Raw genomic sequence first — 280,702 nt, forward strand, 5'->3', positions numbered from 1 at the left:
GCAATGATCAATTCCACCTCAAAAATTATTGACTTTAGAAGGCTGCTTTTAACATTTCGGAGTATGTAGATGAACTCTGGATCACAAACAATGAGACAAACCTTTATTAATTACAATAGTCAAACTCAAATCGGTATATACAGTTTAAAAAGTAACACCAAAGAGCGTACAATACAAATTGTCCCAATGAAGTTCAACAAGAAAAAAGTGTAGATCTCTTCTTCCTTGGCTGGGAGGGAGGGGTCCATCATTCTGGAATTCAGCTCAGGTGCAGAATGTCTTGGATAGGCCTCAAGTGACTGAATCGTCAAAGGAAAATACATTTGAATGCACTCCTAGTTTTTCCTTTTGAATTTGCCACCTTTCTCTGTGGGGCAAGATTTAATCCATGTTATATGGAAGGACTTTAATATAGGGACTGGAAGCTGGGGGAGCAGGAACCATTTTGGGGCAGGCCTGGGAGTAATCAGAGAGAATTGTGTTGAAATTATATATAACCAGTATAAAACGATACTTTGTAAGGGGTAGGTCTTTTTGGATCTCTTTGAATACGTATCAATAAATAAATGTAAAAGAGAAAGGGGAGAAAGAAGGAAAATAGCGAGATAAAAAATGGGTTATATGTTGCAGGAAGGGGGCTAAAGATCTCAAAAAGTTGGGACGCCCCTGTCATTCATGTTAAAAGTACAGTTCTTAAACCGTGCTGAGAAAGGGCTCAAGTGAAAAGCACAGAGTGGAGCTGAATAACTCGGGAAGCTTTATAATTCAAGATGCTGCGATCGTCCTTAAAATGGGCAGTTCTCATCCTCTGGCTTCCCATTCCTCTGCATCTCAACCTGCAGCAATGGGGCCGCATCCCGACCCATTGCTGCCTCAGCAACCCTCCTGCTGCCTTAAACTTAGCCTTGCGAGGCGGCGGCTGCCCGGAAGGCTCGTGCGCTTTCTGCCGCCTCCTCCCACTCTTCAACTTGACACCAAATTCGAAAGGGTGGAGGCGGGGGAAGCGGAGCAGGAGGAAAACAAGCCTCCGCCGCTGGAGAAGCAAGCCTGAAACACACTCTACCCTCCCTCCCCCTCAGCGCTTCCATCTGCGCTTGCGCGAACGCGTCGCGAATTCCTATTCCTGGCGAGCGGAGGGTCCCGAGAGAACTCGCGCATGACCGTTAGGAGGACCTGCCTAGCTCCCGGCTACCCAACTCCCGAGCCCCTTAGTGCCGAAGACGCTCGGCTATCTCCGTCGTTTCCGACGCGCCCCTTCCCTCCTCCTCTCCTCTCCCCCGCCCGCTCGCCCGCCCGCCCTCGCTCCGTCTGCCTGACCCAGGAATCTCAGCAGAGACTGAGGAGAGAGAGGGAGGGAGGGAAACGAAGGCAGGAGCAGCCGCCGCCGCGGGGGCTGGAAGATGGCGGTTGGGATGGGGAGGAGGAGGCGGCAGCAGCAGCAGCAGGCACGGGGCTGTGGGAAAAGGCAGCGGGGCTCTTCGCGCAGGCGAGGCTGAGGGAAACGCCGCCGCCGCCGCGTCCCCGGGAAGCTCCTCTCTCTCCTCCGCCGCTTGGTGCCGGTTCGCCTCCTCCCGACTCGCCGCTTCCCCGCCGGCGTGAGATGGACGTCGGCGCCGCCGCGCTTCCCCAGCCGACGGAGCCTCGCCGGGGTTCTCGGCCGTCGCCTTGAGGCTCCGCCGCGGTCCTGAGGGGAGAGGCGTGCGCCGCCTGCGAGCGAGACTCGCTCTCGCTTCTCTTCCCTCCGTCGCGAAGCGGCAGGGCGACCCCTGAGGGAGCTGGCTGGCTGGCTGCTGAGGGGGACGGGACACCCGGCGCTGCCTCCGCCTCCGCCGCCGCCAGGGAAGATGTCGGATACGAAGGTGAAAGTGGCCGTCAGAGTCCGGCCCATGAATAGGAGAGGTAATAATAATAATAATAATAATAATAATAATAATAATAATAATAATAATGGGACGGAGATGGCTCACACTCGCCTCTCAGCGGTCCCCACTAACCCCGTCTTCACCCCTCAGAAGCACCTTTCCCCCTCGCTCCCTTCCGCCCCTCCAACTTGTTTGCAGAGTTGAACTTTTTTCTCTCCCTTGGATTGGCGGCGGGGCGAGGAAAAGGGAAGGGTGTCCCCTCTGGCTTGAGCAAAACTCTTGCCTAGCCCTTCCTGGCGAAAGTCTCGGGAGCGGGGAGCTCGGGGTGTGAGCCCCGCGGTGGGCAGGATGAAGCCCCGATCCCTCATTCGCTCCCTTGGTTTTCTTCGCTGGAGCGCAGCCTCCCTTTTCTTGCAGCGAGGGGCGTGGAGTGGAGGGCAAACCCTGTCGGCTCCTTGTAAATCTGTTTGGAGCTGGTCTGCTCGCTTGCTGGGTGGGTGGGTGGGGAAAGCTGGCTGGCTTTGGGGCGATTTCTCAAACCTGTCAGGGGTGCCAACATTTATGGAGCGGGGGCAGATGAGCCCCGCCCCGCATAATTGATCACATGACACAGCATGCACCGTTTGAATGGCAATGCCCATAAACTTAGGGGGGGGGGTGTCAGATTTTTTTACTGGGATGCCCAAAGTAAAGTTACCGGATTTTTTTCAGACGGACTTTGGCCCCTAGGAGTTGGCTTCTATGCAACCTATCATAGAGTTGCAAGGGGCCACAAGGGTTCAACTCCCTGCAATGAAGGAATCTTTTGCCCAATGTGGGGTTCAAACCCATGACCCTGAGATTAAGAGTCTCATGATCTACCGACTGAGCTGTCCCAGCTGACTAAAAGCTGTGGATCTTCTTCTCTCTTCCTGACTTCCAGTGGAGGATCTGACACTATCATCTCCTAGTCTTGGAGATGGTGCCCTGAAATGGCTTACATGGTTGCTTTTTTGGGAGGGGGGGGGGGACATTTTCAAGACCGCTCAGTGTGACTTGGTTGCCTTAACTTGCCAGCTGTTGTTACAAAAGGTGGTTAATGAAAGCAAGAGAGTGGTCGTCTTTCCACCCTTTCAGTGGCTGTATAATTTCACACGGGTAACATGTGGAGAACATACAAGCCAGGCAATGAAATTGGGCACTGGTGGAAAGCCTCTGTCAATCTGTAGGTCTTCAACTTTTTGCTTTTGGATTGTCCTTTCCCCCCTTTTTTTCCCTCCCCCACATTTTTTTTGGAGAGCAACGCCCATGCCATTTCCTACACTCTTAGCAGCAAAAGGGAGTTGTTTTCTAGACACAAGAAGAAAGAAACAGGAAAAGCCCTGCTGGCTTGGGATGAGCTGTATATATCATTTTGTAAGGGAACGTTCTGAAATTCTCAGTTGCATTATGTTTCAGAGCTGGAGCTGAATACAAAGTGCATTGTGGAGATGGAAGGGAATCAAACTGTGCTGCATCCTCCACCTTCAAACAACAAGCAGGGAGAAAACAGGTACACATCTAAATCTATATTCTCAATTCAGATAAATTATTTGTGTCCTTTGTTAAGGAAGCACCAGCTGTTTCTGTAACTTGTCTCTACTCATGGGAAAAAGTTCTGGGAGGTGATCCTTCTCTGATTCACAACCATATAAAAAGGGAAGAATTGCAATTAACCTTCAACAAGCTGAGTGCTGAGTTGCATGAAAAGTAGTTATGGATTCTATGTAGAATAGTAATGATAAACTAGTAAAATAAGCTACTAAGAATGTTGGAAATCAAAACACTGTAGGTTTAAGTACAGTTACCTTGTAAACCACATCCTCTCCCCCAATGTAGTATTCTTCGTTGATTCAGGAACGATAGAATACTATGGATTCTTCGGCAGCAGTGAAAATTGTTTCTGATTTCAGTGTACATACAGCTGAGTAGATGTATTTCCTGGATTCGTTATTAAGACTGCTTATTTTAATGAATGAAGAGTGAAGAACTAAATCATATCTGGCTTTTATTTGTAAAGGCCTGGAAAAAAATTGTTGGAAAATATCCAAAATACCAATGTGCTGGACTGTAAAAATAGATCAGATTTTTTCTTCATAAGGGGCCAGGAGGGAGGTTGTTCAGAAGAGACATAGAAGGAAAAGTTAGTGTTGTCTGTGTTTTTTGGGTGGGTGGGTATGATCTGTTGATCTGTTTATTCTGAATGTCTTCTTTCAGTGTTTTAATTACTTTTTAATAGCAAAACATTGTTTCACATAGTATAGGTGGCAGTGTACTATTCTACTGAAACTGTTGAGTAGCAGCATTCATTACTGAGAACGGAGGAAGGTTGGCAGAATATGTGATAGTGTTGAAGAGCTGTCTAAGTGTCGGGCTTTTACTTGCAAACTGATGCACAGATTCATGTATTTGGCATATTTATTTTAAAGTTTGCCATTAGGAAATAAAGGTGTATGAAACTACATACTTGGTTAATTTCATTTTTAAACAATAAATATAGGCTTACTCAGTGCTATTTTTCTAGAAAAAGAGGTGCTGGAACTCACCATGAACACCTCCCATGTTTTCTTATAAGGCAGTGCCACCTATCTGAGAGGTGCCGGAACTGAGTTGCAGTGAGTTCCAGGTGAAAAAAAGCCCTGGGCTTACTCCTGTTTGCCATTAAAACAGCACAAAGTGCCACGACTGATTCAGCCAGTGCAGCTTGTGACATGTTAGAATTTCAAGTGGACAGAAGTCTCCAGTCTTAAGATAGACTGGTGTCATCTTTATGTCTTTCTACAGCACAGAACCAAGGCTTGGTGGCAATAAAATTGGAGTAGAACTGGGGATTATTTGCATATGCAGCACATACAAGATAAAAATTACTGAACTGACCTGTGTTGCTGTATGCCTATGTGTTTGTTAGATTCATTGATCACTTTGTCCCAAAGGATAGTCAAGTAACAATCTGAAAGTATATTAAATCCCTTAAAAACAACAGTTTTGTATTTTTATGTTGGATTATATATAGTTGGTTCTTGTGTGCCATATAAATAAGAGTTATAAATAATCAATTTTCTACCTACAAGTAGCCCTCAAAGTGGCATACAGTCTATGCTAAAAGTATAATGTATATCAATAAACAGTACAAACTATTTTAAATCCCTGTGCTGGCTGCAGTCCGCTTTCTGATGCTGTGTAAATGTATCTTGAAAACTTTTCCCCTACACCCTGTATCTCTCTGTTCTTGCATTCTAAGAAATCCATGCTTGTGACCCTTGGTTATCCAAACGTATTCTGGCTGCATCCCAAAAAACATGATGCCCACTCTTACTTCCTTTCTTATGTCTGAAGCTACCTCCCAGATGTCATCCACAAGTCCCCTTCTCCCATCAAATCCCTCATGAAAACCCACCTTTTCCATGAAGCCTTTGGAAGAACTCTGTAGAATTTAGATACAGTATAGAATCTGTGAACCTCTTTCTGGACTTCCATCAGGATACTGCAACTGTTGATCCCATTTCACCCACCTTTAGGATTAAGATTCTAACTTTTCTTCTTCAATTTTCCACCTACACATTGAAAAAGATTGTCCTAATATGGATAAATTACTTTGTGAAGAAGGAAGATAGTTTTATATATTGTGTAGTAGATATATTTTGGTTTTCGTCAAAGAACAAAAAGGCTGTTAATGACAATGCAAACGGATCAGTGGCATTTATAATAGCTGAAGAGGTTTGTTCTTTTCTTTCAAGCCTTAGAGGAAGTTAGGAGGGAAAGGTTCCAACTCCAGGGAGTTGGTATTTGTTGCAAAAGCCTCAACTGAAACTTATCTAAATGGAGTGTCAAGTGAAATGAGACAATTACCAGTTGTCTGTTTTATCCAAAGGAATTATCAGCAGGAAAGAAACAGCTATGCAGGCGCTCTTAATATTACCTGCGTGAGGTAGCAGATAGGATAACAGCTGACAACAGTCTTTGTCTATAGGAAACTGTAAAAAAGAAATCTGATTTTGATCTTTTAAAAATTGCCTTTCCTGGTGGAAGTTATTGTTCAGCTTATGAAGTGCTAGCTTTGATGTGAGTAGGAGATATATAGATATAGACAAAAAACATTTATGAACTGCTTTAGCAGTGTTTCACTAATCTCATTCTAGCTAGTGACCTAGATACTATTCCAGTAGACTATCCTCCTAAAACTGTGCATTATTAAAACCTCAGAGTTCAGGTTATAGGTTTGTGGTAGTGTTTCTGATACATATGAAATCAAAGTGGAATGAACTCTCACTTGTTCTTGTTAAGTATCATGCATACTTTTTAAATGTGTCTGTAGATATCAATGATTAAACTTCCAGCTGCTCTTTTTCTGTTCAGAGATACTAGACACATTCCTTCTACAGATTTGGAAATATGAGAATAGACTTCTGACAAAGACTTCTTCATGTTGTTTTTGAATGAGAAAATGAGATTTTTCTGTTGTAATGGGATCTGCAAGCTCTTGAGTGCACAAAATCCTTTAAAAATGGTTTATGTATTTACACAAGGCCAAATATCAGAGCAAAGGAAAATAATAACACAATAAATAATTAAGTGTATTAAATGGATTAAGTCATTATCAATTAAAACAGTCAAGTGATAAGCCAGTTAAAACCATTTCTTATTACTTAATGTGTAATAGAAAATCTTCATGACTATGCATGCAAAAGTTGATCCAATGAAATATTACATTAATTTTGCAAACTTTAGAAACAAATAGAAAACTAACAAGAATCTTGTTTTCATTAACTAGTTACAAAGTTAACAACTATGCAGCATGTTGTAGTTAGTGAGAGATTAGGAAACCTTTTAGTATAATTAACACATGTGGCTACAGAAGGGATGATTATACCTATACCTGATTATTATCCTTGCAGTTCAGACAGATCATTTGAGGTGTGGAACAGTTTTAAATTTAGCATTCTGCTTGTTATGTACGCACTGTAAATAGTAAAAAAAGAAGAAAAGAGCAATTCTGATACATTAAAGTTTTAATGTTACAGTAGCTATATGCACCTCCATATGATTTTGATATATAAAGCACTTCATAGTTTTTAGTGCAAGGGTGGGGAGCCTTCTTTCCATTGTGATCTGCATTCTGTTAGGGTATGGTTACCACATTGTTTTCAATGAATCCGGGGACACTTTTTTTTTTGGCTGAGTAGCAACAGGGAGTCAGTAGTGGGGATGGTGAGGCAAAAGACCCTGGGCCCAAGCACACATGCATATTGTATAAAGGTGAAAAGCCCTTCTTTCGCACTCTGTGAAACATAAACGCTCAGAGGTTGTTGTTTTTTAAAAAAGGGAAACGGCCATCTGCCAGTGACTCCCGAGCCTTCCCTGATCAACTTCCCCCTTTGTTTTGACAGATCAGGGGAGGCTTGGGAGTCACAGGCGGGTGGCCGTAGCCCAGGAGGAGCCAGCCTGGTAGTGCAGTTGGCTCTGTCTGGCTTCAGGAGCTGCTCGCTGCCCTGGCGCCCGCCATTTTTCCTGCACCATGGCAGCGAGCAGCTCCTGAAGCCAGCCAGAGCCAACTGTGCTAACAGGCTAGCTCTGGGCTGCTGAGGCTGCTGCTGCCACGTTTCCCCGGGACAGATTTGCAAATCTGGGGACATTCCAGGGACAGAATCCCTACCCATTTACTGGGCCACTGGGGAAAGCATAGATGACTCTTGCCAGAGGTTTGAACCAGTTGCTTGTAGAGGGCTCTCCCTTCTCCATTCATTTTGACCGTGTTTTCCTATCTTGCCCTCTTCTCTCCCTCCAAGCTCTCCCCATCTGTGTAAAATAAGGCCAAGCCCACCCATAACCCCACGCTTGTGTTAATACATCTCTAGTGGACCACCCCCCCCTTTCTTAGTTGTGGAATGCTTTGTAATCTTTAGTACTGAAAGCTTAGGCAAATATTCGCAGTGAAGCTGTAAAATAATATTTACTGGACTGTTTTGGTCTTGAAGTCAGTAGTGTGATGTGGCTTTCAACTCTCACATGGTGGGAGTATTTTTTCAGGTGACCTTCTAGGAAGATCACAGGTCATAGAATTTGTTTTAGAAAAGACTTCCCATCCTCCATGTTTGTGAAAAGTGGACTACAGTGGTACCTCCGGTTACGAACTTAATTCGTTCCAGAGGTTTGTTCTTAAGCCAAAACTGTTCATAATCCGAGGCACACTTTCGCTAATGGTGCCTCCCGCTGCCACCGCACTGCTGGGGCAAAGTTCGCAACCGGGAGCATCTACTTCCGGGTTAGCAGAGTCGTAACCTGAAGTGTTTGCAAGGAGAATGGTATGTAACACGAGGTTCCACTGTAATCAGAAATTTGTGTGTACAGAATTTCAAAAGTATTATCAAATGGTTGATTGATAAGTGAGCAAATGATAGTTCTACCAAGGCAATTTGCAACAGATTATTGCAGTGCAGAGTTTTCCTATTCATTATGGCAGCTTGAATTCCATGCCCTTTTCCTACTCCATTCCATTCTCCCTTCTCCTGGTTTTCTGTTGTCTGCCTTGCTGTACTCAAACCTTTACCACTTTCCCTTTTTGTGTTCCTCTAGCCATACTTTACTCAACACTGTACCATTTTTTTTAAAAAAAAAAAACCTTTAATTGTCTTTCCACTTCTGCTTTACCCTGCCACTGTTTGAAAGAGCCGCTTTCTCCCTTCTCGCTATACTCAAACTTCTCCCTCCTCCATTCCTCAGTTGCTTCATGTGAGAGATTGAAGGATTTGGAGCCCTTAGATTTTCCATAGGTTCTTCACACAGTGTATTTCACTTCTGGGAACATGCATTGTCTTAAGCGTGGAAGTTCCAGATTGAATGTAGTAATTTAAAATACATATTTCTTTTGCAAGCATGTACCCATATGTGTACATCACAGGTTATGGCGCCCTCAAACCTTCCATAGTAGTTTATTTAAACCTCTGCCATTGTTTAAAATTGCCAGTTTCCTCTCATTTCCCTCCATTCCTGCTTTACTCAAACTTTTGTTTTAAACCATCTCCCCCCCCCCGCCTTGCCTTTCCATTCTTGTTTCCATGCTATGGCCACTGTTGTTGTACAACCTTCCTTCACTTCTGTTCCCCTATCTCGCTCGGACTTCATGCAAATCCAGGATTGTAATGCAGCACTACAAATCCTGCAAAGGTGGCTGCACTATGACATACTTAATTTTTATTATAGAGAGAGATGGAGGAATGCACAGATTTGATGAAGTGTCACCTACCTTCACCAGGAAGAAATGGGCTGCAGCAAACATAGCTTAAATATATATTTAACCCTGCCTCATTTCAATTTCCTGCATCTTCTAGTGCTCAAGAGCCTCTGCATTTGGAAAATCCTCATGTCTTACAAAACACATTTTTAGTTTATGGACCCTTCAGGATTATTGTTTGCATTAATTGTTACTTTGTTACTCATTTTTGATGAAAATATTAAGGAAACCAGATATAAATATTTATACTGTCTACATGCTGCTGTATACAACCATAAAATAACATTGAGAAAATGCCTTCTTTCATTGCAGGGTGAAAATAGGGACTATGAAAAATTCAATTGCACATTTTTATTCTATTCATGCAGTTTGCCATCAGTCTTCTGGGGTACTCTAAAAATTGATGAAAATGATTGCAACTATTAGATGTATTGTTCTCATTGCACAAAAAACCCAAACTAGTACATAATACCAGTTTCAAATTATTAATCAGAGCTGAAAGTTTTTAAAAGAAAAAACTCAAAGCAAGACTATGGGTGTAGACCCCCTGCAGACTCCTTCCCCATGCATATCCAAAATCTTTCCAGGACAGATTGCGGAAGGCTGCAAGAGGAAGGAAAGAAAGAAAGAAAGAAAGAAAGAAAGGTGATGTCCATTGTACAAGTACATAGGCAGTGTTGGATGTAACAGTAATAATTCAGGCTGCAATCCTGACCCTACTTACCTGGGATTAAGTCCCATTTAATTCAGTAGGATTTACTTATGGGTAGATGTGGTTTGGATTGCACTGTCATGTTTTATGAACATAATAAAGGTTAACAGTGAGATTTTTTCCTTTTTCTTTTTAAAATATGCTTTTTATTAGTTTTCTTACTTAACAAACACACACACACAAAAACAAAAACAATATAATAACAAAAACAAAAAAAAACCATACATACATCCATAAATCCATATGTTCTTACAAAAGAACTTATGCCACCATGTTCTTAATTCCCAATTCCTTATCTTACCCAATAGACTTCCATCTTCTTCAAAGTGGGTCTGTCTTATCTGTTTAATAAACTGCTTCTTTAATCATTTCATCATTTCTTCTGTTATCTGAATACTATACTTATAATCCATATTGTTGTTTGCGAAAATTAATCAAAGCATGTCCAGGTTTTAACTTGAATGCACTGTTTTTTTAAAATATTCTGTATAAATTTCCCACTCCTTTTTGAACTTTTGGTTTGGCTATCTCCTAATTGTCTCCATCATTTTTGCCAGTTTGAGATATTCAAAAAAATTATCCTGCCATTCCTCTTTTGTTTGTGCTACTTCTCCTTTCCAATTTCTGGCAATTAATATTCTTGCTGCTGTTGTAGCATATAAGAATATTCTCTTTTTTCATTTGAAATATCTGAATCTAAAATGCCTAAGAGGGAGGCTTCTGGTTTCTTTATGAAAGTTTGCTTAAACATTTTTTTCAATTCCTCATATATAATATCTCAAAAATTCTTTTTTTTTTTAAACCACAACTGGATTTTTTCTTTTGGTGGTTTCTGTGACTTTTTATTGCCTTTCAGGGTTACTGTGAAAGTTGAGATTCTTAGTATATGTGTCAAGGCAACACACCAGTCACTCTGGAGCAAGAAAAAAATGATATTTGCTAAACAAAAACAGAAGAGCTGCTGTAGAATTGAACTTTTGTCTTAACCGAACATGGAATGTAGTACGTACTATCCATTTTTTAGTTGGGAGTCCAAATCCATTTTATTTCAGTTGGATTTGCTTCTCTAGTAAGTGTACAGCTGTACTCTTTTATTTATCCTTTCTGTTTTTGTGTAGTTTGGCTTGTTTCTGGATTTTCCAGAAGGAGATTTATTTTTATGCTTGCTGTAGAAATGCATAGGAAGCCTTTTTTGGTTTTCTTCGTATGTAAGATCTAGCTCCTTAGCTGATTTTGTTTAATCTCTGCCATCTCTCAAAGCCTGAATTATGTGCTTCTTTTTATATAGAGGGATGAAACTAAGGATGTTGGGTAAATAAGAATCAATGTGCTTATTCCACATTCAGTGGACAATAGTATATAAATTATCCATTGCAATCTGCATTGTGCTGTTGATGCATTGTACACTGGGTGTGCAACTGAACAGAGTGATCTATGTTGTGAAGTATATTGCCATTGGTACAACTTTAGTCTTGGCATTAGTTCTTGCTGAATACTGATGAAATTCAGGCATAACTAGGCACTTGCCTGATTGTGTGTGACAAACAGAAATAGTGACCAGGCAAAAGCCAAAAGAAAAATAGTTTGCCATTTGATAAAGTGTGTGGCATCATCAAAAGGGCCTCCTTAGCAGACTGTAGGAATTGGATAGATGTGTAGATGGACAGATGGTCTTTTAGGTAAGCTGGTCCTGTATAATTTTGGTATTATGCACATATTTCAGCATATTGCCCATGTCAGCAAATCTTCACAGGGATCTCAAGACACATGCAGAACAGAACTCAGGACATAGACTACTGTTGAAGTAATATGTATAAAATGTATATATTGAGGCTGCAGGCTTTAACATACCATCAAATAATTTACAAAACTCAGGCAACAGAGCAGAAAGTATGAGAGGTAGGGACACAGAACTTAGGATAGCAAGCACATAGAAGATGAAGCATCAGAGGGCAACATGAAAGAAGCACTGAGGAGACAGGGACCAGAGGGCAATACATTTTACACATGAAACATTCTATTATCTGTTGAGATATCTGCCATTGGTTTTTAGCAAATTCAGTGCTGTGCACATTTGCTTGGACTATTGTTTGGTCCAGCACTGGGAAAGCCCCACCTGCTTACATGGTTCCGATACATTATTTTTCTTTCTACACCTCCACTGCTGAGCTGCTTGCCCCAAATTCCCAAAATAGGAATCTGAAAGTGAGAGAGAGATTGGAAATGCCCAAGCAGGCATCAAAGAGATAAAGGTGGGATATTTATTTCAAAGATTGTGAAAGCAGTTCCACATGCATACACAACTTGCAGGTTTACTGCTTCACAGCACACACACATGCACATCTATGCATGTGTAAAATGAGCAGTGTTTAATAATAACAATGGGAACAGAGGCTTTAGGCACTGAGGCAGAATAATCTGTCTACTGGTTGACCTTGATTGACCCATCCTTGATTTATACAAAGTTACACAGGAAGCTGCCACTATACCAGGAAAATTTGCCCTTAGATTAGCTTCACATTGTTCCTGCTAGAAAGCATTTTCAGTTTTGTAGTAGTCATATCTTTTTTGGTGGAAAACTTTTATAAATATAGAAAATGGTTACTTGAAGCTATTAACTATGCTATTTGAACTTATGAGGCAGCCATATACTGAATTATATCATGCTGCCTAAGATTTTTATATATATATATAAGAACTGGGATTTTGTCCATGACAAGTATATGCTTTATGATGAAGTCAGTGGCACCAGCTTGAATAAAATATTTGGGGAGCCTGCCCCCCGGAAGGTTGCAGGAAGGATGGACAGAGGGAGGGCACCCTGGGAGACAGGTGTGTGATTGGTTGCCTTATTTGTGCTTTCATGTGTGGAGATGGAGGCTGAGGTGGCTCAACACAGTCAGTTTTGGGAGTCCCCAGCCTGCCAAAACATTTGTGGAGACGAAGGGGTCTGGACCGCTTTGAGTTGGCGCCTATGGTGGTTGCTCCTTTTGTGGTTGCATCCAGATATAGCTCCTACATAGATAGATATCTAATCCCACTAGAGAATACATTCCTCATTCAGATCCTCATTTCAGATGTTCAGTAATGTATAAGAATAGACAAATAGTAGACAAAGCCTTTGTTGGCACTCCACCACCAGTAGAAGTTAATTTAGCTTATTAATGTGAATGTAATTGAAATAGTTATCTAAACAGCAGTTTTGCTCATCTCAAGCAGTTCTCTCACATGCTTCTGCTTTGTCAGTGCAGAATTCCTAATGACTCTGTCTATCCAGAATAACACATGAAGTGTTGTTTCCATTATCGCTCAGGAAATTGAGATTGTTGTGTGGAAACATGAGACTTGGAATGTTTATTTCTTCTGTTGTGGTTATAACACCGTTTCTGGAAATATCATTAAAGGCTGGTCCATGCATTCATATATCTCACTAGATATTTCAGCTGATTTGGCTTAATTTAAGTGTCTGTTCTGAGGTGATACAAAACTTCTGCCTGTGGTGTGTGCTCTGTGATGGCAGTTTTGTACATACAAGTCACTTTAAAAAAAATGAAACTAAATAGATTTTATTTCAGTTAAACATGCTAGCATCTTAGGACAACCAAGGTAAATAGAACAGTCCCAACAGATAACTAGCCCAGTAATCCAATCAGCTGAACACAATACAATGTATTAATGACAGTAGAAATGTACCATGACATGTCACAACACATCCTTTTGAAACAGTCTCAGCCAGCTACCATGCACAGTCTTATGTACAAAGAGAGAAAACCAGTTCTGCCTAAGATCTCAATGGATGCATGCAGAGCAAATTGACTGCTGTTTGATCAAAACTGACCAAAGCATGACACACTGTAGTAAATGTGCTTGCAATATGTTGCAATCTCAACTAGAAACCACAAAAGAATATTGCTTATATGTTGTACATACAAGTCATAAATTGATTGTGTAGTTGTTCACCCTTAAGCAGCTCTCTAATTATGTGCAATTACTTATGTGAAGAACTAGTAGCCTCAGAGGGGATTGATGATTGACATCTGCATCAAAATATATATATATTATTTTATTGGTTTATTGCAAGGAGCTGAAGATGCTGCACATATTTCCCCTATCTCAATTAATCCCTACAACAACCTTGTGAGGTAGCGGTAGGTTAGGCTGAGAGATGGTGTCTGGCCTAAAGTCACCCAGTGAGCTTCATGGCTGAGTGGGGATTTGAATCCTGGTGTCCCAACGCTCTTAATAATTTATCCAGCACTTACATTTTTATGTCCCCTAACTGAGCTATGGAAATTATATTTAATATAATTTTAAATTTCATTAAAAATTAGTATCTTTGTCTCTGCCAATCAAACAACATGGAATTTACCTTCCATCTAATAGAAAAACACTATTTTGTTCAGGAACTACCAGAACTTGCTGAAGGAAGTTCTGGATACTTACATCATATGGAAGTATAGAACTAGAATGGGAGCTTCTGACCCACCAGGCAAACCTGCTCCACCAGGCCTTGCCACTTGGCCTCCAAAGCCATTTTGGGGAAGCCATGTCCCTGCCCCCCACCCTACACCTGATGTTATACATTTAGTCAGGTGAGGGGCAGGTAAGGGTGGGGTTTCAAAAGAGCAATCAGGAACTTAAAGTGGGCTCCAGTTTGCCAGAACAAGGTGTGCTTCCCGCCAGAGGAGTGCAAATTGCTCAAAGAGGGAGAAGTAGCTTCCATCTGATGGAAACCATTTCCTCCTCCCAACAGTGCTCTTTGAAGGTCCATGTGCAGGCCACTTCAATCAGCAGCATGGGAGGGGTATGAAAGGGAGAATTCTTTCTTTCCTTCAGTCCCCTTTCCTACTGGGGGAGGTAAGAGAAGAAAGCCTTCATTTTAAAATGCTGACTTTTTTTCAGAGTTTCCTTAGCAAAATGGAGTTCTGAACAAGGCATACTCCCAACTGCTCATCAACTGATGGGCAGTAGTATCATACTTTGCTCAGTGAAAGAAAAGCAGAAACCACCTCTTCCTTCCAGCGCTGTTCTTTGCAGTGCCAATCTGCGGGAGGCAGTGGCAGACAGGAGTGCCTGGCATGCTCTGGTCCATGGGGTCACGTAGAGTCGGACATGACTAAATGACTAACCAACAACATGGGAATGAAGGGGGGAATTCCTGAATTAATACTGTAATTGCATCCTCTCCTGTAAGTTGTACAGGTGTGTTTCTTCTTAAAATCTTCTTAAAATCTTAAAATCTTTAGTATGCATTATTTTTGGAAGAGAAAAAATTATTGCTTTCCTAAGTCATTAAATATTGAATTCACTGATCTTTCCAACCAGAATAATTTATGGTGTATACAGAGTGTTCTAATAGTTTCAGGCACTAACCATATATTCCCTTTCTTTTTAATGCTTTCCAATCTGTGGATGATATACTGACAATCCTTTTCTGCCATTGCTGTATTTCCATTCCTCAGAAAGTCTCCTAAGGTAAGTGACTGATCTTTTACAATACTGCCTATCAAAATAAAGACAATTTGCTCACAATATCTAGCATGCTTTTCCACATTCAGTTTAATAGCTTTGCTTTCTGATAGGATTTAGAACCTGCATTATTTCTATCTAATTTTGTTCTACAACCTGGTGCAGAGAAAAAGTTTGGAAGTTGCCAGCTCTGGTCTGTCTTTGTAATATGAATTTGATACATTCAAGTGTGAATTTTTGACAGTCACATAAGACTGAGGTGCATGTTAAGCAGACCTGCTTTGCCAGGCATACATACAGAATTATATGCATTTTACTGAGGGTCATTTCATATTTCATTGACACAGTGGTAACATACATGTGGTGTTGATCTGGGACCCAAGGTTGCATGTGTAGGAAGTAGTGTCTCAAATGTATGAAACTATCACCTTAGTGTGATGTTGAATTCCATCCCAGATTGCCATCTTCCACTAGGAAGTGTCAGATTCACATAATCTTAGTAACTACTGTATTTTTCCATGTATAAGACACCCCCATGTATAAGACGTTCCCTGTTTTTGAGGACTCAAAATTAAGAAAACACCTCTCAGCACTACCCATGTATAAAATGAGCTCCAATTTCAAACCTAATTTTTTGGTAAAAAAACCCCTAGTCTTATACACGGAAAAATATGGTATGTCCACATCCTCCTCTATGTAAGAATGGTAGCTGAGGGTCAAACACAATATATAGGATATCCATGATCAGATCTCCCAACACTAATTTTGTTTTTTAAATAGCTTTAAAGTGGATTGCCCATTTTTATTGGCGCATGAGTTTAGGAAGAAGGAATGTTTAACCCTTCTCTTTGCACAGTTTTCAAAACCTAAAATGGTCTTGCTAGAAGAGAAATATATAGATACCTGTATTTTTCCTCTAGGAGGGCTAATAGCAGCTTAGGGGAATTTAGTTTAGAAAATACTGCAGAGGAATAAATACTATTTTCCTAGAGCCAGTACTCAGATAAAAATTGGAGCCCATCAAAGCTGCATTTAAGAAAATGTTTGTGTGTTTTTAAAAAGTGGTAGTCAGGAGAGCTAATGCCCAATTTCCTGCATTATGTCCAGCTCTGGTACATTTTCAGCCTGAAAAGATGGGAAATGGGTTAGACCTTTAGACAATAAACACCTGAACCTCACAACTGACATGAATTTTGAGTAATTTTATCCACTTAATGTATTTAAAGAGTGTGCATAGAGAGAATGATATGGAAAGAAGCACAAAATGTTTGTTAAATATGTACAAAATACAGTGGTACCTTGGGTTACTTCAGGTTACAGACTCCGCTAACCCAGAAATAGTACCTCGGGTTAAGAACTTTGCTTCAGGATGAGAACAGAAATCGCACTGCGGTGGTGCGGCAGCAGCGGGAGGCCGCATTAGCTAAAGTGGTACCTCAGGTTAAGAACAGTTTCAGGTTAAGAATGGACCTCCAGAACGAATTAAGTTCTTAACCCAAGGTACCACTGTAGTCATAATATAATGAGCACAGCTGTCAGAATTCTGATGATAAGAAATATATAATTGCATGCTTTAGTTTGTTGCAACCTTCCCCAACCTAGTGCCCTCCAGAGACTTTGGACTGCAACTCCCATACGCCCCAGCCCACATGGTCAATATGGTCAATGTGGTCAATGATCAGAGGCTATGGGAGGGGTCCACAATGGCTCAGTTTGTATGTCATGGCATGCTACAATTAGCTGTGGATTACTTTTACTACTGCTGCTGATGGTCACTTTCCAAGCCTACTAACAAGTTGTTAGTTAGTACCTCATATAAGAAGAAACTACGGTAACTGCAAATAATCAGAAATATCTGGGATTTTTAAAAAGACATTTGAATATAAATGGTTTCTTTTGCAAATTGTGAATGTTGCATTTGCTATTCAAAATGGTGTGAATTTTCATAGTTTTTGGAAGTTTTTAATTTACTTTTTTCTATTCATATGCAGGTGTTTGCCTTTGATTACTGCTTCTGGTCTATGGATGAATCAAATGCTGCAAAATATGCAGGTATGATTTGTAATTACTGCAAGGCTTGGCTGATGATTTATAAAATTCTACTTTCCTCCCCATGTTTAATGGAACCCACATTTTCCTGCTTTACAAAGTTATTATTTTTATTATGAGTTCTAAGTCCATTGTGATTTGGTTATGTAAAGGTCAAGGTAAAGGGACCCCTGACCATTATTAGGTCCAGTCGTGGCCGACTCTGGGGTTGCAGCACTCATCTCGCTTTATTGGCTGAGGGAGTCGGCATACAGCTTCCGGGTCATGTGGCCAGCATGACTAAGCTGCTTCTGGCGAACCAGAACAGCGCACGGAAACGCTGTTTATCTTCCCGCCGGAGCGGTACCTATTTATCTCCTTGCACTTTGACGTGCTTTCGAACTGCTAGGTTGGCAGTGTTGGAATTCTGCTACCCGGTCATCGGTATGTGCCTATCTGATCAGGCACCGGCTGAATTCCTTAGACCTCCCTCCGGCGTCTCCCGGCAGGATAAACAACACGAGGTCCGTTCCGGCGATTTTCCTCAGGCTGTGAGGAAAACACACCAACTGCTTCTCCTCCTCTCCTCCTCCCTGCATATCCCCAGGGAGGGGAATCAGACACAGACAGTAACGTATCTACATGTCCTTTTATTTGTGTCTTTTAGCAGTCATCCAGAAAACATGTCTGCTCTCTTCAACATACAGAGTGAAACTCCCCACTCCACCCATGTACATCCTGTACTGGTCATATGACAAACCCACTGAGCTAACATCCGGTGCTCAGTACAGAATGGACTGCCCCTTTGTTCCCATGGCAACAGTCACAAACTTCCTGTTTGGCTTTCCAGCCACAAGCAGCAGACGGTGCTGCCTTTGCTTGCTGCAGCTTTGGTGCTTTAGAATAACATCCTCCCCCTAAAGTATCAATGCGTGCTGCGAGCAAAGCGTCATCCAGAGAAGAAAACAAACAGTTGTTATACTTATAACATTCCCCTGTTGTTTCAGTTCCACCCTTGGAACTACCCGCCACTGGTTTTACCAATGTACCTCTCTGGTTGTGTGACTTCCAAGGAATGAGTGCTTCTTCATTACCTTGGTTAACAGCTCTCTGTTGTGCCTTTGTCTCTGACTCAGACACAGCTTCAATCTGACCTTGGTCATTTACAACAGCAACAGCTAAGTAAGCAAACTCTTGTGAATACCTCTTGGGTGGTACACCCTTCGTTGCTCTCTCAGACCTACGTAAAAGGTGCTGCTCTTCTTTGCTTCCTGGTTCAGCCTCTGAACTCTCTGGAGAACCAGTACTAAGCTTAATCAGTGGTTCATCCTCCTCTTCTGAGGGTCTGGTCATTGTGTGAGACTTCCTCTCAATGACTGTGACAACTGAGCTGTCTGAGCTATCGCTGTCATCATCAGTACTACTGAACTCAATAAAATCAACATCATCATCATCAGAATCATCATCACCTGTGGGAAATGTGTGAACAATCACTCTCTCCTGTTCAGGAGCACTCTCTAGAAATTTTGTGAGAATCACCTTTCCAGATTCAGACAAAATTACTCTGTAGAGACCCTTTTCATAACCCACAAAAATGCCTCTGGCATTCTTTGCTCCACCTGGAGTTTCTGTTCTCACATGAGACCCAAAAACCTTGAAATGGGCAACAGAAGGTTTTCTGTGGAACAGTTTCTCAAAAGGAGAACATCCCAACTCTTTTGAAAACTTTCTCAACCACGTGTAACAATATGACATTAGCGATTCAGCCCAGTACTCATGTGGCAGATGTGAACTAAGTAATTGCGCATGCATTCCCTTTTGCAATTCTTTGTTCACCCTAACACAAACACATTTGTTCCAAGCTTCTTCGGAAGCTGCAAGTTTGTGTCTTATCCCTTTCTTCTTCAGGAACCTCTGGAACTCCTGTAAAAGAAAAATTGGCTTCTCATCTGTGCAAAGACAATCTATGTCAGCATCATGCATATTTTTAACCTTGTCACAAAACTCTTTAAACCTTTCTAAGGCTTCTTTCGGTCTCTCCAAAAGATAAATCCAGACAAAACCTGTAAAAGAATCAACACATATTAGGTAATACTTTGCATTGCCTCTAGATGGTTCTAAAGGACCAATCACATCAGCATACACCCGCTGAAATGCTCTTTTGCCCCTCGAGGTGACCTGCTTGGCGTTCTTCTCAGCTACACCTGCAAAAGAAATCATGTTAGAATCACAAGAATTACATTTCATGTAATCACTTTGATCAAAAGTCAACAAATACAGTCCATCTTTCTCTTTGGCAGAAAGATACAGCTCTCCATCTTTGTAGATCTCGCAGTGTTGATCATCATAGGACAGTTTTAGTCCCTTCTTGGCAATCTGCGAAGCGCTGAGCAGATTAAACTTCAATTCTGGAACCAAATAAACATTGCTTATAGTCAAGTTCAGACTTTTAAGATACACAGTCCCAATTCCGGTCGCTTCCAGCTCTTGACCGTTGGCTTGTTGTACAGTGAAGCTTTGCTTCTTAAACGTAGAAAATAGTCCTCTGTGTCCCGTCATGTGAACTGTGGCTCCAGTATCCAAAACAAAGAAATTTCCCGCTTCTGGTGTGGCTTTTAGCGACATCAAAGCCTTTGCAGTCTTTGCCTTTGGCTTGGTGTGACCTTTGTCTGACGCGTCAGACTTTGTGGAGCTTCCCTTGGCTCCTTTATTCTTACGTGGCTTCTTGCAGTTCCGCTGAATATGCCCAGTCTGGTCACAATTGTAACATCGGACAACGTTCATGGCTACAGCATCTCCTCCAGTAGCTTGAGCAGTGGGGGTGTTAGAACTCCGTTCTTCCCTCCCCTTGTCCTTGACTTCCAGGGCGGCAAGTCTGTCGTGTTCATTCAACATGACGGCAAAGACCCTCTCCGAAGTCAGTTCATTCGCTGGGAGGGACCCCAGCTGACTGGCAACTGTTTTGTAAGTCCGATTCAGGCTGTTGATCACCATGAAGCAAAACACTTCCTCCTGCAAACGGAAATTGCGTTCCACCATCTGTTAATGCAGAAATTTCATTTCCGTCAGGTGTGCTTGAACATCTCCATCAGGCGCAAGCCTCAGGTTGGTCAGCTTCTCAAAATACAGCAACGCTGAAGAACCTGCATCTCTCTGATGTGTCCTTCTCAGCGTGTTCCAAACATCTCTCGCGTGCTCTAAGCCCTGTATGTGGATCAATTGCGAATCTGACACGCACAGAATTATGGCAGTTCTGGCCTTCACATCCTGTGACTCCCAAGCACGCGTTGGCGCTGCAGGAATGGGGTTCTCAATCACGTCAAACAGTCTCTGATTCTGCAGCAGGGCCTTCATCTTAATAGACCAAGATGCATAATTGTCACTGGTCAAAAGGGGCGGAGAAGGCAGGGCTCCCCCCTTCTTGGCATCCATTTTGAGTCCTTGCATTGACTCTTTAAAACACAAGCCTCTAAAATCCAATAGCTGGCTTGTTTACACTCTGTGCGACCTGGCAGCTCTCAACGCTGGCTGCGTTGGAAATTTCCAAGAGCTCCTCAGCCTTTGTAGTCAAAACATTCTATTGTTGCTTTCACTTCTCCTCTCTGAGGATTAGCCTTCACTGGAAGGCGTCGCTTAGCAACAGCACATTCCAATCCCTTGGAGAAGAAACCACAGGAATGTTTGGTATGCGGTTTCACTTATAACTGGAGCCGTTTCCCATACGCTGCTCCCTCGAAGCAGGGAAAATAATTCAATCTGCATCCACTCTTCTAAGCCCGAAAATCACATACCTGGGCTCCGTGGCTTTTGCTTCCAGCTTGCTCTGGTCAGCTTCTGGCTGCAGAGAATCAGCTTTCTCACCTCAGGCATCCATGGAAGCCACTTCTTGATGCAGAGGGCGATGAAAACAGGAACCATCCTCTGCTACCAATGTTGGAATTCTGCTACCCGGTCATCGGTATGTGCCTATCTGATCAGGCACCGGCTGAATTCCTTAGACCTCCCTCCGGCGTCTCCCGGCAGGATAAACAACACGAGGTCCGTTCCGGCGATTTTCCTCAGGCTGTGAGGAAAACACACCAACTGCTTCTCCTCCTCTCCTCCTCCCTGCATATCCCCAGGGAGGGGAATCAGACACAGACAGTAACGTATCTACATGTCCTTTTATTTGTGTCTTTTAGCAGTCATCCAGAAAACATGTCTGCTCTCTTCAACATACAGAGTGAAACTCCCCACTCCACCCATGTACATCCTGTACTGGTCATATGACAAACCCACTGAGCTAACATCCGGTGCTCAGTACAGAATGGACTGCCCTTTTGTTCCCATGGCAACAGTCACAAACTTCCTGTTTGGCTTTCCAGCCACAAGCAGCAGACGGTGCTGCCTTTGCTTGCTGCAGCTTTGGTGCTTTAGAATAACAGGCAGGAGCTGGGACCGAGCAACGGGAGCTCACCCCGTTGTGGGGATTCGAACCATCAACCTTCTGATCAGCAAGTCCTGGGCTCAGTGGTTAAACCCACGATTTGGTTATATACTTGACAGAAAATCCATTGTTTCCCTGGATTTTGTTAATGTTTTATAACCTGTATATAAACCCACTGTGGGTTGATTAGTGCATGTCTGAGTATTCTTTCACTGCGACACACCCTGTCCTTTCCTTGTAGTCATCTTAATTTTCTAATTATATTTATTCTATTTGGTTTACCCACACTGAACTCATGGCTTTAGACAATAAAGAAACAGCAGAATGAAGCAACACTGAAACCATCCAGATTGTGTTCATTTCTACATTTCCTTCTCAATAGGACTGGGAAGAGAAAACTGACTATCGTATTAGAAATATTCATTTAAAATACATCAAAGATTCTGTTAAAAGCAGATTACTTGAAAAATTAATTGGATGGTAGAAATACTGCATCTGAAATGCTTACTTCAAAGTGCTGTCAATACCTGCTTTTTAGAAGCTGAAGCTTTCTCCTTTATTTCTTTATTTCTTTAGACCCATATTTCAAAGCTATCTTTCTCTTGTTGCTAGTTATTGGAGGGAAGTCAATTTTAGTTTTGTTATATAATAAAATGGTTTGTGCATTGTAGTTTTTATGTTTCATGAATGCACAAATTAGTGCTGTTAATTCACAATGTTTAAAAAGAGTTTTAAGGAGACACATCAGCATTATTTAATTTAAAAACATAATCCACTTTCTGTATGCATGTGAGAAAGAAAATACTGGTTTAGACAGAGGGACAGTTATCAAAACAGCACAATTTTATATATATCATAAGACTCACAAGTGGATCAATATTTTAGAAGCAGCTGTTCTGGTAATGCTACAACAGAATAATTTGATATATCTGTTGGTATGCTGTCAAGCTCTCTCGAGACAATACTGATAAAAATAGAGGGTTCAATCCAGACTTTGATGGCAATCAGAAGCTTGTTTGTGGGGGAATAAGTGTCATTGAATTTGGCAGCACTGAGTAAAGATGGCCAGGGTTGCACTGTAAATCATGCTTGGAGTAGACATATTAACATCAATACTCATCATTACTAACTTTAGGTCCGTTGAAATAGGTGGGACTTTCTAAGCATGACTTGTATCTGGATCCTATCAAGTGATTGCAACCTATGTGATTGGTACCAGTACACATATAACCAATACTCAAACAAATGATGAATTTTATGCCAATGTGGATGCAATGGCTTCTATCCAATGCAGCATAAGTAAGTGGTTTGCCAGTGCAAGGATTTGTGGTTGTACAGCAGGACCTCCCCTCCCTTTTCTCCCCCAATATACCCCTTAAATCTCTTCTGGGGCTTCAACCCCTGGAGCAGACTTGGGGAGGATGTGGGGTGTGCATGGGGTAGGAGAAAGGGAAAGTCTCATTGTGCAAGTGGGAATTCTTGCACCGATGAAACACTTAGTGATGCATTGGATACAAGCCAAAAATTGCGTATCAAGTTGATACTTTTGATATGCTTAGAAAATCATTGTGTTAAAAACTAGATATGGATTTAGATGTCATATTTAAGCAATCTAAGCAAAGTTTTTCACAACTGCTTTATTATTCACTTTTCTAATTGCTTATGGTGATAAAACTTAGTTTATTTAATTTTGAGGCTTTGGTTTCTCAATTGTGTATTAAATTTTGCAGGTCAACAAGTAGTGTTCAAGTGCCTTGGTGAAGGGATTCTTGAGAAGGCTTTTCAGGGGTATAATGCTTGCATTTTTGCCTATGGACAAACAGGTGAGAGGTTTTTACAAGTGGGGATTTTTTATTGTGCCAGGAGTGCCACTTAACTAATGCCTTTCTTCAGTCCGAACCTCTCCTTGAGTGCAGTGTTGGACTTCTCCTTTGCCACATATATTTTCTCTCTTGCATCACATCCCAGTCACTTCTCTCTTAATACCTCTTAACTCAAAACCTAATAGCACTCATGACTGTCTTCCTATGTTCATCTACCTGAACTTAATAGAGCATACTCCTGAATAAATATACTCAGGATCTTGTTGTGGATCTTTCTGACTTTGAGACAAATGATCAGTAAACAGACAAAGCTTCACATCCTTAATCTGAAAAAACAAGCCTAGTTTCATTAAGGATAATCTTGAACTGTGGGATCAGTACTGTTCTATACAGACAGGTTCTTAATAACAACATTGAAATCTGAGACTATACAGATGCCTTCTCAAACCATTATGCTTTGGTTGTGTATGCATAATCTAATGAACTTAGTTCAGCAGAGGAGAGCACCAATTATTGTGCTAGGACAGTTGCATGTTCATTTTTGTACACTTGCAAATAGTTCAGAGGAACTGAGAGCTCTACTTGAAATATTCCTCTAAACCCTATTAAATATAGCAAGACATGCATTTGATGAAAATTCACAAAGTTAAGTCATGTGCAGACGACAAGGTGCCAGCTTTTTCTTTTACTTGTTTTGCATATGCTTTCCACAAAAGAAGCATCTATATATTTTCACAACATATTAGTTAAACTAAATAATTTGACATTCATAAGGTGGACAGAGAGGATGAGAAAGCAATCTGTACTGTCATTATCATATACACTAATGCCATTGTGAGTTGCCTTGTGTTTGTAGAGCTAGAGTCAAAACTGTACCACCTCTGTACAAAAGAAGAGGCATCAGCATGCTCAGAGTAACCCTGAGGTTTGCAGATAGGAAAAAATAGCCTAGGATAGTCCTGCAGTGTAGTTCATATTGTATGCTGCAGTTCAGCCTCTAAGTAGTTTATGGTATTGTCTAGAGCAGTAGTTTCTGATCTTTTCAGACTTGGGACCCACCTTTAATCCAAACATGCATTTGGGGACCCATTTCTTAATATTTTGCCATATATTTAAATAGTGGTTGTGATGTTTTCGCAACCCTCCTTACATCAGGCTGTGTGACCTGATAGTAGATTCAGTTGAAGGCAAATAATCTGAGACCCCTATGGAAGGTTGGTTGTTGGGCTGAAGCTGAGAATTGTTATCCACATTGCAGATTTGGCTGAGAGAGTAGTATATAATAATCCTGTGACATAGTTCACTGTAACATCCCTGTTGTAGGTTGCAAGGCTGTGCTGAGAGAGCAGCTTCCAGCAGCCCTTATATTGTAGGCCACTGCTAATGTTGTAGGCCAGAGGTGGGACCTCTTAACCTGCCCCTCACAGACCTCTTCCCAGGTCAAATCCTGCACTTAGGCCAAACCAAATACTTAATTGCATGGAGAACCCTTAATTGCATGTTCCATTGACTTACATGCAAACTGCCTTCACTTTTTGTAGGAAATAATTTGAAAATGCAAGTAGAGCTTTTATAATACATGTTTCTTTTCTATATTCTGTTTTAGGCTCTGGAAAATCCTTCTCGATGATGGGTAATGCAGAACAACTGGGTCTGATCCCACGGCTCTGCTGTGCATTGTTTCAAAGAATCACTTCAGAAGAAAATGATTCACATACTTTTAAAGTTGAAGTGTCCTATATGGAAATATATAATGAGAAGGTCAGAGATTTACTGGACCCTAAAGGGTAAGGAACTTGTTTTCAATGTTGATCAACACAACAGGTTAGGAATGAGAGTATATTTTGTGCACTGAGACCCAAACTATACATGGTTGCTTTAAATGTGACTGTGCCTCAGATGTGTGGGAAGGTTGTGATTTAAAGTACCAGAGTTTGTACGAAACATTTTCTGACAACAGCATTCCCACTTGCAGCTCTTTTCCTCCAGAAGTTCTCTCCCCACCACCAACCAGGCTCACTTCTGCTATCGGAGCTCAGTAGAGATAAAAATGTTTGGAGGGGTCAGCTTTGGAATTAAAAGTAGTGGGTGGGGGAAGAAAGAGGAGATTCAGCTCCCTTTATCTGCATGCTTCAAATAGCACATCAGCACCCATCAAGCAGACCCTGTCAGTCCCATAAGGCAGTGTTTCCCAACCTTTTTTGGGCAAAGGCACACTTGTTTGATGAAAAAAATATCGAGGCACACCACCATTACAGCCCCGTGACGTCAGCGCGCAGCGTCACTTGAGCTCCTTCTCCTGCTCGTTCAGGGCCGCAGTGGCGTAGCGTGGGTTGTCAGCACCCGGGGCAATGCAAGTAATTTGCGCCCCCTAACCCGTGGATTTGCGCCCCCTAACACTAACCCCCAGATGTTGCGCCCGTTGTGGCCGGCCCCCCCTGCACCCCCCACGCTAGGCCACTGATCCATAGCTAAAAGCAGAAGTCGACAAATGTGTCCTGTTTTTTGCTCTTCAAAATATGGCAACCCGAAGACCCCCAGGGACCGTCCAACCAGCCTAGGAAGTGTGCTCTGGTCGCGGGGGAGGAGACACGAGGCATTGCCATCCACACCTGGAATTGAGGAGGAGCTGGAAAGGTCCTTTGGTTTCACACCCAGGACCCATTTTTTCTCTCTTCTTTTGAGAAAGGGGTGGGAAACGGGATTTGGAGGGCGCATGTGTGCGCGTAGCTGAGCTCCAGTTGCTCTGGGCATTTCTGGACGGCGCCGGTAGCGTCTCTCCTAACCCCTCCCCACCCCGGTCTCCACCCCCCCCCCCGACCAAAGGCTTCCCCCTACCTGGCCAAAGTTCTACCCGAAGCTGGAGATGCGGTTCGCGCTGCCCACGAAGACGCCGCCGAACTCGGAGAGGACGTATTCCTTGCGCTCAGTGCAGCGGCGCAGCTAGCCGCTCCGGGGCCCGGGGCGGCGCGCGCGTCCTGCAGCCAGGGGCGAGTGCCATGGGGGCGAGCCATGGCAGGGCGCGCTGCGTGGAGCCTCGCTGCAGCCTCCCCCTCAGCTGTAGGGAGGCTGAGGCGGTGGGCAGAGGCCAGAGCGGAGCTTGCGGGCAGTTCGCCCGCAGACGCATGGCTCAGGCACGCTGCAGGCGCCGAGGTGTGGCGCCCAGTGCCCCCTGCCTCGCCTAGCTACCAGTGGCATAGGAAGGGGTCTGCGGTGGGTGCGGGGCTGAAAGGACATGCAAGGCTCCATGCTGCTGCCCGGACATGCCGGCCTCCTCCTCGTCCGCTGTCTCGCGCTCCTCCCTTTTGCGCGCGCTGCCCCGCCGCCGCCCCATTGGCCGGGTCCTGTCAGCTGATCCTGTGTTATTTCCTGTGTGTGTGTGAGGGGAGAATGGAGAGAGAAACCTCGCACCGCCACCGCGGAGCCGCCCCCGGCTCGACGCGGATCCTCGCCGCCGCCGCCCCGCCTCTCGCCCACCTCCCTCCCACGGCACACCAGGCAAGGCTCCGCGGCACACTAGTGTGCCGCGGAACACCGGTTGGGAAACACTGCCATAAGGTTATCATCTGTCACTTCCATGTGTAGTGTGAACTTGTCTGCTCTTACTAGAGAGAGCTATATTTAACAAAGTGAAATGCCAACCATCTATGATTGGTGGTCATTAAGGAACCTGGTTTTCAGAATTTACTTCATGGAATGTGAACAAAATGAGCTATGGGAGTGACTTTTACTGCTGTGTGGCTATTATGGTAGCCGGATATCTGTACAATAGCAGAAATGAATAAGAGAACATGCTTTTGGGGGGGGGGGAAGTCTGTCATTGTCCTGTGTATTAAAATTTGGGGCTTATGAGCTAAATAAAATGTGAGTAAGAAGAGACATAATAGACGTATATAAAATTATGCATGATGTGGAGAATGTGCATAGAGAAAAGTTTTTCTCCCTTGGCATCCAATGAAGCTGAATTTTGGAAGATTCAAAGCAAACAAAATAAAGTATTTCTTCAACAAACATACTTAAACTATGGAATTCACTTTCACAAGAAGTGTGGGAATAGTGCAAGACTCAGCAAATCCATATTTTCTGTTAGGGAAGATTTAACAATATGATTGTAATTTAATAATAGGTAGGTTTAGAAGTGATTATTGATATTATTGGTATTATATTATTTTAAGGTTCATAATATGAAAACTAGTAAAATTGATATATTAAATTGTAATTTAAATTTCAAAATCAATTATAAATATAAAATCATTTAAAACAGCAACAGCACATTCATAAAATAAACTCAAACCCAAAACAGATACCAATTGGGATAAAGATTTAGAAGGCTTATTGAAAGAAGAATGTCTTTAGTAGGCACCAAAAAGGAAATAGAGAAGACACCTCTCTGGTATTCAGTGGGAGAGTGTTCCAAAGTGTAGGCGCTGCCTCACCAAAAGTTGATTCTGACATCCTAAAATCGACCTTCTGTAGATCTTGTGGATCATACCTACAATATGCCATCGCCTGAAGAATGATTGGTAGGGTATGTAGGGAATGAGGTAATCTTTTAGATATCTTGATCCCAAGATGTTTATATCAGCACCTTCAACCAAGCCCAGTAGCTTACTGGAAACCAGTGCAATTCTTTCAGTAGTTCTGCAGTGTGATGGTGTGTTTCCACCCTAGTGAGCTACCATATTTTGAACTAACTATGGCTTCTGGGTCAAGGGCAGCCCCACATAGAGTGCATTTCAGTAATCCAATCTGGAGTTCACCAATGCATGGATGTTAGATGGGCTATCCCGATCCAGAATAGCTATAGCTGTCTTACCAACTGAAGCTGGTAAAGGGCCTTCCTAGCCATTTAGGTAATTTGGACTGTTAGTGACATAGATGGGCCCAGGAACACCCTCAGACTATGAACTTGTACTTTCAGGGGGAGTATTACCCCAGCCTTGGATAATTGTATGCCAGTTGTTGGAAATCACAAGTGGGGAGAGTGCTGTTGAGTTCAGATTCTGCTTTTGGGTTTCCCATAGGTTTCTGATGTGCCACCGTGAGAACAGATTGCTGGACTATATGGGTCCTCCAGCAGGGTCTTCTTAAATCTTTTCACATTGGGGCTATGAAGATGAGGGCAAGTTAGAGGTTAAAACAAGTTATAGGGAGAAAAATACCAAAAGTCTTTTTATAATGTTCTTTAAAATTATTTGATTGAATAATTATCTTGGTAATTACCCTTGACATTTCAAGCAGATGAGCTTTTTTAGAAGTTGGTTGGTAAAATTTAGACAAGTCCATTTTTTTTTCTTTCAAAGGAGTCGACAGTCCCTCAAAGTTCGTGAGCACAAAGTTTTGGGCCCATATGTAGATGGTTTGTCTCAACTCGCTGTTACTAGTTTTGAGGTAGGTAAAAACCAAATATCTAATGATATTAATAGTATTCCTAGGGTATGGTGGGGCGGGGACAGAGCTTATACAGCAGCCATGGCACACTGCTTCGTTACAGGCTGTGAGCACTGTGAGCTGAGAAAAGAAACACATGCATATACAATTTATATGATGAAAACAATTTGTCTTACCCAAAATAGAATAAATACATAAGTAAATATTAAAGCTTGGTTGAAGAAAAAGCACAGGTGGCATAGAAATACATTTCAAAGGAGAGACCTTATGTATATTCGGGGCTGATGAGTATTTTAAAGTAAAAAAAGAACTTTCTAAAGAAATTCAATATGGAAATCAAATTAGCAGATTTTAAGCCATTGACTGATTTCAGTTATTCTGTTAACAATTACATTATATTAATCAGCTGAAGATAAATTAAGGCACCTTCTGTTTTCTAAACTGTTTGTGGATGGGGTAAACCTGTGAATAGGATGATGTAATTGTCTCTGGGCTTTATATGGAGAAGGTAGTGATTCTAGGTGAATCAACTCTTTGAGCCAATGGAAACATTGTGAATGGGAAGAATAAATTCTTTGTTTCATCCATTGTTTTCATTATGCTTCAGGATATTGAATCATTGATGTCAGAGGGAAACAAGTCCCGAACAGTTGCAGCAACCAACATGAATGAGGAAAGCAGCCGCTCCCATGCTGTATTTAATATTATAGTAACTCAGACCCTTTATGACCTGCAGTCTGGCGTAAGTGAATTGAGTTTAAGGGCCTTTGGAAATTTTATTGTGTGACTAATGTGATTCTAAGTATGTGAACTTGTAAATTCCTCCCCATTGATTTCAGGGACGCCCCAGTCCCAGACACATGTGTTTTAAAATAGGGATGTCAGATTAACAGTACAGAAGAATGTTAATGGAAATGTACTGAAAATGGTTAAGTCCCAAATTAAAATCTATGATACACATATGAATAGTATTCCTTAATCTGAAATGAGAAGCTAACACGGTGGCGGATGATCTAAGATGCCATGCCAAGCAGATTCCAGCAAAGAGCGCATGAAATTTCAAATGTCATTTGTAGACACACATTACTATTAGACACTGTATTTGTTATTGTTCTACAGAGTATAGAGGTTTGTAAAAATCCAGTACAGCACTTTCTGTGTTGCTTTGGTTTGACGTGTCTTCATGGTAATGAATACATGGGAATGGGCAGGTACAAACCAGCCACCAGAAACCTTATGGAAGTAGTTCATCAAGACATGGCAATCAATATATATCAGATTGCCCCACCTTATGTATGGGGGTAGGGAGAGAAATGTAATATGGTCAATAAAGGTATTAGAATAGAACACGAGCAGAGATCTGTTGCTTGGTAACCAGATTTAGGATTGGTCCCACAAGTCAGAAAATCTAACATCCTCTATTAGGGACTGATATCGACTCCTACTTGATGGATCCTTAGAAGAAGAGTATGTAATACAGAACTCTCCAAATAAATTTCATCAGAATGGACATAGTGATCATTTGTGTGGAAGTGTCCTCGTGAAACTTTTCATACACATGGAAAACTAAAATATTTTGGAGATGTCTAGGCTAAGTAGAAGGACAGAGATGCTATATATAGATCCCGAACCTCCAAAAAGGTTTCTACCGACTTTATCATGAATCTGCATGAATACACAATGAGTAACTTTTACAAATGTGTTAGACCCCTTTTTCTTGGAAAATGTGGAATGGGAAGGGTAATGCATGCATCTTTATTATGACTGTCTGGTGTTTTTCAGCTTTTCCCTTACAGGGAATTGTGAGGCCAATATGGAGTATATAATTAAATGTACCGGTAAATTGGGCACAGTTATTATTAGCATTTACAAAGATTTGATACTGTTAATTCTAAAGATGTCTGTACTAAACAGTAATGTGAAAGTGACTTAAAAAATATCACAGCAACTGCCTCTTGCTGTTGTTCAAGTTTGTTTGCCGGTATTTTATGGTTTCTTGCACTGTGTGAATTCATAGTAGGCTATTAAAAAGACGGATTTGTTTTTGTATGTTTGTGTTTTTGCTTAGAACTCCGGAGAGAAAGTGAGCAAAGTCAGCCTGGTAGATTTGGCTGGTAGTGAAAGAGTATCTAAAACAGGAGCAGCAGGAGAACGTCTGAAGGAAGGCAGCAATATAAACAAGTAAGGGCGTGAGTGAATTTAAAGTATCCAAATAAACATTCACTTTAGCTGTACTCATCAGAAGGCCCTTTAAATCAAGCTTCTCATCAGACTACATTCAAATAGCATTCAGAATTCTGAATGTTAGATTAGTTTTACCTTTCCGCAAATTTTTTCGATTTATGATACAGGCATGTGACTAACGTGAAATTGTTAACCTGAAGTGACAGCAGCACTTTATATAATGAAAAGGTGCTTGCACATTGTAATTTCTTCACATCCATTTCCCCAAGCAGTTGTGGATATTGCATTAAACAGCAACTAAGTAAGAGTAGGGTTTTAATGGTTGCAGAGTTCTCAGTAAACTTGTTGTTTTCCTTAAACACTTCAGTGTATTGGTCTTAACTAGATAAGGAGTGTCTCCACCCACATCGTTCAGCCTGGACACTGAGATCCAACTCCAAGGGCCTTCTGGCAGTTCCCTCTTTGCAAGAAGTGAAATTACAGGGAACCAGGCAGAAGCCCTTTTCAGTTGTTGCACCCGCCCTGTGAAATGCCCTCACAGCCGATGTCAAAGAGTTAAAAGAACTATATAAATTTCCATAGACTTCTGAAGCCCTGTTTCAGGAAGCTTTTAATGTTTGATTTATGTTTATTTTTTTCTGCGGGAAGCCGCTCAGAGTGACTGGGGAAACCTAGTCAGATGGGCAGGGTATAATATATACTATATCATTATCATCATCTTGCAACAAGTTGTTACAGTGACTCCCAAATAAGAATTCTAAAAGCTGCTTCATTTGTTTGCAGTAAATTTGCTTTTGCTATCCATCTATTTTCTTAATAAACAAATGGCAGATAATTACCTCTTATTTACATAGCTTCATAGTAGGAGGCGCTCTTTTCTTCTGAACATTGAATATGCTTTTTCCTATTCTTGCACTGTTTGCTTGCTTGTGTTTTTGACTGTAGTGCTACAAAACACCCTGTAATACTGTTGGTGCTCATTTTGACCTGTATGCAACACCTTTTACTGTTTAGCTCCATAGGCTTTACATAACAGTTTATTCTTCTACAGATTTCTATTACTCTTGAAATCCTTTTTAAATCTTCACAAGTTCTAGAATTTATTACACCCCACAGGAGCTACCTTCCCCCCCCAAAGATTAAATTTCATTGCAGCTTTTGACAAATTGTATGTTACATGTTCTAGCTGATAACAATTTGCTGCTCTCCTAGGTCACTCTCAACACTAGGTTTGGTTATCTCATCACTTGCAGACCAAGCAGCAGGAAAGGGGAAAAACAAATTTGTGCCTTACAGAGACTCTGTGCTCACCTGGCTTCTCAAGGTAAGACATGGCACTGTATCATTCTAAGTGAAACTGTCATGGACTGATATGCTATCTAGCATACCAGTGTGCAAACTTTTTTGACTAATTAAGAAATATTCTGGATGCAACCTCTTCCTGGTATGATACATGCTTTTTCTTGCAATAGTAACCTTTTGGCACAGCTGTTTACTTGCCATTCTGATTTTTGCATGATACTTTGTAATGCTGCGAGCTAAATATCCAATGTGTTGTAGGTCAGATGCGGTTGAAAGCAATGCACCTTGATTTTAAAAGTGTGCATTATATTCAACTAAATCATTATGTGAATGGAATTACTTTTGCCCATGCAACAGAACTTCCCTTTCCTCTCCATCCCCCATGTACCCTCTGTTCCACCACTAGATCTGCTTTGGAGAGTTGGGGGAGGAGGAGGGGAAGTTCCCTTGTGCAAGTGAAAGTTGTTCTGCTTGCGCAATGACTTCAGTGAGTGCAAACCTTTGTATGCTAAATGTAGTGAAATTGTGCGTTTAGAGAATGGGGTATATTTTCAAATTGCTTCACATCTTTATGAATTACTTAATATATTCTTTAGGACAACTTGGGAGGAAACAGCCAAACAGCTATGATAGCTACAATTAGTCCAGCAGCTGATAATTATGAAGAAACACTCTCCACACTGAGATATGCAGACAGGGCTAAAAGGATAGTTAACCATGCTATAGTAAACGAAGATCCAAATGCCAGGGTCATCCGAGAACTACGTGAAGAAGTAGAGAAACTAAAAGAACAACTTTCTCAGGCAGAGGTAAATATATGGTAATATTACTGGTGGGATTCAGTGAGTTGTCTTTTTTATTAGTTCCCTACACATTTTAAAAAGGGCGGGGAGGTTGATGTTTTTGAATTGGCTATAAAATTTGTATCAGAACAGGATTTATTTGAAGATGACTTGATGATCTGAATTTCTTGTGGGAAGGGGGAAATCCAAATGGTGAGCACAATTAAACATAATGAAAGAGTAGTTTGGGGTTCTAAGTATTTGCACCCATGTATGTGATTCTGTTCACAACCCAATTTGTTTGACTAGCAGAACGGGATTAAAATTTGTCATGGATAAATTGGGAATTATAAAATGTTTGTAATTGTCATATTTTGGCTATGAAGGCTATGAAGGCACCAGAGTTAAAGGAAAAATTGGAGGAATCTGAGAAACTAATAAAAGAACTGACTGTCACTTGGGAGGAGAAGTTAAGGAAAACAGAAGAAATTGCACAGGTATTCTTTTCAGTATTCTTTCTGCTAAATGCTTAATTAGTGTAAGTTAGCATTACAGTACGTAGCCTGAGACCTGTGAATATAGGGCCGTATATAAATTCAATAAATGATAATAAGATAATAGTCTATTTAACAGAGATGGACAAGTTTTATATTTCCAAATGTGATCTGGCTGTCATACTGTTTCCTGAAAATCTGTGGCTCTTGCCATTCACCTGGATTTTATGTATTTAAAATATTTATTTACTGTCCTTCATTAAAATAGTCCACTATAGTTTACAATAGTGTGAATAAAACTAGGCAACAAACCAACAAATATGTATGGTGACATGCAACAAGACAAGATGCAAATTAAAAACTTGGAAAACTAAACAAAATTCCAAAAAATATAAAGTTTAAGGAAATCCTGAGGAAGTAGGTTAATCAACACAGTTTATATTGATGTCACACAATGCTAGCATACTTGCTGTGGTTGCATAGGCTTTACTTAGGTATTAAACAAAGCTGCTCATTCCGTAGATGGCTGCAAAAATAACAGCTGGTTTAAAAACTACAGTCACAGTAGGCAGCTACCCAAACATTCCCTGTTACAGCAGATAATTGTCACAGCTCACATGTCACTGTATTGCTACGAGCATGCTCACTTGAAGCAAAGCTAAGGAGTTCTAAAGTTGAGGGCCAGGTATTAATATGGCTTAGTTTGGCCTAAATGAGTGGTGTTTCAGTGTATTTTTGTATTCCTTCATGTTTCATCAGCAAATTTTGCAAGAGAATATGAAGTAAGGCAAGTAATTGTTCCCTGTGTGAGGTAGTACTTCCTTTTATCCTGGGTTCTAGTATTATATGAGAGGGAGAGAACTTTTCCGCAGCCACCTTCTCCACCCCCATTAGTGTATATGTGAAGTTAGGATTTTTCACCTCAGTGTGTTTTATATTTGCTCACATTGGAATTCATTTTAATGCCCATTTGCTTAGTTGGAAGAGATCCTTTTGGAGCTCCTTGCAGTCCCCTTTCTTTTTTACCACTGGTGTCATCAGAAAACTTGGCCACCTCATTGCTCACTCCAGATCCTTTTGGATTAAGTCAAAATGCACTGATTTCCATAAAGGTCTGTAAAGGAACCCACTGCTTACTTAGCACCACTGCAACAACTGTCCATTAATTCCTGCTCTGTGGATGATTCTCTTATCTCATGACTGTTAAGTTTCCTCCGGCCAGAATCTAATTGTATGTTCATTGGTACTTCTGTTGTTCTAAGTTATTTTGTTGTAGGTTATTGTGAAGGAAAGTGAAAAAAGCAGCAAAGATTAGAAGAATTAGTTTACATTCTAATTGTATATTTTAAAAATATTTTTATTGTGACATGTTGTCCAACCACAGTTTATAAGAATGTTATAAATTATAATAATATGTTTCATTGTTTTAAAAGGCACTGATAGGACTGTATGCATGACTTCACTAGTCTGTTTCATTGACTGATGAACAAGAGTCATAATAGATGAAAGGCTTATTGGATAGTGTTAGTCATAGTTGTGCAACCTCTTTTGTTATCTGTTCTAGACCTATTATTTTAGCTGGGTGCAGATTAATGGTAACTCTGCTTTTATTTCCAATGGTACCCTCTCACATGAGGAAGGCTGCTTCTGCTCACAGAAGAGTTTGTTTTATGCCTCAGAGTTGAGCAGTTTGTGAGAAAGGGGATTCTAAATCCAAATAGGTTTTCCCCCTTGTACCACCTTTTGGAAAAGTGGAAGCATGGAAATGCATATGGAACCGACCTATTATAGTTCTATGTGAATTCTTGTGTAAAGATTCGTAGAGCAGTGTCAGCAGCTGTTTTTCTTTTGCCTGTGATTATGTCTCAAGTCATAATATTTAGGTTTATTGGCACTTAGATCTGATGAATTAATTTTTCCCCCTGTGTATTTTACAGGAGAGACAAAGACAGCTAGAGAGTATGGGCATTTCCCTTGAAACTTCTGGCATCAAGGTTGGGGAAGATAAGTGCTACCTGGTGAATCTAAATGCAGATCCTGCACTCAATGAATTATTGGTTTACTATTTAAAGGTAAAAAGGCATTAAATTCTGTAGTGTTTTGGAGCTTCCCTTGAAAAACTGCGCTAAATTTGAATTTGTGGGATTATATCTACATTAGGGACGCGGGTGGCGCTGTGGTCTAAACCACTGAGCCTAGGGCTTGCCAATCGGAAGATTGGTGGTTTGAATCCCTGTGACGGGGTGAGCTTATGTTGCCTGGTCCCAGCTCCTGCCAATCTAGCAGTTCGAAAGCACACCACAAAGTGCAAGTAGATGAATAGGTACCGCTCCGGTGGGAAGGTAAACGGCGTTTCCGTGTGTTGCTCTGGTTTCGCCAGAAGCGGCTTAGTCATGCTGGCCACATGACCCGGAAAAACTGTCCACGGGCAAGCGTCGGCTCCCTCGGCCAGTAAAGCAAGATGAGCACCGCAAACCCTAGAGTCGTTCACGACTGGACTTAACTGTCAGGGGTACTTTACCTTTACCTTTTTATATCTACATTGGTTCTTAAAGTATGGGACTGAAACTTCCTTACTTGTTTTTAATTAAAAAAACCTTTTCAGTCAGTACTTTATTTGCAAAAACTAAAAGACATTGCAGAAAATCCTTCCATTCTTTAACCTGATCATTCACTATGATTCTCTCAGTTTAACCCTTCCTTGTAAGTGGTCAAAAAGGCTAATATGAATTCTTGTGTAGGCAAGTGCTCTTACCTCTAAGGCTTTATCATAATTTTGGTCCAGGAAGGAGAAATTTAGATTCTGTGTAAACTTCTGCTGTTTCTTATGCACATAGTCCATACCATTGTGAATTTAATTTTGATAATCAGTTCATATATCTCAGCAAAAAAAAAAATGATGAGATAGTTTGCTGTATGTATTCAGTTTATTGATAGGCATACTAATAAATGTGTATAAAGATAGCTTTTTCATTCCGTGACCTCCATCTCTTAAGATTCAGGCCAAGTTTTTCTTTCTCGTATATAGTACTCAGTACTGATTCAGGTTTTTTGTTATACAATGGTACCTCGGGATGCAAACGGGATCCACTCCGGAGCCCCGTTTGCATCCTGAATAGAACGTAAGATGCGAATGCGTGTGTGCGTGTGCCGCGTTTCGCCGCTTCCGCGCATGCGCATGACGTCATTTTGACCACCTGCGCATGTGCGAGCGGCAAAACTTGGAAGTAACGTGCTCCGTTACTTCTGGGTCACCGTGGAGTGCAACCCAAAAATACTTATCCTGAAGCATATTTATCCCGAGGTATGACTGTAGTTAAATTGGATTGCTATTAGTAGATTTCAGATGGGTAATTGTTGTACTAATTAAACCTAGCTCTTTTATCTTTGTTCTTAGGAACCTATTTTCTTAGACCTATATAATAAATGCAACCAAATGTTTCTAATATTATAAGCAGAAATTACTGTGAACAATTAAGCTGTGAAAATATTTCTAGTTTGCAAAGGCAATTGGTTAATCCCATGTACAGCATTATGTCTCAATCTTCGTATAATAATTAAGTGTGGGCATATATTTCTGTGAGATCAGTTTTAGAGAGTTTGTACAGGGGCCTTGTTACCTCTGCCAGGCTAGCAATAGTTTCACTGTGTAATGAATATGGCCATGGGATTCCAGGGTGGATTGCACATACTTTGTGATTAATTAGTATGTGCCTATGTCAATAGAAGCAGCAAATTTATTTTCATTGTAATTGTCTTAACCAGGATCATACTAGGGTTGGTGCAGATACTTCTCAGGATATACAGCTATTTGGGATAGGGATCCAACCAGAACACTGCGAGATAGACATTGCACCAGACGGGGAAGTTTCTCTTTCACCAAAAGAAAATGCAAGGTAAGAGAAATGCAAATTCAGTTTCAACCTACAAAAAAGGGTAGCATTCATGTTTGTAGAGAAGTTTATAGAAAAGCACCCTGATAAGAAAAGTGGAAAACTCCACATATTTAGTTTTGATACCGTCATAATGATAAGAGCAATAAAATAAGTGCTTGTGCTGTTCTTGATGCATAAGCATACCGGGAGAGATGCTTCTCATATTGTATGAGAATAAAACACCTCAGACCTTTCTTTGAAATATGGAGCAGTACATAAATTACCTTAATATTATAACAACAATAAAAGGTAAAACAAAGCTATGTCCCAGAATATTTTTCTCTGTAATCTTTCTAGGTGTTTGACTTTGGAAATATTTGAGCATTGTCAAAAAAGAATGCTAAGAAAAAACAAATGTTAGAGGTGAACCACAACAAAATCAGTCAGTTTAAAGGAGTTTCCATAACTTCTTGATGCCAGTACTAGCAACATGATAAGTGAAACAGATATCCTGTAATCATGATTGCATACACCAATTATTAATAATCCAAATTTGTGGAGTACTTAAGAGTAAGTTTTTTGAATACTATTAAGGGAAAGGATTCCCACCAATATCACCATGTCCAAATAAAATCTAAATCTCTTTGAAGACATGATGCCAGCTTTAAGGGCAAATTAGGAATGTAAATGTATAGAAATAAGCACAGTGTATTCTACATAAGCTTTATTTATACTTTTTGCATGGTATACCTTAGTGTGTTATACTCCAGTGCTGTAGCCATAAGAGAACAAAATTCCAAACAGATGGTGTTCTGTGTTGTTATGATAGAATTCCATTGCTAGGAGTTAGTCATTTTGACTGGCAAGAACAAAGAAGCATGTCACTGGAAAAAAATTATAACTAAATAGGCTTTGTTTAATTTGTGCTTCATCCAAAATGCCTTAATAGGCGCAAACCTTGTTACCGAAGTTACAACTGACAGTACATTGAATCATTTCATTGCTGATTCTCATGGAGATTGAAAGTAACTTCTTTGTGATATGGAGATGAATTAAAATACTGTTTCACTTTTATTCACCACACTTGGAACCCAGACATTTTTTTTCAGCAGTGAAAGAAATAGAAGACAGCTGTTTTAAACGCTACCTTTCTAACAAAATTAGGTGCACAATGATTAACTTCCCTGTTTCTGCTTGCCTAAATTTAAGGGCAGTGAAACTGTATACAAAGCTGCCTCTCTAACATTTCCTCTAAGGTCTGCACCAAAAATGTGTTCTTTCTGCTGTGGCTAATGTGAAATAAACTTCTTTTAATCAGAGTAACCTAGTTTTGGAAGATTGTTTTTTAAACTCTGGGAGCAACATATGTACAAGTCTCATTAAGGAGGTTTTAACTGGGTTTGTGCAGACTGCTTACGGTAAACAGCCTGTGACCCAATTACTTAAACATATATGCTACATGTTGCATTGCTAAAGCCAAGCCACTGTCTGTCCTGTATACAGTAAAGAGGTGCTGCAGCAGCAATAATAATTTGTCAGTAGAGATCAGGCTCATGTTACAGGCTTCATGACTTTTATTTCACACATTTTATGCATGTTTAGGGGTTTTTGTTAGGAGGCCTTTGTGGTGCTGAATCAATAGAAAACACTTCTTCATTCTTCTCCACGTTAAGTGAATAGGTAATACATCCAAAAGTAGAGAGCTTTCCCAGTCTGCATCTATATTGGAAGAATTTTTTAAAAATATGTTTTAATTGTTTTATTGTTTCTGTGTTTGTCACCCTGAGCACCTTTGAGAGGAAGGATGGGATACAAATTAAATAATCTATTAACACTTTTATCTGAGAGCTAGGAACAAGCAGGCTGGAAAAAAGAGAGCACATGTCTGTTGGAGTATCTGCAACACCCACTAAGACTCATAAGGCAATTACTTCTTTGGGACACTCTGCATAATCAAGTAATGCAAACTGTAACTGTCGGAGCTCAGGATGTAGACTTTTCACTACCTGGTCAGTTTAGCACACATCATCAGGTTGGAATGGAAAATTGTAAAGGGCCATTTTCCTATCCTTAAAACTTCTCATGCCTCTTCAGAGAAGCACACCTCACACTTTGAAAACCATAGAAATGAGAGGCTATGAAGAAAGCACATGTGTTTGCACTGCTGAATGTGTATATTTCTGCTTGCCCCTTCTCACAAAGTATTTGTATGTGCCTTGGTTGAGCCCAGAAACAAAAATACCACCTTGCTTCTCCTGATGTGTTTCATGTGAGTAAGAATATATTTTATAACATGGTTCCTGGCAGCTAGGTGATATACACTCTTCACTGTCCCTGCTGGACCAAAGAGCAAGAGTGACCAGTGGGTAGGAGAGAATTTGTCCCCTTCTGCATCTCTGTCTTATTTAACAATTCCCGTGGACCAGAGTGGGTAATGTTTTGTGACTACTGGGAATTGCTGTTGGAGAACTCAGATTTTAAAGAATAATTTCAGTCTTTTCAATCTTGTGCTTTGCTTTCAGATCCTGTGTAAATGGCACGTTGGTGTGTTCTGTGACACAGTTGTGGCATGGAGATAGAATCTTATGGGGAAACAACCACTTCTTTAGGTAATCTCTCTATCTCTTTCTCTCTCTCTCTCTCTCTCTCTCTCTCTCTCTCTCTCTCTCTCCCCACCCCCAATTCTTTATTTAGAGAGCTATGTCCAAATATTTTTAGTGAAGAATCTTGCTTCCAAAGAATGAGGCTAAATAGATTAACTTCTTTGTTACAGCTCAGACTTCTATAGTGTTAGTTTTGGGGCAATTAGTCAGTCTAGGTTTCCATCTAGTCCACACAGTATCTTCTAAGATAATATTTCTCCTGTTATGATACTCTGTTGAATAGAGCTTGAATTTGTGAGCATATTTTCATAAAACTGAAATCAATCCAGTCTTAAATACCGATCACCAGGAGCTATGCATCCTGACATGAGCGGAAGATGGAAGCAAATTGGCTTGCATTGTGTTTGGCAAATACCGTATTTTTTGCTGTATAGGATGCACCGGCCCATAGGACGCACCTAGATTTTTTGGGGGGGGGGGGGAATAAAGGGAAAAAAATATTTCCCCCCCAGGCGCGGGGGTCCCAGAACGCAGCTTCGGCATCGCTCTGGTACCCGTTCTGGGGGCTGTGGTTGGGAGAAGCCCGAGCTTCCCCCGACCCCAGCCACCAGAACGGGTCCCAGAGCGCAGCTTCGGCATCGCTCTGGGAGCTTGCGGGGCTGGGGGCGGGGAAGCCCGCAGCTTCGCATCGCTTTGGGAGCTTGCCGGACTGGGGGGATAGCTTCCTGAAACCTGGAGAGCGAGAGGGGTCAGTGCACACTGACCCCTCTCGCTCTCCAGGCTTCAGCGAAAGCCTGCATTCGCCCCATAGGACGCACACACATTTCCCCTTCGTTTTTGGAGGGGAAAAAGTGCGTCCTATAGGGCAAAAAATATGGTACTACATTGTAGTGTAGAAATTTGTTGCTTTTAAGTCATTGTTATATGTACCCTTGTACATGGGGAGAACAATGTCTCAGTAAAAAGATAAATCTGTTGTGACTCATTGTTAGTTGTGGGATAACCTAACTACAGTTGTTCTGGCAACCTCTAGTCTAGATTACTGCAACACATTATACTTAGGGCTGCCTCTGAATAGGGTTTGGAAGCTTCAGCTGGTAGAGAATTTGGTGGCCAGGTTGCTGACTGGGGCAAGATGGTTTGAGCATATTACACTGATCCTGGCCCAACTGGCTCCCAGTTAGTTTCTGGGCCCAATTCAGAGTGCTGATTTTGACCTATAAAGCCTTGAGCTGCTCAGGATTGCAATACCTCAAGGACTGCCTCTCCCCACATGAACCAACCTGGACCCTGTGATACTCATGTGAGGCCCTTCTTCATGTGCCTCCTCCACGAGAGGTCTGGAGGGTGGCAACACAAGAACAGGCCTTTTCTGCAGTGGTTCCCTGTTTGTGGAATGCAATTTCCCCAGGGAGATTCATCTGGCATCTTCATTCTACACTTTTAGGTGCTAGGTGAAAATGTTCCTCTTCAACCAAGCTTTTGGCTGACTAACATCCATATCCTTTTAAATGTGTTATTGTTTTGGTTTGTTTTTGTTCTTGTTTTTCTTATATATTTAGTGTTTTTATCTTGTATTTATATGCTGTGAGCTGTCATGAGATCTATGGACTGTATGCAAATTTAATAAATAAATAAATAATATATATGTTACTGTACCTTTAAGGTAAATAGAATCTTAAGAGCAAGACTTGTCAGTTGGCTTTGTTTGTTAGAGAAGGTTAAGATTAAATTCAGTGAAGGTTGTACATATTTGTCTCTTTACTTATTAATCTACAGTCAACACTGTAGCTTCCTTTGTTTTGGAACAACCTGCAGCGTGCCTTTCCTCCCTGCTCATGGGTTGTTAAGTATAGAAAGAATCCAGCATTTTAAAATCCACAGAATCCAGCATTTTAAAAATGGATCTACCAAGGTATTTCATAACTACTTTCTCAACTTTTTAACAGAATCAATCTGCCTAAGCGAAAGCGAAGAGATTGGTTGAAAGACTCTGAAAAAGAGCAGCAGTTAGCAGAACATGATCTAGATGCAGCCAGCGAAGCTTCTTCGGAACCAGACTATAACTATGAGTTTGCACAAATGGAAGTCATAATGAAAACACTGAATAGCAATGGTAAGAAGCTGGTGCTCAGCATCACTGAAAATGTCAGACAGGAGCACATAAATTTCAAGGTCCTGGCAATAGATAGGTTCTTTAATCTGTTCCCTTGTCCTGATGGTTGTAAATAAGGAATGGATAATTTTGTTGTGTTCAGTAACTGTTGTGACTTTCTGGGAATAGAGACTGTGGAGGAGTAAATCATGTACGACCAACTGATGCCAATTATATTTACTAGGAAGTAAGTGGATTTACCTCATGCTCATCTTCCTTTTCTTATATAGACCCTGCAGTAGAAAATGGTACTTTGGATCTTTTATCTCTCACCCTCTCACCTTCTGATCACTGTGGCTGTAGAACTGTGTTAAGAAGTAACAAAGCTGAATTATTAACAATGTAGATAATGAATTTTAAGATATGCTGGTGCTTTCCTTATCCAGATCCAGTACAAAATGTGGTCCAGGTCTTGGAGAAACAATACTTGGAAGAAAAGCGTAGCGCTCTAGAAGAGCAGAGGATGATGTATGAGCGTGAGCTGGAGCAACTCCGACAGCAGCTTTCTCCGGAAAGACGGTATCAGCATTCTAGTGACAGGCTTTCAGAAGCTGCCCAGACAGCTCAGCAGAAAGTGAACCTTTGGTCAGAAGAGAGGTGAGAGCATTGATATTAAAACCATAAGTAACTATGAAAGAATGAGTGACAGGAGAAAAATACTATTGTGTGTGTGAATCTGTCCAGGACAATCTTTCATCCAGATCCCAAATAATTTTAGAACATCCTTCCTGCAAACGTGCTATGAGTAAGCTAACCATACTCAAACTGCTTGTTGTAAAACTTAGTACCATTTAAATTCTTCAAACGCAGGACTCATTGGGGCCCGGGCATTTGGTATGTACCTTCCGTAACTAGAATGTAGTCCTGCTTACCTAGTGATTCTGACTGATTTGGTCTTATCTGCGTTGTCTTCTCAATTAAAGACCAATCATGTCATAGCACAGGCACTGTGCAGTGCCCATATGGTCAGAATTACTGCAGGGCTTTCAAGGGAAACTCATTATAGCTCTTGTATAACTTGTAGGTTTCATCTTGGTATACATATAATTTTTCTCAGAATGCCTATAAAGACGGATTAGCACGGTGGGATTTGTTTTGTTACCAAATGGCATTTCCAAGATAGCCTTGACATGTATTAAAAAAATTGGAAGCATTCTCTCATTATAGCTTTATTTTCTCTTGTTAAAATATTTGAACATAATTTTTAAAATCTGGAATAATTAATATTCTTATGTTTACAACCTTGTTCATTGTTTCTGCCAATGTCTTCTTACCAAGTTCTCAATTTCCCAATTAATATTCTACTACTCCTATCCATTTTTCTTTCCCACCCCTAGGGATGAGTTATTTCGACAGAGCCTAGCAAAATTAAGAGAGCAGATAGTTAAGGCCAACACATTAGTGAGGGAAGCAAATTTATTGGCTGAAGAAATGAGCAAGCTAACAGATTATCAAGTGACACTGCAGATTCCTGCTGCTAACCTGAGTGCCAATAGGAAGGTAAGAAAATTGATAATTGAAACTATTTTGTAAAAGCCCTTGGAAGTCATTTGAGTCCAGAAGTAGAGAATGAACGAGTGCATGAGGGAGAGAAAATGGAACATAAATTAAAGGAGTTGTATGGACTGAATAGATATAGCTTCTCTAAACTTTCTATCTCACTGAGCTGATACAATATTATAATACCCGTAAACATACAGTAGAAACAGGACATTCATGCCTGTGCTATCTTGATATGTTTCCAGTCATTTATGGTTTCTAGTTCTCAGCCACCATTATGAGGCCAGGGAGAGGCTGGCACTGCAGCAAAAGGCTGCTAAACACGCCCCTCTCAAGCACCTGGTTGGATGCCTGCCGAGGGGCGTGGGCGCCAGCCAGCCAGGTGAGGTGGTGGCAGGGGGCTAACGCCCCCTGCTAGGGGCGGAGCTCGGGCTCCCGCCCACAACCACTCCCCTCTCTTGCAGGGAGAGTCTATATAAATAATTGGAAAATGCAAGAGAATGGAGTATCAAAATATTAACATAGCTATGTAGCATATGTTGTTCGAGTTTAAATTTGAAAAATGGAATCACTTTGTTAAAATGCATATTTTATCTACTTAAGATACTTTGTCTTGTTTTTGTTTAGAGAGGAGCAATTGTAAGTGAACCAGCTATTCAAGTAAGAAGAAAAGGGAAAAGTACTCAAGTATGGACCATAGAGAAGCTGGAAAACAAGTTAATTGACATGAGAGATCTGTATCAAGAATGGAAGGAAAGAGCCCATGAGGTATTCAACCTCAGTTTTTCAGTTTGGCCAAAATCGTACACTTTTAATAAAAACAGAATATTTCTAAAAGCTTTATATAGCACAGTTGTGCATATTCATGTAAGCATTTCTGCTGTTTATCAAACAGCAGTGCTACATTCAGTTGTACGTTTATCCTAATATTTGTAGTTTATTTCCCTTATACATGTCTGAGAACAGACTACAATGACTACATTTGGAACTTAGTATCTCTAAAACTATTTCAGGATTATACAGAAAGATCATGTCTTGCATGGAGGTTACATTCTGAGGATGGCGTGTAGACAAAAACCACCTCCTTGGAACTGCCCCCACTCAAGCACCCTTATCCTTTCTGGAGTCATGCCCCAAGCAGACCTTGCCCCACAAGCAAGGCAGAGAGCTTCTAAGCTCCCTTGCTTACTAGACTCTGGGAGGTTCTCTTGCAGGCCATCCATGTTCCTGCCAGCTTATGCGAGAGCCTTCCAGAGCCCAATAAGCAAGGCAGAGAGCTTAGAAGCTCTTTCTGCACTGGCGAAACTGTGTGCAAAAAGTGCTTTTAAGCGCTCTGGCTTCTGTGCATTTAATTTGAGTGACTTCAACCTGTCAGCCTTCAACTGTATAAAGTTGAAATCACACATGCTAAGCCTGTGTCAGTTGCAATCGTCCTGCAATTTATTTTGCTCTGCATATGAGATTTTAAAATAGTGTGCTTTTGGATATGTTTACAGGTAAGTGTATTTTTTAGTGGAAGTGAGGCAATATTTTTAGTATTCATCAGAAATTTTAATGCAAATGTTTGCTAATATTTGACCTACTATAAGGAATATCAGATTTTCCATAGTTTGTTTGTTCAAAGCACATCAGCACTGAGTCCTACTATTTTAAGTGAATGGATAACAACTTAATGTAATTCAGGATTTAATTATACGGTTGTTTCAACATAAAATGCTGTCTGCCTGAACATGATGATCAACATAGTACTTCGTGCAATGTAGTATTCATTGACTGCATCAAAAACTAGTATAAACAGTTTTTGTTGTTAGTATTTTTGCACACGGGGAATTTAATTTTGGCCTTCTGTGAGGAACACAAAATTGTTGGAAGTGTTGCTACTCATTTACAGTATTTAAATGAGGAATAAGCTTTTGGTGTTAATAAGAGTTAGGTTTGTATACATAGAATAATAGAATCATAGAACTGTAGAGTTGTAGAGTTGAAAGGAACCTCAAGGGTCATATAGTCCGACCCTCTGCAATGCAGGAATCTCAACTAAAGCATGCATGGCAGATGGTCATCCAACCTCTGCTTAAAAACCTCCAATGAAGGAAAGTCCACTACCTCCTGAGTGAGGCGATTCCACTGTTAAAGAGCTCTTAGAAAGCTCTTTCTGATGTTTAGTTAGAATCTCCTTATAACTTGAAGCCATTGGTTTGGGTCCTAGTCTCCAAAGCCGGAGAAACAAGCTTGCTCCATCCACCATGTGACAGCCCTTTAGCTATTTGAAGATGGCTGTTATATCTCCTCTTTTACAGATTAAGCATACCCAGTTCCCTCAACCGTTCCTCATAAGGTTTGGTTTCCAGACCTTTGATCATCTTGGTCATCCTCCTCCTCCATACATTCCAGCTTGTCAATATCCTTCTTAAATTATGGTGCCTAGAACTGGACACAGTACCCCAGTTGTGGTCTGACCAAGGCATAATAGAGTGGGACTATTGCTTTCCTTGATCAGGTCCCTATGCTTCTATTTATGCTTCCTAGAATAGCATTAGGTTTGTTTGCTGCTGTATCACACTGTTGACTCGTGTTAAGCTTGCAGACCAGTAAGACCCCTAGATCCTTTTCACGTGTACTACTGGCAAGCCAGGTGTCCCCCATCTTATATTTGTGCAGCTGGTTCTTCCTGCCTAAGTGTAGAACCATACATGTGTCCGTATTGAAATACATTTTGTTAGTTTGGGCCCAGTTCTCCAGTCTGCTCAGGTCATCTTGCATCCTGATTCTGTCTTCAGTAGCAATGGTGTCATCTGCAAATTTGATGAATATCCCTTCAATACCTTCATCCAAGTAATTTAGAAATAGGTTGAACAACAACAGGCCCAGGGCAGGTGCTCTATATACACTCTAGTGCTCTACATATACTCTTGTCTTCTGCTATCATCTGACCTGCCTTGTTTAGACATGTTGCACAGTGGTGAAATGGGGATTTGAATATGACTTTATTGGGTGTAGCTCATAATTTTTTAGCACATCCATGTTGGATCACAATGCTAAATCATTTTTGTTTTTGAAATTTTAATTGTCTTTAAAAAAAAACCAGATGAAGAGACTCACTGGAAAAAGAGGTGATCCTTTCTATGAAGCACAAGAAAACCACAATTTAATTGGTGTAGCGAATGTCTTTTTGGAGTGCCTTTTCTGTGACGTTAAGCTTCAGTATGCAGTACCAATAATCAGCCAGCAGGGGGAGGTAAGTTTCAGTCTCTGGTGTCATCTATTCTGTTTTGTTTATGAAGGCAAAACTTTGCTATGAGCGGCACATATGTATTCAGGAAGGAAAAGCACAATAAATCCACTATTAATGCATCAGTGATGTCTTGTTGCATACACCTGCAATAAGACAGCAGTCAGGATGGGCACACAGTCTTGGGACAAGAGAAGATTGTTGCCACTGAAACATAAAATGGAAATGCTTTGAATGGAGGGCAAATGACCAAGCCACTGAATTTCATGTACTGACGACCAAATTTTTGACTATAGTTCACTTGCTCCTCCGGTGTTCTAAATCTAGAAGTCAAATCAAAGGGGAAAGTTGTGACTACACAGAAGGCAATTCAAAACAACTGTCAATAACTTCCATTTTATTTTTAAATATGTAAATTTGGATAATAGCTGAGCAAGAAAATGAGAATTTTACTGGTTAGATACTGAGCACCACATCTTACATGTGAACCTCCATAATGTCAAGTTGGATCTGAGACAGATTTGAGAATGGTCGTATGTAATGTGCAATTGTTATCTGTATGCTGTTTTTCTGTTCAGTTGAAGCTACAATTATATATGTAAGTATGTGGATTACTGATGCTATGCAGTACTACAAGGTCTTCAATATTAATATTTTTGGGGTGCAGGTTGCAGGGCGTCTGCATGTTGAAGTGATGCGTGTCACTGGTGTTGTCCCAGAACGCCTAGTGGAAGGAGATGATTCTTCTGAAAACTCAAGTGAAAGTGGAAGTATAGAAATCATGGACAACAATGGAGAAATTACTCACAGGCCAAAAAAACTCACCTGCAGGGTATGGACATATGTATATTAGTATTTTAATAGGATATACATATATTTTACCTATATAATATTCTAAACATTTTGCATGTCTTACAATCAGCAATGGGAAATACCTTGTCACTCATCCATTTCCAGTTGGTTTCCATACACCTTCAGAGATTTAGTTTATCTTTATTTGTCATATGTTCATACTATAGTCTGCACCTTGGATGGAAGTTTAGACAAGTAAAGTCAACAATTTAAAAATATAAGCCATTCATTGGGGTTAGTTAATTTACAGCAGTTGAAGTTTTCAATGCTTGTCCAGCAGTACATGTGTGTGGACAAGGATTACCAAATAATCTTACGATGCTTTTGTTTGTTAAACATATTGTATATATTGAGTGTTAATTTTTAGATTGTTTTATGAGCCTAGCTGTGAGATAAAATTGGCCTTACTTAGTCAACCATTGTCTATATTCTAAGTATAGTTGAATATATTAATATAAATATGCCAGTATATTGAATTACAGTTTTACTGTTGTCTAGGTAAAAATTAAAGAAGCAACAGGACTACCTTTGAATCTCTCAAACTTTGTCTTTTGTCAATACACCTTCTGGGATCAGTGTGAGTCAACTGTTGCAGCACCAGTTGTAGACCCAGATGTGCCTTCACCTCTGACCAAGGATGTCCAGTTTACAGTGACTTTTGCTCATTGTAAGGTAATTTAGTTTGGTTGGAATGTTAGAAAAATACATTTGAGTCCATATTTTACACACACACACACACACACACACACGTATGATTCCATCCTACTGTACAGTGAGATGGAGATGAAACAAGGGGTTCTAATACCTTCATTAAACAACAACAAAAATTCCTTTCCATTGCTTTCAAGTGCCTCCCCCACCCCCAATTACCTTCAGTCCATTCCACTCACCTTTTGGGCAGGCCACCAGGTTCTTCACACACACTCTGGGCCACAGTTTGGGAACCCTGACATAGGTTAAACAGAATTCTGCAAGTCATTAATGGCATTGAATGCTGGAGTTGTGTAACCTGCTCCTGGTACTTTTATTTGGGATTTCCAGTGGAAAGAGGAAGGAAGACAGAACATACAACTTGGTTCTTAGGAAACCTAGTCAGAGAGAAGATGTGACCAGCCTATTCACTGTTATGGAAAATGGGATTGGATTAAGGAAATGAAACATTCATTCTTTCACAAAAATATATTAGTTAGGAGTGAGTTAGTCTGGCAAACTTTCTGGTCTCTGAAAATGGAGCTTTGTTATTCCTAAAATGTTTGGTGGTTATGCTTATTTCAATATATCTCATTAGAACAGGGACTACAATATTAAATATGTTTTAGTAATCAACACAAAATATGGAATTTTGACTACCTGTGCAAATATAACTGAAGTATTAATATAAAATAGTGGCCTATTCAGTATTACACAAAATTCTGCATTTTACCTGGTTCATGGAATTAATATATTCATTGGGAGTTTTTTCCTGCCCACAAGAACATTTGAACATTCACCTGTTTTTTTAATCATAGAGCTGATAAAAATCATGCTTTAAGTGTTTTGCAGTAAGTATTACAATTTTCTAGGATTATGTGGTGAATGTAACAGAAGAATTTCTGGAGTTCATTCAAGATGGAGCACTTGCTATTGAGGTATGGGGTCACAGATGTGCTGGAAACGGCAGTTCCATATGGGAGGTGGATACTCTTCATGCAAAAACCAGGACCTTGAGAGACAGGTAAACCTATGTTGCATTTTCCTTGTAGTAGTGAAGCCTCACTTCAAATATAGGGAGAAAGGAGGAAGTACAGCACATGTGCCAGAGATGAATTGAGAGCTAGAGGGTGATGGGTGTGTATGCCTGTGAGAGGTGGTAGGAGAGAAATTGAGTACAAAGAAGAGATTTCTCATAATCTTCTTTCTGCAATAATATTTGATTTGTTAATTACTAATTGTATTGTTGCTTCCTGCCCTTGGCACCTTGGGGAAGATGGGTGAGATAAAAATCTAATAAGTAGATAAAATGAATGGTTCTACAAATTTCCACTAAAGTGTAAGGAGGAGTATTCATACTACTCTTATTGCTTTTTGGATTGTCTCTAGGTGGAATGAAGTGACACGTCGAATAGAAATGTGGGTTTCAATTCAAGAACTGAATGAACTGGGGGACTATACAGCTGTGGAGCTCCACCAGGCAAAGGATGTAAATACAGGAGGGATTTTCCAGCTTCGACAGGTACAATTAATTTTATCCCTCCCAGATAAGAATACTAAAGTGTGTTTACATTAATTTACATGTTTCCCTACTTATATGACCAGGGTCATTCTCGCAGAGTTCAGGTGATGGTTAAACCAGTACAGCATTCGGGAACGTTGCCACTTATGGTAGAAGCCATTCTGTCTGTCTCCATTGGCTGTGTGACTGCCAGATCAACCAAATTGCAACGGGGGTTGGACAGTTACCAGGTAGGATAAGTGGCTTTAAAGTGCTAAATTATTATATTCTGGTGCAGATTTGTTGTTTTCACTTGTGCCTTTGAAGGATACTGTGTGGAATTTGTATGTACACTTGAAGCAAGGCATGGATGATAGCTTCTGAAGGGCCATTAGGAATGGCAGCTAAATGGAACATCATGTCTTGAACTGGCATTCCTTGAATGGCAGATACAATATCAAATTGGTGACTTTCAGGGGCTTGTAACCTTTCAGGGGCATCTTGCTGGCCATTATCAGAAACTGAATGCTGAGTAGATGAAGTTTGCTGATGGGAATTGTAGTTCAAAATATTTGGAGGACACCAAGTTGGAGCAGGCTGGTTTTAAAAGTTTATTGTAAACTAGTCATCGCAAGCCTCAGGTACAATCTCTTCCTCTTTTGTAAGCCCAATGAGGAGATTGAAAGGGCTACCTGGAGATGCTAGCAATTGAATTTGAGACCTTCTGCATTCAAAAGCAGATGCTCTGGCCATTGAGCTACAGCTCTTCCCCTCAACAACCACTTGCTCACCTCTTGGGCTCTGTGCATTTGTATACTAAGAAGTTACTTACACTTGATGTGCTTTGGAGGGACTGAATCCAAGTCTTCCCTCCATCCACAATGGCCTTGTTTGCAGGTAACCTTAAATCATAGTTAAAACAACAACAACAACTCTGGAAGGGCTCTCCAGCCTTTTTGGGCCCATAGGCACATTTGCAAACCAGACAAATAGTTGTTGGCACACCCCCCCCGCCCCCTTTTCAAGCCTAATTTCAGCAGCCTCCTTTCTGTGACATGTGGTAGGACACAAGCCTGAATCTGCCTTGTAGGGTGGGCAAAGCTCATGATTTGTATCTCTCCGTATAAATCAAAAGTGGTAAGCCAAGCACAAATACTAGCTTCCACTCATGACTTATTTGGAAGGAAACAAGCCATGAGCCCAAGTTTGCATGTCACTACAAGACAGACTCTGGCTTCTTTCCTTTCCTGCATGGCATAGTCAGGTGCGAAGGAAGGAGGAAAATGTTTGTGCACATTAAAACATAGTTTATTTTAAGCTACAGTTTAACATTGCACGTGAACCTGGCTATTATGTGATTGCTGAATGCCCACTGTTACATCAAAGATGTGTAGACTGAGGGCATAATGATAAAGATCCAGCATAAATTACCAGAGATAAACCTCATGTAGAAGAACAGGTGGACACTTCTCCCATCAGTCATGTGCTTCAAAAAGTGAACTAATTAATTTAAAACAAAACAACAACCCAATGCTTGAAAGCATGAAGATATCATATACATAGTTTATGTCTCTAGAAAGCAAGGGAGCATCATTGCATGAATTTTGCTTCTACGTGATTAGGTATTAGCCTGGAGGTCCTGATTCTCAGAGCTTTTTACAGTAAGTGGTAAAGAGGAGAAGCACATGTCTGTTCTCTTCACCATACTAGTGGGTCATTAAACCTTTATATATATAAACAAAGAAAATAAATAAAATAAGGTTTGATGCTTTCTGTTCTGTCTTGTTCTAATTTGTGTCCACGATGTTTGCTCTTATTTGGAGTTTGTTAGCAAGAAAAATGCATGTTCTCTATGTTTATAAAGTTTATTTTTTTCTACCAGAGAGGAGATGATGATGATGATGGTGATATGGATAGTTATCAGGTATTGCTGCTGCTGTTGTCGTCGAATCACATAGCATGGGGCACAGCTAATGCTAATAGTTATCAACTCCAAAAAGTTACTGAAATAATTTGCTCTTGGAACTTTATGCATTAAAAGACACTGATTTAAAGAACAAGCATCTCAGCTTAATTTGACAATACACTGTGCTCTTTCATGTGACATTTCTAATGATCAATATATTAATGATTTATTTAGATTGTTGAAAATTAAGAAACAGCATGGTGGCTTGCAACTTAATTAAAACAACTGTCAATAAAACAACAGATGCAGGAGATACAAGATAGCAAAGAAATTTTAGGGAGGGAAAAGCCGAGGATTAAAAACCATGTCAAGTACCTGCCAGAAAAGGAATGTCTTCACTCACTGATGAAAGTCCATCAAAAAGGGGACAAAACAGACTTCCCTGGGAAGGAAGTCCTGCAGAGCCTGGGCAAGGCAACAGAGAAAGTTGTATTGTGTGTCGAATTCAGATGTTGGTGTAATGCAAGGGAGACATACAAGAGAGATCTATAGACATCTCTTATATGTTAGAATTGAGGCCAAAAGCTGAATTCTTCATTTTTTTAACTAAATAATGTTTGAAATCATAATAATTTTTACATACAATTATTTGTCATCCATAATTTTTACAGGTTTCATTAAATCACATTTTGTTCAGTGCAATAACAAAAGCATCAAATATTTGTGTGTACTGTACTGTTAAACCATTTTTTAATAATAAAAAGCTAGTCCTGTAAAATTTACTTTCCTGATGCCTACAGCTTTAATATATTTATGAATTAATGAATTATGTATGAAGGCTTCTTAATATTAAGGGTTTTTAAAAAACTTTTTAACAAGCAGCAAAAAACAAAACACCAGTTGTATAAATGTAGGTATCTATGCAAATACCCTAGTAAGTTGTACAGTTGTTCCAAAAACCTACAGCTCAAACTACAGGTGATGGCTGATTCAAATGCCTAAAGCTCCTCTCTGACCCAGTCCTGTGAAACAAGGAAACTAGAAGTCCAATTTAGGAGTATAAGGAATAAATGGGTGAGCAGTGCTAAACACCCACATCCACACACCAGAGGCAACTCAACACACACTGCTTACCTTCTTGCAACCTTCTCCCCAAGCACTCTTCTCACAGATAGAGACACTTCTGATATTTAGCCTGGATGAGGAGAAAATGGCTTCAGAGAACAAACTGCAAGTAGATAAACCACAAGGAGAGGGAAGGCTTTGCACTTCCCATCCAGGAGGACCCCCACCTCCATAAATATGGTACTTCGATAAGTTAGGCAGATCCAAATTTAAATACACCATCCTGCTGTCAACAGTAGTTTGAGCCTGAATTAGCTACTAACTTGCTTCAAGCGGTTCATGGCACTTCCTGGTAATGAATTATGAAGAATGGATCAAACATTTCTTTAATATCAGAAAGCATGATTGCATGATGGGTTTTTGTTTGCATGTGGATGATTTAGTTACTCTGGTAACAGCTTCTCATACTGGAGTTAATACAGGTTTAAGGGTATATATGTTGATGTCTCTTTAATTGTTTTCTCTTTCATATGCTACTAAATAGTTTGTTGGCCAATGCATTATTTTTCTGCTTGGATCTAAATCACAAATTTGCAAGAGACAAAATACACAAAGAGCTCTAACTATGGAGTGGGTGGTGCAATTTCAGCTTTTCATTCTTTATGCTCTTTGCAAGTTGGGTGAGCTTACCTTCTTGGGTTATGTACTATCTGATGTAAAGGTGAATGAACGCTTTGTTAACATCTTCCAATCAAAGCTGAAAACTGCATAAAATTAAATGTGCATGCTGTATATGTTAAAAAAAAACCAACTCTCTTTTTCCATAGGAGGAAGACTTAAATTGTGTGAAAGAGAGATGGTCAGAGGCACTGATAAAACGCAGAGAATATCTAGATGAACAGATTAAAAAAATCAGCAATAAACAAGGTTCGTGGATCTTGTGATTTAATTATAAGAATTTTTCATTCCTTTGTATCAAAAAAGAATGCAAGCCTAGTGTATTACTGATTTATTTTTAAAAGTTGTTTGTATTTGAAAGGCTTTTTGTGATGTTCAGCTCATTATAAAGTGAAAAATTAGGATAATTCGCTCATTACAAAGTGAATCCACCTTTGAGAGCAGAATTTTCATTAGCTTTGTTGGATCTAATCTGCATTCATTGGAATCCAAAACCAACCTGTCACTTTGCTACTCTTAAATACTTGGAAAATGTATTATTAACCCGTTGTTTTCTGGATGCCCCTGGAAAAAGTACTTCCACAGTATGTGACCAATAGTCCACTCTTCATATCCGATATCTCATTATAGATAAAACAGAAGATGACATGGAAAGAGAAGCACGTCTTGTAGAACAGTGGGTAGGGCTAACAGAAGAAAGAAATGCTGTGCTAGTCCCAGCACCAGACAGTGGGATCCCAGGTGCTCCTGCAAATTGGTAGGTTGACTGAAATGCATTATATTTCAGCTTGCTTGCAAAATAACTTTTGAGTGAATATTGTATGCAGTTAACAGGATAGTAAAGATCTGAGGGAAGAATAAGCTGCTAAAATGCTAAATGTGTGTTCATCTTTTTTAAAAAAATTACCTTTATATTCCACAACACAGAACATTAGTGCCCTTAGTTCAGCTAGAAACTTATTACAACTAGAAGAAAAACTGCTGAAGTGAACTGGTTGGTTTTTTGCTGGTCTATGTATCCTGAAGATTTATCTCACCCTGAGATCTTTGGATTAAGGGCAGGATATAAATATTTTAATATAGAGAAAATAAAAAAGGTTTCTGGCGGTATAATGCACAGTCATGTAATAATGTAGAACCGGGGTTTATATACAAGTTCATTTACAGATTTCATAATATTTCCTGTTTTATTAATGCTTGTAGTAGGTGTTAACACCTGTACTGGGGTCCTGAAGTAAAAAAGACACACTTTCTCCTGTCTCCACATTTCGCTCAATTATGCATTGAGATGATTAGATTCAGGACTTGCATCCAGCTCCAAACACTTCATTTCCATAAAACTAGGGACTGTTTCAGAGATATAGTAGAGAAAATATCACCACCCCACCCCTGTGAATTCTTTTCTCTTTTATGAACCATGGGACTAGGAGCTCTCCTGTTAGGGTCCAAGGATACACTGTAACATTTTGTTGTAGGTTCCCCCTAGTTAATGTCATTTGTTTTTAACGCTTTCAGTTTTCCATTAAAATATATTTGCATGTGTATGGTTTATTTTATTAACTGGGGTGTTTCCTTACTGTTAGGATCCCACCTTCTGGAATGGAAACACATATACCTGTACTTTTCCTTGATTTGAATGGTAAGTTACAGCTTATGAAGGGAGTGGAAGTATGAATTCCCTTGAATATGCTTGACGTATTAATATGCTTTCATATTGCCGGTGTTTTATTGCTGTTTGGGAATCTGAAGTGCTGCAGATCTGGATCTGGTGGCTTTTAAATAATCCAGGTTTTTTTGTTTGTTGAATGTATTGAAAGAAGCACAGTTGTCGGGCATTAGAGTTCTTCCATCATGTGGAAGAACTCATTCTTAAACATCTTCATCAAAAGTTCCAAAATGATATTTTGCAATGATTTGTATTTGTTGCCATGTACTTGCATTGTGGAGTAACAAATTGCATTAAGCTGATGTATACAAATGTAACATGAGAAGTGTAAGTCTATCCTATCTAAAGCATTGTTTTCCAATTATGCATGATATCTGTGTAACATGTTTAAGACTGGGACATAGGAAATAATTAAAGCTTAAAAAAAAAGTCTTGTAACTTAATTTTATTTTTTGTTAGCTGATGACCTCAGTGCCAACGAACAGCTTATAGGTCCACATGCATCAGGAGTAAATTCAATACTACCCAAAGAGCATGGAAGTCAATTCTTTTATCTACCAATCATAAAACACAGCAAAGATGAGGTAAATTTCTAGTGAGCTATTCTGTACAGTAGATGTGTGGCTATTATATTTTTACTGTTTGCATTTTGCCAATCCATTTTCTTTATTTTTCAATACATTTAATGCTACATTATACCTTTGAAACCTTGAATTAGAGTTTACTCTTTTCTACTTGATTTTTGTTGAACAAGTGTGCATAGTTTATTGTTATTCAGAATAACCTCTTAACAAAGTGATCTTTGATTAGCTCTTAATTCATGTGGGGTTGAAATACTTACATTTTGAAGAATAAACATTTAATATTCTTGAATTGTATAAATGAAGTCCAACTTCTTCTTAAAGTCACTATGTAGGTGTTCCTTTCTTCTCATAGATACTTACAGCTAGTAAAGACTCTCCTCCTGCAAGAGAGGGGAGTGGTTGTGGTCGGGAGCCGGACTCCGCCTCAAGCAGGGGGTGTTAGCCCTCTGCCTCCCACTCACCTGGCAGGCGCCCACGCCCACGCCCACGGGCAGGCACCCAACCAGGTGCCTGCAAGGGGGCGTGTTTAGCAGCCTAAATTGCTGCGGCACCAGCCTTCCGGCCTCACTTTTCGTCGTCCCGTCGCGAGTCACCCACCCTCCACTCCCTTAGAGCTCAGGGTCTCAGTTTTCTTTTGGCCTTGCTATGGGCCTTAGGTTGGTCGCCCTGGTTATCCGGGGGTCCTGGTAGGAATGTTTCTATTTGGCATTAGGCTTTTTGGTTTTTTCGCCTACCTCGTAGCAATCGTCACAATTTTCATGGTATTGGTGGGTAGGTTAGGCATTGGAATAATGTGGTGTGGTGTGTCAAAGGGCTAGGTGTGGCCATCGGCTGCACCTTCAATTTTGGGTATTCCGTTAAAGGAATCCGGCGGTCGTGTATTCTGTCCGATGCCTGCGTGGCGGGAGGCCATGGCACGACCCTCTGTGACATCAGGGAAGAGCTTATAGTTGGATTAGCATCAACAGGCTCCACCTACTGGTGAATAAACCCCCCAAGCCAATACCTTTAAACTTGCTTTTCACGTCGCTCGCGTCGCCACTGAGTCTTTCTCCTCTGGCGTCCCGTCACCGGGCAGACGGGCGCCGGGCAGGGGGGAAGGCTTTGGCCAATGCGCGGCGGCGCCACCCTCTCTCCCGTCTTGGCTGCGCGAGGCGCTCCGCTCGCTGCCCCTGCCGCTGGCGGCCTCCTCGGACCTCTCCGGGCGCGGGCCCATCCGCCGTACAAGGCCCCCTCGGGCGTGCCGGCCGACTGAAGGGAAACTCCGGAGGCCCGCAGGGGACAGGGCGGTGGAAGCGCGGGGGTCTCCCTCGACGCGTCCCTTCCGCCGCGTGGACCGCGCATCGTCTCCCCGCGGTCGGGGGGTCGTGCAGTCCATGTTTCCCTCCGCCCAGGGTCTGGGTACCTGCCGCCCTTCGGAGCGGCGGTTCAAAGACTCGAGCGGCCTCGACGCGCAGGGGACGAGGCCAGGGAAGCGGGGGCTCCGCCTTAGCCCCCCGTGCCCCGCGGTCGCGAGGCTCCCCGAGCGCCCGGACGGTGAAACCCCCCCCCAAAAAGAACAAAACAAAAAACCCCCACAAAAAACCAAAAAAAGGTGCAGCTGCAACGGACCGTGCTTCGCAAGACGAAAAACATCGCAAGACGAAAAGACTCGCAGAACGAATTAATTTCGTCTTGCGAGGCACCACTGTATTATATTTGACAAAGAAATCAATGTTTATTTATTGCATTATGCAGTGCACAATGCAGTGCACAATTACTTTATACTACCTACTTAAAAGGATATGCACTTTGTTAAGATGTTGCTTAAATGCAGCTTATTTTACACTTTTACTAAACTAAGTCAGCTTTGAAGGACCTAATTTAAGATTCTTTTGTCAGATTGTTCTATTTACTCCATCCCAGTTAAGCCTCACCAACTCTTTAACTGAGGACCTTTACTGAAGCCTCTCTTTTGACCTGTACTGACCTGTTGAAGCACAGGGCTGTTTCCGTTGCTCTGCCCTGGAATCTTTCTCTCCTACCAGACACCAGACAGAGCCTGGCATTCCAAACTGCCTCTCACTTCTTCTCCCCTCTTCAGCCTGAGCCAAGCCAATTCAGCTACCTCAGCCTTCCTTTCATGTCCTCTTCTTCCTTAATCTTCTTCCTCTGCTCTCTTCTTCTGGCTGCCCACCATGAACACCAAGCACCAACAAATGCTGACTCCTCTCTGAGCAACATGTACTAACCCTAACTGACCTTAACTGCCATATATTCACTTCTTCTGCCCCCTCTGGTCCAGCCCCAGCCAATCACATTGTCTAACTGAATATTCTAAACCTGCAACCACCAATCAAAATGTGGGTACGTTTTATTCTTTTGCATACTGATAGTTCTGTCTCCAACCCCTCCTTGGCTGTCTGTTTAGCTCCCCCAGTGACAGTTAAACCAACTGCTACCTGATCAGGCAAAGCACTTTCCCCATCAAATACATTACAAAAAAAATTGACAGAGGTACTATTCTACTCAGTTTTACTTAGACTCATTGAAACCATGGGAATTTAATCGTGTTCATTAATTGCTTTTGTTAATGTCGTGTTAATTGTCTAAGCATTTCTGTATTTCAGGAATGTTAAAAGGGCAGGGTAAACATTTAAGCAATTCAGATCAGTTTCCTTTATAATATTCTACCAAATTGTGCTCCTAGGTTTCGGCCACTGCTGCATGGGACCCTTCTGTGCATGATTCAGTGCACTTGAATAGGGTAACACCTCAAAATGAGAGAATCTATTTGATTGTGAAAATTACAGTCCAACTCAGCCACCCTGCTGCAATGGAACTTGTGCTACGTAAAAGAATTGCTGCAAATATTTACAATAAGCAGGTGATGGATGAATTCTGCTTAATGTATCTTGTTTTGACTGTATTTCTTTTTTGTTGACTTAACTGTTGGGATAAAATTTAGAAATAATAAACTAAACCAGGAAGTATGCACATACAATGCTGTTTTTTTAAAAATAAAAAACCACAGAAATGTTTTATTGATGTTTAGTTTCGTTACTAAAGGAACATGCAGAATAACAAAAGGAACATAAACAAAGGAAGGTATACAAAGCTTGATAAATGTTTAAATAAAAAGGTTAGCTTATGGTTGAAGTAATTTACATTCCAATTTATGCAATCAAATGAAGGTGTTTTTCATAATGTTACATGTGTTGATGGAGGGTGAAAACAATGTTCAATTGTTTTTACAAAGTAAAATAATACCATGTTTCTTTTAATTTTTTGCCATTCCCAGTGAGGTATTGGGTGGGATGAAAAAAACCATTTTCTTAGCTTGCTTTAATCACACTATTCATCATATGAATACTTTATTCTTTAATTCCCCCCTAGAGTTTTACCCAGAGTCTCAAACGAAGAATATCTTTGAAGAATATATGGTATGCTTGTGGTGTGGCCTATGAAATAGTTTCAAATATACCAAAGGTAAATTCTACTGTACTTTTTTCAATAAGTTAGAATAAATGAAAAAATCAAAGTAAAAGATATTCCTGTAAACTGCATCCTCAAAGTACTGTTTTAGGCATTTTGAAGTGGCATCTGTATAAGGACTGCATAACGTTGCGTTCTGTTTGTGTCCCAGTTTTAAACAGATTAAATTAAACAGTTTAATTTTTAGGCCACAGAAGAAATTGAAGATCGGGAGACACTGGCTCTGATGGCAGCCAGAAGTGAAAATGAGGGTGCATCTGATGGTGAAACTTACATTGAGAAGTATACTCGTGGAGTGTTGCAGGTAGAAAACATTTTGAGTCTTGAACGATTAAGACAGGTGAGTAGAAAAAAGCTTCAGGCCAAATTAGTTTAGTTATTGTAAAACAATTGCCACAAGAGATGTCTCATATTTCCATTTTCTTTACCTTTACTATCAGAATGCTGGCAAACGTTTAATGTGAACTTGCTCTTGGGATGCAATTTTGATATAATGTTCCATTCTTTATCTGTCTTCAGAGATATCAAACCTGATTAAAGTAAAAATGATATTTCTGTATTAATAAATATACCTTTATATATACTTTCTGAAGTGAGTTTTAATTGCCTAGATCTCTATGTGAAACTACGGATTTCAATTTACTCATTCTATCTTAACACAGGCAGTCACAGTCAAAGAGGCTATTTCTACTAAGACTCGACACATGCAGCGGAGTGTCAGTACACCAAACGTCCACAATGTAAGATAATTTTTCAAGGTGAAAGACTCACATATTACTAAAAATGTTAAGGTTGTAGACAAAACGTATTCATTTTGACCCTGGAGAAATTGAGATTAATCAGCAGAATAAGTTGTCAAAGGAAATTGTGGCATATTCTACGTATTCCAGTAGTTATTTGTCAGGGATAATTTAGGTTTAATGCTCCTTTGCTACATGCAAGTATAACCCTCCTTTCCTTTAAATGCAGGATATACAGTACATAAGTGTTCATGAAGTTCTATTGCCATGTTTGTCAGTCTTTTGTTTATTTCAAATGCAGCCTAGGCTTAGCAGTGGGTGAGGAGACTGCAGTTCTCATGTGAAGGCCAACCTGCTGCCAAGCATGCTGATAGCATTCATTGGGCTCATATTTATTTATTATTGTGTTTTAGGTGTCCTGTAGTCGATTAGATATTTCTGGCTGTGATGAAGATAAGGTATGAACATTAAGTGAGCAGATGTGGTGGCACCTTTTCGAAAATGTAGTCAAATAGACTTGCCTTTTCCTTCCTATTTGATACAAGAAAGCCTTAACTTTAGTCTTCAGTAATAATGATAGATTGTTTAGAACAGGAATGTATAATCTGATGCATTACTGACTCGAGAAAATCAAGTTGAGCTGATCGCAGGGTGCTTCACAAAATAAAATATGAAAGACTGTCAGTTATTTCTCTGGTGCAGGGGCATGTGGGGGTGCAAAAAAAATTCTCAGGGTAGTTAGTATTGAATCAATTACCAAAAAAGTCCTAGGTATCTTCCCTGTGAAATAGGAGAGATTACGGGGTATTTTTGTAATAGATTTTAACAAAATAAGACTGTGCTCCATGGAGCAAGTACCACTGAATGCATTGGGGATATACTTCTGAATAAAATGCACAGGACTGAGTTGCATAAAATAAATTTGAAAAGTTTTGGTAGTAATAAAAAACATGTATGTGTGAGAGAGCACTGACTATTTTGAAAGGATCTGAACTCTTTTTTGTAGCTTGAAAATGAACATTTTCCTGTTTCTTTTCTTGGTTGTTTATGACTTTAGGGTTGGTCAGAAGGTCATCTAGATGTATTAGATTGTTCTTCCAGTTATCAAGATGTATCATGTTATGGTACTTTACCCAGAGATTCTCCTCGCAGAAGTAAAGATGCTGGTGGTAAGATTTTTATTGTGTTTAGTTTTAATTGGATCAATATATGAAATTATTAATATAAAGGGTAAAGGGTACCCCCACCTGTACGGGCCAGTCGTGTCCGACTCTAGGGTTGCGCGCTCATCTCGCTCAAGAGGCCAGGAGCCAGCGCTGTCCGGAGACACTTCCGGGTCACGTGGCCAGCGTGACTAGCTTGTGGGTGCTTTGCTGCTGCAAGGGCTGAAAACAACTATCCCAGCACCCTTTAAGAAGGTTCTGAAGTAAAAATGGGATGTGCCTCTCCAGACCAAGCACTTAGGATCATATACCAATAAGTTTTATCTCCTAGAACAAGCATTATTATTTTATATAGTAGAATCAATGCACATAGTGCTTTATGTAGTGATATGAGCAGTGATATGTTTAGAGAAGCTTTTAATGTACGTGCACTACGATATTTTAATATTTTGTTGGAAGCTGCCCAGAGTGGCTGGGGAAGCCCAGCCAGATAGGCGGGGTATTTATTATTATTATTATTATTATTATTATTATTATTATTATTATTAGACAGTTTCTCCCCTGAGGAGTTTACAAAAGCAGAGGAAGAGAAGTAGGAAAAGAAAATGTGCACATGCATATACATGACAGCGTAAAGGAAGAGGAGGGAGATTTAGTGATAAGAAGGAAAGAAAAAAATTATATTGGAAGCTGCCTAGAGTGGCTGGGACAATCAAGTCAGATGGTCAGGGTACAATTATTATTATAAAGAATAACTGCTTAAGGAACAAGTGATTAAAATTTGGTTTTAGTACTAATGTTGTAACTTTGTGACTTACTTTGTTTTAAACTGCCAAATTACATATGAGTTGTTACCTTATGCTGACAGGTACATTATCATTCTCTCTTGGGTTATATTAACCAGCAGCTGCACTGAAATTCTAGTGATGCTATGAGTCATATGTAAATAATTACCACTATGTACTTCTACGAAAGAATGGGAGGCTTTTTCTTTTGAGACATCCACAGCTCATATTTAGTTCTCTTTGAAGTATGTTCTGAATTGCAGACAAGCTTTTTACTAAACTTTGTTTAAGGAAAACCTTCTTGATGCAAAAGGAGGGAGTTGTAGGTGATAAAGTATGTTTACTTTACAAATAGCAGAGAGCATGCTTTGAGACATGCTGGACTGGTTTGCATATAATCCTATACCTTGAGCAAACCTCACAAACACTGTGAGAGATGGCACTGTGGATACAGGAGGAGAGGAAATCAGCAAAAGTTGCCATGCCCCCTCCCCATCGCTTAATTAAAAGCCATTTTCCACGGTGATAAAGTCTGGATCCAACCCTCTCTGTTACTCCACTGTTATTTCGTTGTACAAACAACATTTACCATGAATGGTAAGCAGGTAAATGAACATATTTCATAACATGGCACAAATAAGGATCTAATATGCTCGTCATCATGGTTATTTCCTGTGGTGCTTTATATCTTTTTCATTTTTAACTTATTTTTGCAGTTGATGTTAGAATAACTAACCTATTTGTGTGTGTGTGTGTGTTTATTTTCATTATCCAAGGTTATGTATCAGAGAATCCTCATGCATCAACCGTCAGCCCATTTAAAGCATTTTCTCCACAGCCACCCAAGTTTTTCAAACCTTTAATGCCAGTAAAAGAAGAACATAAAAAGATCTCCTTTGAAAGTCGGCCTCTACTTAGTAAAGAGGTAGGTAGTAAAGAACTATTATAGTTTCTTAATCCTGGTTAATTTATGTGCAAGTAGCTATTGTCTTTGCCAGTAAATAACTTGCAGCTTGCATTTGTGATACGGAGAATTTGGAATCCTACATTAAAATTCAGCAATTCCTTTTCTCTGTACTGGAATGATAATCCTATTTTATTTTTGTCTCCTTTTGTTCAGCATGGAGTGTGTTTCTGCTTAATTGTTGTCTGTTGAAAAACAGCTGTCCTGAATTGTCAATTTCTTTTATTAGGCTATAGCACTATTTTAGGAAACGGTTTCATGTTTTCCACAACTGAAAACAAATGTGGTGTTGCATGGATTTCTGTAATTAAGCCATTTAACCTCCTTGCCTGAGTTCTTTTAAAAACATGTCCTCCTGTCTTACTAACATGCATGGGTTTGTAAATACCTTATTTGTGTGATGTTTTGTGTGTCTTAACCTTTGCAGAGCATGCCATCATCTCAGGTACATAGCGCTGGTTGTGTTGTGCCCTCAGGAAGTAATGCCAGTAGCATGCCAGTAGAACACAATAACATACATGAGGAAAATATTGTAAGTTTTGCATTGGTTTCTGTCATAATGCCTGGTGGTGGTTTAAGGCCCTCTCATGGGGTGTAATTTTTGCTATACTGTAATAGTGAAGGAAACAAGATGTGCATACAATGTGCATGTTGGCTTTTAAATATGTGGCAAAATGCATAATTTGTTACAATTATTTTAAATTGATCATTCATATATTTTGAAATGATCATTCATATATACGTTTTCAAGGGAAAAGGTAGAACTTTGTAGGGCTTATTCACTGGTAAATTCAGAATGTCAGCATTCATGAACTTTCCAGTATTTCCACATGTTTAATTTGTAGATTGGTTTAGACTGAAAAATGTAAATGTTGAAGTGTACAGCAAAGCAGACTTGCCATTCATTTTCATATATTTGAAATGTCCACCTTTCTTGGCTTCCTCACATAGACAATCAACTTTATGAAATAAAGTGTTGTATACCTAGCATTGACACTGAAGTGGATATACTGCAGTCTTGGGTTTAGGCCTGGTTTGGGGACTGAATAAACTTTGGTTCCACTGATGGATGACCTTTACTAAGAGGTAGATGGAATTGGGACCCTGTTACTCTTGCTTAGTCTTTCAGCTACCTTTGATACCAGTGACCATGGTATCCTCCACGATAAACTGTGTGGAGTGGGTATTAGAGGCACTGTATTACAGTGGTTCCACACCTACCTGCATAGCTAAGTCCAGAGAATAACATTAGGGGAGTGTTCTTTATCCCCTTGGGGTTCTGACATCTATATGAAGTAGTTGGGTGTGGTCGTTAGGAGTTTTGGAGCAGTACACTGATGATATGCAGCTCTATTTATCCATAACATCTGAATCTGGAGAGATTGTGCAAGCCCTGGACCAGAGACTGGATGCAGGCCAATAAATTGTGTTGAAATCTTGTGAAGATTGAGGCTCTTTGAATAGGTGGTTCTCGTTTCCAAATGATAAGCCAGTTGCTTCTTCTGATTGGGGTTATGCTCCCTCTAAATCATCAAGAGGTGCACTAGGATACATCTTTGTCATTGAAGGCTAAAACATTTGCACTGGCTGCCTATATGCTACCAGCCCAGGTTCAAAGCCCTTGTGATGATATGAAAGCTGTGAACGGGTTGAGTCCAAGATAATTTAACTACATTGGTAGTTAATCCTCACCACCACCACAAAAGGCATTTTTATACCACTCATAGTCAAAGTACTTGCTTATTCAGATGCTACTTGACAGCAATTTATGGCCAATCTTGGCTTCTGGAAGCAGCTAAGCTTGCAGTTACCTGGCAAGATTCTTAGAGATCAGATCTCTGCCTAGAATGGTAGGTAGTGAAGATAGGCCAGAAAGTTTGAAGTTAAGTGTAAAAGGAGATGAGGAAGAGATCAGAATCAGAAGAGATAAGTAAAAATATCATTTGAGAGGTTTTGGGTGTTGGGAACAAGGAGAAAATATATCTTGAGGTGTACATTTAGCTGTTGAAAGCACAGGAAAACCTTCAGCCCTGGGGGGAGAAGCGTGGAGGGAGATTTAGGGAACAATTGTGTGCCTGGGTATGCTTTATCTTCTGAATTTCCTCTTTTTCCATTGCAGCCTTTATTGGCTTGGCTTGCCAGTTGATCTGAAGACCCCATAGACAGGCCTGCTTTCATATCTTTAACATCTATACAATGTGAGAGATCAGCCAGTATGATTGTAGGGCATGGGAATCAATATGACTCGCTGCTAATGGCACCCAGTGAACCAGTTGTTGCAAGCAAAGAAGCAGCCAGAAAAGTTGGCAACCCTCTAAATTACACAGGAGCCTGGTTAGGGGAAAAAGTTGGTAACCCTTAGTTCTAACCTTTTTTCACTTAATAAATTAGCCACTTAATAGGCATGAACAGTTGTAAATGAATTATTGCCCTTATAAATGGTGCCATGTTATTTTATATTAATGAGGATCTCTCTTTCTTTCTGGGGTTTTTGATTTCAAGTTTGCCTGATGAGAGGACACAGGTGGCACTGTGGTCTAAACCACTGAGCCTCTTGGGCTTGCCGATGAGAAGGTTGGCAGTTTGAATCCCCACGACGGGGTGAACTCCCGTTGCTCAGTCCCAGCTCCTGCCAACCTAGCAGTTCAAAAGCACACAAAAAAGTGCAAGTAGATAAATAGGTACCGCTCTGGTGGGAAGGTAAACAGCATTTCCATGCGCTGCTCTGGTTTCGCCAGAAGCGGCTTAGTCATGCTGGCCACACGACCCAGAAAATCTCTCTTCAGACAAACGCCGGCTCCCTCGGCCTCTAAAGTGAGATGAGTGCCACAACCCCAGAGTCATCTGTGACTGGACTTAACTGTCAGGGGTCCTTTACCTTTACCTTTTTCCTGATGAGAGAGTTGTAGCATAGCCTTCTCAAAATGTAATCATATTTAATTAACAAATATTCTGTGGTTATTCCAATTTCACCACTACCTTGGAGCTAGATGGCTATAGGTGTCAGTGCAGTGGACCTAAGTCCCAGATTTGTCTGTGAGTAGATACATGGAGCTGCCACTATCCTTTTATGTTATGCTTTGTTTGTGGACAGCTAAGTGAACTTGATTATGGTATCTATTAACAGCATTACATTCTGGTTTACTACACAGCATAATTCATTTCTAGACAAAGAATGTACAGAGAAAGCATTGAGAGGATTTTGCACTTCACTAGTGGAAGATTCTATTTAAAATTATCTACGTTTCTTTTGGTATAAAAACATCAGTTACATTCACTGTTAAAATTACAATTATTTTCATATGTCAACAAACAGTTTTCTTCAAGGTATAGAAACCACATAGACTGCAGAGTAGTTACTTATTGTTGTGTTCACCTGATACTGCCCAAAACTAATTATCCCCTGGCTTTTATGTTTTCTCTGAAAGGATCCTTCAGTGTAGAAAAAGGTTGCAAGAAATTTTCACTTTTCAAGGACATTGACTGGACATAGTGTGCTGACTGTTGATTACTGAGCTAGTGGAGGATAAGCAAGAAGATTCTGAAATGATTAGACCATGTTGGACTAGTTAAAAATGTCTAATGAATGGTGAGCCCTGTCTTACAAATTACTCAGTCTATGTCATAGAAATCAATTTTTAGTGGGTAAAACTTAATTCAAGTTCTAACCAGTATAACTCAAACCGCTTTTTGGTATTGGCACTGTTCCACAAATTGGATCGTATCATTATATTCAGACTTTACATCCTGCCCATGTAGTGCTAAAATTGTTGCTATGTAACTTTAGATTGATATATCAGTGAGAACAACTTAATGTCTCGCCAGAGTGGTGCATGCTCTATCTCTCGCTTGGACTACTGCAGTGTGCTCTATGTGGGGCTACCTTTGAAGGTGACCCGGAAACTACAACTAATGCAGAATGCGGCAGCTAGACTGGTGACTGGGGGGTGGCCGCTGAGACCACATAACACCGGTCTTGAAAGACCTACACTGGCTCCCAGTACGTTTCCGAGCACAATTCAAAGTGTCGGTACTGACCTTTAAAGCCCTAAACAGTCTCGGTCCAGTATACCTGAAGGAGTGTCTCAACCCCCATCATTCTGCCCAGACATTGAGGTCCAGTGCCGAGGGCCTTCTGGTGGTTCCCTCACTGCAAGAAGCCAAGTTACAGGGAACCAGGCAGAGGGCCTTCTCAGTAGTGGCTCCCGCCCTGTGGAACGCCCTCCCACCACATGTCAAAGAGAAAAACAACTACCAGACTTTTAGAAGACATCTGAAGGCAGCTCTGTTTAGGGAAGCTTTTAATGTTTAATAGACTATTGTATTTTAATATTTTGTTGGAAGCCGCTCAGAGTGGCTGGGGAAACCCAGCCAGATGGGTGGGATATAAATAATAAATTATTATTATTATGTTAATTATGCTAAAACAAGTATTTTTGCCTTTGGAAAATATCTCTCTCACCATAAATGGCCACTTGATAGTGAAGCCATTGAATAAATCTCTACTAAGCATAAAGCTTGGAGAGCACTGCATGCTGTTTTTGGTTATGCAGAAGTCCCCTCCCAGCTGTTTTACTGAACTGAGATTTGGAGATTAACAGATACGGAACATGTAGAAATTTCACGGAATGAATTTCTAAGATCTATACTTAGAACCTTACATGGTACTCCAGTAGTTTGTATTACTGCAGAAGTTGGGTTAATGCCCACAAAGTTCCTCACTCTCATGCTGTTTGTATATTATTACAAGTAGTTTAGAATAAATTGTGATACACTATTGCAAAAATTATTCTTGGCGCAAAGCAGACACAAATGCAAAAACAGTTGACTAGCTCACTGTGTGCAAATAATGTCACATCAACCCCCATGATACCAAGAACTAATATTTAGCTTGCCATGACCACCCCCCTCCAATTATCCAAACTAAATGAAGCGTGTATTTCTATAATAAAGTTAGCAAAACACCCCACTCTTCTATTTTTTTATATATATTTGATTATATATAACATGCTTTTGAAGGTTATTTTCTATGATTTCACACATTTTGTCCTGTATGTGGTCGATTCCAAATCATGCATACTCTGTCTTGAGAAATTATATCAGAAGTATCATTTCAAAGCAATTGCTATTTGTGAAATGCAGCTTGTTGAGGCTTCTCAATATGAACTTCATTTTGTTATTTATACTAAACACAAGAGGAAATTCCTATAACCATTTTCAGATGGTCTGGCCAGTTCTGATGATTTAGCTGCAAAAAACCCCATCAACAACTAATAGAATTAGGTTACACTTAAGAGCTGCTAGAGTTGCTGTTACACAGAAATGGACAACATAATTTACTGAAACAAATTCTGCAAACTGAAAATGTGTGATATATGTAAAGATTTGGGCCTTGATCCTAACATCAATTCCATGGGTGAAATGGAGTTCATTTTCACAAAGTGGGTTTTTTCTAATCCTCCTGAAAATTGTTCCTGAGGCTTAGGGGATTTTCCTAATCAGCATAGCATATGATACAGGGGACTGCAGTAGGAAGCGGGTGGCATGACCCTTTGGTTAAATGTAAGTGCCTTCTGCTTGTACACTATACCTTTTGGATACAAATTCTAGAGTGCTTCTATATAGTTTGCTTGTTTTTACTTTAGGTGTAATTTTATAGGATCACCACCTTCTGACTACTTGCAATGAGGATGAAGTCTTGCATAACCCACTTTGATTAAAGAACAAATATTTGATTAGTATATATTATTTGCAATATAGAAATCTTAGGAAGCTCTATTTAATCCCATTATACTCTCACAAAAATCCTGGCTAGCACACAGGTGTGTAGTGCTCATCAGCAATAAGAATTTTCAGCTCATCTGCATTACCATTACGAACTAGTTGGCTAGTCTAGATCAAGCTTCCTCAATCTAAGCCCTCCAGATGTTTTGAGACTACAGTTCCCATCATCCCTGACCACTGGTCCTGCTAGCTAGGGATCATGGGAGTTGTAGGCCCAAAACATCTGGAGGGCCGAGGTTGAGGAAGCCTGGTTTTAAAGTGTAGAAGAAACTTTGCAATGAGCAGGTGGGTGAGAGGAAGAAGTATATCCTAGGAAATTCAAACAAAGGTAACATATAGAGTGGTATTAAACTAAGTAATTGCATGAGTAGAATGATTTCCATTTGCATAACGGAACTCTGAAATCTCCAAAGGATTGGGGAAACTCGTAGAACATATTTAAGTGGGGGTGAAAAGGGTGGGGAAATTCCTTGCACTAATGGAACCAGTGACTTAACACTACTTTGAATTCCACCCATAGATAGATAGCAATTTTAGCTAGATAATAGAAATTGTATATACAAATATTATAAAAGTTACATGCATTACTTGAAGTAGTACAGGAAGAGCAGAAGCTTTCCACTGCATACTTGATTGGGCAGGACATCATCTGTTAATGAGAGCTGATTACTTGTTCTGCATTGCTAGAAAACTAAAAAACTAGAGTGACTATTTCTGCTGCTGCTTTAAATAACACATAATTTCAGCAGTATCCAATCCAAATAACTTTATTGTACTAGCTATTGGCCATGACAAATACTTCAGCAGTACAGATTTTGGACTCATTTCATTCCTTTAAAAGCAAAGCAATGCAGACCAATAGTTCCATGGAAAGACACATGTTTTTCCTAGTGCCTGGTAGATTTCTCATAAGCTCCACTGTTTCAACTGCCAGTATTACCTATTGTTTAACACCTTGTCTATGAACACATAGTCCAGGACTAGTTTAATAGACTACTCCTATACTACCTTCCCTTCTTGTATCAAAGATTTAAAATCCACATTCATCTTATGATAGATGCAGAAAGATGTTTAGTTCTAAATATTGTGTATATGGCAGTATGGTGATTAGGATGTAAACCGGGGTGGGCAGTTGAATCAGACTTTTACAAAATATTTTGTAGCCTGCTTCACCACAGTTGGAATCCTGACAGAAATTTGCTGTAATCATTACCCATGGCAAGAATTTTAATAAAGTTCATTTAATCATTATCTTACTCAATTTAACACAGCTGTGCAGGTGGCTAAAAATGGAGTTGCACAAAAACAAATTATTTGTATTGTATAAGAAAAAATAACTGGCTCTACAATCTATACACGGCCAGTGAAACAATATTTTATATTGGACCAACAAGTGAGACCTGAATTAGGATCAGACATCGTTGCTGTCACGGCCACCCAGGACGGGTCCCAGCTCACAAGAGACCTCACTCCGTTGCAGTTTATTTACAGGAAAAGTTTATTGAAGATTTCTGCTTCTCGTACAGTTCAGCATCGTGGCCGTACGTCTGTCACGTTAGACCGCTGAAGTCCCCTCTGACTCCTCCCCTCTTCCACACCAACTTAATAGCCTGGCTCTAGACCACCTCTTCCTCTCCTTTCTTTTCCGCAGGGTCTTCCTGCCCCCCTGGGTTCCCTCTCTCCGTGACTCGCCTGAGGCTGAATCCTCTGCCGCCTCTTCCCCCCTCCTTCTGGCTTTAGGGCCGGGCTCCTCCCCTGAGCTCTCTCCACTTCCGCGCGCCTCTACGTTTGAACTTGGCGCGCGTACGTTGCTGCTGACCTTTCTTTCGACCGCTACACCACCCCTTGTTCTGCTCTCCACCCTTTCCGGCTGAACACCTTGCTCCAACCCCCTTTCTCTGTTCTCTCCTAATCCTGCTCCCTCCGAGAGGCTGACGACTCCACCCCCTTTACTCCGTTCCGGCTGAGACGCCTCTTGCTGCGTCTGTCTTCCACTGGGCTCCTCTCCGCTTCTCCCTTCTCCTCCCTTTTGCTTGATTAAGGTAACCCCCTTTTGAGAATCCTCTGACTCGCTGCTCAGACTCGTGGATTCCCTCAGAATTCCGTCATCTTCTTCCTCATCCTTCTGCCCCTCCTCCCACTCGCTCTCCGTCTCCTCTGTCATCTCCTCCTCTCTCCCAGAAACCCTGACATCCATCCCCCCCTCGAAGCCCCCCCTTCCCCCCTCCCGCTCGCCGGGTGCAGGTTGAGGAAAACGTGGTTCTTCCGGGGTCGGTTCAGGATACAAGTTGTCCACTTCAACGTTCTCCTCTGTCATCTCCGTATATGTGTGTTCGAACTCGGGTTCCCCACCCACAGACCTCACAGTCTCTTCCTCCATCACTGCTTCTCCTGGCGCTGCCTGCCAAGGACCTACCATCCATCTCTGACTCCATGCCTCCCTTGGCTGATCCACCCACCAACAAGGGCCTGTCTCCTCCCCCCCCAGTCTCGGATCCCTGGTCGGGCTTGTTTCGGGCGTATGGCCCTCGGGTGAGAAGAAACCCTCGAACGTGCTGTCTGACAAAGTGGGCGTGAAAAGCCAATCATCAAAATACTCCTCGGGCATGGGCTTGTGCGGAAAAAGTGCATGGAACTCCTCCTTCAACAGGGGTTCGTCCAACGCGTAACCCGGCACCCAGCTATTGGCAGAGGCCGGAGTGCCTTCCCTGGCTAGAAAATATTCAACTCCCTCCTCCCCCCATCTCGAGTCCAGTATCTCTGTGACCTCGTTAAGAGGTTCTGGTCTTGGCGATTCCCCCCCCTCAGGCGCCCTCCTACGTGGCTCTGGGAGTGCTCCTGACTCTTGAAACCTGTGTGGGGTTTTGTAGGGAGTGAGCACCGACCTATGAAAGACCGGGTGCACCCTGGAACCCTCCGGAAGGGCTAGGCGAAAAGCCACCGGATTGATCTTAGCCTCAACTTGATATGGCCCTAGCTGCCTGTGTCCTAACTTCTTCTTGGCCAATGACCTGGCCGGCATCGCGTGGGCTGCTAACCACACCCAGTCCCCAATCTGGATGTCCTCTCCCGCCCTCCTGTGCTTATCGGCCTGCACCTTATACGCCTGTTTTGCCAGCTCCAAATGTCTCCGCAGCTCCTCGTGCACCTCTTGCAACTCCGCTGCAAACTGGTCGGCATCTTGAGGCCCCCCCCCTCCTGGTGCCGCAAATCTCGGGAAGGTTCTGGGATGACGGCCATTGTTCGCGAAGAAAGGCGTCACCCCGGTGGATGCGTGTTTCGTGTTGTTGTAGGCGAATTCAGCCATCGGCAGATAGTCCACCCACGCCGCAGGTCGCTGGTTGGCGTAGCACCGCAGGTACTGCTGCATGATCGCGTTGACCCTCTCCGCTTGACCGTTGGTTTGTGGATGTCTCGCCGATGTCAGGTTGATTTTGACGTGCAAGATGCCCAGAAGCTTTCGCCAGAAAGTGGAAACAAACTGGCGCCCCCTGTCGGACAAGACGGACTGCGGAAGTCCATGCACTCTGAAGACGTGATCGATGAAGAGCTTTGCGGTCTGTTCTGCCGTCGCCACCTTGGCACAAGGGATGAAATGCGCCATCTTGGTGAACAAGTCCACCACCACTAACACCGCCGTCTTACCTCTGGAGCTGGGCAGGTCCGTAACAAAGTCCAACGCTACCCTCTCCCACGGTTGCTGCGGTGTCTCCAGCGGTTCTAGCAATCCCGCCTGCTTCTGGTGCACTGGTTTGGACCTCTGGCAGATATCACACCTGGCGACGTAGTCCGCCACCTCTCCTCTCATCTGGGGCCACCAAAAGTCTCTAGCCACCAACTCCATCGTCTTCTCTTTGCCGAAATGGCCTGCACTAGGGGCGTCATGCAATTGTTGCAGAACCTTGGCTCGAAGATCGTCGGTGGGCACGTAAAGGGCACCCTTACGAGTCAAAAGTCCATCTTGCAATTGGAACTCATCGTTGTCTCGCGACCCTCCGCGTAGCTCCTCCATCTTGGACTGTGCAAACTGATCCCTTTGCAACGCGCGTCGCACCGCGTCCAGGTCGACTGCGATGGTAGCGCACGTCCACGCCTGCGGTGCGAAAATGTGCTTTGCTGCGATTGGAGCTGCTTCCTCCAAGTATTGCGGCTTTCGGGACAGCGCGTCTGCAATAACATTGGAGTCTCCTGGGATGTATTCTATTTTGAAGTCGAAATCCGCAAAGAACTCCGCCCAGCGCATGTGTCGCTGGGTCTGTAACTTAGCCGTCCGCCAATACTCTAAGTTCTTGTGATCCGTGCGGACTTGCACCGTGTGCTTGGCTCCTATTAAGAAGTGTCGCCACGCTTTGAAAGCTGCATGAATGGCCAACAACTCCCTGTCCCATATGGTATAATTGCGCTCCGTCTTGCTGAGCTTCCGGGAGTAGAACGCACCCGGTCTCCAGTTGCCTTGTGAATCCTCTTGCAAAAGAACGGCCCCAACCGCTCTGTCTGACGCATCGGTCTCTACCCGCATGGGTCTGCCGGGATTCACGTGGAGCAGCTGCTCTTCGGAGGCGAAAAGACCTTTAAGCGTCCGGAAGGACCGCTCCGCTTGTTCGGTCCAGACGAACTTCTTCTTCTTGGAACTGAGGGTGTCAGTGATAGCCGCCGTCGCGTTCGCAAAACCTTTAATAAACTTGCGGTAAAAATTGGCAAAGCCGATGAACCTCTGGACCTCTTTCCGATTTCGAGGGCTTTTCCAGTCCAACAGCGCTTGAACCTTAGCCCTGTCCATGGCCAGTCCCTCGTCGGACAACTTGTAGCCAAGGAAATCAACCTCTCTGACATCAAACTGGCATTTTTCCAACTTGGCGTACAGCCTGTGGTCCTTCAGCCTCTGCAGGACCTCCCTCACGTCCTTATCGTGATCCTCCGGCGATTCCGAGAAAATCAGGATATCGTCGAGAAAGCAGACACACTTCTTGTAGAGGAGACCTGCTAGCACGTGGTGCATAAATGCTTGAAAAACGTGGCTGCCATTTTGGAGACCGAAAGGCATGACTCTGTATTCGTATGTGCCCAGAGGGGTGAACATGGCGGTCTTCCACTCATCTCCTTTCCGGATGCGGATGAGATTGTAAGCTCCACGTAGGTCCAGCTTGGTGAAAATCTTGCCCCTCCTGACGGTCGCTAAAAGGTCGTCAATCTTGGGCATGGGGAAAGCTTTGGGCTTAGTCAAGCTGTTTATGAACCTGTAATCCACTATAAGCCTTTTTTGGGGCGTGTTTTTCGTCTTCACAAAGAACACAGGGCTGCCACCCGCTGCTTTAGATTCCTGGATGAAACCTCGCTTGAGGTTATGGTCTATGAACTCCCGAAGCTCTTGCATCTCGTCTTCCGACATGGAGTACAGCTTGGCAGCAGGCAGTTGCGCCCCTGGCACTAAATCAATCGCGCAGTCGTAAGGTCTGTGAGGCGGCAACTTGTCAGCTTCCTTCTCACAGAAAACCTCCAAGAAGTCCTGGTACTTGTGAGGCACTGTTTGCACCATACCCAGATGCAACTGCTGCTCGGCTTCTCCTCCCTGATCGGTCTGAAAGCAATGCTGAGCACAATACGATGAACAAAAGGTGATCTGCCGCTGGTACCACGCAACCGCGGGACTGTGCCTCTCCAGCCAACTCATGCCTAACACGATGGGTGTGTCCGATAAGTGGGTGACATTGAAACTAATAAGTTCTCGATGGTTGCCAATCTGCATCATCATGGGAGGGGTTTGCTGCACCACTTGCCCCCCCAGCAACTTCCTGCCGTCTACCGTGACCACGTTTAGAGGCGTCGTTGCAGGCAGGAGCGCCATGTTGTGCTGCTTAACGAACTGCAGTCCCACGAAGTCGGCGTTGCTTCCCGAATCGATCGTTATTGGAACCTCGAGGAGTCTCCCATCAGGCAACTGGAGTGTTGCTGTGAGCAGAACTGCCGGTCTGGGAGGCAAAGGGTCCACGCTCTGCAGTGATGCTGGGGGCTTGTCTACAGATCCGCCTGGCTGAGCCCCAGTAGCTCTGCTTCCAGCTAGGCACTGTCGTTTCCCTGAAGCTGCTCCCCTGGTTGCACCTCTGCTGTTACAGTTGCCAGTGCTGCAGTGTGCTTCTGGAGCCTCTGGGGGCACTCTTTCGCCATATGGTGCGCACTGTCACAGATGTAACACTTCCTGGTTCCTCTAGGAGGCTTCGCTTTGGCTGCACCAGGGACAGGGCTCTGGGATGGCTTCTGAGCCCTAGCACCACCAATCTCCATTGGCTCCTCGCTGTCCTTCCCCATTGGCGAGGGGTGCGCACGGCTGAAATCCCTGTGCACAAAAGGGAGAGTCCTCGCTTGCGCACGCGCTTGGGGCCCGTCCTCCTCGTGCCACGGACGTCCCTCATGTCGAATTCCAATAGCTAAAGCCCGTTGCACCACGTCTTCTAGGGTCTGGGGTCTGTCCCCCCTAGCAATCTCATCCTTGATGGGGGGGCTCAATCCCTCCCAAAAAAGATCTCTGACCGGCTTACTGTCCTTTGGCCAATCTAAGGCGGTGAGCAATGCAAAAAATTTAGAGTGGTATTGGCGCACAGTCGCTTTCCCCTGCCTCAGCCCGTGCATTTGACGGCGCGCAATGTCCACATCCACAGAGGATTGAAAACAAGAATCCATCGCTTTGATGAACGCAGTTGAATTGCGACGGGCCGGTCCATCTTCGCGCCACAGATTGCGTAGCCAAGCCCTGGCCTCCCCATGCAGGTGCGAAACAATGAACCCCACTTTCTCCTCCTCATCTTTAAAATCGTGACGGAGTAAATGCAGTGCATATACGACGTCCGCTCTGAAATTGGGATAGTCTTGCAAGTTGCCATTAAAATGCGGAACCAGGGCACCCCCCCTCCGTCCAAGCGCAATGCCCTCCGCTCTGGAACCTGGGGCCCCCGCCCTGTCCGCGTGTTCCCACCTTGCCTGCAAATCCTGGCACGTCTTCTCCAAGTCGTCATTCTTCTTCTGCGAAGCAATGACTGCCGATGTGAGAGCGGTAACCTGATCCCGCAGTGCAACCAGTTGCTCCTCAGCGCTCATGGCTGCTCCCGTTCGTGAGCTTCGCAAAAAAAATTTTTTGCTTTCTGAGAGGGGACTTACTGTCACGGCCACCCAGGACGGGTCCCAGCTCACAAGAGACCTCACTCCGTTGCAGTTTATTTACAGGAAAAGTTTATTGAAGATTTCTGCTTCTCGTACAGTTCAGCATCGTGGCCGTACGTCTGTCACGTTAGACCGCTGAAGTCCCCTCTGACTCCTCCCCTCTTCCACACCAACTTAATAGCCTGGCTCTAGACCACCTCTTCCTCTCCTTTCTTTTCCGCAGGGTCTTCCTGCCCCCCTGGGTTCCCTCTCTCCGTGACTCGCCTGAGGCTGAATCCTCTGCCGCCTCTTCCCCCCTCCTTCTGGCTTTAGGGCCGGGCTCCTCCCCTGAGCTCTCTCCACTTCCGCGCGCCTCTACGTTTGAACTTGGCGCGCGTACGTTGCTGCTGACCTTTCTTTCGACCGCTACACCACCCCTTGTTCTGCTCTCCACCCTTTCCGGCTGAACACCTTGCTCCAACCCCCTTTCTCTGTTCTCTCCTAATCCTGCTCCCTCCGAGAGGCTGACGACTCCACCCCCTTTACTCCGTTCCGGCTGAGACGCCTCTTGCTGCGTCTGTCTTCCACTGGGCTCCTCTCCGCTTCTCCCTTCTCCTCCCTTTTGCTTGATTAAGGTAACCCCCTTTTGAGAATCCTCTGACTCGCTGCTCAGACTCGTGGATTCCCTCAGAATTCCGTCATCTTCTTCCTCATCCTTCTGCCCCTCCTCCCACTCGCTCTCCGTCTCCTCTGTCATCTCCTCCTCTCTCCCAGAAACCCTGACAGTTGCTTAAAATGTAGGGATTAAACTCCTTGATAATGGGGTATCTAGTAGGAATGTGGTATCTAGTACCACTAGCCCAAAATAGCTTTAGACTTGGGGTTTTTTCAGCTATACTGTGCCCCACTCCCACCTGTCATACCTCAGTTAAAATTGGGTGTGGGGTATGGCATGAGGAGTTGGCTAGTAAAAGAAAGTAAGAACATTTCATTGGATGTGCTCAAATTCTTAAGTAGCAAATTGGATCCCAATCATAAGGTGCACACACATACATGCGCACGCGCGCGCGCGCACACACACACACACACACACACACACACACTAATCTTAATTTCCTTGATAATCAAACTCTTAGAATAAAGTGAATGGCAAGTGTTCTTAAAATAGCCACGTTCTGGCAACATTCAGCGTTACCCAAGCAGATTTTTGCTTGTGCAGCAGAACTTCTCCTTCTGTCCTCCCACTTGCAACCCCTCCCTAAAAATCTGCTCCAGAGGGTTGGTGAAACCCTCCAGAGCAGATCTTTGGGGTGCGCAGGGGAGTGCAGGGGAGGCAAGAGGAAAAGGAATACTCGTTGCACAAGTGGGCAGGCATTTATTTATCCTTCATTGATAACTTGTCATGCCTTTGCTTAAAATGCAGAAGTAGTAACTGTAAACCTTTACAATTTTAGCAGGACTCTGAGGATGACGATGAGTTGGAGGCCATTAACAAGAAGCCTTATGTGCCCGAAGAATTTGCTGACTTCAGTGTCTACAATGCCAGCTTGGAAAACAGGGAATGGTTATCCTCTAAAGGAGACTTTGTAAACTCTCGTGTTGTTGAAAAAGAAGTATCTCGTAGTCCTACCACTAGCAGTATTACTAGTGGCTACTTTTCCCACAGTGCCTCTAATGCTACTTTGTCTGATATGCTTGTTCCCTGTAGTGATAGCACAGATCAATTAGCCAATCAGATGAGGGATTTGGATTCTAATGACCATTCTGTAGCCCATCTAACTCACGATTTAAGACCTTCAAACAAGGAGACTTCAGAACCAGAAAGAGACTTGGCAAAATATAAGGTGCTCATGTCACCAGTTAAAGAAAATAGTGCCTTAGCAGCAGAGGTTCCAATGTATGAAAGTACTACTACCATTCCCACACAGTTACAGTGCACAGGTTTGGATTCCTCAGCTAATAAAAACACACCACATGGGATTGAATTTCCATTTCGAGAAGCGACAGTTGAACACACTTCAAATGTTTTTGAGGATCACGCATTTACAGAATTCATGGGTGCTGAAGATGGAAAGGAACTTGAATGTTCTGTAGGTCCACAGTTCTGTTCCAGCAGCTCTTCTAGTCAAAAGAAAAAGGTCTCAACAGCTGGAATGAATTGTGCCTCTGGTTTCTCAGATAATATTTACAACCAGGACAATCCTTTGAGCCATTTGCAATCTGCACCAGTGGGATATCAGCGGTCAAACAGTACTGAAAATCCTTCATTGTCTGTCAGAATAAAAGAGGCTTCATATTGTCAGATGTATGCAGACTGTTTCCTAGCAGATGACTTCATTGGAAAAAATAATTTAGATGTCTCTCATTGTGAAGTTGTTACTTCTGAAGAACACCCTAGTTGGGTGGAAGTGGGAGAACAAGTGTATATTGGTAGTAACAAGCCAGGCATAGTAAGATATGTCGGTCCTGTTGATTTTTCATCTGGTACCTGGGTTGGCATTGAATTACATTTTCAAACAGGTAAGATATGGTCCTTTCCATTATATGTTTAGAATCCTAGATACAAGTTGTCTGGTGATATTTGTATATCCCAGTATTTTAGGAATGGAGAAGTCCAACTGGTGAAATTAGTAATGCCTGTTTACTTTTATTCATTTACATCCCACCTTTCTTCCTTCATGAAACTCAAGGCAGCACACATAGGCATTTCATTGGGGACCCTAGAGGATGGGGTGCAAAGTGGGGTTGGGTCCAAACCCTGGGATAATTTGTCAGAAAGACTGTTATAATCAAAGCTAGTTGATAAAGAATAGAGAAAGCTGCCGTGTGTCTGCTAGGAACAAGCAGATGATTCCATTGTTATGGGTGTAGAACGCTGATGTGCAGTGACGAGCTGTCAAATACTATTCCAATACTGGCCCAATCTGCATGTCACAGTAAACCTTTGTTTGTCTTAAATCATGGTTTAATTGGATGCATGTGTCTCCCCTGCCTTGTTTCAAACAAGGAATACTATGGCTTATTGTGTTTTCAAATAAACCACAAATAGACTAGTCTCTAGTCACAAATTTCTTGCAAGCTCTTCTCCTAAGATAATCAAATATAGCCATACCTCTCTAAAACATCTTTAATTCCAACAATTTTTCTTACAAAGTTTAATGACTAAATAAATGAATTTAATCAAGATTATCTCACTTTATGTTCTGGACCTTAATTCACCATATGAGAGGGAAACATTGATAAACAACTGAGGCAAGAAAATAAACCATCAGCAGCAAGTCAGAAATATACCAAGTATGGGGAAGGGGAAGAAACTGCACAAAGACCTGCATGGCAGAAGAGAGGCACTTTCACAATTAAACCATGGTTCAATACAAACAGACTTATTGTGTCATGCAAACGAGCCCATTGATTGCTACTGCATATCAGAGACTTTCAAATATATTATGATCTATTTGCATGTCACAATACTCCCAGGATACTTGCACAACCAGGGAATTTTATTTTAGAGAAGATTCATTAGTAAAATTGACAGCTGAAGATGTTGAGACCTGGGAACAGGACTTTTCCCACAGGTTCCTTTAGTTAAGGACAGAAGAAATTTATCCATATAATCATGCAGTGCTTAATGGTCAGCAGCAGAAGAAAAATAAGCAACTGAAAATATGCCCAGACTGCTCATGGACACTTATATAGGGCACTGGTTACTAAAAAGTCACAAAAGAATCAGAATTGCAGAGTTGGGACCCAAGAGCCATCTAGTCCAATCCCCTGCAATGCAGGAATCCCAACTATAGCATCACTGATGGCCATCCAGCCTCTGCTTAAAATTTTAAAAAGAAATGTATAGGTCATTCAAGTATAGTGCACAATTGTGTATTAAATTAGTATGATGCACAATTGATGTGACCAGGCAAAAGCAGCATCATATATTTCTAGAAATTGCTGAAGTCCTTTTCCCATTAAGATCATAGAGGAGCTGCTGCTCAACCAATTGGCTCATGAAGGAGTTGAGTAGGAATTGCAGCTTCCAATTTTTCAGATCAAACCACTTTACATACTGCAGAAAATATGAGTGCCACAATATGTCAGTTGCATCTAATTTTGTGTCATTTCAATGCGCTCAGATGATACAGTTGGCTGAGGCTCTTGTGTGTGTTTTCTGATCACATGCTTCATCCTGTTTGTGATGTTTTTTGTGCTTCCACCATGCTTGAGGCTTACATCTGATCAACACCATTACTTCCTCTTAACCAACTGGTTAGTACAACACAGTAAAGAGTGAACCTTTGTAAGCATTAACCATGGTGAAGGCTAGTATCAGTCTCTATGCTTTAATAAATATTTAATAATTCCTCCCATGGTTTCAAACTTCTGTTAATTCTTACTGGAATTATTTGTGCTTATTTAAGGGAAACATGATGGAACTGTAAAAGGCAGAGAGTACTTCCGCTGCAAACCACGACATGGGATATTTGTTCGTCCTGAATGTGTCACTAAAACACCAGCTTCAACAAAGATATGCAGTAGCAGTTCACGATCTCAGGTATCATCCACCATGGACACACGGAAGAGTTCAGTTCTGCAGAAGTCACCCTCTTCCAAAGCAGAGGCAGAATCCTTCTGTCAATCAAGAGATGCAGCAGCTTCTGCTTTTTCTAGAAAACAGGAGATCAGGAAGTCTTGGATTAACTGAAGCTGCAGTTTTGTTCTTGTTTTTGCACTTGCTGCACACATCACTGTGTAGACATTTTTTCAAAGTAACTGTATAGTTTTTAATTTGTTACTGAATGTTTTGAGTTATGGGCATAATTCTCTGGTTCTTTTTAAAAAAGTAAGTAATATATATATATTGAGTGTGTATCATTTGCCTGTCTAAAGGCAAACATGGCTGCACACTAAATTAAAGTCAGGCTGAAATCCTAAATTCCCTTACCTGGGAGCAAGCCCCATTGAACTTAGTAGGTTTACTTCTGAATTGAAATGTAAAGGATTGTGCTGTTTGTAAATAAAACTGTGAGGTACTTGACCATTTGCTACTTAACACATTAGATTATACAAAATTTTGTTTGGGAGGGCAATGGGATGTAAATATGTATCTGAGGGGAAATCTACCATATGCTGTTACTTACCAAAGAACATGTATTAGAATGATACACTTGCTGTTTATATCTTGGGTTGTATTGTATATGTTTGTTTTACTTGATAGCTTGGTGCCATATTTCTACATGTTAACACCAGGCACCATGCTGCCTTATATCCTGTGTTTATTAAGCACACTGAAGAGACTGCTATCATTTTTGATTTCTATTTTGTCTTCCTATAGGCCTGCCACTGTGCCAATTTGACATTTATTGAAAATATTAACAATGCCTAAAGTTTATGTGTTGGGCATTTTTCATGTGCCAACCAGGTAATCTGGATGCAGAAACAGTATTACTGCAAAGGAGAAGGTGGACAAAATTTTCAACAAATGGCTTTTTTTTTTAATGGGGGAAAATACAAAGCAGCAGTAGTGGATCACAATTACAAATCATGCACTGTTTGTTACTGGCAATGACCAATCTCAGATGAAATGTTCAGAAGTGATTTAATCTGTAAAGTTCATTTTTAATTGTGGATTTGTATTATGTGTTCGAAATGTTGGGGAACTATTCCATGTATAGATACTGTCTTGAATATTTGTAAAGTAGAAAATGGTAAAAAGGAAATATAAGAATGGCCTGCTGTATTCTTTATATTTTAGAAAGAAATTGAGATAATGGGACCTTACAGACAAGTTGCTGCTGTTCTTCGATTTATATGTATAGTAAGCTAACTCCTAGTATTTTGCAATTACTGTAAAGTGTAATTTATATTATATTTCTGCTATACTGTATTTAATTGGTACAGAACATTTGTGTGTTAGAATACAGATGGTTTACTTCAGATTTTATAAATGTTTCTGCCTATTTGACTTCATATTCTGTAATATAAGACTTGAACAGATATATTGCTTAATTGGTTACTAATTCATAGCTTCACATATGCTGTATTTACCTTTTATATACATACTGAAAAGATAATACAGTATTAAATGAGGTATATTCATCACTGGTCTCATCAAAAGCCCCTGCCAGGTAGTAAATCTTCTTCACATAAATTATGGGAAATATATAATGCTTGATACTTTCAATTTATGAATTGTTCAGATTATTAATATGGCTACAATTCCATTAGCAGTTCTTCATTCCAACAATAAATTTAGCCATACTTCTTTTCTATATTGGTTGCAACATCAGTGTAATGTGGAGTAAACTACTACTGTTCATTACACTAGCCATATTTGGATGTTGCATTAAACTGACATGAATAATTCTAACATTTTTCGGAAACTCTGATGCTCTCCTTTTCTCCTTCCATGCAGCCAGGAGGCATTTGGAAACTTTTGGTTTTGGTTAAGTATGGTTTGTCTTTTTCAGACGTGACAAACTCTGGATAATTGGTTTATTTTAAATTTCAAATAAATGTTTGTAAAACTGGCTTATTTAAACCAACCAAAATTAATGATAAGCATAATTCATAACTTTAGACAATTCAACAAGCTGTGGTTAACTGAAAATAGAAGTGAACGTTTCTGAAACCCTCCTAGCCATGTGTGGGGTAGAGGGAAGACTGTAGTCATGTTCATGTCTTACTAAACTATACAGTGGTACCTCGGGTTACATATGCTTCAGGTTACATACGCTTTAGGTTACAGACTCCGCTAAAACAGAAATAGTACCTCGGGTTAAGAACTTTGTTTCAGGATGAGAACAGAAATCGTGCTCCAGTGGCGCAGCGGCAACAGGAGGCCCCATTAGCTAAAGTGGTGCTTCAGATTAAGAACGGACTTCCGGAACGAATTAAGTACTTAACCCGAGGTCCCACTGTAGTTTGGATGTATTTGGATGTCAAGCATACTGTGATGAAGTCCTTTATTGCTGAAATAGATTGCTTTTTGAGAAGGTAGGTATGAATACATCAGTATAAAGCACAGAAGTTCTACTGAAACACAAAAATATTCAGAGAGTACTGCAAATTATAGAATGATGACTGCTTAAGTGATCTTAGTGTTCAGGTTACTTGAGCATGTTTCTAAACCTGATTTTGGCAGAAGTCTTCAAAGTGGCATATAGTTTGTGCACACAATTCTATTTATATTATGCAGAGCTGGGACTTTGTTAAGAGCTTTAGATAGAATATTGTCAAATTACTACACTACATGAAAGATTGCTTTTAGTTAATGTACCAGTTATGTTTTGCACTCAACCTGTCTCATTAAAGCATACACAATAATTTGTTTTGTTGGAATAGGTAACCTATGCAATTTTTTTAGTCTTGAGGCTGTTGGTCCCTTAGGGGGCAAAGGTTGCGGGGGGGGGGGACATACTAACAAAAAACAGATATGATCATTTAACAATTCAAAAATAATGTCCCAACAAATTCTAATTCAGAGTTTACAGACTTTGTGAACTTCATCCTCTTCATTTTTTTGTTTTCATGCAAAAGTTGAAAAATTTGCAGCTTTGAGACAGCAGAAGCCAAACAATGTTCCACTGTCCTTGAAACTATCAGTCCGTTTCTTTAGCTATGTTTATCTAAGACTAATACAGATTCATTTCAACTAGATGACTTCCATTTTAACTAAAATGTGGTGTCTGGTAACCTACTACCCTAAATTAGGGTTGCCATATTTCAAAAAGTAAAAACCAGGACACCCCAAGAGTTGCTGAGCTTTATTTAGGAAAACGCCAAAAGATCCAGGACTTGCCTAAGATCCAGGACAAAGCCTTTGAAATCCCATTAATGGGACATATGGGACAGCCCTAACTAAATGGACAATCTTTTCTACATAATTCAGTTTTTCATAAAGAATTCATGTAATTCTGCATTCAAAGTGCTTGGCTATTCAGAAACTTCAGGTCCTATAGCACTGCTCTTTATGTTAGTATTTATCTACTTAAAGATGTTAGAGCTGGTTCCCATTTCACTGATTAAAGCTTTAGTCTAAATAGATAGGGACTAAGCCTCCATGTGTAAAATGCAAAATTTCAGCAACCTTCATCCTAGTCTGAACTTCCAAGTGTTTTATTTTAGCTTTGGTATTTTTGAGAGACCAGCCAGTCAGAGTAGAGTGGCTGACTCTCTGGGACAGAGACCTGGTATTTGGTCCCTGTCTTCTGCTTCAGCCCTTAACTGTCAGGGGTCCTTTACCTTAGGGACGCGAGTGGCGCTGTGGTCTAAACCACTGAGCCCCTTGGGCTTGCCGATCAGAAGGTCAGTGGTTTGAATCCCCGGGATGGAGCCCCTGTTGCTCAGTCCCAGCTCCTGCCAACCCACAGCTGTCAACTTTTCCCTTTTCTTGCGAGGAATCCTATTCGGAATAAGGGAATTTCCCTTTAAAAAAGGGAAAAGTTGACAGCTATGTGCCAACCTAGCAGTTCGAAAGCACACAAAAAAGTGCAAGTAGATAAATAGGTAAGAAGGTAAATGGCATTTCCGTGTGCTGCTCTGGTTTCGGTGTTCTGTTGCGCCAGAAGCGGCTTATGCTGGCCACATCCATGGAGGTGGGATGGATGAAGAAGATAAAATGAGCTTGAATCCTAACAAGACAAGCACTATGGGAGAGTGGTTCCCATGTGAGAGAAATTGGTCCACTGCCTGCCCTGGATGGAGTTGCACACCCCCTGAAGCAGCAAGTATGGAGTTTGGCAGTGCTTCTGGATTGTTGTTATGAGGCAGGCATCTTCACTGTAATCTTTTACGTGCCCACTTTAAACATTTTTGTTTAGTCTACCCACGCATGTAGAAGTTATAGCTATTGTTGATTTTAATCATATGTTTAATACCTGTTTTTAACTCCCCCCCCAATAATTTAATAGTTTATATGTAACTGCTCACCAACACATTCGAGCTGTAAATCTTTCAGTATTGAGCTAAACAATATGAATCCCTTTCAGATCTTTAACCAGGCCTTTTTGGCTAAGTGAGAACTTTAAAAATGTGCTGGGGAGTGGTTTATTAATTGACATGTTTCTTCTTTTAACTTTAACTACGCATTTCGTTGGTTTCTATATTGTGATTTTATGTTGCAACCGCCCCGAGACCTGCACGGTATAGGGCGATATACAAAGAAGGATTAATAATAACAATGTGCTTGTTTCCGACGTAATTGTAAAACGTGTTTTTTAAACTGTAAAACACATCGATTTCCAAAGCCTCTGGGAGCGAGTTCTAACGCGATTTCCAATGCAACCCTATACGTGCCGATTAAGAGGAGGGGGCGGGTGGGCTTTGCCTCCGCAGCGCCCGACGCCTCGGGCACCATAGTAACCTCTCATCAGGCCCGGAGCCGGGAGAGGGCGACGTGCCGGGCTCCACGCAGGCCTCTCTCCTCGCGCCCCTCGGAGGCCGCTGCGGCGGCTGGGCCCTCCCTCCCTCCGCCTCGCCTCGCCCGTCGTCGTCGCTCCTGTTCCTGCTGCTCGGCCTGGCGGGGCGGGACCTCACGAGGCGGGCGGCTGGGTTGCGGTGCTGGCGGTGGTGAGTAGCGGCGGGCCGAGGGCGAGGGGCGCAGGTGAGGGTCTCAGGCCCTCGGAAAGCGGCTTCTCGGCTGCTTTCCTCGGCCAGCTGCCTTTCCCTCCGTGGCGACGGCGGGCCTCGCGCCTTTCCCCTCCGTTCCTTGAGTAACCTTCAGGGCGGAGTAAACACATGTGAGAAAACAATTTTCCTCGCCCCGATATTCACGGAAGCCACCAGGAAGTGTATGCATATTTGTATGTATATACATACGTGTGTGTGTGTGTGTGTGTGTGTGTGTGTGTTTGTATACACACACATTGTGAGTATAGGAGCCTATATTCCCTAGGGACTGAGGTTCCTCCCCCCCCTAATATTTGAGGGGGCTGCCCACCCCTAAAATTGATGGGCATTGCCATTCCAATAGTGTTTGTGTGTGTGCGCGCGCGCAATGTCATGTAATAGATTATGTGGGGTGGGACTTACCTGTCCTCCCCCCCCCATATTTTATTCAAGTTGGCACCCCTGAATGTGTGTGGGGGGGTGTGTTTCCCCAGTCCTCTTCCTTCACTCTTTCATCAGGAACAGAGGTTACTCTAATAAAAGGCATGGTGCTTCTCGTTGTGTCCCTGCCCCTTACCCCCTCCTCATTTTACATTGAAAGGGGTCCATCAGCTGTATAGATCCTAAATTTAAAGGGGCGCTTATGTAAAAATAAAAATGGCTTGGTAGGCTTGGCTCTGCAGATCCAGGTGCTGTTACTTCTGTTTTGTGTATGTAGCTAAAGAAACCAGATCCAGGTGCTGTTACTTCTGTTTTGTGTATGTAGTTAAGGAAACTAGCACAGGTACAAAATAGAGGTTTTTTCCAACCTGATACATAGTCAGTTGAGACTGGATTTCAGCATAGGTCTTTGTGGTCCAGTTTCAGAGGCAAGCATACCAGTGCTAACATGGATCTCCAGGTATTGCTCTCTTTTTTCTTAGCAGCGTTATGTTTTTATATCCTGCCTTCCAAATAATTCAGGTGGTTTCACGTCCAGAATACGCCCCACTCTGGCCTCTGCCATGTACCTCCCCCCACCCTACCCAAAACGTGAAACAAACTGTTTGGGATGTAACCTTGCTACTGTTAAAAGTGCCCTGTACTTAGTGCATAATGTTTTGAGAGCAGAAATGCCCAAGTCCTGGTGAATGAGACTTTATTAAATATGGTGAAACTGCTTTCATCTGTTATATGCTATCTGGCATCCTAAGTATCATTAGCTGGAGATCTTTGTAGCAAGCAAACCTTCAAAGTTTGTTTTGATCCAGTTTGCCTAGCCTAGAGAGAACTGAATGGCTCATCTAATAGTTTTTAAAATGTTCTAGCAGCTTGTATAAATCAGTACATAATAGTATTGCCGTCAGACAATAGACAAGGTTTTCCAGAACCAGGCATCTCTCTCCTGGGATAAGAGAATATCAGGTTAGGAAGCTTGGTAGAATTTCTGTATGTGAATCAATCAGGATAGGGAAATTGCAACTCCTGGTTTTTGTGAAATGTGGCAAATATGGCTGGAGAATATCCAGTTGAAAGGTATATGTAATTAAAAACTTTGCTTACACAGGCAGTTTAGGACTAGAAGAGAATTCCTGTTTACAATGGAATTTTAATAGTCCCAGTGAAGATAAAATACATACAGTGGTACCTCGCAAGACGAAATTAATTTGTTCTGCGAGTCTTTTCGTCTTGCGAATTTTTCGTCTTGCGAAGCACGGATACCCTGGGTATTAACGGTTTTAAGAAAAAGGAAACAAACTTGCAAGACGTTTTCGTCTTGCAAAGCAAGCCCATAGGGAAATTCGTCTTGCGAAGCAACTCAAAAAACGAAAAACTCTTTCCTCTTGCGAGTTTTTCATCTTACGAGGCATTCGTCTTGCGAGGTACCACTGTACTGTATTGTGTTGTAGAAAACCTCTTGAGAACCATCTCATATACTTTGTTTAATCCATGCTCCAGAGTGAAATTGATTAAAGAACTCACGGACAAAATGTTAATTTGGCACCACTGTTGTCAAAGGCTAGGTTAAAGAACAGAGCCTCTCTGCTATGGCCTGCAATTCAAAGTCCACATTCTTCAGTTTAGCAGCAATTGCAACTAGCAACAGACATACAGAAGTGTAGGTAGTCTTCTTTCTTCCCATTCTAGCCCTAAAGAAGTTGTCAGTACCATGAATGTTGCTCTTCTACCACTCATGCTGGCCTTCATGTTAGAGTTTTCCCTCAGCTAAGTCTCCAGCTGCTAAGTTAAAGTGTATTGCAGAAATAGCTCTCTCTTTCTGAGCACCGTGGCAAGTATTTAAACAACCCAATGGGGAAGCAGGACACTAATCACAATGGAAGTGGGGTCCCAGATAACTCCAGAGGCAGACAGCAGATGGAGTTTCCTTTGCCATCTTGTCAAATACATTCAGATTTTTTAATTTAACTTTCTTCCATGTTAGGACCGTAAGGAATCCTGATGAATCTTTTCCACTTTACCACAAGAAGGCTGGTTTCTCAAGTATATTGTGGACTGAAACCTGCTTCTTCCAAGAAACAAAGGACGTGCTTTGAAATGGCCCGACCAAGTTCAAGTAAGATAAGATTCTTCCCATGGTGTATATTTGTTTTCGTGTGCACACACAATATGATTTCTGTGGACTGATTATTTTTGTTCCTGTTGTAAATAATGAATCTTGAAATCTTAAAAGTTTGAAACCTTCCATTTGAATCACTTGGGTTTGGAGAGCTATGTTGGTGAAGATGATTGTACAGATGATGAGATTTGTTTAATTACTCCTATTTTTAAAAATGTAGGTTATTAAATACAAGGGGACATTAAGGAGATATTAAGGAGACATTTATTCACCTTCCTGTTTAAGAGTAGAACTGCATTCTGTCTTTACAAATGTGTGTGCCTCAAGTCCATCTGTGGAAAAAGGGAGTAATTGTGAGGGAGACTCTGTAAAAGGAAAAATTCTCCCTTACAAATATTTCCCAACTGCTGGGGTTTCTTCTGGTTTTAGAGCCCAGCTAGATTTAATAACAAAAAAATTAAAAAGAAGGAGGAGGGAGAATATTTGTGTTCCTCATAATGTGCAACAGGATATTACCAATGTGAGACAGCTTATGTTTTTTCAATGTCTGGAAATTCTGTAAGTTGCTGATTCTTTATTTCTAAATCCATTTGAGATTGGTCTTGCTTTTATGGTTCAACATAATTTGTGGTCCTGCTGCTTTTCTTAAAACTGTACTGCATTGTGTTAGCCATGAATATAGAAATGCAGTCATAATGGGAGGTAACCCAGAAGGCCACTAACATGTGATCCTAAGAAGGCATCACTAATTTTACAAGAATAAATCAGTTAAAATAGTTAGATCCACACAAAGGAGCTCACCCGTACAACTTTCATTTTTAAAATTTATTTTTTACATTTAAATGCCTTAAATAAAATGAGAAGTTGTATTCTGTTATGTATAGACAAGAGTCTGTATAACCAAGTACTTCAGTTTTGAATATCAGCAGGTCAGGTCTTGTTTCTAAGCACTTTCTAGTTTTCCTATGTAAGATTCCTTAATGAGCTGAAATGGAGGCCTCATAAAGCAAAGCATGCATTCCATTTTATTTAATTTTTAATCATGAACTGGCTAACCTTTAAAGATCAATAGGGTATATACTTCAGTACACTGAGGTGCGTCATGAATGAAATTATTCATGCGCTACAGTTTTGCTTTTAAAAACCCCCTCCATTTTAGGACTCATCAAACTCTTAAATGTTTCCAGGGTCAACACGTAAACATAATTTTGTGTCAGACATGTCTTCTGAATGTGGTCTGCAGAAGTTTTAAGATACAAAATTTAAGCACAGGCAAAACTAGTCAAGCTCAGAGAGACTGATTTGTCCAGGGCATCCATTCCAGACATCTTTAAAGCTGAGGAGTTTCAAACTTTGGTTTTCCACTTTCAGATAAAAAATAGCTTTTGTATGTGCTTAAAATGTGTCATTTAGAAATAAATCTGACTTTTTCATCTTCTCTCTTTTTTTAAAAAGGTATGGCTGATTTTCGAGAAGTATTTGCTAAAGCAAAGCATATAGCTATTATTACAGGGGCTGGTGTCAGTGCTGAGAGTGGTGTTCCAACCTTCCGAGGTGCAGGGGGCTACTGGAGGAAATGGCAAGCTCAGGTGTGCGCTACTGACCCGTTTTCCCCCCAGGATGCTAAATACTGCTACGTAATAGCATTTAAGTGCAATTCTACACATATTTACTCATAACTAAACCCTGCTGAGTTTAATGAGGTTTGCTCCCAAATAAGCATAGGACTGCAACCCTAGTAGCTTTGAGGGAATGTAAGGACATAGTTTTATTTGTTTATTAATACGTTTATTTCTCTCCTTTTCGTCAGGGAGCCCAAGGTATTGTATATGGTCCTTCCCTTCCTCATTTCATCCTCACAACAACCCTAGGAGGTAGTTAAGGCTTGGAGATACTGGCCGGGTTTGCACAACATGGTAAACCAAACTATGGCTTAGTTAAGGTTGGATATTGTAGCTATAAAGTCATCTTGTAGACTTGGTTCCAAAATGGTGATTTCAGGCTAAATAAGTATCTGCTAGGTCAGAGCTTTTCAAACTTCATATTGGTGACACACTTTTTAGACATGCATCATTTTGTGACACAGTAATTCAGCTTTACTATAAGAGTACAGGGAGCGTTCGTGGGACACACCTACACACTGCAGCCAACACACTAACATGTCGCGACACACAGTTTGGAAAGCTCTGTGCTAGGTGTTTTCTAGATATCAGGTTATACACCTAGGATTCTGGGATAAAGAAACAATTGGCTACAACCCATTTTTAAGAATGTAAAGTCTGGCTGCAGTCCAAATCGGTCCCACACCTTAAACAAAACACACAGATTTCCAGATAGGCAGCGAGCAGAAATTAATAGAAACTGGCAGTCTTTGTATTGGCCAAGCTAGGGATTGATTTTGGTTGGCATGTTAGATAAAAGACAAAGTAGTTACTGTACAAAGTAGTTATATTTACAGTGGCAGAAAAACTGGAGGGGATTTTGTGAAGCTGAATGCATTTCAGTGTTATAGCGACACTCTGATCTAAATGTTGCATTGTAAGAAAGCCCTATTGATTGGCTTCTCAGTTCTGAATTGTTAAGTAGTGTTCTGACCCCGTGTTTTATATTGTTCAATTGAGTTTCCGCTTTGTTATTGTGTGTGATATAAAGCAAATAAAGGGTGGCATTCATCTAAGTTTTACCCTTGAGTAGATTCAATGAAATTAATGAAGACAACTAAGTTAGGTCTGTTAATTTCAGTGAGTTTTCTCCGAGTATAACTTAATTTAAGACCACCCAAAAGACTTACCTCGATCTAGATTACTCCATTGTTGTCTGTGAAGTACTGAACACAGCATATAAATGCCAAATATTGTGCTTATGGCTGCTTGCAAATGAATGTGGGGCTTTATAATCAGGTATGGGCGTTCTATTGACAAAGCAACAAATGATTCCTCCCCCTCTACCCCACAGGAACTGGCTACTCCAGAGGCCTTTGCAAGGAATCCCTCTAGGGTGTGGGAATTCTACCATTACCGTAGAGAGCTTATGATGAGTAAGCATCCAAACCCCGCGCACACTGCCATAGCAGAGTGTGAGGCCAGGCTAAGCAAGCAAGGGAGGAGTGTTGTGGTTATCACGCAGAACATTGATGAGCTCCACAGAAAAGCGGGAACAAAGCACCTCTTAGAAATCCATGGTAAGGAATCCCCAGCAGTGTGTTACAGATATCTCATTCAGCTATCCTTTATAAGATGTTTGTTGATATTTCCAATCATAAAGGCATGGAAATTAAAGACCTGAGAATTAGCTACGATGGGACATTTCCCCTCCCATTTCCTCTCTCAGGTTTCTTTGAAGGCATGCACAAGATGGAACTTGCTTAATTGCAGCTGGCAGACTGAGGGTAAACATGTGATAGCGAAGAATTGTACCTGTGTTTTTCCTTTACTGAATTAAAAGCAAAGGAGGGGTTTTGATTGGGAAACAATACTTGTTGTGTTGGAGGAAGTATTAAGCAGAAATGCTGCTTTAATCAAATTGGGAAACTGCATGGTTGCATTTCATTAAAAAAGAAAACACTGGGGAATTCAATAATAGTTCTCCTGTATAATGTGTAAATCAGCCTTGAAAGCCACATTAGAAATTACCATAGAGGGTAGAAACTAAATTAGTAAACAAATCAGGGCCCAGAAGGTCATACACAGCCTTTCATATATGTACTAGCATGTTGAGGTGTTTCCCTTTCCCAGTGAAACATCCTTTGTCCGACTGAGCTATTCTTGAAGGATGGGCAGTGCCCCTGCTTAGGAATAAATGGGACGCGGTTGGCGCTGTGGGTTAAACCACAGAGCCTAGGACTTGCTGATCGAAAGGTCGGCGGTTCGAATCCCCGCGGCGGGGTGAGCTCCCATCGTTTGGTCCCAGCTCCTGCCCACCTAGCAGTTCGAAAGCACCCCTAAGTGCAAGTATAGAAATAGGGACCGCTTTATAGCGGGAAGTTAAACGGCGTTTCCGTGTGCGGCGCTGGTGCTGGCTCACCAGATGCAGCTTCGTCATGCTGGCCACGTGACCCGGAAGTGTCTTTGGGCAGCGCCGGCTCCCGGCCTCTTGAGCGAGATGAGCGCGCAACCCTAGAGTCGGTCATGACTGGCCCTGACGGGCAGGGGTACATTTACCTTTTTGCTTTAGGAATGGGATTCTGCAGATTCTGGCTGTAGTATTTAATTCACTTCTTTTAAGAAGTTTGTTTGTTGCTTCTACAAGGCATGATTTTTAGAATCTAGAAAAGTAGCCTCACTAAATCTGCTGTTGACTATGTACTTTGTAGAATTATACAATATCTGTGTGTATGACTTGTAGTCTGAGGAACAAATAGTTACTTGGGAAATGGTGAAAATTATTAACATATGATATTTATTTGGGCTTGCATTTTTGCAGCTCCTGTTGCTTAAACATTTCAATAGTCTACTTTGGCTAGCCAGTAGGTTGTTTCACTAATAAATGCTTTATAATATTCTTCCAGGCTCAAAGTACTGAATTAGGCTATTTTCAGTTCTTGTAAGATGTATGAGAATCACACTGCTGGTATGATGCGTTAGAAGTTTTGTATTATCATCTGTGAAGTCCATGTTTAAAATATGGGATTGTTATTTACAGGTAGCTTATTCAAAACCCGATGCACCAGTTGTGGAACTGTGACAGCAAATCACAAGAGTCCAATCTGTCCTGCTTTGGATGGGAAAGGGTAATGGATCTGTGCTGTGTTACCTACAGTTTGTGTCTGTTGGCTCCTAAGGTAGACATTTTCTCCTGTCAGATTAGGTGAACATTCAGTAGATGAGATACTGCATACTTCATAGGGTACTGATCCAGAGGGCCCTTCAACCTTTGGAAGGGCTTTTTCCCCCTGCAGGTGTGGGGGCTGATGCTTAAAGGGAATGATTAAAAGCTCCTGTCCTGCTCAAGAGTAGAGCTGCCTTTCACACCAGTCTGGATCCCAGTAATAGAGCTTAAGTAGTCTGCTCTGAGTAGGACCAGCATTGATGAGCAGGATTTCCCTAACCAGGCCCATCAGCAGAAGCCTTGAACAATTATTTCTGCTTGCATATGGGGCTTTGCGTGCCCCCCCCAAATTGTCTCTTGGAAGGTTGGGAGAACCCCCAGAACAGTGCAGGGGGGCAGGAGAGGGGGATTGTTCCATCTCGCAAGCTGTGGTGCTCGCACAGAAAAAAGAATTGGAAGAGCATGACATTGAGTTCCACCCCATGTGATTATTATTATTATTATTATTACACTTGCAATGTTCACAATCTTTATTTGCATTTATAGTGCTCCAGATCCAGATGCTGAGGACAGCCAGATTCCTGTAGAAGATCTTCCTCGGTGAGTGTTGAGCTGCTGAAGCATTCAAAAATTGCATGCAAAGGAGATGCTCTGTTACTTAACATATTGCAGCAGAATTTGTAATAAACTAGATGAAGATTTTTAATTGCTTTGCTTTCTTCCCAGCTTTGTGTCAGTCTAACATATATCTCCATATTTTTTCTTGGCAGGTGTGAAGAATGCAATGGCCTCTTGCGCCCTCACGTTGTATGGTTCGGAGAAACTTTGGATTCTGATATTCTTACAGAGGTTGAAAAAGAACTTGAGATTTGTGATCTTTGTTTGGTGGTAAGTGATTTTTGTTCTGTTTCTTTGTCTTTAATTTGTTAGAGCCTATAACTTAGCATTGGCTCATGCTTCCCAGGAAAGGATTCATGAAGTTAACTGTCAAATATAACAGAGATGAAATGTCAATATTTTCACATAGCACAAGGTTGGGCATTTGAGTGGTCCAATTGAGTTGTTCAGTTGATGGCTCAAATATTGTCAACGAATGATCAGATCTTTTTAAAGCATTCATTGTATTAAAATAACAAGCTTCAACAGAGTTTAAACTTGTGGTGATTGCAAAAGGAAATTAATTACCAATAAATGTAAAGTTCCCTTTTCATGTGAAGTTCCCTTTGCATTAAGGCTCTTGTCATATTTTGAAATTTACAGAAGAATTGGCCGGTTATCACATATCAGTGGCTTTCAGTGGCATATGTATAACTTATTTTACATTACCCACAATATTTATTTTAAGGGCACACAGAAACATCCTAAACTCTGCTAATCTTTGATCCAACCTGATATGTCTGCAATGAGGTAATAGTAGTCATAGGTAAAGGTAAAGGGACCTCTGACCGTTAGGTCCAGTCGCGGACAACTCTGGGGTTGTGGCGCTCATCTTGCTTTATTGGCCGAGGGAGCTGGCGTACAGCTTCCGGGTCATGTGGCCAGCATGACTAAGCCGCTTCTGGCGAACCAGAGCAGCACACAGAAATGCCGTTTATCTTTCCACCGGAGTGGTACCTATTTATCTACTTGCACGACGTGCTTTCGAACTGCTAAGTGAGCAGGAACAATAGGAGCTCACCCCGTCGCGGGGATTCGAACCGCCGACCTTCTGATCGGCAAGCCCTAGGCTCTGTGGTTTAGACCACAGCACCACCCGTGTCCCGCAGCTGGTATACAAACCCTTTTTTAATAAGATCAATGCAGTCCTCAAGCTATAGTATGATTAATGTTGGAAAGGGTGGTGCGTGGGGAGGAGCCTGTAGGGCGCTCCCAATGTCTGGTTGAAAAAATTTGATAGCTGCACCAAGCCAAAGTTTTGGGCAGCTAGGTTAATGCTTATGAACCACTGCATTTTCTTCTCTTTCTCAGGTTGGAACGTCCTCTATAGTATATCCTGCTGCTATGTTTGCTCCCCAGGTATCTGCCAGAGGAGTGGCAGTTGCAGAATTCAACATGCAAAGCACCCCGGCCACAGATAGGTTCAGGTAGCACCCTAATATTCTTTAGAACTAGTAAATGCCATTATCTGCAGAATTAATTAAAATGTAAAACCTGCCGTATCTAAAATGTTTGCTAGCAAAGGCAATGCAATTTTCTCACTTGCAGCCTAATCTGTAGACCAGCAAATTTGCCATTAAACTTCTTAAACTCCATAGAAATAAATGGGATATCAAACAAATGTAAAAGATTTACTGGTTTATGGAAGGGGGGATAGGTAAAAGGACTAACAATGTTCTGATATTTGTTTAGGGTTAGGGTTTTGGAATTATTTGCCGAAGTACAATTATATTTGATTAAATACTATTTATATCCTGATTCTGTTTCAGGTTTCATTTCTCAGGTCCCTGTGGAACCACGCTGCCCCCAGCACTTGCACGCCATGAAACTGAGATAATCTCATGAACATTTATCAGCAACACAGAGGAAAAAAACCCAGCTGCTCATTCAGCAGGGTGCAAGCATAAGAGAAACGTGGGACTTGTAGAAAACATTGTGCCTGCAAGTGAGCAATAGGATTTAAGGGTGACACTGAAGAAAATAGATCATGATTTTCCAGTTGGTTACAAGAATGAGCAAAGCAAAAGAGTTGTCATGGTCAAGGACATTGGATAAGCGGTTACATTTTTGTTAGACAAAAACGATTTATGTGAAATGAGAGCATAAAAATGCCAACAGTTCAAAAGAAGACATTTGTGCCCTGAAATATTAGGCTACATATTTGGCAAATCATAATGGGGAGGGACTTCATTATGACCTTACACGTCTTTGTGACTACACAAAATAATTTTATAAACCAACTGTAAAATTCTGAGAAAGGTATGAGTAAGCAAATGGGGCAAATGACAGCTTTTCATATAGTCTACACTCCAGTTTTTGTAGGAAAATAGTAAACAAGGTGGTCTTTTTCATGAAGCAGTGCAATCCTCTTAAAAGGTTTACTTCCAGGATGGTGTACATTTCTATGTGGTGATCAGTGTGAGAAAATAATTAAAGGAACATAGGTAGCAGCATCCATGTGCAAAGTATACATGCTTAATTTCTTCTCGCTCTTGGACTTATATGAATGTATCTGTGGGTTTGTTTTATTAGTCTTTTACTTATTTTGTCTACTGTTCTAAGTCACTAAGATAAGATAAACCAATGTTTTGTCTGTTTTGTTCCAAAGCAGTTTTCCTATCAAAACATCAATATGTATTAGCAGATCTCATTATATAATTAGTGCTGCATTAGATAGCACACTAACCATGTTTGCACTTCCTCTCAACGATGATAAAACATCAGTTAACTGGGAAATGGAATAGAACTCAATGCTGAGTTACTGTGAAACAGAACTTCCAACTTTTTGATTATAATATGGGTCTGCAGTTTCCTTTTTATAATTTAATATTAATATATAATATATAGAAGAATTTTGGAGTAATCAGTGTGCTTCACATATATTATCATTATCCATTAATTGTAAGAGGCTTTGTCATGAGCAAGGCTTCTGGAGCTGCAAGGAATATGAGCTCTCAAAATTTGAAGTCAGTTTAAGCTAACATCCCCCAATCCCCATAAACAAATGGCCTAGAAGGGGAAGTCAGCAGGGCTTATGCTGGCACCATCTGGCAGAATGAGAAAGGAGTATAGCCTTGCACATGGTGCATTAATGCCAGTTTGGTGCTCAAAGATGTGCACCACCCTCAATCTTAGAACAATCATGGCAGCTTCTTGCAGCGAAAGCTGTAGAAGGGCACTGGACTGGCGCCTTTTAAAAATGTAACAATTTGGGCAGCATTCTACATGGTTATATGGGAGCAAACACAATGGAATTTACATTTGGGTAAGCATGGATAGGCTTGTGTTGTTTTAGTATATGCTTTTGCCACATGTTTCTTTGGGCTAGTGCCTAAGCGCAGTTGCATTCTGGATATTGGAATCTTTGGCAGCGGATCAGAAATGGAGTGGTTTCTGCTGCGCAGACACCTTATGCCCTAACAATGCGAGGGGAAATTATGTATGTGATTTGTACTGTTCTTTCACAAAAGAAAATAAACCATGTATTAATCCGAAAACAGAATCACTGGTATCTAATTGACTGAATCCCGACTGCCCCTTTCACCTCTTCCTGCATTTTCCCTGTCCAGAGGCGGAATCCAAGCTTTAAGCGTAGCTGTGATTGGACAACAGGGTGTCCATCCAGAAGCATGAACTGGCAACAAATAGCACTTTCTGTTCTTTCTAACTTGGGTCCTGTTGTGTGGGCATGTGTGTTGGGGTGGGGCATTTGCTGTAACAATCCCGATGCAAACTGTTAAATACACCTGTACTTCGGGGGGGGGGAGCTTGTGCTGAGAGGGGATTATGATCGCTTCGCTGTGCAAACTCAGCCTTAACGTTGCAAATTAAAGAGTCGAGGTTAGTTTGCTTTACTTATAAAAAGCTCAGTGCAAACTTTCCTTAAGCTGCAACAAAACCCGCCCCGATCCAGTAACTGACTGCAGCAACGTTGCAACTGTCAAAAAATCACGTTTCCACAAGAAATAAGAACCAAGCTGGAAAGAGCAACAGATATATTACTGTGTTGCCATCCCTTGAGGGCGAGCGAGGGAAGAACAACATCCCTGTTAATCGCCTTATTTTAGCTTCGACTGGCAACTCCAACGCCCTCGGAACCTCGCCGCTCGGCCAACGCCGCCTGCCCGGAAGCTTATTTTCGCGCGCCGAGTCCGCTCTAGCAAGTCCCCGCTCCGCCAGGCTGCTTCCGGGTCAAAGGGACGCAGGGTCAGCCGGAAGTTCGAGGAGTGGAGAAAGATGGTGGCGCGGAGCACTCGCTCGATGGCTAGGAAAAGAGTCGCTGCGGAGGCTGCTGCCGCCGCCGCCGCCGCTTCCTCAGAAGAGGACGAGGGGAGTGACGAGGCTCCCGAGGAGGTGACCTTCGAGAGCGCGCGCGCCGCGGCCGAGGAGGCGCGCCGGTTGGCGGGGGAGCGCGTGCGCAGGTAAAGCTCGGCGTGGGACTCTCTCCACCCCGCGCCTAGAACGACGCCTTGCGCTTCGGGGGTCAGCCTCGTCGTGGCGGGGAAGGGCGGGGGTCGTAGTTGACCGGCGCCTGCCCTCCCTCCCTCCTCCTCCTCCTATGGGGCGGGGGGGGGGAGAGGCAGCGCCAAGAGCCTTTCTGTGGGAAAATTGAGCCATTCGGCAGGACTGAGGCGCCAGAACCAAAGAGAGAAGCTGACGTAGCTGCATCTTGGGCTTCAAGGAGCTGCTGCGTTCTTTTTCTTCTTATCCCCGTGTCTTCGTCCCTTTCTAGTGTTGTAAATGGCCTTTGCGTAAAAGGTCGAATTTGTCCATGATAGGCCTCAGCTGTGAGAAAGTATCCCTTACTTCGGTAGGAAAATAGTAGGTGGAGTTTGCTGGGAGAAGAGTTTGCTGCATGCTAGAGAGAAGAGAGTATCAGTTCTTCAGACAAACAAGAGCCAGGATTTGGTAGTGTGATTCCACCTGGAGAAACGCTTGAATTTTCTTCATTCTATCCTAAACGGTTCAGTTCTGCAGTTCCTCAAGGACCACCTCTCCCCACAGTAACTGACCTGGACCATGAGAGCTTTTCTGCTGCAGCCCCCTAATCCTCTTCCACCAGGCCTCTGGCTGATGAATTTTCTACGGCCTTTTAAATGTGTTTGTGGGGAGGGGTCTTGTCTTGTTTCAACTATTTTGTGCTTTTACCGTGCATTTTTTTATCTTGTGAACTACCGTGAGATCTTCAAATGATATAATAATAATAATAATAATAATACAACATCTTAGTCCAAAACTAAGGGAATGTATTAGAAATTTTTCTTGGTAGATTTGACAATATAATGCTGTCTACTGAAAGTAAATTTTCAGTCATTCATATTATAAGGACAATTTACTGTGTTCACGTAATAGTTAAGTGTGTTCCCTCCTCTCTTCTAAACATAGACAATTGTGGCCATTGTGAGAATACATCCTTCTTTTCCCCTGACTGCACTTCTTAGCTAGTTTCTCTTAACGTTGTTGATAGCACTTGGAACAAGCACTCACAATTGACTGTAAATACACATTGATTTTTCTTGTGCCCATGTCTTCTCTTCATAAACAACATCTTATTATTTATTTACTTAGAGAAAAGGCTACCTTAAAAGAAAAGAGACGACAGAAAGAAGAACTATTTAAGGAACAAAAGGTAATGTTGAAGTTGTTTTATTTTTCATGCCCAGCAAACTTCTACGCTCTGAAAATGTTTAGCAGTTTTACCATACTGCCCCTGCAGTTGCACACCATAAGACTGAGAATCACCATGAATAACATCAAAATTCAGTCCCAATGTGTTATTTTGCAGATACCTGTGTGAGGGATTTACATGTGTAATATACAAATGTTATCTACAAACTAATTTTCTAGAGTTCCCAAATGTTTTTAAATGTAAGTGAAATATCACACATACTCAGTTTTGCACCACTTTTTATCTTAATGACTGCAGTCTATTGAGGTAAACTATTTCACTATACTTTTTAATGTATTTTTAATCCTAGCCCCACCCTTTGCTTGTTGCAACTTACCACAGTGCACATCTTGGGTACAGCATAGACTGTTTTGCTCAAAGTAGTAACACTTTTCCAACCTACGTGGTTCTTGTTTGTATGGTTTTATAAGGACCCACGAACATAGTGGAGGCAGGATATAAATATGCAAGCTTAACGACTTAAGCTCTACCATTCTGGGTCAGACAAAAGCTCGATCTAGTTCAGTGTCCTTAAACAGCAGCCAATCAGATGTCTCTGAAAAGTTACAAAGTGTCCTGTTCCCTTTTCCCATGGCAAGACTTGTCTGGAAGTTTAATTTGGGATATACTGAACCTAACTAAAGATCTTGTACATAGCCCAGCTCATTGGTCATTTAGTCACAAAATCATAATGACCAAATGAGATATCAGGGCAAAGCCTATTTATCCCTTTCCCAAATTAATGCATGGTTAGATACCAAACTTTCCACTCAACTGTCAGCTAGGTGTGGTATACCATTACTGCTAGCATTGTCAGAGGGCTAGCTTAATAACAGCTGTTGCTTAATAATTTGCTAATGTTGGTTTCTTTTAGAAAAGAAAGCTGCTTCCTGAAAATGTGTTGGAGGAGTTGGCATCATCAACACAGACTAGGTAAGCAAAGTATGTTCTGGAGCACCAATAAGCATTTCCGTGAGATTGGGTTGTATGCTTCCTTTGGCTGCAATACCCATAAATGACTAACCCCCACCTACACTGATGGATTTATAATTTCCAACCAACACCAATGGCCAGAATGGGGAGAGCAGTGCATGAATCAAGTGTCATAATATGCGGCTGGTGTATGCCCTACCTTTAAAAATGTGTCTTAAATAGTAAGGGAATTGGAAAGCTGAGTTACTGGGCGCTTGCAGAAGCCTTCCTATCTTAGTTTTGCTATTATATTCATGATAGGTAAGCACAGCTATTAACAGTAATTGCTGTGCGTATTTTAATAGGTTCCATATGAATGTGCCATTTTTGTATTTGTGAATAATTGATCAAAAGGTTCCTTACTAAATATCTTCCAATGTTAATTTCTCCTTAGCAAAAATCAGCCATCTGCCATGCAAGAGCAAGGTATGTGTACGATTCTGTCCAAGATTACATTGCGTTTATTATGTACTTTGTATCATGCCATAAATATTAGGATCTACTAGACCAGTGTTTTTCAACCACTGTTCCGCGGCACACTAGTGTTTTTTTTTAAAAAAGTCAAATTTTCATCCACTAGGCGGGCGCCGGACCACGCACTTGTTGCCTCCAGCGCGACGGGCGGGCGAGGCACCCATGTCTCTGCCAGTGGTGCTGCCGGGCTCGTGCTGCCCGCTGGCCAGGCTCTTGGCGGCGCCCGAGGCGCCCAGACCCTCCGCCCCGCCGCTGCCCACCCCGCCGCCATGGTCCCGCTCTGGGTGGCCTGGGCCGCGCTTGGCCATGCTCTCCCCCAGTGGGGCCTGCTGCTGGGCGGGGAGGCCACCACCGCTGTCTCGGCCGGGGCTGCTGCCGGCGCGCCCTCTGCTGTCTCTGGGGCTGCTGCAGCTGATCCTGGGCTGCTGCCTGGTGGCGCTCCGCTTCGGGGCGCTTTCCCTCAGCAGCTCCCCACAAGTGAAGAACTCCTGCCCCTTCTGGGCCGGCTCCTTGGTAAGTGTGCCTGGCCCAGGGCCGGGCAGTCTGCGGCCGGGAAAAGGCCTGCTCTTGACATTCCCCTCAGAGGCGAGCTTCCTTTGTTGGCCCCGATTGTTTCCTTTCGGTTCTCTGCCAGTGAGTGTTCGCCCTCCGATGGCAGGAGCGCCCGGCCCTTAGCGAGAGGCAGCTCGGGGGGTCGAGCGCCTCTATAATAACTCCCGATTACTGTTGATGTCAAATCTGCAAGATTCGGTTGTGCCTATTTACCTATGCATGTATTAATATGATACATTCCATGAACCTTCCTCGTGTGGAGAACAGTTGATTTGTTTTGTAAATATCACTTGATAAATATCATTTATCATATGACATTTGATCCCATGCACGGCACAATAATAATTCTTATTGGTTTCCATGGAATTTGTTTTTCTATGTGCTGCATCTCCCGGACTCTGAGGGTTGCAAATTATGTTAACTTTCAGAACTGAAGATACAGTACTCCCATATGTAATGTATCTTCAGTGCTCAAGGAAAATAATGGGAACCTCATTATTAACTCCAAAGTTTTCCGGGTTATGCATCTCTGTTTATTTAAATAATAACTTAAATATTACAGTATTTTAAAAATATAACCATTTTTATACCTGCTGATTATGAAGTGCCTGGTTATGTGCTGGCTATGCACATGCACACTGCGGCCCACAGGCGTTTGCGGGACCGTAAACTGGCCCAAGCCACAAAAACTTTGCCGACCCCTGGGGTAGAGCAATGTGCTCAGCATGCAGAGAGTCCCAGGTTTAAAACGCAGCATCTCCTCGTGGGGATGAAAAACCCTGCCTGATACCCTGGAGAAGCACTTCCAGACAGTGTGGACAATACGCACCAATGGTCTGACCCACTGCAAGGCATTTTAAGTGTTGGGCATCTTGTATTATCTCAACACAAGAGCAACTGTTCTTCATGCTATTAAAAAACACTAAAGGCACGCAATTAATAAGATAAAATTGGGGCACCTAGCCCCCTTTTTTTGTAACCAGAGAGCTAAAACCTTGCAGAGCATCATTTTAGGCTCTAGTCATAAATTTGGGTTAATGCAAGGCATTTTTAGATATATTTTTATTTTTGTGGAGTGTTAGTAAACACAAGTGCCTGTTCTTGCAGAGATAGCAGAGTTGGGGAAGGTGGGGGGGGAGTGTAGAGTCAGTATCCTATCAAAGACCTTCAAAGCAGGTGATTGATGCTATGTGAATGCAGTCTATAGCTGCTTATATACAGGTGGGTCAGGGCCCATGTGGATAGTTGCTCATTGATAAGGGTTAGTCTCATGAGGTGAGGCTTTGGCTTGGAACAGAGGGGAAAGTTCTTTCTAATTTCTTGTCCACCTCTAGACCAGAAGAGGTAGAAAATGAAAGTTTTTTGGAAAATTTTGATATTATGTCTCATCATACAGCTCAGGACTAGGGTAGTCTCTTATATACCCAGGAGATTACTGCGGTCTGTAAAGTAATTATTACTTTATATATAGTCAATATAGGCACAGAGTTAAATTTTTTAACATTTTCTAATGGTGGTGTGCCTCGTGATTTTTTTCATGAAACAAGTGTGCCTTTGCCCAAAAAAAGGTTGAAAAACACTGTACCTAGACAATGCCCATACAATATTATGACTATTATAATAATGACCATGATAACTATTTTTGTGTTGTTCATTAATCTTATAGTTTGAGATACTTTCACTTCTCACAAAATGCATTCGTGCTGTAAACTTTGTTCTTTAATTCACATATTCATCATAAGTGTGCTGGGTCCCCAATTACCTGCACCTGTTTGTCTGATAACAGTGGTCATTCTTTCTCTTACCACATACATTTGTGAATTGTTTAGTTGCTAAAGAGGCTAAAAAACTACTGGAATGGGTTTGCAACTAGTTGAAAAGTATTACAGTGGTACCTCAGGTTAAGTACTTAATTCGTTATGGAGGTCCGTACTTAACCTGAAACTGTTCTTAACCTGAAGCACCACTTTAGCTAATGGGGCCTCCTGCTGCCGCCGCACTGCCGAAACATGATTTCTGCTCTCATCCTGAAGCAAAGTTATTAACCTGAAGCACTATTTCTTCGTTAGCGGAGTCTGTAACCTGAAGCGTATGTAACCTGAAGTGTATGTAACCTGAGGTACCACTATATAGTCCTGTATCCATGGACGTGTAACGTTTCAATGAAAGTTTCCATTATTTTTATAGGTCAGAATGTTGAAGATGATTCTGAAAGTGAGAATGGCCAAAAAGATACAGAGGAAGACAGTGAAGAAAACTTGGCAACTAGGTATGGCTGAGCAATTCTTACATGTCATAGTGTTGTAAGAAAAGCCCATTTATTCTGTTCTGCAAGCGCATATGATGTTCTTATTGCTCCAAATAACCATTTATTTGGTCACAAAATCTCAGATCCAGCCGCTTAAAGTACTGTACACAGATACTGTTGCATGTCAGTTGTATTGCAGGATTCTCCATGTACAACATTTGGCTACTTCTGTCCATTCGTTCAGTAAGACTCAGGAAACGGCTGTGCTTGGCTTGAGGACGATCCTGAGTTTTATTACTACAATTGCCTTTTAAAAAATCTGATCTTGGAGACCCACAGCCAGTCACAATAGATAGTACTGATATAAGGCATCTTTTATTTATTTACTTAGGAAAGTTTATAACCCTGATAGGTTTTTATACTGTTGATGAATTAGCATCATTCATTTTGAACAAGCCTGAATTATTATTTGTGAAGCAGAGGAGTTATTTAATTTTATTTTGATAAATTAAGGTTTCAGTTGTAATATTATTCCCCCCCCCCATTTCTAAAACCATGCAAGCTTTAAAATATGCTGCCACGTGTGACAGTGTATGTTTTCACAAAAGACATCTCCATGTTAATACAGAGCCAAGCTTAGAGGCAGCTTCTGTACTTGCAACAGTATCCTGTGAAGACTGTCAATAGTACGCAAAGTAGGACTGCCCACTAGGTAATAACCTCAATACCTGTTAGGTATTTTTGACTTGTCACTTAAATTAGCTTTATGTATGAGAACTTGATCACATACATTAGATTACTAGGAAAAAAGGGAAGTTGGAAATCCTTTGACTAAAACTTTCTTTATGTAGGTCTGCTCTAGTAAGAGAAGTTACATTACAGAGAACTAAGTATCATTTTATCATTAGGCTCCAAGAAAGCTATATGGCTGTGCAGCTAAAAGATCAGGATTTAACCAACAAGCAGCAGCAAGTGGCCAAAGACTTCCTACAAAAACACCTCTATGGAAGAGGTTGCCACCGAACAACAGGTACAGTGGCCTTTGCTTAGCACATTTGTAGAGTTATACATGTAGCTTATGCTAATTGACTTTTTGTCTTTTCAGCAAACCAGTATTTTTCTGTTCAAAACAAGAGAAGTGATGTTAAAAAAGCTGCATTCCAGTTTGTGAATAAGTCTTGGGGTGAGTGCTTTTTATTTTTTGAATGTGCATCTTATGTGAGTAATGAAGATGTGGTATGGATACAATCCCCATGGAGCTGTTTGTTATGTAGGAGCGATGTAAAGGAGGTTTTCTTCCTGGGACAGTGCTTGTAAGTGTCAGGGTTGACATTGACCCATCTTTAAAGGACATGTTTTTTTTAATAAAAAAGCAGAAAACCCGGCCAGAAATAAACTTGTGTGTTTACAGTATTTTTTATACTGAAGTGTAATTAGCTCAGTGGTAGCACACATGATTTGCAGTTCCCAGTATTTCAAGATAAGCGGGGGAAAGGTTCCCCTGCCTGAAACCCCAGAAGAGCTGTTGGTCAGTGTAAACAATACTGAGCTAGACAGCAGTGGTTCATCTTGGTAGACAAGTCAGCTTTCTATGTTCCTAAAGAAGTTTGCTTTCTTGTTTGTGGGAGATTGGCTGGCCATGTTAATATAAGTACAGTGGTGCCTCGCAAGACGAAATTAATTCGTTCCGCAAGCCTTTTCGTCTTGCGAGTTTTTCGTCTTGCGAAGCACGGTTTCCCATAGGAATGCATTAAAAATCAATTAATGCGTTCCTATGGAAACCGCCTTCAGACCAGGTCCGGGGACAGTCTGTCCCCCGACCTCTTCTGAAGGCCGGAGGGGGGCGAAAGTCTTTGTCCCCCCTGCCTGCCTTCCCGGGAAAGTGGGAAGGCAGCGCTGCGTTTTCCGCTGTCAGTCCCGGACAGTCCCGGGGCAATTTAAAAGCCCCCGGTTAGGCAGGCAGGGGGGGACAAAGACTTTTGCCCCCCGCCCGCCTTCGGAGGAGGTCCTGGACCTCTTCTGAAGGCTGGCGGGGGGCAAAAGTCTTTGCTCCCCCCCGCCTGCCTTCAAAAGCCGTCCGGGATAGCGGGAAGCGCTTCCCTGCTATCCTGGACCGATTTTAAAATACTGGCGGTGGGGAGCAAAGCCTTTCACCCCCGCCGGCCTTCCTGGACCTCTTCTGAAGTCCGGAGGGGGGGGGGAAGGCTTTGCTCCCCACCGCCAGCATTTAAAAGAGGTCCCCGGAGATTTCCCTATGGGCTTTCGTCTTGCGAAGCAAGCCCATAGGGAAAATCGTCTAGCGAAGCGTCGCAAAAACCGAAAAACCCTTTCGTCTTGCAGGTTTTTCGTCTTGCGAGGCATTCGTCTTGCGGGGCACCACTGTAAAATAAGTGTTGATATAGTCCTGAGCATGGAGCTCAAAGCACCTTGTTTGTTGGTATTATTAGCAAGATCCAACAGGCCTCCTAAGGTAGAGGATGATTTTCTAGATATTGTGTTGAGAGAATGGTATCACGCCTAGTGCTGTGGATAAGTTGATGTGAGACTTAAGCCAAAAACTGTCTGCCTTAATGTACTTAGTTGCTGTGGCTTTCTCAACCCAGAGGTGAAGGGGCAGATTGGCGCTTCTTTCATAGACAATTTGGAAGGGACCTGGCAGCAGCTGTTACTTAATAAAATCTTTTTCTTTCCTACCAGGTGAAATGGAAAAGCAAAAGGCTAAGAAGTTCACAAAGCACTGGGTTTCTTCAAAGATAAGCTGCTGAAACAGACTACATTTTGACAAGTTGTGGAAAATAAATAGGAGTTTCTTAAGTAAGAGCTGTTCAATATGATTTCTTACATATATATTGAAAAGAGGCTTCATATAAGCCAACTTCTGTAAATACTATAAAGTATTAAGGACATTTATTTTTATCCTGCTTTTCTCCTCTAAACAGTGTAGCTTTCCACATTTAAGCTAAATTTAATGCTGAAATGCAATTCTGTTCCTTAAATCCTTAAAGGATTGGAATGTCTCCTGCAGGGTTACAACTCTGCAGGACAGCTTTTTCATAATTGTTTTTATTTTAACAAATCTCTAGGTTAATAGTTGCATATATGCTTGTAAACAATAGCTGCTGGAATCTCAACTGCTAAAATAAAAATGCAAAAGAACCAATATGGATTACAAAATCAAGTTTTTCTTGGCCCTGAATTTCAACTTTCACATACAAGCTGCACTGTGAAAATAAATACTTCTGATGAAAGCTATCCACCCCCATTGGTGTTCAGTTAATATTAAAGCAGTGTAAGACAAAAAGTGAACCTAGACTGCTATGATCTCTCATCAAAAGGTTCTTTAAACCCTTTTAACACAAAGGAATCCCCTGCAGCCCATGCCATGACTTTCATAACTAGAGATGTTTAATTAACTAGTTCCAAGTCCAAAACACAACACAAGCAAAGTAAGGTAGCCATCCTACCATATGTAGAAGTATTTAATGGCTGGTTAATTATGGTATCACTACATTTTATTGCAATAGAGTACTCATTTAAGCACTTTTAAAAATGCAGGGTGTACAAAGATTAAATTAAGACTGAAATTGACTAAATATTTGGTTTTTATATAAATAGGCCATAACCACACTGTGTTGACATATAATACTGTTATAATACAACAGTTAAACAGGTGAGTCTACAACATAAGTTGTCTGCAGTTAAACAGGAAACAGAGTTGAAAAGACCATGTTAAAACAAAAACCACTAGGAAACAGGTTGAGATTGTAAGTAGCAACAAACATATTCACTCAGCTCCTGAGTATTTCAAGTTTTACAGTACACATTAAAAATATTTCTTCCCATCAATACTATACAGCCAAACTGTCAGGTACTTATGCATTTTGCAAATTACACTGATTGATCTATGTAATAATGGGGGTGGAAGTTGGCAAATTATCCTGCTTGAAGTTTACATCACCCACATACTAACACATCCACAACATCATCTATTTCGTCCCACCTTCCATGAAGGCAGGACTTTTTTGGTTTGTCTGGAACAATTCAAGGGTTTGTCAATCTGATGTTACCAATGATACTTAACTCTGGTTAAAGATGGAAAATTTATCCTAACAGTAGGTTAGAAAATCATTTGCGTCATGCTGTAAACTAGGAAGCAATGTAAAGCAACAGACCTGTCCTTAGTACATAATTTAAAAAATCCAAACTCCATTCAGCAGAGCTGGTCTACTTTCATGTTGAATATAGCCACATTATACACCTTGGACATCATCATATGCATAGCTAGTGTAGATAATCTTCCACTGTGGCAAATGCACAGGATCCAATTCCTGACCGGGCCATCAATCCTAGACACTGTGAAGCCTGTCCCATTGCAAGAGCAAGTGGAGGTTGCTTTGGTAGATTGTGTGTCTCTGAAAAGATTACATAATATGTTATACTTAAGACCAGGGGAGGGGAAAATCTTTCTTATCAGATACTTTTCCTACAAAAATATTGTGCCTCTGCTGTTACCAAACTGGACTTTAAATTCTTCCTAGCATCCCAAAAGAGACTGAATATTTCACATCACAAGACTTTACCATAACATAAACCATACAGGAATTATATGGTATCAAAACCTTGTGAATCTTACCAGTCAAGATTGGTAAGAATTTAAGAATTGTGCCACGTCATACAAAAAATAATCCTTCAATGAAAATGAGTGTATAACTTTGACATTTACGGCAAAGGGATTTGGTTAAGTGCCAAAAATTGCCATTGCAATTTCAACAATACTGTTTTTGGCATACAACACCATAATTACATTAGGTTAACTTACAATAATAAATGCGCTATGAAAAAAATTGGCAAGCCTTACCTAGTATTGCACTATTGAGAACTGAACACACAGGCTCTCTCTGAATGGGGTCCAGCTGATTTCCTACTGGACTGCTCCAGGGATCTGAATATGCAAGTAAACTGAATGCATCCTGTTGAGAAATCCGGGCTTAATTTTGTCATTATCAAATTATCATCCAATTAAAATCAAGTACACTTGCATTATTTTTTTATCTTGCTAAAAAAATTGAGCTTATGGTAGAGGGCACTATTTATTATTTGCCAAATGTGAATTCCAAATTCTCTTTTAAAATCATGAAAATGATTGTTACATTTGTAAAAAGCCACAGTTCCTAACAACTGCACAGTATGAGATCAAGTGATCACTATCAGAGCAGGGGTGGGACAGAAAGTGCTTATGAGAAAGGGAACTGGTTTTTTTGTTGTTGTTTAATCGTTTCCGACTCTCTGGTTTAATTTAGTCATTTTCCACTACATTTCCTTAAGTATGATCCAATTCATTCCTCCACACAGAATTAAAAACCAAAGCTATTCTAGCTACCAAAAAACAAGTCAAACTGCTTTTCAACCGCACATTGTACTAGTTTTGTTATTTGGGTGGTTATTTGACACAAATAGGTGCAAGCACATTAATGTTTCACAGATGACAAGCTAGTGAGCTGAGAACTGCAAATATCACCCTCTTCTTTGGCATTGACTGGATTGCACATCAGTGTGGATATCAGCGCAAGCTCATATTTGACTGGAAAGACATTTTAACTTACTTTGAGCATTTTCTTATTTGCTGTGTTTTTGCCACACTCTCTTCTTAGCTGCTCACTCATGGCTTGCAATTCTCTGCCAAAATGAATCATTCTTTCAATAGCTGCTTGGCTACCTCCACACAGTTGACGTCTTAACTGACTGGAATCAACCTCTGTGAGAATGATAAAGCACTATCACTAAACAGCACAGCAGTGAGAACACAGTGCTTTGACTACACACAAACTCAATGAATTAGGCCAAAAGTAATAATTGTGGTTGATCAATTCAGGGTTTGGGCTTCTGATTTAAGACTTTAATTTCTAATCCATTTTTCAACTTTGAGAACTCTGCAAAGTAGCATACAATAAAAGTGACAACAGCCCAGATAAAACCACATAACACACACACAGAGAACCCAAATTCAAAAGGTATGACAGAATGATGATTTTATTGTTCTTCCAAAGGAGCCAAGAATGTGGATCTGGAAAGCTTCCTTGGGAAGAAGTTCTACAAAACTGAGGTCAATGCCAAAAGTGCATTATTCTTAGTAGCTGACAAGTCTTGATAGCAGTGGTCTAATAAAAACACAAGCTGGAGTTGTTTAAGTATCTAAGATAGACTTTGGTTACATGGAAGGTCTGCTGACTCAAATAAAAACTAATTTAGGTTTGTTTAGTGTGTCTATACTAACCCAGAGGATGGAGGAAGGGAAGCGAGTCCTCCAAGTCATATTATCAACTGCTTTTGAAACTTCCCTCAAATTCAGAAGCAGTTGTCTATGAGGTAAGCAAGGCTTTCTTGGGCTCATGAAACTGGATCCTGACCACTGTAAATATTACTGCAAATGTAACGAAGCAAGCTTTATTTTGTTTTTTGTGTGTGTTCTCTTTTAAATTTAGCCAGTTGTATCAAACATTTCTCATTAGGCAAGTTTGTATCGATTAAATGAATTTAAATATACTATTCTGTGATAAGCGATCTTAAACCATGCAACTGATTCTGCAACTTGCTCATGCATTAAAGAAGTATTTGATATGTGATATTCTGGGCTCACCACACAGCAAGGCATCATGCTAATCTTGTAGACAGACGCTGGGTTTCACAGAACATGCCTTTTTGTGCATGAACAATTTTACAGGAAAGTAGTGACAATTTCCCCTTCAGTCTAGAAGCCCTTGTGCTGGGTTGGATCCCCTCCAAATCATGGTGATGGAAGTTTTATTACAAACAAGTGGGCTTTTATTTTAAATAAAACCTGATAAACATCTGTCTTAAATTTAACACACTATGGAGAAATACCAGAATGTGTTTACAGTACACCCTCCCTAAAATTATAGAAATAAGCACCCATAATTCTTAAAGCCAAGGATATTCACTAACTGGTCCTGATTCTTGGACTTCAGCTGAGTAAAGATATTCCTTTCTTGGAAATGCCTCCCTTTACTATGGTTATGGCTCCAGACCTGATTCAGGCTTGGTAGCTATAGAAATGTAACTGCTTTCTGCAAGGAAAATCTTTTTGTCTTATGAAAGTGCTTCTGAATTTTATATTTTGGTATTCCCATGAATTTGTTTTTTAACTAAGTAGTACCAAAAATGTGGATTGGGGGGCGGGGGAGAGAAGAGGTACATTAATTGTCACAGACACTTTTTGGTACACACCTGCAACAATAGCTAATCAAAAATTCTTACAGTAGTGTTAGTACGTGTGTGTTTTGTTTTTCAAGGTACAACTTGGGAAAGTATGATGAAAATTTACAAAAACTATCCAGAATGGAGCACAGACATTTGCTAAATTTGCTCCGCTCTCTTTTACATGTAGTTCTCCTTTATCTGATCCATTTAAACAAATTAAGTTTATTCTGCACCTGAACGCTCTAGAAGGCTGCAAGATAGGAAGGATTTGGGGAATGACATCAAAAGCACACTTGCACACTACCTCAATCACGCAGATGCAGACAGCATCCTTGTGTCTCATTGGTCTATGGCACTGGGAAAATGAGTAATATAGCTCATTATGCAGATCAACTTTCCCCAACCTGGTGCCCGCCAGATATTTTAGAGCACAGCTCTCATCATGCCTAATTATTGCCCATGTTGGCTGGGGCTGATGGGAGTTGTAATCTAAAACATCAGGAGGGCTGAGGCAAAGCTGATGTAGTTGTTTCTACTTTACTCATTAGCAGGAAAAGTGTGATGCTGGTGTGAAGACATTCCACACAATAAGAACCACTTAGGAGTTGTGGTGGGCAAAAGGCGTAATGCTGAAGCCATTTCAAGCAGCATCTGTGTGACAATTCCATCTCTTCCAAGATTATGCAAACTCAGAAGATATTTTACAACAATGGGAAGGAAGTGTGAGTCTTTCAAGCCATAGTGAAGCACAGCAGAGTGAAAATAATCCAATGCAAACTAAGTAAATTATAAATGCAGACGTTACATATAAAGATTTTCCACTGACTATAGCACTTCAGACCTATATAAACTGCCTGAAAACAGGTTAGGTATGCCTAAAATTCACTTGAAAATAACTGCAAGTAAACCAAACAAAAAAATGGTGATAGTAATAGTAAATATGTAAGAAATTTTGCTGCAGACCCATTTCTGTGTCACATTCTTCCATTTCGTGATCATGTTTAGAACTACCGTTAAGGAAGCCATTGGATGATGTCTCTGCAACCCCATTGGAGTAGTGATCTGTTTCCATGTCTACATCATTGCTGAGAAGAGGAAAAATGCATCATTAAGTGTATAAAGTGTTGGAATGGGGGTCTCATTTTTAAATGTGCACCTCTCTATGTCCCACAATGCAACTGGGAAAGAATAAAAACCTATTTTACCACACATTGCATCTGACTTATGGTAAAAAAACAAAATAATCACTTGACTGATGGGGTGACAGAGCTCTTCCTTGGAAAGTCTATTTCTCTGTGTGAGCTTGTGCATCCAAAAGTGTTGTAAGAAACATTACTATTGGAATATGAGAAAGTTGAATTTCATGATGAATTCAATACATTATGAAGAATCCTTAATAAAGGGTGGATCAAAGGGTATAAAAGCAAGCCCACCTCAAGCAGGTTGCTCCCATAAGCCTGAGCTTGCTGGCACTGCCATCTTAATTATGCTGCCCCTGACAGAAGCACGTGGGTGGCATGGCAGTGGGTGGTATGTATGTAGGTGTACTATTCAGAGAGCTGATAAAGCAAGCTAAGCAATCATGGGCCTCACAGAAACACATGATGGAGGCAGTCCAGTGGTGGTGAAGCCTGCAGGGACTGTGGCACTTGTTGCCCAAATATGCCATATTCTGGCACCAGGCCTGTCTAACAGCCAGAACATGAGCTCCTAAAAAGTTAAGTGTGGGCTGTGAATCTCCTAAGTCACCACTTTTTATTTATTCTGCAACAGTTCTTCTAATTGCACAATACATAACTACAGGAAACAGGACCAGCTTTCGCTGTTGCTCCTGACCACTTAACCTATGCAGCTCATTTTCTTAGCCTATCAGAAATTGGTGCACCAAGTAAAATATAAGCCCCATTCAGATGTAGAGTACATCCAGTATATTCCCACCTCTGGTCATCTTCATAATTTTCAAACACTGGGATTTCTCTGCAGATAACCACACAAAAGACGTACATATTTTGGGAGCCATTCTAAAAGCATGACCCTCCACCACATCAACATAGATAGGACCTAAATAGGATGCATCAGCGGGGCTAGAGTTTGTCATTTATCCACATTGCTTCCAGGCAGACAAGAATTAAAATAGTTTTATTTGTGGCTCGTGTGTGTGTTTAATTTTTAAAAAATAGACATGTATGGGATTGTCCAGTTTCTCTCCTCTCAGACGGAGTATCTGAAATATATCCACCTGAGAGGTGGTATGTAGATTCCTCTAAACTTTCTCTCTTTGTACAGGGGGTTAAGAGAGGGAAAGGGATTTCACAGAGAAGTGTGCTGTACAGCAGTTTCAAGAATGGTGGCTGCCTACAGTTGATATGAGACTGGGGAGAAAAGTCCCTGAATAGTAAGTGGTTGACGTGGGGAAAGTACTGATTGATTAGTGCATACCCCATACTAAAAGCAGAGAGAAAAATATTTGAAGTCCACTCACTAGGGTGATATGGAGGTACTGAAGCTTGTAATAATAGCCTATACAGGTAACTCACAACTTGCACTTATCTGTTCAAAACTTAGCATGGGTGGGGAAAACAACCCACTCTCCAAATTTACTTACTCCCCTGCATCTATGCAAAGCTGTGATCATGGGACCCAGCTTTGGGAAGGTGGTGCAAGGGCTCTGGCAGCATCCTCAAACCCTTGTGCTGCCTTCCCAAAGCTGGACAAGCAACCCTCCACCTTGCAGTGAAGCCCAGTTCTGGGGGATCCTGGCTTTATGCAATTTCGCTTATATGCGTGATAGCTAGGAATGCAGCCGCCACATAAGATCTGAGTTACCTGTCCTAGAAAATCAGTACAATACATAAATCACGAACAGTGGTGGATGAAGAACAGTGGTATCAGGTTGGAATGAGTGTACTTACCTGGAGTAGCTGTTAACTTGCTGTGACCGTGTTACATTTATATTATTGAGCTCTGGTACATTCAAACTGGTGGACTGATGTTTACTGTGACAGTAAGACTGATATGCTTTGTTTGATATCACTCCATTACTGCAACTACTTTCAAAACCTAAAACCCAAAAAGCAAAAATTCTTTTTAAAAATAATCTAGTGTTTGAATTTACAAACGTGTGCTTATTTTGAATATTCATAATTCCATACAACATGGGTTTTGCATAGAGGGCAGGCTAACCTCAAAACAGTATGGTTTCTGTCTTTTGGCACTCTCCTCCCATAATCTCTCCTCCCTCCCCAGCAGTAGTATGAACAAGCTGTCCATTATTTGATCTACTGTGGTCTAGATAGCATGGGATGCAGCAAGAGAAACCACTCTTTCTGTAATGAGGTTTAAACTTTTGGAAGAATCTCTTTGCTTGATCCTTATTTGCTTCTTAAATAAAATTATGACAGTGGCAATAGCTGCAGTGGTTAATTGAAAGAGAGGCCCACTTGTCCATACACTATGGGACATGTCTGTCTCTATTGTTATAAATAAGACAGGTGCAGAAGAAAAGTTGTTAGCGCCAGCAAGGAGCTGAGTGGCAACACTGCGGGACACCAGCCACAACACAAAGCATTTCACATGCTAATAGACAGATGGATGAAAAACTGAAGATCCAGAAGTGAAACACCTCTGTATAACACCAGCTTCTGCCAGCTCAAACTCACCAGAACAGTGTGTGCTACTTCCTTTGCCTGTTGCTAGACTGTGAATATTCATTCCATGGCTGGGGCTCATACTAGGACTACTAAACGATCGAGGACTAACAGGATAGCTATCTTGAGATTTTGGACTGTGACCTCCTAGACATCGTACTTCACTGTCTGTACCATTGACCATTTCTATGAATTGCCGTACCCTAGGAAACACGAGAGAAGAGTTAGTTTATGAAGCCAATATAATTTCAACAATCTAATTGCTCTCAGTATTATTAATGATTTGCATTATAGTAGTTTGGTTGCTGTTTAATACAAATGAAGGTCAGTGAAACATATAATCATTACTGCAGAATGAGAGCATCTACTTCTTCCCCCGCCTTTCCACAGCTGTAACAGTAACTGCCACTTGGAAAGCATTCAAAAATAGAAGATTGGGGAATAAATGAAGGAGCTTTGCGGCAGAGGAAGGGCCTTTTCTCAATTCCTAACTGCAGCTGCTTCCTCAAGCCCCATAAGCTTTACAGCAGGTTTTTAATTCTTCCTTTTTAAGTGGATTACATGGCCAATAGTGGATATTCACACACCTTAGTGTACAAGAAAAAGACTACTCCAGTGTTGAAGGAGAAAGCGGTGAATTGTATTGCTCATCCCCATTAATAGGGGCACTATTTTTAATTCTTAAAGTGCCACATGACAGCACTTCACCATATTTTAAAAATCCAGTCCAGGTATTTCAAATTAGCACAGACCTATTTATGTACTTCATTCTTAGATAATGGGGTGGGGGTGGGGGTGGGCATTTGCTCCTCTCTTTTCCTGGTTAGAAGCTGAAATTATAGAAGGAAAAAAGAAGTAGATTTCTGTGACATTGTTGGGCAACAGGCATACAGAGCTGTCCAAGACAGGGATGTGTGAAGGGTTATTAGCAGTTTCACAGAAACCAGGTACAGTGGTACCTTGGGTAATAACAGTCCTGCTTACGAACACTTCGGGTTACGAACTCCACAAACCCAGAAGTAGGTGTTCCAGGTTGCAAACTTTGCCCCGGGATACAAAGGCAATCCGCTTCCGGGGCTGCGGGAGGCCTATGTAGGGAATGTGCACCTCGGGTTAAGAACGCTTCAGGTTAAGAACGGACTTCCGGAACGAATTAAATTCGTAACCTGAGGTACCACTGTATAATCTGATATTAACTTCACATTACAAAAGTTCTGCTACAGAACTTTCAGGATTATAACTGTGCTCTTTAAAAAAATAAATTAAGAGGTTCTAAAGACTGAGGAATAAAAGTTAATACTCAAAGTAACTTTTTGCAATTCACTGCACTAACATAACCAACAAGTTCATTCACTACTGTGGAAGCTTGAAAGTCGTATGGGTGTCCACATACAGTGGTGCCTCGCAAGACGAAATTAATCCGTTCCATGAGGCTCTTCGTATAGCGGTTTTTTCGTCTTGCGAAGCAAGCCCATTGACAGCTTTGCGGATTAGCGCTACAGCTGTCAAGCGGCTTCCAGCGATCAGCTGTTAAGCGGCTTATCAGCGGAACAGCCGATAAGCGGCTTAGCGGCTTAGGAAAAAAAAGGGCGAAAAAAGCGAAAAAAACCCACGGGGGGATGCAAGATTTTTTCCGTCTTGCGAAGCAACCCCATAGGGGAATTCGTTTTGCGAAGCGCCTCCAAAACGGAAAACCCTTTCGTCTAGCGGGTTTTTCGTCTTGCGAGGCATTCGTCTTGCGGGGCACCACTGTAAACTCCCAATGATTAGACAGCAATTTACAGTGCTAACAATTTACTTTAAGACTTACTTCAAAGCAAATAAGAGATTAGGATTTCTTTCTAATAAACTTGGATACAATTGTTGTGTTGTTTCAATGGCTTCTCCCATTCTTCCTGCTAAAACCAGTTTCTGAATTCCTGTGGAGAAAAAGAAGAAACAGATTAAGAACTGTACATTTCCCCTCTGCTTTAGCCAGCTCTTTCAATGCAACCCACATTGGCTAATGCAGCAGGTCTCTTTGAAGGCAATGCTTCCACCAACCATCAGCTGAATGGTGCTGGGAGAGTACCTTCAAAATAGACCAATGTAACCATCCATAAGCTAGGCTGTGGTTATGGAGATCACCCGACAGTGGTCTATCATCTGATGTCACTATTACATTAGGTGATTGACAGATGTGTGTAGTCCTACTCACCTGTCAAATTTGGCCAGCAGAGGAATCCCTGCACCCCTGATATAGTTCTACACATTTCTTGTTAAAAGTCCTCAACTTTCACCAGATTTTGCTAGACACGTTTGCAACAAATACTATACCTCCAGGTTTAGGGAGGTATATAAATTCAATCAATCAATCAGTCAAATCAAATTAACTACAAAATTGCATCTTTCTTACACACCCAGTTAGTACTTAAAACTTGCAAATCCTGCCTTTGAAAGGAGGAGACCTACAAAATAACATAGATTTCAAAGAACAAATTAAATAAATAAATAAAACCATAATAAAAAAACAGCAACAGCAACAATAACAAGCAGAAGCAGCCAGGCAAAGATCCCTTCAGAAACTCTGACAACTGCACCATAGCATATCAAGAGAAATATTCTGTTATACCAATTATAAGGCAAAACTCTAATTTAAGGTAAAGACTAGTTAAATAGCATGACTGAAAGTTATTAAGAGCAATCCCCAAGCATGTTTTTGCAGAAATAAGTCCCTTTAAGTTCAATAATCAGTTAATTTCATGTATGTATTACCTATTGCTTTAAATGATTAACAGCGCAATCCTATACTCAGAAGCACATCTCATTCATTAAGTTTAATAGGGTTTACTCTCAAGTAAGTTAGTTTAGGACTGTTGCCTAAATCACTAAAACCCAAAAGTAATTGGTAGGGCAAAGACTAATAGGAATGTAAGAGAAAATATTATTGATGATCTTTCAACTGTGGAATAGCTTTTGTTGGCTAAACTGTCATGTTTTACATCTATCGATACTGTAATCCTGCAATTTATGTGCATTTAACTTGTGTACATTCAGCTTCACATGCTTGGCAAAGAAATACAAACAACTAAAGGGGGCAGAAGTCAGGGGGGATGGGACACTTCGGCAATCCCACCTGCCATTGCATCCAATGTGCTTTGACTATACAGTGGTACCTCAGGTTAAGTACTTAATTCATTCTGGAGGTCTGTACTTAACCTGAAACTGTTCTTAACCTGAGGTACCACTTTAGCTAATGGGGTCTCCTGCTGCTGCCACGCCGCCAGAGCCAGATTTCTGTTCTTATCCTGAAGCACCATTTCTGGGTTAATGGAGTGTGTAACCTGAAGCGTATGTAAACCGAGGTGCCACTGTATGTGATTTTGGCTTTACATGTAATCCCTGGAATGTAACCCCAGCATATACTGAAGGTTTACTCTATTTTAAAAATGCACTCATACAAAGTGCATTAATATGTGACTGGGAAAACCCAGCCAAACTTATTTATTTATTTATTATTATTATTTTATTATTATTAAAATAAAAATGAATTAATTTTAATAATGGTTTTATCAGGTGGTGGCCCTGCTAATTATATTTAGATAACCTTTTTTCTTTGTATCATCTATAGAACACAGTGACCACGAACTGCTGGTTATTCTGTAAATCTGAACAAGGAGCACTAAGGAAAAAAAAATCTGAACATTTAAATTACAGTATTTTTCATAACTCTACGTTGGTATGTTGGAATGGAACAAAAAGGGTGGAAGCCTCTCTTATTACTGTACTTTGCTTTATTATATTATTTGGCAAAAAAAAACCCCGAAGAACCATTTACATTAACTATAACAAGTGAGATTGGAAAGTTTTGTATTTGTTAATATAATATGGCTCTAAATATATAAACTGTGTGGAAATAATAATACTATATAATTAGGGCTTTTGATCTTTGATTTGGTTGGAAGAGGATAAAATATTCTCCAATGTGTGGACATCAGACAGAAGCAGAATCTCATTAACCGCTGGAGAGATATTAAAAAACCTTGGACAGTTTCCTGGAATCTATGTGGGAGCTGTGTCGCACTTTTAATTTGGAAATCCGCCATGATTGGAAGTCAAGACTGGGCTGCAGAATCACAATCATCATAGGGGGAGGTGAGCCTTTAATATGTCATTATATTTGTGTTTCCAGTTTGATTTGGTAAATTTCCCCTGGAAAGGCTAGTGTTTGATGCAACCGGTCTGGGAAAAGCAGACACTTAGATTTGATTTTATCGGAACTGAGTGAAGATGGCGACTGCCACCAGCGAAAAGACTTTTGGATTGATTCGGCAGAAACACCAGCGTGTGAGATGCTGCGAACTTATAGAGGGGAATCATAGACATAAAATCCACACAGAAACACATCCTTGTTTGTTTTAACTTGCTTGTGGGAACAACTCAGAGGCTGTGAAAGAATGAAGGTGAACAACAGAAAGAATTAGAGGAACCATCGGAAATTACTATGAAAAGCAGTAGAAGTATGAGATGATCAGAACCCTCTGAACTTGAAGCATGGCAAGTCCTATTAAAAAATTTTAATTTGGCAAAATATTCAGACTATTTGATATGTATAATTTGGAATATTTAATGAGATTTGATTGGATTGTTAAAGTGGAAAATTCAATAAAAATGAATTTTAAAAAATAAATTACAGTATTTTTCAGACTTACTTTGTCTATTTTTAATGGAAGCCAATTCTTCTAGTACAGTCTGATCAGTAGATCTAGCAAAGGCCTCTGCTGTTGCACAGTACCCATGATGTACCAAATAAGATGAAACCATCCTGTAAAAAGTGAACATATGCAAGTAAATACATAGCCTGGAGGCAACTTTTCAAACAAAGAACTCAAAATCCTTGAGAAGTGGTTTTGGTAAATTTACATTATGAAATATCCTGGGATAATATTCTAATATTCACTTTTAGCACTACAAATTTAAACAAGCAACTTCCAAGCAGAGTTACCACTTTTTCATGTTTTCAAATGAAACTGTATGCTTATCTATATTTTAAGTACACAACAACATTTATTTGGCTGCTTGTTACTAGGATACTGAAGATACAAAACATGAGAGTGGCCAAGGTAACAACCCTGAGACCCCCTGCTCTTACTTCCTATTCAAGACAATGGAGCTAGTCTAGAAGAGTTAAGTGATTTAATGCTGCTGCTAAATCAAATATTTAATTTAGGCATACAAAGCAGCACTGAGCATAGGAAATTTCTTAAGCTCTGAAACCTAAGGCAGTTCTGGATATTAACAGAGAAGAGGAGCAATCAGCAGTTCCTTGGAGGGGCAAACAAGCTGCACATAAGGTTGCTGGTGCAAACTTTAGCATCTTCAGCTGCAAGGTAGAAATAGGCTGATAAATGGTATGTTAATTTTGTGTTTACAGAACGGAGAGCATGTGCAGTATCATTCCTCCCTTCCTCACCCAAAGCAGAAACAGAGTAAAAACTGGAGCACCATGTCCATACAAAATGGAGGGCAAATAAATATATCAATCAATTAATTATATGCAGATGGCCAATTTTCAGAAGCTACTCAAGAGACAAAAATCAACAGTATTTGAAGTTTGTATGGTGGCATCATTACTACTATAGCAAAAAGAGATATTGTCAGGTGCTTTTGTTGTTTAACTGGCACAATCTAGTATAAACTGATAGCACTGAATCAGAAATTAATGTGCATGTCATCATTCTATCATTATTGTCAGATACTGGTGTGACACAAAGTGTGCAAGTCTTTTAATTGTTTTATATATAGGAAGCAGACCTAGAATCATTGATTGACAAAAGGTAACAGCTACTTCTCAGATTACTTAATCCAAATTTACACATATTGAAGGAGACTGTCATGACACAGATTTTTAAAAATCAAGATGCATGGGATGATTTTTGCATTGCTGAAGTTTGAGAGAAAAAGCTATTGCAGTTACCAGTAGGCATTGCTTTCACATCCATGTACCTCTCTCTAGCCCCCTTCACAAGAAGAAACATTATTCTACATGGAGATAATGTCACCAGACAAATACAAATGACACAGTTTAACAGGTGTTGCAAACTTACCTCCACTGACATAAAAGTATGCAACGACATATATGCAGACTAGGATTTCTCAGACTGAAGAGACTAATCAAATCTTTTCAATTTGAATAGAAATTTAGGTTAGGAAGGACTTATTATAATCTTCAAATGCTTACTTTTGAATCATAGTCTGCCATTCTCCTTCCCGATCTCCTATAGGAAATCGGTCAATCTGAGCTTGAATTTTGGTTCTCCATTCTCGCATATAGTCTTCAATATCAAACACAAATGGATGCTGTCCAAAATTCGCATCCACCACTTCTCCTGGTGTTTGAAGACCAACCGTAGGATACAGGTTTGGCTGCAAGAGATAATTGCAATACATACTTTAATCTCTCAAAATCCAAATGTACTTTAAACTGGCATGAAAGCAAATTACTAGATATACAGAGCAACAAAATGACTGCAAGTGCCACCAGCAGAAAACAAAACTGAATCACACTTGCCCACCCATGCTCTAAGGCAGTGGTTCTCACCCACTGGTGTGGCAGAAGAGGATGGCAAGTGTGGCGGGAAGAATCAAGGGAAATCTAAGAAATATTTAAACATTTCAATGTAGTCTAGTATAGTATAGTATTAGTAGAGAAGTAATTTTATATACACACAACCAGAAGCAGTATTCACGTCTCTCTTCGAGAGCCTATTCTTCTACATCTCCACAACATATTATTGTGAACAGGGATTTTCAACTGACAAATATGAAAAATCAGAAAAGAGAAAGGTTTCTTTGTGTTGTTGAGGAGACGAGAGTTTGACTCAAATTAGACCGAATATAAATGAGATTACCGCAAAAGCAAGCTCACACCTCTCACTGAGTTTGAATATATACTTAAGGTACATATGTAAGAAGCTCATTTTTAATTATATTTTGGGAATGATTAATGTTCGTACATAGCTGCATTGTTTTATACATTCTGAATGTCCCATGAACATATTAAAAAGCAGTTGTGTTCTATGTTATAAATCAAGCACTGCTAGGAGTTGTTTCTTTTTGTTTTCCAATGTATTTCTTATCAATAAAAGAATTGGTGTAGCATGAGCAAATTTTTATTCTGAAAGTGTGGCGTAGAGAAAAAGTTTGAGAACCACTGCTCGCTCTAGGGTTTCAACAGATGTCTTTCCAGAGCCAGTGTGGTGTAGTGGTTAAGAGCGGTAGATTCGTAATCTGGGGAACTGGGTTCGCGTCTCCGCTCCTCCACATGCAGCTGCTGGGTGACCTTGGGCTAGTCACACTTATCTGAAGTCTCTCAGCCCCACTCACCTCACAGAGCATTTGTTGTGGGGGAGGAAGGGAAAGGAGAATGTTAACCACTTTGAGACTCCTTTGGGTAGTGATAAAGCGGGATATCAAATCCAAACTTCTCCTCCTCTTCTTCTTCTGCTGCTGCCAGAGATTATATCAGGGACCTTTTGCATGCAAAGGATGAGCTCTACTACTAACTTATATCCCCATACTTGTGACTCCTACTATGTAATCTAAATATTTGCTGAAGCATCAAAAGTCATAAATGCTAACACAAGGTACTAACACACCAAATGGAAGGCAATGTTTATAGCATTTTGCCAATATTCTTGTGAAAATTGGAAGTTTCATAAAAACCTCCAGTAAAAATGAGAAACATTTGTTCCATTTGCAAATTGTTCTTTTGCTACCATGGTTGTCATTTTAAAATACAAAAAAAGGAAAAACACATATTATACAAGTAGGGAAATGTGTATTTTACATAGGAATGCTTTTGAATTTTTTAGTATGTTTATCTTACCGGCAAATCCGTGAAAGCAATACCTGTAATCAAGAGACATAAATTAAGATTTGTGCTGCCACAGTCACATAGAAAAATGTATTTTAATCATACAACATACTCAGTGCTCATATAGTTTAAGTTTAGCAGCTTAGATCTCAAGAGGACAGGAAATATTACTGGTTAGTTATTCTCATTTTTTAGAATTTACTTAGGTGTACTCTTATGCTGTTAAGAAGCAGGCAGAGTATTTTGTGTACCTATGATAATGCAAGATAAAAAGGCAATAAAAACAGGGATGCAGAGTTGGCAAGGGGGTTATCAACTCCTGTTTTACCAGGTAAACCATAGTTTACACAGTTTACAGGAAAACTTGTTAAGAAACCTGTATTGCCAAGGAATGAACTAACATGTTAACTTTTAGCATCTGTTTTAGAGAGATGGCAACAGTATGTAGCTTATTTGAGAATTTATTTTTTACTTTAAAATAACCAGCCCATGGGTTAGAGATAGATTTCACCTCCACGGGCAGAAGGGATTCTTCTACCCACAAAATGCTTTTGACTCAGGGGAAACACATTGGCTTTTGCCAGTTTCCCCATCAGCCTCCAGCATAAACTCCCACACTGGTGCACAGAGTATTCCAACGCTCTGGAGCAGACTTCCTGAAGGAGCACAGTGCTGCAAGGGGAAAGGCAAACTGGCAAAAGTTACCTCTCTAACTTCTGCCACAGCAGAAGTGAAGCCTAGATCCAAACAACTGCAAAGCTATTACAGTGGTACCTCTAGTTGCGAACATGATCCGTTCCGGGGTGCTGTTTGCACCCTGCAAAGTCCACAACTAGAGTAGCACTTCCGCGCAGAGCGCGATAGAGAGCTTCTGCACATGTGCAAAGTGCACAGAATGCTTTTGCGCATGCAGATGCAGGAAAACCCGGAAGTATACACTTCTGGAATTGCCGCATTAGCAAGCCAGAAAGACGCAACATGAACCTAACACAACACAAGGTATGACTGTACCAGATTACCAATATTTTTACAGTTTTCATTAATTTTGTTCTATGTTTTGCTGATAAAAACCGTAAGAACTGTGCAAAATGAATTTTGGCTTGGGGAGCAAAAGAATAGAAAGAAAATATGATCCAAATTATTGAGATATAGAAAGTCATACGGTAAGTTGCCTCTAGGCGGAATGTTTATTTTAAATTTGATTTTCTTCCAGTTTTGAAGAGAGCAATTTTGTATATTAACTTTTGCAAAATTGGAGCTCTTTTGAAACCTCAAAGAGCTACGGACAAGAGCCCTGACAAGTGTCCTCCTAGAACTGAGGAAACAGTATTTGAACTTTCTTTAACGTTTTCTTTCTGTACTGAGCTCCAACAAAGAAGTAATACTTAACATCTTAGATTTGGAAAGAGTGCTATCACCATTTCATTAGGTATCTTGATATACATTTAATTATCAGTGACTCTTCGTCATACCCAAACTATGTCCGTTCTTTGTGTAGAAACAAGTATTGTTGATAAGGTTTACACAGCAGCCAATGACATCACCAGTTGTAAATGTTGGACCGTAGGGTTGTCCAGTTCCAGAGGAACAAAATGAATGTCCATCATCTCCATGGTACCCATATGAATGCTTATCCCAACCTTAAAACAAAACATGTAGCATTTAGCTTTGTAGCACATCAGATGATGCATCTGAAAATAAACACAACTCAATTCAATAAGGTTAAGCCATAGGCATATGCCTAAAATAAGCATGAGGCTATGCATAAACTGGAAACACAGTTTAACCTCAGGGCTGGGGGCCAAGCACAGGAGAAGAGTATTGGAATGCTGGAAGGAAATTCAGATGTAATGCAATATTTATCTCCTTATCAAGCTAAAACTTACTTTACTACTTTAAGAACATGAAATATATGGGTATGTGACTTGGAACATAAAACTGTACTTCAGCATATTTATGAAATTTTAGAGTATAAATGCTTTGCTGTATTAGAAGAACTACAAAGTAGCATTAGAGCTGCAGCAGCAAGCTGCTAAATCCAAAGGCCTCTTATCATAGAACAAGCAATACAAAGAAGCACAGAGATGAGACTTCTGAGTGTTTGGTAGCATATTTGTGAGGCTGGAGGAGAGAATATGTTTTAAAGCCTGGGGCAGCAATAGGTGATGCAGAGATAGAGGATGAAACCATGAAGTGTCAGGATACTAGATTGGGAGGATGGGGAAGGTGCCTTTCAGCCAGCACCACCTTCAGTAAGCTCATTTAAGCTTAATGGACTTTACCCCTAAGTAGACATATATAGAATTGGACTGGAATGTGGATAGGAGGAGGAAAATAAAAACTGTTTTGAAAGGGAACGTGGGGTGAGGAGAAAGATAGACCTTCCCATCACTGCTTATGGAGGGAAATTTAAGAAACTATTTGAGGGTGGGATCAGGTTTGGATAAATTTATTAAGTGATGGGTGTTTCCGCTGGAGTATTTTTCTTGCTTGGAGAGCATTTTTACAAACCCCACACTCACATGTGCGGGCGTAACTTACAAAATGCTAGCCACAGGATTTTAAGGTTTTTACAGGTTATCTGGATTAGTATCTAAAAAAGATTACTGATCAGCATCTCACAGGAATAAAGCAATGTTTTAAAACCAAAACAATTATTTCTTATCATACCTGGTAGTCTGTTCATATTCACACCTTGAGCAGAGAGCCCAATCCCCATATAACTGTAATATTGAAAAAAGAAGTTTATACTTTTGGAATTTCAAATGACCACTTCAAAACAGAGCAACATTGCAAGAAAATCTATTCGCTACTGTTGAATTAAAGAGGTATGGATTGGCATGACAACTTAACAGTCAGTTTCTCATATAGCACAATATATCACACACGCTCTTTTGACAGGTACTAGATACACATTTCACTGAGAGGTGTGAAGTTGGATTTGTGGTGTAAGCAATCTGGACTCTGGCTTCTGTAAACCTGGGCCAATGCAAATGCAGGATGTTTCTATGTATGTGAAAAGAACAATATTGAGAAAAAACTTGCATTTTGGTTACACTACTTTTGTAACCCAATAGCAGGTGATTTGGTAGATGGGCATGGATTGGCCAAAATGGTCTTTGGACTGGCCAAAGTAGTAGGCTATACTACAAACAGGAAGGGGAAATGGAAAGCTTATTCCTTCTTGTAACTTTTTTTTAGACCCAGTGGGACTCAAACCAACACTAAGAAAAAATTGCACAAAGCCACCTGTTACTTTATTTTTTCAATATCCACAACAGGAACTGATACCTTCAGGAGAAGAAAAGCTGATTAGGGGTCCCCAACATCCCTATCCATCAAGCTCTGATTCCCCACTACTCTGTTAGCTAAACAGGGTTTTCTGCATTTTCCTCAAAGAGCTTGCCTAATGTCTCAGCAAGATCAATACACAAATGAAATGCAGCATGTCAGCATTTCTAAGATAAAATGTCATCATCAAACATGGACTATTAGCTGGTAAGGCTATAGCTTAAGAGAAAATAAGCTAAGGAAGAAGAGAAAGAGTAAAGGAGCTTCTTCCTAACAAGGGAACATACTCTAGCATGAAGAAAACAAGTTATGTAATACCTTGGAAGTATAGGGACATTGTGAAATGCAATGAATAGGAGACAATAAAAAGGAGTAAAAATTAAACTACTGAGGTTAAAATCCTACACCTACTTTCTTGTGAGTAAGCCAGACTGAATTCAGTGGGTTTTACTTCTGAGTAAACATGCAGGATTACACACTTACAAGGCATTTTAGGCAAACCTATTACGATTTCTACCAAGCTGTAGAAAACATCAGGAACCTTTGTGAGTGTAGTTCTTCCCAGATCCTAACCCACAGTCTATGATCCACATGCTGTTAGCTACGTAAAAACTGGCATGAATCAGACACATCAAGCTCCAATAGCTGATCAAGTATACCTCTAGATACAATCACTATGGCAATTCATGTCTGATTAGTCAATTTTCTTCAGATAAATGCAATAAACTATAGGAACATGAAATTCATTTCAGTAATAATTCTACTCTTCAAAATATGTTATTCAGCCTCTTAATGCTACTTTGATATACCTTGGTTCTTGAACTTGGTTCTTGTACCTTGGTTCTTGAACTTAATCCGTTCCAGGAGTCGGTTTGACTCCTGAAACCGTTTGAAAAATCAAAGTGTGACTTCCAATTGGCTGCAGGAGCTTCCTGCACTCAAGTGGAAACTGCATCGGACATTCGGCTTCTGAAAAACGTTTGCAAACTGTAACACCTACTTCCAGTTTGCGGTGTTCGGGAACTGATTTGTTCGACAACTAAGCTGTTCAAGAACCAAGGTACCACTGTAGTTCACATATTCCCGTTTTACCATTGACAAATACAGGATGGAAGGCACCAAAGTGACCAGGTATATCCACTGAATCCAGGCTAACCAAAGTTAATGTTTAAGATCCAAGTCCAAAATCAGCATTGCCATACAGTGGTACCTCATGTTACGGACGGGATCCGTCCCAGAGGCCCACCCATAATGTGAAATGCAACTTGAAGTGCTGCGCCTGCAATTTGGCGCTTCTGCACATGCACGAAGAATGATTTAGTGCTTCTGTACCATTCCAGTACTTCCAGGTTGCCGCGGGAAATAACGTGTAAAGACACAACATGAAGCGGACGCAACACGAGGTATGACTGTACTGACTTTCAGCTTTTCTAGCACTCGCCCATATCTACAAAAGCTGTGAATTATACATAGGTGCTTACTGTGTTATCCATACAGCACTTTACAATCCAAACCTATTGTCACACCCTAACCACTGTTGTAACGACATTCCAACAGATCCTATCTGTTCACATTTTGCAGATAGGAAGATCTGGAATCGACCATAGTCACCAGACCCATACTTCAACTTAAAGGTAAAGGTAAAGGGACCCCTGACCATTAGGTCCAGTCGTGGCCGACTCTGGGGTTGTGGCGCTCATCTCGCTTCATTGGCCGAGGGAGCCAGCGTACAGCTTCTGGGCCATGTGGCCAGCATGACTAAGCCACTTCTGGCGAACCAGAGCAGCGCACGGAAGCACTGTTTACCTTCCCACTGGAGCGGTACCTATTTATCTACTTGCACTTTGAGATGCTTTCGAACTGCTAGGTTGGCAGGAGCAGGGACTGAGCAACGGGAGCTCACCCTGTCGCTGGGATTCGAACCGCCGACCTTCTGATCGGCAAGTCCTAGGCTCTGTGGTTTAACCCACAGCGCCACCTGCGTCCCTACTTCAACTTAGGTCTTCCAAATTCATCTAAAACAGCTACTTCATATTATAGCCTCCACCACAGATGCAAGTTTTGACTCTAACAATGCAAAACATTAAGGTGTTAAAACATTGCGGTATGAATGTCTTTATTGACATAGAGAGCCTTTTAGTCAGAATAAGTCTTATTCCGAGATTACTTCTTTGAGATTCTCCCAAAGGCAATTACTAATTGAAACTCATTGTTGCCCATGCTGGAATTATCAACAACTTCAGTTCTGCACTCCAGTTATAATATTTCTAAGACTGGTTCTTTAAATTAGGCAGGAATTGAGACTGTTCAACATCAGTGCCCCAGAAAAAGATGCCACCAAAACAATCTGTGAAAGCCATGATCAATTTGTGTCCTAGATATTAACTTTCTGCGTGCTAGATAAGCAGGATTGTAGAGTAAGACATATCAATTCCAATCACAGAGATCAGAATTTTCACATTCTACACTGCAGTAAACTATTTAAAACGAGTGGCAACATCTAAATTCACTAAAATATTATCACAGTGAAAGGAAACCCGAAGAATACTATACTCTGCTTACTAACACTCTAAGGAATGCCCAGGTGCTGTTCCTATGTTCATAAAGGCCAGCAAAGAATACAACTCAAGCAATTCTGGACTCCATCAGACTGTTACAGTAAATACTTATCAATGGAAATGAATTGTCTGCTTAAAATTCAATTGTAACCTTTCATGCCAAAAGTGAATCGAGAATTTGATTTCTCTAGACTATTTGTGGAAACTTGGATCTGCAACTCTAAAATCTATTACTAGGATTAAATTTTAAACATGTGGAGAGAGCTTGATTAAATATCTACTACTTTTACCAGATCTGAACAGAAAGTAGAATCTGGACATTTTTCAACATGAACACTAAATTATTGTTTTAGCAGAAATAGATGTATTGTATAAATTAAATTGTTTCTGAAACAAAGGTGCACTCAAACCTTACCCATCTCTTCCTTTGCTCACAATTTTAACTTCAAAATAGTATATTCCACAAGCTGCAGGTATGGGATGAGTAGCTCGAACAGAAGCAGCATCTTTTGGAGTTTTTCCATGGCCTGAAAAATATATTAAAATACACATTTACTACTACTATATAATAAAAGAAGTGTGATTGTAAATGAAACAGTTAGGAAATGAAACATTCACTTAACTATTTCCAGACATCCTATTGGCACCTGCCTCGGAATCAATACTAAATCCATTGCAAAACCGATCAAATGAGTGGTCCATTTACTAACCTCTTAGCAGGCTAGTTTACTAGCCATTTACTAGCCTCTTAGCAGGCTAGTAAAATGTGCAGGTTGGTAAGTTTTGAAGGTTTATTTACAGAGTTCCATTGCTCCAAGTCTGGTCCCACTTGATATGTAGCCTCACGTCAGACAATCTCTAGTCCAAATTTCATCATGTTTGATCATACATTTTGCTTAACCACATATTTGCATTATGCAACATGGTTTTTAATAATCTGAGCTGCAATTGTGCACATATGCTGCTTAAATCCCACTGACTTCAACAGGATTTAATCATCCCAGCTGTGCACACGATTGCACTCCTAGTGTATTGATATTGTGACACTTGGTTTCTGCATCGAGGACTTGTCAAATTAGAGAATATGAGTTTTAAGTAGCCTTGGCAGAAAAACAGGCATTTGCATCTGCCACCGAGAAAAGCGAATTGTTGTATTTCCCAGACCAGTATCAAGACTGATCACTGAATGTATTTGCAGACATAGGAGTTACTTTGATACCTGCGTATCATCTCACTCAGAAATGCAGAATCTTAAAAATTTGGGGTTACTCCCACATCTGCATATACTTTCAAAGTTGAACCTAAGCATCAGCTGTCAGAGTATTATGAAAAGCTCTGGTAGAATCAGTGTTTTTCTTAAAAAAATGTTTAGGGGTATTCTCATTTTCCTACTCATATTGAAATACTGCCCCTCAATGAGGCCAAACTTAAGATTCACAAAATATTTAAGGGTATGCGTACCCCTGCGTACCCCCAGGGGGGAAAAGCACTGGGTAGAATCATAGAACCGTAGAGCTGGAAGGGAACACAAAGGATATCTAGTCCAACCCCCTGCAATGCAGGAATCTTTTAGCCCAACTTGGGGCTCGAACCCATGACCCTAAGATTAAGGACCTTTTTCTGTCTCCCCACCTCCAGCTACTCTCTGAAGACTGGAGAAGAAACCCTCTTAAGAATACTGCTACCATGGTGTCATTCAGATGTTGTTGGACTACAACTTCCATCAGTCACAGATCAGGGATTAGAAGTTGCAGCAACATCTAGAGGGCACCACATAGGCAACCCTTGCCCCAGTCTGGAAATGTTTTCCTTATTTTGATATCTGATTGCAACCCTTCTTCCTTTGCACTGGAGTAACGTATCAGTGAGTGAACTGGAACTTTGTCCGAAGCAAAACATAGAAGATAATTGCCACTAAGTTTTGTATCATCTTTCGCTTTGACATCTGCTATATAAAAATATTCCATCAGCATTGAACATCAAATATTTTTAAATTAGTAGTTCAACAGATATAAATCATTATCTTATCAGCAATGAATTATCTAGTTTCTCCAGAGTTCCTTATTTACTGTGAAGAAAGGGTTAAATAAAATACTTATTTTAATATATTATTTGATCAATCAAATAATATTTCAGCATGTCATCCAACAAAGATGCATTTTTGTATATGTTATTCAGCTGTGTCTCAGCAAACTTAGAAAATGTTATCACAAACATTACTGGATTTACAACTTAAAAAACAAACAATCCTATGGATGTTTACTCAGAAGTAGTAACTCCTGCAAAATTCCATGGTACTTACTCTTAGGTAAGTAGGCACAGGATTGCAACTTGAGGGTACAAGCAGACATGCATAGGTTGTGCAAGCCCACTATGAATGGTTATCACTGTACCTTGTTCTTAGAGCAAACTTGTTATTCTAGTTTGGAGCTAAAGGTAGATTACACAGCACTGATTGGTCAATTCTTGTGTCACATTAGGAAGACCCTCTCCTCCATTTATTATGAGTATGGTTGTGAACAGTGCTAATTTGTTGAGTCATGTGACACTTACAAAGCTTTGCCCCCCACCCCTTTGGAGTAGATTAGGTGTAAAACAAGCTAAAAGAAAAATAAAACATCAAATGTTTAAGCACATAGCATGTGGGTACTTTAGAAAACAAAAATAGAGCAGGCAGCCCACACAAGTTACAGCAAAACAATCAGCATTCAGTTCAGGGCCTAGTAATTTATGTATTAAAATGCATTATTTATGTTATTCAGGGTGCAGAAGAAACTTGTCCCCCTGCACCTGTTTCCATATATGTATTTTATTTACATATCTTCACTATATAAAGTAGAGTGCAATTTTTAAGTAGTGTTTTCATTTTATTTATGAATGTCCCAAAGCTAACTATATTATCAGTTCATTAAGAGTCAATGCTGAGATGGATAGGATTTAACAAACAGGATTTACACTTAAATGATCTGAAAATTAATGTAGGCACCATGAAATATAGAACTCATGCAATTCTAACTAACTTCTTGAAAGATGAGCAAACTTCCCCACTACTGTACATTACATAGCTGCACAGGAACAGATTGATAAATTCTTGCACTACTATCCATCCCAGCCATATTCTACATGAAAACCTGGCAATAGAGGTCTCACCCACTGACCAATTTCATACTTGTATGTGATCCTATCTAGAGTTTAGCAAAGAATGCTGTTATAATAGTTTACTTTTATAAAATTTGTCCTTAAGTTGATATGACTAACCGCCAAAGCAATAACTGATTAAGCACTGAACTTTTCAGAAATTTCATTATATGCAAAACTCAAATACCATTTTCTCCTAACAGATATTCTCTATTATTCTAACACTTGAGTCACTGTGCAAGTTATTTTTCTAAATATTCTAAATGATAGTGGGGCTGCTGCTTGCATGAAGAAACTTCTTTTCTAACTAGAAATATCACAATCCCACATAATGGGGGGGGGGGGAAGCGTTTCACCATTTTCTTATTTAGCTCCAAGCAAATCAAGTCTTATCAGATACAGGCCCTTGGTTTTCAGCAATGCCTATCTGCCCAGCTAGTCAACGCTTCAAAGACCTTCCCTCCACATTCTCAGTAAACTGAAGGTATTTTTCAGTAACAGTAATTACAAAGTGGTCTATGAATAGTAAGTTATGAAGCTGTCCCTTTTTCTCCACAGTTGTGGTCACAGCTCACTGTAAGCTCTGAAGAAAGAGAAATATGCTACTATTTCTGAGCAATGAAGTGCAGTGCAATACTATTTCTGAGCATTGCAGCACAAGAAAAAAGACGCCACTAAATATAGTTTTACATTAAGTCAAGCCATAAGACATAAGTATTCTATACTAAGAAAGTACCACACAAGGTAACCACAAATTAATCCCCAAAGTGTAGGCCACTACATAATAACCATATCTTAGCAAGCAAAAAAGAAGCTGAAAGCATTACACACATGAACCTAACAGCAAGTTCAAAGTAATGCCTATAACTTTCTTATATACAGTGTTTCCATATAACACAGCACTTCCAAATAACACAGTGCATGCATGCATGAACAAACACACACACACAAACCAAAGCAGAACAACACTCATCCTAAGCAGAGGGCTTGGGAAATTTTAGATTCTGGGTTTAAATTCCTTTGTGTTCATCAGTAATTTTACTTCAATTTTAACATTTTATACTCTTCCAAGTCTAACTACACAGAAGGCTTCCCACTGCCCTTCTATACTCATCTTATAATCTTACAAGAACCTGCTTTTCATTGCCAACTCTATAAACAGCTTCATATACAATAGGTATATTTTTTCTAGATTCACATTAACCAGCCACCTCCTCTATTTAAAACCGTATCTGGTTTTATATGCCATTTCCTGGTTTTATATGCCATTTCCAGAAGCTGCAGGAAAAAAAACAATCTGTTACAAGAAACCCCCACCCTAGTAGAAAATTCAGTTTCTTTTATTTGATAAAGTAATACACCCCACTGTTGCTTGTGAACACAAGGGGGGGGGGGAAATCTGTCAAAATATATTTTGGGGCTACTTGTAATGTGATAAACATTTTGAATTCCCGGAAACGAACAATGTTTTTCTAACCTATTTTTTCTCTTTTCCATGCTCAGTAGTTTTACATTTGTTCTTCCAACCTGTATTGACCTTTGCACTTTTGCTAAACAAACACACATTTCTTGCCATAACTGGTTATTTTTAATTGGACACGTCACAGTGACTGACTTGCTTTTCTCCTCCCCTGACCCCAAGCTGTTATTCAACAAGAGAACTGATCGCCTGAGTTTGTTTATCCTCTTCCCCCAAACCAGAAAGCAAAGGATCCTTGAGTGTCCCTTACATATTTGAGACCAGTGGAGAGAGACAAGCAAGGAGGGAGGGATAAAGCCAGATTGTCTCCACTTGGCTGTCTAAATTCTTCGGAAGACCCAATGAGAGCTATTTCCTGTTGTTCTATTTTTCTACATTTCCCCCTCCCCCATGATGGTTCCTTCTCAAGATGCTTCTGTTCCCCCTCTAAGGAAAGGATATGAGAGATTGGGGGGGGGGGGTAGAAGAGCCATGACCTCAAATTAAAGTGCCAAATGCCTTTCTTTACTCACATATATACACCCCACCCTAAGATTACAGGAGTGAAGGTTTGACTAAAAGGTAATCCGAGGCCTAGCTTCCGGAACAAGCCTGATTGCTCAAAGAGGTGGTATTGGGAGAGGGGGGCGTAGAGAAAGAAAAACAGAAAGGATCAAGGAAGGAGTTAACTGGGGAGGGGGGAGAGCAGGTGCCACCAGATCTATCTGTGGGCGAGTTAGGGAGCTTGCAGGACTGGCGTCAGCATTGTCTGCCGGGGAAGCCTCCCGACGGTTTCGGGGGAGACGTTCAGAGCTTCCCTGGGAGTTTCTCAGCCTGCCTTTCGGAGGAAGAGGCGGAGGGGGCCTGGGGATGGCGGCGGCCTCGGCCTCGCCCTCCCTCCGTCCCTCTCACCTTTGTAGTGGACGCGCAGGTTGTTCTGCGAGAGGCCGATGTAGCTGAATTTGTCCTTCGGGCTCCAGGAGCGCGGCAGCGGCGTCTCCTGCTCGTCCACGGCCGGGTAGAGCCGCTTGAGGCGCCGCTTGAGCTCCTTCTCCTGCTCGTTCAGGGCCGGGTCGCCGCCGTGAGGGAAGGGCGCCGGGGCGCTGCTGCTGCCGCCGCCGCCGCCGCTCCCGGCAGGCATGGGCCCAGCTGAGGCGGCGGCGGCGGCTGTTGTGGTGGCGGCGGCGGCGGCGATAGCGGGCGGAGGAGGGGGCGGCGGCGGGGCCGAGGTGGCCGGCGGCGGCGGGGGAGGCGGCGGCGGGTGGAGCAGGAGGGCGGCCGAGGCCGGTGAGGGAGTAGGGTTGCCCGGGGCTTGAGGAGCCGTCGCCGGGAGTTGCTGTTGCTGCTGCTGCCCGGACATGCCGGCCTCCTCCTCGTCCGCTGTCCCAAGTGAACTGAGAGGAGGCTTGAAGGAGGTGTAGTATAATATAAAACGGGAAGAGGAAGCCCCAAACCGGAGTGAGACGCGGGGAAGGAAGGAAGAGGCGGCGGCGAAGAGAGGCTCCGCTTCTTCGGCTGAGGGACCCGACTGAGCTCGCGCGAAGGCGAGCAGGGGGGTTGGAAACAGACGGAGCCGATGACGAGCCGGCGCGTGCGTGCAGCGGCTGGCCTCGAGCTCGGGAAGCTGCGCGCGGCGATGTTGACGCGGGGCGCGCGAGAGCTTGGGGGCGGGGGGGCGGGAGAGAGAGAGAAAGAGTTGGCAGCACCAGGCGCTGTTACTTATTGCGCTGCGGACGCTGCCAGCAACGGCGGTGGTTGTGCGGCAGCTGCCGCCGCAGAACGTCCTCCTCAGTCAGCTGAGCTGCGTGGCGGCGTAGGGAGCCGAGGGGCGGAGCTTCGTTTCTGAAGAAGCTGAGGGCGGGGGTCCTCAGGCGCCTTCGGCAAAACGGCGTCGCTGCTGCTGCTGTTGCTGACGGCGCCGGCCCAGAGCGCTTCTGGGAGGCTGCCTTTGTGCGCCCTCTTTCCCTCCCTCCAGCCCCGTGTCACCTGTGGAAAAGGGGGCTGGATCCAGTGACGTCACTCGGAAAACTGTTAGGGAAGCCAGAGCAGGAAAGTGAGTGGGGGGGCGGCGGCGCCGCTTTAACCCATGTTTCCTTTTTGAAAGAGAAACTTAAAGTGTTTATTTCACATCAACGTTCCCATCCGGAGCACATTTTTCTCTGCAGTCAACCCTGCTGATTTTTTTTTTTAGACGTTGTTTGCTTTCAAGTATGCCTACTCACCGTCGCAACCTTATTTTAATCCCAATTTACAATCCAGTTATTACTTCCATAAGGATCCAGCAACGGGGTGGGTGGGAGACTCCTTGCCTCCCTCTCGCAGGATTTGCCAATAAATGGTATTTTAAGGAAAATCAAGATTGCTGTTCAGTGTGCTAGGTTGCTGCCAAAGGTGAATTGGTTCTTTAAAAAATTTTTAAAGATTTTATTGGTTTACGAAAGTACATGCATTGTCTCCTTTTCAGCTTGTAAAGTATTTTCTACAAATCAGTTACATTTGATATGAGACATTAGTTTTGTACTCATTATGTGGTCAGGGAAGAAGAGAGAGGAGGGGCAGGGAAACTTATTTATATAGTGAACATGGTGCGGGGAGGGGTCAGAATTGGTTCTGTTCTCTTAACAAAGGATGAGCCCCAAAGGAAAAGGAAGATAGCTTGGGTTTATTGTTACTTTATTTTTCTCCTCCCACAGAAGAAAACAAAAACACAAAATCCAAGTTAAGATGGGATCTCAAAAGATGGCCTGATATCAACGATTAAGCAATCTTTTCAGTTGTTTACAAATTCAATACTAGGCAAAAGATGATGATGTCACAGTCTTAAAATATATGTTTAGTATTATTACTTTTGATTCATTAGCCCTAAGGTCCTAGGATGGGTCACAACAATCTAAAACACAATATTACAAAGTTTAAAACAAATAACAGAGTGGGTCCCAATGATATCCATATAAAATAAAAATAACAGCTAAAAACCTAGAAAACTCATTAATATATTTTTCAAAATATAAATGAATAAATCATACAACACACTTCAGTTGGATAAGCACCATTCTGTGGGAGTGCAGTATAAAGCACTGTGATACAGATAATCACTACCTCCGGTGTGGGCTAATTTTAAGATCCAAGTCCAATCCTTCAGTTATGAGTAATAGAGAAACATATTTTCTCACAGGTACTGCTTTCCACAGCTAGAAAATGTCATCCCTCTCCATTTGGATACTTGCCTTTTATTGCACATTCAGTGAAAGGCAAAATCTGAAATGCTTGCATAAGTCATTTTAAAACATGGGCCAAAGAAGGGAAACCAGCCAGGCCTCTTTAAGTCATGGTTCCTATAGGGAGAACTACTTGTCATGCTGGGTTTGTTACTTTATTGATCTCAATCTCAACTAGACCTGTTCTGGTGAACTGTGGGATGATGTGGTAAAGGTAAAGGTAAAGGCACCCCTGCCCGTACGGGCCAGTCTTGACAGACTCTGGGGTTGTGCGCCCATCTCACTCAAGAGGCCAGGGGCCAGCGCTGTCCGGAGACACTTCCGGGTCATGTGGCCAGCGTGACATCGCTGCTCTGGCGAGCCAGAGCCGCACACGGAAACGCCGTTTACCTTCCCGCTGGTAAGCGGTCCCTATTTATCTACTTGCACCCGGAGGTGCTTTCGAACTGCTAGGTTGGCAGGCGCTGGGACCGAGCAGCGGGAGCGCACCCCGCCGCAGGGATTCGAACCGCCGACCTTTCGATCGGCAAGTCCTAGGCGCTGAGGCTTTAACCCACAGCGCCACCTGCGTCCCTGGGGTACACCTTGCTTAAAGCAAATATAATAATAAAGCTCTCTCACTTTCTGGAAGAAGCTCCTTTGTACTCAGGTGCACCTCTGGAAGGCTGGAACGCATTTCAGAGGGATGCATGTTTGTGGAACGATATCAGGATGATAACATTTCAGATGTAGACATGCTAGCTCTTCCAAAGTGTTCCTTTGGTAAAGTGCAGAACTCAGCTGGCCTGTGTTACTTTCTGTTGATTTGCAGCCTCTCAAAGCCAAGATACAAGAAAGCCTCTCTTATCCCAACCCAACATAAGCTGTAGCCCTGTTTGATCATCCAAACACTAAAAGGAGGTTTGTGAACACTCAGGCCTCTGCTAGCACACCTTTTTTTGGGGGGGAGGGGAGGATATGCAAAGTAAGGACTGAAAATAATTTGCCAATTGTACTTAGGGAGCAATCATCCTGAAGTATCATGTTCTGATAATAACGTCTTGGGGGGGAGGGGAGGGGAGCAACAATTCAGCTGGCTCCAATTAGATAACAATTATGTAAGAGAGGTTAGTTTGAGGCCTTTTAAACAGAGCAGACACACCAACAACCCTCTCCTCACTGTCAAAACACCATGATTTTGTGCATTTAGGATATGTCCATTTTGGATATTGTGTGTATACATGGGGTGTGTGCTGTTCTGTTTTTTGTTGTTGTTTTTTTAATGTGGTGAGATACTGCATTGATTTGTGTTTTGAAACTGGAAATGCTTAGCCTAGTCTTCTATGCATTCACTACACCAAATTGTAATTGTCTTTAGGGATATTTTTCACTATAAAACTTTTTCTGTGTAGCCTTTCACCCTCAGAATCCTAAAACATATATGGAAAAATGAATCAGTAAAATATTGACATCAGTTACGCTAAAAACTGGGATGTATGGCCTGGGAATGCCTGAGCAAATAGGTAAGTTTTTAAGGCCTACAAGAAGCCCGTAACAGTTGGTGCCTGCCTCTTCTTCAACAGGGAGGTCACGCCATAGGGTAGACACTGCCCCAGAGAAGGAACTTTTCTATACTATCATACAATGAACACCATACAATGAACACTCTGCAGATCTGAGTGCTAGGGCAGGTATATACAGGAGAAGGCATTTTCTTAGGTAACCTGGTGAACTATTTGGTCTTTATAACTGATAAAAGAACCTTAAACTGGTCTCAGTAACAAACTAGCAGCCACTGCAGTTCTTTAAGTATATGGGTTATATGCATACGGTAGAAACGCCCACTGAGCAACACAGCTGTCGTATTCTGCGCTAGCTGCAGCTTCCAGACCAATCTTAAGGGCAACCACAAATAAAGTACATTACAATAGTTCAGTTTACCCTCTCCAGAAACAACAATAGACACTTCTAGCCACTGAAGTCACTTGACCTTCAGTGACAACAATGGAAATAGGAGCACTCCAAACTATGTACCTGTTTCTTCAGCAGAAGTACAACCCTGTTTAAATCAGGTGCAGTTCTGGATCCAGGCCTCTTGGCCCAGATGTTTGAGAAAAATAGAGCTGAACATCATCAGCATATTGATGACACTTTGCTTCAATTCTCATAATGACCACTCCCAATGGTTTCATGCGGCTGTTAGGTAGTATTGGGGACAAAATAGTGCCTTGTGGCCCCACATAGGATAACTACCAGGGGCCAAGACATAATTCCCAAATGCTGTTCTCTAGAACCAGCCTCCTAGGTAAGTATCAAAAGCAAATGCAAGACTGAGTGTTTCCTCTCTCCCGTTCCCATTCCTCTTGCATTGGCAACAGTCCAGTATCCATTTGGGAAGAACAGCCACAGAGAGAGTATAGATCTATGGGAAATACTGGTGTCCTAGTCCCAGAGTGCAGCAACACCTCTACTCAGACACTTCTGTCAGCAGGTGGTACAATAAGCCAGTTAGAACTACCAGGAACTGCAGGGTGTTGTTGTTAATTCTTCTCCCCCACTGCTGTTCCTCTTACCACCAGTGGTCACAGTCGAGTGTCCATTCATGGACAGCAGCTGCACAGATTACAAAAGAGGTGGATCAGTCAAGGTGGTCCAGACCAGAACATAAGAAGAAGAGGCAAATGGATCATCTAATTCAGCTTCCTGTTCTCTCAGTGGTTGATCAGATGCCTGTGGGGAACCAGCAAGCAGAGCCTGAACACAAGTGCATTCTCTCCGCCAGCAGTTTTCACCAACTGGTATTCAGAATGATACTGCCTCTAGCCTGCCTATAGAGGCACTTGCATGTTTCATAGATAATCTATTCTAAAGCAAAATGATAAACCATATGGAATGCTGAAGCCCCCATTGCCTGATTTGTAGTGGTAACCAACTTTCACGTTAGTGACCACTTAAGCAGTGATGAGGAAATTGTGGCTCTCCAGATGTTGGCTGGTGATGATTGGAGTTTGAGTCCAATAACATAGAGAGGGAAATGGTACCTATCCCAGGCAGAAAGCAAAGCTGACATTGTCTCTCACCAAGAAAGTCTATCCCAGCTTACATCCCATCTATCATAGCACAGTTTGTCATTCCTCCCAGATCGGAGAAGCAGGGTGTTCCTTAGGCTCAGCAGAACAAAATCCCAACCACAGTTTAAATAACATTTTTTCCATCTGAAAAATGCTTCAGGTGTTCTGATATGCTTAATATTCTGTTAAAAAGGAAAAGGCAAGTCCTTTTGTGTAATGCCAAAGTTCTTTTGTTTCAAATGAGCATGCCTGGTCATGTGTTTAGGACATACTGTATAGAGTTCTGAATATTCCACTCTGCCCCCTAGATTACAGAAACCCAGGCACTAAATTTACCTACTGTAACTGCCAAAAACCTATTCAAGAGGAGGGCAGGCTATGTGCTTCTTTCTCTCATTATGCTTAGTAGGGAGAAGGGAATGTGCACCACACCTTCTGAAGAGCAACACTTCAACTGTTGTGAAAACTCTGTCAAAGATGCCTGGCGATCACAGATGGCGAGTCAGCTAGAAGTTAGGCAGGGTCTCACACATCTGTAAACAACCCTTTTGGCTCACCCTACAAGCTACATTCTCACTCAAACCCTTTCAACTTTCAAAGTGTACAATTTAAACAACTTTCCAGTACGGGATTGGCTTTGGTAGAATCATGTGCCTTGGTACATTATGCAAGATATTCTCCCTTCACTGCACAAGTACAATGCCAGCTTTGTGGCATGTCAGTGCAACAACACTGCATATTCCCAGCAACGATTATATTCACTCCTCACACCTTGTCAACAGATAGAGGGGTAACAGTCAAGCTGGGGCTTGTGCATATGATCATTTGTGTTGGGTCACTGTGCCCTGCTTTTGGGACCAGATTGCATGAGGCCCTGGTGTTCATTACTCTGCCATAGCAGGTGGAAGTGGCATTGGTGAAAGGAGGATATTCTAAAGTGGGGATGGAGATCAGCTTCCCATCATTGCTGACCACTGGCCATGCTGTCTGTGGATGATGGGAATTGTAGTCCAAGAACATCTAGTGTGCCACGGGTTTCCCACTCCTGTTATAAAAACTGGAATACCAGTGGTTCTGTAGCCCAGATTTTTCCCATGATTATAACATGGTTCAAAAATAGGGTTCCCACTTACCCCTACTTCCACATCACCCCCATTGCGGCTCCTAACCTTTAACAACAGCCTGACAAACATGGATTTAACAAGAGAAGTTTCTCCAACTACTTTTCTTCCTGCCAGAAAAAGCTGCGGCAGTGACATTTTTATGGGCAAGGGTTCTAATCAAGACAAAACCACCATCCAATGCAGATTTTGAGCCCTAACTCCTTAAGCTGGAAATTCTGCAGCCTTCATCTTAAAAATCTTGATCGTTGTTGGACTCCAGCGGCATCACACCAAAGTTCAAATTCCCTTTGACACAAAGTTCACTGGGTGACCTTGAGCCAGTTACCATCTCTCAGATTAACCTTCCTCACATGATTGCTGTGAGGGTAAGATAGGGCTGGGAAGAGAACAACAAATGCTCCTTGAAAAGGCAGCATAAAATATAAATCTAATAAAGAAATACTTCTGAGATTGAAAACTTTAACTCAGGAGCTCTGAGCTCTGAAAAATGGGATTGTGAATACATAAAATAACAAGTGAAAGTTTCCAAAAGGCAAACCATACAATTATCAGCTCTTAACCTTTTTTCTCTAATATGCTCAAGCAGTCTGTTGCGCTAGACTGCCAGCAATTATAACTTGGGGAGAGAGACAAAAGGAACAAGCAATTTGATGTATAATGGTTATGTGTTTTTGATGTGCTTTTATTCAGGACCACATCTGAATGGGCCCATATTCCAAAGACACATATGAAGCTGTCATTTCACTGATCTCTGCATGAGCATGTGCATATGCCAAACAGCAGTGTGGCAAGGAAGTTGTCGACAGAAATAAAGCAAAGGCCATTAAAAATGACACTGGTATACCTTTACGCAAAAATCAAACTATTTCTCCAGGTGCATTATGTAAAGGTTCAATGCTATTCTAAAATATGTACAGTTAATGGCAGCCTAGCACCTGCATGCTTCAATACTTTTATTGTCATGCAAGAGCATTAAGGACAGTATTGCTTTCATGCAGAATAAAAGACCCCCTCTCTTAGAGATATTAGACTATTTTAACTAGGCTGCAAAAAATATATTAAGAGCCTCTAATGAGCAGAGGGTTACTTCCCCCTCCCCTTCTTGCAAATTTGAAGGACAGGGATGAAAGTATTTCTTAACACACTGTTGGGCTTCTTTTTAATGTTATCTAGAGCAAAGTAAGAAAAGAATACGTACAAAGAGCTCACAATGCCATAATTTTAATAGAAATTGAAAATCTTAGTAAATTCTTTTCAAGTTACTGTACTCCAGATTTAACAGGTTTTTTTTAATGGACGCACATCCTCATTTTTCTCCCTGGATGACACTTTCAATTTTGTCTTGTACATCCATCATTACTAGCCAGCTGATTTTCTAATTCTGATTTTCATAATGTCTCAGGAGATTCCTGCTAAGGCTACAATTCTTTTCTTCCCTACCTCAAGAACTGCAACAAGTATTGCTTCTATTATAAATAATTATTAACAGCATTTACAGATGCTGTTAACAATTATGCAAATCTCCCTCTCCCTCATGCCTAGGCAGCATGGGAAATACTTGCGAAAGATTTTGCATAACAACGTGGGAGGGAAGTAGGACCTGTGGCCCTTCAGATGTTATTCAGCTACCAACTTCTATCCATCCCAGGCAGCATGACCAATGGTCTTTTGAATCATTAAATCATTGCGTCATTAAATTCATATTCCCATTTGCAATCCAGATCTTTGCAGTTGTAGGTGCTAATTCTACACTCCTGATTTAGTGCTTCTGAAGTGTGAGACTATCCTTTCCATGACAACAATGGTCTACCGTTTTCATGAATAATTTCTTTTCATTTTCATTTTGAAGGACACATCCTCTCCTTTGCTCCTCAAGCACTATGGTTCTTCCCTTACAGCAAGACTATTTTGATTATAGGAAGACTGGGAACAGAAATTAGCTTTCGCATTTCTGCTGCTATGCAGCTGTTAAAAATACAGAAGACTGGACAATACTACTTCCGATTGCCTAGTTGGTCACTATCCTCTGCAGATAAACTTCTAAATTTTCAAGTTTCACAGGACACACATGGAAAGACAGTTACATTTTGAAGGTAAAACGTCATAAAGCAAGAAAAAATGTTTTGCATTTGCTCTCTCCATTTAAAGAGTGATCATTTTTCTGAAGGTTACGCTGTGATCTTTGAGGTGAGCTACATTTATAAATCAACATATATTTAACAATGCTGCTTCTCTTAGACCTGGCTTTGAAGTCTGCTTTTGCTTTCCCTTGCTCATCCAACAGGAAGACACACACAAACACTTAAAAGTCAACCAGCAGCCTGACCTAGAACAATAAACCCGCACCTCAGCCAAGTGACCCAGTTCTTCCATGTAATCACAAAGATTTCAGAGCTGGAAGGCAAACTGGTGAGCCCACAGAGTGAAAAATGATGCCCATTAAGAGAATTAAAAACACTGTGTTCTTTTATCTCAGTTTTCCCACTCATTCCCTGCTTCTTTCATTAGCTTGCTAAATATTTTTTAATTTTTTTTAAGTCCTGGTCTGTTCAAGAGGCTGTCCTTCTTCATTGGCGTAGCGTGGGTTGTCAGCACCCGGGGCAAGGCAAGTAATTTGTGCCCCCTAACCCGTGGATTTGCGCCCCCTAACCCTAACCCCCAGATGTTGCGCTCGGTGCGGTCGACCCCCCCTGCACCCCCCACGCTACGCCACTGTCCTTCTTTGAAGGGCTTCTTACCATAACATTTTGAAAATATTTCTGCCATCGCAAGTATCATAATCAGGATTCAAAATTCCATCCCATTCCATGCATCTGCCTAAAACAGGGAGGAGAACCATGTACACAATATTGAGATCTTTGGAGGAAAAATGGGATGTAAGTGTAACATACCGTAATTATCATCGAAGGCTGCTGACAAGATTTTCTAAGCACAGTAAATAAAAATGAGATTCATGAGGTAATGTTAATTTTGAGTAGCTATATCGGAGTGGGGAAACGGACCAGTTGTTTAATTTCAATGTTGCATAGAACATATTGTTTTTTAGTCTTAATAGGAAAGCTGACCAACTACAGCTGAATAGTGAGTGGAACTTGCATTACACGTCAGTTCCAAAATGCTGTGCTGTCATTCTATAATGGGTAAAGACCATCAACACATCGGATTTGCTAAACCGATCAGTGAATTGGCCCATCTGTTCTATTTTCATGCCTCTACCAGTTGCCTTGGTTTCCTCTTTTCAATAAAAACAAAAACTAAACTCTTTTATATAGAAAGTTTCTTTTCAGTGAAACCCCTGATTACATTACTGTATACAATTATCGATTTTGCCTACTAATCTGAAAATACACTCCATGTGCACATGAGATCCAGGTTTCTTTCTGGGAGCACATCCCTATCTCTTGTTTATTAATAAGTCAGGCCCAACAAAAAGCTAAGTGAATACAAAAGAATCTAGATGCTGAATGTATTTGTCCCAAACTAGGAATTATTCTTGAAAGGCAACATAAAAATAGTTATAGTGAATACTTCTTGAAATATTCAATACACAATTGATTTTCATTTCAAGATTATTGTTTTTACTCATGTGAAAGAGCTCAATGGTTATACTTCCAGTATTTCTACTGTCTCTAAATTCATGTTGTTATGCTGAGCTTGTACCAAGATTTTTCCGACTTGGTACACTTGCTTTATACCCTCCAACAATGGAATGATCTGGGCAGTTGTCCATGCTTTAGTAACATCCAGGCTTTAGTACTGTAATGTGCTATTTATGGGAATGCTTTTTAAAAGGGTTCAGAAACTTTCAACTGTTCTAGAACATGGCAGCTGAGCTGTTGTCAGGAACTCATCATTGTGAATATATTACGCTAGTTTTAAAGAAACTGTGCTATTTACAAGCCCAATTCAAGGTCTGGTTTTCACTACAGGCACCCTGAAGATCACTTATTCCTGCATGAACCTTGTATGGCAGCCAAAACAGTAATCAGGGAACCTTATTTGAATGCTTGTAGTGGTTAAGTGGGTGACCATCAGCTACTGGGCGTTTTCTGCAGTTATGCCCCACCTGTTAAACTTTGGCAGGGAGATTTGCCTGACTGTCTTCTTCAGGTGATAGGGGAAGTCCTCTCTTTTCACCTGGCTTACAATGTCTTCATCTGCTGGCTTAACTGAGTTTGTTTTTCTGGCACTACATTGATCTGGTCAATTGCTTTTATGGGTCTGCTGCTTCATTCACCATATTTCTAGTTGGACTATTTATTGTGTACTGTTATACAATATATTCTTGCGATCTCTGTGTTTGTTTGTTTTTGTATTTTTATTAAAGATTTTCTTGATTTACAGAAGTATGTGTAATGTCTCTCTCTTGTATTTTTTCCATGTAACTTCCCCCCCCCCATTATTATTATTATTATTTGTATTTTTATTGCAATCTCCGTGTTAAGTTTGGGGAAGGGCAGAAAACACAGTAAACACTTTCAGAATGAACATGTGAAGAAATCCTGTTATCTGAATTAAGTTTTAATGGAAATTGTGTGATGTGCTCTGACATTTGTAACGTAATGTACATTGAAGTGTATTTGAAGTTGGAAGGTTTCTGTCTGGTCTGATGAATGTAAGTTTTACTGTCGCTTGGGGCCTCAACTGGCAGCTGTGAGGAAGGGTTGGCATTAGAATTCTCAGTATGCAAAGTATATAAGGTTTGCATATTTTGATTGTTGGGGGCAGGTTTGGAATTTTCAGTTAGACAGTGTGGTTGGCTGGAACTGGAGGGGCCAGAAGAAGTGCTGGTCAGCAGAGGGGAGTTGGAGTTGTTGGTGCTTGTGGAGTCAGCCAGAAGAAGAAGATAGCAAAAGATGATTGGTGAAGACGAAAGACTTGGTGCTTGGTGGCCTAAGACTTGATGGATATAGCTGAAGAGACTAAGCTATCTTAGGATGAAGAAACCAGGGAGAACCTGCAGTGCTTAGAGGAGAAGTGAGAAGCAGTTTGGAGTGTAGGTCACTGTGTCTGGCAGTAGAAACACCAGAGGGATGACTACCACTTCCAGGGCACGTTCAGAAAGGCAAAGTTGCATTTCAATGGGTCAGTAAAGGATTGGGGAAAGAGGCTTCCAGCAGAGCCCTCAGTTATAGTGTTGGTGAGGCTTGACTGGGGTGGAGGGGTGGGTAGAAAGGGCAATTTTTATAGGGTAACTAGCTGCTTCCTTAAAACCACCTTAGCTTAACATTAATAGTTGAATATAAGCTGTTGGCATATAAACTGACAGTAACAAGTTAACATACTTCATACTCATTTAATGATACAGTACTACTTAAAATAGCCAGATAAGCTTGTCCTAACTTTGTAATAAACATACATACCTTTGTTAAATATAGCATTTGTATATGACAGGCTTTGTACTATGCTTGTACCCCACAGTTACACGGTTATTGGTAAGGATTTAGCGGAAAGGAGAGAGTCTGAATGGTGTCAGTGGCACAGATTAAGTAGAACCATTCAAACAAGGGGGGTACTTTGTTATTACAGTGCAAGTCAATACTCGCCTTCCCTCCATAGAGTGTAGGAACATTTTCTCAAGCATTCCTGTCTTCAGTGTTACTATGGAAAATGCAAGTAATAGGTCAACAGAGTAATAATGTACATACAGCACTGCACAATATTCAATATGTTTGAATATACTATTCAGTTATACATCTTACTCTAGGGCTTGGTAATCCCTGACCAGTCACTATGCTGGCTGGAGCTGTTGAAGTCCACCAACATCTGAAGGACACAGGTTCCCCATGTCTGCCTTGCTTTGTGTTAACCCAGTTTTCACAGTCCCATAGGCTTCTAATGAGGAGCACATCACTACTGAGCCAACAAGTTAACCAGTTTGGAAAATTTGATCCTTACTTTTATCTATTGCAATTCCAATGCTTCCGTTTTTTCAGAAAAACTTTCATATCCCACCATGTGCTTTAATTCAATTGAACTAAAATTGACCATAGACAGGATCTGCTAGAACAGATCTTGCACAACTTGCATTCATTACTCTTTTTCCAGCCCCTCTGCTGTTCTTGCTTCTGAGCAAAAAGATAAACCTGGAGCACAAATGGAACACAAAGAGATAAAACTGGACCACTAAGTAAGAAGCTCCACACCAAATGGCAAGTAGTCTATCTGTCCTTTCTGGAGGGGCGCTATTTTTCCTAGGTTAAATGCAAGCCCTGTAAAGGACAGGAGTGGCATAAGCACCAGAGTTGGGGAAAGACTTCAACATCACATTTCCACAGCATCTCTCAGCTCTCAACAGAGACAAATTAATAGTTTGTACTGAAAATTTAAATGGGAAGTTAAAACGCTTGGGTTAAAAAAAAATTCTTTGCTTTGCTCTCCTAAAATGAACATATGCATTAAAGAGGAATAGAAATCAACTTTATAGATTTCACCACAGCAAAAGTATGTAGAAGTATGTAAACCTACATTATGCACACAAAGTGATGAGAATTCTAGGGAGATATAGATACAAGGAATTTAAATTCCAAAATTAAATCAAGTCCAACCTTTCCCAACCTGGTGTCCTCCAGATATTTTGGTGAGGCATCCCTTTGCTTGTAATTATTTTTGATTCAGATTTGTCATGGCCAATGGCTAGTACAATAAAAGTGGTTTGGATTGGACAACAAAAATTCTGCCATTCCATAACTATTGCAGATGTTGACTGGGTCTGATGGATACTGTAATCCAAATGATCTGAAGGGCACTAAGTTGGGTAAGATACAGACAGTATATAATACTAAGCAAAAAGACCACATTATCCTGAATAATATATTCATGTGTAAAAGTTTATTTCACAAAGAAATATTCTGGCATTAAGTCAATCCATGTTTCTAACCTTTCTCTCTCTATATATGCAGTATAATTCTCAAAACACAGGTTTAACCATTAAACATCTGTTTACTAAACCTGTGGTTTTCATACATGAACCTTACACACCATGTTGGAAAGTAAGAGATAATACATCAGGGCTTGGTAGCTGGATCTTTGCTTGCAATAAAGTTTGTTTAAATAAACAGAGAAAAGAAGCAACCTAAGTTGATTATCCAAACAATGCAGGATAAACTTTTTGGGTCTGTGTGGATTAAGGTGCTTTAGCATCAGCACAGAAAGCAAAGTATAGAAAAGGAGCGGGAAAGCACAGAGGATCTCATTAAAAATGCCAATGAAGCAATAAACTGTTATCCTTCCATCCCCGTTTATTTCTCAGAACCTCAGTGCTTACTTGGGATCACAAGGTTCTGGAAGAAAATAAACATGATGCAGTCTTCTAACACATACACACACCAAGACAGTGTCAAAATAAAAATATTAATCTCCCCCATCCCTCTATACCAAAGTAAGCTTCTAATGCAATTCAATATAGTATTCTAAAAATCAATGTAGAGCCCAATGTTAAACATGGTTACTTGGAATCAGGTCCCACAAAATCTCCAAACTTCCATGGGACATCAGGGTGTGATTTTAAGCATTTTGCTCAAAAGTACATTCCACTGAAATCAATGGGATATAATTCTAAACAGCTACATACAGGATCATAAGTACTGTTAAGCATAAATATGAAGGATTTATATTAACTAGAACTAAACTATAACCAAGTAAGCTTTATAGGGTATCTTGGTCCAGGAAGATATCTGTTTACAAAATATTCTTTGCCACCGGTTTATACTAGATGGAATTTAGTTGGAAGTGCTTGTACAATATATCAGCTTACAATATAAAGAGGCTTTGGATCAGGTTGCAGTTACGTAATTCTTTTAAAAAAACCATTGTGCATGCAGCATATTGGCAACAACAAAAAAGAGGTCAATATCTTCAGTGCTTACTTTTTTGGCATGTTGAATATTCACTCGTATTATTTAGCAAATCCTGCTTGGTCGCTATACAGTAACTAAATGGGGGGGCATGTATTGAAGCAAACTAAGTATGTGACTTAAACTCTTTCTGGAGGCATTACTAACATTTCAGTCACTGAAATGGGGATGGTTAAGCATAGAAAATGAGTGGTATTGGGAGGTGCAGCTACAGAAAGCCTGAAGAAGAACACTAAGCGCTTACTCCAGCAAACTCTTACGGCCCATTCCATGTACTTCCTTCTGTTCGGGGATGTATCTATTCTGTATTATTATTGTGATTTATTAAATTTGTATACCGCCCTATACCCGCAGGTCTCAAGGTGGTTCGCAGGCCAAAATCACAATATAAAAACACAGAATCAAAATAAAAACAAAAACAACCCAATAACTACCCCCCAAAAAACCCCACATTTTTAAAGGACACTGAACATCACTCAATCAAAGGCCTGGTTAAAGAGGAAAGTTTTGGCCTGGCGCCTAAAGGTGTATAATGAAGCCACCAGGCGAACCTCCCTGGGGAGAGCATTCCACAAACAGGGAGCCACTGCAGAAAAGGCCTGTTCTCATGTTGCCATCCTCTGGACCTCTCGTGGAAGAGGCACACGAAGAAGGGCTCCAGAAGATGATCTCAGGGTCCAGGTAGGTTCATATGGAAGGAGGCGGTCCTTGAGGTATTGCGGTCCTGAGCCGTTTAAGGCTTTATAGGTCAAAACCTAATTAATTGGGCCCAGAAACTAATTGGTAGCCAATGCAGTTGGACCAGAAGCAGAGTAATATGCTAAAACCATCTTGCCCCAGTGAGCAACCTGGCTGCTGAATTCTGCACTAATTGAAGTTTTCAAACCATTTTCAGAAACAGCCCCACGTATGATGCATTGCAGTAATATAACACTAAGATTACCAGAGCACTGAATTATTATTATTAATCATATTTTAGTTGCTTTCCTCGGAAAAGCAACTTTCAAAAAATTCCAACAGTCTCTGCAGGCAGTTTATACACAAGCATCTCTGGGTCACAGCAATTATACACAAGTCTGTTCTCCTAATCTCAGTGGAACTAATTTTCAGGTAAGTATTTGAGAACTCTGACCTAAAAAATATGTTCTAGCTGCAATTCCCAGTTCTACTACAATTTTTATTATTATTTAGAATGGCTTGCTCTAAAAAAAGGTTACATTCATCAGCCATTAGTCTACATATAGATATTCCTTAATAGCAACACTAGGAAGTACTTATTAATATTTTCAAACTGTTCAAGACACCCCACAAAATAAGACAATCATTCTAGTGAATTTTCCTACTACTGAGCTGCATCTGAGTTTGCTTTCATGCTCCACTGATCTCAACAGAACTTACTATTAATTATCACTACTTTATACACTGCTTACTTGCCAAAATGCCTTCTAAGTGGTTTTAAGTAGATATGAATAAGACTGCACTATCCGCTTCTTATTTTCCCTCAATGAACTCTATCTTATTTTTCCTAAATTTTTGAATGGAGGCCACTCTCTTCTATCAACCAATAAAATTTCAGTGCCTATATAAAAAGCTCATGTATCTCACTGAGCTTTATTTTTTCCACTTTTATATCAAGGTAACGGCTAGCATGTGGCGGTTTCTAGTCTATCGTTTCTTTGGCATTTGCTTATGAACATGATATTTCTACATCTGCTCGTAAAACATTATTATTTGGACGGAATTTTACAACAGCAGACCACAATAAAACCTGTCAATCTATTAAAGTACAATAAAATATTTACAATGGGTGCGATTCAACTAACCAGCCCCATCTGTGGAAGCCCTATGCTAGGATTTTTGTTTGCACAATGGGGCTTTGCCCCCCTCTCCCTGTGATCCCCAAGATTGGTTCTGGGGAGACCAGGAGAATTCCCAAACAGTAAGTGTGTGGGATGGAGAGGGGGAGGCATTGTTCCAGCTGGCAGACTGGAACAATTGCACAGATGGAACGATTGGAAAAGTGTGATGTTGAATTCCACCCATAGTGTTTTATCAACACTAGCGGAAAGATAACTTGCAATTTAATTAAATAATTTTTCACCTCTGAAGGAATGATGTCAAAAAGAATGCTTGTATTTTTTCCCTCCCTTGGCACTTGACATATAAAACCCTAGTACATTCTACTATAACTTATCATGCTTGATATGTTTATAACCTGACATTTTAGTTTTACAATAGCCCAGAGACACACAAAAATTTAGATGAGTGGGCTCTGATGTGCAAAATACAGTTGCCTGTGATTCCAGGCTATGTTTCGATCAGTATTTCAGTACTTACATTTGTTTTGAGGCACATTCTTTGGCTACATTCTGTAGTCTAAACAAATAAATAAAATGGCAGTGACTCTGAAGTAAAGACTACATTATTTCAATAAAGTGACAATACTTATTCGTAGGGTTGTGATTTTTTTTTTTTTTTTGGTAAGGCAAGATAGTACAAGTCCTTTCAAGAGGGATGCTTTGTTATATCCATAAACGGTAAAACCCCAGTGCGACTGTAAGGCATGTAAATACTGAACCTGGAAGAAAATAAGGGTGGAGAAGAAAGAATGCATATTGTCAGATTTTAATCCTTTTGAAAATGAAAGTCTGGCTAAAGAAAAGTATTTAGACGCTTAAACATTTTACTTGGATCTTGCCTGCACTGTTAGATAAACATGGAAACCGATAGGATTTGCATGATTCAGGCTGGTTCAAGGGGGCAGGGGCAAAATGGGGCCTGTGCCCATGGCAACAGAGTTGCGGGGCTTGCTGTGCCTGCTCTTATGTGCGTGCCCCTACCCTCGACTTTTCCTTGCACTAGTGTGGAAAGAAGATTAAAAGGATCAGCATGGTGTTGGCTTTCCAAGCTTTCCAGGTGCACACAACAGCAGCAAAAGATGCTAATATCCAGATACTGACCAGAGGTCTCCATGTTCTAAAATCAATGGATACAACTCCAGTAGATAATTAGTAACTCTTAGACACCAAAAGCCGTCACACTTGATACAAAGAATATAAAACACATGAATATGAGTACCAGACAACTGAGACAGTTACTAAGCATCTGCACCATGATAGAACTACATACCTGCTAAATATTTAATGGTGTCAAGTTTGTGCGATTCAAGCATTGTTTTCAGGCCTGCAACTTCAGTGTCTATTTTCCTGTACGTCTGTGTTAAAGCTCTATCCTGTTGTGCATGCTTTAAAAAAAGGGAAAAAAAGGAACAATATCTCAATACAGTTTAAACACTGCAGTCACATCTCTAAAAAGCGATACAGTGCTGTAACTTTTAACAGAGTGTAACTATCCAACAAAATGTTGCTCCCCCTTCAGCATTCCAGCTCCTCCATTGCACTCTCTCTCACCATGATCTTCTGTTCCCTCTCTCCAACAGGCAGGCAGTATTCCATGCCCACTAAACATGCTCAGTCGTCTTTGGGCTGCTTCTGCAATTTCCCCCTCCTCAAGGTTTTTATTTTCTGCAATACTCTGCCAGTTGCTTGTGTCCAACATTATATTATGGTTGGACATTTTTGGTAGGTTCTCTCCACTCCACTTGGGAATTAGCTTAAAAAGTCACTTCTGCTAAGACTACAATGCACACACAAACCTCACTTCCATGCTGTGCAGTAAGAAACGGGATTTTTTTCTCACCTTGCAGGATGGAAGCAGTAGGCAATCAGGCCAGCAAAGCAGAGCAAATCACTCTGTTGTTGCTTCACCAATGTGATCTCCTTCCAGATGCCACGGCAGGAGTGAAGCCACTTCAACCACTCAACACTGAAGCTGACTGGCCTCACAAAACAGGGATAACACACACTGTTTTGCCAGCATGATACTTAGAACAGGAACACTGAGGACTGTGAGCCAGGGAAAGTCCAGTATGGCAGAGTTTCTTTAGCCAATGGGTCAGAGGCTCCCCCCACTCCACTATATAGCTTGTGTGCCTAACCTAGTAATATCATCCAATGTGAATGTTGCTGCTATAGCAAGAGCACTTTTTAAGGGGAAGGGCTGTAGCTGATAGATGGAAGTGCATGTTACACATGGGGAAATGCCCCCGCTTCAACCTCCACTATCTCCAAGCTGAGCTGAAAAAAGATTCTCTGGGCAGATTTAAAGGTTACACTTTTATGAATGTTTCATCTGCGCAAGCATTCTAGCTTTCACCCTTCCTTTTACACTGTTCCAGGGGTTCTCTCAATCCCTGCAAGCCAATTTTTGGGGGGAAGGGAATGCAGGAGGAGAAGTGGGGAAACCCTGCTGTGTAAGTTTGTGTGCACAGCTTCCACTGGCGGGGCACCTTAGGCAAATCTCACCTTCTGTCTGAAACAGATGCAGTAGATCATTTATTTATGGCTGCAATTTTAAGTCATTTGTTTTGGACGTAATCTCTTTTAATCTCAAATGGGACATACTTCAGAGTAAACGTAATTAAAACTGAACCCGCATGCTTAGATTTTTAAAGGAAAAAATGTTTTTAAAAAAATTTTCATTGTTGGCTAGTTTGATTGTAATAAATGCTTCCTACACGCAAATACTGAACAAGCAGAAACAAGCCAAATTTGATTTATTTTCACACACATAAAAGCACCCTTTCCACATACTTAAAGCATCTCATGTTCAAACAGAGACAGTGCCAAGTAAAGCACACTATCTGCAATTATGCCTCCTTCTATATGCCCCCAAAGGCTCAGTAAATGCAAAAGGAACGATGGTGGTGTTATTCAGGCTACAGGTAGCTCCCAAGAGGAAAAAGTTAGAATTGTAAACAGCGTATTGAGGCTAAGCCACTGACAATAGAAGCACACCAGATGGCTTATGCTTTTTCTCTATTCATATCTCAAACATGGCTACTTCAAATAATTATATATTTCATTGGGATCTTTTATAGAATTCAGGGTAAGTGTGTAGTTAGGTGACTAGCCACATTCACTTCAAATATTTTTTACTAGAAACTCTCAAAAATCTGTGAGGTTTTCATTCATATTGCTAGTGGATATGCCGTATTTCCGTGTATAAGACTAGATTTTTTTTCTTAAAAAACAATGTCCAAAATTTGGGGGCATCTTATACATGGGGGCCATCTCCCCCCATTTTCTTAAATTGGAGTCCCCCAAAATAGGGGGCATCTTATACATGGGGGCGTCTTATAGAAGGAAAAATACAGTATGTTTGTATTATGAATTAATCTGGTGAGTTAAAATATACTTGAACATGTACAGTACTGCACTAACTTACTGGGCTTAATTCACAAGCAAATACTTAAGATATTTGTCCAAATCCAAAATTCTGAAATATACAAAAAAATTAAGGCTGACTGTGCATAAAATTAATCTTCCAGTTTTGCATGCTTCAAACCCATCTAAGCTTCATGTTTCATATTGAGTTGAATCCAGCATAGACCTAGGAGAAGTCCATTCTGCTCACACACCAGCAGCGCTGGATTCAACCCATTGTGCTTACATGGTTTTAATAGCAATTCAGTTTCGAACTTTAAGCACCGGTTAACTGCCATTTTGCACTTATTTCTACTTCTACCACATGGATATTTAAATGCCATCCCCATAATGGTGGTATGCATGTAAGCCTATACACAGTGGCGTAGCGTGGGTTGTCAGCACCCGGGACAAGGCAAGTAATTTGCACTCCCTAACACGTGGATTTGTGCCCCCTAACCCAAACCCCCAGATGTTGCAGCCGAGCCCCCCTGCACCCCCCACGCTACGCCACTGCCTATACAACAGATGTGAAAAGGACTATTACTCTGATTGAGCATTAAATTCATCGTTCTTACCAATTCCACTACTTCTGTTCTCATTTTCAACTGTTTCCTCTCATTAAGTGAATACTGAAATTTAAGAACAATGGATTACCTTCCGTGTAAAATAACCAACACCTTTCATTCATGCGCATCTATGAATGTTAACCCACCTTCCAGTATCACTGGAACAACTTCTACTGCTCATTGCAATATAGCTCAGTTGGTTAGAGCACGGTGCTGATAATGCCAAGGTTGTAGATTTGATCTCTGTATGCCTCAGCTGCATATTCCTGCATTGCAGGGGGTTGGACTAGATGATCCTTAGGGTCCCTTCCAACTCTACAATTCTCTGATTCTTTTGTGTCGGGGTAGATAACCTTTTCCAGAGCAAGGTCCATGTTCCCTTGTTGCAAACCTTCCAGGACTCACATGACAAAGGTGGCATGGCCAAAGGCAAAAACAGGCAGAGCAACAGGTGTTTTGCTTTTTTATACAGTAGGCTACCTCCCAGCTGTACAAAATCCAAAGTTTATATTTACACACACCTCCATCCAGAGAAGCAAGAAGACCTACAGTTAAAGGACACAATCTAGCCAGGCAAAAGTACTTGAGGAGGGTTGCTGATGAGAGGAATGGCTGGGGGGGGGAGAGAAGAGGGGCATTGTCTGGACAGAGTTTAATGGGCCAGATGAAGAGGTCTGGAAGGCTGCATTTGACCCTGTGTGTGTTTCTCTACCCCCATGTGATGGTCATACAAACATAACAAGTTAACCATCACCCAAAATATTAGCTGTTGAGATTTAACATCCAACGCTTACAAACCTGCAATGAATTACAAATGCTCCTCAATCGGTGTCAGAGGTTATTTTTGGACGCTGCTTGTTATGAAGCGTTTACAGGATAGCAAAAGACAAGTTTTCTTATTAAAAAATGCAGTACTGACAAAGTGTTACGAAACCCTCATCCTAAAGATCCTAAAATGTAAACACGTCAAGTTTTTTTTTCATATTTTGCAAGATATTGACATTCTACAAAGAAATCTTGTTTTAAATCCAGCATTATGTCTAATCACTTTACACTACACCACCATTCCCACAGGTAACGGCTATAATTCTTAAGGCAAAAAGGCTAACAGATTAAAAATAATACTTTGCCTAAAGTTAAACTATACAGCATGACAGTTTCTGAACAACCAGTGTGGTGTAATGGTTAGTGTTGGACTATGACTTGGGAGACCAGGGTTCAAATTCCCACTCAGCCATGAAGCTGACTGGGTGACCTTGGGTTAATCACTGTCACCCTAGCCCTACCTCACAGGGTTGTTGTGAAGATAAAATGTGTGCAGGGAGGAGACCATGTACACCTCCTTTGAGCTCCTCGGTGGAAAAAATGAAATATAAATGTAATACATAAATAAATCTTAAAAGAAAGACTACATACCAATTCTTTTGTTCTGCTCTTTTCCAAGTTGAAATCTAGCTTGCTGTCTGTACGAACTTTGGAAACTTCATCCTACAGAAAGATTAAAGAATAAATAGACATACAAATTCTTAATTTCTTAAGTAAAGCACTACTGTTTTTAGCTGTCCATCATTGCCTACACTGGTTTATTTCAGATGGTGTTTTTTTTGGGGGGGGGGATTCAGCCCTACCAAGCTCTTTCTGCAACTGAACTCCCACAATACCAAGGAAAGCAAAAGTGCCTAACTGGGAACTATACTCAAATGTTTATAAAGGGTATGGGTGGCTCTAGATCCTGGTATCAATACAGCTAGTCAGGGTCTATCTTTCTAACAAAAAGTCGTCCAACTTTAGAAATTAGCTGCCATAATTCTGAGCTCAAAACACGGTGACTGGAGCTATTATACAACTTCCTGTTACCTCAGTTACGGAAACACCAGTCAGCGAGTTACTTATTTAGCAGCCATAAATGGTTCAGCTCAGTGAGATGGTATTTTATAGTTTAACACCTGAACAATGGTTCCAACAAACCGACAATGCCACCATAAAAGGTGCACAACAGATTACACATAAACAGGAGTTCAAGAAATGCCACTGTTTTATACAATTAAAGTGTTTTCATTGCCAAGAAAAAACCATTTTGTCCCCAAAAGGGGATACAGGCTGCATTGAGAACTTAACTGAAGAAAGTGGTGTGACAAGAGCAGAGCAATAATACTGCAAGGAAGACAAAGAAGCGAACTAAAAGAGGGCAAGGGAGCACATCCAAAGGGCATCTCTTCAGGCACATGCTTGTATCAAGAAAGATGGTTGCTATTTCCATATTCTACCTCTCAACAATAACTACCCCAAACCTCAGGCCACAGGACTGCATGTGTCTAGGGATGAGAGAATTAGCTCTGTTTTATTGCGCTTTAAAATCCATTTCATTAGGCTTTTAGTTCTTTTATGATCCATTATCCTGTTTTTGTTGTATTATACTTTAAAAACAGCAATCGAAACCTTATGTAAACTGCTCTGAAAGGTCTGGTCTGAAAATCAGTATAAAAATACTATAAATAGAGATACTGCTGAAGTCTACCAGCCTCTGGCCCAGAAAGAAGCTTGGGTTAGTCTCAAAGGGAGAGACAAGTATTATGAACCCAACTTCTCCAGCTTGGATTAAAATGCAAGCCAGATAAGATTTTTCCATTTCGTATGTTGGCTCAAAAGAAAGCAGCTACTATGGGTCATAAGCCCATCTCCTGCAGTCGTCTTTTATGTGGTTCAGTTTTCTAGACTAATACATAGCTGTACATAGGTGTCTCCCAGGAGAAAAATCCTGAATCTAGCATTGTGCATGTGTTGCACTCCTTCTTGGATTAGCAGGTAACTAGTCGAGAACATCACCTTTGACACTTGTTCAAAAGCAGTGGTAGTCTTAAAATACCTTCTTACAGAAAGATCAGACCCAGTTAACTAGAATATTATGTTCAGTGTAGTTATATTATTCAAATCCAAAAAATCTTACCATTACTTGCTTTCTTAGCTGGTAAAGTTGAAGTTTTATTTTCTTTTTTATTTTTGCATTAAAAAGAGAGAGAATACATGTTAAAACTACATAAGCACAAGATACAAAAATATTGATGCATACATATTGGTTGTTTTGATGTTACAGAGGGACTAAGCAAGTGGAGACTTTGGAATTCCAAAGTTAATATCTCCAACATCAGTGAACAACTTTGCCTATTTGTAAGGATTGGGTTCAACTCACTTTCTCTACATTGTACCCAATAAGTTGTTCCTGTTAAATTCAAAAGCCATCTCCACATACTGGTTTCTATTCTTGCTTTTACTGTGATATTTCCTATTCCAACCATCCCAAATGCTTTACTAAATCAAAGGTTAATTAAAATGCAGTAACTACAATATTTCCCCTTACTGCTAGATGTGGGTTGAGGGGGTTCGCAATCTTATCCAATGCATGTTGGATAAATAAACCTGGATGTTTTACCAAGGATGTTTGCCTTTACCTCATTTTCTGCTCGAAGTGCTGAAAATTCACTCTTTTCCAAAATAATCATGTCTTTTTTCACTCCACCAATATGAGACATTATCTGCTGAAGAGCAATTTCCTTTAAAAGAAAAAAGTTAATTCAGTCTAGTATCACCAATGCCAATAAGATGTTTTCCTCTACAGCAAATCTTTCAAACAACTAGTACTCCAGAAATTTTGCTCTGTCTGAAGGTTTCATCCAGCACCCAACCAAACTCAAAAAGAGCCCTGTTTTCCCCATTCTTCCCAACTAATGTTCAGAGGAAGAGAAGGATGGGGATAATATGGGTGGAAAGGTATAAATTTTACTGTGCTGTAGCATCTAGACCATATTTCACAATGCACTAGGTCCGGGGTGGCCCTCCAGATGTCCATTGTTCCTCATCATTGTCCATGCTAGCTGAGGCTGATTGGAGCTAAAATCCAACACCATCCGGAAAGCTAAAGGTTACTTGCACTTAAGCAGTCTATTCAGTTCATGCATGAAAATTTTTACATCAGTAGCCAGACCATACACTGGTGTTGCTGAGGAGACCAATGATCAAGCCCCTCAAAGGATCCACAGCTGCTAGCATCCCACCCTGAAACCACCCCTTTCCAAGAGTCACTGCAGGCTACTGCTGTCAGAATATTATTGCCTGGCTGGGCGTAGTGCAGCAAATGTAATGGGGTTTAGAACTGGACAGAAAATGAAGTAATATCAAACTATTACAAAGGACATATCATAATTGCTAACAACAAAGGAATTTGGTTTTTGCTCCAGCTTTTAAAACAGCAATTAACAATAAATATTTAAGAAATTTCCACATTCATTTATACCTGTTGCACTTTTGTGACCATGTCCTTGTATATCACATTCATGTTGTTATTTATGATGTTTATTAAAGCAGACACAATAATCTCAGACTGCTGAGTAGTGAATCCTAGAATACAGAACATTGCAAAATTCAGAAACCTCTATATGTTGCTAAACATTAGCTACGGTATATACATTTCATATATAACTAAACAGAAATATAACAGTCACAAAGGCTGCTGTAGGAATTATTTACAAAACAGCCTGAAGTTTAAAATGGAAGATTGTAGCTTCTTTAGAGCCTCTATGAGGATTTGATGTCCTATGCAAGTGTACATATCTAAGAGCATAATATCATGGACATGTACTCAGAAGTCCCCCATTTGCAGGGGTTTAGGAATGCAGTATAAATAAATCTAGTCCCCAAAAGAGTTTTGCAATATTGGAACATGAGGAAAATTCAACAGTTCCACAAAAATTACATGAAAGTACTGGCACAGACAGAAGAGGAATATACAGTTTTCACATTGAAACATTTTTGTGAAGTTACCAGATTTCATTCAATTAGAGCTAATGCCCATAATCAGAACAACACGCATAGAAAGTGACTGCACTTTTGATTGAAGAGAAACAGATTTTTTTGCGGGGGGGGGGGGAGGATCCACAGTTACTAATATCAATGTTTTCAATTTACATATTAACAATCACTGCAAACTAATTACCATTTTCTTCTAGAAGGCATACAAAGGCATGGGTGTCAAAATAAAGCTTCCTGTTTCCTGATGGGGGAAAACTACTCTTGTTTTCAAGTTGTGGATATGATGCATGGATATTCACATCTAATTAAAAAAAAAAAAGGAAAATGCATAAAAGTAGTTAAGTGTCAACAGTAGAACAATAGCATACTGATATATGCAATTTACAAATCCCTCCCCTGGTTTACAGAACAACTCTACAGGATCCAACCCCACCCCCACCACAAACACCCAACATGGGCAGGCAGGGCCGGATTTAGGTTTGATGAGGCCCTAAGCTACTGAAGGTAATGGGGCCCTTTATAGGTCCAGCTGTGCTTCGTCAACAACAAATTGTTGCTGTTTTTTGTGTTTGAATTTCTTAAATTACTTACATCATAGGAGCCTACACAACAACCATTTATTATTTATACCCCCCCAATCTGGCTGGGTTTCCCCAGCCACTCTGGGGAAACCCAGAAAACACTGTTTTCTGTATGTAGAAAACACTGTGTGGGAAAACACTGTTGCTGTATGTAAGTTTTATTTGCTTTTTATCTTATATTTTGGAAATGTACATTCAGTTTTCTCCCCCCTTTAAATTTTGTTGGGACTCCCAAGAGAGTGGGGCCCTAAGCTATGGCTTCTTTAGTTTATATGTAAATCCGGCACTGGATGGGCAAGAGGGCCCTGAAACCAAAACACATTTCACAAACATTTGCGTATTTTATTCTCAAAGTAAGCAAGGGGAGGCGCTCAAGAGGCAAACATTTCTCTCGAGTTTGACAGGAGCCCTGAGAACCGAGTCCCAGAAGTCGCCGTGAAGCCCCAGCCTCACCCTTCCCCGACCCCTCCGCTCCGGGCTGGCCTTTCAACCGCTCTCACCTCGCGCCCCAGCAGCTGGGCACCGGCCCCCCGCGCCCAGGCTGAGGAAGCGAAGCTCCGCGCCGCGCCGGCCTCCCGGGAAGGAGCTCCGCGCCGGCGAGCTCGCGCCGCCGCCGCCCCGCCCGAGTCCCGGCGCGAGGGAACCGGTGCGCTTCCAGTCTCCTAGGCAACGGCGGGAGCGGGCGGGGCCCGGCAGGAACGGGAGGACGACGAGGCCGCGCGGCCCTCGCGGAGCCAAAAAGCCCTTCCTCGCGCTCTTCACCGCCGCGGCGGCCGCGGCCTGACCTCTGACCATCACCCCGCTTCGCCTCCCGCTCGAGGTCAAGGCCTAAGGGCTTCTTCGCCTTGGTCGTTTCGTAGCCGCGTCATTCCCTCCGTCTGGCTGCCCAACCCAGCGGCGCAGTGGTTCCGGCACAAACATGTTCCGCCCTCCTCGCCAGCCACAGCTCCGCGGGAGGAGACGGGCTCGTCTCGGAGGGTGCCGATAAGGCTCCGCCACCCACTTCAAGTGGTGCTGCTTCTGTGACCCACGGGCTCCTCGCAGGGGTGGAGACTGGGAGGAGGAGGAGGGAGGCGGTTGCTCAGCTCGCTGACAGAGATTGACGTTTTCCAGGGAGAAAACTAACCCGCTGGTTGTTGCGGGGCGTCCACGGAATACGTGCAAGTCGTGTCCCCATGACCTTTAATGGGGGGCGGGGAGGACAGCAAGGCTTAAACCTTTCCAGAAGGGAAAACGGACGGCCACTGTCTTCTTGGTTTGTTTCGTCTCATGTCCCCTTTCAGGGTTTTTCGTATACAGTGCTTTTTTCTGGGGGTACGCATACCCCTAAACATTTTGTGAATCTAAGTTTGGCCCCATTGAGGGGCAGTATTTCAATATGAGTAGGAAAATTAGAGCACCCCTAAACATTTTTTTAGGGGGGGGGAAATGCACTCTGTGTATAAAAAAATTATTTGTGATTTTCAGTTATATATGTGTACATATATATACACACAGACAAAAACACACAGTCTACAGAAGTAACTTCTGGATTCAGTTTAAAACATTGGAAAGAAGTGATTTGCTGTGAAAGGTGGCAGCGAGGATGGGAGTTTATGATCTTTCGTACTCAATCTTATTTCATACCGCAAACATGACCCCTGTATATTGCAAAGGTAGAAAGATATGCACAGGTGTGAGGAAGAATCGGTTTATTGTCTCTTTAGCATATTGAAATAATTAAAACTTTTCAAAAAAATTGTGATTTTCAGTTATATACATTTCAATAGTTTTACAGTCATTTTAACAGTTCAAAACTTGACTACCTTCCTCCTCTTTCTGCAGTTCCTTAAATTTATATTTATCATTTCCTGCATATTCTAAATTAACTTAACTTATTCTTTTATTTATCTACTTTATTTGGCAGGTTGTTGCTGCCAATGTCCTTATCTGTTTGCAATTTATTTGTATATCTTCAATTAAAACATTTCTTAATACCATTAAGTAATGGCAGTAACTTTTGATATGTATGAGTTTTCATGCAGTTTTCTTTTTAGTCTGAGCCTTTTACTAGATGTTAGAAGATTTCCTTTGGTATTTAGTCTTCAAAGAATCACTCATTGCTTGTGACTATAAAAAAGTCATTTGCAAAGATTGACGCTCACATTATCTGCATGCTCTCAGATTGGCAGGCGAGAATTCTACCACTGAACCACCAATGCGCTGCATGCTTTCAGATTGTATGCAAGACAGAGATGACAAACACAACAGCAACATAAGGCGGCAATGTTTCTTTGGACTTGCGACAGGCAAAAGTTAAACAGATGAAACTTTTCCAGGAAGGGAAAGCTCAATCTGTTGAATTTCTATTGTGCAGAAAAAAGGGAAAACTTCCTGTTTTAATTATTGAATTTATATCCCACCCTTCCTCCCCAATGTACAATGTAATAATTATAAAGAGAACTTCAAATTCTGATTCATTATAATGATCACTATCCATATTATCAATTGAAATACAATGTGAAGGCCAGTCCTGCTATGCAGCAAGTTGAAACAGATTGCTTTAGGCAAAACTCTATTGTTTAGGAATCTAAATAGTATATTAAGACTTTTTAGATTATTGACCTTTTTGAGGAGGGAGGCATTTGGGTTCTGCATTTGAGCACATACATTGCTCTCTTGAATAGTTGGCTTAACTAAATTGGTGGTGAGTACCAACAGGTTCACTATGTTGGCCCTGACTCTTGCTGGTGGACATCAGGATTCTAGTAAAAACGAGGGAGATCCTGCAAGCCTGAATTCTGCCCACCCCAGCTTGCAGGAATATAGCACAGATGAAATATTTGCAGTGGAAACGTACCAGATGCAATTGTTTTTCCAAGAGAAGAGACAAGTGAAGAGAACAAAACCTAGTGGATTTGGTGCTAATCTGTCTTGTGTAAGCATTCAGTTGTTTCAAAACTTTCCCACCTTCCTCAGAAAGAATGTTTATATGCTGTCTCTCTGCTGCTTCTCCCTTCTCAACACATACTGTTATATTATAAAAAGGTTTTCCACATGGTATTCTGTAAAGAAAACTGATGCTTCATCAAGTAACTCGCTTGTGAACCGTGTATGGAATATATATGGTTTGCTATCATTCCACCCATAGATGGCAGCAGTTTCTTACAAAGCTGTCTCCTAAGGCTATTTCAGGTCAATGAATGTTTTGGACACAAAAAGTCAAACATTGAGTGGAAATTTCTAAATTGTAGCTTCTCACCTGAAACTGGTGTTCCATCGGTTCACATCACTTACTGGGCTGTCCAAGCAGATCGTTATCCTGCTCACATTTCATATATAGATTAACCAAACAACTGCTGCATAACCTCACCACATAATTTTCCTAATTGCTACCATTACCCAATAGCATGGTAAACCTCCTGGTTTTCCTAGAGCTGATTGCCACAACTTCCTACATCTCCACTGCTATATATTGTTAACATCCCTTCAAAGATCTTGCTGTACTCCTTACCATATATTGTTATCTCCCCCTCCGAGAATACCTTCAGTGCTCCACCACAACTATCTCAAGCATCTTCCCTAAAAGCAGGCATTTGCAACCAGGTAGTAGCTGTAGGCAAGGGGGTCCAGCTTGGACTTTTTCAGGATGCACACTACCACCTCTTTTGAAGCAGCAGATACTACTCCCTCATGCAACAAGGCATTTATCACACCTTGGACCCATCCAGCCATGCCGTCCCCAGCTAGCTTTAACTGACCAAGAGGAAGAGCTTGAGGAAGCACAGGTCAGATATATTAGGGCAAGCACCTAGACCAGTATTTCCCAACCTTTTTTGGGCAAAGGCACACTTGTTTCATGAAAAAAATCTCGAGGCACACCACCATGCCAGATGGGGAAAGGTCACTTTTTACTTATGTAAAAAAAAATAAAAAAATAGTAACAGCATAGAAGGTAATGGTTATCTCTTTGATGTCTGATGGGAGGGCATTCCACAGGGCGGGCACCACTACTGAGAAGGCCCTCTGCCTGGTTCCCTGTAACCTCACTTTTCACAGTGAGGGAATTGCCAGAAGGCCCTTGGCACTGGATCTCAGTGTCTGGGCTGAACGATGGTGGCGGAGACGCTACTTCAGGTATACTGGACTGAAACCGCTTAGGGCTTTAAAGGTCAGCACCAACACTTTGAATTGTGCTTGGAAAGGTACTGGGAGCCAATGTAGGTCTTTCAAGACTGTCGTTACGTGGTCTCGGCGGCAGGTAGCAGCGCTCACAGCTTACAGACTGCACCGTGTAACAGGTGTCTGGCCCAGCAGCCTAAGGCGGACAAGCCACTGAAACAGGCATTCAGAATCCATTCATTTCATAAAACCTGCAGGGCTCAATCTCTGTGTTTGTGTATGTGTGTGTTTCTGTTTTGCCCAAGGGTCTGGGGGTGGGAGAGAGCTCTTTAGCATGATGCTTTTAAAACAATTAAATTATCAACAAACAAACCTGATGATACGAATAGCAACGTCAGGTCTACCGGGGGGGGGAAGGGGGCCTACTCGGAAGTAAATACTGCGTCCAGGCGCAATTAGCGCTGATTTAAGGTGCACCAAGACTGCCTAAAAACCTCACCAAAGATATGCAACAAAGTGCTTCGTTGCAGAGGGGAGAGTTTGTGCACCGTGGAGGCTGGAGGGCTTCTATTCTACATGCGGGGGTTGGGGGGGCGAGGAAAATGTGCTCCGTGGGGGGGCGGGGAAGGCAAGAAAAGGAGCTGAGCTCTAACTATAGGCTCCCACGCTTGAGCACGCCCGACTCGGTGGGGCGGACCACCCTCTCTCCTGGAGGAGGAGGAGGAAGAGGAGGAGATTCCCATCCACGGCGTGGCCTCCCGCGCTCCTGAACGGGAAATCTCTGCAGCCCAAGACTCTCCACGAGGCAGCTCCTCCCTTCCTGCCTTGAGCCGCCGCCAGCCGCGCCCCCCTCCCCAGTTATCTGCTGCCTGCCAAGCCCCGCCCCTCTTCATTGTCCTCCCCTTCTGTTTATTCCCCTTCCTCCATCCCTCGCTTTTTTCCCTCTCTTTCCTTTTTTTAAAAAAATATTTTCTCTTCCCCTTCTTTTTTCCCACCCTTTCTTTTTTCTCTTTCTCCTCCCCACCCTCCTGGGTTAAAGGATTTGAGCAATGGGTCTGGAGGTGGAGCTCGTCGGAGGATTAGCCCGACTCGCCCGCCTCCCTCCCACGGCACACTAGGCAACGTCCGGCGGCACACTAGTGTGCCGCGGAACACCGGTTGGGAAACACTGACCTAGACCATGTCCTCAGGCACAATAGCCAAAACTGATCCCAAAACACAGGGCCAGATGTAGCATTTGGTACCTGTCTTGACAGCTGCAGCACGTACACTGACAAGTGTGGTACCAAGATCATTGTAGAGATGAGCATTTTTATCCTCAAAATGTTTAACAAAAGATTCACAGTAGGCGGTGGGCTATGGTCCGCTTTCAAAAGCTCTGCTGGATAGCTACTTTAAGATGTGCTGGAGGAAGCAAAATAAGGCTTTTCCCATCCTTGTGGCCATGCAGCAGGTACAATAATGCGCTCTAACATGTTTGGTCAGCTTCACACAGCTTCTAAACATCTTGTACATCACTCCAAACAGTAATGGTCACCAACAGCAGGGGTCAAGGGAATGCAGCAATATGAGAACAAATCTTTCTGGATTCTCCATAATAATTGAGTTACATCAATGCCAAAGAGCTATTACTATTGCTATCACTGCCCTCTCTGCAATCTACGGTAACACTGTAGGGTGGCCAGATGGAAAAGAGGGCAAGGCTCTTTTAATAGTTGTGCAGAGGGGGGAAATTACAGGAGTTGGAGCTTGTCATGCTGCAGAACTATCAGAGATACAGGAACCCTATACTCTTTTTCATCTGGCCAGCCTATTGAACTGTTGTAAGAACAGCTGAAACAGAGGACAGAATGTACTTTGAATACTCAGGAGTTCTATATAAATGCTACAATGATGATGAACAATAGTCTGGAATGGTCCTGAAATCAGCAAAATGGTCAGTAACAGCTAAAAGAGCTGTCATAATGGCACAGTGTCCATGTGAACTTACAGTGCATAATTACACAACTCCATCCATTTTACTGTCAAGGATCCTGAGATCCCAAGATCTGCATGAGCATCTTATCAGATCAGGAGTTCAGTCATCTTCAGAAATGGTTACTCCATCACATGAGGCATGATAGGAGGAGCTAGCATAGTCCAGTTGTTTAGCTCAGCAGCACACGAAACTTAGTATAGCTCTACATTCAGGGGCTAGGAGGTAAAAGCCCTTTACTGAGACACCCAAGAGAGCAGGGTACAAGATGCAACGTTAGCTAGCCGAGATCAAGCACAGATAATCAGCCCAAGTCCAAAACATGATCCGGAAGCAAGGCCTGGAAAACAACCCAGTTCAGCAAGGCAGGGGAACCAGAAGCATGATCAAGAAGCCAGAGACCTGTGCTTTTTACAGCAACTGTGAGTCTCGGGAGGGAGGCCTTATATGCTTTGGCCCCTTAAACCACCCTTTCAACCCACCCTTTCAACAGCTGCTGACAGTGAAGGAGCATTAGGGATTGCTCATTCACAAGTTGGCTGATGACTCTGGAAAGATGTAAACGCACACACACACACACACACACACACACACACACACACACGTACACATGTATATATGCCGTTGCTCTCTGGTCTGGACCCAAAGCTGTTGCTGCTGGTGGTCTCAAGAACTGGGGTGGTTGTTTCACCTCTGACAGTTCTAGGGGTACTTCATCAGATAGTAACCTGGAGGTCCCCCCAAGGGATCATCAGCATTGAATTCAGGAGGCCCTGCCTGCTTCTCAAGGTCATCAACCTGTAGGGAGTGTCTGGTTCATCCTCAAAGGAATCAGTGTGGCATCAGGCCAGAGCTAGGAATGACACACACTGGGTAACTTGGACCAAGTCACACACACTCAGCATAATCTACCTTGCAGAGCTTTTTGTAAGAATAAAATGAGGGAATTGCATACACTGCCCTGAGTTCCTTGGAGGAAATTTGGGGCAGGAATATAACAAATATATTTTCTTCCTCCAACCCAACTCAAGTTTCTTTTCCTTGGATAGCCTGATTATAGTAGATGAATGATCCAGCAACTTAATGCACATTTAATTGATGGATGTAATTGTGTGCTGGATGGCAGCCAGTGGTTTTATACTAAAAAATTCAAGCTGACTAAAAGCAAGGAACATCTTCATTAGGAAGAATGTGGCAGATCAAACAGAGATTTAGCCTGTCGTATTACATCCCAGAATGTAGATACCCACCACATCCAAAGCAATTCTGTAAAGACAAGATGTATCGTTTTAGACTAATGAAGTTCAAATTCATGTTTCTGAAACCTTGTGAGAGAGGCAAACTTTCCATTTTCAATATTTGTGAGATAATGCTATTCTTACACACAATCCAGTAATGTGTTCCTTGCACTCTGAGTGAATGCAATTGATATGACAGAAAATAGCTGAAAGAGAGGGGGAAATGGAAAAAGGAAGCCAATTAGGATGGTACTTTCATGTTCTCTCCAGCTGGTTGCCCATCACAGAGAAATTTTAAAAAAGCCATTTGATAAAAAGTCTGTGGCAGTTGGGTGAGACTCACAGCTTGCTTTGCTGAGCTAGGAACTCTAGAGTCAGCTTTGCTGGGAATATGGGACATGTGAATAGAAATCTTTGGATGACTCTATAGTGCTCTTTCCCAACCTGGTCTCCTCCAGCTGTTTTGGAATACAACTCCCATCATTCTTGACCATTGGCCTTGTTGGTCAGGTCTGATGGATGCTGCAGTCATAGAATGATAGAATTGTAGAGCTGGAAGGGACCACGAGAGTCATCTAGTCCAACCCCCTGCAATGCAGGAATCTCAGCTAAAGCATGCATGGCAGATGGACATCCAACCTCTGCTTTAAAATTTTCATTGAACGACAGTCCACCACCTGCCAAGGGAGAGACCGTTCCCCTGTCAAACAGCTCTTACTGTCAGAAAGTTCTTCTTGATGTTTAGTCCAGAGCACCAAGTTGGGGAAAAGCTTACCTGCTCCATGTACTTAAGACATAGCAGTGACTAGTGTAAGAAATATTTCCTTTCCCCAATGACTCTTGGGAACTGTAAGTCAGCACAGGGAATATGGATTTCCAACAGAGAATTTTCAAGAGAGGTGTTCAGCAGGGCTGTCCCAGGATGTTTTGCTGTCCTAGGCAAAACTAAATATGCCACATGTATGCATGCCGCCACGTGCACACTGCCTGAGGCAGCCCGGGAGGTAAAAGGGGGTGGGCATTAGTGGCGATGGTTGGGTGGTGTCATGAGGCATCTTGCAGATCCGGTGCCTGAGCCAATAGCCTCACCTCACTTCATTGTCAGGCTGGCCCTGGTGTTCACCCTCATGTGTTGCATGGAGCAACACTGCACTTGCTGGCTATGGTCTCCCATGGCTAGTGCGCCTGCCAGCCAAGCACCACACACACAATAATTGTGTAAAGGGTCCCACCCTATTCATGCACCAGGGTGAATGTGTAGAGCTCCTCCACACAAGGGGATGTTCCTGGGCTAAAGGCCATTCCCTATTCTTCCTTTGTGGCCATGGCTCGTGTTTGCTGCTTTTTGAATTGGGAACATTTTCTGCTGCCCTGTACAGTGCCAAATTCAAGCTGAAGCTGTAAAGAATCACATGATGTCAGGTGTTGGAGGCCCTGCCCACTTGTTGAAGTGGTCCATGTCTGAACCTGGCCTTCTAGCCATAAGTGATTCCTCACCTTACTTTACATTAAGCTCCCCCAGAAGGTCATTGGGTTATTTCCAATGACAACAGATTATCTTGATCCATTCTGAATTGGCTACATGGCAATATATATTCTGAGTGATCTGGGGGCATGTACTGTAGGGAGTGGGGATGTCATGTAGAGATGGCCCAATTTCACTTACCATGTTGGCTACCAATTTGAGTCAGGGAAAGAATAAGTCTGGGATATTTTGGGGAGTCTCTGCAGAAGGATAATCAACCAAGCACTGTCCGAGACTGGCAGGCATGCACCACTGCTACCCAGAAGCAAAAGCAGCTCATCCCCTTGAGCTTTGTTGTTACAAATACCAAGTACTGGCAAGTAACTGGGAAACCCCCAGGCTGCCACAACCCACCAGTTAAAGAATTGGTGAGCTGAACAACCTCCCATTTGACTGGCAAGCCTCCAGAATCCCTTCCTAAATGAATGTTACCAGAGCCAGGAGAGCCTGCTGAGAAAGTGTCTCCAATCTCTAATCAAGACGGCTGTAACTATTCAGAGCGAGAAGAGGAACAAAAATTAACTGGCAACCGCTCTTTCTTTAGGCAATGGCTTTCGTTAGAACCTGGCTTCTCTGAAAATTACACAAACATTCCCTAAAGCACACTATGCCAATTTCTAAATGATTATTAATGGATTTTGCAGTGGAAGGAGGAAAGCTAACAGGCTGCCTTTTGTTAATGAACCATGTTGCAGCTTTTCATTTAACATCAAGTGTGTCTGATGGGGAGAAGAAAAGCTGAATAACAAAAGAATTTGGAGTCTAGAAAGTGATTTAAGGATGCAGATTTCAACCATATGAATGTGCAGCATACATACAGCCATACATACAAATCCAGGTTTTTTCAGCTGGTACAGATGGTATTTTTCAGACACTCAAACATGGTACGAGAGAGCCACCCTTGTTCATGGTATACATTGAGAGAGAGAGAGAGAGAGAGAGAGAGAGAGAGAGAGAGAGAGAGAGAGAGAGAGAGAGAGGAGCTTGTGGGGTGCCTGGACCTTCCTCTAATTCCTGGATGTCAGACACTAGATTTAGCAAGCTAAATTCAAGCCAGACTGGCTTCAAGAGATTGCCTAAGATGGACCATGAAGGAGAATAAAAGGCAAGTGATGAGCCATTAGGAATCTTTTCAGAGAGAGGGGCCTCTCCTCAGGAGTTAGTTAGCAGGACAAAGGCCAGTGTTTGAAGGAGAACAGTTGTTTAGGATAGCAGATGGCTGGGATGAGAGCTTGTGGTGGTGGTGGTGGCGGCGGCAGTCTGTTAAAGTAAGCAAGCAAGAGAGAGAGAGTCACAGCTATGTTTGATTTCTTTTTTAATCCAAGACTGCAGCAATGGGAGAAACAGGACCCTCTTGGAGTGTTAATGCTGTGAGCCAATCCATCACAGGTTCAGGTTGTATATAAGTGTCAATAAACCATATATCCTAAAGACACCACAGCCTCCACTGTGCCTCATTTCCAAAAGGAAACACGGAGCCTGGGTAGGCGCCTGGAACCCCTGGATTTTCACATTGCTCAGACAATGGGGTGGAGTGTAACACTATATATGCCACTATGGTCTCCGTCAAATAGGTTTTGACTGTTTGTAGTACTTCACATTTTGAATGATGGTGCTGGAGGGGAGACTCTTGAGAGTCCCATGGACTGTAAGAAGATCAAGCCTATCCATTCTTAAGGAAATCAGCCCTGAGTGCTCACTAGAAGGACAGATTGTGAAGCTGAGGCTCCAATACTTTGGCCACTTCATGAGAAGAGAAGACTCGCTGGAAAAGACCCTGATGTTGGGAAAGATTGAGGGCACAGGGAGAAGGGGACGACAGAGGACGAGATGGTTGGACAGTGTTCTCGAAGCTATCAACATGAGTTTGACCAAGCTGCGGGAAGCAGTGGAAGACAGGAGTGCCTGGCATGCTCTGGTCCATGGGGTCACAAAGAGTCGGACACGACTAAATGACTAAACAACAACAAGTACTTCAAATGCCAGTCAAATCAGTTTGACATGAGATGATAGTGGGACAAGGGAAACAAGTATGTACACCTCAGCAAGAATGGCTCTGTCATACTAATGAAATCTGTGGAAAATGCTGCTGTCTGTGTCGACAGGACTGAGGATCTTAGCACTAGCTCAGATGGCAGACCACATGAGGTATCAGAGGGGAATCCAGCACCTTTACTGGGGGGAATGGTGAGGTAGTGGGGAGGCACAAAGACTGTTAGCTCAACACCATGGAAGCACTCAGCTGCTGGGTGGCCAGCAGTACGCAGTGTGGGCTGCAGATGTAATTATCATTATTAACTGCTCCCTCCTGTGCTTGTACCTCTGCACTGCCTCACAATGCCCTCCAGGTGCACCAAGCTCCCCTTCCCTCTTATTGGGGAGAACATGTTAAATGCCGCCATCACCCACTATATCCAAAGCCAAACTGAAGCTCTCCATAACAACACTTGCGTAAAATATTTTTTTTTAATGCTGTGAGATCCAAGATCGCCCATTCACACATATTTTATTCCTTAAGCACAGGTGGGTGTGTTGTTTCCATGACAAACATCCTGTTGCTTCCATGACAAACATCCTGGTGGGAACAGGAGTCCAAAACATATGGAGGCCACCAGGTTGCCAAAGGCTTTTCTTAGGCATTTGTTGTTGGATGTTAGAAGACCCAGGTTCAAATCCCTGCAGGCTTGGAGCTCACTAGGTTGTCTCAAGCAATTCAATGACAGTGTGTGTAACTCAGCCCATGTATACCACAATAAGCTCATTGGGGAAAATGGTGGGATGCAGATGAGATCAATGCTACACCCGTGCTGGCCATGCAAATGCTGGCAATTGTCATGTGCAGGTCAACAGGTGCAGCTTTTATTTAGTATGTATCCCACCCTTCTTCCCAAATAATATATTCCTTAATTTAAAATCCCCTAAAGTGAACCATTGCATTTCAGATGTAAAACTTTGGAACAGTTAAATATTTGTTACAATACTCCAATTATTTCCGATTGAGACTTTGTAGTTAGCCAAGGGCATGTGCTCCATCTGTGGGATGTAAAACACAGGAGCAGTCAATGACAACATTCCTAGAGTGTACATGTTAGAACATGGGGAGGGATGTCTGTCCAGCAAGCAGGTAAACTTCCTGGGGACGGACTTCCTCCGCATGTGACCAGAGGTGGGTGTGGCCTCACCTGTGCAGGTAATGATAAAAGCACAGGGCAGGCAGCCATCTCTCTCTCTTGCCTCTTGCCTCTCTCTTGCCTCTCGCTGCCATCTTCCTTCCATGAGGAACATCTAAGGATGCTCTCTTGGCTCCCAGCCAAGAGAGGAGATAAGGACTATCTTGCTACAAGATAGATTCTAAATGTATTTTACCTTTTTAAGTCTGTGTGCCTTCTGGGATCATATTGTGAACAGAACGTGAGTAAACTCTTTTATACTTTTATAAAGACTGTGTTGTGTCTTGTATTTTAAGAGGGAACAAAGGGGAAATTACCAGAGTAATTATTATAGAGGTTCTAGCGAACCTGTGCACACGTTACCGTTGCGAACTAAAAGGGGAATGTTTATAAACTCTGCTGATATTTTGGGAACTTGTTAGCACAAGTTGGATTAGGATATAATCTTACAATATATCCTCTCCTGCACCCCAGAACATTCCCACAAAGGGTTAGTGGCCCCAGTATTGCATATTTCTGCGTATTTTTGAAGGATTGCTTTGGATTGTGATTTTGAGTTGAGTAGTATTTTTCTGAGTTAACTTCCTGGTAAGCACATGGTCCTTTGTTCCATTGTGCAGTGGGGATTAAGCAACCCCCCCCCTTCCCTCAGAGTTCACAGTGACCCAAGGCAGTGAAGAATTATTTTGAGATTTTTGAGATTTTGATTTTAAAATTTTGAGAAATTTTGAAATTTTGAAGAATTTTCAAATTTTTGGATTTTAAGATGGCTAGAGCAGCTTTTGATACTGATGCAAAGCTAGGAATGCCTGTGCTGAATGAACACAATTTCATACACTGGAAGCAGCGCTTGATAGCATGTTTAGATTATAAGCACATTTTGGAAGCTTTAAAGCCTCAGCCTACAGGATCGTCTGAGGAGGATTTAGCCAAGATAAGTGCTTGGAAACGCATGAACAGCGAAGCTAGACACATAATTTTGAGTGGACTTCGCGATGAGCAGCTATCATTAATAAATAGTACAGACGATGCATCTCAAATCTTAAGAGATATTGAGCGCGTGTATGGAGAATCTAGCATAAACTGCTTCAGAAACTTGGTGTGTAAATTAACCAGATTGAGGATGAATTCAAAAGAGGAATTCACAGAGCACATCAACAAGTTTACTGAGATTATTCAAAGAATTGATTTGACTCCCAAAGCTTTTGATGAAGATACAAAGATAGCATTTTTGTTATCATCACTTGGACCACGCTTTAGCGCATTTGTAAGTTTGATGGATCATAGACAAGGTCTGACTTTTAAAGACTTGATTGGTTATTTAAAAGAAGAATGCAGAGATAGAGCTGAATCTCCAGTGAGAAATGCTAGAAGCAAAGACAGTAGTTATGCATCTAGGCAATTTACAAAGTCGAAAGAGATGCCTAAGAAAGTGATTTGTTTCAATTGTAACAAAGAAGGACACATTGCAAAGAATTGCAGGGCTCCTAAAGCAAAGAAACCCCACCCCTTTCAGCCAAAAGGAGAAAAGAAGGGGAAATGTGAATGCACATGGCTACTGCAAGAAAGGAATTTAACAGTCCAGAATCGTGAGAATAGACGTAATAAATGGATTTTAGATTCAGGTGCCAGTTCACATTTTTCATATAAAAAGGACTATTTTAATGAGATAAATGATGAAGAAGGATCTGAAATTGAGATTGCAGATGGCAACATTGTTAAAGCAAAAGGTGCAGGTTCCATGAGTCTGAAATGCAATATAAACAATGAATGCATTGAGAACACAATCTCTAGAGTTTTGTATGTTCCAGAGCTGAGCTGCAATTTAATTAGCGTGTCCACTTTGGACAAGAAAGGTTTCCAGATCACATTTGGAAATGGAGAATGTAAAGTGACTAGAAATGGCAAAGTGTTTGCTCAAGCAAAGCTAATCAATGGTGTATATGAGCTTGATCTTTCAGAGAATCAGTCTGCAAAAGTGGCACATTCCAGCCAGAAGGATGAAGCAGATCTGGACCTATGGCACAGAAGGCTTGGACATAGAGACACCAACGTCATTCTGGATCTACAGAAAAGAGATCTTGTAAGAGGTTTGCAGGTAAAGCAGAGCAACAAAGCTCCAGCAAAGTGCATAAGCTGTATTACTGAGAAGGCTGTAAAACCTTCATTTCCACGTTGTGCAGAACGAAGAAGCAACAAAGTGCTTGACATAGTGCACACTGACATATGTGGACCCATGAATGTTCCCTCACTGGGAAAGAATAGATATATTTTAATATTTCTGGATGACTTTTCAAGATTTTGTGTTGTATATTTCCTCAAAGAGAAGAGTGAGACAGTGGACAAGCTCCAGGAATACATTGCCATGGTCAAGAATAAATTCCAAAGAGCTCCAGCTGTGCTAATGAGTGACAATGGAGGTGAGTACTGCTCAAATGAAACGCAGGCTCTCCTGGCCAAGGAAGGGATTGCACACGTAACCACAATTCCTTACACACCACAGCAGAATGCCATAGCTGAGAGAAAGTTTAGGTCCATTATGGACATGACAAGGTGCATGCTAAAGGATGCATGTTTGCCACAGAAGCTGTGGGCCGAAGGAGTGTACACGTCGGTCTATTTGCAGAATAGACTGCCAACTAAAGGTGCAGAGCGCACACCATTTGAACTTTGGCATGGGAAAGCTCCCAATCTTTCGCACATACGTGTGTTTGGAAGTCCGTGTTACTTCCACGTGCCCAAAGAACACAGACACAAGCTTGAATCCAGGGCAAAAGCAGGTATCCTTGTGGGATATGCCTCTGGAGGCAAAGGATACAGAATTATGGACTTACAAACTGGTAAGACAAATGCATACCATGCGGTTTATTTTGATGAATATGGAAAAGTAGACACTAAGAACACTGTTGTGGATTCTTCAGATGAGTCAGAAAGGACTCAAGAGTTTGTATATTTCCCTTTTGAGACCCCACAAAGTAATAATCTGCCTTCGAGTGTTACAGCGCCCCCTACAGGCAACACACTAGAAGACGCAGAGGACCAGAACCCTGGCGGCACCAGAGACGAAGATGAGGACTCAGATGGGGACATGCCTGCGTTGGAGGAGGATGAGGAAGCTGATGCGGTTGCAGAACCAGAGGTCAGACGCTCGTCCAGAACCAACAAAGGTGTCCCACCATTACGGTTGTCCTACTTTGCAGGGTCGGCGTTTCCACAGGAACCTTCCACTTGGGAAGAGATACAGGAGATGCCAGCTGCAGAAGCCAGTCTCTGGAGGAAGGCCGCGCAGGAGGAGATGGATGCACTGCATCAGAACAAGACCTGGACACTCACTGAGCTGCCTCCCGGTAAGAAGGCCATTGGCAGTAAATGGGTTTTCAAGGTTAAGAAGGGGTCAGAAGGAGAAGTGCAGCGCTACAAAGCTAGACTTGTAGCACAGGGATTTTCACAGCGTTTTGGTGAAGACTATGATGAAGTTTTTGCACCAACCGTGAGGTACAGCAGTGTAAGAATGCTTTTAAGCATTGCAGCCTCCAAGAAAATGAGAGTGAAACACATAGACATTGCTACCGCTTTTCTACATGGGCAGATTTCAGAAGAAATTTATATGAAACAGCCCAAAGGTTTTGTGAAACCACATGAGGCGCATTTAGTGTGCAAACTCCAGAAAGGACTTTATGGACTTAAACAGGCTGCTAGAGCCTGGAACCAGAAGTTGCATAAAATGCTGACGCAACTTGGGTACAAGCAAGGCGACGCTGACAAGTGCTTGTACAGTAAGTCAAATAATGGACAATTCTCATATATTCTAGCATTTGTTGATGACCTGATTATTGCCACAGCAAGTGAAAAAGACTATACACAGATAGTAAAACACCTTAGCAAAGAGGTGGAAGTCAAGGAGCTAGGAGATGTCCAGTACTACCTCGGGATCCAGGTGGAAAGAGAAGAGGACGGTTCATTTCTTCTCAGCCAAAGACAGAAGATCCACGAGCTAGTTGAGCACATGCAGATGCAAGACGCACATCCAGTTGCTACACCGATGGCTACTGACTTCCTGAAGAATCAGCAGGATTCGAAGCAGTTGCCAGACAACAATGACTACAGGTCGGCGATTGGTAAACTTTTGTATTTAGTTACCACATGTAGACCTGACTTAGCTAATGCTGTGGGGATTCTTAGCAGAAAAGTGAATTCTCCCACTGAGCATGATTGGGCAGGTGTAAAGAGGGTGGTGCGATATTTGAAGGGTACCATGAATTGTAAATTAAGGTTACCAGCCGTCAGAGACCCTAAGTTGGTTGGGTATACTGATGCGGATTGGGCTGGGGATAATGCTGATTATAAATCAACAAGTGGTCATGTTTTCATGTTTGGTGATGGACCTGTTGCATGGGGCAGTTATAAACAGAGCTGTGTAGCATTATCTTCCACAGAATCAGAATACATTGCAGCAACAGAAGCCTGCAGAGAGATCGCCTGGCTTGATCAACTCATAAAGGACTTTGGGTTGGTGAGAAAAGGGCCTGTCAGCTTGCTGGAGGACAATCAAAGTTGCCTGAAGCTGACACAGAGTGAGAAGTTCCTGGCCAGAACAAAACACATTGGGGTTAAATACCACTACATACGCCAGATGATCCAGGATGGACTTGTGGAGCTATCCTACTGCAGCACCCAAGAGATGACTGCTGACATCCTGACGAAACCCCTACCAAGAGAGAGTTTCCAGAATCTACGTGTCAAGCTGGGACTCTGGGTGGTTGAATAAAGTTGTTTATATTTTGTGTATGTTGTATTGCCTGAGAAGGGGTATGTGGGATGTAAAACACAGGAGCAGTCAATGACAACATTCCTAGAGTGTACATGTTAGAACATGGGGAGGGATGTCTGTCCAGCAAGCAGGTAAACTTCCTGGGGACGGACTTCCTCCGCATGTGACCAGAGGTGGGTGTGGCCTCACCTGTGCAGGTAATGATAAAAGCACAGGGCAGGCAGCCATCTCTCTCTCTTGCCTCTTGCCTCTCTCTTGCCTCTCGCTGCCATCTTCCTTCCATGAGGAACATCTAAGGATGCTCTCTTGGCTCCCAGCCAAGAGAGGAGATAAGGACTATCTTGCTACAAGATAGATTCTAAATGTATTTTACCTTTTTAAGTCTGTGTGCCTTCTGGGATCATATTGTGAACAGAACGTGAGTAAACTCTTTTATACTTTTATAAAGACTGTGTTGTGTCTTGTATTTTAAGAGGGAACAAAGGGGAAATTACCAGAGTAATTATTATAGAGGTTCTAGCGAACCTGTGCACACGTTACCGTTGCGAACTAAAAGGGGAATGTTTATAAACTCTGCTGATATTTTGGGAACTTGTTAGCACAAGTTGGATTAGGATATAATCTTACAATATATCCTCTCCTGCACCCCAGAACATTCCCACACCATCAATATAATTATACCCCCTTTGTGCCATCTGCCCCCTGAATGTCAGTGCCCCAGCAATGGGCCTGGTGAGCATACAGACAGAAGCAGGAGGGAGACATGAAGTCATGCAGGGAGAGAATGACAGCTTTAGGCAGTCTTCCTTGAATTTGAAATTCATAAGCCATAATCTAATTAGCACTCAGCTGCTTCACTAGGGTGATGATTAAAATGCTGCTTCTACATTTCTTGGATGGTTGGAAGTATGAGGCTGAAGTCACCAGCAGCTTACTAATGGAGGCTCTGCCATGGGCAATAGCTGTCTGCCTGCTAAACAATCCCTTTGTCACCAGTTGGAGCACAGGAAAGATGTGCAGGGCTATGAACTGACGGCTCACCCAATCACTCGCTGCGCTGTCACTGTCGCTCACAGAGAGTTTTCTCTACTACTGCTGCTGCATCAGCCTGATCAGGAAGTGTCAGAGTGACTTTCCCCTCTGCACTCCCAAATAGGCAAAATCTTGCCAACACTGACAGATTTCAAGTTGTCAGTGTTCACTCTTATCCCTGGTTTAAAGGCAAGATTCATAACAAAGGAAGGGAAAGCCTTTAAAAAAGAAAAAAGTGTGGCTAACATAGGCCCCAAATCTCCAAGCTAGCAAAAAGAAGCACGGCTCGTTTGCCCAATAAGTTTCATTAAGTGGAGGTTGTAGTAGTGTCTTCATGCATGTGGAAATTAAATCCTATTGATTTCAGTTCAGCTCCCAAGAACTTATGACTGCTACCAAAGAACCAGAAAGTGTTTAGCAGGTGCTGATTAAAACTGGAAGGCCAGGAGTTGCAAAGGGAGTTTGAACTCTGTGTGGTTTTGTTTGTTCCAAAGCCACTATTACTGTCCCTGCTATCACCCCGATTGACTCAGTGTGGAGTTTTTGTTCTTGAGCGTTTGTCTGAAAACCTTTGCTGTGTTGGCTTTGAAGTCCACACAACTGGGACTTGAAGATGTGATGCCAGTTTACTGACAGGTGGGGACCCTTGTCTGTCTCCATGCGGGGGGGGGGGGGAATATAAACATCTGATCTGCCAGTCAGAAAAAAAATTCCCCGCCCCCTGCTCTTCATGGTTGCTTTTATCTGTAACTACCACAGTCAGGATCAATTTATAAGAACTGATATTTATTTAAAGGAATGACTTGTTTAGATGGCTCTCAAAAACACATATCCAGCTACATGCACAGAGGCAGATATTCAATCTCTGGAATCTTTAGGTAGGGTGTTATAAACTCACCAGGAAGAACCAATTTGAGTCATTCTACCAGCACTCAGAATTTCCCGGGGAGGGTTCTCTGCCAGTTGGAAAGAAGCAAGAGACTTGCAACTAAGTAAGCAAGTAAGGTGGCTAGTAAGCCAGATCTTTATTTGAAATACTGTTGCAACAGAATCCCCACTCACAACATGCAGGAAGAAGAAAGACCCCAAACCATAGGGGGTTTCATATTTTATGCAACCCTTGTTTTAAAGCCTATAGATGCTGCATGTTTAACTTGCTACAGTGGTACCTCAGGTTAAGAACTTAATTCGTTCTGGAGGTCCATTCTTAACCTGAATCTGTTCTTAACCTAAAGTACCACTTTAGCTAATGGGGCTTCCCGCTGCCACTGCGCTGCCGAGGTGCAATTTCTGTTCTCATCCTGAAGTAAAGTTCTTAACCTGAGGTACTATTTCTGGGTTAGCGGAGTCTGTAACCTGAAGTGTCTATAACCTGAAGTGTCTGTAACCCGAGATACCACTGTATACACTTTCATTCACCTTCATTAAAAAGATGGACAGACAGCTGATTCCATCTTGAATAACAGCTAGATTAGGCATGCCCAATGTGTAGAATGTACAAGAATGCAATGGGTACAGGTTAGTTTTACTGTATCCTTAGTATAATCAGCTGTTTATTGAGCTGCAAGGGCTACACGGCTGTGCTAAAGTGGCAAGGAACATGTTTTAGGAAGTACTGCAGTGCTCGTATCTTTGAAAGCTAATTGTTCTCTTCGTTGTGACTGCAGTTTAAAACAAATCAAAGACAGCTCCCTTAAGACTCATTAAGAGGCTTACCGCCAACACATTAGTGTATTGTGCTAAATATATTTGCTGAAACTGATGTCAACAGCAGCTAGCATTTAGGAAAAGCTTATGCAATATTAGAAAGAGTTTAGAAATATTAACATGTTTCATTTAAGAAAATCAGTTTATGCTTAGCAGCAATTAAGCATCTGCGGTGGCAAGCTATCAAAAATTAACACAGCCCAAGTCTGAACAGTATCACTAGTGTTCATATATAAATTGCTAGTTGGCTGATTTTTGAAAAGAAACAATATTGTTTAAACAGATGATTGTTAAATACTTGAACGATCAATGGATTACTGTTTGCCTCTGCCTTGGCAAACTACATGTTATGCTTAATACACAGCATGCAGCTATAGCTCTTGTTTTTCTTTAATTAATTACAAACATGGGGGGCAATTATTACTGTGACTGAGTGCACAAGAAGATGAGGATTGCCCCTTTCTTCTCCTTAACGGTGACTACCTGAAAACCAATCCCTCTGTATGGCTATGAGACTTGGGAACAAGTTTGTGTTGGCACCAATGAGAACATTTTTTTCAAAGCCACACAGCTGCACACCACAATTTTTGGCAGAGGGGGTGGTTGCTGGCAGGGTAGAGAAGGGAAAACCCTCCCTCCTTAAACACTGTTATTCCAATAGCAATCACCCTTTCACGTGTAATTAAAAGGAAAGCAAGAGCATTGAGTCTCAACATGCAATTTGGCCCCTGACTTCTTGGAACAACGTGTTGTCTTGGAACAATAGCCAACGTGTAATATAGAATGGTCAGAAACCATTACTGGCTTATGCAAGTTTAAACCAAATCGATTCCATAACTGGGTGCACTGGGTTGTGACCAAATGTGTCCAAAAGCCTTTTGATCAGGTCTGCAGACCTAGAGCCAATGTGTTGCAGTGGTTAAGGGTGTTGGAATGGGGTCTGAGATGCCAGGGTTCAGATCCGCACTTGGCCATGAAGCTCACTTGGGTGGCCTTGGACCAGTCACTGTCTTTCACCCTAGCCCAACTCAAAGGGTTGTGAAGATAAAGTGGATAGGTTGTGATGGCGAACCTTTTAGAGACCAAGTGCTCAAGCTGCAACCCAAAGCCCACTTATTTATCGCAAAGTGCCAACATGGCAATTTAACCTGAACACTGAGGTTTTAGTTTAGAAAAAACAACTCATACATTAACATCTTTTGTCTTAAAAGAAAAACACAATGACAGAGCTTTCAATGATACAACCCACTTTTTATTGAAAGGTAAAAGTTTGCATTTGGCATGCTTTTGAACAATTAATGTGAAACCTCAACCTCGCAGCAGCAGCAGCAGGAGGAAGGCGCCTGATGGGAGCTGTTAGCAGCCCACCAATGCAGCAGCGCACCTGAGCACGCACAGAGCGCTGCACCCTCCTCACAGACAGTGGAGGCTCCCCAAGGGAAAATGCGCACCTTGGGGGTTGTGGCTCCATTTTGCACCCATCCGAGGCACTTCTACTTGGACACAAGTCCCAGGATCCACACCCAGCCTCTGAAAACAACATGAGTGCCTGCTTGGGGATAGCGTCACGTATCCAAATGGGACCAATACCCCACCCGGAGCTTCCCTTTATGCCTCCCTGGCCACAAGGGCGCTTTCTCGGTCTGGGCATCCCACGCTGAGCGGCTGATCAAAAGGAGCCTTAAAGGCACTGCAGCAGACAGGCCAGTTTGGGGATTTCGGCTCTTTATTGCCCTGCATCCGAAACTGAGGGCCCACCATAATCATTGCCGGTGCTATTTCACAACCCGCTCGCGCAAAATACTAATTGCCACAATATGCTCCAGAAGCCTTTGCACAATTGGGCACAATGAACTCGGGCCAAAGAATAGCTGCAACCCCCGTTTTGGAGAGAGTTGGTGCCCTGATTGGCATCACATTCTGCTTCTGCGCATATGGCACTCCAGCTGCCCAAGTTGAGCTGAGGACTCAACGTGTCATCCTTGCCTTCTGCCGGCTCTGTGCTGGGGCGATGGAGTGTGTGCCCACAGAGAGGGCTCTGAGTGCCCCCTCTGGCACGTGTGCCATAGGTTCACCACCACTGGGACAGGTGAGAATAAGATGGGTTGGGGTGGAGAATCATGTATGCCACCTTGAGCTTCATGGAAGAAAAGTAGCATTATTATTACTACCTGTTAATTGGAATGCAAATCACCGATCATATATTGTTGGCTGGATGTTCAACAAGCCACTCAGTTTTCACTGTCTTTTGTTTTGTTTTTGAAGTCCTGGAAAGACAGCAAAACACAGATTTAGCTAACTCGCTATAGAACTGTGGGACCTTACCACAGATGATTCAGTTTGGTCCATGAAATATACTCTGAGTCCTGCAGTGATTTTATGCTCTTTATTGCAGCTTGTAAAACAGTGATTGCATTTCCCCCCAAACCTCAGGCCTTTATATACATTATTTACACAATGAGTCCCGTCTGATTGGCTGATTCTGCTTCCTTCCTGGAGCCTGATTGGTCTTCTCCTGCAAGCCAATCAGTTGTTGCATTCTAGGATCCCACCTGCCTATTGTTCTAGGATCCAAGCTTAGTACATAACAGTCCACCTGATGAGTACTCTGATGAGGTCTGACTGGAGTTACATTAAATATTCACCTTCTTTTTTTTAAATTTCCCAGCTGGACCACAACAAAGGGGGAATAAGGTTAATCCTTCTCCTGGCTTCATTTTTTTTACAGAAGAAGAAGAAGAGTTTGGATTTGATATCCCGCCTTTCACTCCCTTTAAGGAATCTCAAAGCGGCTAACATTCTCCTTTCCCTTCCTCCCCCACAACAAACACTCTGTGAGGTGAGTGGGGCTGAGAGACTTCAAATAAGTGTGACTAGCTCAAGGTCACCCAGCAGCTGCATGTGGAGGAGCGGAGACGCGAACCCAGTTCCCCAGATTACGAGTCTACTGCTCTTAACCACTACACCACACTGGCTCTCCTACACACCTACCTGTCCCCCTGCCTGCCTGCCCTGGCCATTGTTATTTGCAGCAGAAACTTTCCAGGGTCTCCAATAAAGATAAGTCCCAGTCCTATTTCAACCAAGTTCTTTTAAAAATAACTACTAAAAGTTGAAGGCTTGTTGCTGGACAGCACAAGTCCTGCTTGTAGACTTCCCATAGGCATCTGGTTGACCACTGTGAAAATAGGATGCTGGACTAGAAGGGCCTTTGGCTTGACCCAGCAGGGCTCATTTTATATGAAAAACCTGTGCTCCACCAATTGGACCCCTGGCCAAAGCTTACCTTTTGGGAGGAAGTTAGTGTCTTGTGTTGCTGCTCATAATAGCTAAGTATTTTGAAAGTTGCCAGGTGAATCTGCTTAAGCAGGTTCTGATTTTCTGTTGCATTGACCACCTGCAGTTCCCTATGATTTCCTCAATTTTGCACAATCAAGCCTCAAGTCAGTCAAGGTAGGAGGTAAGAGGCTCTCCCCCTCCTTTTCAGTTTGATTAAATGTCAACCAGCCAGGGGCGGGGGAATCATTTAAAGGGAGCACAGCTTGAGCTGCTGCTGGTTTCCCTTGCTGAGAGCTCTCTCTCTGAAGTCTGCCACTAAGGTTACACATCGGTACTATTCATTTCTGTTTCCCTGCTACAGTCAAAAATAGAAGGATGGGTTGCAAGGGACTTTAACAAGAAAAGCAAATATGGGCAGAAGGATCATAGGGCAATGGTCTGCTAGGGTTGCCATATTTCAAAAAGTAAGATTCCTGACACCCGCAGGTGTTCAGCTTTTTTTAAAAAAACTACCCAAATTGTTGAGCTTTTTGGGGGGAACTTCCACCCAAAACAGACAACCAGGTTTTCCTTGACATTTTGCCCCCTGCCCTGCCCCAGCCACCATTTTGACACCCAAAAACAAGGACATGTCAGGGATTTTCCAGATGCACGGCAAGCCTATGGTCTGCTGTCTGGAAGCCAATGCTTGGTTGACTTATTAGCCAGTGTGGAGTGGTGGTTAGTGTTGGACATTAACTGGCAAGATTAAGGCTCAAATCCCCACCAAGCCATGAAGCTTGCTAGGAGTCGTCAGATCAGTCATAATCTCTCAGCCTTACCTACTTCACATATATATTGTGAGGATAAAATATTGGGGAGCACCATATACGCCATCATGGGTCCCAGGAGGAATGATGGGATACAAGAATTATTGTGGGTTTTTTTTAAAAAAAATTGATAGATGCACACAGAAACTGTCAACATAAAGCCAATGATAGCATTTTTAATTTGGATTGCTTTGATCTTAATATCTGTTGGAATGAACTGTTGTTGTTTTTAGTTTGCTTGCATTTTTTAAAGGACTTTTGTTTATTACTAGCTGCCCAGGAAATATAAATTTATATTGATGGCATGAGCTACAAAGTATGTTAATAAATGAAAATAAACATTATTTGTTTTCTAACTTCCCTTCACCTTTGTTCTAACTGGGGATGGAAGGGTCTATCAACTTCTCATTTCTCCAATCTTAAATTGGTTCTCCACATTTGGGCAGCAATTTGCAAATTTTCTTTTTAAAAAATCCTCATGAAAATTCTCCAGCATTTTAATGTTAATTGCCCCTAACAAACCCAATTTTGAATACAGTTTCAAGTAATAGACATTATTTTTGCAAGCAATATTTCCTAATATAATGCAATTTTTGTATGTCATTTCCACTAATATATTCATTTTTATGCACACTTTCCCCAATATTTGCATTTTTGCAAACATTTTTTGGGTTGGAGAACTGTATAGAAAATTTCAGGTAGGTGCACACTTCAAAGGATGGCAGTGTTTTAGGGCTTGTCCACACTTCTGCATGTTCCACCACTTTCCCTCTGAGAAAACCTGCTGCTTACCACTGAATCAGAACAAAATAAAAACCAATGCACAAAATGCATTTCATTTTAAATAAAATGAGCAGTGTCACTTAGAATATATGGGCCTCCTACTGAGAAAAAGAATAGCATATTCTGGTCACTTAATATTGTATAAGATTGTGCCATAGATCTCTCTGTAGAACTGGGGGAAAGCCAGTGGCTTGACTTATTTTATTTAAACACCAGAACTAGGCAAAAACACTCAGATTGTGGCAGAATACATAAATTGTCATAGCTGAAGGACTGGATACAAGGAATTCTCTACTTCCATTTTTGTTAAGTTCTATTCAATCTGTCATAATGACATCAGCACAGTTGATGGAAATACACTACACATGACCAAGAGAAAAAATATGCTACAGTTACATAGATAGATGATGATAGATGATAGATAGATAGATAGATAGATAGATAGATAGATAGATAGATAGATACTCTGCTCTTCCACAGTGCTACAAGGAGTAGCAAAAAGCTACTCACATTCACAATGTTGTTGCCCTTCAATTTTTTCCTAGACTTCCAGCTAAGATGTGCACCATTTTCTGTACTTGAGTAGAGTATAATTCTTTTGTACAGTGTTTTGGGAAGAACTCAACTGGTGACATCCAATCTGACTTAAGGCACATTTCACCGCATCTCAGTTTTGTCCATCAGTCACTTATGTGGGAGTGGGATCTTTGTTATTGTAAATACACATGAGCTTCCTCCACCAATAATTTTTATTTATATTTTAAATAATGTCTTTTTACTACATACCAATTTATTTCCCTTTTCATAACAAGGGCCCAGAAGGCAGATATTGAAATGAAAACAAGTTGCTTTTTCATTCCTTTTTTGTTTCTTACCGTTTCTGTCTTCTTTCTTTTGCCCTCCAACGCCTTTCTTCCTCCTCTTGCTTCCTCCTTCCCTTTTCTGTTTCTAATTGGCCCCTCTAGGAACAAACTTCTGAAAAACAAGCTACCAAGACATTTGAACAATAAACCAGGCAGTTGAGAGACTGGCAAGTAGACTAAGGCCATCTGAAGTAGAGCTGGACCAGAATCAGATACTTTGACTCTGTTGTTTTATATGATCGGGTTCAATACCATTGGCATCTCATGTCACATGGCTCCTGCTAACACAATGCTTGTTGTGCAGTTTGAAGGGTTATCCTTTAATTTTGAAGCTACACCCTCCACCCCTACACAGAATGGTGTTTCATGTCAAGAAAAAATGGTTTAGCTCTTTTTCTTATTTACATAAAGGACAACATAAACATTCAGCTAGATTAAGATTCCAGGCACCTGAGTTTTCCTTTTTGAATCTAAAATTTGCCTGGATCTGCGCTGCATTTGGAACCATAGATGTATGGTCCGGGAAGGAGCCAAGCTTATTCCGCAGCAGAAAAAACAATCTGGCTCCGGTAAGGTATGTCTGTATGCACCCAAAGGTGGATGATGCATGAGTGCAATGGAACAAATACTTTACAATTATAAGAAGCATTTAATAACGGAGGCAGAATTGTGGTTGAGGTGATGCGAGTTGAAACCAAAACTCCATCTCTGATGCTGGATCTCTGGTGGTTGTGTTACGCATCTAACTCATGACTTCACATTGCAGTTACAGAGTGATAAACTCAAACAAGGCTTGCTCTGTCAAGTGTTCACTGAAATTTCAGAGTATGTCATCAGGCTGGTATTGCAGTGGCAACTATGGCAACACTATAGTGTCATAGGTGGCAAAATATTTAAGACTATGCAGTATATCAAGGATTCTGAGCATTCCCCCCTATACTCACATTCATATTATCAGACTTCTGACTTCAGTGCACAGAGAATAGTTTACTCCCTTCTCTCTATTCCGATCCCATATCACTGTATGTCTCACCTGTACAGTGTCTACGATTACGATGCTGGAGAAAGACTACTTTAGCATCTCATGATAGGAGCATCTGAACACACCTCTGCTTTCAGATTTGTTTACACAATCCAAAGGCCATCCCACGGGATGTCATGAAATTGAAAGGGAAGGGCTTTTGACTCATTCTACTATTCAAAACTAGTTGTGCAGTTTATAGAAAGGAATGCTGATACTGTTATATATTAAAAAACAATGCTTCAGGAACTATTTGGGGCAGAATGAGAGAAGAACTATAATAACAAGGTGATGAGGTGGTCTTAGGCTTGTCGTTATTTTCTCAGCTTCTGCCTGTTTCCCCAATCTGCAATATAATACTGTAATGGTGCTGGCCATAAAGAGTTGTTGTAAGGCTATGTGAAGACTTTGAGCACTTGAAATGAATTACAAATATCAAGTATTATTTCTGAGTAGACATTATAAACATTTGACATGTGTTAAAACATAAAAAGTATGCATATTATATCAATAAAGGTAAAGGTAAAGGTACCCCTGCCCGTACTATATCAATAGAAGATCTTAAAAAAATATACAGGTTAAACACAGACTGATAGAAACATCAGAGATGACAACAAGCACAGTACACAGTCATGTACAGAAATGATACACATTTATACCTACATTCCATCCTACATCAATAACTCATTTATTAGGTGATAGTACAGCTTGGACAATTTTGAATGTGAATTCCCTACAAATATAAAAATTATTGTAACATGTATGCACACAAACAAATTATACAAATGTTACAGACACTATAAAACATATATTTTCTTATATGAACTTTTTTGTATCTGATGGAGTCACAAATTAGTTACACTTTGCGGTTTACTGGTGCTGGCCATGCCACTACCCATGCCTTGTTGCAAGCACTTTAAAGTAGTAGTAACAGATCATTCTATGAAATATTAAGTTTTCAATGCTAGCCATTAGTAATGGACAAAAGTAACACTTCTTTAGATGTGCTTTGAGTGCTTTCTTTTGTAAAATACAGGGGTTTTTTTGGGGGGGGGGAGAGAGTCCTAATGGGACTTGTTAATTGAATCCCACCAGTTATTTCCTGCATCAGCTATTATGCACTACTTGCCTTTTCTCCTTCCATGACATGCTGTATGTCATCCCCAAAATTATATGCCTCTTATGAAGTCCTTAAAGATTTCTAAATGTTAATATCATTTGGCTTGCTTAAAATAAAAAATAGGGCAAACAATTATACAGCTTAATGCATTTTCACACTTCAATACGTCATTCATCTTGGATGTAAACAAAAGTGAGTCTATGTTGCAAAACTGAAACCACAGTTTTAATTGCTATAACGAGATTTGGTTTCGATTGTATAAACCATGAGGTTTGTATGGCCTCATAAAAAGAAGTTCAAAATTATTAGGTTAAGTAGGCAAGGCTGTGATCCTCTTCCAACCTGTTTTCTAGGGAAAGCTTAGTTTAAACCAACCTAAGCACTTTATAACAACCCTCTATCTGTTGATCATTATTATTATTATAGCTTATGCATATTACAACACCACAACTGCAATCCAGGGGTCCGCAAGTGGCAGAATAAGAAATGTGATTGGTTGTGTAAGACTGTGCACAAGCTATGGGCATACTAAACAGGTCACCACACAAGGAACAGACTCTTCAGGATGCAGCTGGATTTTTCTTGCACAAGGAAAATAGCAGCTCTTCGTATTTCTGCATGCAGAAGATAGTCACAGGTAAGGCTTTGTAACGCTTTTAATCAAAAACATATTTGAGAAGAAATGTTAACAGTGAACAAAGATATATCTATGTATTGTTGTGGCACGTATGTCTCCTTTACAATTTCCTACCTATTCGGTTAGTTAAAAGCAACCATCCATTCCCCATTCTCTTTCACTGTCTGGAAGCCTGGCAAAAAGTTCTGATGTGATGGTAGCACCTATTTTCTTTGTGCATGTTAAAGATCAGAGGCACCGATGAAATGTCCAATTACCTTGTTAGATCTCTGTTCTTGCCCCGTTTCAGTGGGACTTAATCAGTAGAGGGTCACAGCTGATTAAATCCCAGAGCAACGTTACTCACCAACATAAATAAGAGACAGTTTAGAATATTAACAGGCATTTCTTCTGAAATGACTCCAGTAATCTTAACTGTTCTCTTATATGAATAATCTATTGAAAATAAAAATATTACTGCAGCATGGATCAGGCACCCAGTTAGGTGGTTGTACTTGCCTCACTCTCTTTCTATTGCTTAGACTTTAAAAAAATGATATTTGTTTATTCATTGGTAAAACAGACTAGAGCAGAAGAAACCAACCATTCAATTACCCTTTAAAATAATAAAAGGACCACAAAACTTGTCAGCACTCCTATTTTCCTTGAAGGATAAAAATAAAAAATACAAACAAGAAATTTAAGTTAACAGTGCTACATCTATGGCAATTTCACATGTTTCGTTGCAATTGCTATTAAGAAGACATACAGTCCAGAAACTCATGACATATACACTGGCAAAAGCCATAAACCATGAGAATAACAAGACTCGAGGGAACAAGACTGACAAAGACTACTCCAAGGGTGACTTTCTTTGATACCAGTAAGTAGATCCCTAAAGGCAAGGAACTAAAATATAGCAAGCCTAGCAACCAAACTAGGACTCGAATTGAAGTCTGGAAGAGCAAGGATGTACAGTTCCACACCGTCCAGTGATGAGGCACAGATGCAACAGAGTCAAAGCTTGTGGGCCTGTAGAATTCCACAACAGGGGTTGAGTTCAGGGTCGGAGGGCTCTCTCTCTGAACCTCCATGATAGTTATAACCAGACAGTTGGAGGAAGTGTGAGAGGGGCTAACGAGAGAGGCCAGCCTTTTGGGAGTCAGCAGGAGTTCTGTGGGATTGTCTGGTAGGCACTTCTTCACCTTGCCTCCATAAGCCAAATTTACAAGGATATTGTTGTCATCAGGAAGACTACTGACCTCATCATCGGGCAGGCATGTTTCAAACCTACAGAATGGGCAAACAATGACTCCCTGAGGAGAATCCCCAAAATCTATGATCTTGCAAAGACATTTGGCACATACTCTGTGGCAACACTCCAGTACTTTAGGTTTTCTCTGTCTCAAGTTATAGCGGTTGTAACAGATTTTGCATTCAAGCTCATCTGAGCCCTGGGACTCCACAGTATCTTCTGGAAGTAGGCTGGTCATTTCTTTTCAATGTGCTTTAGACTTGCGGTGATGTCAGACAAAGGCTGTTGCTTTGTCTTTCTTTCTTTGTGAAAAGAAAGATGTTTAGAGTTCCTTTCAGATTACCACAGTACTCAAATCAATCAGGGATGGGAGGAGTACCAACAGTCATAATTTTCAACCTCTTACTAGGACTATCTGCTTTTTTCTTCAGTGTCTTTCATATACATAGCTTTCATATAATATGTAGTTTCTGTAAAGGGGAAGAAAAATAAATACATGAATTCAGTTAAAGATGTTCCATTTTATATTTTAGCTACTTATTTTTCAAGGTTTTGCTCTTTCAGTCTCATAACAACTTTCAGAGTAAGGTTAGGCTGAGAAGAGGTGACTAGATCAAGGTAACCAGTTAGCTGTCCCAAGGCTGAGTAGGGATTTCTACCCATGTCTCCCTAGTTGTTGTTGTTGCTATTATTTGATTTCTGTTTAAAGACTGCTTAGGAAAAGGTAATGGAGCTGAGGTGGGTAAATGAAAGCAAGCAAACATAGGGTTGTATCCAGCAAACTTTTACAGTGGTACCTCGGGTTACATACGCTTCAGGTTACAAACGTTTCAGGTTACAGACTCTGCTAACCCAGAAATATTACCTTGGGTTAAGAACTTTGCTTCAGGATGAGAACAGAAATTGTGCTCCGGAGATTTTTTTTTAAAAAAACCTATGGTATATGAGTTTAAAATATTCATTTAATAGTTTCATATAGATTCACATTATATTTATATATAATATTTACATAAGCTGATGCTTATAATTCTAGGTGGTAAGTAAATAACTAAGAGAATATCAATGATCAGCAGCTCAATCAATTGTGAAAAAGGAAAGGAAAGAATCTAAATCAGTTTAAATGAAGTTAACCCAAACATATGATTGACAATTATCTTGAAATTTCAAATTCTAGTAATTTATAAACAAACTACTTACTTTGATAAATTTCTTAGCACATCATTTCTTACACCTTTTATAATATGTTAACTTATTGAAAATAACTATATTCCAGATTTTCATATACCACTACATTATATATGGTCTATTAGATTTTCAATTACCCAATATTACTAGTTTCATTGCTATTAATAATGTTGTATGAGTTCTAGGTCTACATCATTAACAGTTCCTTGTGAACAACCAAGTAACATTTGATTTGGATTTAATGCTTTATTCCTCCCAATTATATCATTTATTATATTTAAGATCTCCAGAAGGGCTTTACTTGTGCACCATTCTAAAATATGTGCATCATATCTGTTTTGAAATCTCCAACATATATCCTGCTGAAGATTACAACTTTTTAAAAATAAAAAAGAGTAAGTGCCTAATGCCATCAGTACTGTATTTTGCAATCTAAGTCTTACCACAGACCCTGAATGGATATGGGGCAGGGACTAAAGAACAACTTTAGAAGATTCCTCATGTGGGCAGCCACTTCTTTAGATGATATCCCAGTCTCATTGCTATCTGCAAAACAAAACAATTCATTTATAATAGGTTCTTTCATCTAGAGCTGCGTCTTGTAATATGTGTGTCTGTGGCAGACCAGCACATGGGTCAATTGGAGCTGTGGAATTGACAACCATAACAGGCACCCTGGACTACATGCTCCCCTCCCCTTTCTGACCCATTACATTTTCCACTCTCTTGATGTGACATGGATTCAGGCAGTCTGACTATATAAATTGCAATAAACAAATTCATAAATTTGGAAGCTCCCCAAGGTACAGTAAGTGCAGGACAGGAGTCATTCTCCAACTTCCATGGCTGTTTCTCTTACGCCTGGCAGAAAACCCTGTTGTTTAAGATAGCAGAACCAGTCATTTTCACTAAGTGCCAAAAAGTATATTCTTCCAGCACAGAATCACCTCATAACCAATAACCCCTTCTTCCCATGAGTTTGCTGAGAATGAAGTGCATTTAAGAGCTGGATTTAAATAGTAAGATGGAAATTTTGGATAATTTTTTGTAGGCTGCCTGGAGAGGCCTATCCTGAAATGCAGAGTATAAGTACTTTAAATAAACACACATACATATATCCCATACATATGTGCCATGCTGCTAAGCCATACCTTGCAAATGTCCCGGAAAAAATGGGACAACAAATTTTTTCTTGTGATAGAATGGTGGCCATCTTGCTCAGTTTTGCACTATGATTCCCCCCCCCAAAAAAGCATGGGGGGGGGCAGCAATCTTGCATGGCACTCCAAAATGTGTGGTTTTTTGGTGCCATGACTGAAAAAAGCCCCTTTTCAGGGAGAAATCGTGCAACAACTATTGTGTCAGTAATAATCTCTGGATACAATTATCTTGATGTTCACCTACATCTTCAACTCTGTAATCAGAAGCACCATTGACAATTGAAACAGTCATGGGACTACACTTAAGTTAGGACTATCACCCAATTAAAGAAATCTTAGTTGATGGTTTCAAATGTCTAACTGATTAATTGACTAAATTTGTACAAATTAACCAATGGTTCTAAATAAAAAGGGGGGGAACCCTCTGCTTTTAGATGATACACACCTCCTTAGTCCAAGCCTATAAAAAGCAAAGTCTGATATGTTTGGGGCACATGGAGATTGCTGCATTCATGTTCAAAAGTCTTATCTGATTCAGAAGAAAAAAACCCACTGTGTTGCTAACTTTTAAAGCTGCTTTACTCAACCTGATGCTTGTATATACACATTCCTAGCAGCAAGTGCTTGCTCAACCTGTTTCATGCCACATTTTCTGCTAGCTTTAGTCAGCTTTCAACAATAGGCATTTCCCTGTCCGTTTTAATCAATGTGTCACATTACACTAAAGTTACAGGACATGGCATATTGATCTGCTTTTGGTTCATAGTCAGAAGGAAAATGGCCTTATACATTCTTCGCATGATAAACAGATTCTTACTGGCAGAAAACAGTAAAGGTTTTTTTAATGCCTTCAAAAGAGCACCCAAAATATAATGCACATAGAAGAATGCAGCATCAGCAGTGTGTGCAGCAGAAGTGTTACATTTTATTACTGTGTCAAAAATACTTAATATTGCTAGGTTACTGAAATATTAAAACAAATCTGATGGGGCCTGAACTGGCAGAACACACCATTTTCTATGGTCTGTGGTGCATGGATAACAAGTTTGGTGATATGGTCAGCAATGCCTTTGATTTCCCTTACCCGATGGATCAAACTATTGCTATTAACACCACTTTGGGTAATGCTAAGTGCATTGAAACTGACATTTCATGGTACATAAAGATATTTTGGTTAACAAATATTCCAATCAATATGACTTTCTGATGGTCTTGTCAGAAACGGGCAGTTTCTCATAAGGGTAAAATTAATCTGCAGTTCACTAAACAAAAGCTACACCTTATACATCATTGATATTGCCTTTTTCATCAAATTTGGGAACCTGAAATATTATTTTATACAGTAACATAAAAATACTCAAGATGAAGGAAGAGCCATATTAAAATTATATAAAAAGCAGAGTAAGGAAACCCCCTCCTCAGTCAAAGGAAGTCGTCTTCAGCTTCTAGCTTCTCAGATATAATTAGCACTTCTGAGTTCAAGAAAGCATCTTCTTACAACTTTGACACTAGTCCCTCATTGAGGTGGGTGTTTGGGTCCCACATTATCCCAACATGAAAAGAAATAGGCATATTAGTATCACTGTACCTTTGCAAGCATTCAGTTCCATACCCTCCACCTTTCTCTGATGAAAATAGGAATGTCCTATTCCATGATGATAATGATAATGATAATTTTATTAATTATACCCTGCCCAGGGCTGCCTTCAGATATCTTCTAAAGGTTCTATAGTTACTTATCTCCTTGACTCAGGGGTCACATAACTCAATTACCTCCAAATTTCTTCAATGAAAATACGAAGGTCCTACCATACACTCCAACATTTATGTGATAAAAATAGGGATATCCTAAGGAAAAGCAAGGGACGCGGGTGGCGCTGTGGGTAAAACCTCAGTGCCTAGGACTTGCTGATCGTAAGGTTGGCGGTTTGAATCCCTGCGGCAGGGTGAGCTCCCATTGTTCGGTCCCAGCTCCTGCCCACCTAGCAGTTCGAAAGCACCCCTAAGTGCAAGTAGATAAATAGGTACCGCTTTATAGCGGGAAGGTAAACGGCGTTTCCGTGTGCGGCGCTGGTGCTGGCTCGCCAGCTGCAGCTTCGTCACGCTGGCCACGTGACCTGGAAGTGTCTTTGGACGGCGCCGGCTCCCGGCCTCTTGAGCGAGATGAGCGCGCAACCCTAGAGTCGGACACGACTGGCCCGTACGGGCAGGGGTACCTTTACCTCTACCTTTAAGGAAAAGCTGGACATTCCAGGATCAAATCAGAAACCAGGGTGGCTTCTGTAAATCCAGTACTGAGCCTGGAAAATAGGGACACTTGGAGGGTCTGCAGTTCTCAGCCAATAAAATTCATTGGCAAGATTAAAAACATGTCATGTTTCAAATAGCAATCCAATTTATACTATATAATGATTTTCAAGGTTTGAAGGAGATATGTTACATGAAGGTTTGAACTATTAATTCAATTTAGTTTACTTCAACCATTTCTAAATCCCCCCCCCCATGGCTATACCAGCATACCAGTTCAGGAATGACATTTGTTTAAATGAATGTGTATAATTCCAGGTTCATAACAGACATAGGGTGTAGTCTGCACTCTACTGAAGCCAATGGCAAAGCTCCCATTGATTTTATTTTCATGCTAATTCAGATTCAGTTTATGAATATATGGTTTACAACTAGCCTTGAATACTGAATGCTGACAAAGCTTTAGTACACAAACTGTGGCCTACAATCGTGTGCGGAAATAAGATAAAGCAGTAACTGGTTTGCATGAGACACACAAAAACATGAAAACTAATTAGAAAAATGTTTTATTTGCTTGTGCAGTCATAATCTACCATTACCACAAATGTGCAGTGTAGCCTCTGGCAAAAGACATTTATATCAAATAGGGCCTACCTAGTAAATGAATACTTTCTTAAAATTGGGATCAGATGCAAGTACTTTCTGAGAACAATTAAAATTCATCACAAATTATTAGCTGATAAAGCTAAGATGGTAAAATAAAGTGCTGCATCACTTGTCCTAGGATTGCTGGAGTGTTGCCGTGCTCAAATTAATGCTGTGGTGGGATTTTTCAGGCTTCAGGAGAATTTAAACTGCATTGCTTAGACTGAACATATTCTGCAGAACAGAAATGTGATGGTCTTGTTCAGTAGGGAAGGAACACTGACTGCAATTGTAAACTCAGACTGTTCTTTTGACTCTAGCAAACATGCTTTGATATTAGACAATGGACTCCTTAGTTCAACTGAAGGCCAGGTTCCTCACAGGATTAATTTTTATATATAGTGTCAAGGAACCCGGTGATTCCACTAGCCAAGCCAAAAAGTATCTTTGACTAGAATGTGATTGTCTGAATTCCCCCAAATAGGGGTAGATGAACCAGCACAAACATAAGCACCTCACTTAAGCATCTATTGCAGATATAATACACTGCAGAAAGGCAGAGCCGGCCTAGCCATTTGGTGAGACCACCACTGCATCAGTAGGTAGAACCCCCCCCCCACAAACACCTGCCCTGCTGCTGCTGACATAGTTACTAGTTTGGGGCAAGATCACATCAATCGGTGCCAATGATAGCAGCATGTAGCAGGGGGCAGCAGAGCAGGTGGTGGCAGGAACAGGTAGGTGGTGGCAGGAGCTTCGATTTCACCTCAATTGTAGAATGGGACATGCCATCTCTGAGAAAGGGGCAACCACAATGACCAAGGGGCTGGGTCTGGTGCTTTTAAGGTTTAGGATAAAGGGAAAACAAGAGAGAGGAAAGAGGTGTGTGAATGGATGGATAAGTTTTTTTGCGCTTTCTCATGACTCAGAATGAAAATTCAGAACAGACAAAAGGAAGTATTTCTTCACTCAGCTCATAATTAAACATAGTTGCCTGAGCTCTGTGAGTGCAGTTTTCTCCCGATTGAAACACACAGTGTTTGAGGACTGAGACATTTGCAGGGAAACCAAAATGCTCATTTACAAAACTATTGTACCGCCAACTTTACTGTACACTTGTGAAACATGGACCATTTATAAACGCCATCTCCAATTCCTTGGAAGATTCCATCAATGGTGTCTCCAAATAATTTTACATATCCCTTGGGAAGACAGGCAAACTAATGTCAGTGTACAGTACTGGTAGAAGCAAAGATCACCAGTGTCAAAGCAATGATTCTTCAACATCAACTTTGTTGGACTGGCCATGTTGTTCAGATGCCTGATTATCATCTTCCAAAGCAACTATTCTATTCTCAATTTAAGAATGGGAAGCAAAACACCAGTGGACAACAAAGGAGGTTTAAAGACGCTCTCAAGGCAAATCTTTAAAAATGCAGTGTAAGCACAGGTAATTGGGAAACACTGGCTTGCTAGGGCTGCAACTGGACAATAGCCTCTACCAAAGGCCTCATGGACGTTGAAGAAGTACAAACTCAGGATGAAAGGGAGAAATGTGCTAAGAGGAAGGCACGCTTGACAAATCCTCACCATGATCAACTCCCACCCGGAAACATATGTCCCCACTGTGGAAGGATGTGTGGAACCAGAATTGGCCTCCACAGTCACTTACAGACACAGTCGCTTAAGACCATATTCATGGAAGACAATCTTACTTGGCTATGAGTGAGCAACAAAGAAGAAATAAGTTGAACAATGTAATTCCCTTCTGCAATATATGGATGATGGCCGCTAGATTAGATGGCTTTAAACTAAAAAAAAAAATAAAACATAAACTCCAATTTAAAATGCTGTTAAATGTTGGTCTGCACTCTGTCACTCCATGCTTCATAATATTGTTGTGTGAGTTTGGGGAGTCAGACTGTATGATGCCCGAGTCCCTTCTAATTCCTGAGGTCCTGGATACAGCAAGTGTTAAAATCTAATGTAGGATTCCATTGCTGAATTAGCCAGGCAAGGGTCATAGTTACCACCTAAGTATGATTGTTAGTCTGACAAAGGAAATTGCTCTGTGCCAGAGGGCAAATGGGTGGGCCTCTTCCCTCATCTGGCTGGTAGTGAGAAAGATAAAAGTCAGAGTAGTGTGTGAGAGCTGAAAGCTGGGCTAGACACAGACAGAAGCCAGAGAATGAGAGCCACGCTTGATTTCTGCTTGAATCTACAGTTGTGGCTATGGGAGATTGTATATATGTGTAAATAAGCCATATACCATAAAGACACCACAGTCTCTGCTGTCCCTCATTCCAAGTAAACTGAACCCTGTGTAAGTGCCTGGAACCTCTGGAATATCCCACCACTCAGAGATTGGGGTGGTGTGCAACAATATCAGTATGAAACGGGATGGACATCATGCTTATTCCATCAGTGTTCTGCAGAGTTGGTTGTGCTATAGAAAATGGTGCTCACTTTCATAATTTGGAGTGAAGCAACACGACAGGCAAGAGATTGGTGAAATCATTATGAATTCTTGAATTGTGGCAGCTCTTTTGGCAAGGCTTCAAGTCTGAAGGACTCTGCAATTCAGTACTGTATCATCTAAATGAACCATTTAATACTCCTGTGTTGACATTGTATTGTGCCTGAAAAAGCCATTATTCTACACCCTCAAACACATCTATAAATTCACTATGTGAAATATACAATGATTCCATTTCTATGTGGGGTCTGAAAGGCATCCAACTGATGGCAAACTGCAGAAAGGTTATTGCTGTAATCTTTAGTGTTCACTATTTTTTAAGGCTGAATACTGCAAGTTATTTAAAAACAGCTATACTAGAAAAACTCCAGACTGTCAGCTGTTCTTAACACCATGGATCAAATTCCAATTAGCTTTTTAAAAAGGGAACTAGCAGCTCATTTTCATAGGAGTGTTGGGCTGAACAGAAAGACAAGTTATAAAGAAAACCCTGTTCAGGAAGCTAGTTTCACTCTTACAGGGTTATGTGGTACACAGAGTATTCTCTGGTAAAACAGGGAAATCTAATTGAGTCTCAATCATAAAGGACGGAAACCTTTTCTCTTCAAGGAATTGCATCTGCTGAGGCAATTATTTCTGTAGAGCATCCAATTTCTGTAGAGGTCTTTACCCTGAGTGGCCTAGTGGTGACTGGCCTCATAACCTCTTTTGTATAACTGTACAAGTGTAATAGGGCAAGGGTGTAGGAGAGAGAATATCCCATGATTTATATTTGAGATTCAGTTAGGTCTCCGTGTTTTATTGGATAATACTTCCTGCACCACAAGAGTGAAACCATTTTCTTAAGACCCCATAACAGCACATCATGTAGCTCCACACAAACCATTCTTTACAAATAGAGAAATCGATTAGACATTTCTGCAAACATCTTCTAGTCTAATCCATTTCACTCCTGTTCACACTTTAAAAAATATTGTTATTTTTATGGACAGGATTCATTTAACTGTTGAAAACATGGAGCACATACTGACCAAAGAAAACTGATTTTAGAAAGAAAATATTATTCAAATCATAGGAGCTAACTCCTAGGGGCCATGGGGTTTTTGGCATCCACAATAAAATGTTTGAGGAGGCCAGGTCCCCACGAAGTTGATGGGCATTCCCATGAATATGATGTGTGTGCACTGCATCAAGATCGATTATGTGAAGTGGGGCTTACATGGGCCCCCACAATACTTTATTCAAGTTGGCACACCTGATTAAAATGGTGGGCATTGGGGGGGTCACATGGGGACCTTTGTTGATAAGCACCTTTTGTTATATTCTAAATTCAAAAAGCTTTCAAAGCATTTTCAAAACTTTTTTGGACACTGAGGTTAGTGTTTGCGTAATATTCATCTTGTGCACAGTTTATTAACCACATGTTATATATTTTACATTTCTTGCCCTGGTAGTGGATATTTTGACTCAACCATGTGCACAGTGATAATTTATGGCTTTTGAATATAGTACTTGAATGACCAGAATGTGCGCTCGCGCGCTCTCTCTCTCTCTCATGTCCCATTCCCAAAGCCTGTAATATCATTAAACTTATTTCACCACAATCCTCCCAGAACTATTTCGAATTGAAAGGATTGTAGGCTTAGAATAGGACTTCCTTCAATTTTGCTTCAGTTGATATTGCTCATGTGTAAATAAAATAACACTTTCAAGGCAGGGAAACTGCCTTTCTGAATCAGCATTTTTTTTATACTCTTAACCAGTGAACTCAGTCAAAATAAATGCATTAAGGATGTGAAAAAGCAGGAGATTCAGATCTTAGGGAGGCAGGGAAGACAGTGGAAAAGTATTGTTAAACAGTTTCCCAGTTGTAGATTACTATTTTATAGTTATCTAGTGGTGTGTATTTTCTTCTGGCCTCAGGTACTGTATCTAAATATACTGTGATATCTATCACATTGTGTGAAATTACATGTCAACCTTGAAATATTATAGGCATACAAGGGTTGAAAGACATGAGATATATTGGCAGATACGTGTGCAAATTTCACTCTCAAGGCTACATCTCTGATCTTACCAGTAAACATTTATTTTGTATTAAAACTACTTGTGAAAAGCTGTGCACTTCTTCACCCCGCCCCATTCCTCCTTCCTGAACAATCCAGTGATTTGTATGTAGATGTCCACTTCTTCCCCAGAATAGACAATTTATATTATCTTCTGTTAAAAATGTACTGAGGGCATAACTTATAATTCATATAACATGAGGTGAATGATTTGAAAAAAGCCTTCTTGGCAGTCCCTTCCTAATAGCATTTTACTAACAAGACTGCAGTGACTCACAATCACTGAGATGCAGTAGCCTCTTTCTGTGCATGACTGTGTCACAATGCAAGACTAAATTTAGAGTAAAAAAAAAATTGATATATGGCTAAATTTAGTCTGAACAGTATATATGTATAGTCAAGAACAATATCATATTAGAATGCACTAACAGAAGTGTCAAATATAATCTCTGTAAACATAATATACAAATTTAATAAATATGTAAGAATTTACATTTCTGAATTGGAGGGAGCTACAATATTGTCTAAAGGAATTCCTTATGGTTAACAATCTTTTTAATGGGATTCCTATTCCATTAACAGTTGGGTAACAAACTAACTTCGCTGGAAAAGGTTTTCCTACCACATAGATGCAGTGAGGGGGAAAGCTTGGCCAGTTAAATTTCTACTGGTTACACAACTGTGAAAAGGCAAAGCAGTTCTGCCAGAAAAATGCTGGCAACTCTACCTCTGCTCAAAGGCAGGACTGTTGCCATATCTAATCATCCTATGACATTCAAATGACACTGTAACAAGCAGGTGCACCACAAGAGGTACCTAGAGAACAATACAACAGGATGGCTCATGCAAACATGTAGCCATGGTTCACAAATAGCCAGGGTCAAAGGGAGGACATTGTTTATGATACCATAAAGCACTGCCTCCCAGAGCTTTTTGCTCACCCCAAGTATTATGTGTTGCTTGCACTTCATTAATCACACACCTACTACTTTGAAACAATTGACAGTGTGGAAGATTAGGTTTCCAAGTGGTTTTGTGGCAAATACCAGCTTTCTTAACCAGCAGTTAGGTAATGCAGCACATCAGTTCTTCCACTGTTGCCTCTGGTGGCAATCCTATAGTCATTTACCTGGGATTAAGCACTATTGGACTCAATGATATACTTCTAAATAGGCATGGATAGGATTTTATTGCCTTTTACAGATATCACCCCCAACTTCATTCACTACCTGTCACACAGTGGCGTCCTGCATTCCCTTCTGAAGAGATCCCAGGGAGTTATAATGGTCTACTGCCTTTCTTCCGTGGATGTATACTTGCTCATTTTCACAGGAATTACGGTAATTTCCCTGAATTTGCACTGATATGAGAACTTTGAAAACACAAAGGAAGGCCAGCTCTAATGCATAGCACTGCTGCCAAATTTAACTTAATGTGAAACTGGATGCAAATTTGGAGCTTCCAACTCAGGAAAAGCATCAAATAAATCTTGAAAGAAATGGAGGAGTTCACCAAAACTAGATGTATCTTTCAAGGAAGCTGGGGGTGTATATCACTAACATACAGAGTTATCTCAAGTTATATTGCCACTCTAGGCCAAAATTAATTTTGCTGCCTATGCTCCATATCATGCTTTTTATTAATGAAGGAAGACTGTGTTCCCCCTTAAGGATTTTCCTTTTCAGCTCCTTTTCCTTGCTCTGTATGTGAATGGAGCCAACAGAATAAGCACCAACTGGAAACACTGCAGGATGAAACCTGCACCAGATTATTGTTCTGAGATCCTATGGTAGTGCCAATAGTGTTCCACACTTGCGGGTTTTCCAGAGCATCCTGGAACTTCTTGAAGTCCAATTGTCCAGTCACCTATACTACTGGTACTTACTAGGTTGTCCTGCCCTTGTGAATGTAGTATATTAGTATCATATAACCTCATGTCCTGCAAAAACACCTTAAAGACAGAATAACATATTCAACAATCTCTTCTAAACATAAACTCTACTGCAGGGGAGCTTGATGGAGGCAAATGCCCAGCCAGAATAAGTTCTACCCACTCTTTACCCTATTTGTATTTAATTTTATTTATTTATATATCCCATTTCTCTGCTGCTTAAAGTGGCTTATCACATTCAGTAGTTTCAGTCTTTTCAGACCTCAAACCCATCTCTAGCCCGAACGTGCATCTTGGGGTCTTACATGGTAAAACAAAAACAAAAAAACACAGATGTCTGTGTATGGTGGGAGTGCTGCTGTTGCAACCCGCCTTTTTGTTAGGTAATGGCCAACAGTGAGCACCAATCAACCAAAATATCAGGTCAGTTTATCCTCTTGGCTAGAGGTGGGATGTTCTCATTTGTGTGCATAAACTAGCTCAGTGGTTTCTGGGCAGGAATTATTGAGAAAAAGCAGAGTTAACAGCACCAGCCTAACAATGTCTACTCAGAAGTAAATCCTACTGAATTCTATGAGGCCTACTCCCAGGTAAGTGGAGTGAGGATTGCAGCATAAATACCCAAGACTAGTCAAGCACTCTGTTGTTTTTCATTACGTTTATCAGATCAAAATGTCAAAAATGAGAGACACTGTGAGCTTGATGTTCTGTAGAGATGTAATTTTCTGAAATATGGAACTCTTCTGGAACAGTGATGTTTTTCATTAAGGGCCATTTCCTTAAAATATGAGATGCCACTAAATTTAAGACACATCTGGTGTTCAGCAAGGAACAAATGGTTTCAGACATAAAATCAGAACAGAGCAGTGTTTTAAAACAGGGACACGAGCTGATTCTGTGTCCTATTTGAAAAATACCTTATGATGCAGTTGTATATCAATAGCTTGTTGCTGCAGCATCATTGACTTAATAAATAAATAAATAGGTAGAAGTAACTACTCTTCAGAATGTCTATAATGGCCACTGGAGATTTTCCTGAGACACCTACTGCTAGGTCCCATCAGTGCGCCATAGCAACAATGAAATCACAGTCTCTAGGGGGTCATTGGTAAGTGTCTGAATATGTGTCTGAAGTAGCTTCTGGCAGGTACCCAAATCTTCAGGAGTATACTGTATTTCTAACAGCTACTTTACATCTTTCTTACTGACATTTCAAAGCCATCCCTTCTTCTCTTCACCCAAACAGATTGTCAGGTGGATGGGGTCAAGAGGGCATAGAATAGACATTTCAGAAGATCATGGATAAGATGGATATTTTACTTGTATCCTAAAAGATATAGGTAGTGTACAATAATGTGAAACAGAAATTAGGTACATTCTGAGCACCATATTGTTCTTATACCTTGAAAAAGTATTGGACAATCCTACATACTGTATACGGCTCTTGATATCAACTAGCAATTTTACCATATATGTAATATCTGCTTTTATTCATATAAGCATGAATTATTATACACATGCAAACAATAACATATAAGCTTATAATGATATCACTGAAGGTTTCCTTCATTTTCTTTCTGGGTTTTCATCATGCTTGCTTTTAAGACCAACAGAGTTTTCAGAGCTATTATTCTACATAATTGTTACAGTATAGTAACAATAGTTGCAATCCTGTGCACACTTACTTTTGAGTAAGCTCCCATTGAACTCAATGAAAATTATATTTGGATGACGAAGAACAGAATTGGGCTGCTGTGATATGAAAGGGGAGGCTGTGACTTTCTTTTGTGTTTTTAAATATAAATTTTTATTAGGTCCCTATGTTTTCCTTTTTTTGTGTCGTACAGATGGTGAGGGCCATGGTTTAGTAAAAAAACATACACTGAGCTGTTTTTTCACCATCCAGATATGCACATTCTGTTTAATATCACTTTTAGGAAAAGGTCTAGCAACATCATGGCCTTTTGTGCTACAATACTAACACAGGTCATTGTTGCAATGAATTTTACAAACACAAAAAGGTATCAAAATGTTACATAAGAACAAAGGGCACTGGAAAGGAAATAGCTTTCTCAACAAGCCAAGTGCACTATGATGGACAATTAAAGAAAATTATCATTGACATAGAGCTTGCTACAACACAAAACCAATCTTACCAAGTGTATTTTGTTCTCTCACTGATCAGTATTTCAGCAGTCATAATTTCATACGTATTTAAAGGAAGGGTGTGACATCTTTAAACTGGGGTGTACTCATGTATAAACCCTAATAATTATTATTTCATAAGAAAACTCACTTAGGATTGGCATCTCATTGAAACAGATAAACTCTTAGGCCACAATTCTATAAATATCTATCTGGAAAAAATCCAACTGAACACAATGCGGGGTGACTTCTAATTAGTACTTTTAAGTACAGTGGTACCTCGGGTTAAGTACCTAATTCGTTCCGGAGGTCCGTTCATAACCTGAAACTGTTCTTAACCTGAAGCACCACTTTAGCTAATGGGGCCTCCTGCTTCCGCCGTGCCGCCGGAGCACGATTTCTGTTCTCATCCTGAAGCAAAGTTCTTAACCCGAGGTACTATTTTTGGGTTAGCGGAGTCTGTAACCTGAAGCGTATGTAACCTGAAGCATATGTAACTCGAGGTACCACTGTACATATAGAGGACTCCACTGCTTAGCTGATGCCCATGCTACTAACTGCTAAAGAAATATTAGTTGCCAACTTTTAGGAGTGAGGATAAGGTTCTAAATTAGAGCCCTATTAGAGCCTCTAATACCCAAGTGACAAACAAAATTCAACAGGTGAAATATTACATCATTACTACATTTCCATACTAGAAAAAGCTTCAGTTGCTAAACTGATGCTTGTTGTCACGCAACCTTTAAAGATAAAGGAATTCTGACAAAAATATTATTATATATTTCTTGCCTTGGATTATGAACAAAACTACTGTACACAGAATTCTGGTTCTTGGGTTGATATTTGCTATTAGCTATCCTTTTTGCCCCATGCTGTCTTCTTCTATATTATATCTACCACATGCATCCAAATATTCAGGTATGTAACTGGTAAAATTTTATTCTGGTCCCCTAAATCAAGAGTTGTCAATAAAGCGCTGTCCAGATATTTGTTGCACTACACTTCCCATCAGTGAAGATCATTTATTATGCTGGCTGAGGCTGATGGGATTTGGAGTCTAACAATAACTGGAGAGCAGAAAGATGGCTGCCCTTGTCCTAAATCATAGTACCACTGAACCATGTCATAAATGATCACAGTAATGTAAAACTACTTGGTATATGATCCAGTGAAGTATTAAATTATTCAGTTCCAGTTGGCTTCCAGTATTAAGCACTCTGGGATTTTCTCAGGAGTAAAACAGTAGTGATGTTAGAAATTAATGTTAACTGTATTATCAGAACTAACATACTGCAAACTTGAAGAAAGTTGTAAATCATTCCTGGTTTTGCTCCTTTTTGTCACTGAACAAATAACCCAGCTATTTCACTTTCCAGGTGGCAAAGTTATTTTCTTCTGGTTTGACTTCATCCTTTTTAAAATAAAAATTAAATTTATGCATAACATGGTATTTCACATAAACTTCTCAAATAGGTTTAAGTGTATATTTAATCCCAATAACTCAACAGCGTAATAAGGCACATCACGTTTCAGCCTTTCATATCTCTGTGTGTTTTGATTAAACAGTTCACTTCCAACCACAATAAACTTTTCATAAGGTCAAAAGTCAAACCAGATACAGGAGAGAACGTCCAGGAGGAAAACATGTCCCCCCCCCCCGCATTTGACAGTCTATCGCTAACTTACACCGGCATGGATGTTTAAATATAGAAACGAACATAGCTCCCAATAGAAAGGAGAGAAGCGAGGTCCACCAGTTGCAGGCAATGAAAATGGCACAAACCCGTCAGCATCACTCTCCTGGTATCTTTAACATCATTGCAAGGACAGCAAATCAACTTGTTATAACCCTATCAGAAAAAAGTGACTCCCATCGTCAAGGGGCTGGAAGTGCACAATTGAAGGTGGACCACTTTCATCGCCCCCCCCTTTTATGGGAGGGACAATAAAAAAAGAAAGAAAGCAACAACGGACCTTACGCTCCCGTTCAACCATCGCTTTCAATAAACCTGGACAAGTCTCCCCTGTGTAGACTTTTCGATACATCTGAGGAAAAGCAAATTTGCAATGCAGCCCAGCTCCTGTTTTGCCACTGATTTCAGAGGGGAGCTGTGAGGAGGACACTCACCCACCCCACCTCACCTGAGCTACAGCCTTTGAACTCCCCACAAAAACAAAACTTTCCTCACTTCTATCCAACAAAGGCTTCATCTTCCCCGCACCCACTTAGTCACATTTATTTCCGAGGGGAGGGCTGCCCCCCACCGCGACCCTACGAGTTTGACCCTCGGCGACCAACAGAAAGTGCACGAGAGGCTGTGTCAAGTTGCACGTTGAAGGAGCCTCCTCCTCAGGCAGGGCTGTTTCTGCAACCGTCGCCCCCCCCCCGCACCAGCAGCCCCGTTTCGCGAGGAGACAAGATACTGGTGCAGTAATAAAGCAGACAGAGCTGACAGACTCTGCGAAATGGGGGGGAGTGGGGGGCCTGACGGGGCGAAGGGCGCCGCACCGTACCTCGCTTGAGTCCCTGCCGGCGGGCGGGCGGGAAGGCAGGCAGGCGGGCTTTCTTCTGGAGACGGCGCTCTTTCCCCCTCGCCTCTTTGCTCCGCAGCAGCAGCAGCAGCACCACCAGCAGCAGCGAGTGTTTGGCAGAGAGCAGAGGGCTGCCAGGCTTTGCCGTTACTACCGCGAGGAGCCCCGGATCAGCGCCGTCGCCATGGCAACCTGCCCGCTGCCGCCAGCGACGCTGACGGGAGGGGGTGGGTGGGGGGTAGGCAGCCTTTCGCCATTCATTGAAGAAACGTCCTCCCGCTCCCTCCGCCTCAGCCCAGCCCTCAAAACAGGGCGAGAGAGGAGGCGGAGGTAACGGTCGTCGTCCTCCCCCCCGAGCCCGTTATATATTGTCGTACACAAGCACCTCACACGACCGTTTGAAACGCTCCCCCCCCCCCAACGACTTTCCCTCCTGTACTTTGTCCAGCAGGTGCCAGGAAGCAGCCGCTTCATGAGGCAGAGGGGGGCGGGCGGGGGGGAACGACCGTCCTCTCCCGCCACGCTCTCCAAACGCCTTCCCAGTAATGGGGAAAAGAGAGGACTTGTCGTTCAACCCCAAAAGTATCGGCTTGGCGTTTCCCCGGCCCCAAAGGCTAGGCAAGGTCACATCTTGACAAGCAGTGTGAAAAATGAAGGTGACTGGAGGTGCCCTAAGGACCCAAACAGCCAATGCTGCGGAGTTCAGTTGTTTTCCTCGCCATGTGTTTGTGTTTAGCTTTACAGCATCTGTTGTTGTTGTTTTGGTGCTCTCTGATTACAACCCACAGCCCAGTGTGGTGAGCCAGACCGTCACTATGTAGAGCCATGATATATACCTTATTTTGTTTTTTTGGAGGGGCACCCTACTTCTCACATAGGCTTCAAAGCGCCTTCCAATCAAACAATTCATCCTAATGTAAATGGCACCTTCTGCTGTAAAAGCTTCGAGGCGCCTTGTTCTGATTGCTTTCAATATATTCTTTTGGTTGGGTTCCACCTACTCTGCTGTCGATTTCATGTGCTGATAACTGAGTGTCTCCAGATACTGCAATCCCAACCGTGCCAATTTCACCAGTTTATGCTTCTGCTTAGTTCCTCAAGGGTTTCCCCCCTTTTTATTATATTTATTTAATCTGCATACCGACCTATACCGGCAAGTGTCACATACCCGCAGTTTTAACCTATCTCAAGCAAGATCAGCTGATATTAAAATCACATATATTTTAGCAGAGTGGACCAATCAATTCTTCCTCTCCCACCCCCACCCCCTTTACTCTGCGGACTATGTAAGATACTGCATGATAGGGAAGGAATAGCCTATACAGTATGCTCCCTGGCGCACAGGCACCAACTCCAAGGGGCCAGATACCTTTGGCCGCCGCAATAAAATTCAGTATCTGATGCGCCTCTCTTTGTGCTCTGCCCGGAGCAGCCAAGGGGTTCCTGCCGCTCGGCTCTGTAAGGGTTAACAGCAGCGGAGGAGTTGCCGTTCCTAGAGCGGAAGAGAAGGCTGCGAGAGAGGAGCGTCTCTGCTCATTCCCCCGGGGAAGATGCTTGCTGTGGCTGCGTCTGTCCTTCCTCGCAGAGGCGCTGGAGGTAGGGTGGGGATAGGGACCTGCCTTAAGAAGCACCATGAGAGCTTAACTTTTTTCCCAAAGACACCATAGCCCAGGCTCTTAACCACTAAATAGTTAAGCTCTGTATATGGTTTACCCTGCTAATCAATCCAGGATGTAACTCTTCTGGTTTCACACTCACAGCCACTAACTTGAATTACTGCACTCCACCCAGAAGCATTCCAGTATGCCAAGTGGTTACAGTATGTTAAAGTGCATACTACTCTATATTAAGGGACCTCTGGATATTTTAGGAGGGAAAAGTGTCTTACCTGTCAAAGTCACTGGGATGCACCAGGGGGCAAATTCTTCATCATCAGTCACTTCACTGTCAACCCTGTGCTATAGTATTTATTAAGGGATTGCCCGCCTCCTTTTCACAACTACCAACATTTTCTAGCAGCAGCTACTGATGAGTAAGCACTTTTATTTACATAAGCAAACAAATGAATCAGTTCCCTCCTCCTATGCTCCCTTTCCAAGCAGGTAGGTTCATTTACACACACACACACACACACACACACACACACACACACACACATGATTTTTTGAGACTACAGGATGCCCATTCAATAACATTTTATAAAGATCTCATAATGTGCTCCACTAATTTATAAAGGTCTCACAATGTGCTTTACTAATTTGTTTGTACAGGAGATCAGAGTCATACAAGGGCAATAAAAAGCCAGACATTTTCTCTCATTTGGTGCATGTTTATGGATCTGAATCCATTTACTCTTTGAGCGAACAGGGCTAGTAATGTAAACATAGCTTTGAATTGACAGGAGGCCTGGTATTGACTATAAGCTGGTGTCTGAAAATCACACATTTATTTTGTACCTATTTTATAATGAATTAGTGGATTGGACCATTACAATTACTGAAATAAATATCAATAGAATATTTACATTCATTTAACTTTACTAGCAAATGAGACTACAACTTAAATATTCATTAAAATAATTACAAAATGTACCTTAGAGATATCAGTTTCAATATCTAGAAGTAACAGGGAGTTTAAGCAACCCTCCCCCCCAAAAAAACCCCACAGAACAGACAGAAAGAAAATGAAATGGACAGAAAATAACTAAATAAAACAAATAATGAAAAATGTCTCAAATAAATAAAAAGCAGATATGCTGGCATTTAATTTAAGGGAGCTGCTACTGCCACTGTACCTTGCAAACAAAATCACAGGAATACCTGGAACTGATGTGTGAAGGCTATGGCAAACTCCTAAAGGGTTAGACTTCTGAATAGCTTAGACTTAAAGTGTAACCTAACGTGTCTCCTGAGTTATTTGTGCTTTTCCGTCAGGTATCTTCCTTTTACCTAATTCCATTGCTCTTCAGTTGTGTGTACAAATGCACACGGAGTATATTTTTTCTTCTTCGGTCTTTAGTTTCCCCCTCACCGTTGCTTAATTTTATGCTGGCAGCTACATATCAGGATCTGGTCTGTTTGATTCCCTTCCCCCTTCTTCTCTCCGAAATAGAGGTTGATAATAATCCTTTGAGGAAGATTGATACCTCTCTCTCCTGCATCCTTTGCCTATATTGATGAACTGCTCTCTCAGCATTGTACTGATCAGAGTGGGAAGAAAAGGAACACACACACAACACAACTCTCAAGGTGCATTATAAATCTTAGCTGCTGCTGTCACTGAACTCAGTTACTGGTGGGGACTGTTAAGTAGGAGCATTTCAAGTCACTGCAGAGGAATTGATTCTTTGCCAAAAGCTGCTTGTGGACTGTAGATTATGCATTCCTTCAGTGCATGTGGCCAAAATAAGGAATGTTCCACATGCCCTCTAGACAGCACCTGGCTTAGAACAAAACTTTTGGCATATTACAAATGAGAGGAACAGCCTGAAAGATACCTGTAAGTGGCAGCAGCCAGGCTGAGTAGGGGAGCTGCAGCAAGGAAGGAGATCCTACTCTGACCAGCTGTCAGAATGGGAAGAAACTTATTATTCAACTACCGTATTTTTCGCACCATAGGGCGCACCGGACCATAGGGCGCACCCAGTTTTTAGGGGGGGAAATCAAGAAAAAAATCTTCCCCCCCCCCAGCCCCAAAGAGCAGCGTACAGGCTGTGCACAACCTCTCCCTGCCGGAGGGGTTGTGCTCGGCTATGGCACAAGCCAAGGCAGTGAGCAAGATGGATCCCGCTCGCTGTTTTGGCTTCCTCTTTAGCCCTGCGTAACCTCTCCTTGCTGGGAGATGCTGCGCAGGGCTTTCCTGGCTTTACTGGGAGGTGGGGGGATTCCCTCACCTCTCCCAAAAGCCCGCAGAAGCCGCGCAACCCCTTTAAAGAGATCACGGCTTCTCCTGGCTTTTCTGGGAGGTGGGAGAAGGGACTGATGCGGCCAGTCAGTCCCTTCTCCCTCCTGTGGAAAAGGCTGCAAGAGCGCACGGAGCTTGTGTGCGGCTCTTGGGGGCTTTTCCTGCCTGCCTCCCCCCTGCATTCGCTCCATAGGACGCACACACATTTTCCCTTGCTTTTTAGGAGGGAAAAGGTGCGTCCTATGGTGCGAAAAATACGGTAACTAAAGGCCGATAATCATGAAGGGCGAACATATGGGCAGAGAGAGAGAATCTATGAGATTCCCTCTACTCAAAAAGGGAATTAGCAGAATGAATATAAGCTGCACCCGAATATAAGCTGCACCCAAATATAAGCCACACCTTTAAAATTGGAGGGGGGGGTCATGGCTGCATACTTGGGGGGTGCACTGTGTTGCCAGCGGCCTTTCCCCTTCCTTGCTCTCTCCCTTCCCGTCCTTGTGGGAGAGGCCGGGGAACCACACACGGGGCTGGTGCCGCTTTGCCGCACTCCTGGTACTGTTTGCCCACACTCATGGCTAGATACCATAAAGTCATGAATATAAGTCGTACTTTAACTTTTCACGGTCAGAATTTGGGGGAAAAGTGAAGCTTATATTCAGGCCAATACGGTACTGGAGGAAAAAATATAGAATGTTTATACTATGGGCACTTCCATATTTGACCCTACCCCATAATAGTGATGATGATGGTGATGATTGTTATTATTAATTTCATTTCTATACCATTTTATATTTTTAATTAAAAAACCTCAAAGTGGTTTGCAACCTATATTAAAAGATCAAATAAAACAATCCAGAATTGAACATTACTAAAGAAAGTTAATTATACATTCAAAGCAATAATTAAGAATCATATACTAGCAAATTCAGGTTACCTAATTTAAATTAATTTGGAGCTCTTGCGCAGCTAACTCACTTTTTATATAAGGAAAATGAAAAGCTGCAATAGCCAGGCGACCCTGGTAATGGCAAGCTAAGTATGGGTCACTAAGGTAACAAAGGGAGTGACTCTGTGCCAGAGAACAAATGGATAGGCCTCCCTCTCTCAATTCTCTGGTAGTTAGGAAGACAGAAAGGCCAGAGTGGAGAGCTCAGTTACACGAACTAGAACTCAGCTCTCCAAATTGTGTGTCATGACACGTTAGGGTGTGGACGTGTGCCGCGCGAATGCTCCCCATGGGACCGAAAAGGGGTTCATTTAACCTCCAGTTTCCTAGTAAAACTGAATTACTGTGTTGCGAAATGAGGCACGTCTAAAAAGTGTGTCACCAACACGAAAAGTTTGGAAAGCTCTGAGCTAGAAGCTGGAAGCAAAGCCGCAGCCTGGAAAGGCAGAGGGAGAGCCAGGCCTGATCTCTGCTGGGATCCAAGGCTGTGGGAGAAGCAAGACCTTACTGGGGTGTTCATGCTGTGAACCCTTCCAATTGCAAGCTCATGTTGCATATCTGTGTAAATAAACCATATACTGTAAAATAAGCTGCATTTAAGTAACATGTTAACGAAGTGCACATTCATTTAAAGCAGGGGTCGGCAAAATTTTTTAGCCACAGGCCTGTCCACCGTCCCCCAGACCTTGTGGCGGGCTGGAGAAGCAGCATGGGGGGGAGAGCTGGAAGAAGAGGCGAGAGGGGGCAAGTAGTTCTCCTCTCCACCCTCCAGCCCCAGCCGCTCTGCTTACCTTCCCTGGGGTTGCCACCACCACTGCTGCTTACTGTGGGTATGCAGAACGAGCTCGTCCGCTCCGCTCTCTGGCTCTCAGGAGCACCAGGGTGGCGGTGGTGGAGGGAAGATGAGCAGCATGAAAGGGCTGGCTCCGGAGAGGGGCTGCTTAAAATGGCACTCAGCCCAGCCCCCTTCCTCCTCTAGGCAGGGCGGGGAGAAGCCAGGAGGAGGGAGGGTGGAGGCGCCACCACGGTGTGCGTGAGGGAGAAGGGGGGAAATGGAATGGTACGGGGGGGGGAATGGTGCAGCCCAAACGAACAGTATCCCCACACCGATCCATGGATAGTTCGCAGGCTGGATCCTGAAGGCAATTGGGCCTGATCCATCCCACGGCCCTTAGTTTGCCAACCCCTGATTTAAATAGACAGCAGTATATTCAAGTAACCACATAAGCTTGTGTAACTACATCATCTTGTAATAAATAAACATTGATTTCTTTATCATATAAAGTAACTATATCTGCCTGGCTTATATTCCACAGTTACCAGTGATATTAAATGCTAGTTGCAGTACATTTTTAGAGAGAGAAAACAAAACACTGGAGGGTGGGAGGTTGAGTTTTGTTAATAAAATAAGTAAGGGGGGGAACCCTGTCCTGCCACAAGGACTCGGCATGTTCAGTGCTCAAGGTCACAAAATGCTGACTCATTGTGTATGGTGTGTGTAAAAAAACCAGGAGGAAGAGGGAATGGATATCCTGTACAAGAGCACTCTGCACTGCAATATTTTGTAGGTGCCACGTGTGACATCTGTAAGGCAGTGAGGCTAGATACAAACTCAATAGGAGGCTCATTTGCATAAATTTCATTCCACAGAGGTCGAAATAGAGTCGAACTGTCTGCAAGCTGAGGACACTTCCGTCTGGCTAGATCTACTGAGAGGAAAGGCAATCTTGGAGTCTGCACTATGAAAAGCATTTTCTTTTCACGCAGGGCCCACAGTATTTGTCTGCGTATGTGATTGTTCTTAACAGTGTTAGAAAGCCGAAGAGAAGAAATGTAGGAAGATTACAAATTGGATAGTAAAGCAAGGCCCAGCTTCTTACCCATTTGGGATGTTTTTGTCTTACATCTTTTCTTAGGGCTGCGCTCCCAGGGCTGCACATTGCCCAAACTGTGGATTATTAGCAAGCAAATAAGGGCATCAGTAGTGATTCTGATTGTCAGTGGATGTGGGTTTTAATTTGTAAATCATTTCCTAATTTATATTAGGCTACAGTAGTATCTTTTGACTATCTATTTTGCTTTCAACATAAAATGGTAAATTGTTTCCCTTCTAGCTGTTCCCTGGTCCAAAAAAGGTTGTACAATAATTAATTGAAATCAGGTCAAATTTGTTAAAGTGGGGCAGATGGATTATAGTATGATTGGTTCTATAATAGAACGTTAGGTGGGTTCTTTTGTATGCGTCTAGAAGACATCTAGAATAAATGTGTTGGGGAAATTACTGTGGAATTCTCCTAGAAATTGGCTGTACCACAATGCATTATCCCAATTCAGCTGTTATCAGCTAGTCAGACATAACCAGTGGTGGCCCATGATGCATATATCATCCCCATTCACCTCAAAAGACTCATCCTACCACTTCAAGAAGGGCCCTAATGGCATTGCAATGTATTTTCAGATCCACACTGGCAGCACAAAGTGAAGACTTCTAATGCATGCAGACTTCTCTTCCTGCACCTGGGCAAATGTGTTTATTTCTGGATGCTCTGTTCCTTTAAAGATAATACTTAAACAAAAGCAATCAAGAGGCAGGAAGAAAAGGTACTTGGGGGGGGAAGTATTTTATCTGACCTCCAAAATTACTAAACAATCAATTTCTCCTAATTTGACACTTGCCTTAACTATGCTTAGATCTGAGTCCAGATTCTGCCCTTAAATCTTGCCCACATTTACTGGCACTGTGCATTTAACTAACCCCCCCACCCCCCAAAAAAAATCAAAATTCAGTGGGTAGTAACTAAGAAGCTGGACTATTTCAATTTTTCCTTCCTTCCTTCCTTCCTTCCTTCCTTCCTTCCTTCCTTCCTTCCTTCCTTCCTTCCTTCCTTTATTATTATTTTGATATCATGACTTCTGGAAAATACTGTGGTAAACTTTGGAGGCAGCACTGATGTTAAATAACATTTTATGCATACACTTTGGGATCAAGAGACAGGCTGCATAATAATATAACTAGATTACTGGTGCCATGAGACATGCAGACAGGTTGAAATAATGTCACACCATTTTGATTATTTATGTAAATTGAATATTGAGCTATCTGTGCCATTCCCCAGAAGAATGGAAAGCTTTCACAGCCTATTACAACCTGCAGCTTAACTTCTCAGGAAGCTAAAGTCCTTGTCTAGGGTTGACACATATTTTCTCTTGATTTGTGATTGAGATTTGAAATATGATTAGACTGGTTCTGCTTGCTGTATGAGAAATGCAAAACATTCCTTCTTTTTCTATGCTCTTACAAAAAACAAATTAATTTCTCAGCAGTGGTGGAAGTAAAATTGGTTTGGAATATTCATAGCAAATCTTTCCTGATGAATATTGCCCTCAATACTGATTTTATCTGTGTATTATTGATAATTGTTTTATATTGTTCTATGTATACTGCTTATATATATATATATATATATATATATATATATATATATATATATTTGCTTTCGTAGATTTTCACGGGTACAGGAATGCAGGTTTTGGTGTCCTCGGGTGTCTTCCCGTGTAAAAGTTGGGGTGTCTAGGCGACGTTTCGACGAGGTCTCACTCGTCATCTTCAGGCTGGTGCTTTCGGCTTTTTGTTACTGGAACAGAGCAGGATCTCAGTGTTTGAGTTCCTATAAATACTGTTGAGGGGGTGTGGTGTATAGCCTCCAATGTTCTGGGCAGAGAGGAAGTTCCCAGGCTAGTGTGCCTTTTCTTCTTTTGTTCCTTAATTACTTGAGGGATATCCTGAGTGATTTCTTGAGTGATATCCTGAGTACCACTTAGGTGGGTCATTAGGTGTGGATTAGTTGCTAAAGTCTTTGTGTCTTGACCTCTTGAACTTTGTGAAGAGTTTTTCTGAGAAGATGGCTGTACTGCACTTAGTTGTGCTCTAGCTTGGCTTCGTGTATAGGGGCGCACAAAGTTCAAGAGGTCAAGACACAAAGACTTTAGCAACTAATCCACACCTAATGACCCACCTAAGTGGTACTCAGGATATCACTCAAGAAATCACTCAGGATATCCCTCAAGTAATTAAGGAACAAAAGAAGAAAAGGCACACTAGCCTGGGAACTTCCTCTCTGCCCAGAACATTGGAGGCTATACACCACACCCCCTCAACAGTATTTATAGGAACTCAAACACTGAGATCCTGCTCTGTTCCAGTAACAAGAAGCCGAAAGCACCAGCCTGAAGATGACGAGTGAGACCTCGTCGAAACGTCGCCTAGACACCCCAACTTTTACACGGGAAGACACCCGAGGACACCAAAACCTGCATATATATATATATATATATATATGCCCATTACGTTGTATTCATGTTTAAAACTCTACCTGCTGTCATTAATTCTTTTCTTCAGCTGACCATAAGAACAATCTTACTGGCTCAAATCAAAGACCCATCAGGACCTGAGTGTGACAGCATTCTCCCCATCTGTGGTTCTCAGCAATTGGTATACAATAGAGGTAAACCATAGCCATTATAGCTTGTAATTTCTTTTCTTGATAAGCCAAATATGATTCAATCCTTTCCTAATAATCCCGCACATGGAACTTGCCTTTTCCACGGCTGAAACACTGGGTTGATGCTATTCACTACCAACACAAGGTCTCATTCCTGGTCAGGCACCAATTTATCAGTTTTCATTTTGTCTTTGCAACTCATAGGTTTGTAAAGAGTTATGCACATCCTAAAAGCAACAACTAAAGGACGTGGGTGGCGCTGTGGGTTAAACCACAGAGCATAGGACTTGCTGATCCGAAGGTCGGCGGTTCGAATCCCCGCGATGGGGTGAGCTCCCGTTGCTCGGTCCCTGCTCCTGCCAACCTAGCAGTTCGAAAGCATGTCAAAGTGCAAGTAGATGAATACCGTATTTTTTGCTCTATAAGACTCACTTTTTCCCTCCTAAAAAGTAAGGGGAAATGTGTGTGCGTCTTATGGAGCGAATGCAGGCTGCGCAGCTATCCCAGAAGTCAGAACAGCAAGAGGGATTGCTGCTTTTGCTGCGCAGCGATCCCTCTTGCTGTTCTGGCTTCTGGGATTCAGAATTTTTTTTTCTTGTTTTCCTCCTCCAAAAACTAGGTGCGTCTTGTGGTCTGGTGCGTCTTATAGAGCGAAAAATATGGTAGGTACCGCTCCAGCGGGAAGGTAAATGGTGTTTCCGTGCGCTGCTCTGGTTTGCCTGAAGCGGCTTTGTTATGCTTGCCACATGACCCGGAAGCAGTATGCCGGCTCCCTCAGCTGCTTTTGAAAGTGAGATGAGTGCCGCAACCCCAGAGTCGGTCACAACTGGACTGGACCTTATGGTCAGGGGTCCCTTTACCTTTACCTTTAAAAGCAGCAACCAGTTTTGTCTACATCAATATCAAGTTCTCTTTCTCATACAGTCTCCTTTCAGTTAACCAGTGCTGGCTTTGAATTCCTGAAGATCTAAAGTTTATTTAAAATCAGGTCAACCTGTTAAGGAACAAGTTGGTTTACAACAAAGCAATCCTTATACAAACAAAGCATATTTAAGTTTCTCTGTCTAGACCAGCCTTTGATATCCTGGTGCCCTTCAGACAGCTCTGCTGGAGCTGATAGAAGTTATAGCCTGAAACATACTGAGGCTATAATACTATACCCTGCTGCTGTAATCCTATATATACTTGGGAGTAAACCCTGTATATCTAAATGGGACTTCTTAGGAGACACACATTGGATTGCACTGTAACTGTGTTAAAATAAGGTAAAACCATGTGAAAATTACCACCCTTATTCACAGCCCTATATGCACTCAAATATACACAGTCATCTATTCCATGACATGTGTGCTTCCTCCATTGAACTGAATCGAACTCAAAGAACTGCAGATCCAAATTTACTGTTTATTTGAGTTCTTAGCATAATCACACATGTTAACCCTGCAGTACTTCTCATTTATATGCTGAATGTGGGGGAACTGCAGAGAAATATTAAACATGGTTCGATTTTTACTGCCTTTGCAAACTATCAGAATCTACTGATCTTTACCAGAAGCTTCTGGCATTGTTGCTAAAGATCCCCTGGATTTGAAAATGGGGTTTTCCTGAAAAGTTCTGTTAGCTCCAGCTTTTAAGACAGCTCTGTTGTACTATGGCGAAAGGATACAGTGTGCTGTTGCCATCTAGAGTTGGTTTAGGGTATTTTTAAAAAAGAATATTGACTCTAACTCCCCTATTTTTAAATATCTCAGCTAACATAGAATCAGAGAGTTGGAAGGGACCCTGAGGGTCACCTTTCCTATTAATTCAGACTATTATTATTAATTGGCATTTTATAATGGGGAAATGCTTTTGACTTTTGCCCAATGCAGATCACAAAGTTGTTGTTTTTTAAAATAACAATACTACCAACACAAGGTATGAAGGCAGACACGAAGTACAGTACAATTGCATCTTATGCACATTTAACATGCACGATTTCAACCATATGCAGTTAGTTGAAGGTATGCTGGCTGAAATTGGGCAAGTTAAATCCAATCAAGGTGGAGAACGTAAGAGTTATTCATGCACTGGGTCCACTTGGGTTCTTGTGAGCATCCCAGAGCTGGCGAGCTGAGCAGGCCTTGCCCTGTCCTCCCCTGCCCCCCGTAAGGCAGAGAACCCCCCATAAGGCAGGCCACTTGGGTTACCTGCCATGAAAAGAGATTTTAAACTCTTCTTTGCATGCTGAGTGAAACTTGCTTGGCACATCGGCTTCTGGGAGTACGGTGGACTCTCTCTCCCCTCCTCTATGCTATTTTTGTGTATATGTTGAACCCTAGGAGCAGAACCCTTGCATAAGATGCAGTTGTGCTGTATTCAAATGATTACAGCAAGTCAAGGTCTCTAACTGCTTTACTCCAGTCCTGATCATATGCTTGGTTGGTTTTTTGTTTTTATTACAAAATGTGTTTATAGTACTCACTTCTTTATAAATTAAATGTTAATCTGCCAACACACAGTCTCTGTTTCCAAAACCACCTACGTAGTCAGCAGTCAGTGCTTCTCCTTTAAAACTCTCACATCACCCACTCACTTAAGCAGAATTTCGCTAACAGTGTCATTGGTTATAAATTGTAACTGTTATTATTCACTGCTGTTGTTCAGTTATTCTGTCCAATGGGTGGGTAACTCTGTCACCGTACTTACCAGTAGGTACATAGGCCAAACTCAGTCACTGAAATATCCTGCACATTTTGACCATAACCTCCAACATTCTGCGAAGGCAAATCGGGACATGACCTCCCCACCTCCACACACCATCCTGCCGCCACTGCCGCCCTGCACCATCCCTCTGCCACCCCCCCCACACTATCCCATCACTGGCTGCCCTTATTCACCACCATCGCTGCCTCCCCGCACACCATCCTGTTGCCAGCTGCCCTTACATGCTGTTGCTGCCTCCCACTATACCAAAATAGTCCAAAATACATGGAAGGCATGTATTGGCTACCCCTGTCCCAGATCTTTTAAGTATGTCATATGGTCAGGTCCTTTGAGGGTTTGCTTTTTAAAAAAGCGTTTAAACTGTGTTTTGAGTTTTTAATAGTTTCTGTAGTTTTCTATTGTATTTTAATTATTGTTCAGTGGTACCTCGGGTTACATACACTTCAGGTTACATACGCTTCAGGTTACAGACTCTGCTAACCCAGAAATATTACTTTGGGTTAAGAACTTTGCTTCAGGATGAGAACAGAAATCGTGTTCCAGCAGCGCGGCAGCAGCAGCAGACCCCATGAGCTAAAGTGGTGCTTCAGATTAAGAACAGTTTCAGGTTAAGAACGGACCTCTGGAACGAATTCAGTACTTAACCCGAGGTACCACTGTATTTGGTTTTTATTAAGTTGCCCAGAGACCTTATGTTACAGAGTATCTATATAAATGCAGAAGAAAGAAGGAAAGAAAGAGAAAACTGACATTTAAGGAACATTTATAAAGCAACTCTTTCCACACCTAAAAGTCAGCTCTCTTGAGTTGATTGGGCTTATTCCCAAGTAGGTATAAGATTGCAGCTCTAGTATTCAACCACATATGCATGCTATTAACTCAGTATACTTTTAAGTCTCTAGCTACCCATTCCCCTTCTTATTTAAACTACTATCTGCCCTTAAAGGTGAGATTGTAGCAAATAGTAAGCTGAAGGATGTTGGGAAGAAAACAGCATGAGCAAAGAGCTTGAACTGAATGCCACCCCAGCAGCTATTTCTAAATGAAAAACAAACTTAGTCTAGTCCTAGTCTTTGTAATTACTAACTCGATTAGGGATCAAAGCTGGCCTTGTTCTTGAAATAAGTGATTTTGGGCTATGGGAATCAGTAATCAATCATGCGTGTATGTACTTCTATCTGGAAAGTACAGTCTAAACATTACCCAGGGAGGAAAACCCACTTGTGGAAATTTTTCAGAGTTAGATGACCTCATCACATCAGCCAAATGACTTTCATTTCCCTTTTCTTGCATTGTTTGTTGCCCTGATGATATTTCATGCAAGAAGTGCTCCATTCATTCAAAGAGAATATATAGTGATTATACTTGCAATTGGTTTTGAGGAAAAACAGAAAGGCATCCGAAGAAGGTTTTGAAATGCAAATGCATTGGTGGATAGGATTTTGCTATAATGACATCATGTAGCGACAGTCCAGGCTACAAAGACGTTTTTGCACAAGCAGTTTGAGTGTTTACCAAAAAAGGATTGAATCGTGACATGAAATGACAGAATAATAAAGACACACACACAAAAATCCGTGTAAATTTTCTAACAATATAAGAGCGCAGATGATGAAACATCTCAAGGTCAAGCTAGATATTTGTGTGGTGAATTGTATCATGTGGAGTGGGGTTGTCAGGAGTGCAGGTGGCGAGGGGAGCTTTAAATCTTCCCTCCTCAAGCCGAGCTAGATTTAGGGCAGTGTGGCTGGTTTTCCCGCAGTGGGTGCCGAGCCAAGAGGCCACTGCAGGGCGCCATGACTATGACGTAGTGCATGCACAAAATGGAAGGTGGGGGGAGGAGGCACTGAATTTTGGCCTCGCACAGGGTGCCGCTGAAATTTGAAATACCAGATCAAGCACTGTGGTTCCAATTACCCCAGTGGCCGAAACTAAGGGGAAAGCACATGGGACTTCCCCCTACAGCCAGAGACCTTCAAGACTTCCTTAGCTGGAGTGTAGGGGGGGGGGGAATCCCCAACCATCTGTTTCCTGAGTTAACTGCACACAGTTTTAGGCATAATCTCTTTCACTTCTTTTCACTTACCATCTCCTGAAAAGAGTAGATAGATCTCAGCTACTGTGTGCCCATGGCATCCATATACTGCTATCAGCTTGTCTTCCTAAGTCAAGGTAAATATATATATATTATTTTTTCTAATTTTCGTCACCCCATGACTTCATGTTTTTCCTTCAAGATTCTGCTACAGCTGGTCATCTGAGTGGCCTCCCCAGAAATAGCCTGTCTTTGTGTTTCCTTTCCTGTAGTCTGGCATGTGGTTCATGGGGTTGCTGATGCTGCGGATCAGGTTGTGGCAACGTGCGGTGAAGATGTCTCGCTCCCTTGTAAAAATTTTCAGGATATACAAGCCTCAAAAGGGGCAGTCTCCTGGTATAAGGTAAGTACCTGTTACTTTCATTCCCCTTTGATTTCCCATCTGTATCTGCATTTTATTTAATCCGTAAGTGTGGTTAAAAAACGTTGGTGGAGACATTTGTATGGATGTTGTGATATGTGAATCAGGTCTATCATGAACATTATTCAGCTGTTTCTTTGAATTTGTGTGGGCTAAAAAGGAAGAGTGTGAGGAGTGGGCATGCAATCACTGCCCCAACGTCTCTGTTTAAGCCGGTTGATTTCAAACTACTGCATTGAGAGGGAAGGTCTGAAGGGAAATTTTCAGTATGTTTGGCTGAGCGTGCTTAGAATGCTTTTTCAGGGTTACCAGTTATGATAATTCTTGGCATGTCAACTCAAACACACTCAGAATCTCACTTCAGATCTTCCTCCTCAATGTGGGGAGGTTCAAGTCGTGTTGGTGTGCATGGGGACATTTGGAATAACAACAACAACAACAACAACAACAACATTTATACCCCGCCCATCTGGCTGGGTTTCCCCAGCCACTCTGGGCAGCTTCCAACAAAAGATAAAAAATATGTTAACACATCAGTCATTTAAAAACTTCCCTAAACAGGGCTGCCTTCAGATGTGTTCTAAACATCAGATCGTTATTTCTTTGACATCTGATGGGAGGGCGTTCCACTGGGCGGGTGCCACTACTGAGAAAGACCTCTGCCTGGTTCCCTGTAACTTTGCTTCTCACAGTGAGGGAACTGCCAGAAGGCCCTTGGAGCTACATCTTAGTGTCTGTGCTGAACAATGGGGAAGGAGACACTCCTTCAGGTATACAGTCATACCTCGGGTTGAAGTTGCTTCAGGTTGAGCGCTTTCAGGTTGCGCTCTGCGGAGACCCAGAAGTAACAGAACACATTACTTCTGGGTTTCACCGCTCGCGCTTGCGAAGACGGTCAAAATGATGTCACGCACATGCGCGGAAGCGATGAATCGCGACCCGCGCATGCGCAGATGCACAGACACCGGTTGCGTTCACTTCAGGATGCGAACAGGGCTCCGGAACGGATCCCGTTCATATCCAGAGGTACCACATACTGGGCCAAGGCCATTTAGGGCTTTAAAGGTCAGCACCAACACTTTGAATTGTGCTCGGAAACGTACTGGGGTTGCACGTGTGCTCCTACACCCTCCCCAATTTTAGCACAAATGTGTTTGCTCCAATTGCCTGAAAAAGGTCATGAATAACAGCAAAAATTATTGTGGAGGTTGGAAAATGTCTTGTTGCTATCACAGGAATTGTTGCTAACTATAGCAATGATTTCCCAGTTCACATGTTGTCAGGGGCAGCCCATCTCGTTTCACCACTTGAGGTAAAATGGGAAGGTGCCACCTGCCATCCCCTCCCCGAATCCTGGCTTACCAGGGTTGGTTGACGGCGGCTGGTGGTGCGATCTTACTGGAAGCTGCTGCCGCCACCACTTCCTGGGTGCAGTGGGTGTGGCACCCATGAGGGTACTGCCCAATAGGATTCTGTTACTGAGACAGCTCCCTCCGTCCACCTCGTGTTCTCGTTTGAGAACATATGAGTACAGAGTGCTGTAAAAGAAAACATTTAATGTAAATTGCTCTTGAGATTCTAACATTCTGGGCAGAGAAGGCCAAGTTCAAACATGTTAAACCATAGTTTAGCATGAAAAAGCAGGAATGACTCTTGGGAAGCCTTGGGCTCATGCCCTCCCTCCACCCCTTCTCCTGTATGGCCAAAAGAATGAGACTGGAAATTTTTGCTTCCGCTTTTGCTTAACTCTGGGTAGTAGTGCCTTCCAGACCACAGTTACCACAGCGCCTTCAAACCACAGTTACCAAAGCTGGTTCCCTTTAAGTTCCCTTTAAGTTCAACCACAGTTATGGGCCTGGATGTAATGGTGAACTGTGCTTAAGTGAAATGGAAGCTGAAGCTTTCGGATTTCTGGCTGTGCCAGAGAGGAAAGGAATGGGCAGGGCAGGGCATGAGCCCTAGATTCACTGTAGCTTATTTCTGCTCATTTGTATACAACTTAACTACAGCGCTTAACTATAGTTTAGCATGACATGCAAAACCAGCCCACATGTCATTTCTGCATTTTGTAGTGTGCTGTAATACAGTAGCCACCAGTTAAATCTTAAACAATTAATAGCAGTTGTAGAAGTTCAGAATCATTCAAGTTTCAGTGCTCTGCAATGGCTCTTCCTTTCTTTTGCATAACTGACATTTATTATTATCACTGACAACATTTCGGACGAGCAGTGTGAAGATGACAGAGCACAGCTAGGCAACCGAATTGTAGAATTAATCACTTAAAAAAATCTATTGAGGGCCTAATCAATAAACAGTATATAAAGCCCTCATGGGGCCAATTAAACAGTAATTCCAACAAATGGTATGACATTTTGGAATGTAAAGTTCAAACAGCTCTCAGGTTAGATCTTTAGCACAGGGTCATGTTGAACTGTGTAGTAAATGCAAACAATTAACCTCTGACTTCTGCTGCCCCAAAAATTATGATGAGGATAAGGATGTGACTGTGCAGTGTGCATTGCTGTTTTTGTGAAGAATTAATGATCAGATTATACAGCCAACAGGGGGTGATAAGCATCTTCAGGTCATCTTCCCACCCCCACCAGCTACTGAAATCAGGATTTCAATTTTTGTCTTGAAACTAAATTGAAAAATAATAACGAGATGCAAAGGAACGTAAATTCTACCATGTCTCTCTCATGTATAGTAAATCAGAACTGTGCATGCAACTATATCTATGAAGGGATTAGAAAAAGACAGTATATAACTATTTGTTTCACTTCACATTCTCATGCAACTCATCCAGGGTACATTCATACTTACAGTTCATTATTAGCATAAAAAACCCCCTAAAACCCCACATTCTGCATCCAAATGATCTGAAATTCTGCACTGAAATCCTGTTATGTAAATAAAAACATTGCAAAAGCACAAGTCTAGGCAATTTTTATGTTGGCTTTGAAGAAAGGCAGTGTTTCGTTGTCATGCAATAAGGCTATTTGAAATTCAGTGTATATATTCATTGAATTTGCTATCAAATGGCTTGGCTTTTTTTTTTTTAACTTTCCAGCCCATTTCCCCAACTATAACAAAGTAAAGTGTGCACTCATCCATTACATTGTGTTAGAATGGAGACTAGTATGTAGAAATTCATTCACTGCATGCCATTTCTTGTCAGCAGCATTTTTATTCTGTGTCACTATTGCCATGCATTTATTCTCAGTGCGGTTGTTTCAGCTGATGCCTAGAGGCTCATTCCACTTGGAAGTTGAGCTATGTTTTCAGCCTTTGCTGAGCTATAACTCAAAGCAGCATTTTGAAACTGCTTCCCCTATTTCCCCCCCTTAAATGATCCATTTAGGATACAACCCCCAGAGATCCTGCCTCTAACTTTTGCAGCACACAAAATTTACTGGGGGAGGTTTTGTAAAAAAATTGCATGTTCTTCATTATTGATTTGTGGGTGCCATTCCTATTTTATATAGGCAAAGGGTTATCTGGGATTTCTTCCCCGACCACTAGAAATCTTTCTGGACTGATCTATGCCTACAACTGAGGGAGGGGTAGTTGGCTCTTTAGTCAGTAATGTTGTGTAACGTACAGTGACTGAGTATGAAACGAGAGTGTCTGATAGGGAGGTGTGTTGCCATGGCCCTAATCTCCAGGCAGTGGCATCAGTGTCATGGGCCAGGACAGTGTAAAGGCAGGGCATGGTGAGGTCAGGTTGGTGTGGTCAATTTAGTGCTGCCGTTGATGTGCCGGAAGCATCCCACCTGAACTGCCACACCTTTCCTGCACCTTTCTAGTCTGTGGCATTGACATCGCTGCCAGGAAGCCAGGTCTGCAGCTGCTGCTGGCATGGAGACACTGCATTTCATGCAAAGTTTAGCTTTTAATTATTATTTTTAAAACCCATGGTTGACTACAGTTTGCATAGTTCAAAAAGTAATAGAAACAGCAACAACAACACCTCTCGATCCAGAAACAGCTTGGTTTAATTCTCCTAAGAAATCTTAGGGTATTAGTGTTGCAGTTCATTTACAAGCAATTAATTAAAGAATTTCCCTGCTAAACCCAAGTGAAGATGAATCTTTCTATCAAATCAGCAATTTGCCACTAGATGTCTCCACAGGCAAAATGTTATTTCTCATGTGCTCACGAAGGAATTAGTGATGGGCAAACTAATTCCATTAGAAATTGTCATTAGCCAAGTTATTAATCTCATTTTACAAACTTAGATGAAAGCTATCCTTTATTTTGAGATTTTGAAATATCCATCATATTGGTATTTTTTTGCATGCACATTACAATATATATATATATATATATATATATATATATATATATATATATATATATATATATATTGCTTTCGTAGATTTTCACGGGTACAGGAATGCAGGTTTTGGTGTCCTCGGGTGTCTTCCCGTGTAAAAGTTGGGGTGTCTATATATATATATATATCATGCATCACAAATGTGTCACTATGCATCCTTGCATGGTGGCTGTTTCCATATGTGCTTTGTTTACTACAGTGGTACCTTGGTTCTCAAACCTAATCCGTTCCAGGAGTCCGTTTGGCTCCCGAAATTGTTCGAAAACCAAGGTGCAGATTCCGATTGGCTGCAGGAGGTTCCTGCACTCAAGCAGAAGCCACGTCAGACATTCAGCTTCCAAAAAACGTTCACAAACCAGAACACTTACTTTTGGGTTTGCAGTGTTCAGGAGCCAAAACGTATGAGTACAAAGGCATTTGAGAACCAAGGTTTGACTGTGTAGTCAAACACCATGAAGGCAGAGAGAAGTTGAGATGCAAGCTGAACAAGCATCAGAATGAGCAGAAGCATCAACAGACACAATGCCTATTTGTTACAGCAGGACTCCTGTTTGTTGGCATCAATCTGTCTCAAGAGACACTGGAGTGCGCCTCTAGGGGTGAAGTCAATCTGCTGTGTTTGCAGCACCAAAGTCACTTCGCCAGGGTGCAAGCCTGGGCAGTGTGAATGGAGGTCCTGGGCTGCCCAGAATACAAGACCCCCTCTCAGCCTTGCTGATGTGCTCCAAAGGAAAGCAGAGCGATATGTTTGGCACCAGCTTAGCTGCAGAAATTGCGGAAAGGAGGTGTGAAAGGCACTATCCAACCATCTTAGGGACTCTGCTCCTGATCTGTGTAATGTTTACTCCTTTGCCATTTCTTCTCCCGAAGATATTCCGCAAGGCAGTGGAAGTTTAGGACCAGAGTTTTCCTTCTCTTAGATGGGATACCTTCCCAGATTGATGAGCCCCATCTGCCCCGAAAGGGGTAGTACCTGTGGTGGGGGGCACACTGTGCTCCTTCTGGGGTAGTTGTCCACCTGGGGTCTGTACTCTACACTAAGCTCTTACCTGTGACTTCCTAGAAGTTGCCAGCATGCAACAATGAGCACACCCTGGGAACGGAAGACTCCTGCTGCTGTTCTTATAAACCAGAGGTTGCTGGACTACAAGTCCCATCATACCTTACCATTAGCCATGCAGGCTGGGGGCTGATGGGAGTCAATCAACCTTCTGGAGGGCACCATTTTGGCTTCCCTGCTTTCTACATGCTTTTAAGCAGAAACATTCCATGTGCAATGGGACTTTTTCAATTCTTTGGAAAGGAAAGGGTTACAGTAGCCAACGTCTGAGAATGCACAGAAACTGGCAGAATTTGAATGCTTAATCATGCTGGCTGCACAGGGAAATAAAACATAAATTTAACTTGAAATCAATCTTGGTTTGAATTATGAAGATACTAGATTTCACTGAAACAAAGCCAGTTTATACAGTTGGGAAGTATGACTCTTGCAGGTTTGAATTATGAACTAACTAATTTTGAGTTTTGGCATTCATGAGAAGTTGTGTGTATAGCAAAGAAGAACATTGTGATTGAAATGTATCGTTATTCAAAAGGGCAGTAAGAGAGCTTATACAAACTGTAAAACATTTGCTAGAAATCAGAATGAGAACATTTAGGCAGACATTTCAGCATTTAAATGTATAATGCATTTCTTCAATAAATTAGGGTGTATTGGGGATGAGTTTCCTGCCCCCTTTAGTCTAGATGTATCATCTACTTGAACAGTTCATATTGATAAGTGGAAATAAATGATCACTTCCCATCTGCTTTCCTCAACAAAATTAATATGAGCAGTTCTCTTAGACTGCTATACACCCAGTCATCTCATGGGAGCTAAGCAGTAGGCATCTTCATCATGGACAAGTAAACTTGCCCACTGGGCAAATGAGGTTTGTCTCAGTACCACTATGCTCAGAAATTTGATCACCAGTGTTTCTTAGCTTTCTGCTATTTCCAGTTGCGTGCTCCCATTCTACAGGAGTATTAGGTTGCTAGGCAACTGTAGGAGAAATTCCCTAACACCTAGAAGGAGGAGAGCAGGAAATCTCATATGCTCCTAGTAAGTCCCACGGGAGTCACTACTCCATGGCTTCCAAGTCTCTTTCCCAATGTCAAATGGGCACTTGCCCTAGAGATTCCTTGCATGACCCTTTCCTGCAAGCTCTTGTTTTCTGATGGGAGGAGCACACGGAGGAAGGAATGGGGTGCAATTCTTTTGCTCTCCTATTAGTACCATAGTTGTCAGTGGAAATAAAAGAAGCACCAGTTTGTCACTGCTCTGCTCCTTCCACGAAATAAAATGGACCTCTCCCTTTAAAAAAGTGATTCTGTCCTTCAGTTGCTCATGTTCTTCAACAGAACTGACCCTATAAAGCAGAACCATAAAAGTGTGACATACTGCTACCCTGTATTTGCTTAGGACTGGTGTATATGTACATTCTGGTTGGTTGGCAGCATACTACCCACTCATATGTTGTTGTTTTGCAGACTGATGAAATTGGTGAAGAATGGACAGATCTGCAATATAATACAGAACATGAATATTCAAGAGATCTTAACGACTCCTCAGAGGTCTCTAATAGCACCTGGCATTATCTGAAGATTAAAAATACTACAAGTCTTAGCAGTGGGACATATGCATGCATCATAAGGTCACCAGTCAAAAAAGTTAACCAAACTAGTACAGTTACATTAAAAGTAACAGGTACAGTATGATGGACTGTTTTTCTTTAACTTCTATTTCACACAAATCACTCAAGGTTCCATAAATTAACTCTCTATTTTGCCTTCCAGACTGTCCTGAAGATGCAAAATTTCAAAAATACAGAACAGAACTTGTGATGTTGTGCTCTCTTGGGTTTTTCTACTTGCTGCTCATCTTCTTTGCTTGTGTAAGTACTTTCAGATTGCTTCCAACATCCCCATTGGGCCCCATTTCAGATGCAATCATCAGTGTTGTCATGAGGGGAAGTGAGAGTGGGACTGTGTCATAAGAGCTTTGTGGTTTGCGTGCTGCAGTTTAGGGCAGCATGCCCAGGCCATGCTCTCCCACACACACCCAACTCATAACAGTTTTATTCTTACTTGATGGGGAAATACAAGTGCAAATAGTATCATTGTGAATGCTGTGTGGATTATGGCTGTAATAGTGTCACAGGCACCTGCTGGATGGGGGCCAGTGTGTCACTGTGGCAACTAACACAGGTTCATCCTCTAACATCAAGTCAGGACAGATGTGCAGCTAGAGAGTAAAGAGAAGGTACAAGGCTGATGACTTGGAGCCAGGCAAACAGTCATTCATTCATTCATTCATTCAATCAGTCCAGTAGGGAGAGGCAGTCTGAGCTGCAACCTTTACTCTGACAGAGAGGAACTAGACCAATCAGCAGCTCTGTAGGGCCAACTAGGATACGATTGGTTCCCTGTATCACCTGACGCCCTGGTTCCATACCCCTTGTTGCATTATATTCTGTTTATATTGGTAGATAATATTACACAAAAGAGAAATGATGAAGACAGTATCTTACTATCTTGGAACTACAGCTTTTCAGAACTCCACTTATAACCTAGTATTCATTTATAAATTGATGATTTGTTACCTCTGAGCTAGGGCTCTCTACTAGTCAAAAATAAACTTGCTGTAAGGTTCATTAGAAAACAGTAATTCATATACAATACTTTTTCATTATCATGAACCCATTTTGAAGCCCTGGAGGGCTAATACCTGTCACTTTAGACAATACTGAGTTAAATGGACCAATGGTTTGACTCAGAATAAGGTGGCTTCCTATGTTCACTGACATAAATGTTTTCTGGTGACTGTGGTGAGAGGATAATATAGTTTGGCTAAAATATGCCTTTCATACACATTTGGAGGAGCAGCTGAAGTTGTTTTTGCTTTGTTTTGGATACTCACAAGACTTTGGCAGTAATTTGTGCTGAGATTGACTTGATAAATCTTGAAGGAAGTTGCTAAATTGAAAACAGAGGAAGAAGCAGAAGATTGATCTCTTTGGCTCTCTATTGTGAAAATTGCTAAAATCAATAACAAGGCCTTGTTGCTTCTCCACATATAAAAATTATAAATTCCCTTTGCTGTTGAAGCTTTGTGGGTATTTTGGTGTACTGTTTTTTAAGCAGAACCTTATGCTGCAGATGACCATCTCAATGAAAAAATTAATGTGACATATTCCCTGCATGGGAATAGAGGCTCACAGACACTAAATCAGTTTTCATTAATGTTTAATATTGCCTAAATCTCAAAAAGGAAATGTTTTACTGTTTAATATACCCATTGCTATTTCTGTCTGTTGACCTTCCGATGAATTTAAAGGTACACATGCTTATGGCGTAAGTTGGAACTAGATATTGATACTGTTTCATAACTGAAGCAAGACTTTGAATCTCATAATGGTATATCTGCAGTCACATTTCAGACACCCCTGTTGAAGGGGTTGCAATATCTTTCAAATAAAGAAGAGGTAAGTGTTTGGGACAACTGGAAAAATAAAGGAGTGAGAATCTGATAAGGTTTATCAGTTTATGAATAGTGTGAAGGGCAAAGAAGAATCGCTTCATCCAACTCAGATCACTCATTACAACTGACTGACAGGACAAAGAAGAGGAAGTATGTGTTTATACAACATATATATAATTCACTTTTGGAATTCGCTACCATAACAGATCACACTTGAAGATTACTGTTCAGTGAAAATGAAATGAAACTATTTTTTAAAAAAGGCAAGTTTCAATGGGGAAAAATGAATGAAAAGGTATTCTGGGATTTTATTGCTAGATTCTTAACATTGTAAGATTATTGTTAAATATGCATTTTACCTACAATTCTTATAAATGCTCATTTCAGCAATTCTTTCTTTCCTAGATATGCCTAAAGAAGGATGGATCTTCAGGTTATCAAAAGACCAGAGAAAAACATAAAGACAACAGTTGTTACCTCATTAGTACCTGTTGAAAGGATGGCTTCCAGTGCCCAATATGGAAAAGCACTGGCAAAGATAAAACTTTTTCAAGGTTCTGTCCTGGCTGATTTTGTTGAGTGCACTGGGGGTCCGTCAACAGTCATTACTGCAAGACTATTGGGTGGTATGGACATTTAATGCACTGTTTCACCAGAGTATTCTGAATGTTTTTACAGTAAATTGCTCACTCCAGCTGGGGAAGTTTTCAGAGAACATAGTTTCATTCACAGTTTCATTCACTACAATATGAACTTTTAGCATCAGCCATACCATTGTCACGGAAGATTATAAGCCTAATATTGGCATCCCGTCTTGTTTATGTATCTTAATCTCTTTTGAGTCTTTGTTCTTAGTATGCAAAAATGTGCTATGGACTAGGCTTGGCTCCTTAACCTGGCACATAAATTATTGATTGAACCAGCACTTTCAATAGCCACAGCCATTGCAATATGTATTTTAAGAGAATAATGCGTCTTCAAGTGATCGAACAGCCAAATGAGAGGAAACGTCACTGGAACCTCTGTCTCAACTGTAGAGTTGATAGTCTGCGTTTACATGTGTATCTACTGAAAATTATAGAGTGCACAGAAATGATTTCTTAGACGAATCTTCATTTAAAGATAAGGTATCTGAGTATAGCTATTTTTATTTTATTTATTACATTTGCATACTGCCCTTCATCTGAAGACCACAGGGTGGTTCAGAACATAAAAACACAAAATACACAATAAAACAAAAGCAAACCAATAACCTCCCTACCACGAACACATTTAAAAGGCCACAGAACGCTAATCAGCCAGAGGCCTGGTTAGAGGAATGTTTTCGCCTAAATATATGTAATGAAGGTGCCAGGAGAGCCTCCCTGGGGAGAGCATTCCATAAACAAGGAGCCACTGCAGAAAAGGCCCTTTCTTGTCTTGCCTGTTGGGATTCGCAGGATACTGAGTAAGTCTGCAGGCTTCAACAGGATGATGTAATACTCTGTGAGGTGTTGGGTCAGAGTGACTCAGCAGGAGTGTGATTAATGTGATTGGCTATCACCTGTTTTAAAAGGAAAGCCTGTTCAACATTAATTGTGATTTTGGTGGTTGTGCTCTGGTGCGGTGATGCTGTGGTGGAGAGTATTCGTTTGCCTTAAGGAGCAGGTACTCTGTATGGACTGTTTTGTAAATACCTGTATATAGCTCACATTAAAAAGACTGCACTGGGAAAAACCTGGGACTCTGAGCGTTTCTGCTAAAAGCACTGCGAGGAATTCGCGACATTGCCACCTGCCAGATCTCTTGTGGAGGAGACATATGAAGAAGGGTCTCGGATGATGATTGTAGGGTCCTTGAGACATTGTGGTCCTGAGCCGTTTAAGGCTTTATAGGTCCAAACCAGCACTTTGAACCGGGCCTGGAAACTAACTGGCAGCCAGTGTAGTCAGGCCAGGATCAGTGTAATATACTCAAACTGTCTTGCCCTGGTGAGTAACCTGGCTACTAAATTCTGCAGCAGCTAAGCTTCTGAACCATCTTCAAAGGCAACTGCACATAGAGTTGCAGTAATCGGACCTAGAGGTTAGCAAAGCATAGGCAACAGAAATTAGACTACCCTGTCCAAATAGGGGCACAGCTGGGCCATCAGCCAAAGCTGATGGAAGGCCACCGAGGCCACCTGAGCCTCGCCACCGAGGCCACCTGAGCCTCGCCACCGAGGCCACCTGAGCCTCAAGCAACAGCAAAGGATTCAGGAGTACCGCTAAACTATTCACCCCACTGGGGACACCTCTACATAATGAAGAGAGTGTAGCTTTCAAATAGCCACGCACCACTCCCATTTTTTTAAAAAAATATATATTCTGGATCTCTCATTCATGCATCTGAAGAGTTATTTAGTCCACACATTTACTGTTGTGAGCATGACAGAACGGAAAGCATTAAAATGTTGTGCCTATTTGATTGAAGGTTTACATCTTCACCAACTGGGAGCAGTATTAGAATTTTGTAAAGAAATCCCCTGGTACTTAAACAATTCCCTCCAGAAATCCTGTCTTTTTAGAAACTCTGAAAATATCTGCTTATTCAATCCATCACTGTAAACAGCAGATGATTTTCTTCTTTCCGTTTCCAAAGATCATATGGAAGCAATTGCAAGAATGTAAATGTGAACAACAAGGGACAAAGCAGAATTTCAAATATGCCCTATTGATTACTTGGAGAGACCATGTTTCAGAAATGCAACTCATAATAGATGTTGCTAGGGAAAAAATGTGTAAGCTGCAATGGGAACTTGTTGAAGGGTGGGGTATAAATCTCTGAACTTAACAAAAATAATCATATGGTGGCTCCAGTCCTTCTTGGAGGATCAATCCAAGAAGGTGGTGATGGGGAAGTTCTGTTATGCTCCATGGTTACTGGCTAATGGGGGAATAATTCTTTTTAACATCTGTAAAACTGCAGAGGGAGATCATCTGGAAGACTGGGCTATGATAACACTAATATGGGGATCACGTTTGGTTCTACCTCTCTTTTCCATCTGCAAAAGGCAGGAGGCTGTGGGACTTTTGAACTGGTTTTAGGGTGGATAAGGGTGAGCAAGCTGAAACCAATCAGATAAAGCCATGGGCTGGGAAATCAGCCCAAGTGGATAGAGGTGTGCACTTGATCATGGATGAGGCTGTACTTTTTCTATTCCAAGCTCACAGCTTTGTGGTTCTCCAGGAGAGCACAGTCTATGGAAGTGCAGGTGGCATTGAAGGCTAGCAGTGCCGTCTATCAACTTAGGCGGCTACTCCACCCGTCAGACCTAGCCATGCGCTTGTTACATCCAGGCTAGACTACTGTGATGCGCTCTCTGTGCGGCTGCCTTTGAAGATGGTTTGGAAACTTAAGTGGGTATAAAGAAATTTAGTTGGTGGGGTGGCAGCCAATCAGTTATGGCATTCACTCCTCACTGAACTACACCTGGCCTCTTCTGTGCAAGGCTCTAACGGAACTTTAAAAAGCTCAAGTATCCTAGCTAGGTTTTCCATACCTGGGCCCAACTTTCTTGCCACTGTGCCACCTGTTCTCCACTGAAAAGGTGTTTCCTCCAGGTCACCAGAGTTCTGTTACAACTAAACATTCCATGTGATGTGTGTGTATGTTCCAACTAACTACCACGTTCCCGTCATTCATTGGAGCTGCGATAAGCATTATCCGCATGTCTAATTCTGCATTATGAAAAAAGCTTCTAAAATATGAGACAATCCTTAAAACACTCAACATCTGGCAAACTGTGCGCTAGCTAGGAATTGAGGAATTTGACCTTTAATATGTTTTTCATGTATGAGTATCCCTAAGGTTTATACTGAACTATATAGATTATATATTAAAGATTTGAAACCTCTTGGTAACCTGTAAGTCGCTTGGAACACCCAATTTATTTTTACCAGGCTCCTTCCCAAATGAGAATAAAGAATTCAGCTTTTCAGATTTTAAAGGCTCTCCTCTCAAATTGGAACACATCAAAACTGCTTCCTGAAAATGTTGGGGAATAGTTGCACTGTGTTCCCATGTACTCTTTGGAGACCGTCACAATGCATCATTATTAGGTCACTTGTAAGACAAATGCCTGGAGGGAAGTATGAAATGAATTGAGTTTTGTAGATTTAAATTATTGTGTGGGATCATTCTGGTTTTAATATATACCCAGGGGAGGTCTCCTAGAGGAACATGGGGACTTTATAATAAGAATCATTCCTTGGCTAGAGATCTTTATCTCATTATAGAAATAATTCACTAGGGTGTGTGTGTGCGTGCACCCTGAGAAAAAGCGGAGTTACAATGAAAGGAAAACTTTCAAGGCTGCCAGATGAAATATCTTCATGGAGCCGTGTACAGAGATGGTCAGCCAAGATAAATAGGCTAGGGAGGTTAACTGGTTTAGCATCAGACAGGCCTAGCAGGCAACACCCAGGAGGTCGTTAAGATCAGAATCTGAGTATATAAATATATACACATTGGGCAATTCGTAGATATTGGTCACAATACAGAAATGGAGGCATGGGAACAATTGTGGAATATGGATATAAAATTATTTTACAGCATGCTATGGAATAAGAGAAAATTATATGAAAAAGTTATAAAGGTGGTACCTAACACCTTGTAGGTTGGCAAAAATGTATGAATCAAAATTAAATAAATGTTGGAAATGTAAAGAGAAAGATGTGGTGGTCTTGCAATAGGGTTAAAGCTTAGTGGGAAATGATATATAAAGAACTGGGGGGAAAACCCAGAAGCTTTTCTTTTGGGGATAATGGGATCAGAGCTGACTGCGTTCTGGGAGACAAAAGACAAACAAGTGAAATCTTCAATGATACATTGGGCAATAGATATTGGTCACAATATAGAAATGGAGGCATGGGAACGATTGTGGAATATGGATACAAAATTTGCCGCAAGCTATGGTATAAGGTATAGGGCGGGCTGGTGTGGAGGACTCCCTGGTCCTGAATAGGGTAACTGTGCCCCTGAAGGACCAGGTGCGTAGCCTGGGAGTCATTTTGGACTCACAGCTGTCCATGGAGGCGCAGGTCAATTCTGTATCCAGGGCAGCTGTCTACCAACTCCACCTGGTACGCAGGCTGAGACCCTACCTGTCCGCGGACTGTCTCGCCAGAATGGTGCATGCTCTAGTTATCTCCCGCTTGGACTACTGCAATGCGCTCTATGTAGGGCTACCTTTGAAGGTGACTCGGAAACTACAGCTAATCCAGAATGCGGCAGCTAGATTGGTGACTGGGGGCGGCCGCCGAGACCACATAACACCGGTCTTGAAAGACCTACATTGGCTCCCAGTACGTTTCCGAGCACAATTCAAAGTGCTGGTGTTGACCTTTAAAACCCTAAACAGCCTCAGCCCAGTATACCTGAAGGAGCGTCTCCACCCCCATCGTTCTGCCCGGACGCTGAGGTCCAGCACCGAGGGCCTTCTGGCGGTTCCCTCATTGTGAGAAGCAAAGCTACAGGGAACCAGGCAGAGGGCCTTCTCGGTAATGGCGCCCGCCCTGTGGAACGCCCTCCCATCAGATGTCAAAACGATAAACAACTACCTGACATTCAGAAGACATCTTAAGGCAGCCCTGTTCAGGGAAATTTTTAATGTATGATATTTTAGTGCTTTTTGGTTTCTATGGAAGCTGCCCAGAGTGGCTGGGGAAACCCAGCCAGATGGGTGGGGTACAAATAATAAATTATTATTATTATTATAAGAGAAAATTGTATGAAAATGTTATATAAAGGTAAAGGTAAAGGTACCCCTGCCCGTACGGGCCAGTCTTGCCAGACTCTGGGGTTGTGCGCCCATCTCACTTAAGAGGCCAGGGGCCAGCGCTGTCCGGAGACACTTCCGGGTCACATGGCCAGTGTGACATCGCTGCTCTGGCGAGCCAGAGCTGCACACGGAAACGCCGTTTACCTTCCCGCTGGTAAGCGGTCCCTATTTATCTACTTGCACCCGGAGGTGCTTTCGAACTGCTAGGTTGGCAGGCGCTGGGACCGAGCAGCGGGAGCGCACCCCGCAGCAGGGATTCGAACCGCCGACCTTTCGATCAGCAAGTCCTAGGCGCTTGAGGCTTTAACCCACAGCGCCACCTGTGTCTCCATGTTATGTTATATAGATGATACCTAACACCTAGTAGATTGGCAAAAATGAATAAATCAAAATGAAATATGTGTTGGAAATGTAAAGAGAAAGAAGGTACCTTCTTCCATATGTGGTGGTCTTGCAATAAGGTTAAAGCCTAGTGGGAAATGATATATAAAGAACTGAAAAAGATGTTTAAGATAACATTTGTAAAAAACAACAACCAGAAGCTTTTCTTTTGGAGATAATGGGATCAGAGCTGCCTGCATCCTGGCCGTCAAGCTAACTGATGTGTGTCTATGCCTAAATAATGGAAATCATAATGTTTATCTGAAGTCTAGGACTTTGCAGTAACCCTCATTCTAGAAGAAAGGAAAGCCTCCCATGACTGCATTCTGGGATGTTATTCAAGAACTGAAAGATGTACAGTTTGTGCATAACTGTCATAATGTTACTTTATGATATACATGTCAAAAGCTTCACTACGACTGAATCTATGACATCAGTGGAATTCAGTGGGAGAGATTTTCCAGTTTTTGCCAGAAAGTTCATGTGGCGACTGGAATAGAGCTTCAGATGTTCATTTTCATTTGAGTGTTCATTAGGTTAGCAAAGCATCCCTTTCTATCAGAGATTTCTGAGCTACTCCGACACACTCCAGAGACATGTCCTGCCCAGATCTCATGAAGAGTGCAATGTGATGAGTGTGGTGCAGACCTTGCTTGCTTCTTATAGTTTTTGAAATAATGTCACAGGAAATGAATTTCAATTCCTTTAAATGCAATTAGATTTGACAAGATTTCTCATGGTGAAAGACTAGGTTACAACACATGGTAAAGTTCTCATTCAGTTCATGAAGCCGTAGGTAGCTCTTCATAGTACAAATTAAATTAATCAAAATGGGTAAAAAGCTAATGATCCACTTGGGAGCAAAATTAGCTCCTTAATGAAAGAAATGGAGTTAAGAAAATTATAATAGAATGTTAGCAGATGTGCCCTTTGGAAATTATAAATTTGCAAAAACAGATCCCCTTATGTAGATTAGTTGAATTATCACTAAATTTCACCCTGGAGATGTGACGTGAACATATGCATTAGGATCTGTTCAGAGATGTGACCATTTCCACTGTTGATAGGCCCAAATTTCTGAACAGAAATTATTCTGAGTTAAAGACTGCCTATGAAGAGAGAGTAATTGTTTGTTTTCATTTTTCCAGGGTGGTTTGTGTATGGTACACATCATTAGGGATTAGCACTCAGGTAGCCACAGTGCAAATTTACTAGTTTCACACAGGTGACTGTATTTGGTAATAGATGTAGCATTCAAAATTATAACACAGGTGCTGTTAACACCCCTCCAATAGGTTTTATATGAGCAAGGAACATATATGGCACAAGGGGAAACATATTATGGAACTGTATATGTGAATAATGAAAATGTACGACTGGTGTAATTCCCTGATCCATCCACATCATATAACTGGCGGTAGAAAATTAATTTGTAAAGCAAGAGAAAGCAGTGATATTCTGCCCTACAATTCTGAGGAAGGGAAAATTGGTGGGTACTCTGCCAGGTGAAAAGTTGCAGGCTGTACAAATAGTTCGTTGCCATTAAAAGGCTGAGGGGGACCACAAGGTATTTGTCTCAGCCATGCCAGTAAAGTGGCTCAAGAAAAGGAGTCAGGCTGGCAGGGAGCCAGGCTTGCAGCAGGGATGCCCATCCACGAGGGCAGCAGATCCCAAGGTAGATCTTTACCCACCCCCTTGTTCCTGATGTACATCTTCATTCACCACTTCTTCCCTGGTAGTGGCCCGGGGTGTGTGTGGACAGATGCCATTTTGTTGTTCATCTCAGGCGCCACAATGTTTGGGCTGGCCTTGACTTATGTAGGACAATATTATATCATATTTTTGAAAGCATTTTTACTCAGAAGTAAGTCCCACTGAGTTCAATAGGGCTTACTCTCTGGAATGTGCCTGATCATTAACACAGTTTCCATTATTATTATTATTATTATTATTATTATTATTATTATTATTATTATTATTATTACAGTCATAATACTTCATAGAATTTCTCAAATGACCTATTACTCTCTGAGGAGATATACTTAATGTTGAATGAAAGCCAGATACACACAGAGAGAATTTTACTACTTGGAGAGACTAACTCTTTCCCAGCCTTTTTCAAACTCCTTTTTATGCCCTTAAAGAACAAATGTGTTGAGGCGTGTGTGTGTGTGTGAGAGAGAGAGTGTGTTTGTATTGTGTGGGGTGTGTGTGGGTCTTTGCCCAGGACGACAGAAAACATAGTTTCGGCCCTAAACAGGGCCCATCCACTCCTTCACACACACACCCAACATGCTCCAGAAGGTCTCCCAACCCTCCCAAGCAGATTTTGGAAGATGTGCAGGAGACTAGAAGTGTGGCGGTGGCCGGGAGGGGGGGGGCGGATCAGAGAAACTAAAAGTCCTATTGTGCAACTGACTTTCCATTGTTAAAGTGGACATTATTGGATGCTGCCCTGAGCAAAGCCTAGATAAATAACTATGTTTCTGACATGCATAGAATTGCAGTTCCATGGTGCAACACTATCCATGCAGTGATATTTGAGCTTATCAAGGGGACCATATTTTCCAATAAAAATAAACATTTTAGGAAAGTGGAAGTTCTGAAGTTGAATGTCTCTGAAATTTCTTGAATCCAGGCAATATTGCCCTTGTTTCCTACAGTCACACTGAAAGGATAAACACACAATGCAATGCTTGTTACTTGTCTGGTATTTCCCCCTTTTACTGCCACTCAGTAAACGTCTGTAAAGAACTGTGTTTTATTTTGGGATGTTTCTTCATCTTAGAGTCTCTTTTTATTGTTTATTGGAAGTTTCGTCTGCTCTTTGGATTTTAAAACCAATAAATGATTATACAGATTCAGAAGTCTATTAAATGTTTTAAGTAGTTTAAGTAGTGGAGAAGAAGGAATGTATTTTATTAAAATCAACACTGTTTCCTAGAAATCAATGGAGCACAGAGACAAAGCCTTTTGGATTCAGTCTGAACAAATAAATTACCATGTTGGCAAACCATTCCCAGTTTCTGTTTGTTTGTTGCTTTATCTTCTGTGGTTTTTATTAGTGCATTTATTTAATATGCCATTTATTATGTTTGTTATATGAATTGGTTTTTAACAGCCTGGATGGTGGGAGATGCATTTCCAAAACATCTGGAGGGTACCAGGGTTGAGCAAGGCCTTCTTTGTAACATCCACACAAGCACTCCCTGCACAAAAGGGATTGTGAAGTACAGCAAGTCCACTAAATATAGAAAAGATTGTTGGAGCATGAGCGGAAAGTAAAGAGTTACTAGCGCTCCTCTGGCAATGCTTGCAGAAGTGCTAGAGGAGCCTGTGCAGTATTCTAAAAGGCCAGTTCTATAGCAGTTCTCAAGATGTTGCTTATCCAAGAAGAATAAGGTTTTTGGATTGAGGGCAGGATTCCTAATTCAATCTGCAGTTCAGTCCATGGCTTCAGAAACCAAACAGTCCACTGGATGTTACTCCTTTAAGTCCGAAGTGACCCAACCCAGTTTGTGTGGGCATTGGAGCTCCAACCATCACAAGGTTTACAGTGGCCCCACAAGCAAACCTCCCCCTTCCCTCGAAAGCAACGCCGTGCTCCCATCTCCAGCAATATTCTTACGTGGGTACCTTCTCCAGTCTTCACTTGCAACCTCCAGGGTCACATCAGCAGCTCCACTTACACTAAATGATGGGAAAGGCAAGGCTAGCTGAGCTATAAGCAGTGGTCCAAGTTTAAGGTGTCCAAAATGAGCTTAGTGAGGTCACAACTGCACAGAAGCAACAGAGTTGTTCCAATGGGGCAGCATGCCCACCCACCAAGGTTTTATAGATGTAGCAAGGTGTGCTCATATGCAACACTCTCATGCCCTGCAAGATGGCTGAGAATGCAGATACTCACTGTGTTAGGGAGGAGGCATCTATTCCCAGTGATGGGAGTGCTGCCAGGGCAACCAGGCTGTGTTCTCCTATTCTGACTCCAGTTCCTCCATTCCTAGTGGTGGGCTGATGCCCTTCCTGGATTTCACTGCTGTTCTTTTTTCCCTAGGAAGGAAAACAGGAGATGAGGGTCCTGCTTCCCCAGCTGGGCACCCAAATCAGGGGAGGGAAAGTACTAGCCCCCTCCATCCCCTGTTCCCCAGTGATCCTCCTGTTCCCTCTCCTTGTCCTTCTTTCTCTACCACTCCATTCTTGAGCCCAGCGATGCCTCAGGACCCAAGACAATACCACAGGAAAAGTAATAGGCCTTAGAGCAGTTGGGAGAGCGACATAGGAGAGGGGATTCCACCTAGTCAATGGGATATAGTATCTGGATGCTGAAGGTTCTGTAGTTTGTTTCTGGAAGAGTGCATTAAAAGCAATCCATAGACGGTAGTTCTACCTCAGTGATATTAACATACCTGTTGGGTACAATGTTCCAGGCTGTTGGGGGCATCGTAGTCAATGGGGCACATATGTTCATTTCTGTGGTAGAAATGTCTGCAGGCAGTTAGGTTTTTAGGATGAGGTACACTAGGATGGGGATGCAGGTGGCGCTGTGGGTTAAACCACAGAGCCTAGGACTTGCCGATCAGAAGGTTGGCGGTTTGAATCCCTGTGACAGGGTGAGCTCCCATTGCTTGGTCATTGCTTGCCAACCTAGCAGTTCGAAAGCACATCAAAGTGCAAGTAGATAAATAGGTACCACTCTGGCGGGAAGGTAAATGGCATTTCCGTGCGCTGCTCCAGTTCACCAGAAGTGGCTTAGTCATGCTGGCCACATGACCTGGAAGCTGTACGCCGGCTCCCTCGGCCAATAAAGCTAGATGAGCGCCGCAACCCCAGAGTCGGTCACGACTAGACCTAATGGTCAGGGGTTCTTTTACCTTTACCTTTACACTAGGATGAGAGGGAGTGTTATAGGACTTGATTAGTTACATGGTAGTTCCTGCCAGACATGTCATTATACAACTGTGGCAGAACAACAGGACTTTTATTATAGACCTCTCATACAGTGAACGCTGGAAAATTCTTATTGCAGAGAAGCATAAGCATCAAGTCCCTGCCACCAAGCTAAGCAGGATACCATTATTATTTTTTTCCTTTTTCAGAATGGAGCTTTACTTTTCATATTAGTAAGACATAGTATATTTCCAGCTCAATATATGGCAATTTGGAAAAATAATTAATGATTCAAGTGTTTGGAGAATCAGAATGAACTAATGTTGTGATGGCTTATGTCTACCTGTCTGACAAATATGATCATAGTCTTCTATATTTGACCAGAAGGATAAATATTATTTTAGCTCAGCTGTTGTGCCACTGCAGTTGCTAGGACCCTGAAAGGGAATAGTTCTTTCAAAAAAAACTTTATTGGCATTTCTGTTTGATACATGCATCAAATAAATTAAGGGGCGGAAATCTCCCTAGAATTTTCGTAAAAGTACTTCCCACTTCACAGGCAAATTATGGCTGATGTTGCTTGTGGTGACCTTGGAAAGTAAAAAAAAAAAAAGCCTACAGATTTATGATGCAATGTTTGCATTACATTTTTTTTTTCGCCAACCGAGGTTCTTCTTAAGATTGACATCATTCTGAAACCACTTAGGTTGTTTCTCATTATTCTCTCTCTCTTGAATTCTGGTGCCTTCTGACAACTTTGATATCTTTGATCTGACATTCTCTTGTAAACTATTTACATATTGACTGTTGACAATCAAATGCTTTTAAAAGATAGGAATTAGGTTTGATTGTCAGCAACCAATGTGTAAATAGTTTGCAAGAAACTGTCAGATCTAGGATATAAAAGTTGTCTGAAGGTACCAGAATTCAAGAGAGAGAGAACAATGAGAAACAACCTAAGTGGTTTCAGAATGATGTCAATCTTAACAAGAACCTGGGATGGTAAAGAGAAAATGTAATGCAAATGTTACATAATAAATCTGGATGCAATGAACCAAGAGAAGGAGTACATTTTAAGTGGAACAGTAATTCACAGCAAGCGGACCAGAAAAAGAAATTTGCTCCTGGGGTTATTTTAGTAAAACCCTTGCAACCATTAGGACAATGTATGACTCTTGTATAAAAGCCAAATAGGATAGTGGAGTGAATAAGGGAATAGAATATAAATCAGAAGAAATGATAATGTTACTGCACAAGGCACTTCACATCTTCATTGGGAATGCTGCACTCAAGTCTTTCTCCCCTCTCCTGCAAAGGACATGAATACCCTGGAGTGAGGTCAACTGAGGACAGACTAAAACATTTCAGATTTGAGGAAGGTTTCCTGCTAGTGAAACGATGCTTTTCTCACCAGAGAAGACAGGATTTTTGTGGTGACTAAATAAAAGTATCCAGGAAGTAAAAAGGTCAGGCTGGCCCAGCCTCTCTGAGATTAGTCCCTGTCCCACTTTTCCCTGATGAATGGTTTTGATAAATTACTAGTCTTGTACTGTGTCAAAGCAAATGCCTACATCTCTCAAGGCTGAATCTTAGCTATCTGTCCCCTGCCTGCCAATCCAACTGTGGATATATAACCGAGTCACCAAGTCATTTGCTTTAGTCTTCATGCAAACTTGATGCCTGCACAGCACTTAAAGGATCTCTTTTGAATGTTTTCTTCCTCACATACTCCATCTTAAGACTTTCACCAGATGCAGCCATGGGTGGCTTGAGCACCAGCCAGTATTTTCTCACTCTCTGTCCTCCTTCCCTTGTGTTTTTGTTACCATCCAGTCTGAGTAAGAGTTCTGAAGAACTCAAAAGCTAGCATACTATTTCGTGACATTTTGGTTGGCCTAATAAAGGTATTGCCTCATACATTTTTCTTATGCAATGGCCTGGTGCGCACATAATGCTAAGCCATGGTTTGTTCACACTATGATTTGTTTAATAAACCGTAAGTTACCCAGACACCACCCTACCAAGTCTTTCTTTTTCTAGTCTTCTGGATAGAGACGTTAAAGTTTTGTAATTCAGTGGGTGTGGAAGGCCCTGTTGCTCTCATGGCACGTGACCTTGGCTCCAGAGCTAGTTTTCTGTGTTGAAGATTCTGTAGCATGCCCTTCACACCCACTGTATAAATGAATTGGGCTGCAAGCCTTAAAATCAGCTTCACCTTGCTCTACTTTTAGAAGTGAAGCAGGTGATGACAGGGAACAGGGCCTTCTCTGCTGTGGTACCCTTAGAAATCCCTCTACAAAGACTTTTTTTCTCATGAAGTTGATTGTACCTGTAGCCCTGGTACAATTTTTGTTTTGTTTTCAATGTCAGACACAAACATCATATTTATCCAGGGTTTTAATCCATTTTACTCAGTGCTGGTTGTTTTATTCTGTTGTGTTTTTTACTGTTTAACTGCAATAAAACAAAAAAGGTATTCCTATGATTATCATCATTGCATGAGGAAATCTAATTCTCCATTGTAAATCCCTGTTCTAGACTCCTGCTTAGTGTGGGCATATTTCATACACTACCCAAAGAGCTCTAGGTTTATTTCTTTTATTTATTTCAGTTAAGAATTGCTTGCCACAAAACATCCCAAAGCAATTTAACAATAAAAATCAAGTCCAATATAGATACAGACTGGGATAAAAATCTCTGCTTTGAAAGTCTTGTTGGACAAAGGTCTTCTGTGGGCTCCAAAAAGGTAATAGAGGTGGCATCTGTTTTGTATGTTACAGGAAGGAATTCCAAAGGCCAGGTTTTGCCACAGTAAAGACTGCTTCCTACATTGTGGGGAATGGACCTCTTGATAAGCTTGTGTTTGCAGGAGGTGCTCTACTGCAGAGTGAAGTGGTCAACTGCATAGAATAGTGTTGAGATTGTATTCTAAGTATTCGGATCCCAATCTGCATAAGGTATCTTAAATTTTGCCTGGCAGCTAACTGCCAGCCAGTGCAAACTTTTTAGCATCAGCAATGTAACACGGTGCTAATATTCTGGCCCAGCGAACACTCAAGCCACTGCATTTTGTACTAACTGCAGTTTCTGGGCCAACCTCAGGGGAGCCCCACAAAGACGATATTTCAGTAATACAATGCAGATGATAAAGGGATTCCTACTATACTTAGCATTTGTGGTTTACTTTTAAATAGTTGTGCTCCCACGCAGGGCCAAGCATAAAGTTGGCACCTCAGTTGTATACATTTTTAAAGCAGTACAAATATTATGGCACAAATCTGCTTCCTTTGAGCACTCAGGGTTTGAATAAGCGCATGTCAAAATATCTGTGCATAACCTGACACTTCCTTCCTTATAGGTATGAATGACTGTGTTTGGAGACTGCATGAATGAAAAGAGCATTGGAGCCTGCCAAATCTATAGCCACTTTGAAGGGACTGCATTTTTTTCTTTTTGGGGGTGGAAAAATGTCAATATTTTTTCAAGGTGACTATAGGGAAATGAAGTTCAAACTTTACACACTTCGGGTAAGAACAATATATGACCCTCCTGAACAATACAGCAGAATACATACCTGTATGATAAACCTCCACAACACAGCCAGGCAGTTCCTGCTGAGATTTAAGAAAAATGGGCTGCAGATACAATCAACTTCATGAGAAAAAAGACAGGGAATAGGAAGTAGAACAGTGATGGCTACGTTTTGCTAAGTGTGCCATGAATCAAGTTCAGCCTATGAGACAATGTTACTCTGCTGTGCTGTACAGAGAGAATACAGCCCCCTGCACCTCGGAATGTTGCATTTATTTATTTCTTGCTCCAGCTCCAATTAGCCAGGTGGTCTAGGAAGTATGTTCTAATGGTGCTTAAATGTGGCTTATAAATGGTTTTAATTAATTGCAAATCCTCAAGATGGGAGCGATACTAGCCTACCTTATGTGTATGCTGCAAGGATTATTGAGATAATGTACATTAAGTGCTTTGAGCACTGGAAATGAACTATTTTTATCTTAAGTAGGGAAAGAGGAGTCTTTCATTTGTTTACTTTTCAGATTCCAAACTTTTCCCAAGGTTGTAATACAAGATATAATGCATTTAGAAATGTGTACATTGAGATAAAACACACAATTTAAATACATATTTTGTGATAATACATATTTAACTACTCATTACTGTAGGCTTTTCTTCTTCCAAAAAAGAGATTTATGTGGAGGCAGCACAATATGGATTTATGAATGAACATGTACAAAATTGACATGGGATGGAAATAGACTGACCTGTCCACACCAATGCAAAGCATTCTGTCACAGACATCCCTTGTTTTAAATGCATAATCCTTGTTCAGAAGTATCCCAGACTATAATAATTCCTGCCTTGTTAAACAATCACTCCCCCAGGAATGGAAATATTAAACCTAACGTAGAAAAGAGTAATCACACTGAAAGGACAGAACAGGGTGGTCATGTTTCCTTACAGAGAACAGCCCTCTGTTTGAAGTCTTTCTTCCGTTCTTCCTAACTCACCTTTGGCCAATCATTGTCTCTGCCTAGCCTGCCCTGCAGGGTTCTTGGGAGGATAAAACGAGGAGGAGCAGAACTGCATACACCACCTTGTGATCTTTGGAGGAAAGGTGGGCTATAAATGTGATAAAATAATATGTGAAGACTTCATTGGTCCCGTTCTGGTTTAAATATAAAGAACGATAAGAAGGCAGAGCCCTTTCAGGTGCCTATACAAAAAGACGCTGGATTCATTGCAACTATCCTCCTGCGCCTTCTTCTCCTACCAACCCTTTCCTCAGGAGTCACCTTGAAAAGCTAAAAGCAACACAGGCTCTTTTCATTGTCAGCTGCAAACCGTGAAACCTCTTGCGTGTGCCGGAAGATGCTCTTCTCAACAGAGGCCTAACAGCCATTGCCAACAGCTGGTTACTTCCCTAATCTTTCCCTCCCTACAGATTTTCCATCTCAGGCCAATTTTGCACCTAATGGGAAGTTTCGTGCTCATTTTTTTCTTTTAAGTCTCTTTTGAAGCTGCCTCTTCTGCCAGGACTGCAACAAGCTGCTTGGCAGCAGCCTTATTATTATTGTCGTTGTTGTTATATTTTAAAGAGGGGTGGGATGGGAAATTACTGACAGAAAGCCACACGTATGGGTCCTCACATTCTTTGAAACACAAACATAAGGACGCTTCCCATCCCAAAAGCTCTCCAAGGGAGAGGAAAAAAGACACACACTCCGCCCAATCAGCTATCATGCTCCGAGCACAGCCCGCCTCTGACAGCCTCTTTTCTAACTGGCTGCTGCCTGTTGCTAACCCACGTGACCGCCTCGCGCCTCACGCCGCCTGTCTGTCTGTCTGTCTCCCAGAGCCAAGGCTTTGCTTTGCGTGGTGCATGCAGCCCGCTTGCTCTCCTGCGGCTGTCTATGGGCGCCGCCGGCCAGCCTCCACGCAATGTTGGGAGAAGTTCAGCCGTTTGGTCTCACTCGCACAATACCTGATTCAGCCCTTGCAAAAGCACGCCGCCGCAGGGAAGCTGCTGTGCTCCTTGTGGACGGAAGATGGCACTGGAGGTCCTCCTTGGTTCAACCAACCGAGGTGGTTTCCCTCCGCCCCTCCCATGCCACTCCGTGTTTCTGTATATTTATTTATTTTTAATTTAGCCCCTTAATAATAAAATCGCAGGGTCGACTCATTCATTCATACCACTTCTCCCACTTAACATGCTTGGAGATGGGCGCGAACCAGCTGTGCAAAACATCCTTGAAGGCTGGGAAAGTTTTTACTCGGAATCCGAATCCCGGTGTACCATCGCTCTGTATCTGCGACGCAATCCCCGAGGAAGATCGTTCAGACTGTCTCCTGACTTAAAACAAGCTTTATTTTTCTTTGTTTGAGTGGCATCCTCTTGGCTCCGTAGCTCTGAAACCCATGGACACAACCCCTGGTGCTGACCGTGGGAATTTAGCTACCTGTTGGGGTCAGAATCTTCCCTAAAGGTTAAAAAAGGTGCACCTGCATCTAGCTTTGCTCCAGGGCAGACAAATAGCAGGGGTGACTAAGGGTGCTTATGCTCCGCTTCGCTTTTTCTTGACATTCTTGTTAGTTACATTATATATTTTAATAGAACTTTTTGTGTGTAAGAAAGGTTTTTAAGCACGCTCTGCCACTATTTTTCCTTTTTTTAAAAAATAGATGTTTTCCTAAAAAAGGCAGATCTCACCACAGTTAAGTATGTTGATTTTTGTACGTTGTTTGGAATTTCCTTTTCTAACCCTTTATTAGTTTACATTTTTTTACGTATTATGTCCTGTATTTATTATTTTATAGAAAATAATAAATACACAATAAATAATGTTCTGGTAAGCTGCAGTTTAGGGACGCGGGTGGCGCTGTGGGTAAAAGCCTCAGCGCCTAGGGCTTGCCGATCGAAAGGTCGGCGGTTCGAATCCCCGCGGCGGGGTGCGCTCCCGTTGCTCGGTCCCAGCGCCTGCCAACCTAGCAGTTCGAAAGCACCCTCGGGTGCAAGTAGATAAATAGGGACCGCTTTCTAGCGGGAAGGTAAACGGCGTTTCCGTGTGCAGCTCTGGCTCGCCAGAGCAGCGATGTCACGTTGGCCACGTGACCCGGAAGTGTCTTCGGACAGCGCTGGCCCCTGGCCTCTTGAGTGAGATGGGCGCACAACCCCAGAGTCTGGCAAGACTGGCCCGTACGGGCAGGGGTACCTTTACCTTTACCTTTTAAGCTGCAGTTTAGGCCTGGGTGAAGAGAAAGGCCTTCTTCACCTGGCCTCAAAAAGACCACCTTCTTCTTTGGCGATCGCTCATAGCCGTAAGATTGTCTTCCATAAACAAACACGGTTTTAACAATGAGTCCGTAAGTGACTGTGGAGGCCAATTCTGGATCCACATGTCCTTCCACAGTGGGGCCATTAGTTTCCGTAACCTGGATGCCGGTACTAAAAGGTCTCATTCCTTGGTTATTTGGCTCCATTCTTCATTTGGTGGGGGGTCTGGAAGTAGGGTTTGGAAAATCTTTAAGGTTCAGAGATGGCCTTTCTGGTAGCCTGGTCTTACGCCTTTTGTGGTTTTAAAGGTTAAAACCAGCACCTTCTACTGCACCTGGAAACAGACTGAAGCCAGTGCAGCTGCGAAAGCAAAAGTGTACTATGGTCAACCTGTCCGGTGCCAGGTTCTGTTCACTGATCATAATGTCATTGCAGGACAGTTAGTTGCCTTTTTAAGAGCTGTTGGCTGCTACAGCTTTGGCGAGACTGTGGTTCTATGGGAGCTTCTGGCTGGAGTCTTCAGGTGTCAGGCCAGAGAGGTGCCGGCAGAATGGCATCCTCCTGTGTTGAGATTCCAGGGCAGTGAGGACTCTTATTCTTCCCCCAAATCCATAGCATTGTCTTCTGAGGAGGAGGAAGCAGACCATGAGGTCATATCTTGACACCATTATCGGCACTCGTTAGAGATGGCTATAGGGCCAACACTGTCATCTGCTTGCTCTGTCATGCAGCCAGATTATTATTTTTTCATTCCACATGGAAATGATAACCACTTTCCTCTTCCTCTCTGCTGAAATTCAATCTGGCCACAGAACAAAGTGTTCAGACAGCCTCGTGGCCAGTGCCAGTTGAGCACTGAGCTCACTGTGCAATCAGGACCAATTTTCAGTTGCACAGATCAACCATTAGTGAATTATGAATGCTGCCTAAAGCTTTAATAAAACAGCTGGTTTCCAGGCTAAAAGAAGCATTAGATAATTACATACAACAATCATTAAAGGTGCATCTTACGGTCTGACCCTGACTATAATTCCTCACAAACCTACACTGTGCAAATGTAAATTAATTTTTTAAAAGGTAGTGTGGGAAGGTGAAAGATTAAACCCCATAATATTGTACAACTTTAAAATGTGATTGGATGAAAATAGACAAAGGTGTCTAAAAGTCAACGTCTGTGCCATCCATCACAATTATGAACAAAATGAAATCTCAGTTAGTGCCACTTCTTTATCATAAATGCCACTTAAAAGCAGAGTCATAGAATCATAGAACTGTAGAGTTGGAAGGGACCACAAGGGTCATCTCGTCTAGCTCCCTGCAATGCAGGAATCTTTTGCCCAAGGTGGGGCTCAAATCCATGACCCTCGGATTAACAGTCTTATGCTCTCCCAACAGACCTGTAGTAAGTTCATTTTATTTATTGACATAAGTATAAGCCACACTTTACATAAAAATACGTCAAGGCGGTACAGAACATTCAAAATTACAGTAACTTTGATCAAACATCAGTAAAAGGATAGATAAAAGCTGGTCAGGGAAAATAAATTCATGTTTCTATTTCCTTATTTATATATGAATAAATATTTTGACTGCTGAGTGTGAACCCTACAGGTCAGAGGAGCATTCACACAACAATGCACACCTGGTATTAAGCACATGATGAGACCCCAAGGATAGGAATGTGCCTTCTTATGCATCTTGCAATGTACAAGGGAATCCACATTCACATTTACTGTCTCAAGTGTCCATTTCTTCACAGTTTGTCATGCATGGCTATAGGTGGGTTGCCACTTACATGTTTACTTCAGATAGTGGCTATTAAAGCATAAATTGTATGTCACAGAGGGCAGTCTCTAACAGACACATCATGCTAGCACTTGGATTTGTGATCACCAACTTCCACCCATCCACCACATTGTAGTAAATAATGTTTGTAGCGATGTTCCATCTGCATCACTCACAATGTTGCACGCCAATGCCCAACCCATGTTTGTGAATGAGCCTGCATGGCAAACACATTCATGACCACAGGTAGTGGCTGACTACAAGCAGAAATCCTAAGGCTGTTTCTTTCCCTGTCACACCAGACAAAGACAGATTGATACCAGAATGTTCAGCATAGAAAGACTTCTGAAGAACCTTGAGGCAATATTTAATACTGCACCTGCCATAAGTCGTATTATACCAGAAATAATAGTAGTAAACAAAACAGGCAAGTCCTATCAGCCAAAGACTAGGAATACACATGGTTCCTGAGGCTGCTGTAATCATATGTACCATAGTGTGGCTGCAAAAGAAATAAACCAGAAGTGAACATGGCTACCTACTCATCACTTGTCTGGAAGGTCGCATAAAATCATAGGCTAGCTAGTCCAAATCACTGCCAATGCAGGAAATTCACTGCTACCCCGTCCTTGATAGGTGCTTAAATGATTCCATGTTAGTTAGATGGTTACCAAAATATGTACCGACTGTTCGTATTAAGCTGTTGCTAAGCTATTTTCCCTAGCCGGAATAAAGATTGCTGGAAGAAATATCAACAACCTCAGATATGCAGATGACACAACATTGATGGCAGAAAGTGAGGAGGAATTAAAGAACCTTTTAATGAGGGTGAAAGAGGAGACCACAAAATACGGTTTGAAGCTCAACATCAAAAAAACGAAGATCATGGCCACTGGGCCCATCACCTCCTGGCAAATAGAAGGGGAAGAAATGGAGGCAGTGAGAGATTTTACTTTCTTGGGTTCCATGATCACTGCAGATGGTGACAGCAGCCACAAAATTAAAAGACGCCTGCTTCTTGGGAGAAAAGCAATGACAAACCTAGACAGCATCTTAAAAAGCAGAGACATCACCTTCCCAACAAAGGTCCGTATAGTAAAAGCTATGGTTTTCCCAGTAGTGATGTATGGAAGTGAGAGCTGGACCATAAAGAAGGCTGATCGCCGAAGAATTGATGCTTTTGAATTATGGTGCTGGAGGAGACTCTTGAGAGTCCCATGGACTGCAAGAAGATCAAACCTATCCATTCTTAAGGAAATCAGCCCTGAGTGCTCACTGGAAGGACAGATCCCAAAGCTGAGGCTCCAATACTTTGGCCACCTCATGAGAAGAGAAGACTCCCTGGAAAAGACCCTAATGTTGGGAAAGATGGAGGGCACAAGGAGAAGGGGACGACAGAGGACGAGATGGTTGGATAGTGTTCTTGAAGCTACCAGCATGAGTTTGACTAAACTGCGGGAAGCAGTGGAAGACAGAAGTGCCTGGCGTGCTCTGGTCCATGGAGTCACGAAGAGTCGGACACAACTAAATGACTAAACAACAACAACAAAGCTGGTTTTGGAGGCCACAGAAATGCTCCTGAGACTTTCATGATCATTTACATGCATTCTGTCACAATGCTCCCTGTGGACATTATTGGAAACATTTGAACACCACAAGTAGAATTTTGGCATTACAATGGTACCTCAGGTTAAGTACTTAATTCGTTCCAGAGGTCTGTACTTAACCTGAAACTGTTCTTAACCTGAAGCACCACTTTAGCTAATGGGGCTTCCTGCTGCTGCCGTGCCGCCGGAGCATGATTTCTGTTCTCATCCTGAAGCAAAGTTCTTAACCTGAAGCACTATTTCTGGGTCTGTAACCTGAAGCATATGTAACCTGAAGCATATGTAACCCGAGGTACCACTGTATATAATCTCAAATTATCATTTTATTAGTGGGTAAAAGATTCTAAAATCTGATTTCACTGATCACTACCACTACCACAATTGTCTGGAATGAGTTGCTAATATTCTTCAGCCAAGAGGAGAGTCATTGCCCCAGGGATACCAAATAAGTCCAAGGCTGAGCTGCTGTTTCAATTTGCCAGACTTTCCAGATTCAAGACCAAAGCTCTATTTACTGGGCTAGTCTGGCTCTGTTCTACTAGTAATACCGATATAAGTTCCTGTTTATTGCAGGATGTATTTGCTGAATGACCATTTGCGCTGCTCAGTAATCTCTGCATATCCTGCAGGTAAATCCTCTGGGCCCAATATCTGTTAAATAAATCCATTCAAGTGAATAAACACTCCACAGACCTATTACTGAAATATAATTTACCTCATTGGAAAACAGAGAGATTCATTGACTTGCACACTACCATCCCCATTTTTAAACAACTACTGGGGAGAAATATGCTGCAGCATGCAAGTTCCATGAGCGCATTATAACTCATGCTATTCTGGTGTCATTCGTATTGCTTCCAGTTCTTTTGCCATTGATCAACAGTGGAAATGTCCACATAGTAGTTCCCCCACTCCATGCACCTGATCACCACATGGCAATACCCTGTTTGTCTGCTTGGCAGATTAAGGGGAGCCAGGAACCTACAGGGCAGACAGTAAACACAGTGGGAAAATACATCAATAGTTGCTCAACGGAGTCTTTTATTTCTAGCACTACTTCCCGGTCTTCTGGATTTTGTGTTTAGGCACTAGACAGGGAGTCATGGAACCTCCAATGAGGACCTGCTTTAGAGCCAGTGCTGAGACTTAGAAGGCACAGCCAGTACAACTTACCAAACCAATTTAATGTAGTTCTAGAAAAACATTTCATTCATATTTAAGAACCAGACCAGTGGGAATGAGGTCTAAGTATGTACAGCCTACATCTAATAGGTGAGCAGAATCACTTCATGTTCCAGGGGTGCCTTCCCTGCCTCCAAGCACTCCAGACATCTACATGGTTGGGTTCAACAATTGCACAGTGGCCTACTACCTGCTGCCTTGTGGGACATCTTTAGGAGAAGAAACAGCTAAGGAAGGAACCTGGAGTGGAGTCCCTAAGATGGTTGGATGGCATCTTGTACACTTCCTTATGGCAACTCCTGCTGCCAAGCTGTTGCCAAATGTATTGCTCTGCTTTCCTTTGAACCATATCAGTGAGACTTTGCTGTCATCTAGGCAGCAAAGCCCTCCACAGACATAGTCCAAGCTTGTGCCCCAGGAAGGTTACTTCGGTGCAGCTAATGTGGGAGGCAGCAGTTATGAGTTACCCGTCTCTGCAGCTACAGCAGGCGCTGTGATTCTCAGTGGTTTGACTTCACCCCCAGAGGCACACTCCATTGCCTCTCAAAGCAGACAGATGCCAACAAATGGGGCTTACATGTCCAACAACCGTAGGCCCCCACATATAATCATTTCCCAAAGTGTATTTAGGTTAATGACCTTGTATCTCTATATACATATTAATGAATATACTTTCTACTTCTACTATATATTTTGGAAAGTTGTTTATCTGTCCATCTGTTCCTCTATGCATTTGGACATATGTTTGCCTAGGGTTGGGTGTCATTTTGAATCAAGATGGCGGAACATTTCAAAGCTGCATTGATTTGGACACCACTTAAGATAGCGTAACTGTACAATCCTCTTGAGAGGACCTGGCGCTCCGTAAAGCAAATGTTGCAGAGGAGGAGGCTGTGTCAGTGGACAATGAGACAAAAAACAGGAGGATTCAGGGCCTTCAGGGGTCACAGCACCACAACCTCAACTGCAAGACACAGAAGTTCCCAGCAGAGAATTGGAGGTGAATGTTGAGTCTTTCTGCTTGCCAAATGGAACAATCTTCACTTTCCTCTCCCACATTTGTTTTTCCAGTGTTCCTTTTCATCCTCCAGAGTGGATGGGAGATGCAGGAGGAAGGTGGGGAAGCCTGGTTGTGCTAGTGATGTCCTTCTGGCCCTATATCTCCACTGTTCCTGACTCTGACCCACGTTACTGTTTCCCACTATTTTATTTATTTTATTTTTTTACCAATTATTTTTTATTAGTTTTCCAGATTGTAAACAAATTAATTTGAATTTGACACCAATTTAAAGATTGACTTTCTGCCCCCCTCCAAGATGCTTCTTTCCCCTCTCTCCTTTGCTGCTCACAGTAAAATACTTTTTCTTCATTTCTAATACTTTTCCATCCCGTTTCCCCGCTATTTCCATGTGTCTCGGAATTATGGCCGCATAAATTTGTTGGTCTTTGAGGCACGGGTTGGGTTTACTTTTTGTAAACTTTCCAGATAATCCTATTCTTTGCGCAGAAATCTCTTGGGAGAAATACTTTCAGAAATGGATAATTGCGAGGAGGAAAAGTTAAGGGTAGCCATAAGGATCAATTAGCTGAGACCACATGAAAAGTGATGGCTCTTTTGGGGAGTTAAAACAGATTCTCCATCCACGTTCTGCTTGCTGGTTTTGCATTGCTAACAGATACAGCAAGGAAGTTTCTCCCATTTCAAACAAGAACAATTCCTATTCTAGCAACAGTCTCCTACTTTACCCTCCCCCATTCTCTGACATGTCAATGAGGAGACACCGAAGGCCAGCTGTGTATTAAATCAACTTGAGCTTAGTAATGTGGTAAAGCAGCAGTGCAGATCAGCCTTGGGCCATCAGCCGTCTTCTGTGCAGCTCAGTTCGCAAGAGTGAATTCATTAATGAACCCAAATTCATTTGGTTGCTATTTACTGCATCCTATTTACCTGTAATGTGGCTAAATTCATGGGAATTTAAGAAATATAAGAGGGTCAATTTTTCTCTCCAGTTTACCTTGATGGAGTTGCTCTGCTCTGCAAGCTGAAGCATATTTTATGTCTATGTGATTATGCTTGTTTGTGGGCTACATATTAAAAGGTTATTGGGGTTGAGGGCCATCACTGCCTTCAAAGAACTGTTGTAGTCTGGCAAAAGTCGCTTCCCTTCTTCTGCCTAGAGTGTTTGCTGAAATCCCAGCAAAATCTCCAGGGGTGAACTCACTGGAAGATAATATGCTTACATATTTGTAAAAGAGAAATGAAATACGGATTATTAAAGAGGGTGTAGCTCAACTTCGCCGAAACAAAAGCTCAACAACTTTTGTGTCCGGACTTTCACTTTTTGAAATATGACAACCCTAAGAGTGGTCATAGACAGAGGAGACAACTCCTAGCGGCCGAGGTTCCGTCAGCCCCCTCCCCCCATAAAATATTTGTGGGGGCCAGGCCCCCCAAAGTTGATGGACATTGCCATTCAAATAATGTGCATGTGTCACATCTTGGGAGTGATTATGCAGGGCGGGGCTTACCTGCCCCTCCCAATATTTTATTCAAGTTGGCACCTGGTCATAGCACCCCCACATCCCACAATCTTTCTGCAATTATAGCAAAAGACTCTGGCACTTTACCTGTGATTCCTGACTTCAGTAGCCAGGGAAAGGGACACATTTTGACTTCTTTAAATGTTGTTCGAGGCCGCAGTCCATTTAACGAATTCTTTAAATTTATTCGCAAACTACTGAGTGTCAAGCATGTGCCAGCTACATAAAGGTAAAGGGACCCCGACCATTAGGGCCAGTCGTGGCCGACTCTGGGGTTGCGGAGCTCATCTCGCTTTATTGGCTGAGGGAGCCGGCGTACAGCTTCCGGGTCATGTGGCCAGCATGACTAAGCCGCTTCTGGCAAACCAGAGCAGCGCACGGAAATGCCGTTTACCTTTCCGCCGGAGTGTTACCTATTTATCTACTTGCACTTTGACGTGCTTTCAAACTGCTAGGTTGGCAGGAGCGACCAAGCAACGGGAGCTCACCCCACCGCGGCGATACGAACCGCCAACCTTCTGATCGGCAAGTCCTAGGCTCTGTGGTTTAACCCACAGCGCCACCCGCGTCCCTATGTGCCAGCTACATAGTCCTGTCCTTTTCTGTTTGTAGCCCTGTTTGTTTTTATAGTTACACTAGTCTATATGCTACAGTTGTGTAACAAAAGACAGATATTATGGCATTGTAGCAGATGCCAACGATGCTTATTGTCTGAACATTTATGTTGATCGTGAGGGGTGATAGAGAGTGTTGGCCTAGGAAGTGGTAGACGAGGGTTCAAGCCCCTATTCAGCCATGAAGATCATTGGGTGACCTGTGGCCAGCCACCACCTCTCAGCCTAACCTACCTCACATGGTTGTGGGAATTAAATGAGGAGAGGGAGAACCATGGATGCCACCTTGTGTTCCTTGGAGAATAAGGTGAAAAATAAATGTGGGAATGAACTGTCAGAAATGCAGTTTGCTTTCCCACTGTTAAGTCCTGTTTTAAGAGAAGGAGGCATTGCAGACCCAAGCAGGTGCCTAATATTTTGTGTCTTTGACATTCACATTCTCTGAGTGTGGTAAAGAGATGTTTGGAGCTGACACTTAACAAAGATGCGGCCTATTCACACAGTACAATACTTGACGCATCTACTCCCAGGTAAGTGTTTTGATATAAAATAGCTTTTACTGACCAAGAACTTGTCATCAACAAATAAATGAATCCCATACATTCATAATCTGCTCGGGGACAATATGTCAAAGGAAGAGAGCTACCCCAGTGCATAAATTAGTCTGTGCAAATCATTCACTGCTCTAATTAACAGGAGTTGTGTACTCCGCTTCCTCTGCAGCATGTTAACAATCTGCCCCTAAGGGCAAGTGGCACCAAGAAATGCATCATTTTATTTTTAAATATGTTTCAGTACATGACAGCATAAAAAAAACACTGAAAGAAAAGAATGGATGGAGGGGGTCACACCAAACTACAGCCACCCATGAGCAGATTCAATGCCAGAAGATCATCAAATCTAATAACAGAATTGTAAGTTTGAAGGGACCACAAGGGTCTTTTAGTCCAACCCCTGCAATGTAGGAATCTTTTACCCAATTTGGGACTTGAACTCACAACCCTGAGATTGAAATCTAGCTTCACTTCTAGTGCAAATATATAAAAATCCATTGCAGGAAGATATTCCGGGGCTTGTTTTTGAAGTGATGCAAATATTTTCCAGGACCATACATGCCATGGTCACTAGCCTCTGAATAATCAAGTGAAGTAATCATCTCTAACTACTATCTCAACTAGTTCTGTCACTTGGCCAAACGTACCTCTCAGTCATATGAAGAAGAATGCTTAAGCTTGCAAGGGGAAGAGAACAAAGGAATGGATGTTATTTATGGAGGATTTTCAAAAGTGGGGAGACCCAGTCCTCAGACTCCCTTTGCTTATATCACTTACAATTTGGGAGTCATCAACTTTTCATCAGTTTGACTTCACTCCCAAAGGCGCACTCCTCCATTGTCTCCCGAGACAGAAGGATACCAACCTAATCCATTTTACAGATAGTGCACTAGTAATTTCAATAAACAAGGCAAAAACATGAAGAGAAAACATGGCTCGGGCTAAAGGGCAAGTGCACCCAACTTTTGGTTCTCAGTTTGCATCCGTGGTCTTCTCAGACTGCCAGTCTGCCTCTGGTTTTTAATTGTTTTGTTTTACATACAGCATTGATATGTCTATACACTAATCTGGTAGCTGAATAGTTACTATGTACATGACAAGCCATGTGGCAAATTTAATTCCCCATAAAACCTCACCCTATGATTATACACCAATGTCATCTTTTTCTGGTGTTCTTTGACTTCTCAGCCTGCTTGAAAATATACTCACATGCTTCCTGTTTCTTTGGTTGCTTTCAGCAGATAGAATTCCGTTTCTTCTCTTCAACCAAAGAGAGTGAAAATGTCTAGCTGAGATTAATAAAAAGAGTACAAAGGGGAGAATCATTTCTGTCTCCCTGCAGCCTTATTGGGGGATTGTGAGAACCCAAAGTCACAGCATATTGGAAGGGGGGAAATAGGGAGAAGAAAGGAAAGCATTATTTGAAAGAATCAAAATTATTTAAAAGGTGTCCGTTTACAGTACTCTGGAAGACATCAAAACAGTTCAGATTTATTCTGAACTTCACTGAATGACAAAACCTTACCTCAAATGCAGATTTCATCGTATAAATGAAGCAAGTGTTCTATAATTATGGAACTATGTGCCTTACCTGCTGCATGGACCATTTAAATTTGCTCAGAGATGAATGTCAGCAGCAAATCATCTCTCTCTGGGGTTATGTGCTGAGGTTCTGGAATGGTCTGGGACAGATAGGACAAGACTGGAGGGAACAGGTTATGTTTTGGAGGGAAGGCTGATGGACATGTGGATATAGTAGCATTTTCATATATTTTAAAAGGTCAACAAGTGGTGACTTCACATTGCAACTAAAAGCAGATTTAGGGGGATGTCAGCATAATACCTTATCATTAATTGGTGGGTAATTGATCAAATTGCCTAGGGAATTGTAGCTATAACAAAGTTTTGTAAAACTAAGGAAATAATGAGATGACCAAAGACTGTGCAATAACTTATGCAATAATCAGTTTGTGTGATTCCTGTGGAATGATATCTGGACACATGCAGAACCATGGTAGCCAGCGGGTTTTTTGTGTGCTAGTCAGGTATTCACTTGCAGTATGTTCCTTCCTGAATGCCCCTTGAACCATTGTTTTCTGTATCCAGGTGTAAAGTACCCAGGTTTGCAGGCTGGTTTTAGGGCCTCTCAGTATCTCTCAGTCTGACCTACTTCACACAACTGAGGAAACATTGAGGAAGAAAGGCAGTATAAAATGTCATTCTTTTTTGAAAATGGTTTGGATTTTGGAAGGGAGCGAGACGAAAAGCCATCACAGTAAAGCGGGCTCTTAATACAAGCATAGTAAACAACAACAACCCTGTTATACATGGTGGGGAGGCTGTTGCTTTTTATGATGACAGTATGTCAGTTCCATCACCCACCTCCTGGATGACAGCACATTTGATAAAAGCCTGAGCCGTTTATTTCCTGTTATACGCCTGTCTATATGGGCCTTGTTCTTTAAATGTTTTTCTGTTTCAGAAATAAAATAAAGGGAGGCCACAATGTAAGCCTGAAGAAACCACAGAAACCCCAATTCTGTTTCAAAGAGATAGATCTCCTGCCACCATTGTAGTTCCGACAATAAAATGAAAAAACAGGCAAACGTTTCAAATTAGCCATCACCTTACAAAAATGTGTAAACTAAACAGAAATATTGGTTTTATTATTATAATGCTAAGGCCTTTACAATTCTGGTAACTTTTTAACTTAACAGATCAGGATGAATGCTCAATCAACAGGTTGTCTGGAACCATGCTCTGAGGAACAGCTTGCAGTCATGTGTACACAAGTGTACCAACGAGCATGGCAAAATATCTGCTTGAGGGGTTTTTTTTGCAGGGGAGGCATAATAGGACAAAATAACTTTAAATACATGTTTCCTGTCTTGTGTGCAAAATTAAATGTCAATGGTTGAAACCCAAATTTCTATCCTTTTCACTTTGCTTCCTGATGATTCTGTGTCCTGCTCACAGTACGCCATATGGCTGAATTTCTCATTGGCCTTAATTTTCAAAAGAATCTCTTAAATGTTGGCTACCAGCTGAAATGACTTGCATGAACGACTGACTACTTGCACAGAATGCCTTCAGCAAGTACGAAATATGGTGACCACAGAGTCCACCATAAGCAGAAGCACTTTATATGATCAAGTTTAGTCAGCATCCCATCCCATAGTCTCCACATGTCAGGAAAAACTGGGTGCAAAGGAGTTTGGGTGCAATATACCAGCATATTGATCCAGAGGCTCCTTCGGCATAATTCTGATGCAGTCACAGAGCTTTCATGTTTTCCATTCATGGAAAACTGGCAACATCCTCAAATGCTTGTTGCTATTACACCATGTTCAGATTTGCTCTAAGCTGCATGGCATGAGCTTTGTGGGTGCATGAAGAAGACCCAAAGGCTGTAGTTCTGGAAAACCACTTCAAAGGCTGAGAGCCAAAGTAGGCATGGTGCTGAATGCACAGCAAGTGCTGAAAATGGCAGCCAACCATTTGGCTTCTACATGTGTATCATCCAGCATATGTTCCCTGTGGCCTCATGTCATGACATTCTGTGTTTCCGCACACCACATCATTGGCTGGTGCTTACACTACAATATTAGAACATTGAGCAAGGAACTAGATGCATGACAGCTGTCTCCAGCAGCCATGGCCAGTCTTGACACCCTTTTGCGCCTGAGGCAAGATGTGCCACCAAGGCTTTCCCCACAGATCTGGGGCCATGCCCCAGTGGAGTGACAGGAGCATGCTGCGCAAGGCCGGTTGCCTCAGGTCGCCTCCTTGGAGCACTGGTCATGCTAGAGCAGCAAGCACACCTTTCTAATCACTTTCCACCCCTCCGAACCCACCACCTGAGGCAGTTGCCTCACACTACCGCCAGCAGCTACAGCATGTTTACATTAATATCTAATTTTGACCCTATTTCTTATAAAAGGACCTAAGCAACAGGTTATGCTGGTAAGAATAGCAGAATAATAACAACACACCTTCTCTTTCCCTCTCTCATTATTCTTTAATTGCTTTTCAAATCTATGTGGAACTGTCAGTGAAGTGAAGTTCTGTTTAATATCTTTGCTTTCAGATTTGGCATGTCCTTGATTACCAAGCTCCTTAACAGCGAGCTCCAACACTTTGCCCTCAAAGTTTGATCATTTATTTTTGACATCTTGAAGGGAAAAGCTGTGAGCTACAAGATGGAGGTAATTAGGGTAATTCCAAGTTTAAAATTACTATATCTACAATAACATACATTTTCTCACCATTTATTATAACAGCTTGTTTAATATATATGGCCTTCATGACTTTGAATGGAAAGTCACACACAAAAGATAGACATATACATTTTAATGATGGCTACATTGGTTGGGGGAAACACACCCACAGATTGTATAAAAGCGCCTGCAAATAATTTCAACTCCAATTATAATATGTTCATATTGAGTTAATGAGCTTTGATTAGATACAAATCTCCTCTCCTCTCTACAAAGCCTTTCACAAGGACAATCCAGCTCACTTTCATGATGCTGTTCATGATGTATATCAGGGGTTGGCAATTTTTTTTAGCTGTGGGCCGGTCCACTATTCCTCAGACCTTGTGGTGGGCTGGAGAAGCAGCAGGGGGGGGCTGGAAGAATAGGTGAGGGGGGCAAGTAGTGTTCCTCCCCACCCCCCCAGCCCTAGTCCCAGCCACTGCACTTACCTTCCCAGGGGCTGCAGCCACCGCTGCTGCTGCTTCTCGTGAGTAGGCATAGCGAGCTCGTCTGCTCTGCTCTCTGGCCCACAGGAGCACCAGGGTGGCAGTGGAGGAGGGAAGTTGAGCGGTGCAAAAGGGCTGGATCCGGAGAGGGGCTGCTTAAAATGGCGCTCAGCCAGCTCAGCCCAGCCCCCTTCCTCCTCTAGGCAGGGCGGGGAGAAGCCAGGAGGAGGGAGGGAGGAGGCACTGCCACGGTGTGTGTGAGGGGGGAGGGGAGGAACTGAATAGCACAGGAAAAAAATGGCGCAGCCCAAATGAACAGAATCCCCATGCCGATCCACGTACGGTCTGCAGGCTGGACCCTGAAGGCAATTGTGCCTGATCCGGCCCACGGATCTTCGTTTGCTGACCTCTGATGTATATTGACAAAAGATTTGGTATCCTTTTTTCCCTCACGAGTGATGAATGATTAAAACAGAATGTACACACCATTTAAAGTGGTAGAGAACCATGTATTGTGAAGTCTTATTTAATGAGGGCCAGTAAAAACCGGTGTGCAATCCGGTGTTGTTGTTGTTTTAAAAAAGTCACTAAAATGCTCAACCACATAGAATAAAATATAGTTGTTTAATGTTTTCTCTAGAGCCTTCAGTATGTCCACCTAAATATCTTACCTGTAACATATCACATTATATACTATTTAGATTTCATAAGAAATGCTAATTTGGCACTTTCTATCTATACTATAATTTAGGCTGCATTCCTAATCCTGACTCTATGTTGATGGCTGGTGGAAAGAAGTGCTGCTGTGGTGGCGGCCGGGGGGCTCCATTGTGGTGAAGGGCCAAGTTCCACCTGAGAAGGTGGGAAGCTATTGCTGGTGGGACTACCACAGAACCCAGAGCTCCCTGAGAACCAGCCCTAGAATGGACACAACAAAAATGGATGAAACCCCTCCCACACCCCTTCTGCTTTGACCAGCAGGAGTGACTAGGGCTTCAGATATGGTGGTAGCTCCACTGCTCTGATAGCTCCTGTCCCCCATTTGGATCTGTCTGTCTTCCTAAGTTCCAGACAATGAGCTGGTGAGAGGGACATTGGGCAAGCCTGAGTGAAATCAAAGGCATGCATTGAAACCAGGCATGACTGAGACAAACAGGCTTCAGTTTGTGAGCTACGTTTGTTCTACTGCTACTTTGGGGTTTTTAATGGACCTTAATTTCATTTTTTGATTTCACCAGATTGATTTCATCTACTCTTTTCACATTTTTGTATTGTTCTCATATTGTTTCTATTCTTCTGTTGTTATGTCGACTGTATATATTTATATTACTGTACATGTGCTGATATAAATCTAATAAACTAATAAGCCTACATACATATGTACATCTCCTGATGTTTATTCTCTCACTCAAGGCCTTTGATATTTTTTTCATATACATGTACCATACTGTTGTATTCTATTGGATATTGAACAGAAACAGAATTTTAAATACGGAACAAAAATACGCATGTGCATGCCCAGAATAGAAATGGGTAGTGGAGGGCTAAGGAGAAGTGATTGAGAAGAGAAACCAAAAAAAGCCCACAGGATGAATTGCATCACACTGCACCTATTGTTGTGGACTGTTTATGGCTGAATGCGAATTAATTCATAATGGCAGTAGAGAAGATAATGTCGTTGAGGATGTACACAGCATGTTTTCATGACCTCAGAGTAGTTAGAGCCAAACCTCAAGACACAGAAGAAGGTGGCTGGAGCTTTCAGGTCAGGGTGGGGCTTCTGGGCACCTTTGTTTTTACACATTGAGCTTCATTTCACTGTTCATAAATGGAACACTAGATTGAATGTTTTGACATTCTGCTGGCTTCCAACCTGGTCAGTGAATTCTAGATTAATTTCTCTTAACATGACACAGTAAATCATTGCATGTAATGCACATCTAACGAAAAAACAAAGAGCTAGAAAGATCACTTTCATATTTCTCTCCCTCAAGACCATCAGTTAGACGAGAGTGACAAGATCTGGCTGCTCCTTAGGGACCTGCTAGAGAATTAATGACTTCTTGGGGTTACCTCAGAGTATCAACTTCACTCAGCTGGTCGTTAATCATAAGCAACTGCCTCAAGTGCCGTTTATTCTGACTTTAAATATTTGAAAGTAGTCTTATTCTAGAGAGCATCTCTTTCTCTCCCATTTCCAAGATGAAATTTGAGTACTTTCATCAATATCAAGAGTAATATCTAGATGTCTTGGTAGAAGCATTTGAGCATTCTTAGAGAGAATTGGTGGAGCTGGAACTTACCACCCCATCTGGTCCACATGTCAACACAACATGTGGCCATTTGTTGTTTGAATCCAATAGGACAATGGTTCCGTAGCTTGGGACACATTGGCAGGAATCTATGCCTACCAGCACTGAAGTTCCAGACATATGCAGGGTCATCTGGAGCAAACATGAATACAGGTCTTTGAACTGTCTTGTTCAGTCCTCAGTCAGATCAGGGTGCATGTGATCAAGCAGAGTTGTTAGCTGCCTGTTCATTAATAGTTCAGTAGAGCTTCTTCCAGTTGTGAAACAAGGTGGTAATGCAAAGCCTTTCCCACTGGATGGGATGTGCATGTGTTTTAAGCTGTGCATACCTGAGCTTAAGAAATAAATAAAGGGAGAATCAAGTCTAAGTTAGAACTTGCTTCAAAAGAATGGCACTTCAGCAGGCTTAGATAATAGTGTCATTCACCTAGATTTCAGGTCAACCAAATGTTTGCAGTCTGCTCATCTGTTTGAATCACATTTGATATAAGTGAGGTAAACACCATTGGCAACACAGGAAAGTGACGCTGCTAGCACTTACTTGGTTGGATTGCAGAGCTGTAAGAGCAGGTTAAATATGTCCAAGTAGTGTGTGTGTGTGGAGGGGGAGAACCTACCTGCAATGTGAAATTACAACAAAGGGAATAATAGAGTGTGACAATGTAACAAGAACATCAATTCTCAATGGAATGGAGAAATGAATTCAATCAAAATGTCAAACAATTCAAGGGCAGCAAGCAGTTTCTCTCTGTGTGAAAAACATCTGATGGGCCATTGTGGAACATAAATTGAATTAAATTCCATTTATTGTGTGTATATATTATTCTGCATCAGAAAAAATATTGTTATTTTTGCACCACGGAGAAGGACACTGGGATTGAAAATGATTGGTGCAGGAGAATGTGTGCCTTATTTAGACATGAAATAATGTAAACAGACATGCAAACTGCAGAGCGTAGGTGAAACTGGCACCATTGATGTCAGTTGCAACACTTAACCAATGGGGCCTGATTGTTAATTTAACAACCTGACCCCCCTCCAAATATGATGCAGTGGTTAGATTTAATTCAATTCAAACTGGGAGAAAATTGAATTCAACACAAATATTGGGGCTGACTGAGAATCTGGTTGTTCATTTGCTAATGTTTAAATAGGTGCCAAGTTACCTAAAATACCAAAATGAGTTGTGGTTGTGGTTTTGCAGATATGTATATTATGTATTAATTTATTGTTTCGTTTCGTTTATAGCAAGAAAGAGAACATTTTACACACAACAAAAAGGAAACGATAAAAAGGTACACGACAATCATATGTAACACAAGATCCAGCAGGAGAAGACAAAACAATTACAATATTTTTCTTGCAAATAGGCATTGCCTGGAACTAAGGAATTCAGGTTGTTAAATTAACAATCAGGCCCCATTGGTTAAGTGTTGCAACTGACACCAATGGTGCCAGTTTCCCCTATGCTCTGCAGTTTGCTGCCATGCATGTCTGTTTACATTATTTCATGTCTAAATAAGGCACACATTCTCCTGCACCAATCGTTTTCAATCCCCAGTTGAAAACTGCATCTTAAAAAGCAGAGACATCACCTTGCCAACAAAGGTCTGTATAGTTAAAGCCATGGTTTTCCCAGTAGTGATGTATGGAAGTGAGAGCTGGACCATAAAGAAGGCTGATCGCCGAAGAATTGATGCTTTTGAATTTTGGTGCTGGAGGAGACTCTTGAGAGTCCCATGGACTGCAAGAAGATCAAACACATCCATTCTTAAGGAAATTAGCCCTGAGTGCTCACTGGAAGGACAGATTGTGAAGCTGAGGCTCCAATACTTTGGTCACCTCATGAGAAGAGAAGACTCCCTGGAAAAGACCCTGATATTGGGAAAGATTGAGGGCACAAGGAGAAGGGGACAACAGAGGACGAAATGGTTGGACAGTGTTCTTGAAGCTACCAGCATGAGTCTGACCAAACTGCGGGAGGCAGTGGAAGACAGGAGTGCCTGGCGTGCTCTGGTCCATGGGGTCATGAAGAGTCAGACATGACTAAACGACTAAACAACAACAAAGGAATTCACATACAGACTTGCCAAATAAAAAAGAGAGATGAAGAGTTAACAGCCTTGGTTCCATTGCTTCCTAATCACTAGGAGTCCCACCGATATATAAAGATCATATGTCTCCCTAAACATACTTTCACAAAATCTGCAGGATGGAATAAACAGGAAGGACTATATGGCAATGAGCAAACTGCCATGCCAACCTGCAAAACAACAACAACAACAAAGCAACCGCCACCCCACCCTGGTCTCTTGTAGTATGTTCTTTAGATTCTTCCAAGTTGTAGGGAATCCTTTCTAGAGCAGCAGTTTGCTAGACTTTTGAATACCAGCAATCCTTAAGTTGTCTAAATCGAATGTCCTCTAGAATTTTGTCACAGTTGCTCTTGCCGTCCTTGATAGGAAATGAAATGAGTTCTTTATTTTTTATATCTCAATCTACGTATAGATTAATTTTATTTATTTGAAACCATTTATATACCACTTGCCATTCAAAAGATTGGTATTAGGTGGTTTATAACCGACTCAAGTGCAAGTTCATTTAAATTAACACACTAAAGAACTATCAACAAATACAGCAACATCTACAACAGAGTATGATGCAGCTAGGGGAGCTTTCAGTGGCTCAGGGGAACTTCATGGTCTGCAGAAGTACAGCATGCCCAGTAGGCATAAACGTTGGCTGACTGCTTTGGGCTAGAGGGGAGATGAACGGAATATCCTGGAAAATGGCATAGCTAGAGCCCTTAATAGCAAGAACACTCCACAGCATTTTGTTGCTGATCCTCTGGTGCAATTGGTTAGTGCTCCTGGCTGTGAACAAGACAGTTAGTGGTTTAAACCCACCCAGGGATGGCTATAGGCAGGATTCCTGCACATGGGCATAGCCAGTGGGATGCAGAGGGAGCAGCTGTCCCCATAAATCAAGTAAATAAATAAAAATGCTTCACTAACTGACTGAATGCATCATAGATAACTCAGTTCTGACACCGCCCCCATAATGCCTATCCCCGCTAAAATAAATCCTTGCTATGTCCATGTTCCTGCACTGCAGAGGATTGGACTGTGGGTGCCTTGGGGTCTGTTCCAACTCTTGTTGTTGTTTAGGCGTTTAGTCGTGTCTGACTCTTCGTGACCCCATGGACCAGAGCACACCAGGCACTTCTGTCTTCAACTGCCTCCCGCAGTTTGGTCAGACTCATGTTTGTGGCTTCGAGAACACTGTCCAACCATCTCATCCTCTGTCATCCCCTTCTCCTTGTGCCCTCCATCTTTCCCAACATCAGGGTCTTTTCCAGGGAGTCTTCTCTTCTCATGAGGTGGCCAAAGTATTGGAGCCTCAGCTTCATGATCTGTCCTTCCAGTGAGCACTCAGGGTTGATTTCCTTAAGAATGGATGCGTTTGATCTTCTTGCAGTCCATGGGACTCTCAAGAGTTTCCTCCAGCACCATAATTCAAAAGCATCAATTCTTCGGCGATCAGCCTTCTTTATGGTCCAGCTCTCACTTCCATACATTACTACTGGGAAAACCATGGCTTTAACTATACGGACCTTTGTTGGCAAGGTGATGTCTCTGCTTTTTAAGATGCTGTCTAGGTTTGCCATCGCCTTTCTCCCAAGGAGCAGGCGTCTTTTAATTTCGTGACTGCTGTCACCATCTGCAGTAATCATGGAGCCCAAGAAAGTAAAATCTCTCACTGCCTCCATTTCTTCCCCTTCTATTTGCCAGGAGGTGATGGGCCCAGTGGCCATGATCTTCGTTTTTTTGATGTTGAGCTTCAGACCATATTTTGCGCTCTCCTCTTTCACCCTCATTAAAAGGTTCTTTAATTCCTTTTCACTTTCTACCATCAAGGTTGTATCATCTGCATATCTGAGGTTGTTGATATTTCTTCCGGCGATCTTAATTCCGGCTTGGGATTCATCCAGCCAGGCTTTCACATGATGAATTCTGCATATAAGTTAAATAAGCAGGGAGACAATATACAGCCTTGCCGTACTCCTTTCCCAATTTTGAACCAATCAGTTGTTCCATATCCAGTTCTAACTGTAGCTTCTTGTCCCACATAGAGATTTCTCAGGAGACAGATGAGGTGATCAGGCACTCCCATTTCTTTAAGAACTTGCCATAGTTTGCTGTGGTCAACACAGTCAAAGGCTTTTGCATAGTCAATGAAGCAGAAGTAGATGTCTTTCTGGAACTCTCTAGCTTTCTCCATAATCCAGCGCATGTTTGCAATTCATTCCTACGATGCAAAGCTAAGCATCATAACAAGTTTTAAGTCCTTGTTATCTGTCATCAGAGCCCTTGACATGATGTGGATTCAAAGAGATTGGGTTGTGTTCAACTAAGTTCCACTCTGAGTTATTTCAGTGAAATGAATGGAGCTCAGTCATATCCATTATTTTCAATGGGTCTCCTCTGAGTGGGGGGGGGACTTACATTGGTTACCACCCTTTGGCTTTGATGCACACTAGGTTCAAATGTGACTTGGTTGTTTGGTTTGGTTTTAGCTGAGGGAAAGCAGCAGTGGGGGAGATGACAGAATATTGGAACTCTGCAAGAAACATTTGACTCCTAGTGAGTTTGCTGAACTGTGTTCCAACATTCTATGAGAAACATGCCTTCAAAGCAAACAAAGTTAACAGAAGTCACATAACTTTTCTATTTAAAAAGATATTCAGGAAATACATAAGCTAAATGTTTATTTCCTCACATTGCTTTTATGGCATTGTTTTACAACATTATAACTGCAGTTGTCAAAAAACTATGGATGCTCAATTCATTTTGATGTTGGTATTCACGGCTGCGTTAATGTACAGTATGTGTTTGCAGCGAATGTGTATACGGTAAATTTAAAAGGAGGCAATAATTTAGTGCATAGGAAGTTAAAATTTTATAGAGATGATAGTTGTGCAATTTCTTTTGAAATTACATCTTTGTCTAATCGTTTATATATATATTTTTAAAGCTCAGCATATTTGCACAACATTAAGAAAGATGTGGCTGTTGGACACACATGTTACAAATCTCTGAAAGATATACGGTATGTTCTCCAGCTACATCCTCAATGGTACTATCATCTCATGAGGCATGGGATTCGTCTTAAGCTCTGCCTCTTTCCTTCTGCTCCCTGGAAGCTCTGTTGGTGGAGGAAACCCATGGGGAATACACAGATTATTGAAAGCTGGGTGCATGTGAACTGTCCCAGAGAAAGATGTGAACATTTTCTCGGAACAATTTACTCAATTTACTTGCAGTCACTGCAGGGAGCCAGCTGTGCTTACTTAATTCGCAGGCTACCAGCCAAAGAAACATCTTGTGTCATTAAAAGCTGTACAGGAGGAGGAAATTCAGCAGGTGAAGCTTTTTCCATCACTGCATCTGCTGTGTTGAGAGCAGCTTTACCTGTCCTTTTTCTGCTTGTCACTCAGCTCTTAAAATGTTAGGGGCCCTAAAAGAATTAACAGGATACTAAACAGTTGACAAAATGCCATGCAATAATATGACAAGGTGTGAGCTTATAGTCATTCATACATGATGTAGTGCAGGTGGCTATGGTTTAGCCAAAACAACCTGGTGGGCCAAATGTACCCAGGGACCAGAGGTTCCCCACCACAGTTGTAAACATTCAGATCTAAAGCGAGTGGAAGCAAGTCCTGCTGAGTTCAAAAAAAGTCCTGTGGCCTTAGGCTGCCTCCTATCCTATCATTGGCTGCAACTTAATGAATTGTTTCCAACTTACCGTATTTTTCGCACCATAGGGCGCACCGGACCATAGGGCGCACCCAGTTTTTAGGGGGGGAAATCAAGAAAAAAATCTCCCCCCCCCAGCCCCAAAGAGCAGCGTACAGGGTGCGCACAACCTCTCCCTGCCGGAGGGGTTGCGCGCAGCTATGGAGCAAGCCAAGTTTTGGCTTCCCCTTTAGCCCCATGCAGCCTCTCCTTGCCGGGAGACGCTGCGCAGGGCTAAAGAAGCCATAGCCCCGTGCAGCCTCTCCTTGCGGAGTGGTTGCGCACAGCTATGGAAGAAGGCAAGGCAGCGAGCAGGATGGATCCCGCTCGCTGTTTTGCCTTCCCCTTTAGCCCCGCGCAGCCTCTCCTTGCGGAGGGGTTGCGCGCAGCTATGGAAGAAGGCAAGGCCAGCGGGAAGGTAAACGGCGTTTCCGTGTGCTGCTCTGGTTCGCCAGAAGCGGCTTAGTCATGCTGGCCACATGACCCGGAAGCTGTACACCGGCTCCCTCGGCCAATAATGCGAGATGAGCACCACAACCCCAGAGTCGGCCACGACTGGACCTAATGGTCAGGGGTCCCTTTACCTTTACTTACTCTGCAGTAGGCTCCGTTAAATTCAATTGTTATTTCTGAGAGAGCTAGGATAGGCTTGGATTGCATAGTGCCATATCTACAAATTTTACCATAAAGGGCAAAAGTCTTCACTGCCATCCCCCTCTCCTAGCCGTAATTTCCCCCGTACTTCATAATTTCCCTTCAAGGTATGCGTTCTCTCTTCCCACCCTGAGTTCAGCATGAATAGCCCCACACCTTGCCCAGGGGGGTAGGTACCGACTGTGATGACTTAAGGCTCGTCTATACTGTTGCTTGTCCCATACCTACAAAGCATGGCCCAAATGAATTTCTGTTTGCTTTGTCATTTTCCCCAGGAAAACTCACTCGAACGCTGAATCTGAGCAAATGTTTGCCCCGATTGATGTTTGCTCTGATTCAGTGGTAAATACCAAGTTTTCCCAGGGGAAAGCAGTACAAGTGAAAGTCTGGATGAGCCCTAAGTGATGTAGTGAGGACACACTGCATCGCCCCTTTAATATATTTCTCAAAGTGATAACTGTATACATACCCTGATCAGATGGATTCCAATCTCATTTCAAAATATACAGCCTTTTACTGAAAGCACACTCTCTTTCATGGCTTTGTTGTTCTTTTGCTTAACTAATCCTGCTACCCCAAATGCCCATAAAGGAGGATAATTGGAACTGCTAATTTTGTCTTTGAGGTCTTGACTATTGTTTTCCAGTTGCAAGCTTCCAACCAGACAGAGCTGAATGGCAGTGCTGATGTTATTAACAGCAGTTTGAGCTAGAGGCTACAAGCAATCTTCAGACTTTAAATGGGAATAAAGTTCCCCAAGGACAGCAATGCATTACAAGAACTTTTCCTTTGTGACTTTTAATCTCTAACAAACCCTGGTCTAGACAAGACCAGATTGAATCCCCGTATTATAACTCCAGCACGACTGCATTTGTCATCACCTTGGATGTAATACTAGCTCAAAGATTCCAGTCCTCTTGATTTCAAATAATGAATTGAGGTTGCTAAAGCTCTGCTGAGAGCTGTTTGGACTCCATTCAGTGCCTTGTCAACTTCTGGAAAAGCTTCATCTTCCCAGAGTGGGGTGGGGAGAGACACAACACGCACTATTTCCTGAGCTCTGGTACATTTTGTTGGTAAATGAAAGAATGTCAGTATTTCATTTTCAATCCAGGTTTCTACATAGGAAAGTTCCATAAAGGGAGGGCTTAAATTTAAACAACATTTTTTTAAATATAGTCATGTGACTTTGACAGATCAAGTAACGGCATTTGTTTCAAAAACAGTTCTTTGGTGTCTCTTTTTAGAATCCAACACATTGTAAGGGCTTTTGAAATGATCAATCTGTTTTTTTTCCTGTTTATTGGAAGATGCTGTCTGGTAAGTTAACTATCAGTGCACAGTTTATGTAATATTGGGTTCGTCTTAAGGGGATGCTTTTGCTGCAACAGACTGCCATAAGAACATAAGAAAAGGCTGCTGGATCAGGCCAGTGGTCCAGCATCCTGTTTTGACAATGGCCAACGAGATGCCTGAGGGAAACCTGAGAGCAGGATCCAAGCACAAGAGCACTCTCCCCTCCTGCGGTTTCCAGCAACTATTACTGCCTCCCACTGTGAAGGCTGAGCTGGAGGCTCCATGAATTTGTCTAGTCCCCTTTTAAGGTCATTCAACATAGCTGCTTTTCTGGAATTAGGTCTTGAAATAAGTAAGATGGAAAGAAGAGGGAGAGAAAGAGAGAGAATTCTAAGGCCAAACAACACATTTCATGGGAGATCCTGACATTCTTATTTTGACTCCAGCTTTGACCAGACCAGCAAAACCGGTGGATAAATTTAGTGCCATTTTTATAATATAAATTGCCTCCTGCAATGGAAAAAAAACCACAGCAGTTTGGGTGGGAGATTGGGGAAATAGAGTTGGGAGTGACGGGTGAGGAGCAGGAGCAATTTAGATGGGGAAAATGGCTTGACCCTCCTGTTGCCCAACACTCAGATCCAAATCACTCATCCCCCCCCCCCCCGGTTAATTTGAACTGAAAATAAAACCTTATTTCAAACCTTATTGGAAATTCAAAAGCCAGCCTGACTTGCATTGCCTGATCATATGTGTCAGAAACTGTGCCTATATTTGGGTATTTCATGTCTCTGATGGAGAAACAAGACTTTGCCATTTGCAAAATAAAGGTGTGGTCTTCCCTAACCATGTGGGTGGAAACTGCAGGCGTTTACCTGGAGTAGAAAGGCTCACAAATGCCGGATAGCCATGCTGAATGATGAGGCTTTCTTTCTCTCCTTCTGAATCCATTTACCTGACAGTGTTGTGAGTGAGACAATGGTGGCTGGTGTGCCTAAAAAATAGGTTCCATGTTCGTTGCCCATAATAAACCAGAAAACCTGGGGCAGGGGGCAGGCAGAGAAAGGGGAGCTTTTGGTTACTTTGTTTCAAAATTTCAATCAAAATCTAAAGCAGACTTCAAAGGGTGTTTAAAGCTGACAGTATTATTTTCTCAGCAAGGAGGAGGGAAGATGAATAAGTATCAAGGCACATCATTCTCAAAATAATTGCAGACTTGACATATCTAAATTAGTTTCGAAAAGGAAATACTGCGGCAATGGAGCTTATTAATTAGGGGGGTATGAGGAGTGTAACAGTTCTAGTCCAAGACTGCCCGCAGTCGCAGCTAATAAAATAAAACTCCAGCCATCCTTCATAAACAAGAGTTCCCCAATCCATCCCAAGCATTTTTTGTGTGAATATGTGTAAAAATCTGCTCCTTTTGTTGAATATTTCATAAAGAAAACGCTGCACTGGTTCATATGGAATTATCTGGACCTCTGCAGTTATGAAAATGACAACTTAGAGGTGGTTGTGCACACATTATGGTAAGGAGTGACACTTTTTGCTAGTCAGGGAGGCTTGTATCCCACTGCTATTCTGTATTTAAGAAAGTGTTGTGTTTCCCTGTATGGTCCAGTATGTGAATAACAAGTACACACTTCTGTCTAATTCAGGTGCATTGTGTTCATGCATTGCAAATATCATTGGCCACTATTTGCCTACAATGATTAACCATCCCATAAAGCTATAAGCAGTGCATGCTGTAAACATCCTGTGTGACTGTGACACAAAAATGGCATATATAATCGGTTGGATTTCTAATGGATAGTCAGTTTCTAATGCCTAGTCAAGTTAGCCTGACCAAATCCATCTCCTCTAGAGCCCAGTCTTAAGCCTGCTGCTAGGCAGAAGTATCCCTTGCTATAACTGACTCCTTTTTAAGCCTATCCTGAAAAGCTGGTCATAAGTCCTCCCTTACATAGCCTTTTCCAAAGGTTTCTCAGAAGTTCATTGCCCATGACACCAGGAGAGCTGGCCACACACTTTGCCAATACTGGTCGTTTCCCTATAAACAGATAGAATTCAAGCCTCCCAACCCATTAGGTTCTGTCTCCATCCCTAGCCATTTTCCTGCTTCTGAGGAGCTGCCAAAGCCCATGTAACAGGTGACCACTTTGAAAATGGCTGGAAACAAAGGACTTTTAGAGCCATTTTGGGGACCTTGCCAGGCAGCACAAGAATACTTTTACCTAAAGAGTCACATGTTCTGTTATTCTGCATGCCTTAGAAGTGTTTACAATGGTACTTCAGGTTACATACGCTTCAGGTTACATACACTTCAGGTTACACACTCCGCTAACCCAGAAATAGTGCTTCAGGTTAAGAACTTTGCTTCAGGATGAGAACAGAAATCGTGCTCCGTCGGCGCGGCAGCAGCAGGAGGCCCCATTAGCTAAAGTGATGCTTCAGGTTAAGAACAGTTTCAGGTTAAGTACGGACCTTCGGAACGAATTAAGTACTTAACCCGAGGTACCACTATACTTCCTCATGTTGAAGTGCTATGTGAATTCTGTTTTTGGAATCTTACTTTTTGTTGCAATACTATGCCTAGACGTGGGGGAGAGATTTGATTCAGTTTGCTTTCAAAGGCAAACCTTACCCAATTCTCACCTTTTGAAACAATAGATGAACTGAAACACAAGGATTGATTGGCTTTCCCCTCCCTCTTATCAGCAACCCAATTGGAGCCCAAGGTGCTTTAAGCTAATGTTGGCTGGTGGCAGTGGCGTAGCGTGGGGGGTGCAGGGAGGGCCGGCTGCACTGGGCGCAACATCTGGGGGTTAGGGTTAGGGGGCGCAAATCCATGGGTTAGGGGGCACAAATCCATGGGTTAGGGGGCACAAATTACTTGCCTTGCCCCGGGTGCTGACAACCCACGCTACTCCACTGGCTGGTGGACATCAGTAGGAGAAGACTGGGAGAGAGGAATTCTGATTTAGCGTAATAATAATATAAAAAAACAAGCAAACTGCTGTAGTTTAATCCTCTAAATTAACTGGGTGAAGAATTGAGGAGTGTTGAGATGTTAAGGGGTAAGAAGTAGAGAAATACAGCTGTAAATATTAAGTCTAAAGAAATTTAATGAAAGGGAATCAATAGATAAACTGATCAAAGGGTTGCTAAAGAACTTTGGAATAAGGATGCAGCGAAAGGGAGGTATGGGGAAGTCGGTATATGTTTAATGTTGTGTATGTTTTTGTTTTGTAATGTGTTTGTCTTTTACTATGTGTTTGAAAAATCAATAAAAAAATTTATTAAAAAATAAATAAATTAACTGGGTGAAGGAAGGGTGGAGTGACTGAGGGAAGAAACAAAACCAAATCAAAAAGATATCCAGCATATTTTCTGCTAAGCTCCATCCAGTTAGTGTGGATGACAAACAACAGAATTTCAATGAATATGGTGAGTGGAAAAAATGGGAGTGTTAAAACCCTCATGTGCCAATTGCACACACAGAAAAATAAGTTCTGAACAACCCATTTGTGAGATAATGCCCTCATCTGGACACAACTGGGGATGCAGTCCCTTTCAGAATAGATATTCAGAATAGAATTACAATGGTTAACATTTCCTTTTAGGTTTTTAAAATCTCTAAAATATGTGTTATTCCATTTCTGTCCACACTCCTTATTTTTCACATTGTTTAACACTTCCATACTGAAACTAAAAAGGTTATTTTCCATACAGTTGTATGGCTTGTCTGACTCAGCTTTTCAGTTTCATGTGCTATATGCTCCATGCATTCCCCTACCCAGTGCTCCCACTTCTTGTAACTTATAAGGCATTTTTAAAAAATAAAAACTAAAAAACTCCCTGCAGGGACTGACTCTAGTGACTGACTTTGCTACACAGTTGACACCTGTAGAAGAGTCTGTCTGGCAGAGTTCAAAGGACTTGCCAGCTGGAAATGACTTAAGAGAATGACCTCACGTATGAAGAGATGATGGATGAAGCTTGTAAACAGGTCCTGGTTAACAATTTTCTTCTGGTTCTCCAGAAAGGTACAACTTTCTAGTGCCAATGAACCCCAGATATTACCAATATGACAAGCAAGCCAGCAGATGTTAGCGAGATAGCCCAGTAATTATGAACGAGATCAGGCAACAGCAGCCTAGAGCCCTTGTCTAGGTCATGCCCCTGCAGTTGGTGGAGTGCGGGAAGCAGAATTATTTAACAGCATGCTGCTGCCTACCAAATTATTAAAAAAAAAGGAATTCCAAAAAAGCTAGAACCAAATTAAATCATTTAAAAATCCACAAAGGCTAGAATTTAGTTTTCTGTGTGAAGGGCTGTATGTGTGTGCATTGAGTGTTCTTCAGCGTAACATCTTTCCCCCGCCAACACACATCTGCTGTCTAAATTGGTGCTGCTCCAGATTTACTCACTGAGGTTTAGGATGTAATGAGTACTCCAAGTAGAAAAAAAAAGCAGGGAGCAGAGAAGGCAGCAATGTTTCAGAACCTTTCAGGGCCAGGTCACATGTAGGTGTCCCATTTAACTAATCCCGCTATCTAGTGGGAGCTAAACAGGAAAGCCAAGCAAACACTTGTGGGTGTATTGGAGCTGCCTCTGCTCATTTATGACTTATTCCCAGACACATCTTGTTAGCTCGCAAGTGAATCAGGACCCTGTCACCCCACCTCGTATTCTGTCACAGTTGAAGTGATTGATGTTAATGCCATTCTGAAGCTATTCACATAAAAAGGTCAACAGTGAAATCAGATCAGCGGGTATTAACATATTTGTCATGTGCCTCTCATCTTCCACAATGAAGAGCCTCATACGAAAGTCTGCACTTCCTCTTCCTTCTCATGTACTGATGCTTGCTGGGTTATATTAGATGCTTTTAAAATAAAATAAAATATCATGCTTAATAGCATGCATCTGTTTTCAAAAAGACCAGCAAGCTCCTCAGGTGCCAGAGATGTCCAGTCAGGATCTCATAAGATAACTGTCTTCCTAGCGAGGGAGACAGTCGCCATGGCAACTTCCAGGCTTCACCCATCAACAGCTTTTAGAATTTTGACAATTCCGAAAGGGACTATGAAGGAATTTCAATTAGAGCCAGCACTTATATATTTAAAAGGCAAACTTTTTGAAACAGAAAAAAAATAATCTGTTAAGATAATGCTAACCAACGTCACGCCAGAAATTAAAAAAATGTGTTTAGTGATACGAGAGGCATTTTTTAAAAAAGCTGTCAAAATATTAAAAGCAAACACTGAAACTGGTAAAAAAAAAAAGAGAAAAGAAAGCGAGAGAAAGCAGGAAACAAATAATTTATGCAAGCTTTTGCAATCACTATGTGTGGAAATCTGGCTGAGACAGATGTGCTCAAGCAAAACATGATGAACGTAACACACCATTTTAAGAGCAACTTCTTGGATAATGGATGACTGGGGTTTTGCTCAATACCTCCCCACTTCACCACAAATGTTCTGTGAATATGTACCCCCTGCCCATATCATACTCCTCCTCATTGCTAATGCCATTGTAGCTTGCTCTCACCACTGAAATACTCTGCACTCACTTGCAGCCAATTCTATGCAAGTTTACTTCAACATTTGTCCTGCTGAGTTCAGTGGGGCTTACACCCTCGTAAGTGGTGTGTGGGAACTTTTTCAGACCAAGGACTGTGTTTCCTCATGGGCACTTTTCCAGGAGCTGCAAGCCAGAGGCTGAATCTTTCAAAACCTTGAGCAGGTTGAATGGACTTCCGGAGGCGGCGCAAAACGGCAATGGTGGTCCTCTTTACTCAGTGAAGAGGGGCTCCGCGAAAAAGGGTCCTCCGCTACGGCGAAGCGGAGACCCATCCAGATAAACCGCAGGCAGAGCGAGCCTGTGGCCGTGGGACTTGGCGGGTGCCAGAAGCCCCCCCAGAAGCGAGGAAGGGACCTCGTAAGAGGCTCCGGATCGTGAACGGGGGAGCGGCGCTGTGAGTTCATCGCTCTTTTCGCGGAAGTGAAGCCGCGCTGCTGTTGCTGATGAGCGCCGACCTTTCTTCTTGAAAAACATCGAGATTGGCTGCAATCTACCCGTGAGTAAGGGGTACCAAAGAACTGATTAAGGATTAGCTTAAATTTGTTTATTTCGGCTGAAAACGGGAGGCGAGTAACAGGAAGTCCGCCTTCCGGTCCTGCTAATCGGAGCAAAGCAAAGAACCCGATGCGGGCTGAAGCGTTAAAAAGAGATCTCGAAAGAAGTAAGAAGGGGCATTAATAGACTGTGTGTTTCTAGAAATTGAAAAAGAGTGAAGAAATAAATGTTTTGGTTCAGTGTGCTAGAGAATCTTCCTCCTATTGTGAAGAGATGTGGAATTGAAGGGGATAACCGAGTTATTGGACTGCCAGTGTTGCAAATGAGTACTGTCAGGCTGCTGAAACTTTTCTCTTAACATAAACTGTTGCATTGATGGATACACTATCGCTTTAATACTGTCATCGAAACCTCTCCGTTACCTTGTGGCACTAATTTGAAACAGAACTTTCTGAAATCCTCCTTTCTGAACTTGGGGATTTCAGTTGAAGTAGGAGCTTTGATGGTGGAAAAGAAACTTTCTTTCCTTTGAAAACCCCCCCTAGTGGATTTGCGGAGGCATAGTGGCCTGGGAACTGTATCTTATTGGGATTTTTTGTGGTTTAATTGTTTATACTCTGGACTTGCCTTTCTCATGGATTGAAAGACTATTTGACCTTGAACAGCAGCTGGGGAATGAGTGGCCCAGCGAAAACAAGAGCAGCTAAAGCTAAGGAAGCTTTAGCTGAGGAAGCTAAAGAAAAGAAAAAAGACAAGAGAGCTGGACAGCTTGTCCAAACAACCTTGATTCATCATCGTAGATCCTCGGTGCCAACTGTGTTGACGGCGCAGGAGGAGGAAGTTGAAACGCCTGCTACAGAAGAAATGGCAGCTGGAGGAACTGATCTAGTCCTGAAACAAATTTTGGAACAATTGGCACTTTTGAATAAGAAGGTGGACGATCAGTCATCTAAAATTGATAGAGCTACATCTACTATCAGCAAGTTAACAGATCAGGTTTCGCAGCACACTCAGGCTATTGAGAAACTGCAAGGAGCTACGGCGGAGAACTACAAATTAGCTGCGGAAGCCAATCAAAAAGCTGAGCAAGCGTGCAAGAAGGTGGAAGAGATCAAAGGGGAAGTAAGACCTCTGAAAAGACAGGTAGGAGAACAGCAAGCCTACCTGTCAATGGTGGAACTGAAAAGTAAGGAATGTAATCTTAGGCTGAGGGCTGTCCCAGAGTTGGAACAGGGCAACCTAGAGAAATTCTTGACGGAGCTGTTTTCTAAATTCTGGGGGGTTGAAGAAGATAAAGATTTCAAGATTGTGACGGCCTTCAGACTGGGAAGATCGGTTAAAAAAGATAAGTCCAGAGACTGTTTGGTTTGTTTGAGAACAAGAGAGGAAAGAGACAAGATATTAGGCCAACACTTTAAAAAATCCCTGGAAGTTGAAGGTAAAAGGGCAGAAATTTATAGAGACATTCCTAAATATTTGCTGGACCTTAGAGCCACATACACAGACTTGGCCAAATTGTTAAGATACAACGCAATCCCTTATAGGTGGGAATTTCCTCAAGGTCTGTCATTCACCTATAAAGGAAAGAAGGTAAGAATTAAAACACCAGAAGACCACCAGAAGTTCCTACACGACAACGAGGAGGACCTCCAAAAGAGAGCCGTAGATTCTTGGCCTCCACCACCGGGATTACCACCAGGATCCATACCATCTGGAGGCGGCCCGGCACCACAGCTTCCGGAAAAGGAAGACAAATTAGATACCCAACTGTGATACCCAAGAAGTAGACCGGGATGTCTCTACAGCTTCTTAGCTGGAATATAAATGGCGGGAATTCTCCAGAAAAACGCAGAAAAGTATTTCATATTTTGAAAAAAGAACAATTGGACATTATTTGCCTGCAAGAAACACATGTGACAAGACTCCATAGAAAAGTGCTAATTAATAAAAGGTTAGGCCAAGAATTTATTTCATCGGATAAAGTTAAGAAAAGAGGAGTGGTGATCTATGCAAAGGAGAACTTGTCCCCAAAATTTGTATTTAAAGACGAACAGGGCAGAATTTTGGCAATTGAAATCCAGACACAAGGAGAAAAGTTTTTAATTCTAGGAATCTACGCCCCAAATGATGGAAAATCGGAATTTTTTAAGAAGCTGCATGAGATTATGCTGGACTATTTGGACTATAACAACATTATCATGTTGGGAGATATGAACGGTGTCGCCTCAGTGAATATGGATAAGTCACAAAGTGCTAATATAACGAAAGATGGCAGACTTCCAAAAACCTTTTTTGAAATGACTGACAATTTGGATTTGATCGACATATGGAGGATCAAGAACCCTCTAGGGAAAGAAGGAACTTTCTTTTCTGAGGCCCATATGACATGGACGCGAATCGACCAAATATGGATAACTAGAGGGCTGGCACCTAAGACCAGAAAAGTGGAAATCTGCCCAAAAACCTGCTCCGACCACAACGCCTTGAGAATGGAATTGAGATTAAATACAACCGGATCGTTCAGATGGAGAATGAATGACGCCTTGTTAAGAGATCAGGAGATTGTTAAGAAGGCCCAAAAAGTTTTAAAGGACTATTTTGAAATAAACTTAAAGACAAATGTGGAAAAAAGAATAATCTGGGACGCAAGCAAAGCAGTGATAAGAGGGTTTCTAATACAACAGAACACGATTAAAAAAAGACTCTGGAATGAAAAGAAGGAGAAGATCTTGGAGAAAATAAGAGAAGGAGAGAGAAAACTGAGATCCAGGCCTAAATCAAAGGAAGTATTGAGAGAAGTGAAGTTTTTCCAGGCACAATATTCGAAACTGATAAATCAAGAGGTGGAATGGAAAATTAAACAAATGAAACAAAGATCCTTTGAATCTGCAAACAAATGTGGAAAATTGTTAGCCTGGCAGCTGAAAAAGAGACAAAAACTTAACACAGTTACAAATCTAGAGATTGAAGGGAGAATGGTTCAGAAACCCGATGAAATTAGAAGGTCCTTCCAGAGATATTTCAAAGAACTCTATTCTCAAAGGCCACAAAAAAGCTCAGAGGTGGACCAATTTGTTATAACTAATGGATTACAAAAAATACCCCAGGAAATGAGAGCAACCCTGAACTGTAATATCACAACCCAAGAAATTGAATGCGCCATTCAGAACCTCCAACTGGGCAAATCTCCGGGACCTGATGGGCTTACTTCCAAATATTATAAGATACTGAAGGACTCATTGACACAACCATTGCTGGAAGTTTGCAACCAGATTATGGAGGGGAGGAAGGCACCGGAAACGTGGAAAGAAGCCTTCATCACGTTGATCCCAAAACTAGAATCTGAAAAAACTCAGCTTAAAAACTACCGTCCTATCTCACTCCTAAATGTGGATTATAAAATTTTTGCAGACATTTTGGCAAGTAGGTTTAAGAAAGTCTTAAATGAAGTGATTCATAAGGACCAAGCAGGCTTTCTCCCTGGTAGGCATTTATTTGACAACACAAGAAACATCATTGACATTTTGGAGTTTTTACAGATTAATTCAAACACAAGAGCGGTGTTGATTTTTATTGATGCGGAGAAGGCCTTTGACAACATTTCTTGGCTGTTTATGAAGAAAAATTTGGAAAGGATGGGAGTAGGGCGGGGGTTTGAAAATGGAATAGAAGCAATTTATTCAGAACAAAAGGCCAAATTGATAGTAAACAACGTGGTGACAGAGGAGTTTAAAATTGAAAAAGGGACACGACAGGGGTGCCCTCTATCTCCTCTGTTGTTTATTTCAGTCCTGGAGGTGCTACTGAACATGATTAGAAATGACCGGTTGACACAGGGAATTGTGGTCGGAGAGAAACAATATAAACTGAAAGCTTTCGCAGACGACTTGGTATTAACATTACAGGAGCCAGCCTCTAGTACTAAAAGAGCGTTAGAATTAATTTCTGATTTTGGTCGGGTGGCGGGATTCAAGCTGAATAAACAAAAAACTAAAGTTTTAGCAAAAAATTTGACAACTACTGAAATAGAGGAGTTCAGAAAAGAAACAGAACTAAATGTGGTTAAAAAAGTAAAGTACCTAGGGGTGCACTTGACCTCCAAAAATTTGAATTTATTTAAGGACAACTATGAGAAATGTTGGTCAGAGATAAAAAGAGATCTGGAAACATGGTCAAGATTAAAACTTTCCTTGTTGGGCAGAATAGCTGCTATAAAGATGAATGTATTGCCGAAAATGCTATTTTTGTTTCAGTCCCTCCAGATCGTGGATAAGGTGGAATGTTTTGGAAAATGGCAGAGGGATTTATCTAAATTTGTCTGGCAGGGCAAAAAGCCCCGAATAAAGTTTAAAATACTAACAGATGCGAAAGAAAGAGGGGGGTTTGCCCTGCCGGACTTGAGGTTATATTATGAAGCTGCAGCCCTCTGCTGGTTGAAGGATTGGATCCTATTGGAGAACACCGACGTCCTTGACCTGGAGGGATTTGATAATGCTTTTGGGTGGCATGCATATTTGTGGTATGACAAGGTTAAAGTTCATAAATTGTTCAAAAACCATATTGTCAGAAGGGCAATTTTCATGGTCTGGTTAAAATACAAAGACTTATTGGAGAGTAAAACTCCGAGGTGGCTCTCACCGATGGAGGCCAAAGCACGTAAAAGACTCAATATGGAGGCCCACTGGCCTAAATATTGGGAAATAATTGAAAAAATTGGAGATAAATGGAGGTTACAGAGTATGGAAAAGTTAAAAAACAAGGTGCGAGATTGGTTGCATTATGCTCAAATCCAGGAAGTTTTTAAAGCAGACAAAAAAGTGGGTTTTCAGGAGGAAAAATCGAAACTAGAAACAGAGTTGCTTGAGCCAAAATCCAAGCTAATTTCGAGAATGTATAACTTGCTGCTTAAATGGAACACACAGGATGAGATTGTCAAATCCTCTATGATAAAGTGGGCACAGGACTTGGGGCATAACATTATGTTTGAAGACTGGGAAAGGTTATGGAACACCGGAATGAAATTCACGGCATGTACTGCCTTGAAGGAAAACATTATGAAAATGATATACCGGTGGTACATGACCCCAGTCAAGCTTGCAAAGATATATCACCTGTCCGATAATAAATGTTGGAAATGTAAGGAAGAGGAAGGGACATTTTTACACCTCTGGTGGACCTGCCCGAAAGTGAAGGCCTTCTGGGAAATGATACATAATGAACTAAAAAAGGTGCTGAGATTCACCTTACCTAAGAAACCGGAGGCCTTCCTTCTGGGCATGGTAGACCAGAGGATGGTCAAGAAAGATAGAACTTTCTTTATGTACGCTACTACAGCAGCGAGGATTCTGTTGGCAAAGCACTGGAAGACACAAAATCTACCCACATTGGAAGAATGGCAGACGCAGCTGATGGACTATATGGAGTTGGCTGAAATGACTGGCAGAATTCGAGACTCGGGAGAAGAAGAAACGGAGGAAGTTTGGAAAAATTTTAAGGACTATTTGAAAAAGCATTATAAGTTGTATGAATGTTAAAA

At 41.7% G+C, this 280,702-nt stretch overlaps 7 protein-coding genes and 2 long non-coding RNA genes across 25 annotated transcripts; 4 read left to right on the forward strand and 5 right to left on the reverse strand.

Moving 5' to 3' along the window:
- The first annotated feature begins 1,315 nt into the window (after positions 1–1,315).
- On the forward strand, positions 1,316–82,061 carry KIF13A (kinesin family member 13A). 6 transcript variants are annotated; one of them, XM_081919220.1, is made up of 40 exons: positions 1,316–1,899; positions 3,300–3,393; positions 15,286–15,298; positions 17,284–17,344; positions 23,477–23,569; positions 25,176–25,356; positions 28,873–28,960; positions 29,568–29,702; positions 31,029–31,141; positions 32,357–32,468; positions 33,043–33,255; positions 33,615–33,725; positions 35,660–35,794; positions 37,488–37,618; positions 40,120–40,206; positions 42,150–42,316; positions 42,742–42,952; positions 43,693–43,855; positions 44,483–44,623; positions 46,944–47,093; positions 47,755–47,919; positions 48,438–48,611; positions 49,502–49,653; positions 50,019–50,151; positions 50,235–50,381; positions 52,013–52,054; positions 53,929–54,028; positions 54,410–54,536; positions 55,363–55,418; positions 55,905–56,029; positions 58,719–58,895; positions 59,405–59,497; positions 59,691–59,843; positions 60,166–60,243; positions 60,657–60,701; positions 61,301–61,412; positions 62,968–63,116; positions 63,583–63,687; positions 77,528–78,593; positions 80,486–82,061. In XM_081919220.1, the coding sequence occupies exons 1-40, from the start codon at positions 1,845–1,847 to the stop codon at positions 80,767–80,769; spliced, it is 5,937 nt and encodes a 1,978-aa protein (XP_081775346.1). In that variant the 5' UTR covers positions 1,316–1,844; the 3' UTR covers positions 80,770–82,061. The 6 variants fall into 6 exon arrangements, with proteins under 6 accessions (XP_081775346.1, XP_081775347.1, XP_081775350.1 ...); XM_081919221.1 differs by having other exon boundaries at positions 77,531–78,593; XM_081919224.1 differs by lacking the exon at positions 63,583–63,687 and having other exon boundaries at positions 77,531–78,593.
- On the reverse strand, positions 47,100–53,914 carry LOC309374410. Of its 2 annotated transcripts, none has more exons than XR_014170568.1 (3): positions 52,412–53,914; positions 48,023–48,113; positions 47,100–47,410 (listed from the first exon to the last, which is right to left on the reverse strand). It is a non-coding gene; the product is annotated as an uncharacterized lncRNA (long non-coding RNA). The 2 variants fall into 2 exon arrangements; XR_014170569.1 differs by lacking the exons at positions 47,100–47,410; positions 48,023–48,113 and adding exons at positions 50,388–51,082; positions 51,113–51,853.
- Positions 82,062–85,452: 3,391 nt separating the features above from the next.
- SIRT5 (sirtuin 5) lies at positions 85,453–97,156 on the forward strand. 4 transcript variants are annotated; one of them, XM_081919274.1, is made up of 9 exons: positions 85,453–85,634; positions 88,096–88,227; positions 89,686–89,819; positions 91,186–91,411; positions 92,872–92,959; positions 93,544–93,597; positions 93,768–93,885; positions 94,966–95,081; positions 95,424–97,156. In XM_081919274.1, the coding sequence occupies exons 2-9, from the start codon at positions 88,113–88,115 to the stop codon at positions 95,497–95,499; spliced, it is 927 nt and encodes a 308-aa protein (XP_081775400.1). In that variant the 5' UTR covers positions 85,453–85,634; positions 88,096–88,112; the 3' UTR covers positions 95,500–97,156. The 4 variants fall into 4 exon arrangements, with proteins under 4 accessions (XP_081775400.1, XP_081775403.1, XP_081775401.1 ...); XM_081919277.1 differs by lacking the exon at positions 85,453–85,634 and adding an exon at positions 85,648–85,777; XM_081919275.1 differs by lacking the exon at positions 85,453–85,634 and adding an exon at positions 85,667–85,855.
- Positions 97,157–97,844: 688 nt separating this feature from the next.
- On the forward strand, positions 97,845–106,379 carry NOL7 (nucleolar protein 7). 2 transcript variants are annotated; one of them, XM_081919284.1, is made up of 8 exons: positions 97,845–98,075; positions 99,223–99,283; positions 100,197–100,255; positions 100,689–100,720; positions 103,508–103,589; positions 104,477–104,598; positions 104,674–104,751; positions 106,266–106,379. In XM_081919284.1, exons 1-8 carry the CDS (start codon positions 97,891–97,893, stop codon positions 106,331–106,333), a joined length of 687 nt encoding a protein of 228 aa, XP_081775410.1. In that variant the 5' UTR covers positions 97,845–97,890; the 3' UTR covers positions 106,334–106,379. The 2 variants fall into 2 exon arrangements, with proteins under 2 accessions (XP_081775410.1, XP_081775411.1); XM_081919285.1 differs by lacking the exon at positions 97,845–98,075 and adding an exon at positions 98,411–98,449 and having other exon boundaries at positions 99,122–99,283.
- A 636-nt stretch (positions 106,380–107,015) lies between these two features.
- Positions 107,016–134,240, reverse strand: RANBP9 (RAN binding protein 9). Of its 2 annotated transcripts, none has more exons than XM_081919249.1 (14): positions 133,647–134,240; positions 128,553–128,664; positions 124,959–125,011; positions 123,761–123,928; positions 122,301–122,323; positions 120,654–120,838; positions 119,125–119,237; positions 116,244–116,352; positions 114,446–114,636; positions 113,699–113,846; positions 111,798–111,871; positions 109,172–109,323; positions 108,427–108,538; positions 107,016–107,980 (listed from the first exon to the last, which is right to left on the reverse strand). In XM_081919249.1, the coding sequence occupies exons 1-14, from the start codon at positions 134,092–134,094 to the stop codon at positions 107,850–107,852; spliced, it is 2,019 nt and encodes a 672-aa protein (XP_081775375.1). In that variant the 5' UTR covers positions 134,095–134,240; the 3' UTR covers positions 107,016–107,849. The 2 variants fall into 2 exon arrangements, with proteins under 2 accessions (XP_081775375.1, XP_081775376.1); XM_081919250.1 differs by having other exon boundaries at positions 111,750–111,871.
- An 11,166-nt stretch (positions 134,241–145,406) lies between these two features.
- MCUR1 (mitochondrial calcium uniporter regulator 1) lies at positions 145,407–160,239 on the reverse strand. 2 transcript variants are annotated; one of them, XR_014170560.1, is made up of 10 exons: positions 159,703–160,239; positions 158,806–158,922; positions 158,107–158,210; positions 157,265–157,366; positions 156,763–156,804; positions 155,232–155,303; positions 153,825–153,878; positions 151,112–151,226; positions 150,320–150,560; positions 145,407–145,727 (listed from the first exon to the last, which is right to left on the reverse strand). XR_014170560.1 is itself a non-coding variant. In XM_081919268.1 (9 exons), the coding sequence occupies exons 1-9, from the start codon at positions 159,995–159,997 to the stop codon at positions 150,505–150,507; spliced, it is 957 nt and encodes a 318-aa protein (XP_081775394.1). In that variant the 5' UTR covers positions 159,998–160,239; the 3' UTR covers positions 146,943–150,504. The 2 variants fall into 2 exon arrangements, 1 of the variants encoding a protein (XP_081775394.1); XM_081919268.1 differs by lacking the exon at positions 145,407–145,727 and having other exon boundaries at positions 146,943–150,560.
- A 19,739-nt stretch (positions 160,240–179,978) lies between these two features.
- LOC309374461 lies at positions 179,979–185,980 on the reverse strand. Its single transcript, XR_014170593.1, has 3 exons — positions 184,468–185,980; positions 183,520–183,603; positions 179,979–180,988 (listed from the first exon to the last, which is right to left on the reverse strand). It is a non-coding gene; the product is annotated as an uncharacterized lncRNA (long non-coding RNA).
- Positions 185,981–186,140: 160 nt separating this feature from the next.
- On the reverse strand, positions 186,141–205,104 carry RNF182 (ring finger protein 182). Of its 4 annotated transcripts, none has more exons than XM_081919280.1 (3): positions 204,797–205,104; positions 190,096–190,194; positions 186,141–188,937 (listed from the first exon to the last, which is right to left on the reverse strand). In XM_081919280.1, the coding sequence occupies exon 3, from the start codon at positions 188,703–188,705 to the stop codon at positions 187,968–187,970; it is 738 nt and encodes a 245-aa protein (XP_081775406.1). In that variant the 5' UTR covers positions 188,706–188,937; positions 190,096–190,194; positions 204,797–205,104; the 3' UTR covers positions 186,141–187,967. The 4 variants fall into 4 exon arrangements, with proteins under 4 accessions (XP_081775406.1, XP_081775407.1, XP_081775404.1 ...); XM_081919281.1 differs by having other exon boundaries at positions 190,103–190,198; XM_081919278.1 differs by having other exon boundaries at positions 190,096–190,198.
- Positions 205,105–214,069: 8,965 nt separating this feature from the next.
- Positions 214,070–229,323, forward strand: CD83 (CD83 molecule). Of its 2 annotated transcripts, XM_081918477.1 has the most exons (6): positions 214,070–214,171; positions 217,552–219,046; positions 219,182–219,312; positions 226,196–226,412; positions 226,502–226,599; positions 228,591–229,323. In XM_081918477.1, exons 2-6 carry the CDS (start codon positions 219,004–219,006, stop codon positions 228,678–228,680), a joined length of 579 nt encoding a protein of 192 aa, XP_081774603.1. In that variant the 5' UTR covers positions 214,070–214,171; positions 217,552–219,003; the 3' UTR covers positions 228,681–229,323. The 2 variants fall into 2 exon arrangements, with proteins under 2 accessions (XP_081774603.1, XP_081774602.1); XM_081918476.1 differs by lacking the exon at positions 214,070–214,171 and having other exon boundaries at positions 217,447–219,046.
- Positions 229,324–280,702: the final 51,379 nt, after the last annotated feature.

The sequence above is a fragment of the Podarcis melisellensis genome (assembly GCF_964234715.1).
Source record: "Podarcis melisellensis genome assembly, chromosome: 7".
NCBI classification, from domain to species: Eukaryota; Metazoa; Chordata; class Lepidosauria; order Squamata; family Lacertidae; genus Podarcis; species Podarcis melisellensis.

What these genes read in the sequence shown, in the direction of transcription:
- KIF13A (XM_081919220.1), top strand. Translation starts at nt 1,845, where the DNA reads ATGTCGGATACGAAGGTGAAAGTGGCCGTCAGAGTCCGGCCCATGAAT. An exon ending in TATTGGTTTACTATTTAAAG is followed by an intron (nt 35,795 to 37,487) that starts GTAAAAAGGCAT and finishes TGTCTTAACCAG; the next exon opens with GATCATACTAGGGTTGGTGC. An exon ending in GTACACCAAACGTCCACAAT is followed by an intron (nt 60,244 to 60,656) that starts GTAAGATAATTT and finishes ATTGTGTTTTAG; the next exon opens with GTGTCCTGTAGTCGATTAGA.
- SIRT5 (XM_081919274.1), top strand. Translation starts at nt 88,113, where the DNA reads ATGAATCTTTTCCACTTTACCACAAGAAGGCTGGTTTCTCAAGTATAT. An exon ending in CCTGTAGAAGATCTTCCTCG is followed by an intron (nt 93,598 to 93,767) that starts GTGAGTGTTGAG and finishes TTTTCTTGGCAG; the next exon opens with GTGTGAAGAATGCAATGGCC. An exon ending in TTTGTGATCTTTGTTTGGTG is followed by an intron (nt 93,886 to 94,965) that starts GTAAGTGATTTT and finishes TCTCTTTCTCAG; the next exon opens with GTTGGAACGTCCTCTATAGT.
- NOL7 (XM_081919284.1), top strand. Translation starts at nt 97,891, where the DNA reads ATGGTGGCGCGGAGCACTCGCTCGATGGCTAGGAAAAGAGTCGCTGCG. An exon ending in AGGTTGCCACCGAACAACAG is followed by an intron (nt 104,599 to 104,673) that starts GTACAGTGGCCT and finishes TTGTCTTTTCAG; the next exon opens with CAAACCAGTATTTTTCTGTT. An exon ending in GTTTGTGAATAAGTCTTGGG is followed by an intron (nt 104,752 to 106,265) that starts GTGAGTGCTTTT and finishes CTTTCCTACCAG; the next exon opens with GTGAAATGGAAAAGCAAAAG.
- RANBP9 (XM_081919250.1), bottom strand. Translation starts at nt 134,094, where the DNA reads ATGTCCGGGCAGCAGCAGCAACAGCAACTCCCGGCGACGGCTCCTCAA. An exon ending in TTCCATTAAAAATAGACAAA is followed by an intron (nt 116,353 to 119,124) that starts GTAAGTCTGAAA and finishes TTTTCTCCACAG; the next exon opens with GAATTCAGAAACTGGTTTTA. An exon ending in AATCTCTTATTTGCTTTGAA is followed by an intron (nt 114,637 to 116,243) that starts GTAAGTCTTAAA and finishes CGTGTTTCCTAG; the next exon opens with GGTACGGCAATTCATAGAAA.
- MCUR1 (XM_081919268.1), bottom strand. Translation starts at nt 159,997, where the DNA reads ATGGTCAGAGGTCAGGCCGCGGCCGCCGCGGCGGTGAAGAGCGCGAGG. An exon ending in TGGTCACAAAAGTGCAACAG is followed by an intron (nt 157,367 to 158,106) that starts GTATAAATGAAT and finishes TTTCTTTTAAAG; the next exon opens with GAAATTGCTCTTCAGCAGAT. An exon ending in GAACAGAAGTAGTGGAATTG is followed by an intron (nt 151,227 to 153,824) that starts GTAAGAACGATG and finishes CTTTTTTTAAAG; the next exon opens with CATGCACAACAGGATAGAGC.
- RNF182 (XM_081919280.1), bottom strand. Translation starts at nt 188,705, where the DNA reads ATGACCAGCCTACTTCCAGAAGATACTGTGGAGTCCCAGGGCTCAGAT.
- CD83 (XM_081918477.1), top strand. Translation starts at nt 219,004, where the DNA reads ATGGCATCCATATACTGCTATCAGCTTGTCTTCCTAAGTCAAG. An exon ending in GCTTGTCTTCCTAAGTCAAG is followed by an intron (nt 219,047 to 219,181) that starts GTAAATATATAT and finishes CCTTTCCTGTAG; the next exon opens with TCTGGCATGTGGTTCATGGG. An exon ending in GGGCAGTCTCCTGGTATAAG is followed by an intron (nt 219,313 to 226,195) that starts GTAAGTACCTGT and finishes GTTGTTTTGCAG; the next exon opens with ACTGATGAAATTGGTGAAGA.